Source organism: Hemiscyllium ocellatum, chromosome 28 (genome assembly GCF_020745735.1).
Source record: "Hemiscyllium ocellatum isolate sHemOce1 chromosome 28, sHemOce1.pat.X.cur, whole genome shotgun sequence".
NCBI lineage: Eukaryota > Metazoa > Chordata > Chondrichthyes > Orectolobiformes > Hemiscylliidae > Hemiscyllium > Hemiscyllium ocellatum.
In genome coordinates this window covers 18,859,356-19,116,566 of record NC_083428.1, presented here as the reverse complement: position 1 = coordinate 19,116,566, position 257,211 = coordinate 18,859,356, and the positions used below count along the sequence as shown (strand labels likewise).

The 257,211-nt window shown below is 41.0% G+C and overlaps 4 protein-coding genes across 10 annotated transcripts; 2 read left to right on the top strand and 2 right to left on the bottom strand.

Annotated features, from left to right (window-relative positions):
- The first annotated feature begins 11,217 nt into the window (after window positions 1-11,217).
- cimap1d (CIMAP1 family member D) lies at window positions 11,218-21,263 on the top strand. The gene is made up of 5 exons (XM_060846464.1): window positions 11,218-11,285; window positions 16,184-16,294; window positions 19,044-19,144; window positions 19,782-19,788; window positions 20,785-21,263. The coding sequence occupies exons 1-5, from the start codon at window positions 11,234-11,236 to the stop codon at window positions 21,261-21,263; spliced, it is 750 nt and encodes a 249-aa protein (XP_060702447.1). The 5' UTR covers window positions 11,218-11,233.
- A 9,502-nt stretch (window positions 21,264-30,765) lies between these two features.
- Window positions 30,766-44,184, bottom strand: LOC132829175 (DNA-directed RNA polymerases I, II, and III subunit RPABC1). The gene is made up of 8 exons (XM_060846524.1): window positions 44,067-44,184; window positions 38,420-38,594; window positions 37,410-37,525; window positions 36,385-36,465; window positions 33,998-34,056; window positions 33,197-33,275; window positions 33,018-33,091; window positions 30,766-30,904 (listed from the first exon to the last, which is right to left on the bottom strand). The coding sequence occupies exons 1-7, from the start codon at window positions 44,121-44,123 to the stop codon at window positions 33,026-33,028; spliced, it is 633 nt and encodes a 210-aa protein (XP_060702507.1). The 5' UTR covers window positions 44,124-44,184; the 3' UTR covers window positions 30,766-30,904; window positions 33,018-33,025.
- Window positions 44,185-44,240: 56 nt separating this feature from the next.
- On the top strand, window positions 44,241-82,364 carry LOC132829173 (phospholipid hydroperoxide glutathione peroxidase-like). Of its 5 annotated transcripts, none has more exons than XM_060846519.1 (9): window positions 44,241-44,299; window positions 58,491-58,581; window positions 66,680-66,774; window positions 70,567-70,711; window positions 72,235-72,386; window positions 72,719-72,743; window positions 76,164-76,223; window positions 78,019-78,084; window positions 82,045-82,364. In XM_060846519.1, the coding sequence occupies exons 2-9, from the start codon at window positions 58,495-58,497 to the stop codon at window positions 82,075-82,077; spliced, it is 663 nt and encodes a 220-aa protein (XP_060702502.1). In that variant the 5' UTR covers window positions 44,241-44,299; window positions 58,491-58,494; the 3' UTR covers window positions 82,078-82,364. The 5 variants fall into 5 exon arrangements, with proteins under 5 accessions (XP_060702502.1, XP_060702506.1, XP_060702503.1 ...); XM_060846520.1 differs by having other exon boundaries at window positions 44,244-44,273; XM_060846522.1 differs by having other exon boundaries at window positions 44,245-44,257.
- A 3,966-nt stretch (window positions 82,365-86,330) lies between these two features.
- LOC132828814 (protein strawberry notch homolog 2-like) lies at window positions 86,331-237,720 on the bottom strand. Of its 3 annotated transcripts, none has more exons than XM_060845955.1 (32): window positions 237,591-237,720; window positions 213,859-214,085; window positions 189,039-189,124; window positions 169,826-169,943; window positions 150,385-150,537; window positions 146,315-146,392; window positions 144,787-144,883; window positions 142,546-142,706; window positions 140,807-140,940; window positions 137,882-137,972; window positions 136,490-136,633; window positions 135,664-135,799; window positions 132,204-132,309; window positions 127,388-127,541; window positions 125,386-125,562; window positions 124,191-124,288; window positions 121,671-121,753; window positions 117,573-117,779; window positions 115,322-115,452; window positions 113,499-113,630; window positions 111,465-111,600; window positions 109,970-110,082; window positions 108,752-108,823; window positions 106,699-106,807; window positions 106,371-106,445; window positions 104,854-104,997; window positions 102,249-102,343; window positions 100,159-100,251; window positions 98,364-98,495; window positions 95,231-95,307; window positions 94,029-94,219; window positions 86,331-90,109 (listed from the first exon to the last, which is right to left on the bottom strand). In XM_060845955.1, exons 2-32 carry the CDS (start codon window positions 213,973-213,975, stop codon window positions 89,775-89,777), a joined length of 3,975 nt encoding a protein of 1,324 aa, XP_060701938.1. In that variant the 5' UTR covers window positions 213,976-214,085; window positions 237,591-237,720; the 3' UTR covers window positions 86,331-89,774. The 3 variants fall into 3 exon arrangements, with proteins under 3 accessions (XP_060701938.1, XP_060701941.1, XP_060701940.1); XM_060845958.1 differs by having other exon boundaries at window positions 150,400-150,537; XM_060845957.1 differs by lacking the exon at window positions 237,591-237,720 and adding an exon at window positions 236,884-237,025.
- Between the last annotated feature and the right edge of the window lie 19,491 nt (window positions 237,721-257,211).

Here is a 257,211-nt window from a genome sequence, read left to right as displayed (position 1 = left end):
TTAACTGGCACTGACCGAGTGTTCATCTCTGATGTATACTTTGGACTGACCTGGGCAGAATTCATATAAAACTGGTGTTACAACCTGGATTTTGCTCCTTCCCAGTGTGCTTTGTGTTTTGGGAAGAGTAAACTTGTGTTTGGTTCACTCAGTCTGACAGTTGATACTGTCACTCTCCCACATATGCTTCCACGCTCCACAGGCTTGGGTGCTCTGTGCGCCATTTTTAATTGCAGCCCTCCAAGAGCACACAAGGAAGAAAGAGAGAGAGAGAAAGAGGGAGGTTCATTCACCCTGATCCATTTGCCATTTTGTGGTTCATGAGAGGTATCCAGACCCCCAAACCGGTCCCCATACCCACTCCTTGGGCATTCTGTCTAATGCTGGCCCCTCCCCACACCACCCTCAGCACTCAGGCTGGCTGAAGATAAGGCCTTGCACATGACTTGCTGCTTATCCAATCAGAGACTAGTTTTTTACCTCAATGAGCCAAGCAACAAAATGGGAGAGAAATTATCTCTGATTGGAGGAGCAGCTTCTTGCTGAACCTTGTTGTGGGCCAGATAGGACTCCCCTTGGCAGGCTGCCGTTCAGGTCTGTTTGTCAGGAATGGTGTAGACTAAAGGGAACTACTTAATGCCAAGGACCTGGTGGATGCTGTTCTGGAAGCAGTCCAGGGAAATTGACAAAGCTTTCATTTATATAGCACCTTTTCAAATTGTAGTACATCACAGTGCCCTTAGGAATGCTGGAAAACAAAATTCTGGCATCAAGCCACATATCAGATATTACGACAGCTAGGTACAATTTGAGGAGTATTTTAAAGGACGAGAAAATGGTGGAGAATATTAGAGAATTTCAGAGATTTGGGCCTACTAAGGCAGCAGAAAGCATGATGCTATTGTGGAACAAGTAAAACTGGAGTGTTTCGGAAGCTGGAACTGATGCGACACCTTCCAGAGACAAATAGAATCTAAGATACCATGTTCATTGAAGCACCTCAGTCTGGAATAAGGTGTTGGTCTTGTAAACCAGAAATCATGTGTTCAGGCCCTCTCCATACTTGTAGACTCCTCGTTGGATTTTTTGATGCAGATGAGTTGGAACAAAAGGTTGGTTCCCATGCTGTATAACTCTGTATTGGAGTCTTGTGTCCCAGTTTTCCGATGAAGAATCTTTTCATTCTCCTATTCAGATGCTGACACACCTGTATCGCCAATATCTGTTTGATTTTAATATTTTGAACCTATATTTAGTTAGTTTTTGATAGGGAAGGAAATATTTCTGAATGAGCCTATTTAAAGATAGGGTTAATATATTTCAGATTTCCAGCATTTGTTTAGGTCACCTTATCTCCAACTTACCCGAGCTGTTTGAGGTACACTAGCTTTAATTAATGAAGACTCTGTGGTATCATTATTTAGGGCAACGAGGTGATTGGTTAAAATAATCCTCACTGTCACATGATAACATTTTGGTGTATGATATATGGTGATCCAACATTTAATTTTAATATAGCCTTTTGAGCTTTACTGGCATTATATAATACAGCAGTTGGCCTAGTGTTTTTACATTGGGGTATTGAGTAACTCTTTAGTGTCAGAGCTTTGTGGCAACTTTTTTTTAGTTAATTTGCTTCACATTTCAAATTTGAAGTTTACTGTATGAGCAAATGAGTGTTTTTATACAATGGCCTGTAAGTGTATGTATGTATGCGTGTGTAACCTTACATCAGCATGTCTTGTGTAATATTCAGCAGGATGGGTAAAGTCTTGTTTGAAAGCTGTTTGATTGATTGATAGAACACAGTTTAATTCCCTGATGTACAATGGTCAATGTGTATATACAATGGAGAAGTGGGAATTACTTCTTTGTTCTGCTGGCCTACTACTGTAAAAGCAATTGTTCTGTATAACGGGGTTTGTTTTATACATTTTATTGTGTAAATATGTTTTTTTTTTCTAATACTGTACTTGCATTTATCCAGGGCAGAAATGCTGAAATTGATTTATATTTCTGATATTATATTTCAGTACGATTAATAATGAGTGTGTCCATCATTAATTTATTCTCTGGAGCATTGTTATTGCTGAATATGTAATACTCTTGATCACAAAGCCACATGAGGGTACTGCACACAGCTATTGTCTGAAGCTCATTTGAATGCACCTTTCCAGTTGAGTCCACTAATGTTTATGGAGTCAATTTTCCAGTCTTTGATTCTGACGTCTTGCCAGTGCTCACTTTTTGTCGTTTCACTGTTGTCAGTCTTGATGTCAGCTGCTGAGGCCACAGACCCTGACATCCTTTCCGAACCTTCTTTTTCCTCTGAATGCTGTTTAAAGCCTATTTCAGTGACCAAGCTTTTCATAATCTATCTGATTATGTCCTAATATCCCTATGTTCCTTGGTATCAGCATTGTTTTACAATAGGGTACTTTATAAACGTACAATACTATCAAATATACCATCTTAATATGGTTCCATTATTCACAATTTTCAGACAAACTAACTTTTCTGATTTATAACACAAGCAACTTCCTGCATTAACATCAGAAAGAGCAAATGAAAGAGTGCAATATGTAAATTATTGCCAAATATATATATATGTTATGCATTGCGCCCCACCACTTCCAAATGACAGAAAGCAAGGTCACAACTGTAATAATGGATAATATTGACTTGAGTGGAAATAAATCATCCAACAATGGATCAAGTACCCAGACTGCACTGATGATAACTTCAATAATGGTGAAGTTTATGTTCTGCAAAAGGTTTCTCTTGCTAACCTGCAGACTTCTGGCCTGTCATTTGTAACTGACCATATCTCATATTTATTTATAATATTGCACAAGGTGTGACTGTGCTACAGCAGCATGTGCGTTGAATACTAATCTCAGTTAGTCACAAAAACAAAGTAAGATATTTACAAGGTCATGACATCAGTAATTCTTTAAATTAAGCTGACCCTGGACCCCTGAGCCTTAGAGTCTTGACCAACATATGTCACTAGTTCTTGACTGTGATTTGAGGACCTTTATGTTTAAATGCATTTCACCAAATTTGCAAATTGGGTGGAACTAAAATGTTTGACTAAAGCAAGCCACTTGATTGGATGATGATGATGTAAAATGGGCACAGCCTAAGTTCAGAACTGCACTGATAAGTCACAAAGAGCTAACTGGCTCCTTGCATGCCTCAATTCTAAATGAATTCCTATGTTGCAGCATTCTTGAAACCAGCAGAAACCTCTGTAGCTAAGTGTTGAGAAATGCTGGGAAAAACTGTGCATCTTATATTTTCACCCTTCAGAAATAAACTGGCAGAAACATCATGCCTGAACAAAATAACTCAGATGGAAATGTATCTAACTAGAATTTCAGCTCTGTTTCTGTGGAACTGAGGCCAGTTTGAGTTTCATTAACTTTTATCATTATAATTTATGTCTTTCAAATCTCTACCATCTTCTGGTGTCAGAGCTTCAGATACAACCCTGAACTCAACTGACAATGTATTTGTTTTTTGTTCACATCTCCATCATCTAATTGCATTACACCTTTCTGTTGAACAGAAAATCTCAATGTCCTGTATCCAGTGACATGGCAGATACTGGCCTGTACCAACTTAGATGGCTGAACGTCATATTTTGTCATTGATGCTGGACAATTTCCAAATGCATCAGAGGTACTTTCATCATGTAATTACAGCTACATCATTAGCTTAAGTGAAACATACAGTACTCACTCTTATCCTCTGTTAATAGAAAACTTGATTCCTAACATTCAAGGGAAGCCAGTGTCCTTGACACTGAGAAGCCAGGTCAGGACTTGTTTCATCTTGACTTCTGGAGGCTGAGGGAGAAGATTGCAAAACAGTAATGAACTGTGTTGCTATCTCTGTTCCACAGAGCACTCAATATTGTAAAATAACTCAGCTGATAAGTTACTTTGGTTTGAAGCCCCCCTCCCCCGCCTCCCACTGAAATCAAATTGGCACAAGTATCTTGATAAGGTATTTGTTAGGGTTCAGTAATGCCAAATCATTAATCATGTTCTAGAAAGTGTTTTGCCAGACTCAGTCCTACCCATATAAAGACTAACTCCAGCTTTGGCCTATGTATTGGATGCATACAGGATATCCATACTTAAATGAATTAATTGCTGGACGATAAGGAAAAGCTCCATTTAAAATAACGGCAAGATTCAAAGTTGAAACACTGATTCACAACAAGCTTGTTCAATAATAATGTAGGTTACAGTTTAGCACAAGAAATTATTTGAATAGATTCTTTTATCACCGAAAGTTGCAACACTGCTGCTACTAAATCAGTGTCCTTTTCTGATTCCTGTCCATTTTTCTCCCCTTTTCGTTTGAAGATGTTTCTATACTGGGCAAGAAATTCCACTGGAAACCAGTCACCCTTCCAGTGTCTTGTCCAGGCACCTATTCTTGTTAGAATTCACAGTATGCAATGTTATTTTCTGTTGATCTTCACACATGTACATTCTTGAAACTGTGTGGGAATCTTGAATTATTTCTTTTTCCATTCGATAATTTATGAATACAGAGGCTAATGCAGTTCAGATCATCTCATGCAGCCTGGCAGTCAAACTTTGAAATTTTCTGTAAAGCAGTTTGGATCTCTACCCATCGGAGATTAGAAGATTGAGAGGTGATCTTATTGAAACATAAGATTCTGTGTTGACTTGGTCGAATGGAATATTGAGAGGGTACCTCCCCTTATAAGGGAGCTTGGATCTATGGAACACATTAAAAATTATGGAGTCTCCCATTTAATGCAACCAAATTTTTTTTTCTCTAAGTGGTTAGATTGTGGGAATTGTCTTTCCCAACAAAGACAGAAGAGGAGGCCCGTTCATTGAAAGCGTTGAAGGTTGAGTTCGACAAATTAATGATCAACCTGGGAGTCGAGGGTTATGGGGATGGGAAAGTTGCATTGAAGTCACAATCAGATCCATCATGAATGGAATGGCAGAGCAGACCCAAGAAGCCAAATAGTTGCATTAGCTTAGTCATCAAATGAAAACTTTGCACCGCTACGGGGAACAAATTGTTATTGTGAAACCCAATAGCTTTGGCTTTTCAACCAGTCCCATCTTTTGGATCCTAGGGCTAGTTAATTTTGCAAAATCATAAATACCAGAAGGTTTGGAAAAGTCTGCACCAAAACAAGTTTGATTTTTCTACAATAAACAAGTCTTTTTAAAAAATGGATTCAGTAGAAAAGCATTAGATTAGCATTGTTGTGTTCTGTTTACATTATAGAATCAGAGAATCCCTACAATATGGAAGCAGGCCATTTGGCCCATCAAATCCACTCCCTGAAAAGCATCCCATCCAGACCTCCCCCATCCCACCCACCCCCCCCCCCCCCCCCCCCCATTCCTGTAACTGCATTTCCCATGGCCAATACACAACTTGAACATCTTTGGACAGAGGAGATGGGACTAACCTGGAGCACCCACAGGAAACCCACGCAGACACGGGGAGAATGTGCAAACTCCACACACTTGTTTGAGGCTGGAATCAAATCTGGGTCCCTGGTGCTGTGAGGCAGCAGTGCTAAGCAATGAGCTACCATGTCACCCCACTGACAACTGATATAATAATTAGATTTGATTACCTACAGTGTGGAGACAGGCCCTTCAGCCCAACAATTCTATACCAAGCCTCTGAAGAGTAACCTACCCAGGCCCATTTCCCTCTGTTTGATGCCCCTAACACACTGGGCAACTTAGCATGGCCAATTCACCTGACCTGTACATATTTGGACTATGGGAGGAAACCAGAGCACCCAGAGGAAACCCATGCAGACTTGGAGGAAACCCAGGGAGAATGTACAAATTCCACAAAGACAGTTGCCCAAGACTGGAATCGAATCTGGGACCCTGGTGCTGTGAGGCAGCAATGCTAACCACTGAGCCATCAAGATCGGTGTGAACTTGTTGGGCCGAAGGGCCTGTTTCCACACTGTAGGGAAACTAATCTAATCTAATTATTTTATCAGTTATTGATAAGACCATTATTTATTTAAAAGTGTTTCACTTTTATGCACCATATTTCAATCTATTTCCCAGTTAGCATGAAACTAAGTACCATGCAATCTGGAATTACTCACTTTAAGTAAGAACTATGACCATGATTAAGAAAGATGTGGGTTTACCATTGGCTTATGAGAGTTGAACATTACGATTGCATTCAAAGAAACATCAGAACAGGAGTAGGTAATTAAATCCTTTGAAAGTATTCTGCCCTTCTGTTAGATCCAGACAAGTCTGTATCTTATTTCAATCTACCTGTCTTGATTTATAGGTATTTCCTAAACCTGTTCAGAGATGTTATTACACACCGGTAGAGCAGGTGAGACTTGACCCCAGGCTTCCTGGTCCAGAGGTAGGTACACTACCACCACACCACAAGAATTGTCAATTGTCATATTTGGAACATACGTCACGCTGATAGGTCAGAATGATATATGTAAACCAATGCAAATGGATAACTTGTGGCAAGCAGGAACAAAACCTAATTAAAAATGAGCAAAATAAAGCAGCCAAAACATACAATAAGGGGGGAAATCACGGTTCCAAAAATTTTAAATTTGATCAGCTACTGTTGTTCACTCTCAGAACTCAATTCTATTGACCTTTGAGCGAAAGATTTGAGTTTACTGAGCTTTTTTTCAAAGCTTAAAATGTATCTCAATTCCAACACATCTCATCGGAATGTGGCAACAGTATAATCAAGACACGCAGATTGAATTAAGGTGTATCAATCAGGATCTAATTAAATGGCAGAATTTATTTGAAGGACGGAATGATCTAATTAACCCTGGCCAAAAAGATTTGACTAGATAGTACTGCAGACCCACAAAGGCCAGCATTTCTATGGTTGACAATTTCCAGGGTTGTCTCAATGATTGACTGAGAGATTGTTCACAGCGAAGACAAGGACAGACTCTTAGATCATTCACCTCCTTCCTCTCTCAATCAAATCTTTTGGCAATATAAAGCCTGGAATGTATTATTAGAGGTTTGATTTTTTAAAAAAGTGATAAGGCAGTTTTTTGAGTATAATGTGATATATTGAATAATTTATGAACTTCAATTGAAAGTGGCCATTACAAACCAATCCACAGGCAATCCTGTAGCACTTTCTCCAATCACTTCCTTCACCTCCTTGCAGCATACTATCCTACTTTGCATATTTATGGATAAAAGTTACAGTGTTAGTTTATCCATCCCAGCTCTTGACCTTGGCCGTGCAGTTATGAAATCTGATCAGTATTTGAATGCATTACTTTGCGGTTCTGATCTCTAAATACCTCTGCTGGACGAAATAATGATGCGACCACTCACTCTAGTGAAGGGGTGAGGCAGTGCTATATGTCGGAATGGCTATCTTGGGATATGACCTTAAATGAGCACGCATTCTGTGTGCTCTGGCAAAAGAAGGTAAACAAACCCATAGCAATATTCCAAACAAGAGGAGAGTCCTAGAGAATCAATATCACAAATCTAAATGATCTGCTCATTATCATGTTGCTGGTTACGGGATCTTGCTGTGTGCAAATTGCCTGAGTTTCTGACCTTACAGATGTCACTAGAAGATCGGCTAGCTTAGATGGCTGGTTTGCAGTGCAAAGTGACCGCAATGATATAGATTCGATTCCTGTAATGGCTGAACTTAACATAAAGGGCCACTTCTCAACCTTGCCCCTTGCCCAAGGTATGATGACCCTGAGGTTAAATTGCCGCCAGTTGATTGTCTATAATGAGAAAGCAGTCCTCTGGTCCTCTAGGATTATGGCAACTTTGTCTTTCTTTACACTTCAGAAGTACTTTAAGTGGCTCTGAGGTATTTCAAAATTACCCCTTGTCATGAAAAAGGCCAGAAAATTGATTTATTTTCCCTTTGTAACATGGAGAAGGGAGGTTCACTGGTTTACTTAACTTACTTTGGTGCATTGGTAAAACATTGATACAAACATACATACCCCTTTGGCCCCCAAACCTGCTTTGTCATTTAATAAGTTCATGCTGATCCATTTATATTTAAAATTGCACATTCCCACTTGCCTGATAACTTTTGATTCCCTTCTTTAATATGGATCTATCTACCTCTGCCCTAAAAATGTTTAATGACCCTGTCTCCATCAGCCTCTGAGGCAGAGAGTCTCTCTACCCTCAGAGAGAAAAACAATATTCCTCAACTCTGTTTTGAGTGGGTAACCTCTCCTTCTAAAACCATGCCCCTAATTCTGGACTCACCCATGAGAGGAAATGTCCTTTCCAGATCCATCTTGTTCAGACCCTTGAGGATCTTACACATTTCAATCAAATCACCCCCTCATCTAAACTGCAGGGAAAATAAGTCCAGCTTTTCCAATCTATCCTCATGAGTCAACCCTCTCATTCCACATATTAATCCAGGGAATGTCCTGTGAAAATGCCTCCAATGTATTTTATTCTTCTTTAAATAAGAAGCCAAAAATTGCACATAGAATTTGAGATGTGGTTTCACTAATGCCATGTACAACTGAAGCAGAACATCCTTGCCTCTATCTTCAATTCCTCTCAGAACAAAGCGTAGCATTCTATTCAAAGGCAAGTAAAGGCAAAATACAGTAGATGTGGGAATCTGAAACAAACATAAAAGATGCCCTGCAAATTCAGCCAGTCCGGCAGCCTTTGTGGGGAGAGGAACAGAGCGAATGTGTCAAGTCTATGGTCTTCAGAAGTCAAACTCAGTTCTGAAGAAGTCATACTGGACTCAAAACATTAACTCTATTTCGCTCTCAATGAACACTGCCTGACTTATCGGATTAAAGTTTTCATCTAGTCAGAATTGAAAAATTACACTCAAAATACCTTTGAAATTGTGCTTATGTTACACTTCAGCTTTTTGGTAAAATTCAATTATATAACCTTCTATGATCCAACAAACTATAGAATTCCTTTCTTGAATACATTCTTTGCAATTAAGAGCGGTAAGCTGGAATTTGATTATAGCTGAAAATGGGTTAATCATCAAATGTAAGCAATTTTAATAAGTATCTGCTGCTCAGGGAGGATTCAAAATGGCAGCGATCTAACAGGTCTGCCTTGCTGAGCTCTGCACCATAACTCAGACAAAGTGGTGCTTTTACCCTCCACATTTTATCTATTCTGGGAAAAATTGACAATTTTAAGTGATTTGAACAGAGATCTCTTTAAAGCACTCTTGGATATCAACTTGGGCATAGCCAGCAATCTGTCTGTGCTTTGGAAGACTGCCAAGGCCTACACAAGAGGATAATCATCTCTTCAGCTAGTCGGAAACGACAGAGGGGACAGCAGCAATGTCTGCTCGAGGCCCGGCTGAAGGCAGCTGAGATAGTGTACTTTGATAGGCTATCTGTGTTTATGTTACAGCAAATCACAACTCTCCAGGCTGCTCTGAAATCTGCACTTACTCAAACAGGAAAGAGTGAGATCTCTTTTGCGAAACAAAGGTTGTTTGAGTATGGATATAAGCCAGGTAAATACCTGTCATATTTGGCTAGGAAAAGAGCCCCCCCCCCCACCTCCAATCTATCACATCTATCAGAGAGGGCACTGGAACTCTTACTTGAGACTCCAAAATGATTAATATAAATTTAAGAAAATTTTACTTTGAGCTGTATCGTCAAAAGGCTGTGAGGACAGGTTGGTGAAGATGGAATCCTTCTCCAGGTGTGACTCTGGAGCAGGCGTCCCTTTTGAACGTTCCCTTGACAGTGCAAGAGAAACAAGAAGCAGTAAGACAGTTCCAAAGTGCTAAGGCACCCAGCCCAGATGGCCTTCCAAGTGAGTTTTATCAGGAATTTATGAATACATTGGCCAGGCCAATGTTGGACACCTACAATTATTCATACAGTCAGGACTGCCTCCCGCCCTCTCTGACAGAAGCTAATATTTCTCTCATCCTCAAGATAGGGAAGGCCCGGAGGACTGTGCTTCGTAAAGGCCCATCTCACTGCCAAACTCGGTTTTCAAATTTTATCTAAGACAATCATGTTGAGATTGGAGAAGGTATTACCCTTTGTTGTAAAGGAGGATCAGGCAGGTTTTATTAAGGCCTATAGGCCCTCTGATAATAGGCCCCAGCCTGTTCAGCCTCTCCCTATCGCTCAAATCCTCCACATCCCCTTGTTCTTCCTTACAAGCACCAGAAAACAGAACTTTTCTACAAAACGTGGCAGCCCTTTCTGAACCATCTAGAAGCAGATTTATCGGCGATACTAACTAAGGTTTTTGTTTAGCCTCAAGGCTTGGGTCTGATGGGCCGGGTGCCCTGAGAAGAAGAATCCTGAATAAATAGGGGTATGTTAACTCATGCTCCCGGTGATGGGGAGCTTCGGTGGGGTTGCACTGAGTGTGTTATTTAGTTTAATTTAACTTATGTCCAGTTATTTATTGCATTGTAGTATGAGTAGCTTTTCTTTTTGTTATTATTTGTTTTGTAGTATAGAGTAGAAGTTTATTGTAATTGTTGTTATACTCTCAGGTTGTTATACTTATTGTAATTTTATAATTTTGTAAAGAATAAAAATCCTTTTCAATAAAAAAGAAAAAAAAAGTATCTGTGACTCAAGCTGTGAGTAACCCTGATTTGAAATCACTAAAAATGTATTTTAAACATCAACACAGAATCATTTGTTTAATAGACTCATTGCTGTACATCAGTTAATTTTGTAATAAATCATATAATTCTGATATGACAAAACTTTCAAAATGTACCCCAAGGATCTGTCATTCTAAGAAAGTGAAGGCAGTCTCAAACTAGAGTAATTGGTGATAAAAGTGATGATATCAGTCTTATATTTTCAGGCTGTTAAGACCGGATTCAAATTTGTACACTGCTGTAGTGGGAGATGATCTCATGTTCCCTGGTTAATGAACCAGTAACATAGTCGTGGCGCTGCATTATACATCTGTCAGGTATGCACCCTGCATTCAATAGGACAGAGAGTACAGCCTAGTATAGAAGCGCATGTCCCACTCGAATGCATAAGTAACTGTATGCCTGGATGAGCTAAGTGCAATTGCTTCCATGGAAACTTGGTGGTTGTTAAAAGCAGCAAACATTGTATCATTGCTTCATCAGGGCAGTTGTATTGCAAGGATAACATTTCAGTATCTGTAATCATTTGAACTGCTCAACCCTGCTCAACAGGTTGATATATTCTCAGAAGATGGAGAATAACATGGAGAAAGCATATCCCACCATTGCAGCTCGCGAGAAAGGTAACTTGTTGCTCTAGCATTAATAATTTCCTTATAGTAATTTAAACACTATATAGACAACTTGTCTCAATTCAGTCACAATCTACATAAAGGTGTACTGAATAAGTCCAAAGCTGGTTATTCAAAAGTAATGTTTAAGTTACAGTTACTGCTGTAAAACATACTTGAGTGTTAAAAGTTATAGAATGGAATTAAAGTTTATACTTATTACATGTTTAATTTTGTAAAGCTGTTTTATTCATCTATATGATTTGTTTCCATTAGTAAGAATGTTGATAGCCAGAGGACACATATTTAAGATAAATGATGAAAGAACCAAATGGGAGGTGAAGAGAATTTGTTTATAGTCAGCTGTTATAACCCAGATTTTATGGCATACAAACTTGGTGGATCAACAGGTTCAATAATTTTCAAAAGGGAATTGGATATATACTTGAAGAGGAAAAAAGATGAAGGGCTATGTGCAATTGGACAGATTCACCAACAACCAGCAAAGCCCAAGCTAAAGTATCCTCCGACTGTGTTGTATGAGTCATCCAAAAACTGCAGACAATATTGAAGTAAATATTATTCAGTTCTAAGCTACAATGCAGTCAGTAACTACAGTGCCCGTTCTATCTTGGGCTTTCGCTCTCAAAGCAAAGCTTCATATTCTGTTTTAAGATTGTTACTTCCAATACTGATACAGTTTATGCAGAATAAAATATCAGTACTGCAACAATTTGCAGAGTATATGGCAGGAAGAAACTGAAAGTTGGAGCTCAGGAATGTTCGAACACAGTTTGAATTATAAATCCATTGGATCAATATATTCAATGCTAGATAAGATTATTGAGATAATTACACTTCATTAATTTTGGAACTTTAAACGAAGGCCTTCTTTTCTTTCAGTTATGGTGCCATTGCAATCTGTGTGTAATTATCAATGTATCCTGTTCAACTTGGTAGTAAATTGTGAAAGAACATCTGTTATATGATGTATATACCAAAGCCTCAATTGGGAAGGAAAATTTGAGGGTATCACATCTAGTCAAAGTGTTCTTCCATTTTATATTAAAAAGGGTATAAAACTTTTCATAACAGCAGGTTTCTCTATAGTATAGAAACTCTGAGCCTCTTGACCTCTTCCTTGTAGCTGCAGTGGCAAAGACATGTCGGACACAGCACTCTGGAACTGTTTCATAAACAGAAAAGTATTGGAAAATATATTACTGAGTCAAGCTGTGCCAAATTAGTTTGGAAACATGCAGCTTAGAGTCAGAAGATTGCAACATTAAGATTCCACCCCAGGACTTGAGGACTTTTGAAGGAATGCTGCATTGTTGCAGATGCCTTACAGTGGATTTGACATAAGTCCCTCTGCCTACTCAGGTGGATGTCAAGGAAGCGTAAATGTGTCGGGGTGGCACAGTGGTTAACATTGCTGCCTCACAGTGCCAGGGATACGGGTTCGATCCCAGCTTTGGGCGACTGTCTGTGTGAAATTTGCACATTCTCCCTGTGTTTCCTTCCACAGTCCAAAGATGTGCAGATTAGGTGAATTGGCCATGCTCAATTGCCCATAGTGTTAGATGCATATACGGGGACTGGGTCTGGGTGGGTTACTCTTCAGAGGGTCGGTATGGACTTGTTAGGCCGAAGGCCCTGTTTTCATAGTGTAGGGAATCTAATCAACAAAACAGCTAACCATTAATTTGTTGCTTTTCAGGTCTTGATGAGCACAAATTAGTCTCTCACATAAATAAAAATGATCATCCCTTGGCTATAAAATGCTTGTAGGGACCCTGAGAGATAAGACAATATGCAAATTATTTGTTGGATGCACTGCAAAACCTCATTTCAGAGAAAGATATTACATATATGGGTTAGTTAGCTGAAGACAAAACATAACTCTTGGAAGGTAGTACAATGGAGGGTATGTAGATTAGTCTGATCTTAGAGTAGATGACCAGTGGTGTTCCGCAGGGATCTCTTTTGGGACCTCTGCTGTTTGTGATTTTTATAAATGACTTGGATGAGGACATGAAGAGTGGGTTAATAAGTTTGCTGACAACACCAAGGCTGGTGGAGTTGTGGATAATGCGGAGAGCCATTGTAATTTGCAACGGGACATTGACAGGATGTAGAACTGGGCTGATAACTGGTAGATGGAGTTCAAACTGGAAAAGTGTAAAGTGATTCACTTTGGAAGGTTGAATTTGAATGCAGAATACAGGGTTAAAGGCAGGATTCTTGGCAGTGTGGAGGAACAGAGGGATCTTGAGGTCCATGTCCATAGATCCCTCAAAGTTGCCACCCAAGTTGAGAGGGTTGTCAAGAAGGCATTTGGTGCTTTAGCTTTCATTAGCAGGGAGATTGAGTTTAAGAGCTAAGAGATTATGCTGCAGCTCTATAGAACCCTGGTTAAACCACAGTTAGAATACTGTGTTCATCTCTGGTCGCCTCATTATAGGAAAGATGTGGAAGCTTTAGAGAGGGTGCAGGGCAGATATCAGAGGTAGGTTCTTTACGCAGAGAGTGGTGAGTGCATGGTATGCACTGCCAGCAGTGGTAGTGGAGTCAGATACATTAGGGACATTTAAGCGATTCTTGGATAGGCACATGGAAGATAGTACAATGAAGGGTATGTAGATTAGTCTGATCTTAGAGTAGGATAAAAGGCTGGCACAACATCAAGGGCAATATTGGCTAGGATTTAATTCTTTAAAAAATGATGTGTGCATATTGATTTTATTTTTGTTTACAACAAAACACCAATCAACAGCAATTCTCTAGGATCACACAATATTCTTGTGTTGCACTAACCTCTCGAAAGTACAATAGCAGGAAAGTTGTTCTTGATGGTGGGGGGTTCAGAACTAAGGGTCACTCTCTAAGATACAGGGGAAACCATTTATAACTGTGATGAGTAAAATTTCTTCACCCTTAGAGTGGTAAAGCTGTGGAATTGACTGTCACGGAGAGTAGTTGAGGCAGACTATTGTATGATTTCAAGAAGGAATTGGATGTAGCACTGGGGGCTAAAAGGATCAAAGCAGGAAAAGCAGGAAAACTATTGAGTTGGATGATTAGCCATGATCATAACGAATGACAAAGCAGGCTTGAAACGCTAAATGGCCTACCTCTGCTCCTAATTTCTGAGTTTCAATTTTTACTTCCTGATTCAAAGTTGCATCATGTCCAAAATAATTCGGTAAAACAGGTCAACCTGACTCATTTGTATAAATGTTTTGTTGTGAAATAAAAAAGTAAACTTGGAAACATGTAGCACCCCTTTTGTTCTATCCATTTGAAATAAAATGATGGAAAAAATATTTCTCACAGATTCAGACTGTGACCTTTCTATGTTCACGACTCCATGTCTCTACAGAAGAAAGTGCACTAGGAAAGACCAAAGTTGCAGATCTCAAACACTGTCTTATTTTCCCCACATTAAATTTGACCTGAAATTCATAACAGATTGAAACAGAACTGGTCAGACAAATCTTTGCTTAAATGCTTTCTATCAATTAAATAGTACATGGCAAAGTTTATCACCACATTGTGTATGAGATTTTAAAACAGAATCTCACCTGGAAGCCAGCCTGAATGGCTGAATTTCAGGCAGCCCAGCAATATGTAATTTCAGGCTGATAGATCACAAAGTACTGGCGGGTGCAATATGGCTTGTGGGAACACAAGTGATTGCGGGGCATTGAAATGTGATTGTTGGAGTGACAGTTGGCCACTGTGGGGGTTTTTTCAATCATGGGGGTGTAAGTAGAGGTTGCGGGAGATTTGAAACATTGGCCCTTCTAATTGTGAGAGAAGGGGTAATCACCGTTAGTGGTTCAATTGTGCAAGGGATGTAAGGTAGGTTGAGGAGTCTGGGAGATGCATTCTTGGGTGATTAATGCAACATTCACTGCTAGTGTCTGAAAGGGTGTTCACTTTCTGTAATGAATGACTGTGTCTGCCACACTATTACACTAGGATGAGATATTTGATAAGAGAATGCGATAAGAAATCAGTAGTGATGGAGAAATGTATTAATGCCCAAGAAAACACAGAGCACCATTGCTCCCAAAATTGACAGGAAAATTGATCCAGCAATGAAATATTCCTGTGGGACTGAGACAACGGCACCTCTCTCCAGTGTGTTGCACCCAACTTATGTTTGCCTCAAACATAAATTCATAAATTCAGGACTTTTTAAAGAAAATTTGTGTATAGACTTCATCACATTAAAAACAAGTTTTAAAGTGTTTTAGATTTATGGGAATAATTAACTTGTTGTCAGTTTTCTTGTTTATTTACAATGTTTGGTGCCTTGGAAAAATACTTCTGTCACATTCACGAAGACCTCCTGTAGTGTGTGCAGAATTCAGATTAGTTATGTATTGGGAATGTACTGCATGCAGGCAAATCACAGTTTGGCTCAAAGCCCAGCTTAGGCTTTGAAACCAATCAGGGCTAACAATTAAAGTAACTATGAACATCTAACAAATTATTATTCTGACTTCATACGAATGCTGTCAAACAGTTCATTCTTTGGTTAAAAAATGAACGAGTGGAAAGTGGTCTGACAAACCACAGTCTAAAACTGACAAGCAGGTCAATTGAAAATCCTGACTTTGTGGGAGATCTGAAGCAGTTCAGCAGGCAGATGGGTTTGTAGCAGCTAACTCTTTTTCAGTTGCTGTCAATACTGCTGATAGCAAACTTCCATAAATGTCAAAAATATGCTGAAAGTAATAAAGTACAGCTCTACAGAATCAATTCTTTTGTTCTTAGAGTAGGATGGTTCCACTTTTATGTGAAAGATCGCCATTCATCAAGCACCTTTCACTGGACATCTCAAAGCAATTTCTTGTGACCTTTCATTTTGGAGAAAATTCCCATTTTCTCATTTTATATAGGACCCGGACCAGGAAGATATGGACTACCCCCAGCAATTGGGTTTGTGGGACATGATTATACCAAACACACAAATCCAGCTTACACATTTGGGAAAAAACACAGCAGTGCATGTAAGTAATCAGAATTCAATTAATAAAACAACTGTCTTTTCATTATTGTGTGACAAAGTGACACACTTGAAACATGTTCTGTCAAAAAATGTAGTATTGAGAGAATCTTATAGGTTATTTTGGATGGTCCTATGATGCACTGATAATGGCCCTACCTATGGGCCAGGAACTCTGGGTTCCAGGTCCATGTCTGGGCTTGCTGGCTGTGGAAGGGGCATTCATAACTTTAACAAACAAGTTGACTGTCCATACAAGTGGCAGAGTTTTCTGGTCAGCCAACCTGCAGAAGAAAATGATGAATCATTGCAGTTGTCTATTCATGAGGACCAATCCAATCGAAGTCCATGGCCCAAAACTCGGAAACAAGAATGGAAGAATCGGCAAACATATATAGGTCATTGCTTCAGTAAATTAACTAATATTTCAAATCTACTGCCAATAATCTTTCCAGTAAAAAAAAGTCTTCCTCTTAATTATTGAAATTCTATTGTGTGCCAACTGTCAATAGTAAAAATGGTTCTTATAGAAATACTATTCGCAATTTTTAAGAATGTGAAAAACAGAATCAGGACCATCTTGCTGCTATCAGGGACTGATGTTTTGCCTCATGGACATGGGTGTGAGTCCAAGTATACATCTAAGTCCATTGTCTGGGCAGTATGTGTAATAGTATGAGATAATGATAGGATAACAATTGAGCTGGTCACTCGAACTGACCTAGCTAAGGATATCTAAATAACTACCGAGCCATTGCTTTGAACTATTCAAATGTGAAGTTGAAATATTTTACTTTAGCATTTTAGGAGTATATCACATAAATGTTCTTTTCACAATATATAAATAACAGATTCTGTATTCCATTGAAACTTCCAAATAATTTACTTGTATCACTTTGAAAAACAAACCATTTGTCTCTGCAAGTTATAGTATATAGACTGGCTGCACAATGTATGCCCATAATGACTTTGTCTGTTACTTTAAAGGAGATTTTGGGCACAATAATTAATTATGTGGCTACATTGTGTTATTGTATGTTAATTTTCTACATAATAATTTATAGGCAATATAAAATCTGATTGAAGATTTGTAGCTCGGGTATCCGTTGTTGTGGTTCTGCTCGCCGAGCTGGAAGTTTTTGCTGCAAACGTTTCGTTCCCTGGCTAGGGAACATCATCAGTGCTGTTGGAGCCTCGTGTGAAGCGCTGCTTTGATGTTTCTTCCGATATTTATATTGGTTTGTTCTTGCCGCTTCCGGGTGTCAGTTTCAGCTGCAGTGATTTGTATGTGGGGTCCAGGTCGATGTGTCTGTTGATGGATGTTCTTGCCGTTTCCGGGTGTCAGTTTCAGCTGTAGTGGTTTGTATATGGTGTCCAGGTCAATGTGTCTGTTGATGGAGTTTGGGGATGAATGCCATGCTTCTAGGAATTCTCTGGCTGTTCTCTGTCTGGCTTGTCCTATGATAGTGGTGTTTTCCCAGTCAAATTCATGTTGCTGGTTGTCTGAGTGTATGGCTACTAGAGATAGCTGGTCGTGTCGTTTTGTGGCTAGCTGATGTTCATGGATGCGGATTGTTAGCTGTCTTCCTGTTTGTCCTATATAGTGTTTTGTGCAGTCCTAGCATGGTATTTTGTAAACTACGTTAGTTTGGCTCATGCTGGGTATTGGGTCCTTTGTTCTAGTGAGTTGTTGTCTGAGCGTGGATGTTGGCTTGTGTGCTGTTATGAGTCCTAAGGGTCGCAGTAGTCTGGCTGTCAGTTCTGAGACGCTCCTGACGTATGGTGGAGTGGCTAGTCCTTTTGGTTGTGGCATGTCCTCGTTCCTCGGTCTATCTCTTAGGCATCTGGTGATAAAGTTGTGTGGGTATCCGTTTTTGGCGAATACCTTGTATAGATGTTCCTCTTCCACTTTTCGCAGTTCTGGTGTACTGCAGTGTGTTGTGGCCCTTTTGAATAGTGTCCTGATGCAGCTTCGTTTGTGTGTGTTGGGGTGGTTACTTTCATAGTTTAAGACTTCCTGGACAAACAGGAAGACAGCTAACAATCCGCATCCATGAACATCAGCTAGCCACAAAACGACACGACCAGCTATCTCTAGTAGCCATACACTCAGACAACCAGCAACATGAATTTGACTGGGAAAACACCACTATCATAGGACAAGCCAGACAAAGAACAGCCAGAGAATTCCTTGAAGCATGGCATTCATCCCCAAACTCCATCAACAGACACATTGACCTGGACACCATATACAAACCACTACAGCTGAAACTGACACCCGGAAACGGCAAGAACATCCATCAACAGACACATCGACCTGGACCCCACATACAAATCACTGCAGCTGAAACTGACACCCGGAAGCGGCAAGAACAAACCAATATAAATACCGGAAGAAACATCAAAGCAGCGCTTCACACGAGGCTCCAACAGCACTGATGATGTTCCCTAGCCAGGGAACGAAACGTTTGCAGCAAAAACTTCCAGCTCGGCGAGCAGAACCACAACAATATAGGCAATATTTTTGTGACAAGTAACTGTGCCTGCTACAGTGATTTATAATCCACTTTTGAGCAGATCGTTCCAATATTTCAGTTCTTGATAGCTAAAGCACTGTCATTATCAATATTAGATCAAAACGCAAACATATCCTGCAAGAGATAATAAATGAAGAATATGGAAGTATGATCCAATTCAAAATATTTAAGCAGACACAAAAAAGAAGTTTTAATGTATTTACATTCTCTTGACAGTGTACGAAGTCAACTGCAGTCCAGGACCTCAGTATTACGTTGATCCAAAGATCACACGATTTGGTAGGAATGGAACACCCGCATTCTCCATTTTAGGAAGAGTGAAAACCTCTGGTGAGAAAAAGCTATCAATAAATGCAGTATCAATCCCTTCAGGTTTCTAAAGATTTTACTAACATATTTTTATCATTTGAGGAGCTTTTGTTTTAATACCATGGAACACTGAAGTAAAACAGAAAATTAAATACAAAATGTTAGAAAAAAACTCATTATATGTTTGAGTTCTAAACTTGGATAAAACACACCGCTGAAGCAATATTGCTGATACTTATTAATTGTGAAATTAGTCATGCATTTAAGCCCCACCCAGTAAAAATCACATTAAAGTCTATTTGTGAAAAGCTCTTGACTCTTTCAAGACATTCCTTTCATTGTTAGGCTGCTTAGTGGCAAGGTGGGTGGCCCAGGAACTCTATTCCACTCCGTTAACTCAAAATTGCATGTCACAGGTTCCTGATTTGAATGGATCATGGCACTTCTCTCCATTTTTAATACTGAACCCCTGAACCCCTATCCGATCCCAGACCACCAGCAGCGTGGTGACTATTTGGACAGTGGGAACAGAGTACTGGGAACAGGGTACCTCAATTGTGCTGCCATGTCATTCTCACTCTAAAGGAGGATGAAAATCTGCTTTTTAAAAATGGGTTTTAAATGGGCAAATTATTATGATATAAGCAAAAAAGTCTGAGAAGACCATAGGATCTGATCCCTCATCTGTTCCTGGTCTGTGCTGTAAAGATTTTTTGGCTAATTTCCATGACGGTTCTCCTGATCTTCGGTCTTAACTGTAAGTCATAGAGTCATAGGGATGTACAGCATGGAAAAAGACCCTTCGGTCCAACCTGTCCATGCTGACCAGATATCCCAACCCAATCTAATCCCACCTGCCAGAACCCGGCCAGATATCCCTCCAAACCCTTCCTATTCATATACCCATCCAAATGCCTCTTAAATGTTGCAATTGTACCAGCCTCCACCACTTTCTCTGGCAGCTCATTCCATACATGTACCACCCTCTGTGTGGAAAGGTTGCCCCTTAAGTCTCTTTTATATCTTTCCCCTCTCACTCTAAACTTATGCATTGGAGACTGGCATAAAAAACCATCCACAATGTTGTGTCAGGGGTTCTGCTGACCTGCAGCCGAAGTTACAATGGACAAGCAGGAAACTCCAATGGAAATTTTACTCATATCTCATTCGGACCAGCAATTTGGATGATCAAATGCCCTAAGGGACCCCTTGTCTCAGACAGTAATGCAGTTCAGGTCTTGTACTTGACACTCCAAGGAAGGATTGTGTGAGCTAGAAGGGTGATCAGGTTGTTTTAGCTGTTTGAAAGGCCATAGTGTGAAGCCAGTAACCATGAGGAGAATTTTAGGCTCCAACAAATTATAGATTAGGTACTACCCTCACATCATTCTAGATGACAATTGAGGCTCAGAGCTTCAGCTTCTACGCCCCAGGACTGTCTAGAGTGATGTTCAAACCCCAGTCTACCATCTGCTGTCAAGTTCATATATGCAGAATGGTCATTTGGTCAAGAAGCCACAGTTAGACAATCTGTGGAGCCTTCTCTTAATGTGAGTTAAAGAAGAAAATTTCAGTGTAAAATGTAGTATTTGTTTTGATAGTATTCTGACTTAGTACCTGGTTAACATTAACCTCTTGGCCTATTCAGATGTTTCGCGGAAACTGGGAACACCTGGACCAGGCACTTATAATCCAGAGGCTGCACCCCACCTTAATGAGCACAGATCACCAGCATATTCCATAGGATCCCGAACGGAATATCGCAAATTGGATGTAGTTCCTGCACCGAATCGCTATACTCTTCCCTCTCTATTGGGATCAAAGGTTCCTACCAAGCCTTCCAGTGCTAGTTTCTCGGTCACTGGGAGGACAAAGAGAAATGATCTATCTAAAACCCCAGGGCCTGGCAGGTATAACCGCACTGACCCAAATATTTACAAGCAGAAACTTCCAGCTTACTCGATGCTGGGTCGATATGATTTGCCCACCTATTATACTCAAAAGCCAGGACCTGGAGCACACAGCCCTGAGAAAGTGACCGTAAATAAGCCAAGACCCCCAGCATTCTCTATGGGATTGAGGCATTCAGAGTTTCTCACTCCACTTATTATTGATATTTCAGATTGAAGTTAAACCTGTTACCTAAAATCTAATGCAGATTAAATTAAGATTGAAATTTTGTGAGTCTTAACATAGGCATTCTGTAACCTTCAAAGCCAATATCTAACATATTATTATATATTTTTATTGCTCTGTTTGATGGATTTTGCAGGGATCTTCTCACTTGTATTGGTAAGCTGAAGTATATACATTGACTAGAAAGGCACAGATGGATTAATTAGTACAATGATCAGTACAACATCCGTCTCAACTGTTTGAAAAATTCAACAGACTATACTGTTAGTAAGCATTGGCTGCAAATTTTTCCAATCAGAAAATCAGTTATGTAATGTCAATGATGGTAGTTTTTTTGTATATGTCACAATTGTCAATATTTTTGAAGGTAAAACTGTTTTTCTACCTGGAAATGGATCACCGCTTGAGATTTAAAGAAATACATTGTAAAATCGTAATAAATCACAGCTCTGTCACTTTACACAAAATTGGAGCTGCAGTGGATAGCCAAGCAGGTTATTTTAGATTACAATGGCATTTTGATCAGATGGGCCAATGTGTATCAGAAATTTAGATGAATGTGAGGTGCTGCATTTTGGTAAGGTAAATGTTGCTGCACAAAGAGACCTTGGAGTGCAGGTTCATAGTTCCTTGAAAATTGAGTCATAGGTAGACAGGATAGTGAAGAAGGCTTTTCGTACACTTGCCTTTATTGGATAAAGCATTGAGTATAGGAGTTGGGATGTCATGTTGCCGCTGTATAAGACATTGCTTAGGCCAGTTTTGGAATACTGTTCAATTCTGGTCTCCCAGCTATAAGAAAGATTAGTTTAGATTCCCTACAGTGTGGAAACAAGCACTTCAGCCCAACAAGTCCACATGGACCATCTGAAGCGTAACCCAGCCAGACCCATTTCCCTCTGATTAATACACCTAACACTATGGACAATTTAGCATGGCCAATTCACCTGATCTGTACATCTTTGGACTGTGAGAGGAAACCAGAGTACCCGGAGGAAACCCACACAGACATGGGAAGAATGTGCAAACTCCACACAGGCTGTCACCCAAGGTTGGAATCAAACCCGGGTAAAAACAATGACTGCACATGCTGGAAACCAGATTCTGGATTAGTGGTGCTGGAAGAGCACAGCAGTTCAGGCAGCATCCGAGGAGCAGTAAAATCAACGTTTCAGGCAAAAGCCCTTCATCAGGAATAGAGGCAGGGAGCTACCAGGATGGAGAGGTAAATAGAGGGTGAGGTGTAGGGCTCCTCATCTAAGCAACGTTATTACGCAGCTTAGTGGCAAGGTGGGTGGCCCAGGAACTCTATTCCACTCCGTTAACTCAAAATTGCATGTCACAGGTTCCTGATTTGAATGGATCATGGCACTTCTCTCCATTTTCATCAAACCCGGGTACCTGGCACTGTGAGGCAGCAGTGCTAATCACTGAGCCACCGTGCAACCCTAAAGATGTTGTGAAACTTGAGAGGATGCAGAAATGATTTACAAGGATGTTGCCAGGGTTGGAGGGTTTGACCTATAGGGAGATGCTGAATAGGCTGGGGCTATTTTCCCTGGAGTATTGGAGGCTGAGTGATGGCCTTACAGAGTTTTATAGAATCATGAGGGATATGGATAGAGTGGACAGATAAAGTCTTTTCACAGGGTAGGGGAGTCCAAAACTAGAGGGCATAGATCTAAGGTGAAGGGGGAAAAAATTTTTAAAAACCTAAGGGGCAACATTTTCATGGTGGTGTGTGTATGGAACAGAGGAAGTAGTGGAGTCTGGTAGAATTACAACACTTAAAAGGCATTTGGATGAGTATATGAATAGGAAGGGTTTAGAGGGATATGGACTAAATGCAGGCAAATAGACTAGATTAATTTGGGACACCTGGTTGGCACGGACGAGTTGGACCGAAGGGTCTGTTTGAATGCTGCACGTCTCTGACTCTATGAGTATGAACCCCAAGTCCCAGTGGGTTTCATTTCATGAAGTATACCTCACAGGCAATTGGATTGTCAAATTAAAGATTAGAAATGGGAAGAGTAGGCAGTTGTTTTCTATTTGAGGTTGAAATTGTTTGAACTCAGTAAGACAGGAATTGAAGCATTGACTTCCTCATAGGAATGGATTAGCAAAAGCCTAAAATTGATCATGGAACATTTCTTCAAATCTGAGCTTTCAGCACCATGATATTTACTGCAGTTATTCTTTCAACCATTAGAAAAAATTCTATTAATTTAGCATAAATTCAGAAGATATATATTAAACTCAGCCACCAATTATTTTGGAATACTAGTCTCACATACGGTTGTCAGATTATCATTAATAAATTGTCAATTATTTTTAGACATTAATCTTCCTTTTGCTCTGTAGTTATGTTCCTTCTTGATTCTTCCTGTTCTCATTGGTGCAGATTTCACACTGTTTTGCGACAACATTAAGCTTGTAACATATTATTTGAAATCTCATAATCCATTCTAAATCCCTTTGTTTTAAATAGTACTATTGTCTGGAACAGCCTGTCTCTAAGACCTCGCAGACTCTCAACCAGTGTACAGAATATTAATTTACCCAGGCATCTTAGCATGTATCAGGAAAGGACTATACAGCACGAGTTTGCAGTCAGTGAACCAGGTTGTAACTTTATTTGAAGGCAACAAAGGTTAAGAGTTAAACTTTACATTTTTAACAATTCTATTTCTAACTATCTGATTTTTTAGAAACTTAAAATACTTCCCAGATACTCGTAATTTCTGTCCAAGTGTTCAATTTGTTCCTCTCTTCATGGGTTGATTCTTTCTAGTCGGATGGCAAACTACGCTGGTCACTGCTGTGTCCTGATGTGCCTGTAGGTATGCGGAGGTGTTCCAGCACCCTCCTGGCTAATTTTCCAAGGACTTGACTAATCGAGAGGTATCAAATTAATTGATTTTATCACCTTGAAATGCTGCTAATGGCTCTCAATGACTTGCTTAAGAGCAACCCCTTTGATGTGTCTATTCTTTGGCCTCGGTCAGGCATTCCCAGCATGCTTTGTCTTCTGGGCAATTTTAATATCCTGTTTATTTCGGTTGCTGTGCACGTCTTTCTTTGTTCTTAATGACTTTTAGAGAGTGGTGAGCATCTAGAACGGGCTGCCAGAGGTACTTGTGGAAGTGAGTACAATTTTGTCATTTTAGAGACATTTGGACAGATACGTGGATGGGATTGGTATGGAGGGATCTGGACCAAACATAGGCAAAAGGTTCTAGTTTAATTGTGAAAAATGGGCAGATTGAGCAAGTTGGGCCTGTTTCCATGCTGTAGACTTCATGACTGGTTCACTTCAGCAGTTGCAGACTGCCACCATACATAAACAAATAATGTCCTGTGAAGGACACATCATAGTCAAGATTAGAGTAGTGCTAGAAAAGCACATCAAGTCAGGCAGCATCCGAGGAGCAGAAAAATCAACGTTTCGGGGAAAAGCTATGTGAAAACCATAAATAGGGACACACACACACCTCATTAAATTCCAAATCAGCAATCTTAGTTTATAGTCTATACTCTGGAAATGAATCAAGTCAGTATTACATTAGATAGACGTATACAATCTTGACTATCATTTAAAGTGGGATACGAGTTGCTATCATATTCTTTAGAGTGTAATAGCTGGCAACCTGACAATGATTGTTGTCTAACAATAAATAACTAACTGCTGAAGTTACCCATACAGTGATTCCAATAAGCCTCAAATAACAGGGGCCTTTTTGTGCTTCTATTTCAATGCCACTTATTTGAAGGTAAGTGAAAAACGAGGCTGATTTTTTAAAAACCAGTCATGTTTGAAGAGAACATTTCAAACAGATTGGGAGACTATTTCAGGACTTCCACAATTCTTTCTGAAAATATGAGCACTTCACATAAAAAGAAAATGCACGGTATAATTCTGCTTTCTAGGAGCCGTCAGGAGCAAAGATATTGTCATGGACATCTCGCTTAGGATCCTTCTTGGTCTCCAGATGAAATAGGAAGCAGATATGAGGTCAGGCATCAACACCAGCTGCTTTAAGGCAGGGACAGAGGACAACATAAAATCTAACCCTGTTTGAGTTTCCCATAACATCTGCTTTTTTGTCTTTCGCAGTGGAAAGTGCTGTGAGAGGAGCCTTGACAAGTTACTGCAGTGCATCTTATAGATGGTAAACAGCTACTACAGTATGTTGGGGGGGAGGGAGTGAACGTTGAAGCTACTTTGACCTGGTGATGTCAAGCTTCTTGAGTGTTTTCTCTGTTGCAATCTTCCAGTCTATACAGGATGAGCTGTGGTGAGGACAGTTCTTCACGTTGATGGAGCACACTCTTCTGACATATATCCATGCATTAAGGTTCTCATATGACCACTACTATCTGTTTCTCCACAGCACAAGGGAATGTGATATCTGCTCCTGAAAATTCTCAGTATGGAGTACTTGGGGTGAAAGTCTCCTGGTACTTCTATCAAACAAGTATATATGCAGGCTTCGCTATAGGCAGAATGCCAAGATAATTGCTGTGGAGTGTGGTTCCTAGTTTCACTAATCGTGTCTGAATCTCAACAGTAATAATGTGATTTAAGAGTTAAAGATGAAACTTGCGAGAATAATTGAAACTGGGTAGCGGTGCCTGACAGCATCCTGGGAACATTTACATTCGCTGGCTGTAGAGTTCGAGGAAAGTGTCCAGATTTGAAGATAATAATAAAAAAAAGGTGATTTTGCAAACATTTCTGAAGTTACAAGGAAGTGATAAGAATGGTCAAGGTGGCAGATGGATTTCAATATAAGCAATGACAAGGTTGTATCTGTTAAGATTTAACTGCTTGATACAGATTCACTCGATCAGGTATTATGATGTGGTGATGCTGGTGTTCCCTTTAAGGAGCAGCACCATGAAAGCTTGTGATAAATAAACCTTTGGACTACAAGCTGGTGTTGTGAGACTTTAGGGTTTGATCAGGTACTAGGCAGAGGTAGAGAGATTCTTGATAGGCAGGAAATATGAAATAATCAGATCAGCTATGGTCTTATTGATTGGTGGAGTAGACTCAAGTGGCTAACACCTACTCAATGTGTGTGCTCAGTATTGCCATTGAATAAGGGATTCTTTCTGAGCAGGCAAACACACAGCTGGTCCACTTGATCTGATAGAGACCATTTTTACAGCAGCAAACAAAGTTTAAAAAGTAGTACAAGTAAATCACTGCTAAATTTGAAAGGACAAAATCAAGCAATGTGCTCTATAAATATAAACTGTTCAATCAAATGTTGGGATTTTCTGACTTAAACTGAAAATGTTGAAGTATCTCAGAACTGGCAGCAGCTCTGGAGAAAAAAAAAGTTAATGTCGAGTTTTATGACCCTTTGATGGTGAAACACCTTCCCAACTGCTCTACCTTCTTTTAAGGCACTAAAAACTTCTCATTGATCTATGATGTTATCTTGCCAACACTGTAGCTCCTACTTTGTATTAAAAAAAGTGACAGATCAAAATTATTAATTACTCCCATTCACTTCTTCATTATTGAATTTCAAGTTTAGAGAAAGAAATGAAACCCGATATTGTGTTAACCAGGGGAAAAAAATCTTCCTAAAAAAAAATTGATGTACAACAGGGGCACGACTTATATGATGGAGAACAAAGAGACTTAGGGATTCGCATCACATAGACAGGGTGGTTAAAAAGGCATTTGGCACACTTGCCTTCATTGCTCAGTCCTTTTGAGTACAGGAGTTGGGAAGTCATGTTGAGGTTGTACAGAACATTTAGACCTCTTCTGGAATACTGTGTCCAGATTTGGTTGCCCTGTTATAGGAAGAACATTATAGTCAAGAGGGTTCAGAAGAGATTTACCAGGAGTGTTGCTGGGTATGGAAGGTTTAAGTTAAAACAAGTCTCAGACTTTCTTTATAAGAATTGGAGCCTAGGTAGTCAAGAGGTGACCTTATAATGGTTTATAAAATCATAACGGTAGCTGTCTTTTCCCTAGAATGGGAGACATACTATGGCGAGAGGAGAGAGATTTGAAAAAGACATGAGGGGCATTTGTTTTTTTTTAAAAATACAGTGGGTGGTTCACATGTGAAATGAACTTCCTGAGGAAGTGGTGGATGCAGGCACAATTGCAACATTTAAAAGACACTTAGATAAGTACGAGTAGGGAAGGTCTGGAAGGATATGGGCCAGGAGCAGGCAAAAGGGACTAGTTTAGTTTACGATTATGTTCAACATGGACCGGTGACTCAGACTGTATGACCATGCTTTTAAATATGGCTCTTAGCAGTTTGGGACAGTCCACAAAGCTACTCGAACACACCCCCTAGTGGACTCACCATGTATTAGCATAATAGTGCAAGTGCTACATCCTTGAAGCTTTAAGTACTGTATGATGTTAAAGTAGAGAAATGCTAAATCTACCAATACACGTGCTTTGTATCTCTAAACTTCAAAATTTAGCTTTCTGATGGAATAGTAACTATTTTTCTTCAGTATTTTTTAAAAAACATTTGATATGCAACATTTGTCATGATGTTCGTGCCTTCCTTTATATAAATTAAACATTGTACAGTTAGGCTAAAAACTTTAGAACATTAAATTGAAATGATATACACTTCTAAATGTTTTCATTCATAATTAAATAGTTTTCAAAATAAAGTTTGGAAACAAATTCATAATAAAAGTATGGCTGTGCAATTTTAATATACTGTATTTACAAACTATGAAGTTTTAGTTGACCACACTCCATCTAGTGGCAAAGGCTTGTCAGTGGAGGCAGTGCTCCACCAGATGGGGCAAGGCATAAATGAGGGACTGCAGGCAGGAGCAAGAATAGGAGCAATGTTAAAAGGAAATGGAATGTACAGGAAATCTGAAGTCAACAATTTCATTTTGAAGTTAAAACATTTTCACTTAAACCATGAAAAGTGACAAGATTTAATCAAGTTTAAAATGCAAAATTACTATAGTCCTTCGCATCATACAGGACCCAAATGAGTTATTTTTGGGTTGGCAGTTAAGACCTATCACAAAGCTGTTAATGCCTACACCGACCATTACTGTTAATGCCTACAAAGAGATTGGACAAACTGGGCCTGTATTCTCTAGAGTCTTGAAGAATGGTGACTTGTCAATACCTACAAAATACTTTTTCTAAAACAGGCAGAGACTAGGTAGATACCAGTAAGGTGGCAATATTTCCTCTGGTTGGGAGTCATTAGTGATAGGCACAATTTAAGACAGATACCAAGAGGAGGTTACAGGCTGAATGGCCAATAGTTGGTCCTAACATGGTAACATACAGTCAGAGATGTATAGCATGAAAACAGACCCTTCAGTCCAACTCATCCATAACAACCAGATATTCTAAATTAATCTAATCCCATTTGCCGACACTTGGCCCATATCAGTCTTCCAGACACCTTTTAAGTATTGTAACTGTACCAGCCTTCATTTCCTCTGGTAGCTCATTCCATAAACACACCACCCTTTGCGTGGAAAAGGTTGCCCCTTATATTCCTTTTAAATCTTTTTCCTCTCACCCTAAACCTATGTTCTCTAGCATCCTCATTACTGTTCTATGCAAAGCTCTCACAATCCTAGTTTGTAAATTTTCTACTGCATACCTGTGGATGTGGTGTATATGGACTTCAGCAAGGCATGTGATAAGGTTCCCCCTGGTAGGCTCATTCAGAAGGTCAGGAGGAATGGGATACAGAATTGGCTGGCCAACAGAAGACAGAGAGGTGGTAGTAGAAGTCTGCCTGGAAGTCAGTGGTGAGTGGTGCTCCACAGGGCTCTGTCCTTGGGCCTCTACTGTTTGTAATTTTTATTGATGACTTGGATGAGGGGATTGAAGGATGGGTCAGCAAGTTTGCAGACGATACAAAGGTTGGAGGTGTCGTTGACAGAGTAGAGGGCTGTTGTAGGCTGCAGCGGGACATTGACAGGATGCAGAGATGAGCTGAGAGGTGGCAGATGGAGTTCAACCTGGATAAATGCGAGGTGATGCATTTTGGAAGGTCGAATTTGAAAGATGAGTACAGAATTAAGGATAAGATTCTTGGCAGTGTGGAGGAACAGAGGGATCTTGGTGTGTAGGTACATAGATCCCAATAAAATGGCCACCCAAGTGGACAGGGTTGTTAAGAAAGCATATGGTGTTTTGGCTTTCATTAACAGGGGGATTGAGTTTAAGAGTCATGAGATCTTGTTGCAGCTCTACAAAACTTTGGTTAGACTGCACTTGGAATATTGCATCCAGTTCTGGTCGCCCTATTATAGGAAAGATGTGGATGCTTTGGAGAGGGTTCAGAGGAGTTTACCAGGATGCTGCCTGGATTGGAGGGCTTATCTTATGAAGAGAGGTTGACTGAGCTCAGACCTTTTTCATTGGAGAAAAGGAGGAGGAGAGGGGACCTAATTGAGGTATACAAGATAATGAGAGGCATAGATAGAGTTGATAGCCAGAGACTATTTCCAGGGCAGAAATGGCTAACACGAGGGGTCAAAGTTTTAAGCTAGTTGAAGGAAAGTATGGAGGGGAGTCAGAGGCGGGTTCTTTACACAGAGAGTTGAGAGAGTATGGAATGAGTTGCCAGCAACAGTTGTGGAAGCTAGGTCATTGGAGACATTTAAGAGATTGCTGAATATGCATATGGTCACAGAAATTTGAGGGTGCATACATGAGGATCAATGGTCGGCACAATATCGTGGGCTGAAGGGCCTGTTCTTTGCTGTACTGTTCTATGTTCTATACCCTTTATCCAAGCCAGTCTTGGAGCTGATGGGCAACCAGGGTCCTTCTGAGTGGCCCTGACTCCAGGGTATGTATTCAAGCTGAAAATTTAAATTTGAAAGTTATAGCGAGTTTAACATTCTTGAAGGGATACTGGTTGATACATCCTACACGTCACTGAACTAACATGAAGCTCCGTAGAATTCCTTACATAACGAGGGTGCCTGTGCCAGTTCTTTGACAGCAATCGAAAATTATGCCTATTTGCCCTTGCCCTACATTTTGCAGAAATAAGCTTTTCATTCAAACTCTTCAAACCCCACAATCATTGAAAAAAATTCCAATTTTGGAATTTTATGAACTCTCTAATCTTTACCTATCTTTATCATATGCACCTTCAGTTATCCAAGTCCTAACTTCAGTTTGAGACTGTGCTCCCGAAATTTTGAGTCAGGTTTATGTTAAAAGCAACACACCAAGACTGTTACTTAACTTCCACTTTAAACAGTTGTCTTTGCCTCAATTATTTTCTGCAACAAAAGCATTCAATTCTCCAACATTATGGAAAGAAATCTTGCTTAACTGGTCCATATATTCTGTTAAAGAGCATTTCATATGCTCAGTCAACCCAGTCACTAACTCTCAGTGGACGTCAACTATTCAATTGTTCGCTGTATAAAATTCCATGCAGTAAAATGCTCCTACTTCTCAACAGAATTTAATTGATTTAATATTTAGCACTTAAATATCTTGCTTTTATGAAAATGTTTATTGATAAAAATTAACCATGAACTGAAAGACCATCCATTGATCAAATCAAGAGTCAGTAAAAAGCAGCAACAACTTGAAGTTTTCAATGTTTGCCTTGTGGTTGATGCCAGTTTCATACCTAGAGAGGAGAGAAAAAGATTAGTCTTGCCTTTCCTTTACATGTGACATCTGTTAAATCGGACAAGTTTTAAGTTTGCTGTGTGTCATGAAGTTTAATATATGGATTATGCAGGATCTCACACTTGCCTTCGTTTGAACAAGGATAACAAACAGTTGTTCTACAGAAACTACCCAAGACAAAAAGAAGCCCAAAGAAGAATCCTCTATTTCAAATGGCACCTTGATAGCCTTGACAGTCAGCAAGATTTAAAAATCTTTAGTTAGTATGGATTTCCTCATTTCTGTACCACTGCCAGCTGGCATATTCAAAACCCTAACTGGGAAGAACTAATATTGTAAGTTTGCGTTTGTTTAAAAAAAAAGCAGTATCAATAAAACTTTCACAATGGAACAACTGCATTCCTCTTTCATGTCTTTTCTGACCCCACATCCATCAAGAGCATCACAGTGAAAATAAACAGAACTTCAAGTACTACTGTACCCACTCATGGAAAAAGACAAACTTCAATTTGAGAAAACTCCTCCAGCAGATCAAGTTTGGCTACTACTTCACCAAAATTTCAAAACAAACTTTAAATTTTGCCTTCCTATCACTCGAGCCTGGTCCGTTTGCTTGCACACTAGTGGGTATATTATGCCATGGGATTCAAGGCATTTTAATCTTTTAATTAAGCTGATACTTTTAACCAAGTGAATATATAATAAATACCTTAATTTTTGATCAACTTAAGAGAATTGGTTGGCTTGGCTTCTCATTGCCCTTTACCATGTGTAAAGCTAATTAAAATGAACACTTTTTGAAAATTTGAACTGTCATAGCCAATCTTACGAGTGAAAGATGAATTCATTCAGCACTCTGGACTTGTTCATCACGTACCTAAAACTGCATTCCAAGAGAAGTCAGTTATTCAAGACAGTAGATGAGCTTTTTACCCTACTTCATCAATGATTATGCTGAAAAATTGATGTTCAGGTGAATATAATAGAACGCAGCAAGAAAAACAAATTCTAAAGTTAGGGTCACATACAGTAACTTCCATTTAGCACAGGGACTACTTAGTCTTTGTTCTATGCTAAATGGAAGCTAAATGTACTATAGTTTTCCTGTTACTGTTAAAGATTAAATATTTTGTTATTTAAGATGGAATTGAGATTTCTTCACACACAGGGTATCAAACCTTGGAGCGACACCAGAGAGTTGATAGCCCTCCACCATTAAATAAATTCTAATGAAGTCAGAGATAGAAAGATTTTGACCTCTCAGAATAAAGTCAGGGAAGTATTGCTGAGCTAGAAGAGCATCATTACTCCAGAGACAATATGGTCTTCTCCTGATAAAGGCCTTATGCTTTATATAGTTAGTCTATGAATTATTTTGAAAATAAAATTAAATTCCTGGAACTGGTCACTGGACCCAAAACATTAACTCTGCTTTCCCTCCATAGATGTTGCTTGACATGCTGAGTGTTTCCAGCAATGTCTGAATGAGAGGAAATCTAATTAAAGGTATATTAAAATAGTATTAAAAAGGGGATTGACAAAGTAGGCATAGAATGGCCCCACAAGGGCAATGTCAAATCTAGAAAGAGGGGTCATAGTTTTACAATAACAGGGAAGCAGATTTGAGGATGAGGACTTCTGTAAAGGTTTAAGAATCTGTAGAATTCATCACCCAGAGTACAGGCCACCAAGTAAGTTTAAAGATGATGGATAGATTTTTAATTAATTGGTTGAAGGGTTATGAAACACAGACGGGAAAAAGGGGAGTTGAGGCCAAGATTTTTCAAAATGGCAGATTAAGCTCAAAGGGCCAAACTGCCTCCTTCTCTCCTCATGTTAAGTTTTAAAAAGATGAATGATGGCCAGGAGTGTACTTTAATACGCAAATCTGGAAAGTGATAAAAATATATGAATGTGGGTTTTAATGATTATCTGAGGTAGAAGCAATGTTAAAAGACATGTAGCAGGCAACTTAGGTGATTGAGAGAATACAGTTATGTATTTGGTTTAACTCTGATTTTCCTATGATTATAAATACTGGTTGCAAGTGAGAGACAGGCATGAGAAAGTTGATGGGTATATATTTGTCAAAGGTTTTAAAACATACTTACAGCGTGTTTCACTGCACAAGTCTGTACGTAATGTATCTTCCTGCAGTCTCACTAGGTCTTATAATCTTAACCACCTATAAAAGAAATAGCAAAAAATGTGGAGTGTCACTTGAATGTCTTATACCAGTTGTAATGATGTACTTGTTGATTCAAGATTTGTACAATATACAGCAACAAACCTGCCCTCTTTTCAATCCAAAGTATCGTGCCACTGGATCACCTGCTTGTATTCTTGGCAACTGGCTCTCCTTTAACTTACTGGTAAACATACTTAAAGCAAATAATTGTAACCCAGCAAAATGTAGAGATAGTTCCTTATTTTCTGTTAACTGACCAATGCTCATTATTTACAACTTTTTTCTTGGTCATGTGAAACATACATATCAGTAATGATTACTTCTGGCAGACGGTGTGGAAATCAAGTGAGAAAACATGCTTTTCCTGATGTGGTCATAAAATCTCACTAATGTTTGTGCTCAAGGGTGACATCACTTGATAAGAATAAAGACATTCAGTAAAGGTAGCAGAAAGGAACCCATCAACAAATCTTTTAAGGAGATCTTACATCCACAATGCCAAATTTTTAATTCAGAAGATTGGTGTTTTTCTTCATAGCAAGGTGAAGAAAGGTGAAGTCCTCTCCATGAACAGGAACTTGTACATTCTAAGTTGTGGAAACAGAGCATAGGATAACTGCAGATTTGCAAGAAGAAGAATACAAAACATAAATACTGCAGAGAAGTTGAAAGGGCAGCACAAAGAACAATTCTACACAGTAAAACTTAATGTAAAATTGGGACTTGAAACACACATGAAAAATTCCAAAATTCAGTTAGTGTTTTACTGAAGTGCAAACTCAAAAATTAACTTTAGTCACATTGTCAATGTAATGTTTGGAAAAGTACAACTCCGATGAATCAAAGAGCAGAGTTGCATCATTTGAAATGTTAAATATTTTCAATATAACACACAAAGGATACTATCGTGCCAGTAGCTCTGTAACTTCCTCCTTGGTCATGACTATGTGCTCTGGAACAAGCTAAAGGACATAATTACATTCAACTTGTTGACAGAAAACAGGATCTACTTTAGACAGCCTGACAGTTTCTAGATTCTGATTGTAAAAAAAATTCAAATATTTCCCCAGTGCATACTTTTTTTTCTAAAGATATTTTTATTAGAAATTTAATATTTTGACAGATTTACAAAAATAAACAGAACTTTCAAGCACAAACATTAATATAAAAATAGATCTTAAATATATAATCATCAAAATTCAAAGGAATGATACTAAAGAAGAAAGAAAAACAATGAAACTCAGTTAACTACTAATCTAATCCACAATTATCCAGAGTGTATAGTTGAGTCACTTACATCCTTCAAACAAGAGAAAATGTTCTCTAATACACTCATAACAGTATAATAAAAAGGAAACTATTTCCAAACAATAAGAACAAAAAAAATAAAACATGTTTGAATGGAGATCCTCCCCCTTGTTCTCAGGGGGCCTTACTTCCTTTCTAAAGGTCCACCATATCCTCTCCCAAACAGTGTCCCACCCTTGACCTGGGCGCTCCTTAATAGGATTTAGATATAATACCGAGCTAGAGTTAACAGTGAGCGCCCCACCCCCACCCCTCCCCACCCATACCTGAGTATATCTGATAGCATCAATGCCACGTACAAACACACATTACTATAAAATTACAACTCCAACAAATTACAGTTAAGTATAATAACATAAAATAGCAAGGGAAGACAACCCTGCTCACAGAAGCAAAAGTAAAGTAAAGTATCCACTTCTCCCCACGGAGTGTGGAAGAGGCAAGCCAACATAAATTGTCTCTTACGCTTTATTTAAACGAGTCTAAAAGTTCCTTAGCCTCTTCTGGTGATCTAAAATTATACTCGGATCCTTCGTGGGTAAAGCATAACGTCGCTGGGTAGCGTAAGGTGTATTGAATATTTAAGTTCCTTAGACATTTCTTCACCTCATCAAACGCCTTCCTCCTTCAGGCCAAAGCCGGGGAGAAGTCCTGAAATAACATAATCTTGGATCCTTCATGAATCATAGCTTTAGGATCCTTTCCAAGATTTCTGGAGGCATCCAGGAGTATCTGCCTCTCCCTATAACTCTGCAGCCGGAACAGGACCGGGCGTGGGCGCTGGTTTGGGCCAGATCCGCGTACTGCGACCCGGTAGGCCCACTCCACCCTTACCCGGTCAGTTTCAGCCCCCAGGTTTAAAAGCTGGGGCAACCATCGCTCCAGAAATACTGCTAACTGTCCCTTCTCTTCTTGTTCAGGGAGGCCCAGAAGACGGATATTCTTTCTCCGATTTCTATTATCCAGGTCATCCATGTAGATTTCAAAGGCCCGGACTCTCTGCTCCAGAGCTCGCACCTGTTCTGCAGCTGTTTGTGCTGCAGCCTCGGAGGTCGTGGCCTTTAGCTCCGTCCCCTCCACTCGGCCCTGCAATTCCTCAATAGCCTGGCTGTGCTTTTGTAACTTTTCTTCGAATGCATTCCATCTCTGTCTGGATTCTACAATGAAATTGACGAGTGTCGTTTCCAGCCTGGCAATCATCTCTTCAAGGCCTGTTTTTACATCAGCTGCAGCCGGAGGAGGAGAGGAGGGTGGGGGAGGGGTCTTTGTTTTCTGAGAGCTGCGGGATACCTTTGGTTTACTCATTATCCACTTAATATTAAACTGCTTAAATATAATAGTAAACAGCTAATTAAGGTTAGAAAATTTTTTTGGGTGGTTTGGTAAGTGTGGTGGGGGTGAGTAACTCACTTTACCCAGGTTTTGGGAAGAGCACTGTAAACTCAGACTTGCTGAGTCGCCGCCATCTTGGATATCCCCCAGTGCATACTTAATTATGAGTTACTTCCATCATACTACTATGGGAGAGCACCTGATATTCTTTAAAGAAAAGAAATCAGTGCAGGTAAAAACCTGACCAAGAGAACTATTTTTATGCAAATCATCATTTAAAAATTTACATTAAGGTTTATGCACATGATGTGTATAATACCTATGTAGGATATTAAAACAAAATACAAATCCTGCTGAGTATTTCCAGTTTATTCAAAAATAGAATTCTGCTGGATAACTTTTTTGAAATCCAAAAATATTCCTGATTAAATAACAAAGCCAAGTCAATGACAAAGGTTACACTATGTCCAATCACATTCTTTGTGTAGAAAAGTTTTTAAAAAATGAATTAGAATAGATTTGATTAAATGGTTAAATAAATGTTAGATTAAATACTGAGGATCATTTGTATATTTTGTTGCTTAACACTCCAAATAGTATCTTGATCTTCAAACCGATATATATTTCAAGAAAGTCTTTTAAAAACTCACCTCGTGTTCTGTAATGTTAATTAGAAGTTCCTGTTGAAGGAATTGCTCAAGGATATACTTAGGAGCCATGTCAACAAGAGACTGAACAAAAGAAATGAAATAAAAATAAGTTTAACTGTAAAAGGGATTATGCCCATTTTACTGTCAAAAACATTTATGTTTTCCTCAGTCATGTACCTCATTTCTCTCTTATAGTCACCAGGCTCAGAAGCTGACAGAACACTCCTCCCCTGTGAGCAAACACTTCTCTTGCTTTTTAAATGTTTCCAAAATTTTGCACAATGTAAAGGCATCCAAAACTAATACTGTGCAACAATAAACATAGTAAATTTGAAGATACCAAAGTTTTTCATTTCTCCTTTTCCAGTTTAAGGGAAGGATGGTCTATAAAAATAAGAGTAGGCCATGTAACCACTCAAACATTTTCAGTCATTGCATAACAATAATGCCCCAATCTGTATAATCCCATTTGCCTCACATTTTTTAAAATAAGTCTGTTTATTAAATTCTATCACTCCCAGTTCTAAAATTAACAACTGATCTAGCCTCAAATGCTATTTATGGGAAATGTACAAACGGCTAGCTTTTATATGTGAAAGCATTTTGCAATTTCACTATGAATGTCTAGACCCAAGTTCCCTAGTCCTAGATTCCACAATCAGCAAAAACAGTTTCTCACTAAGTATCATATAGGATGGTACACCTTAATCTAAGTCACATGTTGGTTCACAGCAATCATTAGTATACTCCAAACAACCACAATATTTAGGATATGAATTTCATCTATTACAGTACTGTCTTGAAGGGAAAAGGACAAGGCAGACATGAAATTAACCTGCTTACCTTGTGAGGATCGCTGATACTACCTAACTTCACATTAGGAAGAATTTCTATTTTAATACACTTATTAGTTTATTTTTCCATGATCTTATTTGTTTGTACACTTGATAACTGAAAATTAACAGCAAGCAGAAGAAAAAAATATTTCAGCAAATTTTTGTAATAGTTAAATTTTCACTTTATACCTGCTTTGCTGATGGGGTCATCCCTTGTTGTACCACAATGATGGCTCTGGTAATATTTTCTTCCTGCATGCGTTGACAATACATTTTAATGGTTTTGATCCCAACTTTTGGCTCCTCTAATAAAGGAACATTTTTTGTATATCAGTTTCAAACAAGTCAACATTGTTCACAGGGAAAAATCAGTTGAAAAAAGCAACAATATGCTATTTTCATTGAGTAGACTAATAAATACTACATAGTGAATACAAAACAGAAAATGCTGGAGACCCACTCAGCAGACCTGGCAGCATCTGTGGGCAGAGAAATAGAGTTAACATTTCAAGTCTGATATCACATTCCCATTCATTTTGTAAATGTCACTCATCTCAAGTGGGGTTGGGCCACTTTATCTTTTCAAGACATGTGAGGAATGTTAACAGGAATAGAGTTGTCACTATTGAATATACATTGATTCTTGACTGAATAATTGAAGACACACACTGCCCCGTCAATTAAACAAGTCAATAGGCTTGCTAGTCATGTTTAGTAGTTAATTTAAGGCAGTATATGCAGTGGGATAGGAGTTGGAAGTGTTGCTCATATCAGAACAGATCTCAAACTCCATGTATGTGATTCCAGGAAAATGTGCGGTATTATAGTTCACAATTGCTATGAGAATAATGCAAAAGCACCATACTGCAGACATGCCTTCTCACATTTGGATCCGGTTGCTTAAGACTAGATATCTACATTAACTTGCACACATTTTCTTATCATCTTGTTCACAGGCAGTGTGTCATATTTCTGAGTGGGTGGAACTTGAACCCAAGCCTTTAGGCCCAGAGATAGAAACATTGCCTTTGTGCCACAAGACCTTTATGACCTTACACATCCATGGGGTAATCATATGTTCCTCCTGATTACCAGCTACTGGTAAACATGCTGAGTGGTGATAGAAAGATGGATTACAAGTGATTCAACCCTAAAATGCAGAGGGAAAGGAAAAACAACAAATACTTTAGCTTAAATACCTGGAAAGAAAACGAACATCTGATCAGTGGGATCATCATTATGAGCAACAAGCACAGTAAGGTCTGAACGTCGTGGCCGCCCTTCACTTGGCTTATCTCCAAATTGACCCCTAAATTCTTCCAGTGTCTGATCCAATTCATCTTGTGTCACCAAATATCCACGATCATGGCAAAGCTGTGAATTCCATAGGATAAAAATTCCTTTAAATACTTATCTCCAGTTGTCATTTTTTTAAAAATTGTTCTAATTATTCTAACTATACTGATCAAGGAAAAAACATAAAATATACAGAACATGATTCAAACCCAAAGGGCAAATTCAGAATCCCGTTGCAGCCAAAGGGTGATTTTGCTGATACTAAAATGTAGATTGAAGCAAGGATTGTCAAGATACCGGAATTTGAAAGTTTCTCAAGGTAATAGTTTGCAGCCTATTAGCAGGCAATTTATTCACCTGTTTAACACTAACATTAAACACGCAGCAAGAAAGCACTCAAAAAAAATTGAGATAAGGCTTTTGATTTTGGGCTCAACAAGACATTTTGGATGAAGGTTTGCTCGCTGAGCTAGAAGGTTCATTTCCAGTCGTTTCATCACCCTACTAAGTAACATCTTCAGTGGGCCTCAGGCGAAGCACTGCTGATAATTCCTGCTTTCACGGTGGTTCAGTGTTAGCACTGCTGCCTCACAGCACCTGGGTCCCAGGTTCAAGCCCAGCCTCAGGTGACTTTGTGGAGTTTGCACGTTCTCCCCACATCTGCGTGGATTTCCTCCCATAGTCCAAAGATGTGCAGATCAGGTAAATTGGCCATGCTAAATTGCCCATAGTGTTTGGTGCATTAGTCAGAGGGAAAGGGGTCTGGATAGGCTAGTCTTCGGAGGATCGGTGTGGACTGGTTGGGCCAAAGGGCCTGTTTCCACACTGTAGGGAATCTAATCAAAGTTGAATTAACCATTTTGTAGTGCGGTATGGTAGCACAGTGATGAGCACTGCTGCCTCACAGCACCAGGGACCCAGGTTTGATTCCAGCCTCGGGCAACTGTATAGAGTTTGCACGTTCTCCCTGTGTTTGCGTGAGTTTCCTACGGGTGCTCTGATTTCCTCCTACAATCCAAAGATGTGCAGATCAGGTGAATTGGCCAAGCTAATTTGCCCATAGCGTTAGGTGCATTAGTCAGAGGGAGTGGGTCTGGGTGGGTTACTCTTCGGAGGGTCGGTGTTGACTTGTTGGGCCGAAGGGCCTGTTTCCACATTGTAGGGAATCTAATCACTAAGTGTCAGCCTTGATTTGGGGCAGCACGGTGGCTCAGTAGTTAGCACTGCTGCCTCACATGCCAGAGACCCGGGTTCAATTCCCCCCTTGGGCGACTGTCTGTGTGGAGTTTGCACATTCTCCCCGTGTCTGTGTGGGTTTCCTCTGGGTGCTCTGGTTTCCTCCCACAGTCCAAAGATGTGCAGGTTAGGTGAATTGGCTATGCTAAATTGCCCATAGTGTTAGGTGAAAGGGAAAATGTAGGGGAATGGGTCTGGGTGGGTTGCTCTTCGGAGGGTCGGTGTGGACTTGTTGGGCTGAAGTAATCTATTCTAATGTTTGGATTTCTTTGGGTTGGTGATGTCATCTCCTGTGGTCAAAATGATGTCCTTCCTCATCCAAATCCATACTAGTGAGAGAGGGTCATGTCTTTTTGTGGTTTGTTGGTGTTCATGTATCCTGGTGGTTGGTATTCTGCTTGTTTGTCCAATGTAATGTTTATTACAGTCCTTGCATAATATTTTGTAAATGACATTAGTTTTCTTTGTTGTCTGTAAAGGGTCTTTCAAGTTCATTAGCTGCTGTTTTAGTGTGTTGGTGAGTTTGTGGGCTACCATGATGTCAAGGGATCTGAGTAGTCTGGTAGTCATTTCAGAGATGTCTTTGATGTAGGGGAGAGTGGCTAGGTTTCTGGGAATGTTTCGTCTGCTTGTTTGGGTTTGCTGCTGAGAAAATAAAAAACGGCAGACTGTGTTCATTGGGTACCCATTCTTTTTGGATACACGGTATAGGTGATTTTCCTCTGCTCTGCGTAGTTTCTCTGTGCTGCAGTGTGTTGGCTTGTTGAAATAATGTTCTGATGCAGCTTCATTTGTAGATGTTGGGATGATTGCTTCTGTAGTTCAATATTTGGTCTGTATGTGTTGTTTTCTTGTAGACGCTGGTTTGAAGTTTCCCTTTGGCTGTTTGCTCTACTGTGACATCTAGGAATGGCAGTTTGTTGTTTCCTCCTCTTTAGTGAATTTTACGCCAGTAAGGCATTATTGATGGTCTTGAAGATTTCCTCTAATTTGTTTCGTGTAGTGATGACAAAGGTGTCATCCATGTAGTGGACACAAAGTTTGGGTTAGATGGTTGGCAGAGCTGTTTGTTCAAGTCTCTGCATTACTGCCTCTGCTAAGAACCCTGATATCGGAGTTCCCATGGGTGTTCTGTTGTTTTGTCTGTAGGTTTTGTTGAAGGTGAAGTGTATGCTAAGGCATAGGTCCACTAGCTTGATGATCCTTTCCTTGTTGATGAAGTTAGTAATGTTTGGTGTGTGTGTCTTTGGGTCTTCTAATAGTGTAGTCAGTGTTTCCTTGGCCAGGTTAATGTTGATTGATGTAAACAGGGCTGTTTACAAAAGGTACCCAATGAAGACAGTCGGCCGATTTCTCAGCAACAAACCCAAAACAAGCAGACAAAGCACGTCCAGAAACCGTAGCCACTCTCCCAACAGCAAAGGCATACCGGAAATGACTGCCAGACTACTCAGATCCCTTGGCATCATGGTAGCCCACAAACCCACCAACACACTAAAACAGCAGCCAATGAACTTGAAAGACCCTATACAGGCAACAAGCAAAACTAATGTCATTTACAAAATACCATGCAAGGACTGTAACAAACACTACATTGGACAAGCAAGCCAAACACCAGCCACCAGGATACATGAACACCAGCTAACCACAAAAAGACATGACCCTCTCTCACTAGTGTCCTTACGTATGGATGAGGAAGGACACCACTTCAACTCGAACAACACATCCACCCTTGGACAAGTCAAATAAAGACATGCATGAGAATTCCTAGAAGCATGGCATTCCAATCGGAACTCTATAAACAAACACATCGAGTTAGACCCCATCTACCACCCCTGAGAAAAGGAACTGGAAGTGGCTTCACAGGAAATGACATCACCAACCCAAAGAAACCCAAACATATAAAGCAGGAATTATCAGCAGTGCTTTGCCCGAGGAGATGCTGGAGATCAGAGCTGAAAATGTGTTGCTGGAAAAGCGCAGCAGGTCAGGCAGCATTCAAGGAGCAGGAGAGTCGATGTTTCGAGCATGAGTCCTTCTTCAGGATTCCTGAAGGAGGGCTCATGCCTGAAACGTCGACTCTCCTGCTCCTTGAATGCTGTCTGCCTTGCTTTGCCTGAGGCCCACTGAAGATGTTACCTAGTAGGGTGACGAAATGTCTGGAAATGAACCTTCTAGCTCAGTGAGCAAACCTACATCCAAAACCTCAACCCGAGCTATAAGTCTTCTCAATGTGTATCAGGGCATTTCACAAGCATACAGTTTCAAAGGACAAACTAATATTATGGTGTAAAAGGAAAAGGAATGCCAAACAGTTGGCAAATATTCTGACTGGTAGAGGCACTGCCACATAGTTAATACCAAACTTGACAAATTTTGAAGAAGGCAGTTGACTGATATTGCTGTTACCTAGCCCAATGCTGTAACCCCTATTTTGCTCAATTGAAATAGGAACATTGCATGTACATCTTCTGTCTACAAACAACAGGGCCCTGTGTATTAGTGTAGCTTCCAATATACACCCCAAATAGCATTCCCCCTCAGCTATTTGCAACAAATAAGCTATGACTACCTAAACAGCCCAAGCACGCAAAACTCACAATAATGTCTAATATTTGGCCAAATATGATAAATTTGATGGACAATCCTAAATGAGGGAGCAATTAGACTGGCAATCAATTTAAGATTGTCATTCAGGTTCAGCGTGGCACATCAGCATGTACTGGATAGTGGCACCGGCAAGCTGACATCTGCCGCTGAAGTGGGACTCGTGGCTCGGCAGCTGCATGGCTTGGCCTCAAGGCGAGGACTCTTGGTTGCAGGAAGAGTATGGGTTCAGTGACATTAATGAAATGTGTCTAACGGCGAAGAGATGATGCTTAAAGTTGGGTGAGTCCAACGCAGGCAGCAACAAAGCAACAGAGGTCTCGCTTAAAGCCAGGTGCCGGTACGCATTGGGTCAGAAAGATTAAATAGAAATAAATTTGAAAAATAAAGTTGTAAAAAGTTCACTATGACCTAAAACAGACTATTTATTTCTTTTGTTTTCTAATTTGCTTTTTTGTTTCCTAAGTATTTGAAATTAAGTATTTGTACCTAGGTACCTTTGTATTTAAGATGGTGTTGTAATGCAGCAACTGTAAACTTTTCACTACTCGTTTAAAGTACATGACAATAAGGCCAATTCAATTCAAGCTATATTCAGTATACAGGGCACTGTTCCTTGCAGAAAGAAAGAATATGGACATACCTACTGTTTCAAATTGTAACAGCACTCAGGTTCATTGAGGAATGGAAGCAGAAGATTAGCTGAACGTAGGAAACTCCTTTGATGAAGTACTGGTTCTTCTGGTGCAATGATTGTGTCTCTACTTCTGAGCTAGAAAGCTTCAGTTCAACCAGCTCCAGAGGTGGGTCATAACACAGCCCAACAAGTTAATTAAATATACCTCTCATGATGAACTAACAAGAGGGATCTTGAGGCACAATGGTACTGCCCTCTCCGTCTATGAGCTAAGACAGGCAAGTTCAAATCCCACCTGGTCCAGAGTTGTATAAACTCTCTGTTCAGGTCAATTAGCAAACTAGATTTTATTAGAATCAGGGAGAAAACTTTGGCTGGAATCATGCCTGGCACATACAAAGATGGTCATGATAGTTAGTCGTCAGTCATTGCAGCTTCAGGACATCACCACAGCAGTTCATTAGTGTGCTAATCGAACCGGTTCTGAAAAGTTACACACCTCTAAACCATCTTGAAGATGGTTGAACCACAACCATCTTCCAACGTGCCAAGCATGACTGCAGCCAAAGTTTTCTCCCTAATTCTAAAAAAATTCAATTTTGCAAAGACTTCTTGTTACTGCAGTCTGTCCACACCTATAGGAATAGAGAGAGGCGGAGGGTCAGACACAGAGAGAGGCGCCAAGGGAGGGGGACAGGACGGGATACAGATGGGCCAAGGGGGTGGGGTGAGAAAGTGGCCAAGGGAATGGAGGGGGGTGGGGGAGGCGTGAGACGAGTGTGTGTGTGTGTGTGTGTGTGAAGCCAAGGGGCATTGAGAATGTGGGCGAAAGTGAGGATGCAGATGCTGGAGGTCAGAGTCAAGATTAGAGTGGCGCTGGAAAAGCACAGCAGGTCAGGCAGCGTCTGAGGAGGAGCAGGAAAATAGAGGTTTCGGGCAGGAGCCCTCCATCAGGAATGGTGAGGTGAGAAAGTGGCCAAGGGGGCTGGGGGAGGGGAAGGGTGCGAAGGCCAAGTAGATCCGAAAGGGTAAAAGGGAGCGATTAGATGGTAGATTTGCTGACGGCCCACCTGCATGATGGTTTTGCGGATCTTCCACAAGCGATAAGTCTCCTCTTCATCGTCCATCCCGCTCCCGCTCGAGACACGACTTTACAACGGAAACCCCGAGCGCGCACGTTGGCCGCCTGCGCAGGCGCGGTAGCAACAACGCCGAGCGTGCTGCGTCAATGCGCATGCTCCACAGGAGTCCTTCCGCGGAGGTCAGACTTTTGGCAAGTGAGGAAACCAAACGGTAGAAAACTGTATGTTAGGGCGAATGGATAGACTTCTCTCTGTATAGTTATCTTCTAGTTCCTTATCGTAGTGTGTTTTGCATGACATTTCTCCTTGCTGATGATATTTAGTCTAGTTTTGTTTGAATAGGTAGAACACTCCTAACATTTAAGAATTATTGAGATGTGCACTTAGAATACCAAGGCAACTGGCCAAGTGTTGGAAAAATTGTTTAGAATAGTAAGGTGGTTGTTTTTGACCACTCAATGTGCCAAGGAGTTGTGCTATAGACTTCAAATGACTCGATGATCTAAAGTCCAGTGGCCTCCTGTTTTGTCATCATTAAGATGCACAAGGAAGCCTAAATTCAACAATTGAACTAGCTCCACCAGTCTGTACAATCGTGGAGACCCCAAGCAGCCTCCTCCAGGTTGCTAGTATTATCAATTAATTTATAAAATTGAAAGGAGCTCTTTGGAGTGATGCAGTGTTGAAATACCCTTGCTCTTTCTCCTAAGTGGCTGCTTATCTGAAGCTTTCTGCTGTCTACAGGGGCTCCCATGTGAAGACGTCCTGCCCCAGGTCTTCTGCAAACTCTGGCATGAAGGATCTGGTAATCCTCCATCATGTGGTTTGATTTTCAATCCAATGTGTACACTTTTTTTGATTCATGGCTGTTCACTTAATGATCTTGGACGGTACTTTTTGTTTGCACTTTTTTTACACTATCATATATTTAACTTAAGATATAATTATAATGTAAGAATTATTGGATCTAAATCTTAACATGCAGACTGATGAACTTTCATTCAGTGTCTAGAATGCTAGCAAGTAATAATATTACTAGGCCACATGATGCATAAAATGTTTATATTTTCTTCAGGAGCTCAGAACTGCAGAAAAAACAGTGGGCAGAATTTCTAAGTTGTAACTCACATGGCTTCTAACAAGGGTGACAACATTGTACAGATTTTCTAATTAATGACACACCTCTGAAGCAGGTAGGACTTGAACCCAGGTCTCTTGGAATAGGGGTAGGGAATCTACGATCATGTCACCAGAACCTATTTGACAAAGTTATGTACCAACTTCATTGAATATACATGTCTAGCAATGGTAGCTTGCAATTTCTGCTCTTATACCCAATGTAAAAGTTTGCAGCTACTGGGAATGCACCCTCAATAATGAGCAAATTAAATAAGCACTTATCTGATAAAAATAGCCCAAAATCAGCCAATCCAGTTTTGATTTTGGCAACACATTGTAGGTGCTCGGAGAAAACAGAAAGACAGGTTCACTGAAAGAGCTGTACAAGTGAACATGGATTACATGCCAGGCTGTCCTCTGTGAAACAAAGGAGTAACTTAATCAACAGATCAGAGAAGACTTCGGATATGAGAGGCATTTCTAAATCTGCTAAAAATAAAGCATTTACTGTGACATCTGAACTGAGCTGAAGGTTAAACAGTGGCAAGATGTAAACAGAAAAATGGAGACGGTTATATGTGAAGCTTAGAATACTGTATATTAAGAAGCCTATTTATGACTAGAAAAGTAAAAGCTGCAAACGTTTGCTTAAGTGAATAGTATTTAGCCTAAATTGATAGAATATTTAACATATGAGTGTTGTGACATACACTAATACTGACTTGATAATGGAAAAAAACAAGCAATAGGGAAGAAATACAGCAAGTAGAGATGTGAAAATGCAGTTACTACCATTGTATTTATAGACATGTGACAATTTTAGTGCATTTAATCATCTCTTTGAAATACTGCCATGGAGGCCAAAAAATATACAGATTAGCCACTCATTATCATCCTTCTTGCAAAGAAAGTTTCCAAATATTAGAACACACTGCATCAATCAGTATGATGATGCAGATGTAACTCTTTACTAAATTCATTTAGGATCTTCACAGGATGGAAGAATAAAAGGTGTTGATGATATACATTCTGATATACAAACTGAGACATTCGCATTTCCTGCACCTAAATGTGTAATCACAAAGCTTATCTTAAATTGCTAAAAACTACTCATTTTTCATCAGAAATGTGCTTTGTCCTTGACACCACAACAAGTCTATGAATATACATGTACACACAGTATATGAATTAGGAGCAAAAGCAAGTCTTCTGTACCCACAAGCCAGCTGCCATTTAGTAAGATCAGATCAAATTCCACATTCCCATCTATCATGATAACATTTGATTCCCTTGTTTAACTAGAATCTGGATCTTATCTGCCTTAAAAATATGCAATGATCTGCCTCCACAGCCTCTGAGGCAGAGTTCCAAAGTCACACGTCTCTCAAAGAAAAGAATTTACCTCATCTGTCCTAAAAGGATGATCCCTAATTTCTAACAGTGCCTCCTAGTTCTGGCCTAATTCATAAGACAAAATATCCTTTCTGCGTTCACCTGGTCAGGAATGTTTTGTATATTATACACTTTAATCAAGGCATTCCTTACTGTTTGAAACAAGCCCAGTATGTTCAACCTTTCCACGCAAGATAAGGTATCAAGTCAATAAACCGTCTCTGAATTGCCTCCAACACATTAGCATCTTTTCTTAAATAAGACAACCAAAACTGCACAGTTAGAATAATGATCCTTCAGAGGAGCATGTTTCTCCATACTCTCATCACTGCTGTCATAAACTCAAGCAAACACCAGGTGCACATTGCTGGCAAGAACAACATTTGTCATCCATTCCAAATTACCATTGAACTAAATGGCTTGCCAGATTATTTCAGAAGACAGTCAAAAGCCAGCTACATCATTGTGGATCTGGAGTTGCATTAGGTCAGTGGATTTTCTTCTCTAGTGAAAATTAGTGAACCAGACATGATTTTAGAAAAATAATTTAATGGTTATCATTATTGCAATTAGCTTTCCATTCAAGACTTTATTAATCAAATTTAATTCCATTAGCTGCCATGCTGGGAGTTGAACCCACATCCCTCGAGAATTAATACAGGCTTCTGGATGATTCATCTGGTGACATTACCATTAACATGGGGCCATTCTGTAGATACTTCAGGTTTCCACCTAGCACAGGTACTAGTTCACTTGAATTTGTCTTTGAGTGATTTAAAGTCTATTGGAGGACCACTTTTCAAAAGTGGTACCAATCAGTGTTGAGACATAAGGTTTTTATTAGCATACCCTGTGTCCACTGATAAAAGATGTGTCTCAATGCATTTAATCAAGGTAGAACAAAGGTTATTCAATCTGTACACAGACCAAATATTAAAAGAATTAGGTGCAGTTTCAGGAATAAAAGTTTGAGGCAATAGCACAATAAACTTATGGTATGGTGACCATGCAATATTACTGGCAGAATCAGAAGAGACCCTTACCATGGATTAAGCAAAATCTAGAAGTTTGGAAATATGGATTTGAGTATAAACACCAATAAAACTTAAAACTATAGCAGATAGAAAGATTTTTTAAAAACTAGAGTGAAGATTAAAGTGAATACTGTCACAATAGAACAAGATGATAGGTTTGTCTATTTTAGACAGATAGTAACAGGAGATGCAGAAGTTAGACAAAGGATAGAGATAGAAGTAATTCTGTGAATATGTAGGATGTAACACAAGCTTAACTTTCTTGTTAACAAAGGACAAATCTCATAATGTGGTCCATTCCATTGACTTTCCTGTGTGCCTCAGAAACCTGGACAATAAGAGAAGATCTATGGAATAAATTAGGGGTTTTGAAATTTGGAAGAAACTATAAGAGCAAAGAGGAAAATGATCATTATTTTAGCCACTTGATCACAACTGAAAAGCTGTTCTAGAAAGCAATGTGGAAAGTAGCAAAAGGGGAGTTCCAAATCAGGCAGTTGCATGACAAAAGTCACAGAGTGAGGGCAGACAAGCTATAGTGGAGTGTGAGGATGGTACCAGATAGTCAAGCAGAGCATATAATAAAAGTAGTACGGGCTTTTGTGATGCAATGATGCTGTCCCTACCTCTGAGACAGGAGGCTTATGTTCAATTCCCACCTGCTCTTGAGGTGTGTAATAATATCATATGAATAGTTTGATGAGAACGTATCTAACATGACAATAGATTTGGCAGGAGTAACTACAATAACAGCAGAGTAGTAGTATTCACTGACTCCACAGGCATTGTGGTAGAAACTTGGGTTTTTTTAAATCAAACAATCACCTTTTGACCTATCCATGCTTAACCATCCTCCTCAAATGTGAGTCTGTTCTCTTATTATCAGCTCCGTTTCCACATCTTACAAATTAACACATTACTAAACAGAAGCCTGGACTGAGATGTAAAATTGCATCAACCTCATCTTTTAAAAATAGTTTTCACTATAAAACTATCGTACTTAAACAATACTTGTTTGGTTTTATAGGAAGTTGTCTGTCTTACAGTTTATTGGCATAGTCTTATCTCACATATAACAGTTGTGCCTTAATTTGCATCAAATTGACAGATGAAAATATTTTTTTTCTTCTCTAAGCTACAAATTGGGAAATTATTGGCCAGGTTTTTTTATTTAATGTGCTTATTTCTTAGAATCATACAGTAAAGAGGCCCTTAGCCTATCAAATCTATATCACCAAAGCTACACTAAACCTATAGTGTCTCACTTTCCAGCATTAGGCCCATAGCCTTGAACATTGTGGCATTTCAAATGCTCGTCCAAGTACTTTTTATAGGTTGTAGGATTACCACCTCATCGACCCTCCCTGTTACCCGGAGGATAAAAAACAGTTCCTCATATGCTCTCCAAATTTCTGCCTTTTATCTTCACATGTTTCCCCCTCATTATTAACCCTTCAACTCAGGGGAACAACTGATTTTTGTTCACCTTGTCTGTGCCACTCAGAATCTTGGAAAAATTTAGTAGGTTCCCTCAACCTCGCTACTCCAAACAAAAGAACCCAAGCTTATCCAGCCTCCGTTGATAGCTAAAATGAACTATCCTGGAAAATTTCCTCTGCACCCCATCCTTCCTATGATCAGAATGGCACACAATAAAGTATTGTACAACACAACATAATATCTATGCTCTTACAATCTAAGCCTCAACGATAAAGGCAAGTGTCCTTTATGCTTCCTTAACTGATCTATTAACCTGCCATCTTCAGGGATTTGTTTACATACCAAACACCTTCTTCACTACCTGTGACTCCATTTTCAGGAGCTATGAACCTGCACTCCAGGATCTCTTTGTTCAGCAACACTCCCTAGGACCTTACCATTAAGTGTATAAGATTTGGTTTCCCAAAATGCAGAACCTTACATTTATCTGAATTAAACTCCATCTGCCAATTCTCTGCCCATTGGCCCATCTGGTCAAGATCCTGTTGTAATCTGAGGTAACCTCTTCACTGTCCACTACACCTCCAAACTTGGTGTCACCTGCAAACTTACTAACTGTATCTCCTATGCTCGCATCCAAATCATTTATGTAAATGACAAAAAGTAGAGGACCCAGCACTGATTCTTGTGGCACTCCACTGGTCACAGGTTTCCAGTCTGAAAAACAACCCTCCATCACCACCCTCTGTCTTCCATCTTTGAGCCAGTTCTGTATCCAAATGGCTAATTCTCCCTATATTCCATGAGATCTAACCTTGCTAATCAGTCTCCCATGGACAACCTTGTCGAACACCTTACTGAAGTCCATGTAGATCACATTTACTGCTCTGCCCTCATTAATCCTCTTTGATACTTCTTCAAAAAACTCAATCAAGTTTGTGAGACATGATTTCCCACGCACAAAGCCATGTTGACTATCCCTAATCAGTCCTTGCCTTTCCAAATACATATACATCGTCCCTCAGGATTCCCTCCAACAACAGGAAGCATTGTCTGAGACAATCTGTGGTCAGTTCAAGTAGGAGAAAGTGAGGACTGCAGATGCTGGAGATCAGAGCTGCAAACGTGTTGCGGATATGATATCCTCCACAAATTCACCTGCACCTCCACACACATCATTTACTGCATCCGCTGCACCCGATGTGGCCTCCGCTATATTGGGGAGACAGGCCGCCCACTTGCGAAACCTTTCAGAGGACACTTCTGGGACACCCGCACCAACCAACCCAACCACCCCGTGGCTCAACACTTCAACTCCCCCTTCCACTCCACCAAGGACATGCAGGTCCTTGGACTCCTCCATCGCTAGACCATAGCAACACGACGGCTGGAGGAAGAGCGCCTCATCTTCCGCCTAGCAACCCTCCAACCACAAGGGATGAACTCAGATTTCTCCAGATTCCTCATTTCCCCTCCCTGCACCTTGTCTCAGTCCCAACCCTCGAACTCAGCACCACCTTCCTAACCTGCAATCTTCTTCCTGACCTCTCCGCCCCCACCCCCACTCCGGCCTATCACCCTCACCTTGACCTTCTTCCACCTATCGCATTTCCAACGCCCCTCCCCTAAGTCCCTCCTCCCTACCTTTTATCTTAGCCTGCTGGGCATACTTTCCTCATTCCTGAAGGAGGGCTCATGCCCGAAACGTCGATTCTCCTGCTCCTTGGATGCTGCCTGACCTGCTGCGCTTTTCCAGCAACTCGTTTTCAGGTCAGTTCAAGTATGCAGCTTTTATCACCGTTAAAAGCCATTTTATGCAGCTTTTAAGCAGAATTGTCAATTTGTAGCCTAGAAGCCATTTTACTGTTGCCTATGTTAGTAAGAACGTGTATTAAATGGTTGTTCCTGACAGCAGCCCGTATTCAGATTTCAGATCCTCACATTTGGACCCAATTTGTCAAATTATCCTTTGACCAATATGCTTTTACCTTCTTTATCAGTCTCCCATGTGGGACCTTTTCAAAGACTTTGCTGAAATCCATATGAACTACATCAACTACCCTCATCATCACACTTGGTCACCTCCTTCAACAATTTCACCAGATTTAGATAAATGTGAGGTACTGCATTTTGAAAAAGCAAATCAGAGCAAGCCTTAAGCACTGGTCGTAAGGTCCTGGGAAAGTTGCTGAACAAAGAGACCTTGGAGTGCAGGTTCATAGTTCCTTAAAAATTGAGTTGCAGGTAGATAGGATAGTCAGGACCTGATCAGGTGTACGCTAGAACTCTGTGGGAAGCTAGAGAAGTGATTGATGTGCCTCTTACTGAAATATTTGTATCGTCGATAGTCACAGGTGAGATGTTGGAAGACTGGAGGTTGGCTAACGTGGTGCCATTGTTCAAGAAAGGTGGTAAGAACAAGCCAGGGAACTATAGATCAATGAGCCTGACATCGGTGGTGGGCAAGTTGTTGGAGGGAATCATGAGAGGCAGGATGTACATGTATTTGGAAAGGCAAGGACTGATTAGGGATAGTCAACATGGCCTTATGCGTGGGAAATCATGTCTCACAAACTTGATTGAGTTTTTTGAAGAAGTAACAAAGAGGATTGATGAGGGCAGAGCGGTAGATGTGATCTATATGGACTTCAGTAAGGTGTTCGACAAGGTTCCCCATGGGGGACTGCTTAGTAAGGTTAGATCTCACGGGATACAAGGAGAACTAGCCATTTGGATATAGAACTGTCTCAAAGGTAGAAGACAGAGGGTGGTGGTGGAGGGTTGTTTTTCATACTGGAGGCCTGTAACTAGTGGAGTGCCACAAGTATCAGTGCTGGGTCCACTACTTTTCGTCATTTACATAAATTATTTGGATGTGAGCATAAGAGGTACAGTTAGTGAGTTTGCTGATGACACCAAAAGTGGAGGTGCAGTGGACAGCGAAGAAGGTTACCTCAGATTACAATGGGATCTTGATCAGATGGGCCAATGGGCTATGAAGTGGCAGATAGAGTTTAATTTAGATAAATGTGAGGTGCTGCATTTTGGGAAAGCAAATCTTAGGAGGACTTATGCACTTAACGGTAAGGTCCTAGGCAGTGTTACTGAACAAAGAGACCTTGGAGCGCAGGTTCATAGCTCCTTGAAAGTGGAGCAGCAGGTAGATAGGGTGGTGAAGAAGGCGTTTGGTATTCTTTTCTTTATTGGTCAGAGTATTGAGTACAGGAGTTGGGAAGTCATGTTGTGGATGTACCGGACATCGGTTAGGCCACTGTTGGAATATTGCTTGCAATTCTAGTCCCCTTCCTATCTGACGGAGGTTGTGAAACTTGAAAGGGTTCAGAAAAGATTTTCAAGGATGTTGCCAGTGTTGGAGGATTTGAGCTATAGGGAGAGGTTGAATAGGCTAGGGTTGTTTTCCCTGGAGCGTTGGAGGCTGAGGGGTGACCTTCCAGAGGTTTATAAAATCTTGAGGGACATTGATAGGATAAGTAGACAAGGTCTTTTTCCTGGGGTCGGGGAGTCCATTACTAGAGGGCATAGGTTTAGGGTGAGAGGGGAAAGATATAAAAGAGACCTAAGTGGCAACCTTTTCACTCAGAGGGTAGTACGTGTATCGAATGAGCTGCCAGAGGAAGTGGTGGAGGCTAGTGCAATTGCAAAATTTAAAAGGCATCTGGATGGGTATATGAATAGGAAGGGTTTGGAAAGATATGGGCCAGGTGCTGGAAAATGGGACTAGATTAGGTTAGGATATCTGGTCAACATGGACGAGTTGGACCGAAGGTTTGTTTCTGTGCTGTACATCTCTATGACTTTATTGGTTCGGCAAAGCTATGCTGACTATCCCTGATCAAACTTGCCTCTTTAGATGAAGATTAATTTTCTGCTTCGGAATTTTTCCAATAGCTTCCCTACCGCTGATGTGAGACTCCTAAATCTGTAAATCTCTGGCTCATCTTTACCATCCTTCTTTAAAAGGGGAATCATGTTAACTGCATGATGTACAGCACAGAACCAGACCCTTCGGTCCAACTCGTCCATGTTGACCAAATATCCTAACCCAATCTACTCCCATTTTCCAGCCCTTGGCCTATATTCCTCTAAACCCTTCCTATGCATCTACTGATCCAGATGTCTTTTAAATGTTGTAATTGTACCTGCCTCCAGCCATTCCTCTGGCAGCTTATTCCTTACATGTACCACCCTCTGCATGAAAAAGTTGCTCCTTAGGTCCTTTTTAAATTTTTCCCCTCTCACCCTAAACCTATGCCTCTAGTTCAGGACTCCCCCACTGCAGGGAAAAGACTTTGTCCATTCACCCTATTCATGCCTCCAGTCCTCCAGTCCTCTGGCACCTCCCCTGTGGCTAGAGAAAAATTAAATATTTAGGTTAGGGTGATTCCCTCCTTTAACTCCCACACCAGCTTGGAATACATGTCATCCAGGTTTGGGATTTTTAAACCTGCCAAAACCTTCATTACTTTCTCACTCCTATATCATCTGCTGAAGAACCTCACAACCCACCTTCCCAAATTCTGTATTTGCAGCTTCCTTCTCCCAAGTGAAGATGTGAATTATTTGTGTAACCTTCTACTAGTTCCACATACAGATTTTCTAATGGGCCCTACTCTTTCTTTGATTATCCTCTTCTCCTGATATTTGTAGAATATCATGGGATCCTCCCTAACATTGCCAGTCAGTATTTTTTCTTCCTTCCTATTTGTTCTCCTAATTATTTTCTTAAATTTCCTCTTGGACCTTCTACTCGGGTCTCCACTGATTCTCACCCTTTGTATGTCCTGAGTATTTTTAGATATACAGGGTTCTTTGGTTCTATTGCTCGTACATTTGCATGTCCTTGGGGGAGTAGGAGGGGCAGTTGCTGAGGTTGGCGACAGAGCAGTAGGGTTGTTGTGTGCATGTTCCAGAGATGGTCCTTGAAATGCTCTGTGAATTGACATCCTTTCTCCCTGACGTAGAGAGGACCGCATCAAGAGCAGTGGATGAAGTGGGTGGATGTGCAGGAAAATCTCTGCCAGATGTGAAAAGATCCTTTGGGGTCTTGGAAGGAGTTGAGGGGAAAAGTGTTGGCACAGGTTTTACACCTACGATGGCAAGGGAACATGCAAGTCCTCGGTCTCTTTCACCACCAAATCAAAACCAACCGTCAACTGGATGAAGAACTCCTCATCTGCTCCCTTGGGTCTCTTCAACCACATGGCACCAACATCGAGTTCACTTGTTTCCTAATCTCTCCTCCCCCTACCTCATCCTAGATCCAATCTCCTAACTTGGCACTGTCCTCTTGACTTGCCCTACCTGTCCACCTTCCTTTCCACCTATCCACTCCACCTTCCCCACTGACTTATCACAATTACCCCCTACCAGCATCCACCTATCGCTTTCCCAGCGACCTTGGGCCCATCCCGCATTTATCTCTCAGCCCCTTTCCCCCTCCACATTTCTGGCTTATGCCAGAAACATTGACTCTCCTGATCCTCAGATGCTGCCTGACCTGCTGTGTTCTTCCAGCACCACACTTTTTGACTTTGACTCTCCAGCACCTGCAGTCCTCACTTTCTCCCAATTTACTGCAGTACCAGGCAAGGTTGTTTTCACAAAATGGTATGACTGCCAGTTGGGACCTGTCTGTCATTTAAAGGGTAATATTGCATTGAATGAAATTAGCTGCTGTGGGTTTTTTTAATTTCATTGGACTCCGCAATCAGCATTTTTAACCTTCTACATCTCTGGGCCCTTGTACCATTAAGAATCTGGGCTTTTGTAGCCCATTTCATGCTAGACATCCCATTACAGTCAATGAAGTACATTTGAAATGCAATCAGTGTTATCATTAAGCCATTTTATACACAGCATGATCAACGAATGGTAATATGATAATGACCAGATGATTTGTATTTATGTTGATCAATGAATAAATAATAATTAGAATATGGAATAGACTGCCTGCCCTTCTTCAAAATAGAGTCACAATCTCTTATGTTCACCTGGGAGCAGATTGATTTAATGTAACATCTAAAATTATAGAGGTGCAAACAGACACACTGCCTTGAATTGCACTGTTGTTTCAGCTTAGATTTTTGTGCTCAAAGGATGGTTTTTCAGAATAGGGCTTAAAACCCTCCACCCAGATGAATCCTAGTTCTGACATTGCTCCATGCTTGTGTTGCTCTTGTAACATAATATATAAATGCAAATTGCCCGACCAGAGGACAGTATATCTCCAGAAAGCAGGAACTACCAGCCAGGCACCAATGACGAAGATGGGCAACAGCTATTTTGGATGTTGCTGCTGTCTTGCCAAAGAGAGCAAGTACCTCTTACTCCAGGAAATTCAATGCAGTGGAATGTGGCCATGCATATCAAGGTTAGGACCAGTGACCATAGTACATTTGTGAGCCCAAGATTTGGTATAAAAATAACTGAAGAAATTTGGTTGGACCCCACAGGGAACCCAACATCTGTGCACTAACGTAAAGAAGACTGTTCCAGCTCGCCGGGAAAAAAAGTACCACTGCAGTCCCAACAGACAAACCTCTGAAGAAGCCCCTTAAGAAGCTTAAGGAGGTGTTACGTAGATGTAATTTCCCCCAACCCCCAGGTATCAAACTCACAGCCCTTTGAAAATGTGGCACCAACACTTTGGAGTGGACATCGATAAAATAGCTTCAGGCACAAAGCTAATCTAATAATTTAAATATCAGAAAGGCATGTCAAATTGTATTCATGTTAATTTTCAATATCCTACAATAACTATCCTAATTATTAATTATACAGTTAACCTTTTGATTATTTTGCAATTTGATAGCAACTCTTGAAGAAAAATTTGCTCTGTAATATGCATTGCATCTACAAAGCTTTAGGTTAGACCATCCAAATTACTTTAATGTAATCTTATCATAGTCAGCAGACTAAAGTTTTGTAATTAGCATCTGGCCTGTATTTAACTTCAAGCCACATGAACTGAGCAGATTCAGTGTGCTGGCCTGTCCTTTAGGAAACAAGTACAAAATAAAAGACTGCAGAGCAATATTATAACCCAGATTTAAGTTGGTAAAATTAATTGCTAAATTGCCACTCAATTACAGGCTTGAACATAGCGTCATAAATAACAAAGCTAAATTTTTTTAACCCAGTTTATACATAAGATAAATTTAGCAATGTGATCGACTGAGTATTAATTTTGCTACAAATTATGGGATTTCTGGTGCATTATTTAATGAAAGGCAATTTCTGCAAATACAATCTCTTGTTTTCAGCCTTGGGCCATTATCACCCAAATTTTAACCTAACTTCCTGATGGGATTAGGGTGAGTTTGGAACTGATACCTATTTTACATTCCCAGCTAATTTTAAGCTATGTTAAAGTAATATTAATTAAAGGATCTGTACTGAAGAGTTAATGAAGATTAGGACAAAATCATATGTTGCAGAAGGAGATTTGATAAAGTCAGTCAGATAAAGCTGTCTTGACTGGTAAATGAGTCAAGGTTGGAGCAGCATTAAGATAATCTCGAAAAGGAATAAGAGATGGTAGAATAAAACAGAGAAATTTCTTCACTCAGGTGAATTTCTAGAATTTTGCAGAGGAGTGTGGATGCTTAGTCCTTAAGTGCATTCAAGTTAAGATTGATAGGGAATGATTGGTTCATTTAGTTATCGTGCAGTAGAGAATAATGCCAACAGTGAGTTCAGTCCTTATATTCGTCAAAGTGATCCTTGGGGGTCTGTGTCTGTCTTTTGTCCCATTTAATGATATTATGGTATGAGTTATGACTAGCAGCCCTTTAACAATGTGGACACCAACATAGCTGGCAGGAAGAGCATGCTATTCATAGCTCAGCTTTGATTGGTCGGTCATATTGTTCATATGGAGGAATCCTGTATATAAAACACTGTACTCTATAGTAAGCGGAATTCAAGGATCTTCACCAGAGGGCATCCCAAATTCCAATAAAACCAAGTTCTGAAAGCCAACCACAGAGCTTGCTAGTGGGATCCCAAACATGGACAAAAACAATCTTGAACAGACTCAAATGGAGAAGTCTCTGCCATCAAACTATTTCAACATTTGAGAGGAGTTTTTTCTCCACCGTATGCATGCAGTGATTATGCAAAATGAACTTGCTCTTACATCTCACAAGACAGACACCAACCCAGACTCTAAGCTAGTTTTCTTTTTCTGTTGGTTCATGAAATCTGCTCACCACAACTTTCTCAAGGGCAACTGGGATTAGGTAATTAATCTCGGATCAGCTAGCTATGCTCATGGTACCAAAAGGATTACGGATCACAAGCCCACTCAAGTTGACCTACAATAGATTTCGCCGAGAGACTTCGCTGTTACACCTCTTGCAAACTCCTCAATCATCTCATGCGCCAACTCTACAGCAGGTCCCATAACCTTGAAATCAAGTTAGAATCCACATTCTCAGCTTGCACTCAGGATTCCTGATGAAGGGCTTATGCCCGAAACATCGATTCACCTCTCTTTGGATGCTGCCTGACCAGCTGTGCTTTTCCAGTGCCACACACTTTAACTTTGATCTCCAGCATCTGCGGTGCTCACTTTCACCTCAGGATACAGCAGTCCAGTTATGAGGCACTGCCTAATGGACAAGTTGGCAGAACTATACCATGTGCATGCACAACAAAAACAAGAAACAGGAGAAACTTGGCATCACCACCAGCAGTAGCCAAGCCTCCCTGGCACTACCGTTGAAAACATTATCACCTGGGGGAAATCAATCGTCAATTTATTGGACCACGCCCTTCAACTGGAAGAGACTGAAGTTCTCAGCTGAGGGCTCAACGTGTGCCCCGCCACCAAAATGGACCACTTTGGGTCTTAGGGTAGACACGGAGGACCAGTCCAACACAATCTATGAGTAAATAAAATGAACACTCATCGACCTAAGCAAGGGGGAAAAAAAACATTATAATTGGGATTCTAAAGGAATAAAGTGGTTGGGCAGGAAAATATAGTCGAAGTCGATGTTAAGCCATGACTATCAAATAGTGGAGCAGGTTTGAAGGGCTATCTACCCAAAACACACAGCTCCTGTTTGATATAAAAGTTTCCCTCACAACACCCCAGTCAAAAGGGCAGTGGGTGCAAATTCCTTAAGACGTGATTAAATGCTTGAAGATAAAAGATTGAGACTGGGTTTTGTTTTACCCCTGAAAGTCTGTGCAAACATCAACACCGAATATATGCTTTAATAGAATTTTAAAAAAACATTTGTTTGCTGGTGATTAGGCAGAGAAGGGAAGAGATAGGCTGAATCGTTCATTTGTGTGTGCTATTTTTTTCTAGTCCTGTTCTTGAGAAAGAGCCAGTGGAGGCGAGTTAAAGTGTCTCTGGCCCCTCCCTAACGTGACTCACCATCTCGTGTTGTTACAGGACGATGATCAGTTGTACTCAGCGATTTATAAAGCGAGCGTTTCTGGGGGGTCTAGCAACGTGCAAGGAGAAGGCAAGGACAAGAGCAATGGTGAGTGTTTGGTCTACCGCAAAGAACTGCGGATGCTAGAAATCTGAAACAAAAACAGAAATTGCTGGCGAGACTCAGCAGATCTGGCAGTAGTCTCTTTTTACAGTATTTTGAAAGACCAGCTTGCACAGAGCAGTTCAAACGTCATTAAAACGTGGAGCCTTTTTCACCATGCTCTTTATGCTGGGTCTTTCAGAATCTGTTCATTTTACCCATTTCAAGGCTGTCAAATCCTGGAGCATTGCAAGAGCTGCATTTTTCAACCTTCTCCCCATTTCAGGCCTGCTAATGCTGCCAGCCGCCTCTTAACAACAAAGCACACTAAACCCTCTCCCTGGGCTTTATTCGGCGTTAACCCGAAAGGATTTAGAACTGGAGCATGCGTTAATACGACTAGCTGGGGACATGGATGAAGAGTGTAACAAATTGCGGTTACATTAACGATGCCCCACTGCATCGGGGGCCAACGCACGAATTGTGAAACACAGCGCAGGAACAAAAACAGAAACGGCTTCAAAAGCCCCGGTCTGGCAGCATCTGTGTAGAGAAATCAATTAATGTTTTGGGTCAGGTGACCCATCCTCAGAAAATGCAGAAACTCGCCAGCTCTGGAAGCATCTATTTGCAGCAAATCAGTTTCAAGCCCAATGACGCCTGCGTTTCTCCATTTCTTTCAGGGTTTCAGCATCCGTAGGTCTTTATTATTAGCGGATGAAATGTGGTGTTCCTTCCACAGCATGTAGGACAATCATTGAAGCCGCGTCACTGTTTGTTGTGTCCCCGGGGCACCCGATATCGTGGGAGCGACACTGACAGTATTTTTTTTGTACGTTGCGAGTGGCAATGCTGGAGTTGCACCTCCAAAACAGCTGTTCCTCCAAATAAATAGGTAGTGGTCAGATGTAAGTTGCTGCAATATGCAACCCAGTTGCGCCTACCTCCGGCTGCGTGGCCTCCCTATTTTCCCTGGCTGTGCTTGTGAAAACATTTTACAAAGTGCCTGCAAAATACATTTCAGATTTCAGTATATTTGAAATTAGGTGCAGTGCCATGCTCTTCCAAACTGATTTTCACCAGTTTCCTAATCTTCTCTCTCCCATGTGTCATTCAAGCCACCAACTCCACACCATCCTTTTGAACTGTCCATCTTCTGTCTCACCCGAAGCATTCCACTCTCCCTGCTACCTTCCCCAGCCGCCACCTTTCACCTCCCCCCATTAAATATTGCAACATCCACATGCCTGAACCTATCTCTACCTTGTGTAAACTCAGAATGTTGATTTGCCAATCCTGTCCATCTTTCAGCCAAGTCTCAATTGTATCTGTGATATCAAATGCCCACCTGCTTGCTTGTGTTTTTTGCTCATCTATCTATTTTGTTTTGTTTTCTTCATTGCAGTACAGTTTTCTTTTTCCCACTGCTTCTAAAGTCTGCAAGATTTGCCTGATCCCTTAGTGATCCACAGTAAGCCAACTTATTCTGATGCAATTCATAAACAAGCAAGTTATGATTCCATGTGCTGATAACACCTTTCTTGCACCAACAAGCATTTTGTTCCCAAAGAATCAAATGTGAATTCTGGAAATTAAACAATTTTGAGAAAGAGTCACTGAACCTGGAAGGCTTAATTTTGCTTTTTCTCCAGGTCTTATTGTCAAAGGCACAATGTACATGAAATTGTCAGAATTAAATTCAGTAAAGAATTTTAACAAGTACATTTTTAAAAAATCCACAGCACTTCAGTGTAATAAACAGCACCTTTGTATATGTCAAAACAGCAGCATATCAAGTGAGAACCAAGTAGAAAAAAGAAAATTCAATTTGCTTTTTAAATGCTCCTCTTAGAGACCCATTGAACATCTGCATTTGCTTTAAAATTTACATTACAGGTAGACAGGGTCATTAAAATGTTTAGAATGCTTGCCTTCATCGCTCAAATTTTTATGTAGAAGAGGGATAATGTTGAGATTGTGCAGGATGTAGGTGAGGCCTCTTCTGGAGTATGGTATGCAATTCTGGTTGCCCTGTTATCAGAATGATATTATTCAACTGGAGAGGCTTCAGAAGATTTAGCAGAATGTTGGGAATAGAGGGTTTGAGATATAAAAATAGACTGGAAAGTCTGTCTCCTTTCACTGAAGTCTAGGTGGCTGAGGGGTGGCCTTTATTGAGGCTTATAAAATCATGAGGGACATAGATGAGGTAAATGACCATGGCTTTTTTCCCTCCGATGGAAATGTTCAAAACTAGGGTGCATATTGTTAAGGTCTGAGAAAAGTTTCAAAAGGATATGAGTAACTTTTTTTTTACATAGTGGTTCATGTGTGGAATGACCTGCTAGAGAAAATAACTGCATCTGCATTCAATGTTTAAAAGATATTTGGATAAGGAAAGGATTGGATGGAAATGGACCAACCTTAGGCAGGTGGGACTAGTTTAGGAGCATGGTTGGTGTGGATAGTTTGGACTGAAGGGTCCAATTGCATGCTGTATGACTCTGACTCGAAGTGTTGGTGGAAAGTTTGAGGAAGGGATTTCCAGGACCTCTGGCCAATGTAACTAATGAATGGAGTGATTTTTTTTTTGTTTTGCAAACTGGATGTGAGAGGCTTCGATTACAGGAGCCCAGAGATCTGAAAGACTTGTGGTCTGGCCTTGGTTAGAGATATTGTACTGCCAAGGGTCAATAGCCCAAGATTGAACTGCTGGTATCGTGCTCCATTTCAGAGTGTGAAAATATTAGTGGAAGTGACTTGTTTTTTAATCTTTGCTCACCTAATGTCTTGGGTTCTTGGAATCAAATCAAAATTTTTAAAATTAGTTTGCATATGTATGGCTGTGATATATTTGAACCAAAATAAAAGTATGCTTTTTACAATATACATTAATGATTATAGAAGATGATATTAGGAATAAAATTAGCAAATTTGCTGATGGTACTAAGCTGGGTGGCAGGGTGAAATGTGAGGAGGATGTTAGGAGATTACAGGGTGACCTGGACAGGTTAGGTGAGTGGTCAGCTGCATGGCAGATGCAGTTTAATGTGGATAAATATATGGTTACCCACTTTGGTGGCAAGAACAGGAAGGTAGATTAGGTAAAAGGGCAGTACAAAGAGATCTGGGTGTTCTTGTACACCAGTCAATGAAGGTAAACATGCAGGTACAGCAGGTAGTGAAGAAGGCTAATAGCATGCTGGCCATCATAACAAGAGGGATTGAGTAAAGAAGCAAAGAGGTTCTTCAGGGCCCTGGTGAGACCTCACCTTGAGTACTGTGTGCAGTTCTGGTCTCCAAATTTGAGGAAATACACTCTGGCTATTGAGGGTGTGCAGCGTAGGTTCATGAGGTCAATTCCTGGAATGGAGGGATTACCTTACACTGAAAGACTGAAGCGACTGGGCTTGTATACCCTTGAGTTTAGAAGACTGAGAGGGGATCTGATTTGAGACATAAGATTATTAAAGGATTGGACACTCTGGAGGGAGGAAACATGTTTCCGCTGATAGGTGAGTGCCAAACCAGAGGACACAGCTTAAAAATACGGGGTAGACCATTTAGGACAGAGATGAGGAGAAACCTCTTCACCCAGAGAGTGATGGCTGTGTGGAATGCTTTGCCCCAGAGGGCAGTGGAAGCCCAGTCTTTGGATTCATTTAAGAAAGAGTTGGATCGAGCTCTCTAGGATAGTGGAATCAAGGGTTATGGAGATAAGGCAGGAACAGGATACTGATTAAGGATGATCAGCCATGATCATATTGAATGGTAGGGCAGAATGGCCTACTCCTGCATCTATTGTCTGAGTAAAAAGTGAGGTCTGCAGATGCTGGAGATCAGAGCTGAAAAATGTGTTGCTGGTTAAAGCGCAGCAGGTCAGGCAGCACCCAAGGAACAGGAAATTCGACGTTTCGGCCCGAAACGTCGAATTTCCTGTTCCTTGGATGCTGCCTGACCTGCTGCGCTTTAACCAGCAACACATTTTCAGCTCTATTGTCTATGCTCAAGCATGAATTAAATTTGAAGATTTGATAAAGGTGCACACCTTTAATGCTCTGCCTGACTCTGGTCTGTGAAATTTTGTCCTTGGTGTTTTGCATGCTCTGTACAAAAGCATTCCCCTGCACTGCTTTCTTTTTTAACATTGTTAGTGTTATTCTTCAATGTGCTCATGGATATCTTTCAGCTTGTTTCAATCCAGTCCACAGAATGCCAGATGTTTCCCACAAATAATTAAATCTTTACTATAACAATTAGATTTTTTTTTCTTCTGTCTAAGAAAATAGAGCTAATTAAACCCAATTTGTCTGCTAACTGCTTGAAATTGCTGCAGTAATAAGCTGCTTTTGAGAAAAGTCAATACCTAAATTTTTCGTATCTCCTTCAGAATTGGTCAGTTTGATTTTCTGATGCTTTCTGTTTTCAGCATCAGAGTTGATTGGTTGCAAAGGCACTTAATCCCAAAAACAAAATAGCATGTCAGGTACTAACAGATTTTGCTTGTTTAGACATGTTTCTGATAAAGTTGGGTAAATTTAGTAATTCTCTACTGTTTTTCCACGAGATTTTAAATTAGTTGTCTCTCCAGGCTGTTGGCTACAGATGGTATGGGATTTTGTATACTTATAAATAAAGCAGACTTTTGTATTGTGCATACTCTGTTTTTAGTGAAGTATAGGTGTGATTTTGTTTTGTCAAACACCAGTTTTATCTTGCCATTAGACTACAGAAACATTTACACTTGCCTTCAGTGTTCAATCCCACAAATGTCGACAGCTCTTGGTCTAATCTCCCAGTACATGAGTAAGTTGTACTCTTCTGGAGAAGGACCCCCAACCTTGCTTATTTGTGAGGCTTGCAGCACTTTTATATGTCTCTAAGCCTTGACATGGATCTGCTGTGGTTTGGATTTTGAAATGTCTGTAAATTAATCATTATAGGGTGGCCCAAAACAATGGGATGGACTAACTTAGTTTGTCCAAAAATTAGGACAACTGTCGCATCTTGCTGAAGTGCACTTCTTTTTGCATTTGTGAGCAGTTGTTAACAATGCTGACCCTAACTTTATGTACTTTTTAAAAAAAAATCAGGAACAAGTAATTCAAAATCTGTACAATGGATTTTTAATCCTGAATCAGCTGGAGATGATTTTATTGATTATAGAACAATGTGGCTTACTGTGGAATTTGGCTTAATTCAGACAATTTTTCTATTTCATGTATTTCTCCTTTTGACTCTCCATTCTCATGTGAACCAGAAGCTGAATGGAATGTTGGAGTAGCAGATTTTGACACTAATTTCCAAAGGCCTCACAGATTTTGTGGCATTCTTCTGTGGACAGTGTTCTAGGTATTGAGCTAGTTTTTAAGTGTTTATTTTGCACTGTAACCTAGTTATTGAAATTAGTAGAACCTATCACAGGTGAGGTGCCAGAAGACTGGAGGTTGGTTAATGTGTTGCCACTGTTTAAGAAGGGTGATTAGGACAAGCCAGGGAACTATAGACCAGTGAGTCTGATGTCGGTGGTGGGCAAGTTGTTGGAAGGAATCCTGAGACAGGATCTACATGTATTTGGAAAGGCAAGGACTGATTAGGGATAGTCAACATAGGTTTGTGTGTGGGAAATAATGTCTCACAAACTTGATTGAGTTTTTTGAGGAAGTAACATAGAGGATTGAGGGCAGAGCACTAGATGTGATCTATATGGATTTCAGTAAGGCGTTCAACAAGGTTCCCCATGGGAGATTGATTACCAAGGTTAGATCTGACTGAATACAGGGAGAACTAGCCATTTAGATAAGAACTGGCTCAAAGGTAGAAGACAGAGGGTAAGGTGGACGGTTGTCTTTCAAACTGGAGGACTGTGACCAGTGGAGTGTCACAAGTAATGGTGCTAGGTCCTCTACTTTTTTGTCATTTACATAAATGATTTGGATGTGAGCATAAGAGGTGCAGTAAGTAAGTTTGCAGATGACACCAAAATTGGAGGTGTAGTGGACAGCGAAGAGGGTTACCTCAGATTACAACAGGATCTTGACCAGATGGGCCAATGGGCTGAGAAGTAGCAGATGGAGTTTAATTCAGATAAATGCAAGGTGCTGCATTTTGGGAAAGCAAATTTTAGCAGGACGGATACACTTAATGGTAAGGTCCTAGGCAGTGTTGCTGAACAAAGACTATGGAGTGTAGGTTCATAGCTCCTTGAAAGTGGAGTCACAGGTAGGTAGAATAGTGAAAAAGGCACTTGGTATGCTTTCTTTTATTGGTCAGCGTATTGAGTACAGGAGTTGGAAGGTCATGTTGCGGCTGTACAGGACATTGGTTAGGCCACTATTGGAATATTATGTGCAGTTTTGGTCTCCTTCCTATCGGAAAGATGTTGTGAAACTTGAAAGGGTTCAGAAAAGATTTACAAGGATGTTGCCAGTGTTGGAGGATTTGAGCTATAGGGAGAGGCTGAACAGGCTGGGCTGTTTTCCCTGGAGTGTCAGAGGCTGAGGGGTGACCTTTATAGAAGTTTACAAAATTTAAGAGGGGCATAGATAGGGTAAATAGGCAAAGTCTTTTCTCTGGGGTCGAGGAGTCCAGAACTAGAGGGCATAGGTTTAGGGTGAGGGGGCAAGATATGAGACCTAAGGGGCAACTTTTTCACACACAGGGTGATACGTGTATGGAATGAACTGCCAGAGGATGTGGTGGAGGCTAGTACAATTGCAACATTTTAAGAGGCATTCGGATGGGTATATGAATAGGAAAGGTTTGGAAGGATATGGGCAGGGTGCTGGCAGGTGGGACGGTCCATTGGGTTGGGATGTCTGGTCAGCATGGACGGGTTGGACCGAAGAATCTGTTTCCATGCTGTACATCTCTATGACTTCTATTTTGAGGTGACATTTGGATCGGAATAATGACTTTTATTTCAAACATCTACTAAGCGTTGTCGTTGCCAAACAGGCTGCCATGCTAATAGTGGGTTGTATTTTACATTCAAGTTGTGCATGAAATCTTTTTAAATGGCATTTAACTTGGTTGTCTTAAATATTATAATTACTTTTTCTGAAGTAGCTGAATATCTCTTTAGATAACAGGAAACAGCATTTCTAGAAATGCTTCAAGATGGCAGTAAATTACTTGAATTATTGACCAGCTAGGATTCTTTCCAGGGTGGTTTTCCTCTTTCATCAAGAGAATGTCTGTGGACTGTTTAATCTTGTGGCTTGCCATGTTCTGATGGTGGTGTGGTAACTAACCTTTGCACTACAGAGTATTCCCTTTGACTTCTACCCTGTGATTCACAGGGATCAAAAAAATTGATCTGAGCAGAAACAAAAATTGGGGCAAACTTCAGTCAGACCGCATCTGTGGAGAGAAATCGGAGTTTATGTTTTGAGTTTACTGACCCTTCAGAACAGACCAGGTATTCTGAAGAAGGGTCACTCAGACTTGCTGAGTTTTGCCAGCAACTTGTGTTTTTTTTTGGTTTTGGATTTGCAGCAACTCTTTGGTTTTTCTGATCTGAGCAGCACGCTTGCTGGAAATAAAATTCCAATGTCATAGTGTGACAGGTTTTCACCTGCAGTGGTGGAGGTGAGTTAAGGCTGTTAATTATTGGAGGTGAGCAAATGAAGGCTTTATTCTCCGCCACATTTTATTGACCTTGAGGTGACCGTGCTGCAGTTGTACCATAGTAATGACTGGGCTTGGCATTTTCCACTCATCTGGTAAAATAGTACTTGTCTGCATACTTTTTTACTTTGCAAGTATGTACAGTGTGGGACAGATCTGCCCGTGGAACAATAATCTAGATTGAATGTTTATTTTTATGCATCCTAATTGGGTATCAATTAAAACAACTTTGTTAACTTTAACATTCAGCATGTTCTCACCATCTATCTTTTTAACCATTTTCAGGAGTTATGGACAGAAGGGGTCCAAATGGCTGAAGTATTTGACAATACCTACGGGTTTATGTTGATGTACATTTATTTGTAATCAAAGAAATGCATGTTCCCTCTTTTTAGCTAAATGTAAATTTAGTTTCTAATGAATGGGTTGAATGTATTGGACAGTTTTTTTTTCTTACTCATGAAATTTCTTTCAGAGTGCGCAACCAGAAGACTGGAGTAAGGCCACATCTGTTTATCAGTTTACAATCACGGACATAGATGGCAAAGAGGTGAATCTAGAAGAATACAAGTGAGTGAACGAGCATGTTACTGTCTTGTTCAATTCCATTTACAAAATACTTTAACTGCTTAAAAAGTTTCCAGTGTCTGTCTGAAAGTTATGCTGTGCTCCTTCATTTCTTGAAATACAAGCTGTTTACTGAGCAGCCTGTTCAGAGTTGCTATCTGGAGCAGGAGGGACTTGTACCTGGGCCAGAGATAGGGCCATTATACCACTGCATCATTTCTCTCTTCTGAAATGGTCTTCGAATCGCTGTGTATTTCTGATCAACACAGCATTTATTGTCCACTTAAGGTGGTGGCTTGCTTGAACAACTGCAATCCCCATGTGTAAAGAAGGGGATTCTGGGGTTTGAGCAAATGGAAGTGAAGAGATTGTCATTGTCATTGTTTCAAGTCAGGCTTGGAGACAAATTTGTAGGTGGTGTTATTTTGTATCTATTCACCTTCTCTAGGTGACTGCGGTTGCAAGTTTGGAAGGTGCTGTCAAAGGACCCATGGTGACTGTTATTGATGGAGAAAGTGAATATTGGTGGTTGATGGGATGCCATTCAAATAGGCTGCTTAGCCTGAGTGGTTACCTCGAATGTTGCAGCTGTACTCTTCCAGGCACTTACGGTTTGTGCCTTGTAGATGGTGAATTAGTGTTCCCCCTCTGACTCCCCAAAGTCTGTAATAGCTGTCTGTGCAATCTACGAAGATATACTGTAGAAATGTACAAAGATTTGGAAATAGCACCTTCCAAGCTGTTGACCACCAACATCACAGAAGGACAAGGTAGCAGCTACATTGGAGCCCCACCACCTGCAAGCTTCCCTCCAAGGCACACTTCATCCTGACTTAAAAATATATTGTAATTCCTTCAATGCTGCTGGATCAAAACCCTATTCTCTCCCTGACAGCACTGTATGTCAGATGGACTGCAGTGGGTTGAAGAAGGCATCTCGCTCCCTTCTGGAGGGCAACTAAGAATAGAATCTAAGTGCTCAACATCCACATTCCATGAATGAATAAAACAAATCCACTTTGGCCATTGCTATTGTTTCCTTCTCACTGACGGTTTCCTGTTTGTCAAGTTGATGGTTTTCTGGCATGTATGTCTCTCTGTATTGGATTTCCAAAATAGACCATCTCTACTACCTGTCTTTGCATTTCCCAGGGATTCCCCCACATGGTTTTGATTCAGGCACATAATCCATTCAGCATGCAAGTCTCTTAGAAGCTTTGCACACAAATGCATTAGATATCCAGTTGTATGCGAGGATATTTCAAGTGAAAGGTCAAGCCCCTGCAAATTATGTAGCAGATTTCCAGTCAATTTGACTGATATTTAGAAATATTGCAAATGCAATTAAATGAAGATATGAAGTGACTTAATTTGAGGAAGAGTGGAGCGGAGGGCTGAAGAAGAGTTTATGCCCGAAACGTCGATTCTCCTGCTCCTTGGATGCTGCCTGGCCTGCTGTGTTTTTCCAGCATCCCATTTTTCAGCTCTGGTCTCCAGCATCTGCAGTCCTCACTTTCTCCTAGAACAGTGGAGTGGGACGATGTAAATTAGTAGAGAAGTTGCAAGACCAGGGGCTTGCATATCCCAATCTTTGGCAGGACAGGTTTGCTGATTAACAAACCTACAAGATACTTACATTTTTATACTGTACTTTTAATTATAAATTTTTTTGTCTAAAACTTTAAAGTCACTTTCTTTACTGATTTTTGTTTGCTGTTGACCAGTAGCATTCTTGCTTGAGGGACATCTTGTTTCATTGCTCCTTCTCCATCTCCTTTCCATGGAAAATTGACTTTGTCATTCAATCTACTACCCTATCTCTTGCATATACTTCAGACATTATGCCACTCACTCCTTGCTCTAACCTAGTGTGGTAGAAGGTCACAGGCCTGGAGCATTAACTAACCTTTTTTTCATGCTGTTCAGATCTGATCTGATTATTTTTAGCATTTTTCTCTTATGCAGGAATTAAAATAATTGAAAGAGCTGAAGAATTATTAACCTAACAAGTTATAAACTGGAATGTATAGTGAAAGGATAAGTCTGTAGAAATCCTGTCCGTTTTATTGAAACAAATTGCGTTTCTACTTGAAAGAGAATTTGCAAGAGGCTAGACTAATTTAATTAGCTGGCTTTCAAAAACTAGGCATAGTTGCTCCCATTAAGAAACTGATTGTAACTGGATTATTCGTAGTTGTTATACATTTTCCCTACCCAAACCTGTCATGAATCAACATTTTTAAAATCCAGTTCCACCATTTGTCTTGGCAGGATTCCAATCCAGGTCCTCAGAACATTGCTTGAGTCTTTGGGATTAATAGTCTACTGATAGTAGGGAGGCAATGGCCTAGGCATACTAAAGTACACTAATTCTAATTTCCATTTGATATCACCACTTAATTGTTCAGTGTTTCAAATTTTGTTTTTGTCTTGCAACAAGCCCAGATTTGTGATTTTGTCTGGCTTGAGTAAGAGGGCAGAAACCCAGTTGTGGATTTTCTTTTCTCCTCCAGCATTTACCATTTGAAAAACAAGTTTGACCAGTTTCAAACAAGATGAGCTGCAAGAAATAAGATTCGGAACCAGTTCTTCAATTCAAAACTTTGGCAGGAGTTTGGAATGACCTTGTGGATCTTTGGCATTCCTTTCAATGAATTGTCATTGGGCCCAAAATTGGCTAAAGATGAGTCTGACTCGGGAGGGTTTTAAAAATAAAAAAAGCATTGGCATTAGACTTAAACCCAAGAGACAATAAATTTCAAGGCCACTAACATTATTCTAAAAACTAATGCACCACAACACAAAGGGGTTCTGTGCCAGAAGTCCAACATATACTTGTAACTTGACAGCTGTGTTCTTTTCACTACATCTGACCATTCTAATGAAGTTCACAGAAAATAATCCACACTCTATTCTTTAGTGACTCACTTTCACTTTCTAATTGTTCCCTGTTGCTTGGTAACACTTTGCAATTCAGTGGAAAACAAAATATGAAAGATCTCATTCTGTGCTAGTGTGGATCAATTTGATTCCTAAATTTTGAGCAATCTGAAAATCTTGATATGCTGTATTTCTGGGGTCGAAGGCCTTTTTCTTCACCTCCATTGTTTTGAGTTTCAAATTTTATTTTTGTTCAGAAATAGGATTTTTTTTTTGCTTTGCTGTCTCCAAGGAATTTTATTTTAAACTTGCAGGATGTGTCACAGGCTGGGCCAAGGTTTTTGTTTGTTTGAGAACTGCACTATAAAAGCTTTATACAAAGTTTTTTTTTGTATTTGCCTATGCTAAACAACTACAACTTTTCAGTCTGTGCAGTTCCTAGTACACTGAAAACCTGTTCCACCTTTGATGCTTAACTTGTGCAAGTTCCAGTAGTTAGCCTGAGCAGTGGCTATACTTCCATGCATGCTATTATTCTTGAGGAAGTTTTAATCCAGAAATGCCAAAATAGCTGCCACACAGACAACCACTGACAGCCTGCTGCGACCAGTCACAGGAAATCTTTACATGCATGCTGTTGATATCATGAGGGGCCCTTCAGAATCAGAAATACTTCAGAGCCACGGCTGTGTGCTTGGATTTTCTTTACTGTTCCTCACTGCTTCTGTCAGTGAGTGATCCATCTCCTTGCTCAGATGTCAAAATGGCTGCTAGTGCATGCATTCATTAGGATCCATGACCACTTGACTGTTACACTGTACCCCACCAGTCAACTTGTGGTTAGCATCACTGTCGTTACTTGCTTTGTCTGTACATTGGAAACAAATATGTCACAGTCTTGTTTATTTTTTTTAGGGGACTTGTCTGCATTTTTGTAAATGTGGCCTCCAAATGAGGAAAGACTTCTGTAAACTACACTCAGCTTGTTGAACTGGATAGTAAATATGCTGAGAAAGGTTTACGGATTTTGGCTTTCCCCTGCAATCAGTTTGGTAAGCAGGTAAGCTTTGGAAAACACAATGTTCGCATGCAGATTTTCTCCATGTTTCCAACCTGTTGGTTTTAATAGCATCATATTGCTGTTTCTTCATGTACAGCCCTAAAAGGGTGAATCTTATTAGATTCCTATCCCCTTCTAAACTGTGTAAGCTCAGTGGAAAATTATAGGAACAGGAGTGGGCCATTCAATCCCTTGAGTCTGTTCTGCCATTCAACAAGATTATGGCTCCTCTGTGGCTTAACTCCATATCCTGCCTTTGGCCAGTTCCTTTATATCTTTGCTTGACCAAAATTGATCTAACTTAGATTTTAAAACTAGCAATTGATGCTAGAATCAATTGCTATTTTTTTTCAGGAGAACATTCCAAACCTCTTTGCATGTAGAAGTGCTTCCTAATACCTCTGCTGAATGGTTTGGCCTTATTTTTTTAGACTCTGCTCCCCCTCTTTAGTTCTGGAACTCCAAATAGTGGAAATCTATTATCTTTATCTACTCTGCATTTTCCTGTTGTCCTGAACTTTTGATCAGATCACCCCTCAATCTTCTAATTTCTAGAGAAAACTTGCTTAATTAGTGTAATCTCTCCTCAAAATTCACCCTTGAAATCCAGATATTTATTCTCACAAATGTACTTTGCAGTCTGCTCAAGACCAAAATCCATCCTTGTTGCCCAGATCCATTTGCAGAATTCCAATTGGACTGCAACCAGGGCTATACACAGATGCAGTATAAAGTCTGCATCCTTTTACTCCAGTTTTCTTGATTTTATAAAGGCCAGTATTCCATTTAGATTTCTTGATTTTTTTCTTCTGCAACTCTTCATAACATTTTAAAGATGAGCTCCCCAAATCTGTTTGGGTATCCAAACTTTGTACCATCTAGAGAGTACCCTGCTCTATCCTTTTTTTTTTGGTCCAAAATGGATAACCTTGTATTTTGTTACATTAACATCCAATCTGGCACAACTTTGCCCAATCATTTAGACTGACATTATCCTATTTTGTAATAGAAGTTGGTCACTGCTGTAGATTTGGAACTGAAATGAGGTGTAATCTCTTCAGCCAGAGGGTGGTTAATCTGTGAACTCATTGCTGCAGAGAACTGTGGAGGCCAGTCGTTGAGTGTATTTAAGACTGAGATTGTTGATTGGTGAGGGGATCCAGGGTTACAGGGAGAAGACCGGAGAATGAGAACATATCAGGCAGAGTAGACTCTGGGCTGTCCGGCTTAATTCTGCTGCTTTCTCTTGTGGTCTTATGATTTCTGATTTGAACCTACTTCAAACTGAATGAACTATTTAACAATTCTGACTGCCTTTTTGATTTTAATGATTTATTAATGTTGCAAAATTATCCATCCAGGTACTGGTGCATTATCTACTAAAGTTGCATTCCCAACACTTTCTGGATGGATACCTAAAGCTTTTGATCATTTGGAATTGTAATTAATTGAGTTTTGGACACTAATGAAATCAGAATTTAAAAGTACAGACTAAAATATTTTAATATTGTCATTTGTTTCAGGAACCTGGAGATGAGAAACAAATAAAAGCATTTGCAAATACATACAATGTAAAGTTTGGCATGTCCAACAAAATTGATGTCAATGGGGATAACGCCCACCCTTTGTGGAAATGGATGAAGGAGCAGCCAAAAGGGAAAGGACTCCTTGGAAAGTATGTTTATATCTAATATTTTGCTAAACCAAGAATTCATATTGTTTCTATTAAATAGAATCCTTTCTTTCAGCTGTGTATCAAAGGCATCTCTCAACACTACTTCAGCCCAAAACAGTGATATCTTGCACAATTATAATTAAGAAATCCTTAATTCTAAGTGCTAAGTCTCTCTTTATAGGTGCACATCCAATTCGCTTTTTTTTTAAAAATAAAGCAGCTGAGGTTTGAACAAATTCTCTAAATCTCTTTAATGTGGAGTTAGCACTAATATTAAAATGAGTAAGGGGTCTCTCCCAAAACAATTTAACACTTGCATTTTGTTTTTACAGTGCCATTAAGTGGAACTTCACAAAGGTATGGAAGCTACTTACTCTAGTATTGAGCATGTATATTTTCTATAAAGGGCATGTAATAAAAATCCAGAGTCATCGAGATGTACAGCATGGAAACAGACCTTTTGGTCCAACTCGTCCATGCCGACCAGATATCCTAACCTGATCTAGTCCCATTTGCCAGCACTTGGCGTGTATCTCTCGAAGCCCTTCCTTATCACATATCTATCCAGATGCCTTTTTAAATGTTGTAATTGTACCAGTCTCCACCTCATCCTCTGCTGCTTGATCCATACATACACCATCCTGTGTAGAAAAAGTTGCTACTTAGGTCCCTTTTTTAAAAAAAATTTTGTTTTTTTTTCCCCCTCCCCCTCAACCTGTGCCCTCCTAGGTCCGAATTCCCAAACCCAAGAAAAAAGCAATGTCTATTCACCCTGTCCATGCCTCTCATAATTTCATGAACCTCTATAAGATCACCCATCAGCCTCTGCTCTAGGGGAAACAGCTCCAGCCTTTTTAGCCTCTCCCTATAGCTCCAATCCTCCAACCCTGGCAACATCCTTGCAAATCTTTTCTGAACCCTTTCAAGTTTCACAACATCCTTCTGGTAAGAGGGAGACCACAATTGCATGCAATATTTCAACAGTGGCCTAACCAGTGTTCTGTACAGCTGCACCATGACCTCCCAACTCCTGTACACCATACTCTAACCAATAAAGGAAAGCATACCAAACGCCGCCTTCATTATCCTATCTACCTGCAACTCCACTTTCAAGAACAATGAACCTGCACTCCAAGGTCTTTGTTCAGCAACACTCCCTAGGACCTTACCATTAAGTGTATAAGTCCTGCCCTGATTTGCCTTTCCAAAATGCAGCACCTCACATTTATCTAAACTAATCTGCCACTTCCTGAGCTCTTGTTTTTTCTCTCGCGTTTGAAGCATTTCTAAGTGTTTTTAACATGTCCCTGACGCTTGTTCAGAAAATAAGTATGACCATCACCTCCAGTACAAGAAAAAAAGCAGATGGATTACTGAGGACAGAAAGGGAACTGGCAGGGAACCCTGGTGGCTGGTCCCCTCAAAAACCAATATACGGTTTTGGATACGGTTAGTGGGGAGGGGATGACTTTAATCAGCGGTAAGCCATAGGGTACACATCTCTGGCACAGAGTCTGTCCCTCTTGCTCAGAGGGAAGATGAGCAAATTTAGTTATTGGGGACTCCATAGTTCAGGGGACAGATAGGAGGTTCTGTGGGAACAAGAGAGACTCATGGTTGGTGTGTTGCCTCCCAGGTTCCAGGGTTTGTGATGTCTCTGATTATGTATTTGGGATCTTTGGGGGGGTGGGGAAGCAGCCCCAAGTAATTGTCCACATATCTACTAACGACATACGTAGAAAATGGGATGGGGATTTTAGGCAGAAATTCAGGGAGCTAGGGTGGAAGCTTAGTGCTAGAACAAATAGTTGTTATCTCTGGTTTGTTGCCCATGCCACATGCTAGTGAGGTGAGGAATAGGGAGAGAGAGGAATTGAACACATGGCTACAGGGATGGTGCAGGAGAGAGGGTTTTGGATAATTGGGGCTCTACAAACAGGATGGTCTACACCTGAACCAGAGGGCTACCAATATCCTGGGAGGGTTTAAACCACTTCTGCAGGGGATGGGAACCTAAAATGTAGTTCCAGTGGTGGCAAATGGAGTTAAATGCAGAAAAGTGTGAGGTGATTCATTTTGGAAGGAGCAACAGGAATAGAGTACTGGGCTGATGGGAAGATTCATGGTAGTATAGATGAGCAGAGAGATATGTGTCCATGTACATAGATCTCTGAAAGTTGCTACCCAGGTTGATAGAATTGTTAAGAAGGCATATGGTATGTTAACTCACTCCCTCTACTAATAAAAGTTTTGGAGCTACGAGGTCATGTTGCAGCTGTACAAAACTCTGGTGTGGCTGCACTTGGACTATTGCGTACAGTTCTGGTCACCACATTCGGGAAGGATGTGGAAGTTTTGGAAAGGGTGCAGAGGAGATTTACTAGGATGTTGCCTGATATGGAGAAAAGGCCTTATGAGGAAAGGCTGAGGGATTTGAGGCTGTTTTTGTTAGAAGATTGAGACGTGACTTAATTGAGACATACAAGATGATCAGAGGGCTAGTTAGGGTGGACAGCAAGACCCTTTTTTCCTCTGGTGATGGCCAGCATGAGGGGACATTAGCTTTAAGTTGAGGGGTGACAGATATAGGACAGATGTCAGAGGTAGTTTCTTTACTCAGGAGGGTCGTGGAACGTACTGCCTGCAACATTAGGAGACTTGCCAATTTTACGGGCATTTAAATGGTCATTGGATGAAAATGGAATAGTGTAGGGTAGATGGGCTTCAGATTGGTTCCACAGGTTGGTGCTTTGTGGTCCGGGCCTGTGAGCTGTAATACTTGATGTTCTATCACAATGTGATATTGGGTCAGATGGTGACAACTTTTTGTTTTTTTTTAAAACAAAAAAGTAGGTCTCTTCAGGAACTTGGACTATGGAGTGAAATCACAGCTACCAATGGTGGAACAATCTTAAGACAGGATTAACTGGGTAAAAAATCTCCAAGAGTTGTAAGGGTGGAGGTGATTAAGAGATAGTGACCAGATTATGGAAACAGTTAAAATGTTCATCCTTTTTAAGAAACTTGGGAGTTGACATCAGCCAACAGAGATGATGGAGGAAGTGGAACACAGAAGCAGTTTTTAAAAAAGTGCCTCTACTTTTTAGAGGGTTGAAAGTCTAGGGCGAACGTGAGCATGGAGAAAGAAGTCTGAAGCTGAGACACGTGGAGATCAGTCCTATCAGAAATTGATCACCAAGGCTGGAATAGGCAATGTGTTTGAAAGAGCACTGCCTGTGTCAAGAATGACATGATGCCAAATGTTTGCTTCAACCTCTACCTGGAGAAAGTGAGGACTGTGGATGCTGGAGATCAGAGCTGAAAAATGTGTTGCTGGAAAAGCATAGCAGGTCAGGCAGCATCCAATGAACAGGAGAATCGACGTTTCGGGCATGAGCCCTTCTTCAGGGCTTTATTCCTGATGAAGGGCTCATGCCCGAAACATCGATTCGCCTGCTCCTTGGTTGCTGCCTGACCTGTGCTTTTCCAGCAACACATTTTTTCAGCCCTCAACCTCTACCCACTAGGTTAAGGGAATATGCAGAACTGCAGATAATATCTTCAGCCTTTTCAATAGATAACTGGAGATATAACCTGCTCATGCCAAATGTCTGATCTCTTGGAGGTGGTGGGTTGAGGAGATGTTGCAGTAAGGTAGAATTGAATTTCATGGGTGCATATTGACATGTTTCTGAATGTTGCTGATGAGTGGCTTGTGGGAAGACTTTGGACTCTGCATATGATCCAAGTGGCAACTTTATATTTCATCTCTTCTAGTTTTTGATTGACCGTGAAGGTCAAGTTGTCAAGAGATATTCCCCCATGGATGACCCTGTGGTAAGTTACTTTTTTGTTTTAATTTAAACCAACCTTGTGAACAGTTACCTCCTCAAATTGGAAACAATTAGACCAAATTGGTGCCCAACTGGAACTGAAACAGTAACCAAACCAAATGTGCACAGCATGTGTCCCTCTTGCTTATGCCTGCCTAATTTCTAAAATCATCATTGTGACCATAAGGCAGGAGCAGAATTAGACCATCTAGTCATCGCTGATATAAACACAGTCCCAAACTTGTGTTGCAGCATCCTTTTTTCAGTAACCTTTCTCTTCTCTTCCTCCCATGAGAAATAAAAGTGCACTGGGTTTTGATGCTCATCCACTGTTTTAAACCCACAATATTTCAAATTGTCTCTGAAAAGGTAAATTTTACTCTTGGGTAAAGCAGAGAACATTTTGATAGATTACTGTGAACAATTCAATCCAGTAAGTGAGTTATAGCAGCTAACGTTTCCTTTAACCTGCTGCCATATTGATGGCTACATTTGTTTGGAAGTGAAATATCTCCCCTCATCCTCTTGCTTTGCTCTTGGTTTCTTTTTATTAACATACTTAACTTTAGGCCAGGTTAAATCCAGTGTGCCCAAGCTGACCCCAAATGCTTACCTGGCAGGGCTGGTTGTTGTTGGGTGGTAGGATGCCATTAACAGGTGCCTGGACATATTTGATTTCCCCCACTGGCATCACTATTTCTATCACTAACCACCCAGACTACATTAAGCCCAGAGTGCAGTGCTGGCAGTTCGGAGCTGGATTGTTTACCTGTAAATAGCTGGGGAGACACTATATTCCTAACTAAGGAACCACGGCACCTTATACCGCACATGGTGAGAGTGCAGTGGAGGCATGTTTAATGTCCAAAGTATTGGATTAGGCAGAATGCTATTGAGATTATTTGGGGAGTGAGTGCAGACCAGATTATCTGAATGACTCACTTCTGTATTGTGTGAAATTTGTGCAATTCAACCTATAAGTTGTAATCCAGCTGTTGAGAATGAGCTCTTCCTGTATTTAATGTGCTGCCCATACTTTCTAGAAAACATGTCTCTTAGTTGATCTGGTTTGACACATCTTGGTAATAAATGGTCATCTCTGTAGCAGATTAGTGGACTGATTAGAAGGCTATTTGGCTGAACAACGTAACTGATCCAGCTCCAATCCTTCTGCCACATCCCAGCCGGAAGTGTTTTGAGATCAGTGAAATTCTGTTCTTGCCTGCTAATTGTGGCACCACCTCCTGTCCCCTGAATAGTCAATAGCACATAAAATTTAGACAGGAGTATCTCTCCGTTTATGTGGGTTTGCCACATATTAAATTGCAGACTGAACCATCAAGAGATAATGGATGATAAGTTTCCTTATTTTCATTTTATCTCCTGGCTTTAACCCCATTCAGTACTTTCAAATAACAATCAAAGTATGACATGGTGATATTCAATAGTTTTTGGTGAATTCCTGTGTTTTATACATAACAACAGAAGCAAAGATAATGTGGGATTGAGTTACACCAGAATTATTCAGCAAGTAAACATAGCTGGTGTAAAAATATTTTCTTTATTGCTGGTGCATCATATTTCTTTGCTGTAAAAGATGTTGAGGACATTACTTTGCAGTTGGTTCCTCTGGTTCTTGGTTTAGCAGTAAACTAACTTTTTTTTGTGTGGTGTTTTCTTGTGGAGTAGCTCCTGCGTTTGAAGCTTCACGTCACTTCCCAGAAGAGAGACTTTAGAAGTTGTCATAGTTTTGGCCTTGTATCTTGTAGGAAAGTTCTTTTTTCTTTTTTGAACTTCAGTGCAGTGAGGGTCAAAAGAGACCAGCAGGCCAGGCAACAAGAGCATTGGCAGAGACACAAAACCAAGTAAGTAGAAAGGAGAGGAAAAAAGACCATGAAAATCAGGTAATGGAAAATGGTACTTGGCTTGAAATCTAATGGAATTTTGACGTTCTCACTGTAATAATACTTGCAGCTTGAGTTTGTATCTAGACATTTTGCAGTTGAACCATAGCCACTATTAGAAAATGTATCATTCTAACTTTTTAAAGTTTCACCACTACTTCATTTGATCCTGTACACTAGCTCTAAATATTGCCGTTGCCCCTGGGTTTTGTCTTCCAACATCAAGGATAGGAATGTTTACAGTGGCATATAGTTGCTTCCCTATTCATACAGGGAATATTTACTAATCTCCATATTGATGGATAATATTCTTCAAGTTACCCTTCCTTCATTCTAATTTTTGAGAGGAGCTGAAGTTGATGCAATTCATGCAAGCCCTTTTTGTAGGTTTTTAGCTGAGTCACTTATACAGCATGGAAACAGGCCCTTCAGTCCAACTTGTTCATGCTGAGCAGATATCCTAAACTGATCTAGTTCCATTTGCCATCATTTGTCCTATTTCCTTCTAAACCCTTCCTACTCATGTATCCATCTAGATGCTTCGTAATTGTGCCAACCTTCTCCAACGCCTCTGACAGCTCATTCCATACACTTTCCACCCTGTGTGGAAAAGATTGCCCCTCCAGATCCCTCTAATCTTTCTCCCCCTCTCCTTTTTTAAATTTATGCCCTCTAATTTTGAACCTCCCTACTGTGTGTGTGTGTGAGGAAACTGTGCAGCTGTTTACTCTAATCATGCCCCTTACCCCTGATGACCACTCCCTAGAAAGATGTTCCAATATCCCACCCCTGTGCTTAATTTGTTTTTTTTTTCAAAGCAAAAAATCTGCCACCACAGAATAGAGGTCTCAAAAATGCCCTAGTTAACATTTTCTGCCAAACTGTGTGAAATTGGTTATGTTTGCCTATCAGTGACTGCACTTTATAAGCTTTTAAGTGTAAAGTGCCCTGGGAAAGTAACTACTAGACTGTACATAGAAATCAAGACTTATTTTAAAATCAGAATTAGTTATCCCATTTTACTATTGATCAAAATAACTAGTGACCTGAAACTTGGATGAAAGTGCTATGGATTCTGGAAATGTGCAAAGTAACTTAAATAGGTATGGTTCTTCCTGCAAACTGTCAAAGATATATGAAGGAGTTAGATTACTGATTTATAACTGTTACAATTGTTGCTATTCTTGTGTCCCATAATTAGTTCCTGTTATAAAAATGAAGTTTGCGTTGAGTCAGTTAAACAAATTTTAAAAAACCCTTAATTCCTGTAGTTTCAGGTTAAGAAGACAAGACTTTCATGGTAACCTTAGCTGGTATGGGAAATGAATGTTTTTTTGGTGGCACTCAGCATTGAAAATCAGTCAACAGAGCTACATGATCTCCTCCACTAACTATATGCACCAATAAAGTGAATATTTTATATAGGTGACACACAAGTCACTTGCAAGTAACTAATATACAAACTTATTTTTTTAAAATTCACTTCCCACAAATCCAGAGGGGGTTTTTAAAAAAAAAACGAAGTGTGAGAAACTTTAGTGCTACAGTAACATTCCATCCAATAAATGGTTAGTTATCAACATACTGAGCATACAGGATGCCCATGTAAAGGAAGAATTACCAATTACAGCAAACTTTAACTGGCACCAGTAGGACCAGGAATATACTGGTTGATTTGTCTTAAACACAAAGTAATAGAAACATCGCACAAGATATAAACATCACTTGTACCTTATCTACAGCATAAATCAGTTAGTAATGCACCTTTTTGTCTTACATAAAACTTAACAGCATAGGACCTTCTCTGAAGGCATTTGGCTTTTAATTTAATGCATTCTTAACGCTCCCTTTCGAATTTCTTTTTATTTTCATCCATGTCCTCTCCAGGACATGAGATACAAAGAAAATCTACAGCCCAGGAGCAAGCCCTTCGGCCCTCCAAACCTGAGCAGATCCAGTTTAAACCGGTTGGTCAATTCCTAAGCATTTGTGTCTCTCTGCTCCCCACCTACTCATACATCTGTCCAGACACATCTTAAATGAATGTACTGTGCCTGCCTTTACCACCTCTGCTGGCAATGCGTTCCAAATGTCCACCACCCTCTGTGTGAAGTACTTGCTGCGTGTATCCCCCTTAAACTTTCCAACCCTCACCTTGAAAGCATGACCTCTGGTTATTGAATCCTTCACCCTGGGAAAAAGCTTGTCTCTACCCACCCTGTCTATACCCTTCATGATTTTGTAAACCTCAATCAGGTCTCCCCTTGATCTCCTTTTCTATAATGAAAATAAACCTAACCTACTCAACCTCTCTTCATAGCTAGCACCTTCCGTACCAGGCAACATCCTCGTAAACCTTCTCTGCACCCTCTCCAAAGTGTCCACATCCTTTTGGTAATGTGGCGAGCAGAACTGTACACAGTATCCTAAATGTGGCTGAACCAATGTCTTGTACAATGTTAACATGACTTGCCAGCTCTTATACTCAATACCTTGTCCAATGAAGGCAAGCATACTATATACCTTCTTGACCACTCTATCCACCTGTGCAGCAACTTCAGAGTACAATGCACCTGCACTCTCATCTCTCTACCCATCAACTTTTTCCCCAAGGCTCTTCCATTCATTGTGTAATTTGCTGTATAATTAGACTTGCCTAAATGCATCACCTCATATTTGTCTGGATTGAAAGCCGTCTGCCACTTTTTCCACCCAACTCTCCAGTCTGTCTATATCCTCCTGTAGTCTGACAGTCCCTTATGCTTTGTTACTCCACCAATCTTGTCATCTGCAAACTTGCTGATCATACCAACAGTGCCCTCTTCTAGATCATATGCATATATTCCAAGCAACAGTGGCCCCAATACTGACCCCTGTGGAACACCACTGGTCACCTTTCTCCATTTCGAGAAACTCCTTTCAACTACGACAGGTTGAGCACCAGGAGACAGTCCTTTATCTACCTAGCTAGAACACCCTGCACACCATGCGACTTCACTTTCTCCATTGGTCTACGATGGGGAACCTTCTCAAACACCTTACTAAAGTCCATGTATTGACATCAACAGCCCTTTCTTCATCTAACAACTTGATCTGTTTCTACTTTTTCCATTTTCATTTATTTAGTCTGCCTCCCCTTCTTGCTACCTGACATCCAGGGCTGGCCTCTTGTTCTCTCATTTCCCAACATCCGTGTGAGCCCACTTGCCTGGTCACTTGCTCCCCTAAGGCAGGCAGGTGGCTGAGGAGATTTGGATTTCAGCTCAGTTCAACTCCTAGTTGAGCCCTGTAATCCTCCTTTTCATGAGCATCTACCATACCCACTCTTCCAGTATCTAGTCACCACAGTCCTAACTAATCACAAGGCTGCATTCACATTTTAAGTGATCCATCTGTCCTCTCCCACCTCCAGTAATGGGAGAGGTTGAGGAGGAGTCCTTCACGGTAACTTAAGTCAATGCATGGATTGAATACACTGATGTATCTTTAAAACCAGCCATTCAGCTAACTGACCCCCTCCAGTCTCCACTGTACAGAAGCAGTGAACTATATTGGCAGTACAGTTGATGGGCCAAAAGGCTTTTTTCTGTACTGTATGATTCATATTAACATTGACAGGTGTTTTAAATGCTCTGAAACCTGACCAAATAAGAAATAGCCCTCATTCTTTGGATGTACTTTTTTTTTGTAAATTGACAATCGAATAGTAGTTCAATAAGAGAACCAGTAGTCCTCCAGTCAAAGCAAACAACTGCCATTTGAACAGTTTTTATTACAATAGAGGTCAGTCAAACAAAGCTGGTACACATTATTTTGCAATTGTAAACATGAAGGTTGAATGCATCGGTCAGTCCTGGAACTTAGCAAACATTCATGAGGCCATCCATCTGAAATTTGTTTTATTGTCTTTATTTCAAACAGGTGATTGAAAAGGATCTCCTGAAGTACCTATAATTGACCAATACAAGCAGCTCGTGGAAATGTAACTCAATCTACTGAATTTATATCAGCTTTTCGGTCCAGCTAATGATGGTCTGCTCTTAAACCACCTGATGTGGAAAAGTGGATCTGATAAATGTGACTTGCATACCTGGTGGAAATTCTGATGTATATATCAAAATTGAGTTTCTCGGCAATAATGTGTTTCAATAACTTGTCTGTAATAATTAATACTAAATAGTAACTTTAGACTGTTTTGTTGACTTTCTTGTTTTATGGCAATTAAAAACATTATCACACTAGTTTTGGGTTGAATGCTTAATGATTTGACTATAAAAATGGTACAGGTGAAATGAAGGGCTTTTGCCCGAGACATCAATTTTTCCTGCTCCTCTGATGCTGCCTGATTTGTGCTTTTCCAGCACCACACTATTGACTATTTTAAAAAAAAAAGTGTGTCCTACATCTCCATAACTGAGACCCTGAAATGTGCTTTACTTTTCCTGCAACTGTAAATCTCTCCATTTGTTACTGCAGCACTTGCTAATCAGTCAGATACAAATTTCCTTGTAACCTTGGTGAATTTTGAAGTTACTTTCAACTCAAACCTATTGAGCTTGAGTTGGGGTAGGAGAAGGTGTCAGTCTCTTCTGTGAGGTGACTATGTTTAAAATTGTTTTAGCTTTTATACCCAGGCAGCCAGTTTTGCCAGGTACATGAGCAAAACCAATGTAGTGTACAAAATTCCATGCAAGGACTGCACAAAACACTATATAGGACAAACAGGAAGACAGCCAATGATCCACATCCATGAACACCAACTAGCCACGAAATGACATGACCAGCTATCCTTAGTAGCCACACACTCAGATGTCAAGCAACATGAATTTGACTGGGACAACACTACTATTATAGGACAAGCCAAACAGAGAACAGCCAGGGCATTCCTAGAGGCGTAGCATTCATCCACAGATTCAATTAATATGCACATTGACCTGGACCCAATATACCGGCCATTGCAGCGGACAGCTGGAACTGACAACCAGAAGCGGCAGATATAAATCACTATAAATGCCAGAGGAAACATCACCGAAGCACTTCACAGGAAGCTTCCCAAGCACTGAGGATGTCACCCAGACAGGGGACGAAATGTCTGCAACACAAATTCCCAGCCTGGTGAACAGAACCACAACAATGAGCACCCGAGCTACAAATCTTCTCACAAACTTTGGAAGATGAGGTGTCCAGTGAATCTGCCTTGCTCCATGGTCTCTTGTTGACTGTAGAAATTACAAGATATCACCTAAGTCACATTGATACTTTCTCTCACTTAATACTTAATGAGATTTGTCATAATTTGATTGAGGTACTTAAATCCAATTTTGAAGGCTGAAAGTTCTAATGGCACAACTTTTGTAGAGGTGTGTAATTTAGATCTGAGGTCTGTTAGAAAATGGATATTAAAAAAGACTATGGTAACAGAAAATACTCAAATTGAACTCAACATTTTAAATATCAGGCAGATAACAGGTATCCACTGGTCTCTAGAGACCTCAACTATTCCTTCTGAAGACTGCATGCTCCCTTAAATGGGATGAACTATGGTGACGTGCTGATAAAGTGGGAATTAAAGGCAGCTAAATTCATCACTGCTGATTACTTGAGTAGGGGGCTCTTGTGATGCCAGTTGTAACATCTCAACTTCTGAATGAGGAGAGCTGGGTTTAATTCCCACCTATTGTAAAGGCATGGGATTAATTAGATCTGAACAGGTTGGTTAGAAAATAGGATCACTGGAGTAACTGTATTTTTCAACATTTTTTCAGCCTGCAACTCTGTCCTCTTACAAATAATAAATTCTTACTTCTCCCACTTTCAATCCTGTTTCTTTGATATTGTCAGCTTATTGTATAGTTGGCTTTTATACTAATAGGATGAGCTTTTGAAATAGTTCACTGCTACTTGCAGGTTCCTCCTATGATCCCATGGTATCCTTAACCAGTTTTTCCTCATTGGTCAGTCCTTCTCATTTCAGCTGAGGCCCTTTTTTGTTACAAGTAATGTTTCCCTTTTATCCCTGGAGCTTGATTTATTAAAGTGTCTGTGCCCTTACATGGCCAGGTTCCCTTCCCATATCAAGACCAAACTGACCACGAACTGCCTTGAACCCCAACTTCAAGATGGCTCTAGCAGATCCTACCTGATTATTCAACTTGTGGTCTACTTCATTGATCATTGCCCCTGCTCGTCATGACTGTGCACTTACCAGTTAAATGATGATGATCTAATCTTCCACAGACTATCACAAAAAATAAAATTTCAATTACTGCACTATTTTCCTGGCTGTTACTTTGGGTCAAAATTTACACCAGGTTTCATCAGTAACACAAAACCAGTATCTATTATAACAATTTTAATAAGTGGGTAAACAAAATTTGGAAGATTGAATTTTCTCACTAATTTTTCATTTTGACCATAACATCACACTGATATTTGTAGAATGATGCACAACCATCAAATTAGAAAAACTTTTGTTTGGTCTGTTTTCATAGGGAAATGGATGATCTTTGCAGGCTGTGTGGAGGGTTTCTCCTTTGCTGCACAAATAGTTACAACTTTCGTATTATTCAGCGGCTCCATCAGACCTGTTGTCAGGCAGAATAGTTTTAACTCTAAAGATTCTTTGTTTCTCTTGGTCTCAAATTCTTTCCCCCCTCATTGCTTCACAAAGCAATGTTGTATTATGCCAGCTCAACAATATACATCAGTGGAGAGTTTAAGTTGCAAAACTCATAGCACTTTCATTAAAGCAGTTCAATTTGCATTACAATTTATAAAAAACAAAATTTGTCTCTTGTGTGGTGAATATGAGCCAGCCAATCACTAGACTTGAGCTGCCTCAATGAAACATGGATGGACCCTAAAAAACCCACTAGTTTATGAATGGACTCCCCCCACTAACCATGGCCTATACCCCAGACACATTGTGCAAAATTGCCCTGAATAACCTCAACATACCCTGGAATGAAGTTGCAGGTTTCCCTGCATGACTAACCAAGGCCCAATGAATGCTAGAATGGAACAGATTCCCAGACTTCTAGTAGATGGACTGTGGCCAACTTCCTAGACTAGAAATAGACCAAGACATTGGACTGGCTGATGGAAGTCCACCCTCACTCCACTATACATGCCTCCATTTTCCTTTTGACACATCACAATGCTCTTCAGGCATGTTATTTGCTATGTAAGCTACATGCTTTAGATCAACCTTTATGTTGATACCACACCATGCCATAACAATAATATGTACCCCATCTTTCAGATTGTCTTTTTAAATTTTATAATCACATGATCTTGTTTTGCATTCCATACTGGTGGTGTGTACTGTGATCATCTGCCATAAGCTATTTGCATTCCGTCTGCATAAAAGTAGTGTTCTAATACAAAAGCTAGTGCTGGAGTTGTATGCTAACATCAGCCATGGAGCTGAAGCAGGTTTGTTGTCATTCTCCAGCTCGGTAGAGCAATGGATCAGGGATATTTTGTGCCTTAGTCTCCATGGTCTCTGAAACTGCAGTTGCAGACATTACAGAGAAAGTGATGGCAAGGATCATTAAGAAGGCATTGGCAGAGGTAACCAAAACACTAGGTAGATCTTGGTTTATTGTTGTCAGATTTCTAAAGGGTTGAATAACTCCATAGGCAAAAGTTAAGTGAAAATGGGAAGAGCTCTGATGAAAAGTCATCTAGACTCGAAATAGTAGCTTGCTCTCTCTCTCTATGGATGCTGTCTGACCCACTCTGATCTCCAACATTTATTGTGTTCATTACGCTAGTCATTATTGTTGCTACCTCAGTGGAAAATTAAGTTCCTTTATGGGACTAAGGCTTGAACGAAGGAAAAGACAAAGAACATTTGTACAGGGTAATAAGATACAGGTATAAGAACTGTCGATATGCATCCATTTACTGATGCAACCAAAACTGAAATTATATTTAACTGAGGCAATCAGTGACATAAAATTTCTTTACAGAAACTTTATTATTGTATGCTACAGAATAATACCATAAAACTTTGTAAAATGAGGATGTTTCATTATGCATACATTGACATGTAGTGCAACTGTCTTTTGGGATTTGGCAATTTACCATGAAAGCAAACTGTTCAGTTTAGTATTGGTAGACATTCGCTTACTATATTACAAGAAATTATTGCTGAACAACAAGGACACATTCAGAGACAGTGAACTGCAAGTTGTAAAAAAAGATAATTGCAGGATGTTTTTTATTTATCATAAAAATGAAAGCATGCTACTATTTTCCTCCTCTGAAAGTAGAAAATTAAGAATAATTAGTTTAAGGCACATTTTGATAATTTTTTTTTACATATATACCACTTCATTTCCTACATTTATAAATACAAATAGAAAACAGAGACAACCCAGTAAATTGTAAGTAGGCAAAAGTGCTTGCATTGTTTACAGATACCCACAGCATATACAATAGCTACAATCAATAGAACCTTATCGGTTAACAAAATAATTTATGTAAAAAAGTCAAAATGTACTGTTTAATGAACAAAAGCAACATGAATCATTCAATTCACGTAGACAACCCTGATATAAAAAGTAGAAAAGGGCCATTGGATTGGTTCCTGAGGCAAAGAGATTTCATAAGCAGGCAACTTAAGATGGTGAATACTTTGGTATTTGTGTTCTATCCTTGTTAGAATACTTGGTGAAAATAGTAATGTACGGGCACAGAAGCAAATAATATCTGGTTTCTAATATTACAGTGCATTCAAAATTTTGAATGACAGATTAATACAAGTTTTTAAGTTTTACAGCAGTCCCTGAATTAAATTTGTTTAAACTTACATTAAGCCGATAGAACATTTATAGTTGGGTGCTTTTTATTAGCAAAAATTACATACATCTTCCCTATTTCACCATCTTCTCATTGTTCCCTGTTACTGCACACAACCTATGTTAGTTGTTCCTTTCTGTATATCAAGCAAAAAAAATACAACTGGGCTTGTGATTACGGAGAACAAATAATGCAATGGTTGGAGCAAAGCTTCAAAATGAACAGAAGCAAAAATGATTCTGGCAATGATCTTACAATCCATTACATTCAGGAAGAGGAAGTGATCAAGATATGCTTTCTTTTAATCCATTAAATATCAACTATTATGACATCAGCAATTTTCCATCAATTAAAGGCTGAGTGCGTTTGGTTTGGTTCTTTATTTCTAACCTACCTGTCTAATTCCCAGAACTCACTGCTCCATTCAAAGAGCTTCTCTATCAAGCAACAGCAGCATTAATATGAATACCATAATGTTTGGTTTGAATGTGTTAATCATTTATTCACAATATCAAATAGTGGCTATTACACATTCCTCTCACACTAAATCAAGCTGTCATGTTTGTCAATTCACCTAAACTGGTTGACAGTTAAAGGCCACTATTTTGCTCTTTGTATTGTTCCAAACCATCCTTGGTCCAAAGGTGCGATAGGTCAGTTATAACTGTGAACTATTACTTTTATTTTATTGAGCTTCTATTTGCTTGAATTTATATCCACCAGAACTCTGGAGTCATCAACAGGAATGGATATATCAAACTATGTTTAGGCACTGGATTAGTTATCTTGGGTATTGTAACCCTTACATGCTTAAAAGAAATTAGTGAATCTCACAAAATTCACAAGCTGAGCATCAGCCTTGAATAAAATGATTTATAGAGTACATGCATGTCAGTTTAACTAAAAAATTGTGATGCAGATTTTAGGCAAATCTTATGATAGCAATTATGTCAGATCTTAATTTCAATCTATAAAAAATGACTTCTTAAATATCACCATTCTGATTCTGCCAAGTTTCAGTATGTATACCCACTGGATCGAGATAACTTTCCTGTACCTGAGTTAAGTGATGCAAGTGTGCGTGAAACCAATGCAAGGGTTACTAAAGAACTGAACTGCTTCTTGTCCCCAGTGATTACTCCCAGTTTTGAATGGCAGGACAATGAAAGGAACTTTTTACCTATAAGCAAGGAACCAGGCTTTCATAAAGTAATCTTTAGGTCACTCCAAATGAATCAGTAGGTTTACAGTACCAATACTGACAATATTCTGAGCAACAGATTTCACTTTACAAGAAACCTCCAGCATGGAGTCATTTACTTTAAAAAGTTGCATATTTTTCCAACCAGTGCAGCTCCTTTGCTCTACAATGGTATTGCTAGTGAATTACTGAATGACTGAAGAACAAAGATTTCTACTGCATTTTCCTGAAGGAATAGTGATTAGTAAGAGGAGATTAATGCAGGGTAACCTGCAGGGTAGACATGAATATAGAGGGAAAAAAAGCCATAAAAACAGCATTTAAAAGGATAAAAATAAATAAAATGACAAAATATGACTTTATTTCTTTTTTTTTTTAAAATGAAGTAAAGCAAATTAAGACAGTTTTTCTGCCAGAATTCACATTCTTGTCAAATCAATTATGTTTTGAACACACAACCAAGTTACTCTTCTGTCTCCAACTGACTCTCAAATTTTCCAACATGGTTCCTTACAAGATTCAGACAGAACAATCTGACTTAATTTGCTTTAACTTCAATTATAATCGAGACTGTAAACTTTCTCAATCATCTGGAGTGGCTCTACACAAGAGTGACGTTTCCAGGTTAAAGTAAATATTTCAAGGGGGACATATATAAGCATATAACGATACTTTAACCAGCAATTTCTGTAACTACACTCTTATAAGCTATTGCATAGTTGTTCCAATATAGTTAAAGACATGACTAACATCCTTAAGTCAGAAAGTTTGTAACTCTGTGGATGCATACATCAAGTCTTGCTGCTTTCCACAACATATATTTATACCACATGCTTAAAATATATAATTTAGAAATAAATTTACATCTTTATGATACTACAAGTGTGGCAATAAGAAACATATCACCACAGTTACCAGACCATGTGTGGTATAAAACTGTTACAATCTTTTTAAAAGATGACAGAGTTTATATATTTATATACTTGTACATTACAATGTTGCACTTTGTTAAAGCATATTAATTGTACATGAACAGTTTACTGCACTGTAATCACACTGCTGTTAAGTGCTTATTTAAGCCCCCCAAAAAACGTTTTACATAAAAGAACAGCAGTTGCTCGACAACAGAGAAAATTATACTCTATCTTGGAAGTACAGCTTTTTGAGCAGGTTCCCAAATGAAATGGCAGATGTTGGGATAGCTGGTTTTCTGTTTCATTAGGTTGGGGTGAACTTTATTTTCCAACCATTGAACCTTATTATCTGTTATTTTATACAATTCGCCCTTCTCGTAGGTTTTTGATTGTGCAAATCCAGAGGTCTCATCCAATATCCAGGTGTAAATGAGCAAGTGCTTGATTGATTACAACAGTACCAAAAATACAATATGAGAAGGAAAGAACCATGTCAGCTTCTGATAACGCCATATCAAAGATTCAAAGGTTGAAGAAATTCATCTTCAAAGCCTTCAACCTTCAAGAAAATTGTCAAAAAAAAAGCAGCCTTGTCTCAGTTGGATCTTTAAATGCAGGCAGTGTCACTGAAGGGGTGAATCTATGACTTGTCAATTTTCAGCCTGCATGATGAGAAGGATTTTGACTGGAGTCAGGCACTTTATTAGAGCAGTATTCTAGCCTCCTGCTATTCAGCCAGCTTCCCAGAGGTGCGACGGTTGGCCATACTGAATAACACTTTGCCGATCCTGATTTAGCATTTGCTCCTGCTCTCCGAACGCATCATAGTCAAGTCCTAATAGCTCTTGTAAAACTTGAACAGGGTCAAAAGTATCTGTTAAAATCTGAGTGTTGTTAGTGAATGCTTGTTCTACAGATAAACTACTCTGTGCTTCACTTTGACATATTTGTAGTACTTGGTTTGCCAGCAGCTGCCGACTCTCCTCCTGCTTCTTCTTTACTGCCATGTCCATTTTCTTCAGCTCATTAACAACAGCATAAACACAGGCTTCAGGAATCTTTATACCTGCAGAAAACAGGAGAATGCATGTTTGCTTAGCTTAGTGAACAATTATTGCTGAACTCAACTCTGCCAGAAAATAGTTTTATAATTGATAGCAACTGCCCAATCACAGTAAGCACTGAAGTATATCTTGCATGACTTGATTCAGTTAATTGTATTATATGGCTGCTTGATGACTTAAAGTGTTTAGGTTTGTGGACTAGAAACTATAAACAAGGCTCACTGTGGTCTCCATCATCTGTTTAGAGAGCTTCCCCAAACAATTCTGTGGCTGGATTGAAAGTGAAACTTTGCTACTGGATTGATAGGTGACTGGTAATGGTACTGGAACAATATTCTACCGATCATATGTTTATATCTGGTTATTTAGTGAACTGGTATCAAACAAATGACCACAAAAGCTGCCTCAATATCATTTGGTTCACTGTGATCCTTCAGGGAAAGTAACTGTAGGACAAATGGAAGAAATGGCAGGGTATTTAGAAAAGCATAATGCAATTAAACACAGTTAATATGATTCTGTGAATGAGAATTCACATCTAACCTATTTGCAAACATTTTGAGGATTTCACAAGCAAAGTTTAGAAAAAGGGAACTGGAATTTGTAGCACATTTGAATTTTCAGGAGGCATTCAATAAGATGTCACAGAGAAGGGTTAGTGCACAACGTAGAAACTAATGGCAAGGGGAGAAGCGTCATACTATGAATTGAGAACTGACTAACATATAGAAGACAGCGTCTGGATTAATGAGATCCTTTGGAAAGATGCCACAAGGTTCAGTCCAAGGGCCTCAATTACTGTCGACATTAATGATTTGGAAAGAGAGTGCAGAGTGTAATCTATTCAAATGTGCTGACAATACAAAAATAGATGGGGGGGAGCGCATTTTGCAGTGACAGGATAAAGAATCTGCAAGGCGATTTAAATAGATTGAGAAACTGGACAAAAACCAGGACGATAGAGTGAGAAAGTGAGAAGTCTTGCACTTTCATTGGAAGGATCAAAAGACAGAACATTGTTTGAATGGAGAGATTCTCCAGAAAGGTGCAGCACAAAGGGGTTTGGATGGTTTTCTGTATGCAATGTAAGTAGCATAGAGTGGCAGGGTAGGCTTGATAGGCAAAATGGCTCACTACTACCCGTATTTTTTATATTGTTATAGAAGTAGCTTCAGTCTTGTTCTCAGACCTCAAAAGGGGCCAACCAGATCTTGTCAGGAGAATTATGATTGAGTAATAAATATCACGCACAACCCAAGAACAAAAAAAGTCATGAGCCACTGGGGGTCTGGATCACAAATTAATGAATTTTATGTTCTCACGAATGCTCAGAAAATCCATAATATAGGAATGCAAAACACTGGGATATGTTCAGATATAACACCTGCCTCTGATGCGCTAGACAAGGAGTACCAGTTAAAGTTTACGAGCACGTGGCGGAGTCCTTTGTCCAGAGAGAAACTAACTCTTCTCCGAACATTCCATTCTCAGCATGTACTCGGAAAATAATGCCACGATCTTCAGAGGCTATGCCTCAAACATAGTATTCGCTTACATATATTTCTTCGAAGAAGTGACAAAGTTGATTGATGAGGGCAGGGATATAGATGGCATATATATGGACTTGAGTAAGGCATTTGATAAGGTTCCCCATGGTAGGCTGATGAAGAAGGTGAATTTGCATGAGGTCCAGGGTGTTATAGCTAGATGGACAGAGAACTGGTTGGGCAACAGGAGACAGAGAGTAGTAGTGGAAGGGAGCTTCTCAAAATGGAGACCTGTGACCAGTGGTGTCCCACAGAGATCCATGCTGGGACCACTGTTTGTGATACACATAAATGATTTGGAGGAAGGTGTAGGTTGCCTCATTAGCAAGTTTGGAAATGACACTAAGATTGGTAGAGTTGCAGATAGTGAAGGGGACTGTCAGAGAATACAGCAGAATGTAGATAGATTGGAGAGTTGGGCAGAGAAATGGCAGATGGAGTTCAATCCAGACAAATGCGAGGTGATGCATTTTGCAAGATGTAATTTTGCAAGAACCATATAATAAATGGAAAAGTGCTGGGGAAAATTGATGCACAGAGATATCTGGGTGTTCAGGTCCATCATTTTCTGAAGGTGGCAACGCAGGACAGTAGAGTGTCAAGGCGGCATACGGCATGCCTTCCTTCATTGGACAGGGTAATGAGTACAAGAGTTGGCAGGTCATGTTACAGTTGTATAAGACTTTGGTTTGGCCACATTTGGAATACTGCATACATTTCTGGTCACCACATTACCAAAAGGATATAGATGTTTTGGAGAGGGTGCAGAGGAGGTTCACCAGGATGAAGAGAGGTTGAGTAGATTAAGATTATTTTCAGTGGAAAGGTGGTGATTGAGGGCAGACTTGATTGAGGCCTACAAAATCACGAGGGGTGCAGACAGGGTGAATAGCAAGAAACTTTTCACCCAGAGTGCAGGACTCAATTACTAGGGGTCATGAGTTCAAAGTGAGGGGGGAAAGGTTTAGGGTAGATATCGGTGGAAAGTTCTTTATGCAGAGGATGGTGGTGCCTGGAATGCGATGCCAGCAGAGGTGGTAGGGGTGGGAACAATAGCGTCATTTAAGATGCATCCAGACAGATACATGAATTGGCAGAGAGCAGAGGGATACAGGTCCTTAGAAAATAGACAGCAGATTTAGATAGAGGATCTGGATCAGTGCAGGTTTGGAGGGCCAAAGGGCCTGTTCTTGTGCTGTAATGTTCTTTGTTCTATTTATAGTACAAATATTTGTGAAGGGGTGAATTCAGGAACTACAATGAAATTCTTCTATTAGATTTGTTGATTAATGAATTAGCAAGAGTGTTTGACAGATTATATTTGGAGACTGGTTAGCACTGCTGCCTCACAGCACCAGGGACCCAGATTCAATTCCAGCCTTGGGTGACTGTTCAAACTCCACGCATAGACATTCTCCCCATGTCTGCGTGGGTTTCCTCCGGGTGCTCCGGTTTCCTCTCACAATCGAAAGATGTGCAGGTTAGGTGAATTGACTATGTTAAATTGCCCATAGTGTTCAGGGTTAGGTGCATTAGTCAGGGGTAAATATAGGATAATAGGATAGGGGAATGGGGCTGGGTCGGTTACTCTTCGGAGGTCAGTGTGGACTTGTTGGGTTGAAGAGCCTGTCTCCACAGAGAAGGATTCTATGAATTATATGAAAATACAAGTGAATTTGAACCAAAGTATTCTGCCAGATTTGAGACTCTAGTGCACTCAAAACATGCACAAGTACTGGGAATACTGTTTGCTAGGGGGTGAATCAGTGCAAGTTTGTACAAAAATAAGCGAACATCCCACCAACTACTCCACCAAGGGGCAAGTTGGTATATATACAAATTAGGTTTGCTCGCTGAGCTGGAATGTTTATTTTCAGACGTTTCGTCACCATACTACGTGACATCATCAGTGAGCCTCTGGATGAAACAATGTCGGCATGGCTGCTTTCCATTCGTGTTTAGGTTTCCTTGCATTAGTGATGTAATTTCCTGTGGGGATGTAATTTCCTGTTCCTTTTCTCAGAGGGAGGTAAATGGAATCCAAGTTAATGTATTTGTTGATAGACGTTGATTTGGATCCCATTTACCACCTGCTGAGAAAAAGAACAGGAAATGACGTCAACACAGGAAATAACATCAACCCAAAGAAACTTAAACACAAATAGAAAGTTGGCCATGCCACCAGCGCGTCATCTGGAGGCTCAATGATGTTACTAGTATGGTGATGAAACGTCTGAAAACAAATCTTCCAGCTCAGTGAGCAAACCTACATCCAGCACCTCAACCTAAGCTACAAATCTTCTCAAAACTCGATAATCAAATTTATTTGCAGAATATCTCAAATTCAATCCCTGAAAATTAAACATTTACTTACCAACTTGCTTTCTCTGGTCCTTGGTTTTTAGACGCACAATTTGCAAGTGACTAGAACTTGTAACATCAGACATAATGTTTCCAACTTTGTTCCAAACCCTTAGAAGAGCCCCGCACAACATGTAGTAATGGCGCAACCGCATTCCTTGGACACACTCCTTCCCTTGTTGCACTATTTTACACTTCCCATTCCTGTCAATGACCAAACGTGTTATTTTAGCATGCATAACACTTCCCAAGATCTGTTTTGAATTGGCATACAATAATAATGTCCTATCACGTGTAGTAGGAATGAGGGAGAAGATGATCATAAAGTGCCACAATAATTATATATCAATTGTACCGAGATATAATGACTGACATGATTCAGAAATCATGACATTCCTATGTGCACCAATTTAACAGACAAAATTATTAATAGTTTGGTTAAAAAATAAGGGCAAAGATCAGTTGTACATCAGTTAAGCAAATAGACTCTAATACTGAACATAGTAATGTGTAATCTTTCATGTTTAACCAGATCCATCATGCAGAATGCAATGACATAGGCACCCAGACTATATAACAGAAATTGTGTGAGCGAATCACACCCAGATTAAATATCAGCCAACAGAAAGAAATTGGGATGGGTGGATAAAACAGCACCTGGGATCATCAAAATTGAATTTTTTTTTGATTTGGTTGCTATGCTGATAATTTTGAAATCTGTAAATCCATGACCAAATTTAAAAAAAACTTATACAATGATCAAAAGTACTTTAAGTTTACAAAATGGTAATATGAAAAAACTCTAAGAGAAATGAAAGAGAATATAAAAATAATAAGACTCTTTCCACTTAGTGGTAATTTAATCATAGTTTATGTGCTTTTTGCAAACATGAAAATAGTGCTCACTCAAAATAGATATTCACGACTAGTTTTTATTATTCTTTAAAGCTGAATGTGTACAATAAGTATGCACCTTCAGTATATAGGAAATATCAAATTACATCACACAATACAATTGTGTGTGTTTTGGAAAGCTTTAGTGGTTGTTTGAAACAAACATATGTCAAAGAGTTGCAAAAATATCGGAGAAGCAATAAAAACTGATTTGTCATCTGAACTACGATATTAATTACCTTATTAAAGTAACTTCTCTACACTACATTGACTTTTGAAGGACTAATTATGAACATTTCATTTGAACTAGCAAAGCCTTACCAAGCTGCGTGACTGCATTTTCTGAATGAGAAACTATACAGGTTTTGCCAAATTTCTTTGGCTTCTTCTGGTTCAACCTAAAATACATAAAGAAAATAGGCAATAATAAAGTTCTAAATTAAAATTGCACAACTGCTTAAAATAAAGCTAAAAAAACTATTTTTCTCTTGTCTTTAGTTTGTTTTTGTAGAATTGAAAATGTGTCAATAAGTAATACAAAACAATTACAATTGGAAAGTCAAAAATTCAAATAAATAGTGCTAGTAGAGAAAGTTTAGTTATTTTTTATAATCCACACGAGCGTTAACTACGAGCATTTAATTAAATGTATAAAACTGATTGTTGATTTATTTAAAATATATTTAAAGTACTCTTAGCAAAGATGGTCTTTAACATCCTATGATACCCACTCAAACCTCATGGCATTATATTGCTTCAGAATTAAATCATTTGTGTGAAAAGTAAAATGGTGATTTAAATTTGTGTAGAACATAACTAAGATGTTCAAATATTAACAGTATTAAATAAGATTTTTCAGAACATCAGTACTAATATTTAACAGTGGCTGGAAAGACAAGGTGGCGAGTTATCTTGCTGACGATGAAGCAACCCAAGTGTAAGCCAACAACAAATTTAGTGGTGACAGTCTCAGGGTTACTCTATTCCTCCCTCAAAAACATTTTCCTCATCATTAATTTCGGTTACTGCAAGTTGACAACTGCTTTATTTCTATTGTCAAATGCATTTTATTCTACAATGTTTAGATAGCAGTATTTGCAAATTTAAATTTTCCAAATTTTCTTATGACTTCCTTCTGTTTGCATTCCTTACAGCCACAATGTAACTGCACAATGGGGAGAGTGTCAAAATTGCACTGATCAGAGACTTTAAATTTTACATTTCCCCTGTTCTATAAGGTAATAGTTTTTTGCATTTGTTAAGTACATTTTCCTGATAGTTTAGGTGAGTAAAGATGTGAAGGGAATTTCATCATGGGCAGAAATCAGGGATAAATATTCACAACGTTATTGTTGCAACAGGTATTTGTACAGAACTATTACTTCAAATGGGAGACACATCTGGCGACAAGAGATTATATATTATTTACTAACTCACATTACTTTAGTTATCTTCATAATTTTAATTGTTTTGACAGAATAGCTTGAGTTTTTGCATTTACATTCCAAGAACAAAGATTTGTTGGGGAATTGGTATGAAAAGTTGGCTGCTTTGGTCCAAATATTGCTTAACTGTCTCTCAGAGAATTGTTACATAGCAGAGAAAACAGCCAATCAAATGCCACTTACTTATTTTACCATGATTAAAGATATTGAAATTAGTTTGGTTGTCTATGTTGGTCAAACACTTAGATGCAATGACACAATTTGTATCAAACTACTGCAAAAATATAAACATATCTCTTGTTCTTGATATGTTTGCCTTGAAGACAACTGAAATTTTCTTTTACAAACTTTCATTTAAAAATGTTCTTCCCTGGACATACTGTCTGTACTTAAAATTTTACAGATCTGTAATCCATACAGCTGAATGCTTTTTGAATATTTACTGTATTCATGGTGCTAACTGTGGCTCAGTTAGTAGCATTGCTACCTCTCAGTCACAAGATTCTACATCCAAGTCCCACTTCAGCTGTTGAGTAGAAAGTAAGAACTATATAAGAACTAGGAGCAGGAGTAGGCCACCTGGCCCTTCAAGCCTGCTCCACCATTCAACAACATCATGGCTGATCTTTTCGTGGATTCAGTTCCACTTACTTGTGCTCTTATCATATCCTTCAATTTCTTTATGGTTTTAATAAACCCTATCTTAGTTTTAAAAATGTTTACTGATGTAGTGTCAATTACTTCACTGGGAGGGAATTCAATAAATTCAAAACCCTCTGGGTGAAGAAGTTCCTTCTCAATTCAGTCCTAAATCTGGTCCCTCTAACCTTGAGACTAAGCCATCTTGTCCTAATATCACCTGCCAGTGGAAACATCCTCTCTACTTTATCTTGTCTATTCCTTTCATAATTTTGTTTCTATTTTTCTAAATTCTAATGAATATAATCCCAGACTACTCAGTTTCTCCTCATAAGCCAACCCTCTCAATTCCAGAATCAATTATAACCAACCTCCTCTGCAACCCCTCTAGTGCCAGTACATCATTCTCAAGTAAGGAGACCAAAACTGCATGCAGCACTCCAGGTGTGGCCTCACTAGCACCATGCAAGGCTGCAACATAATCTCTCTGCTTTTAAACTCAATCCCTTTAGCAATAAAGGAGAATCAAAGTTAACACTCAGTGTAAATCTGAGTGAACACTGCATTGTTGGAGGTGCTGTCTTTTGGATAAGACATTAAACCAAGGCCACATCTGTCTGCTTGAATCATTATAAAAGACTTTACAGCACCATTCTGAATAGGAACTGAGGAGTTATCCCTCAATGAACATGACAAAAATAGATTACCTGGTCAGGATCATATTGCTGTTTGAGGGAGTTTGCTGGATGCGTACTGGATACCATCTCAAAAACACCTTTTGGAGTGTAGTTACATTGGCTGTAAGATGCTTTGTGTCATTCAATACACCTGAAGGGCACTGTATAAATACACGTTTCTATCTGGGATAATGGGAGCCATACAGCATGGAAACAGACCTTTTGGTCTAACTTATCCCAATTGCAAACTAAACTCGTCCCAATTGCTTGCGTTTGATCAATAGCCCTGTTTTTTTAAATATTGTGACTGTCCCACTTCCTCTGGCAGTTCACTGCACACATGAATCACCTGCTGTGTGAAAAAGATACTCTTCAGCTCCCTTTTACATCTTTCTCTGCTCACCTTAAACCTATGCTCTCTAGGTTTGAACTTCCCAACTTGAGGGAAAAGACCTTTGCTATTCACCTTATCTATGCCTCTCATGATTTTATAAATCTCTATAAGGTCAGCCTTCAGCTCCCAATGCTCCAGTGAAAAAAACGCATTAGAATAAACAGTATTAAAAAAAACACTTGATATTCACATGTCTGAACTCATGCAATCTAATGGAAGCAACTCAATTTACTAAAGAGTGAGGCAACTTCTCATTGACTGAATTTTGCATATAACTAAAACAAAAGACCAATACTCACTCTTTTGTATTTTTTCCTTAAGTTATCAAAACTTTCTGGTTGTATTTGTTTGCCAATATTTGGTTTATACAACACATAATGCTTCACAGTGATTTGCTCAGCCAAAAGTGCAAAAGGCTCATTTCCTCTAAGCTGTAAGAGAAAAAAATGCATTAGAAATGTCTGAAGATACAAGATATCAGCTTAAGAACCAGTGAAAAACATGTAGGATTGGTGGGCACTTTGTTTGGCATAAAAACACTAAAATCTCATTGTGAAGCAAAGATAACTCTACAATCTTAGTAAAATAATTTGTTTTTCCATACAAATATATAAAACTTCAAATTCTCAGACAAATATTCAAATTTTATGTTATTACTCACTGATGAAGTGAAGTAGCACCACCATCATTTAAAGGTTATTTGTTAATATTATACATTTTTCTCTCATTACACAATAGGCCAATTGGAACTCTGATAAGTTAGTGGCTGTATATTCAGAGTACCGCAGAAGTCCAAACTGGCTTGCTCAGATTCTGCCCAAACTATTTTGTCCAGTGCCTTTACAAAGGTAGGCAGTTACCTCATTAAATTCTACAAATTTAGGTTCCTATGATATAGGAAAGACCCTGGATAATGAAGTATGAATGGGTGAAGTGCATATCGTACATGCTTCATTGCTTCGTGTCAAGCACAGTCTTTAAACAGTTGGAGGCTGCTTGCAAAGTAGCCCAGATGATTTCTTTCAGCGGTGTCTAAGGGAGCTGTACTGACTTTGTGTCCAAAATTAAACATATCCAGGCCACTTCCGACTCAACAAAGGTACCTCGTGCACCTAAGCTCACCCCAACCCATTAAGCATCAAAAGTTGGCTGGACCAGTGTGATAATCTAACAATGTTATGCCCTATCACAATCAAAGACTTGCAGTAAGTTACATGTCTTTTTCCTTGATTATTTTGTGCCATGACAGTCAGGTGCAGGCCTCCAAATGGCTCAGGCCCTTGGCTGTGATTAAATGCGGGAAGTAAGTATGCTCTGAATGCTGCCACACATTCCTTAATAATGAAAATCAGCCATCGTATGGTCAAAGTGAAAACTTTGAAGACTTGCATTTTCTGCCCCTATCGTAGTGTTGTGTGAATTCTAAATATGGTGTTACTTACGACTAATTTTAACTCTTAACTGTTGGAAAAATTTTAAAAGTTTAAAGAAATTATTTGTGCTTCGTTTTTCATAAAAATAACTATTGCTCCCACCAAAACTCTGGAAAGTTCCTTTGAACACGAACAGCTCAGAGGAGGATCTCTCCCTCAGCTAGCCTGCTCTTGTGATATCGATTGTTTCCCAGAATAACTTCATTGCAAACAGTAAAAGGATCTGTCATTAAACCAGCCTGGAAAGCATCTAGCCTCAAGAAAAATCAAGTAAATTGCAATCTTGAAAACCTAAAGAATGGTTCCCTTGGATCAGTTGCATCAGTGTTCATGATGGATGTGAAGTCACCCATCCCCTATTACTGGAGTAATTCTTGCAACTGATGCCACTGATGTGACCTAACAAAGAATAAGTCCAGACTAGAAGTTGTCCATGGTGCAGGCAAATTGAGATTTAAATCATATTTTACTGCAAATGTATTTGTTGAACTGGCAAGTATTCAGAATATAAAGTATTCAGGTTAAACTTTATTTACTGTACTCCATTTACACATTTGCATCACAGAAGAAGCTACAATTCAACTCCAATAATTCATTTCCTAGATTATTCATCACAATTACATCGCAAACAAGTAACAAATAACAAAACATTGATACTAACCCGGTGCGAAAGGTAGAAACCATCATTAGGTCCCGTTAAAGTGAGTGACTTCTGATAAGCCTCTTCCCAGGGCATGCCTCTGTCCACACTTATCTACAGAAGACAAAACAAATTGACAATTAATTACCAATATTTATATTCTTTATTTCCTTTACTACCATCCAACATCACATATCCTATTTCAGTATTTAGTTGCAGACTGCTTTCAAACTAATAGCAGTATGGTCCACAATCAATGCAAGGCAATCTCCTATCAAAATTGATTAGATGGTCTTTCCAGAAACACAATTCTTTGTTCCTATTATGTAGGTTAGCCAGGAACTACGAAAACTTTTGTTATATTAGTTGCTACAAATGTAAAATACCACAGGTGCTGTAAGTCTGAAACTAAAGAAAAAGTTGCTGTAACTAGTCAACAGATTTGTCAATATCTAAAATGAAAGAGACACAATTAAGATTTCACCTTCTTGTCAATTCAAAAAAGTGAAATTTTGAATGAATAGTAACATATGTCCAAGTCAAATTGGTGTATAAATTGAAAGAGAACTTGGAATGGCAAGTCTTCCCTGTAAACCTTCTACATTTATTCTAGCAATGTAGCATCTAATTTTTTTCCTGAGTGTGCAGACAATTTGTTTAAATACCTGCTCCTTTTGTGCATGCATGGTGACTTAAAAAGACGGACTTGGGTTACCAAAAATAGCAAAATATTGTAGAGTTGCTTCCCCCATTGCTTGCGATGTAATTTACTCTTACTCCAACATCCTATTGTTTAGGCTGTAAAACCTACAGCCCATCCAAGGCTCCCCAGCTGATAACTTGAAACAGCATAAAACTTCCCCTCTTCTCTTTTCTGCTCTCACCACACTTCACTCTGACTCCCTCTCTCTTCTCCCTTTCTTGTCACAAAGACCATGTAATTATCAGGAGTTGGACATGGAGGAAGAGAAAGGCATATCAAAGATACAAGACAATAGATTGGTTAATCTAAAGGTTTCTTTAAGGCAAAAAGATAGATCAATAAAATAAAGAAATTTAGAGGAAGAATTGAAGAAATGGGATGAAAAGCCAAAAAAGTTAACTTCTGATGGTAAAGACAGGAAGGATGCTCTCAGTGGCTGGGGAGTTTAGAACAAGGCATCACAGTTTAATGATACAGGTAGGCCATTTAGGATTAAGATGAGGAGAAATTTCTTCACCCACATAGTGTTGAACCTATTAAATTATCTGTCACAGAAAGTAGTTGAGATCAAAATATTGAAGTAAATATGGTTCTGAGGGTTAAAGGGACCAAAAGTTATGGGAAGAAAGCAGGAAAGTTGGATGATCAGCATGACCACACTGAATGGCACAGCAAGCCCAGGAGGTGAAATTTTCAATGTTTCTACAATGCATTGAACAGTAATGTAGAATACTGTTCCTGGTTGGTGGAGATTGCAAATTTAGAAGTAACTGCTCAAGAAGCCGATGCAACGACAGACATGCAGTTACAGCATGTCAATGGTGGAGCAATTAGATGGGTGCCAATCAAGTGAACAGTTTTGACACCCTTGAGTATTGTTGAGTGTTGAGAGCTGCGTCTGTCAACATGAGTAGGGATCTTTCCATCATGCGTCTGACTTGTGCCTTAGGGAAGGCAGAAACACATTTGGGAGTCCAGAAGTGAGCTCAGTGCAATACACTGAGCTTTTCTTGCAATTATGTGGTTGGTCCAGTTCATTTTCTGAGAGATGATCATGTATTGACCACTTGTGTGACGTGAACATCATTTATCAATTCAGGCAGGATATTCTCCAGGTCTTGCTACATGCAAAGGCTTGTTTCCTGATAAACTACAAATACTGAAGGACTGCATCAGCAAACTGCTCCATTTCTAAATTTATAATGAAAGAAAGATCATTGATGAAGCAGTTAAAAATTAACTGGGCCCAAAATGCTGCTCCATACCTAGACATAATCATGACATCTAACTCAAAAGTTAAAGCCTCCAAAGGATGCTTTGTTTCTGCAACTCAGTTGGATGAATTTGGGGGTAGGGTATAGTGTCAGAAATAAAGACAGAGAAAGAGTGCTGCACAACAATAATTTACATTATAAAGAACGACTTGTCCATCCTGTGGATGTCCTGGTGTAAGGAAGATCTGCTGACTTTCCTCGTATATCTCTTCTACTCCTGGAGCTAGATCTGAAGAAACAGAAAAGAAACAATCAATGAAATTAATTGTATTCGATGTACTGTATTAAATAATAATCAACAAAGAGACCTCAAATGCAGGTTAATAGTTCCTTAAAAGGGGAATCCCAGGTAGACAGGATAGTAAAGACGACAGTTGGTATGCTTTCCTTTATGAGTCAGTGCATTGAACATTGGAGTTGGGAGGTCATGTTGGAGTTGTACAGGACAGTGGTTAGGCCACTTTTGGAACACTGTATGCAATTCTGGTCTCCCTGCCACAGGAAGGATATTGTGAAACTTGCAAAGGTTCAGACAAGATTTACAAAGATGTTACCAGAATTGAGTTATAGGGAGAGGTTGAATAGGCTGGGGCTGTTCTCCCTGGAGCGTCAGAGGCTGAGGGGTGACCTTATAGAGGCTTATAAAATCATGAGCAGCATTGATAGGGAAAATAGATATGGTCTTTTCCCTGAGGTGAAGAAGTCCAGAATACAATGGCAGAGGTTTAAGGTGAGAGGGAAAAGATTTAAAAACGAATTAAAGAGCAATGTTTTCACAGAGGTGGTGCGAGTATGGAATGAGCTGCAAGAGGAAGTGGTGAAGGCTGGTACAATTACAACATTTAAAAGGCATCTGGATGTGTATACAGAGAACAGCCAGAGAATTCCTAGAGGCATGGCACTCATCCACAGATTCAATCAATAAGCACCTCGATCTGGACCCAATATAATGACCACTGCAACAGACAGCTGGAACTGACAACCGGAAGCGGCAGATTCAAACCACTACAAATGCCAGAGGAAAGATCACAGAAGCAATCGTATCACTGATTTTATCCACTGAGGATGTCACCTAGACAGGGGACGAAACGTCTGCAACACAAATTCCCAGCTCGGCGAATAGAACCATAACAACGAGCACCCGAGCTACAAATCTTCTCTCAAACTTTGGATGTGTATACGAATAGAAAGGGTTTAGAGGGTTATGGGCCAAATGCTGGCAAGTGGGACTAGATTTATTTAGGGTAACTGGTCCGCATGGATGAGTTGGACCGAAGGGTCAGTTTCCATACAACTCTATAACTAATACTTTAAACTCTAACTTTCCTATGTAAATACTTCAATTCTTCCATGAAGTACAATGGCAAAGATAAGACACAGGTTTAAAGCTTCGAAGTGTGGATAAAATCAGTGATGTGATTGCTTTGTCTGCTGGCCACAACCTGATTTAGATTGACTAAAATTTGGCATAAGAATCCAAATCAATTAAATTGGTGAGCTACAAACGACAATTGCATTATTGCCTAACTTTAGCTGTTGACCTGCAGGCAGACACTTGGCAAGTGAGCAAGAAGAAAGGGATGATTCCAGGCTAACAGCATCAGCCTCTGGCACTTTAGCGGAACATGTCTGCCCAACCTGGTGCTAGAAAAATGGAAGCAAAAATTGCAATTTTTTCAGTGGCCTTCTGACTAGAGTATGTATCACCCAGTACAACTAGACAGAACTCAAGGATAAAATTTGGCCTACTTGTCCAATTTCAATCACCAACATTAGGCTTATTTATTCAACCAAGGCCTCATGCATGCCCTCTGAACACTTAAAATCACTGGATTCCAATTCGGTGGCTGGCCCAGTTCTAGAGAATGTGAGAGGTTGTCATTTGCAATTTGTCTTCCTACCTCATAACTGAATCTTCTTATAACTGAAAACACATGCTAAATACTGCTGAATTGTCTCTTATATAATAGGTTTAGGGATGTCAACCTTCCTTCTCCCACTCCAGGTTAGTACTGTCACCAGCTTAACACCTGTATCACTTTAACGCATGCTTGAAACAAAGGTAAGCTAAAGTCAATCAGTAAACAGGTGAAGATGCAGTACCTGCCAACAAACCCATTCACTAAAACTTCAATTTAAAAGTATGCCTGCTATAGTTGCAGAATAATGTATTACATGTTACATTAGCATAATAATGTATTATTTCCTTTGTCCTGAATAATGGGAAATCCTTCAAATACAAATATTGACAATATACAAGGTGAACTTTGAGATGGAATTATTAATTATCGAAGTTATCTTTTGTTCATTTGCAGTTAATTATTTTCTCTATCCATTTGGCATGTATTGCTTATATTGAGAAGGTTCACTTTCTTGCTTATTTTAAAAAACTCTTAGAAGGTCTGAAACATTTTTGCTTTAGTGGGTTTTAATCATCTATGGCTCACATGCCATCTCCTCCACTGCAGAACTAGAACATAAACTTTCCTGTCTATCTCAAAAACTACCATAAGGCCTGTGAACCATTTTTGATTTAGTGGGTTCTAACCATTTGTGACTCTCATACCATCTCTTTGGCCACTAAATTAAATCAGCAGCAGCAAATTCTGCATGAGCAATATTAATGTGAGAAAAGCATCTACTGCACTTTTTTTTTAAACATGTCAGAGTACTGTAGAGACAAAAGGTATGGGGAAAAAATTGGAGAACCTTGAGTTTTCGCAAACTACTAGACCATACCTAGAATTCCCATGTCATATTTTCCATCTTTTTTGTCCTTCTCAATGAGATAATCAAATGTGTCTGTAAAATACTGAAAAAGTGCATTTTGTTTATGAACCTCGAGTCCAAGAATTCGATTCAGGAACTTTGTGATGCTGCAGTCTGAAACAGGAAAAAGAAAACAAAATTCATATTGAATCACTTCTGTTTTAGCTTTACCTTACTTTTTTTTGACATGCAAACCTCTTTAAATGAAGCAGCCCACATCAGCAATGCCACCTCTGCTGGGTTTCCAGCAGCTTCTCACAACTGAGGTCAGATCTCTGGGATACAGCTGTGAGCAAACTGGGAAAAAAGGCACAACAGTAGAGATGGAATTGTGATGGGAAAACATGGAAATGAATCATCAGAAATTTAACAAAAGTTAAAACTTAATGTAACCAAAAGACTGCAGTAGAATGTCATCTGGTGATGGAAAAGTGGAGACATACTGACTGTGAAAGTTGCTGATGGTATCAACAATTTGTGATAGATTAAAAACTCCAGCATAGTTAGTAAACACAGGAAACATGCCATTCTTCAATTTAGTGTATAATTTGAGTATATGATAAACATCATTGCCTCCACGTATGGTCAAATTCCCAACTCTAGATTACAGTTGCTGCCTGACAAGCTGATTGCTCCTAGAATGGACCATGTTTGCATTCTTGGATGTTACAGAGTCAGAGAATACAGTGGACCATTTATGAGTGCATTCAAAATTTCCTAATACCAAGTTTACTCTTGTAACTCAAAATGCTCTGATAGGTTTACAGCAAGTCAAAGGACTCAGCCACAATAAAATAAAAGTAATAACAGTTGTCAACACTGATTGAATGGCACGTGGTTAAATGTCCAAGAACACATCCAAAGTGAAAAAATGAATTGCTAACTTATTCAAGGAATACAGAAATTGCTGGCTGGACCAGCAGGTTGTTTTGATATGGATGATTTCAAGCCTCCCAAGTGTCACTGGAACTGCAGTCATCCAGGCAAGGGGCCTTATTTCATCACATTCCTGATTTGTACTTTGCAGGTGGTCGACAGGTTCTGAGGAGATAGGAGGAGAGTTACTTTTATAGGATTCCTAGCCTTTGACCTGTTCTTGTAGCCACTGTAGTTATATGGTTGGTCCAGTTCAGTTTTTGGGGTCATTGGTAATCCTCACAATGTTAATAATGGGGTATTCAATGATGGTAATGTCATTGAATGTCATGGGATGATGGGTCAGTTCTCTTTTGTTAGAGATTGCCATTTTCTCTGGTGTGAATGCTATATACCACTTTTCAGCCCAAATCTGGATATTATCATGTATTTAAACATGGCTGCTTCAGTTTCTGAGGCATACTGAATGATGCTGAGCATTATGTTATATTCATCTCATTTGTTCAGTGCAGCCATTGTCTGTTATAGGGAATTGACTGTCAAAAGAATTTTTGATTCCAAATCCTTCATTCAAATTGATAATTTGGTTTAAACAAATAATAAATTCTCACCTTTTTCCACATTGATAGATCCATAACGATTTTCTTTGCAAAATATCCCAACAGCCATCAGTCCCTGTCTCATGTCTACAATACAGATGTTTCTTGTTAGATTTTCCGACTGGTCATTACATTCTACACAACACAGCTGCTATAGCCACGTAAAGATAATCTCTCTCCACTTTTATGTGTAGAAATTATTCCAGATATTCAGTTAACTTAAATTATCAAAATACTAATAGGAATGTTTCAAAATAATGCAATTAAGAGCAAAAAAAATTAGTACTAACTTTAAACACGTTATTAGACATAAGACATTTTCTATTACCTAAATACTTACCTTCTATAAAACAACTGGAACCTCCAATGTAATCTTTTGGTGGTTGTACTTTGTTTTCAATTTGACCCAAGATGGTTTTAATTATCTTATCCAGTGCTTTAGTTCCATACTGTGAGAAAGGAAGAATTAAAAAAAAAATTCAAGTATCAACTGATCTCAAATACTAATTAAGCATTTTAATTAAAATTGCAAATCATACAACAAATTGCTAACTACCTTTGGCATTTGAATAATATAAGCTAAAGCGAAATTGCTACTTCATTCTGTACATTGTTAAAATTTCTTTAAACGCTTCCTTCATATCCTCCAGTTTTAAACCATGATGATCAGTTAAAAATAAGAACTTGTTTTAAAAAACGCAGTTTCCAATCTAAACACTAGAAGGTGCATGAGAGCACTACATGAAGCCTATTTCTGGTCTTCCCTACAGTGCAAAAAATGTTCTCTCAAGCTTTGGTAAATATATCCCCTAATAGTCTAAAAATAAAAATGGAGATTACTGCTGTGAACAGACCATTTACAGACTTATATTTTATAGCTCTGTGATACACAGTCCTATCAATTTTACATGAATATTTCAGGATTTAAAAGTTTATTTTTGACATTTGAGTCTCCTTTATATCCTCAGATATCTTACGTCACAATCTACTCACCTCAGTCCTTTGCCAAAATAGTTACCAGCTACTTTCACAGATGAAAACAAGGAAGCTATGCTTAAGCTTACAATCAACAGGTTGAGATGATGGTTATTCTGATTCCGTACCTGCTGGTGCTGTCCAACAGCAAGCTCACCAGTATGCGAAGTCAGTAATGAACAACCTTATTTGTATGGAGTACTGTGTAAAGGGCACTTCTGACTCTATTACTACTAATTATAACAGCTAGGAATTCTGACCACTGTCCACCCTGAGGATGGAAGGCATAAAAGTGCAAAGGAAAATTTGCTAGGGAATCTTAAACACAGCTGCACTTTTCATAATGAAATATGATTACATTCTTTTAAAAAGAATTAAAATAAAAAAAACTCCTTTTTGTCAGCGCACAAACCAATGTTTGGATATAGAATCAGAGTCATTCAGCATATCAAGATGGGTTCCAACTGAGCCAACAGAACAACACCTCCTGGCAGAAGCAATCTCCTACATTGGCTGTCAGTTGCCTTATAAGAGGTGGATGTGTGTTATGCCCCTTCAATGAAAATGGAAAACCCCTTAGTTTACCATGTTCTACAGTTAGGGAGAGAGGCTTGAGAAATTCTTTCAGGATTAAGCATCTCAAAATATGTATCTGAAAGAAAATATAGCTAGTTACTGACATACCTAAATTTTGTTCTTGATTTTTAATGTAATAGACATACCGAAAGTGGCACTTTATGGACACAAGAAAAATAATTGCTACTACTACCTTCCTGACAGCATTGTGGGTGTACCTATACAAGACAGATGGCAGCAATTAAGAAGGTGGCTCACCACCACAAACGCTGCCCTTTCCAGCAAGGCTTACATAGTCGTAAAGATGTATAGCACAGAAACAGACCCTTCGGCCCAACTCGTCCATGCTGACCAGATATCCTAAACTAACCTGCTTCTATTCTCCAGCATTTGGCCCATATCCCTCTAAACCCTTCCTATTCATGTACAGATGGCTTTTAAATGTAATAATTGTACCAGCCTCCACTACTTCTGGCAGCTCATTCCATACATGCAGCATCCTCCTTTTAAATCTTTCCACTCTCACCCTAAACCTATACTCTCTCGTTCTGGATTCCCCCACCCCAGGGAAAAGATCTCATCTATTTACCCTATCCATGCCCATCATGACTTTATACACCTGTATAAGGTCACCCCTCAGCCTCCAACATTCCGGGGAAAACAGCCCTAGCCCATTCAGGCTCTCTCCATAGCTCTAACACTCCACTTACAACTCAGAAAATAATTTTTTAAAATGTTGCTCTGAACCATTTTCACAGTGCGCGATATATGTACTTTCATTTTTGATTGCTCATTATTTGAGGCCTTGGTTAAGGAAGTAAATTGTAACAGAGAAATGTTACCTTGTTATCAAAATTGTACTTGCTGAGGTCTCTGGATTCTGTTGCTCTTCGGTCACCATGAGTCAAAGCACCCTATGACAAAAATACAAATCCAATTTTAAAACAGCACCTAGAAAGCTTTAACACAAATTTTCATGTTACACTATTTATTAAAAATGATTTGGAGGAGCCAGTGCTGTACTGGCATGTACAAAGTTAAAAATCACAACATCAGGTTATAGTCTAACAGATTCAGTCGGAAGCACTAGCCTTTGAAGCACCGGTGAAGGAGCAGTGCTCCAAAAGCTCGTGCTTCCAAATAAATTATTAAAAATGAAACTCCTTCAATGTCTGTTTGACCAAATTTGTAGGAATTTCACATTTCTGCTTTGGTAATTCTACAATTTGACAGAAGAGTACAAATGTAGGATGGAAAACAGCTTTTGAATTTTGTGACCACAACTAGGACTATCTTGAGGTGAGTGGTTGCATGATTTCATGGTGTGGTACTGAAATATTTACATGAAAGGAGAGCCCAAGACTGATGACTGGTCTGCAATGAGTTAGTAGTTCTCAGCCATTCCACTACAATTAGTCAAAAGTCCCCAGATTGGGAATAATCAAGAAATAAAATCAGTAAGCATTCTACACGAACTCTTCTGGAAAGCAAATTTGTATTGAAATTTTTGGTCATTTGCAGAGGCAAGAACTATATCTAGCAAGAACACCAATGGCAGGAAAAAAATACTTGGGTTCAGGGAGAAGAAAAAGAATGTGCCACTTAAAAAGTCTCAAGTAATACATGGGCATCTTACATTTACAATGGAATACATCCAGATTTCAAAAGTTATATACTAATGTTAATATAATGCAGTGTTAATTAACAAAAGGGGACATGAATGTCAAACATAGCCAATATGAATTACTAATACTGTGAGCTGAAAATTGTAGGATATTACAATAAAAAGGATTATGGAGGAACCAATCACCACAACTGATGAGTTACTTTTATTAAACCATCCAAACTCTGCAGATAACATCAGTGGCTCTGTTTTTATTTCTGGTTGGAGTATCAAATAATCACTTGTAGACTATTACTGAATATTTCTTTTATCTACAGTGTGTAAATAAGGTGGTAATACAGATTCTTGACAGCTTGTCTAACATGATGCATGAATTATCTGTATAAATAAAATGAAAACTTTTACATGCTGCATTTAGTAAGATGAATGAAATTACCAGACTTTCCAGACGCTTAGCAACAATGGAGGCAAAACGTCTTTCGCCTGCAAGTTCAGAAATGAGGAATATATATTCTGGAGCTGACACTTGGTTTGATCTATGAGTACGACCTGAAAGAGAACAAAATACACCGAATAAATGCAAGGCAAATGAAATTTTAACAATGGGCTAAATTACTCGACACAAAACCAAAACTGCATACAAGGACATCGTACTGTGATAAATAACTTTGTTTTATTGACTGATGCCAATAAGTTAGTTTTTTGCAAGCAAGATTTACAAGGATGTTGCCAAGGTTGGAGGGTTTGAGCTATAGGGAGCAGCTGAAGAGGTGGGGCTGTTCTCCCTGGAACACTGTAGGCTGAGAGGGTGACCTTATGGAGGTTTATAAAATCATGAGGGGCATGGATAGGATAAATAGAAAAGGTCTTTTCCCTAGGGTGGGGAAGTCCAGAACTAGAGGGCATATGTTTAGGGTTAGAGGGGAAAAATTTAAAAGGGACCTAAGGGGCAACATTTTCACACAGAGGGTGAGCTGCCAGAGGAAGTGGAAGAGGCTGGTACAAATACAGGTGCACAATCCTTTTTCTGAAATGCTTGGGATCAGCTGGTTTTAGGAATTCAGAATTTTTGAATAAGTGACAGTTTGATGGTGAAATTTTTAAAAAGTTTACCAGAGGAGCACACTCACTGAATAAAACGTGGCTGTTAAACAGAGCTGAGGCCTGCCAGTGTTGGGCCATGCCCACCCCACATCATATCTGAGTGACATTCATCGAGTGGGCGTGGAGTTCGGTCAACTGTTTGTGCATCAAACAATCTTGTTAATGAGAAAAAAACTTTACAAAAAAACCTTCGGACTTTGGAGCTTTTTGGCTTTTGGGATTTCGGATAAAGGGTTGTCTACCTGTACAACATTTAAAAGGCATCTGGATGGGCATATGATTAGGAAGGGTTTAGAGGGATATGGGCCAAGTGCTGGCAAATAGGACTAGATTAATTTAGGGTATCTGGTTGGCATGGACAAGTCAGACCGAATGGTCTGTTTCCATGCTGTACATCTCTTTGACTCAATGTCAGCAGTCAACAGAACAGAGATTTGAAAAATTGTGCTGAGATTAAAAAAAGTAGAAGCTGTTTATTGTTTGACATCAGAAAGTAAGAACAAATATTATCTCTGATCTACCAAAGTGGATTAAAACTTTCCTGTGTTCAATTAAGTAGTAAAAATTAAATAAACACTGATTACAATATTACAACTATAATTGGTAAACAGTAGCCCTTCAACAGAAGGTAACCATGATTGCACAACAGATCTTTTCACCTCAGATATTCTATAGAAGTAAGTTCTATAACTGTTACAGGCATTCGATGTCTAGATTATGATCTTTTGTTCAGCTATAAAATTACACTGGTATTATGCATACAAACAACTTTCAAGTACTCTGTACTTACTCTTGCTATTAATCATCAAATACTATCTGACACTTACCAAATTGTTGAACTGCACGATCTGCACTCCAAGGCAATTCTAGGGTCATGTGCACTCTTCTTCGTTGGTTTTTTATTCTTTTATCAGCCTGCAGTGAAATTCCCGAACTGGCTGCTTCAGAGATAATAGCTACAAACTTGACAAATCAGAGTGTTCATTTTAATTTTAGAAGATGCATCATCTATTAAAAATGCTTATTTTTGTGAATCAGGTATAACATATATATTACAAGAACTTAATTTTTAAACCTTAGCACAATGTATTAGTGGGAGGCAGGACATGGGTTCATTCTCATGGCCCAGTAAATGACAAGTTGGCAATACAAAGTCCAAAGTAGAGGTGTTTCCCTGCAGAGAGGTGGGATAATAGTAGGGTGAGGTACATTGACTTATTTTAGATATCTCAGAGGCCTGCCTCCTAAGTCACAGGACAGTCCAAAGTCAGAGGCTGTGGGAGGTTGGGGAATGAAACTCAGGTCTTCAACCTCTCGATGTAAAGGCAGCAGCCGGTAGCAGGCTATGAGGAAGCCTGCATTGCAGAGCAAGCTAAATTTGCCCATAGTAGGACTTCTACCATTCTGCAAGAAGTCCTATCATCTTTTGGAGTTAAGGTTGACTGGCAGCCTTGGCAGACCAAATAGTGCTAAAGCCCAGTGGTGGACGCTGCCAGGACTGCAGACATGACTAAGACAGCAGCCCAAAGGAATCATGGACGCAGATAAGTAAGGTGCACTAGATGGGGTGGATTTAAGAACTATAGAAAACAAAACAAGAATGCAACAAAAACTAGAAACAGGATAAGTAATAATGGTAAAAAGTCAACACTTAACAATTCATTTAACTGCATACAGCACCTGTAATAAGATAGATGAGTTGATGGTAAGAATACAAAATGACTGGATAGCTATTATGGATACATGGTCGCAGTGTGGCCAGGATGGGGATCACAACACTGAAGGGAATTCGATGATATGGAATAATAGGTGAAAAGGTAGGAGGTAGCATTCTTTACATAGGATGGCAGGAGTGTGATAGTGAATACTGATGAAGTGAATTAGATTGCCATACGAAATCAGTCTGGGGAGAAATATAGAACAGCAAGGGAAAAGAGGGAAACGTGATAGTTGTTTGTAAGCCTTTGAGGAGTTGCTTCACAATAGGATAACTTATAAATCAGGAAATAGTGAAAAAGGGCATTACACTTACCACGGGTGATTTTAATCTGCATGTTGACTGGACAAATTAGGGGACAAGTGTAATATGGAAGACAATTTCGAGATTGCATCAGGGATCATTTCTTAGAGCAACACATTGCACAACCTACCCAGGAACAGGTTATTTTAGGTCTAGTAATATGTAATGAGGTAGGGTTAATAAGAGATTTAGGCTCTATTAACAGGTAGCGATCACAACATGGTGGAATTTTAAATTTAGTTTAAGGGAGAGCAACTCGGATATTCATTCATTCATGGACATCAATTAAATAAGGGCAATTACAGAGGTATGAAGAGAGAGTTGCTACAAGTTAGCAGAATGATACGGTTGAATGGGGTGCAGGCTCAAGAGGCCTCCTGCTCCTAAGTTATGAGAGAATGGGATAAAGGGAGGGGAATGGGGTTTAAAATTCGAGCTGAAAGGGAGAAGGTATACAATCTTCTGGGGGTGATGCCCCAATATGCAATTCACACCCTTCGAAAATAGAACCCCATGACTTCCTGTCACACCCAGCATTTCACGCCCACTGAAAACAATGCAATGAAGAAGCTCTTGAGAAAGTCAAAAAATATCCTCTACATAATGTGTGTCAAAGGTTCTTACATTTTGTCTCCACCCTTCACATATCTGTGTGGCCTAATGGAATGGCACAGCTTTTTACTGAAGTTGCAAAAATCTATTCTCACTAAAATTAGTGGAGGAAAATATGGTATTCCTGAATTATCAAGGTTGGGAGATGAATACTTCAGCGTGTTGCCCTATTTCAAAAACAAATTAATGCCTACCATATGTGATCATACATAATGAGAAAGATATTTACCTTATCCCCATTCATGAACCGCTCCTTTTCCTTTAAATTCACATGGTCGATGGACAAATTTTGTTCTGCTCTTGACTCATAACAAACTGAGCCATCTGGTTTGCGAACAACACGTCCCTTTCTTCCAGTCATCTATTAAAAATCAATAAATACAGAAATCAACGTTCATTATGACATTACAAAGACCAACAAGTTTAAAAATAAATTGTGCTCGGGAGGATGAAGAAAATCTATTACAACCAGAAAGTTTTTTCCAAACTTTACACCTAATATCAGCACTGAGGTTTCATCTTTTCTACACCAACAATGTGGTTAACCCTTAATTATGCACAGAATTCCCTGCCACAATTATGACATATTTAAATTTTGGATTTCAATCATTCTTAATGTTTCCCAAAGTGAGACTGGTCTGAACTTGGTCTGAATTATAGAAATTTTGATTGTGCACTCACTCTGCCTCAGAACTGGGTTGACACCAACAATAACCATGAGTTTCCTTAACAGCAACAAATAATTATTTATCCCATCTGTAGAAGATGGACTAAAATCAAAGTCCTAGTAATAAACGTTCACTGCACAAATTCCCTACAACATAAATGAGTAAGCATCAATAGATCTCTTAAGAATTTAAATTCTGCTATTACATATTTGTGATGCTATGATTATCTTCGGCTGTTCACATACTTATCTTCAAAATAAACAATGAAATACTACATTTGTAGTACTTTTTAGGAGTACACAGTTGAGTAACATCCCAAGTTCCTGCTTACCATGTAACATTAGCTGTCAAGCAACTAGTAGGCTGATCAGATCTTAGAATACAACCTCAACTTACAAGGAAATCCCAAAATTTTAACTACTGAGGTCATCAATTAGAACATATTTCAAATTGTTTGTGTATTTGCGAACCACATGAATAAAATTACAACTTTCAAATTCACTAATGTTCTTACAATCAATTCTTGGACCTTTTAAAGGTGTAGCAGGTTATTTCATGACTTTGATGTTCGCTCAAGAATTTTCAAAAAAGTCAAATTTGCTTTGATGACAAGCCCCCAGGCAGGAAATCCTTAGCATGCCAGAATTTCAAAAGGAACCCCAAGTATGATCAGAAGTTATGACACATTTTATCATTGCATTCAACTACTAAGTTAATTTTATGGGTGCTTACAAAGACATTTGCATGTATATCATTTTCAACATGTCCACTATATTAAACCCTTCACTGACTTCAGCCAAACGTTAAGTGTCTCAGCCGATTAAGGCAATGGGTAGCAGTGTCACACAGTTGGGGCAGTCAGTCTTGATACTCGTGGGTTATGAAAATCAAAATCATTCAAGGTTCCCATGCCTAATTGTTGGCTAATGAAGTCTGTTGCTTATGCATCAATGATGAGTACTGGATTAGTGATCAAATAGGTCATACTCTAATTTTAATCAAGAAACAGAAAACTACTGCTAAAAAGGCATGAAAATAAAACTGCAGTTAAATCTCCCATTTTTTCTTGCCTCTCCTGGAAACATTGTAAGTATCAGTATCCATTTTATGAGCAGTAAAGCTAAATAGCAAACAATGACAAGCTATTTTGCCAGGAACAACAACAAAGCCTACATGCACGCACATTTTAATAGGAGTTACTGGTCAGCAGTCAGGAGGGGAATCTTAAAATAATCTCTCTCTCTAACTCAGGAGGGGAACCTTAAAATAATCTCTCTCTCTAGCCCAAAGTCAACTAGAGTGCTCTACAATATTCCAATTGGTAACTTATGCCAGTGACCATTTGCTCATAAGAAAAGCAGTTTGCAAATTCTTGGAAAATTACCTCAGCGACTTGCTCAGGACCACCGAACAAGTCAATCAGTTCATCCAGTGTATTCAGAGGTAGTTCTTTTCCTAGTAGTTCAACCTTTGCTAACAGATCCCATTTCATTTTCTCTACATAATCTAGTGTTGCTGCAAGCATAAAATAATTTAAGTTAATCAAAACGTTGAAGGTCACGAACGGTTTTTGTTCATCAACATCTATAGGATATCAATGTGTATACAACCAATTTGCATTATTCAGTTCAAAAGGGAACATTCAGAATACTGTCTTATATTTAAATAGGCAAAAGACTAAAGAAACATTTGGAAAAATAACCAGGCCACCCTTTGCACTGAACAGAAATATTCATGCAAATGGGGAGAAAATTGAATAGTAGCTGAAAACAGGAAAAGTACAAATTTTTCAGGGCTGTATCGAGGACCAGTGTTTGAAATTTGTGTCTCACTGGAGTAACACTAGGTCTACTTCTTTTAGGATTACTCCGTTTACATGCATCCTTAAAGAGAATGCCAGTTACATTTTTGTTCAGATTTACCTTAGTGTGGAGCTAGAAGTGTATTCCTCTTTTCCCTTTAGCAGTATGGTGGGTCGCTGCTGGCTGCACCTTTCCCATAAACTGTCTAGGTGCTACTGCCAGCCTGGAAAGGGCTGAAATTGCAAGGTTTCAAAAGGCAAGCTGCCTCCAGAATAGCAACATGCTCGCTTCAATTATTAACATGCACCCTAGGAACAAATTAAGGGTGATCTTTGGGCCAGTCTCATTTTCAGCAAAAATGAGACTACAAATTAGTCGAGCCAGGGAACAAAATACATCACATTGGTACATAATGTAAAATAACCTGATCTGTATTATAAATGGATAGCAATCAAATTCCATAGGAGTCTTCCCACTGAAAATTCCATCAGCATGAATTACAAATTCAACAATCTGTTACCCGAGCCAAGTAGCATTGCTTGTGACCAACTAATGCAGCGTAATGTTAGAAACATTAATATGGAAGTAACAAAAGATATACATTTTAACAATTAATGATGATTGCTGTAAAATGCTTTTATCTTCTTTTCACACAGTTATATCTTGAATTTTACCTTTTCCAATTATGTGAGGAACAGTAAAAGTCCAGACTGTCCAGTGTACATCTGTGATACAACCAGTCACAGTTGGTCACATAGACTGAAAGCAGTTTTCACAACAGACACATGCAGTGCATAGCAGGAAGTGTAACTAGTGTCAGCAATGTCACCTGCTTAATGAAACACAAATGGCTCAATATGGCAAGCAAGACCTTGGATACTAATCCACAGAACAGCAGAAACGTGGCCCAACAATGCTCTTGGATTGATTTGTGGCTTTGTACTTAAATATGGCGTGTAATTTATCTTTTAACAAATGTAAATCTTTCAGAAGAGAACTTTTCTAGCAGATTCCTGCAGCTGGTGATCCTGCCATTAAATTCTGGACTCTGGAAAGTAAATAGTGCTCAAAATATGCCCTAGAATGTTTGAATTGGGTAACCACCCCCCATGACTAGGTTCATTAATTAGATCTAAGGCTCAATTACATAATTTAATTGACAAAGAAGTTAAAGCTTATACTGTTTGGACAGAAGATTAGAGTTAAGAATAAAATCACATCAGCTATGATCTCATCGAATGGCAGAGCATGGCTGAAGGGCTGACTGGCCTACTTCTGTGACTAATTGATACACTCATTGCACTCTGCAAACTTTGGTGAGACTCAGGACTGGAAATGATGGTTGGGTACATTCCATATTTCTGGTACTGTAGCTCTTTGGTACAAAACATTTCCTGTTTCCTTCAATCCTCCTTGACCTCACTAATCATTCTTGAAGTGGGATCATTTTATTAGAAAGAGGATTTGTGTTCCAATAAAGATTCTGCCAATTAATTTGCCTGTGAATGTGTGGTTAGATCACAGTGTTTAATGTTATTACTTCTCTAAAGCCATTGAATTCAGAATGCCCTAAATTATTTTTAAGGTTTGTTCTCATTCAGGTCCTGGGGATTATATCTCATTCATGAATTTAGAATGATGTACTTGCAGCGCTGATCAATTACAATGAAATGTTCAAACTACAAGTAATGGCCAGGCGTGACTCTCCCCTCCTTCGTCCAGTGAGAGCATCACCCTTGAACGTTTGATTTTATTGGCACAAGCAAAACAAAATCATAAATCAATGGTGCATTAATGAGCTCCAACAACTTGTGCCAATATATTAACTGATACCTTTCTCTGTAGATCGAAAATCATTTGGAGTATCCAAAGCAATGAGATCATTCTCTTCAGATATCTCCATGGCAGATGAAGGTGACGAGTTCGGGTCACTGTCAGTATCAACGTCCGAATCACAGCTGCTGTCATCACTGCTTTTCAACAAACATACATATTCTGACACAGTTTTCAAGTGTTTTACGTTGCGAACGTGTGATTTTCCTGCAGTAGAGGAAATAATAATGGCATAAAGTTACTTTAAACAATACAATACCACCTAAAAAGAGCAAGATGAATCTATCACACTGAAAGTAACCTCTTTCAAACTTTCATTGACCAAGTTTCCTTCACATGTATACAATCTTTTCTACTCTGAAAAGAACTTGAAGCATGATACATTTATAACATTTTAACGAAAGAAATTCTACTTTCACCATTATAGCTTAAAGTAGGAATCTGAGAAAGCCGATAGTAATGTGCAAAAATAGTAGTGAACAATGAACAAAATAAGCTGTCCTCTGTAGAAAATAGGGTTTTATTTCACATCTGAACTGAAAATGTGTTGCTGGAAAAGCGCGGCAGGTCAGGCAGCATCCAAGGAGCAGGAGATTCGACGTTTCGGGCGACTGACTGTGTGGAGTTTGCACGTTCTCCCCGTGTCTGCGTGGGTTTCCTCCAGGTGCTCCGGTTTCCTCCCACAGTCACAAAGATGTGCGGGTCAGCTGAATTGGCCACGCTAAATTGCCCGTAGTGTTAGGTAAGGGGTAAAAGTAGGGATATGGGTGGGTTGCGCTTCAGCGGGTCGGTGTGGACTTGTAGGGCTGAAGGGCCTGTTTCCACACTGTAGGTAATCTAGCCCTTGCCTGAAACGTCAAATCTCCTGCTCCTTGGATGCTGCCTGACCTGCTGCGCTTTTCCAGCAACACATTTTCAGCTCTGATCTCCAGCATCTGCAGTTCTCACTTTCTCCTAGAAGATTTTATTTCACATCCTCCTTTTCTAGCTATGACCTAATGAAAACTGTACAGTTTTGCAGCTACCTGAATGCAAATAGCTTTTGTGCTCGACTTACAGAACTGAAAAATGATGTCTTGGTTGAATTGCCCATTTCTATTTGGCAAACAGCTACTCAACTACAGCAGGTGTTCAAAGGATTATTAATACAGCAAACATGAAAATACTTGCTGTAGCTTCATTAGATACACATTTTGCAGTGTTGAATTTCCAGAATGAAAATAATGGTGTCATCTGTGTGCTGTGAACATAATATTCAGACTTCTATTAAATATCTTTCAGCTGAGCACTTTGTATTACTTCAGTGGGTGAGCTACGCATAAAGACACAAACAGAAATTCTGGAGAAACTCAGCAGGTCTGACTGCATCTGTGGAGCAAGCAGAGTTAATGTTGAATCCAGTGAACATTCTGCAAAATCTTTTTTGTAATGTCTATTATTGCTACAACAGATCACCACTATTTTATACAGCTGCAAGATCAACAAAGCAGCTTTTCTGTCTGCAGCAACACCCACATCCCAACACAGAAATATGAATGACAAAGTACACATCAGTACATTTTTGAAACTTCAAAAGAAAAAATTAGTAAGAGGAGTCATTTCATATATACATACTTAGATCCCATTGGTTTTTAACAAATTGAAATGAGCTTTTTTAAGTCTATTAATTAATGTTCCTGTACATTGATGTCCATTAATGTTGTGTACTGGCTTGATCACAGTATGTAGATACTTGTGTTCACATTTCTAAAACTGCTGGCAAGATCGAACAGAATATTGATTGTGTGTGTGTGTGAATACTTTCTCTTTCAAATGTTAAATGCCAATTTCTTATTTTACAAACTTAGGTGTACATTTTGTTAGTGTACCCTCAAGTCTCTAAGATCGTAGATAACGCAAAGAGCAAAGTTAATCAAGGTTTGTAGCTCAGGTTCAGGTTTAGGTAGTAGGTTTGTTCGCTGAGCTGTAGGTTTGATATCCAGACGTTTCATTACCTGGTTAGGTAACATCATCAGTGGCGACCTCCAAGTGAAGCGAAGATGTTGTCTTCTGCTTTCTATTTATATGTTTGTCCTGGATGGGGTTCCTGGGGTTTGTGGTGATGTCATTTCCTGTTCGTTTTCTGAGGGGTTGATAGATGGCATCTAGATTCATGTGCTTGTTTATGGCGTTGTGGTTGGAGTGCCAAGCCTCTAGGAATTCTCTGGCATGTCTTTGCTTAGCCTGTCCCTGGATAGATGTGTTGTCCCAGTCTAAATGGTGTGTTTTTTTCATCCGTGTGTGGGGCTATGAGGGAGAGGGGGTCGTGTCACAAAAAGACCCCCTCTCCCTCATAGCCCTACACACGGATGAAAAAAAAACACGATTTCGACTGGGACAACACATCTATCCTGGGACAGGCTAAGCAAAGACATGCCAGAGAATTCCTAGAGGCCTGGCACTCCAACCACAATGCCATAAACAAGCACATGAATCTAGATGCCATCTGTCAACCCCTCAGAAAACGAACGGGAAATGACATCACCACAAACTGCAGGAACCCCATCCAGGAGAAAGATATAAATAGAAAGCAGGAGACAACAGCTTCTCTTCACTTGGAGGTCGCCACTGATGATGTTACCTAGCCACGTAATGAAATGTCTGGATATCAAACCTACAGCTCAGCGAGCAAACCTACACCCTAAAGTTAATCAACTTGCACATCAGCCTTTCATACTGCTTAAATGGCAAGAGTAATTTAATCTCCAGTCAGGCCTGCCCATTTCATGTCTAACAATTACATAGCTACTGTCACCCTGTGGTTTCTTACTTTCACTATCCTGCTCTTTACTCATAACATTGTAATTATTTTTCTGTTATGTATTTATCCAATTCCTTTTTGAAAGTTACTACTGAACTTGTTGCTGCCAGTTTTTTCTGAACACAATGCTATTCCAGAATTCCTGAAAATTCCTTCCTTACATCATCAAAATCATTTGAGTTTTGAAACATCTCTATTAAACAATGTCCTAAGATGACCTAATTTTTTTTTATCCTAACCATTTAAAATTGTGATGTTGCTACATAGTGTTACCACTTTAGCAATGAAAACCCTAAAATTCTTTGGGCAACTTTTCTGCCAATGTAAATGAGGCAGTGGAATCTCTGGTCCCCCTATCTCCAGCTGACTAGCCTTTCTCCCAAACCTTAGAGACCGTGTTTATTTGGCATTATCTAGGTATTTTAGCTGTGCCTATCTCAGCTTGATCCTCCCTGCAAGGCAGAGCCATTCACAATCACTTAGTGCTCAACAAAGCAAAGAATACCTCTTCACCATTCTTCATTCAAAGTAACTGTTTACCTTGTTCTAATAAATATTTTGGGCTTCAGAAGACTCTTTCTATTAGCAAAAATACTGCTGAAATCTTTCGAAGTAGCAAAGTAGTAGAAGGATAAGAGTTCCAATAATAGGCCTCCTTGACTTAGGAAGTGGAAGATTTGGCCATTTTATTTTAGATTAGATTAGACTTAGTGTGGAAACAGGCCCTTCGGCCCAACAAGTCCACACCGACCCGCCGAAGCGCAACCCACCCATACCCCTACATTTACCCCTTACCTAACACTATGGGCAATTTAGCTTGGCCAATTCACCTGACCCGAACATCTTTGTGACTGTGGGAGGAAACCGGAGCACCCGGAGGAAACCCACGCAGACACGGGGAGAACGTGCAAACTCCACACAGTCAGTCGCCTGAGTCGGGAATTGAACCCGGGTCTACAGGCGCTGTGAGGCAGCAGTGCTAACCACTGTGCCACCGTGCCGCCCACAAAGTGCCACCGTGCCGCCCACGGCATTTCTCTACTGGAGTATAGGAAAAGGTCATAGAAAACCCAGTGGAATCCTGAGAAAGATTTGGTTCCATCTAAATTCACCCAAGCAACTCTCCAAATCAAATATTTTGCCACCTTTAGCCTGAATAACTAAGGTGCCAAATTTTCTGTCCAAGTTTCATGGAATCGAAAGTTGTCCTTGAACAGATAACAAGAAAGAACCAAAGCAACATCACAAGATTGCTTAACCATGGGTTAAAAAAACCTTGAATTGTCATATTCTCTTACGTTTTCTTTTCATCCCTGTTCCTTTTTCTTTCTTTCTCTTTATTGAAGGAAAGTGCTTCTGAATGAGTGACTTAAAGACACCTCTGTAAAGTTAAAGACAAAATTTAATTTAGCAACAAGACTTTTAAACATTTGAAATGCGTGTGCCCTTTAAAGCTGATTTGTTAAATTTTACTACAGAAGCATGTACGATGACATGTTTATCCAATACAGAAAAAAAAATTTGAAAAGTGTAAACCCATCAGCCATGGTAAAATCTAAATATTTCCTCTTTCATTCATTGTAAGTTCCTGAGTGAAGCAGGTACAAGTTACGCAATGTCCTGGTACTTATTCTGTCAAAAGAAAGAATGTTAATGCTGGAGTTGTGTAGTCATCAATCTAGCCAACACAACATGCTGAAATTAATTTGAGAGGAATCAAGTACCAATTATCCATGTGACCCGAAATGGTAAATGGGTCAGAGTTGGTTCAAAAGCTCAATATCTAGCATGCTTCCTTCAATGTAAAGCATTAATTCTTGGGAGTTATACAATAATATACTTACCTGCAGCTGAAAACCATATTGGCTAGGCAGCCAACATTCTGCAACTTCCTCTCAAACTTGAGTATCTCAAGTTCAAATGCAAATACACCCACTTACTGTACAATATGCTATTTATACAGGGCCCATGAAGAAAGGAATGTCAAGAGATGTCAATGTATCAATGTATGCTGCAAGCATAATTTGCAACATGTATTTTATACTTACATACTTACAGATTCTTTGTTAATACAAATGCAAGGGTAGGTTAAATATAAACATCAGCTATCACATTGCTACTACGACAAGAAGTATTTTTCTCTGCTGTACTTTTGGCTTTATAACTGTCATGACAGTTACCCAGGTGATAGCAGAAAAACAGGTTTGGAACATTTATGGGGAATCTTCAATCCTGCAATACCTTTCTGGTTTCTGTAATTTTCCACCAGAGTAAAGATGTGTACAGCACCACACTGGAACTTTAGTCAATGTTATCTTTGAGCAGGGGGAAATCAACTCGCAAGACTTTAAACAATATTGCTTCCAATTTGTTTTGCTATTTTGAAATGATTTGATTCATGATTTGTTACAGTTCTTTGGGCACCAACAGATACTCAGCTATGTGGTAATTTCTTGAGTGAGAGCCTGGAAAGTGAAAACGCAAGGCTATCTGACTCTGGTGGACATCAATGTTAATGCTGATGCTGCTGTTACCTCACATCATTGAAGGTAAGGAATCATTGACTTGAGGTTAAAGCTACAAATCCAGGCTAAATTTTTATTTCTCCAGTTCAGTCCTTTGAAATCAATTTATAGGAACTCATTGCTGAAGACCATATTATCAGCCAGTTCAATATAGACTAGTTTCAAATCTAGACCCTCCCAGTCTGTCAGGTTTAGAATCCTATCCAACAATGATTTCAGGATAATCCAACTAAAGTATGAGTATATAACCTTATATTTTTGTAATTAACTGCAACATTAAATTCTCAGTGCCCCAATTATGAAGTATTAGCAGAGGTCATATCTATTTATATTCATACAAAATTTAAAAGTGCACAGTGATGTAAATAATAGTGGAAATATCAGGAGAATTTAAATGTCAACGTGCATAACTAATGCTACACAGGAGACTCATCTTGGCTACGTTTAGTTTTATCATTTTACAGATTTTACAAACGAAAGAACATATCAGAAAAAGACTGGCCACTTGTCCAAATTTTCTACAAAGATATCAACATGAAACAACACGCTAAAAGATGTTGTTCCTGGGAAAAAAAATGGAGTTGACAAACTCCTTTCTGCATATTTTTAATGAAAAAAATTACAATACATAAATCACATTCTGAGGTATCAGTACTCATTAAAGTGAAATAAAAATGGCACTTACTTTTGATTAGCAAAAAAATGCCGAATAATTTTGAAGAACAGTAGACATGCAGTCAATTCTAATTAAAAGCTTGTTATGAATTCAGGGGATAACTGGAACATCCAAATACTATTCAAGAAGTGACTTGCACTACACGATAGCTTTGTGTTCAAAGTTTTCTTAATGGTCTAGTGGGCCTCAAAGGTTCCACCCACCTCTTAAAAGCAAACAATGCTTTGAGCTGGGGAGGGGCAACAATTCCAAATAGTCCAGTGCCTGCTCTGTGGTTGTAATTAGAACCTAAAGTAAAGTATAGTTGTTCTGGTATGCCTGAAGTACAATGGCAATGGACTCCATCATGGGGTTCTGGCCAGGACTGCTGGTCAGATGCCTGACAAAAAGAACTTTCTGCCAGCTTCTTTTTAGGTGGACCAATCCTTTAATAAGCAGGTACAGATACATTTACATATAATGATTTTGAAGGAAAATGTGTTTTAAATAAAAGCTTAATAATCTTTTACAGTTTTAACTTCTAGAAACTGCAAATAAAACTGCAACAATTATATAAACCTGAGCAATTTTATTTAACTTTCCAACAGTCACTGAAATGACATGACATTTTTACTTACTCTGCAGCAGATACAAATTGGTTAAGGCGGCCATCATTCTCATCAAGTACTTCTCGTGTCCGAGCCTCACCTGTGGATTGCAGTCCAATAACAATGCACTGGAATGAACAAATGGTGAAGCTCCATTACATAAATGTGAAGTTGGTCCATCTTTACTTTTAATGTCACTTCTCAAAACTTGTTAATGTCACTTCTTTCTGTTCCACATTTCTATAGGCTGTACTTGAGGTAACTGGACTGAATACTGCAACTTCATACATTTGTTAGTATTTATTATTCTTTAAGCACCTAATTACAATGATTTTGGAAGTTGCGGGAAGTCAAAGACTAAATGAAGGGAGAATAATGAAAAGCGTTGTAGAATTCCAGAGTTCAATTGCTGAAGAAATGAGTGCTGGTTCAGTGAATGCTCATGATTGAGAATTTAAAAAAAAATAAAAATGAGACTAGAAATATGGATTAAAGGCAAGTAAAATGAACTGAGACAAAGACATCATCTAATTAAAGGGAAGTCCAGGCATGAGGGACTGAGCAACGTACTCATGTTCTCATCTCTCTCTCATAAAAAGACAAGTAGTATCAATATCGTTTTGTGATATAACCAGAAGTCATGCTTTATATCCTTTCAGTATTATGTTTCCAATGAATCACTAATAACATTCAATACAATTAAGATTTTGGAAAAGTTGTGGGTAAAAAAGAAGAAATTTATAAAATACATCTATTGAAAGTGACATGGGCCTCATACCTACTTACATTCTTTTAACATTGCACTATTACAATGCCATAAACCTACTGTTATCAGTGAGATTTTATGTATATATAGCATGCATTTATGTGCCAATGGTTATTTTACAAATGTTGACTTGATTTGAACAGAATTGACTTAATGATATTAAATGCATGTTTATAAACGTTAACTATTTTATACCTATCCAAAGCTGGTACTTTGCGAAACAAAAAACTGCAGAATGGAAAACAAGTTTATGGAAATCAATGTTAGTCACCAAGATAGAACTAATAGTTAATTTAAATAGATTCCATTTGGGGACCAAAAATGTCAAATACTTTCAAAATATCTGAAGCCCTATATCAGGTCCTGTGACCTATATTACCTGGTGATATAGTTATATACCAGAAATCTTTTTAAAAAGCTGTCTTCTATACAGTTTGTAAATGGAAAGTGGCTCCTTACCTTGCCCTTCTGTAATTCTTGCTTGCCTATTTCTACTAAACGCTTGACTTTGGCAGCAATACACAGATACTTGAAGAAGCGTTGATGTGCTGACCAAAACTGCCCCCAAAGAGATTTTCTGGATTCCAAACCAATTAGGTCTGCTGATTGTTGGAAAACATTCATTGCTTCAGCCCACTGAAAATGAAACACGTTTTCAGGCATATCAAAGTAAACTAAACAAAAACAATTGCAAAAGTTTCAAAAGAAATTAACAGTTCAGAAACATTGTAAAACAGAAACAGTTTTTTTTTGCATCACATTTAACAAATAAATTGAACACTTGCTCTTTATGTCAAAAATGATTTCTGTTTGATCATAAGAACAGTGAACTTGAGAAAGATTTTAATTAATCTAACTATTACTAACAAATTTAAATCTTGCATTGTTTTCAATGTAATCTGAAGGAGTTGTAAACTGTCTCATAGCCCTAAATATTTCTTCATTTGCTTCAAAGTTAACTTTAGCTTCAGTCTGCTCTAAGGATGATCATGATGAGATAAACCTGTCGTAATTAGAATGTTTTGCACAGCCACAAAAGAAAAGATCTATTTACTATTTCCCCTTTTTAGGTTAAAATTATACACATCTTTACTGCTCTTTTATAACTTATTTCATGTGAGCATGACAATCAGAACACTGGACCATGTTTTGACTTGGATTAGACTTGTGAAATTCAGGATTTAAAATTTAAAGAAATTGAATTAATTTAGGCAATATAGAATACAAGGCTTGAGTTTTATCACTATAAATATTCAAAAGCAGCTGTAACCTGGACACATAGTTGAGGCAAATTGGTTGTGACTTTTCAGTAAAAGTGAAATTGAATGTATAATAACCCCGTCCTAAGACCCCAGGTGTATGGAGATATCAAATTACAAATTTCTGCCATTTGTGCTCTGGCTAGATTGAATGTGTGGGACATTTGTCTACTTCTGGCATTTGGTGTTGCTGCATGCCAGATGGGTACAGGGTGTTAACTTTACCTTATCAGCTTACTTTGTGCCATCAATCACAATATGCAAATTTCAAAACGTAAAAATGCTGTTTTAGATCTTTTGTCAATAACACATACCAACCTACATCACAAAAAAAAGCTGCGGTAATTGGGCACTCATTTAGACATGCACCCAAAAGCTGTAAATGATTAGCACAACGACTCCTAAGTCATCAGGGAACTTGAGCCCATACACAGAACAGGGTTAGAAGTGGATGGAAGGACAACTAAAATTTCTCTTTGTGGTAAATCTGGATCATTATGAATAAGAAACAAGCTCCTTTTCGTTGTGGACCACCTATTATCTGCTGCTTTCAACTTTACCTTAATTTTGAGGAGAAAGAGAAGCAATAGTGAGCATAAAGGTTGAATTTAAACAATGAACTGAATGCAGCAATAATCAATCATTAACTGCAATAGCTTCAGTGCCAAACCATCCCGATCTTTTAAAAAAAATCAAAACCCTATCTGAAGTGAGCACTGAAATATCAACTAAATCAGTTTAGAACCAATGTGTTGGGCTTCAATTGTAGTTTTAATTAGCAAATACAGCTACAGCAGCTGAATGTGTTGATCTACCCAAAAATGGAGAAAGAGAAAACTGAATAAAAAAGACGACACAATGGCCAAGTTTGGAAAATCTAACTATTGTCATATGTTCTTGTCACATCACCATAATGATAACTTGCACCTTCACTACTTGGGCAGTAAAACCTCATGAAATGGATTACTCGTTATAGAACTCAATTCACTTCAAATTATGTTCCTGCAAGTTCTGTTCCAGTAGTTTTTTGCTCATCCAGGTGAAAATTAACCTGATAATTGCTCAATAATTGGTAAGCATAGTATTTCAGAAAAGTATTATGGCATACTTTACGTTCACAGCTGACATAACATGTTTTCCAAGGTGTTTAACTTGTACCAGCCAAAACAGCGAAATATTGGTGAAATAAGTGGTACTCTTACCAGTACAGCTGCTTTGTTATATACAAGTTGGAAACTTTGATCCAGAGGTATTTCTTCTATTCTGAATGTCACTCCAGCAAAGCTCAGTTGCCGTGCAATATACATGCCACTAACTTTCATATCCATGGCAACGATTTCCATAGCACCCACACCGCTAAACGAAAAACAAATTGCAATGTGCTGATTCAAATTTGTCATTTTGTATTGAAGATCAAATTATTTTACCTTGTACCCACATTACAAGATTAACTACATATCAACAAGTACTTCACTGGATGGAAAGTACTTCTAAGACATCCGGTAGTCAAGAAAAGCACTGGAAAATGCTTTTTTTTTCCCCTTATTGCAATTCCGTGGAATTGTAAACAATATTGATGATGTGAAACATTGGCAATTGCAGTAAAATACCACATAGAATTTATCAGGATCACGTACAGAACTGTTCTTGTTCTACCTCTTTTTAAAAAAAAGGAATTGACTACTACTGGAAAGATATTAAGATTGTCGGCAATATTAAAAATGTTTCTAAATTGTTTGCTCTCCAATTGGGCATTTTATAGTAGTTCTTTTTGAGCTGCAACATGCCATTCTAATATCTTTGCACTGCTACGGACACCTCCATTTGAAAATTGCAGGTTACGGAATGGAAAATACCAGAAAATGGCAGGAAGAATTCCTGACCAACACACTTCTTTCCTTGCAAGGTTTATGTTAACTGGCAATAACCTGGTCTAATTCAATTCTGTAAGATTATATTAATCATTAATTGACATAACACAGTAATTATGTCTCCAAAGTTGAAAAATGTTGTCTTTTTTCTCCCATACATTGTTAAAGTATATTAAAAATTATAAAATGATGTAACTTGTTGATTAAGTCCACTTATCAAAATGATCTGAGATCAGCAAAATCAAATTGACTCTACTACAAAGAATTCTCTGCTACTTAGAATAATATATGGACAAATTAGTTTTGTATTTTGTACTGCTCTGTAACAAGTGCCACATAAGTATATAAGTTAACTCACTGAGCTGGAAGGTTTGTTTTCAGATGTTTTGTCACCATGACTGGATAACACCATCAGTGAGGGTCTCCAGTGAAGCGCTGGTGGTATGTCTCGCCTCTCTATTTATAGGTCTTGGTTTCTTAAGGAGGGTGATGTCATTTCAGTTTTTTTCAAGGAAAGGTAGATGGGATCTAAATCGATGTGTTTATTGACGGAGTTCAGGTTAGAATGTCATGCCTCTAAGAATTCTCGTGCGTGTCTTTGTTTCACCTGTTCTAGGATGTATTTGTTGTCTCAGTCAAAGTGGTGTCCTTCTTTGGCTGTATGTATGGAAACTAGTGAAAGTGGGTCATGTCTTTTGGTAGCTAGTTGGTGTTCACGTATCCTGGTAGCAAGTTTCCGGATTGTTTGTCCAATGCAAGAACTGTAAAAAAACACTGCATTGAATCTTGTAAATAACATTTGTTTTGCTGGTAGTATCTAATGGATAATTTAGATTCATTAGTCACTGTTTAAGTGCGTTGGTAGGTTTGTGGGCTACCATGATGCCAAGGGGTCTGAGTAGTCTGGAAGTCATCTCTGATATGCCTTTGATATAAGATAACGCGATTATAGTTTTTGGTTGCATTGTGTCTGCTTGTTTGGGATTGTTTCTGAGGAATCGATGGATTGCGTTTATTGGATACCCATTTTTCTTGAAAATGTTGTATAGATATTTTTATTCTGCTGTTTCTAGTTTTTGGGTGCTGTAGCGTGATGTAGCTCATTGAAATTATTTATCACATCTATTGTAACTACAACGCAATTCCTGGTCAGGTCTTGCACACTGAACTATTCCTGGCACTTTTATATTCTGCCTATAATGGGATGTCTCCCTCACTGTACAGTATTTACCATGGACACTCTACCTCCCTTCTCCATTCAAAAGCTAACAATTTAACAATTAATTCCTTTTCCAACTTGCAATATGGATATTCTTCAACAACTTGCAGTCAGCAATCCTAATGATCTTTGCATCAGCCTGTAGCCTTTATTAATACAGGGTGTACAGCATATGCTACAATTTGCAATGTTGTCATTTGATGGCTGTTCTCAATCCATAAATCCAGATTATTTATCTACAGTATTTAGAAACTAAGTCTAAAGCAAGTGCCTCTTGTAGAACATTAATTATCACTCACATTTTGAAAAGAAAATTCTTTGCTTTTTGCCATCTGATCATCACGATTAATACGATTAAGTCATTATTTTCAATATTTTCTTTCATTAATCTCTGATCTGGTCCCTTATGTACTTTTCGTACACACAAGCTTCTGTTGCTTTGTCAGCAGCCCAAACAATGTTCACAAAGAGAAAGCACACCAGCAATGACCTCTCACAAAACAGGTGAGGACAACTATCACAACAAACAGGACCAGATAATATAACCATAATTCCTTACAGAATGAACTGCCTCAAGTCCTCAACAATGGGAGAATCTGTACACACTACACATTCAAGTAGCTTGCAATCAAATGTGCAATGATTTCATCAAGCATGAACAGTACTCACAGTTAAATAGCTGAAAATTCAAATTAAAAACAATTCATGGAATTGACTACAGATTGCTTGAACAAAGATTTCAATTTCAGTTGATCACTTCTAATGGAAATTGTTTATTTTTGCATGATTCACAGTATACGATAATGTACCATATGATGTACTTCATTACACAATTAAATCTGTTAATACCAATGTATTAATAAACAAACACGGTATACATGCAACATCTTCGCAATCAGTTTTTATTTTTAGGAAACACTTTCCTTTTGACTCCCCAATAACAGGAACCAGAACACCCAAAAGATCAGTGGTGGACTCTCCCCAGTGAATGTCACGGCTAAATGTGTAATACAACGTGCACCATGTAGGATGTCAATCTGCATCTTATCAGCCTGTGCAGTGCATTGAACATTACTCCTACAGCAATCAGCATGTTGTCTCCCACATCAAACAGAACTTCGATTCAGAGAAAAAAAACATTTTCACTGACATGCTGTTCTGATGAAAGGTCATCATACAGAAATACAACATCAGTTACCAATGCACTCTAACACACTTAGCATTTTCCAGGACTTTATTTCAGTTTACATACAATGTACAAGAAACAGGCTCTTCAGCCTAACTAATCCATATACATGATACTTCACCATATTTCATCAATTTATTTTTCAAATTCTCAACTTCATTCAACCATGAAATCTGGAATAAATGACGCTGAATGGTGAGGAACTTTGCCTTAGAAGGACAATCCTTGATTTCAGATCAGGATGTACAGATGGAGTCTTAAAAATTCTAAATGCTAAAATACACATTAAGTCACCACAGTCCCAAAGGACTATAGGCTGTTTTTTTTATTGAAAGATGACTGGTGGTGGTTTAACCTGGGGGCCAACATGCCTTAGGCAAAAGGTGAGGTTGAGAAGGTAAGACTTCATGATAATCTCAGCCAGTACAGACATTGAACCTGCACTGTTGGTTTCGCTTTGCATTGCAAACCATGCCATTAACTGAGCTAAAAATGTGTTGCTGGAAAAGCGCAGAAGGTCAGGCAGCATCCAAAGAGCAAGAAATTTGGCGTTTCGGGCATGAGTCCTTCTTCAGGAAAGGGCTTCTTTCTTCTTCTTTCCTGAAGAAGGGCTCATGCCCGAAACGTCGATTCTCCTGTTCTTTGGATGCTGCCTGACCTGCTGCGCTTTTCCAGCAACACATTTTCAGCTCTGATCTCCACCATCTGCAGTCCTCACTTTCTCCTCCATTAACTGAGCTAACCAATGCCAAATGGCAATACTATGTATCAAGTAGCATGGCCAAAACACAATGTAAAATCACAAAAGGTAAGTCTATTTGGGTTGTGCTCAGTACATAGGTGATATTCAAACCTTCTGCCTTCTTTTTGATGCTCCTTAAGACTAAACTTGTTGGCCAATCTTTTGGGCATTTAATCCTAATATATCCTCATGTGTCTTGCAGTCAAATTTTGTTTGGTAACAATGCTGCAAAGTGCCCTGGGACTGTTCATTACTTTTAAAGTGCTTTTTTAAAATGTCTGTTGTTATGTAATTCTTGTTACTAGGATTATAAGCAGGGAATTCCTGGATGTTGACACAATGATGATGATGAAATTGCAATATATGTCTATATTTTGATAGTGTGTGAATTGGAGCTCATGGTGCTCCCACAACATCATCTCTCTTGTTCTTCATGGTAGCCCTTTCTTTCCCAAAAATGAAATAAGATGAATATTAAATAGGTTGCTGATGGTCTATCTTAAGTTTTCACTGTCACCAGAAGTGATCTTTTTAGCCAACAGTATTCTAATTTTATACTCCTTTTTGTTCAAAGATTGCTGAATGAAATGCCATGTAAAATTTATCTTTTACATAAGTGGCTGGCATACAGTGAGAAAATCAACCCTTAAAGGGAAAATACTTAATCTCATCCATAACAATCAACTAAACCAGTGAACTAGTACAGCACAGAAGATCATTCAGCCCACTGCATTGTGACAGCTCCTTCAAAGGCAATCCAATTTGTCTTATTTCCCCTCTCTTCCCCATATTCCTGCACTTTTTCTTCCTTCAAGCATTTATTGAATTTGAAAGTTAATGTTGAAATTGTATTGACCATTTTGTCATGCACTGCATTCTAAATTTCAACCATGGAGTTGCTTAAAATGAACCAGCTGCTCATGTAGAAGATGAAGCAATCATTACCAAAAGTACTTTCCAAACATTGGTACTTTTCTTTAACGTTTAAATCTAAACTCACCGTTTCTCAATAGCATGAAGAAAATCCTCAAACTGGCGGAAGGGCGTGCCCTCTCCCCAAATACCCAAGCGGCACATGTAAGCCATGTTTTTTGGTTCCGAGGCACCTTTATAGAATTAAAACGTAAAAATATTTTAAGGGATAGAAAGTAGAAACATTTTACAAGTGGTAGTAAACATTCCAGACACGTTAAGTGAAATGCTGCCATTTTTCTCTATGATAATTCAGCAACAGCAAAACACCACAGATTCTGGAAATCTGAAATAAAAACAGAAGCTGCTGAAGAAACTCGAAGTCTGGCAGCATCTATGGGGGGAAACAGAGTTTCAAGTCTAGTATGACTGTACTTCAGAACTGGTGAGAGAAACCGAGTGCGTACATGCAGCTGTACATGGTACTGAAGGTGGATCTCAGCTTCTGACAGTAGCAGCTGTCTGCAGGGTGTTGATACCTCGGAGGTATCTGTAATCTACCTTGGATTTGAAACATGGCAGATAGAATTCAGTCGGAATTTGTGTGAAGTAAGGAGCAGCCAAAGACAGAGGAATGAAAGATAGCTGTGCAAGTGTGTTTTGACAAACACTATCAAACATCATGTCAGAAACAGAAAACAAGGAAGGTGAACAGTATGACTTTTCTTTGGACTGGACTCAAAATGTTAACTCTGTTTCTCTCTCTACAAATGCTGGGTTCCTTCAGTACTTTTTTTAAAAACGTGAGCCCAATAACCAATGTTTCAAGACATAGACTTAAAAAGTGGCGGACAATTAACATTTTCAGAAAGTTAAATTCTGATAATGGTGTATGAAATACTACAAATGAACAAGAGGGTGATTATCTATGGAACCCATTGCCAGAGGTCTGTAGACGCCAAGTCAAGGATAGGTATGTTCTTGATCAGTTACGCAATGATTACGGAGAGAAGGCAGGAGAATGGGGTCGAGAAACATATCAGCCAGGATCGAACAGCAGACTCAATGACCTAATTGTGCTCCTATATCTTATAGAGTCATAGAGATGTACAGCACGGAAACAGACCCTTTGGTCCAACTCGTCCATGCCGACTCAATCTAGTCCCATCTGCCAGCACCTGGCCCATATCCCTCCAAACCCTTCCTGTTCATTTACCATCCAGATGCCTTTAAATGTTGCAATTGTACTAGTTTCCACCACTTCCTCTGGCAGTTCATTTCATACACATACCATCCTCTGTGTGAAACAGTTGCACCTTAGTTCTCTTTTATATATTTCCCTCGCACCCTAAATCTGTGCCCTCTAGTTCTGGACTCCCCCACCCCAGGGAAAACACCTTGTCTATTTATCCTATCCATGCCCCTCAAATGTGTAAACGTCTATAAGGTCATCCCTCAGCCTCCAACGCTCCAGGGAGAACAGGGTGGGGCTGTATAAATATAGCTCAAATCCTCCAACCCTGGCAACATCCTTGTAAATCTTTTCTGAACCCTTTCAAGCTTCACAACCTCTTTCCAATAGGAGACCAGAATTGCATGCAATATTCCAACAGTGGCCTAACCAATGTCCTGTACAGCCGCAACATGACCTCCCAACTCCTGTACTCAGTACTCTAACCGATAGAGGAAAACATACCAAATTCTCGGAGGTATGTTATGCTGTAATTTTGTGCAAAAGTTAATGCAATTTTATCATGAGGTAATATGATAAGCTGAAGTAGGAAAATATTCATAAATATGTTAACATATTAACTACAAAATCACATGGACAATTGCCCACTGGCTTCAATTTTGCTGAGACTACTTGGATGTCCCACTCAATCAAATGCTGCACTGATGTCAAGGGTAAGCACTCTCACGTTGTCTCTGCAACCTACCTCTTTTGCCTAAACACGTTTTGTAATGAAGTTGAGAGCCCAGTGACTCTGACAAAATCCAAACTGAGCATTACTGAGCAGGTTATTACTCATTAGGTGCTGCCTGATAGTACTTTTTGCGGCAGCTAATTAATGACAGTGGGCCAAAGAGGTAGTAATTAGCTAGATTGAATTTGTCTGGCCTTTTATGGACAAGATATCTCTCTGCAATTTTCCAAAATGCTGGATAGATGCTAGCTTGTGCTGTAGTGGAAAAGCTGGTTCTACAGCTGCTCTGAGTTCTGAGGAACGGTCACTGAACCTGAAACAATAAGTTCAATTTCTCTCCACAGATGCTGCCAGCCCTGTTGAGCCTTTACAGCATTTTCTGTTCTTGTTTCTCCAGCTGTTCAGTTGGTTGGACGGCTGATGCCAACAGTGTGGATTCAATTCCTATACTGCTTGAGGTCAACACGAAGGTCCTATCTGCTCAAAATTGCCCTTTGAGGTACCATGACTGTCAGGTTAAACTCATCACCAGTTAGCTCTCTAATGAGAGCAGGCCAATGGTTCTCGGAGACTTCAGAGTATTTACCATTTACAATGTGGTGCCTTGATAAGTGAATTAGCCTATAGCATGCTAAAAACAGATGCCATATTTTTATCTAGCCAAAACCAAAGTTTTTTTTGTTGTTCTCTTGGTTAGGACAATTCTCTTTATTTTACTTGACTGGGGAGAAATGTGTTTAAAGCACTCCTATGAAAAGGATTTCATTAACACTTTGCATGAAGTAAAATCACAAGTCTTAGCAATTCTGTTGTCAATTTCTGCAAAAAAAATCTGCCAATTTAATTATTATGGATAGTAACAAAAAAAACAAAATAACCTAGGCAATGGGACAGGCAAGCCTGGGTGTATCTGTACCCAGTCTTCAGCTTGGATAAATGGTGTGGGGGTTAGTGGCAGGAAGGAAGCCTGGCTGCAAAATTATCTACCAAACCCAACAACAATGGTTGATTTAAAGGTCGCTGGCCAGCCTTGTAGTGACCACATATTACAGGAAGCAAGTAGCAAAAACAAGTTCATGGATAATGGAAATGTCATAATTTTCTTGGATAAATTAGCTTAACAACGTTCCATTTTTCATTTATCTTGGGTATGAATTAACATTCAAAAAGTTAACATTCCTCCTGGGAGAAATGCATCACTGTAGCAATCTTACACGACATTAACTCCCTAAAAGCAGGCATCGAGGATTCTCAACATTAATGAAGAAAGCTGCACTAGTCGCGGCCTGTGGTTCAACAAGAACATATAACTGGTGTTACGCAAACAAATTACTCTCTCCTCCGCTTCCAATATATTATAAAGTTTTGTTGCTTTAATATGCTGTATGATGCTAATATATTATTAGTACCCAAACAATTGTAAGCATGGGATTATTGTTAGATCTTTCTAAAACTGAGAAAATGCCATTGCACAGATAACTATTTAAGAATGAAACAGTATTGTCTTGTTGAAGATAATACTGAAGATTCTTGATATACTCATGCAATACACTCATACTAATACAATTCTATCAGTGCCGAGAATACACAAAATTAAGGTTTAAAATTAAAATTAGATCATACCTGTGGCACTTGCATAAACAACTCGTGCAAATGGCAATCTGTTTTGCAGCTCTAAGACAGCCAGGCCTGTTTTGGTGGATTTGGTACTGCCATTCACACAGACATTTTTTGCTTTGTGACATTCATCAAATACAATCTACGGAGCAAAAACAGTCAAGGAAAATCCAAACGATGTGAAAATTTTATTTTGCAGTCAGAAAATATAAGGAAAAGAGGATTTGCATTCTTGTAGCAACTTTTCATATATCTTAGAAAAGCTTCAAAACACTATCAGTGAAACAATCTGAAGTGTTGTGATTAATGTTACATAGGTCCGAAGACAATGATATGAATGACCTTTTTTTTGAACATTACAAGCCTATGCATCGATGGAATTATAGCTGATGAAACTATGAGTTTACACCCTTTCATCTAAAAGTTTCTCCAAGAAACAATCTCGCAACAATGTAGTAAATAATCAGAATTAATCAGATTTGTCTCCAGTCACCTGATTCGCCTCGCTTGAATCTATCATATATCAGAGCACAAATTAACCATTGTAACATGTCTATCTTAATGTTCACGCATCTTTGAAACATGAAAGGACTGTTGATGTTACATGATCTAATATTCTTGAATTATACACAAGCTGTAGCATTCCAGAAGACAACTAATTGCAACACTTATTAATGGTGCATGCAACTTATTGCAATTTGTCATCATTTTTGAAAGTTTAAAACAGTGAACTTTATTAATATTTCGCAAGTCATTGAAAAAAATTAAAATATCAATAGAGTGTTTCTTTAATGAAACTTAATCATTTATAAGTCTGATAATTAAAGGATACAACGCCATCAAAGTGCTCCCCACACCAATCCAGAATCTGTTTTAGCCTCGTTCTGTGTTGACCACCAGCCTGACTTTCACCAATCAATGCAGAGTACGTTGCAAACAATACACCTTCAGAAGTAGCTGTATCACCATACTTTATCTGCAAAAAATTGATAAAATTACATAACAAAAAATAAAAAAATATTTGCAACTTACATAGTTCCTTCCACATCTTCAGAATGCTCTAAAGGGGCTTTACTGTAAATTAAATATTTTGAAGTCTGTTGTTGTAATGCCAGAAATGAGGCAACCAATTTTTATGCAGTGGATTTCCATAAAGAGCAACATTATGAAAGTCAGATAATTTATTTTTAGTAATTGCGATCAAGGATTAAATATAGGACAGGACAATACAAATATCATTTCCCGTTTTTTTGCAAAACAGGGATGTGGGATCTTTTATATGCATCTAACAGCAAGCAGACAGTGCCTCAGCGTAGTAGCTTTCCAAAAGATAACATCACCACTAGTACAGCATTGTGAGTACTATATATCTCTGCTAAATCTGAGAGATGGGATTTGAACCTGGGACCTTCTGATATAGAAGCATCAAAGCTTCAAAACCATCATAGCTGACAATCTTGTCACCAATTTAAAATCACACTTATGAACATAGATGTCACAATATAACACATTATACAATATTGAGTACCTTCAGCTTAAATAAGTGCAAAGGGAGAGAGAAAGTAAATTAGAAACCCAGTCATGCTCGCTGATCTTTAATACCAGTTGTTGAACTGGTCAAGCGTTGCAAGGCATTTTTCTGTCCCTTAGGCCAGCATGAGATTAGATTAGATTCCCTTCAGCCCAACAAGCCCACACTGACCCTCTTTCGACTGTGGGAGGAAACCGGAGCACCCGGAGGAAACTCACAGACACGGAGAGAATGTGCAAACTCCACACAGACAGTCGCCCAAAGCTGAAGTTGAACCTGGGACCCTGGCGCTGTGAGGCAGCAGTGCTGACCACTGAGCCATCCATATAAAGAGGGAAATTTTAATCTAACTCTCCTAATGGAAAATTGGCCGGATTGATTCAGGTTGCCTTTTATTCTCCACCTTATTTTACTTCTTGTTGATGTCAAAGGAGATTGAAATCAGACAGTGTATAAAGAGGGGAACAGGTGGGTTCAATTAAAATTAGGCAGATTGCGTGTTTCATAGATGAACTAAGGGCAGAACAACAAATTTAAAAAGCTACTTTGTAGTCAAAATAAAAAGACATATTTCTAATGTTCCATAACTTATTTAATATCAAGCGCTTTTAATTCAAAGCAGACTTGGGGCTATGATTTGATATATTATACTGATCATAGATAAATAACCTTATGCTAGGTCGCTCTTCATACCTTGTTGAGAGCATGCACTGGAATATTTGAAGCATCAATGTCTCTAAGATCCCGTTCAGCATCATATTTCAGGTCATTGGAGACACTAAACCTATAATATGATAATATTGAATCCAATTAACGTAATTTGGATTAACAAGTACATTTCAACAGTACTTTTTAATTATTCAACACTTTTCTTAAAGCTCCATTGGTTATCCAGCATTTTATTATTTACTTCCTATGCATCAATAGGTGTTGGAAGCACAGGAACAAGAGAATGTAGTCTATCAAAGTTTGATTTCAAAACATATTGTGTCACTAGCTACAAGTTATAACATACCTCTGCGATTAGAGTATTCCCTCAGTGGAATTATAAAAGGATGGGGTATTCAATGAATTACATGCCTTTAAAGAAATTACTGCAATTCTTTCCATTGCAAACACTTTTCCGAGTGATCTTGTATCACATCAATGTCTTAAATGAGGGGAGTAAAAGCATGGTAAATAAATTTGCAGATGACACCAAGATAGGTAATAAACCATGTTGTGAAAATGACAAGGAGATTGCAGAGAGATATGGATAGATTTAGTGAGTGAGCAATATCTGGGAGATGGTATGTAATGTGAGAAAATGTAAAATGGTTCACTTTGGCAGGTAGAATAAAAATATCACTGCAGAATTCCAAAGTAGAGGGAAACTCTCTGTGGTAGTGCATGAGACACAAAATGTTAGCATGCATAATACAGCATGTAATCAAGGCAGCTAATGGGATGCTATTCCTTTATTGAATGCTAAAGGGAAGATGCTATGTTTCAGTTGTACAACGCATTAGTGAGACCACATCTTGAATACGGTGTGATTTTTTTTGGTCTCCTTATTTAAGAATGAATAAATGCATTTGAGGTAGTTCAGAGAAGGATAATTTGGGTGATAGGAGAATGAGTGGGTTGTGTAACAAGATAGATTGGACAGGCTGGCTAAGTTGCAATTGGAGTCAAAGTGTAGTGCTGGAAAAGCACAGCTGGTCAGGCAGCATCCAAGGTGCAGGAGAGTTGATGTTTCGAGCATAAGCACTTCCGTCGATGTTTCAAACTGTGGAAAAGGGAAGGTGACTTGATTAAAGTGCACAGGATCCTAAGTGGTCTTGTCAAGGTGGATATGGAAAAGATGTTTCCTCATGGATTAAATCAGAACTAGTGGACACTATTTAAAATTAGGATCTCTCTTACAGAACAGAGACAAGGAGAATTTTTTTCCTCTGAGAAGGTTGAGACACTTTGGAACTCTGCCCTAGAATGTATTAGAGGTGGGTCATTAAATATTTTTAGGACATAGGTAGATAGATTCTTGTTATGCAGGGATATTAAGGGTTCTCAGAACTAGATTGGAATTTGGAACTCAAAACACGAATAGATAAGCCAGATCAGATCTTAATGACTGGTAGAAAAGGATCAAAGGTTTGTTGTGGTTCTGCTCGCCGAGCTGGAAGTTTTTGCTGCAAACGTTTCGTTCCCTCGCTAGGGAACATCATCAGTGCTGTTGGAGCCTCGTGTGAAGCGCTGCTTTGATGTTTCTTCCGGTATTTATATTGGTTTGTTCTTGCCGCTTCCGGGTGTCAGTTTCAGCTGCAGTGATTTGTATGTGGGGTCCAGGTCGATGTGTCTGTTGATGGATGTTCTTGCCGTTTCCGGGTGTCAGTTTCAGCTGTAGTGGTTTGTATATGGTGTCCAGGTCAATGTGTCTGTTAATGGAGTTTGTGGATGAATGCCATGCTTCTAGGAATTCTCTGGCTGTTCTCTGTCTGGCTTGTCCTATGATAGTGGTGTTTTCCCAGTCAAATTCATGTTGCTGGTTGTCTGAGTGTATGGCTACTAGAGATAGCTGGTCGTGTCGTTTTGTGGCTAGCTGATGTTCATGGATGCGGATTGTTAGCTGTCTTCCTGTTTGTCCTATATAGTGTTTTGTGCAGTCCTTGCATGGTACTTTGTAAACTACGTTAGTTTGGCTCATGCTGGGTATTGGGTCCTTTGTTCTAGTGAGTTGTTGTCTGAGCGTGGATGTTGGCTTGTGTGCTGTTATGAGTCCTAAGGGTCGCAGTAGTCTGGCTGTCAGTTCTGAGACGCTCCTGACGTATGGTAGAGTGGCTAGTCCTTTTGGTAGTGGCATGTCCTCGTTCCTCGGTCTATCTCTTAGGCATCTGGTGATAAAGTTGCGTGGGTATCCGTTTTTGGCGAATACCTTGTATAGATGTATACATGAATTTGACTGGGAAAACACCACTATCATAGGACAAGCCAGACAGAGAACAGCCAGAGAATTCCTAGAAGCATGGCATTCATCCACAAACTCCATTAACAGACACATTGACCTGGACACCATATACAAACCACTACAGCTGAAACTGACACCCGGAAACGACAAGAACATCCATCAACAGACACATCGACCTGGACCCCACGTACAAATCACTGCAGCTGAAACTGACACCCGGAAGCGGCAAGAACAAACCAATATAAATACCGGAAGAAACATCAAAGCAGCGCTTCACACGAGGCTCCAACAGCACTGATGATGTTCCCTAGCCAGGGAACGAAACGTTTGCAGCAAAAACTTCCAGCTCGGCGAGCAGAACCACAACAACGGATACCCAAGCTACAAATCTTCAATCAGATTTTAAGGATCAAAGGGCTAAGTGGCCTACTTAAGCTCCTATTTCATAGGAGTTCTGGTAATGCACACAGTGTTTAAACCACCCTCCAGTTCATATTGAGGTATTGTAAACACAGGAAATGATTGACGCATTGGTTTAACTTGTACAGCTAAGCCAAAATAAATTTATAGGAGTCTGTTTAGGTAAAGGTAAAAGAATTCAAACCATTTTTATTTTCCAGAAAGAAAGAAAGGTCTACTTTGCATACTTATTACAATTACATTATACTTACCACAATGACTTTTTCCTGCCCTTTATATAATTTTCATAAATAATACCAGCCACAGTTCTTCCCTTTCCAACACCAGCTCCATCACCAATGAGGAACCCTGCACGATGGTTATTTTCCAACAAGATTTCGTGTTGCTAAACAGACAAAGAGAATACTAGATTTTTCCATTGCACAGTAACAACTTAAATGGTAGATACATGAGCATTTAAATACACCCTCCCAATGGCACAATGAATAAATGTACTACTAAATGTGATAGTGTTACACAGATGACTAGGTCCTAAGTTTCCTTCCTAGTGTAAATGAATTAACGGGTCTTGGTCAGGATAGCAATTAGGATATTGCAATCTGGAGGAAAATAAGACAGTATTTTCACCCCATTGCTATCCAGTGACTTTAGAAATCATGCATGAGTGGAGGTTGAGTGTGACAGGATCAAGTTTGGCTATGATATTGCTGTGGTTGAATTGCCAGGCAAAACTCACAGTCACGGTGCACAAATGAGGATTGCCTACTTGGTCCAGGTACCAATGGGATGCGGGATCCCATATTAGTGCCTTCAGAGAAAGATGAGAAAAAGAGAGTAACTCTTCACAGAAAATACTTCATAATCATTGCATTTTAATAAGCTTAATTTTAGAAATGATCATGAACTTCAATACAGTACTCCAGAATTTTTTTTTTATTGATTAAGTGAAAGCTAATGGCACCAGCAGGGCTACTGGCTTGCTTGATGCATCGTTAGAAGAAGGGTGCGTAAGTCATGTTAACAAAGCTGTACCCATAAAGTATCAGTGATTGAGTTTATTGAAGTCAAACTATCTCTTACTGTAATTAATTTTTGCACTCATATTAGTTCCAATTGCAGTTTTAAAAAAAACAGATGAAAAAGCACAGAGGTTCAGAGTGGTAGGGAATTGATCTTGCTGCCCATATATCAAATTATTGTTGTGGATCACCACTTCTTCAGAAGCGATCCAATTTTAATTTTCATTGAATCCAAGGTGCACAACAGTTTTATTAATGAGTAGTATGCTTAAACATTTGCCACTATAAGTCTTTTCAGCTGTGTTATCTTTAAATTGAGGTCCTGTAGCAAAGCAATTTTCTAAAATGTGAACAAAGACATTTGATAGTTATAATGAATTTCTTTTTTCCTATAGTTGGAAGTACCAATTCATTCTTTAACAACATGCTTTCATAGCAATTTTAATAATCTTTCTCAAAGCAAACATCGAGAATATTCTGTTCAAAAGTCTGGAGTTGTGTAACAAAAATACTTTTATTGTTTTTGTTGACTGATTTAAGTCTTTTACATGAAGCATCATTAGTAACCTCTCATTGACAAGTTGTAAAATAGAATTAAAGTAGTTAATATGGGACCTGGCAGCAGAAATAAGATGCTAGATTATTGGAAAAAACCTAACTCACTCATTCATGCTCTTCAGGGAAAATAACTAATTAATCCTACATATGACTTTACTGGAACAATGCTTGACTCATAATTTAGTAGTTGCAAAAATATAGTAGCAACAAAGCAAAGAGAAGGGCCAGCACCTTCTTGGGACAACTTTGGGTTGGTATAGATGTAGTCTCATCAGGATCATCTACATACGGAGAACAATTACATAAATAATTGTGTTTGAATTATATTTTGAGAACTTAACAATTCATTGTCAATATAAAACCACAGCACTCCCTTCCAGATAGGCCAAAGAAATGCACTAAATTAAACATACCTGACATGCATATATGATTGCTTCTAGTTGTAGTGCAGACAAAGAGCCATTTGAAATTGTAGCTTCAGGAAGGCAGAGTGTGTATCTGATATTCGGAGGAGGCACACTTGATAAAGTACTTGTTTCAACTACTTTGTCTGGATGACTATTTCCAATTTTAGCTGCATATGAAAATATAGTTATTTCTATCTTCTATATAAACAGCCCTTCTAAAGCAAAAAGCATTCAAATTCAAAAATATGCCAATTGAATAACAGGATTATTAAATATAAGCATCTGAGTTTATCTGATAACTAATTTACTTCTGCACATTGAGTAAGTTCCTGCAAGTAGAAAAAGTGCCAATTAAGCACAAATGTTGAGAGGATTCCAGAGAACAGGAAAATAATTGTTAAAGGTGTAATCACTAATGACAGTGTAAAGACACAGTGCTGGAACACTAAGGCCAGCCTTTCAGACAGCTAACCTCCATACCTAGCAGATTTTCAGTTCTGGCAGACCCAACTCCTATTAACATTCATGTCCTTCAAATTAAATCCCTCAAATCAAAATTAGACTATGCCAGGTCAGAGATATACAGCACAGAAACAGTCCCTTCAGTCCAACTCGTCCCTGCCAATCAGGTACCCTAAATAAATCTAGTCCCATTTGGCGCATCTCCCTCTAAACCCTTCCTATTCATATACCCATCTAGATGTCTTTTAAATGTCGTAATTGCACCAGCCTCCATCATTTCATCTGGCAGCTCATTCCAAATACACACCACTCTTGGTGTGAAAGAGTTGTAAATGGCATCAAAGTCCAGATTGCACCCTGGGCATTTTCCTGATTCTATACAGGAGCAAACATCAGGCCAGGGAATTAACCTATCATTCATAGAGATCACAGAATTCCTGAAGTGTAGAAGCAGGTCATTCAGCCCACTGAGTCCACACTGACCCCCTCTGAACAGCATTCCATTCAAACCCCACCCTCTACCCCTGTAATCCTGCATTAGCCATGGCTAATCCACCTAGCCTGCATATCCCTGGACACCATGAACAATTTAGCATGGCCGATCCACCTAACCTGAACATCTTTAGACTGTGGGAGGAAACTAGAACATCCTGAGGAAACCCACGCAGGCACGGGGAGAATGTGCAAAATCCACACAGCCACCAGAGGCTGGAATTGAACCCAAGTCCTTGGTGCTGTAATGCACACTGAGTAACCATGCTGCCCTAGTTGAAGAGGATATTTAATGGAAAGCATAGGTGGATGTTATATCTTATGTAGAAAAGAGCAAAACTGTGTAAAGGTTTTAAGGTAAATGAACCAAGGACAATAAAGATATCTGGAATGCCAACATGCCTCAAGGAGAGGAAAGTTATGCCAGATTCCAAATATCTTCTAGTTTATGAGAGGTGTGAGGAAGGAAGCTGTTGGAGAAAGCAAATAATGAGAAAATCAGGACAATAATTAGGTCTGGTCACAGAAGGCAAGAGGCAGAGTGAAAACCAGTGATGTAACAGAAGACAACAGTACGTGACAGAAATTTGGACATGGGGTAGGAAGTTAAGCATAGAGCTGAACAACATATGAGATGCACACTTTTGGGTATTATTTTTAACTTGGGGCAGAACATTTGGTGAAGTACCTAAACTTTTATGGAAGTCAAAATAAAAACATTCGATATCATCAATATTAATTTGGGGATTTAATACTTCAACAGGTTTTAATAGCAAGTAAAGTAATTATACCAAGTGACAATAGCCTTGACAGCAATAAGAAGTGGAATAAAGATAAATACTATCCACGTAGAAGTGGAAAAGGCTAACAATGTTTCTGGTGGATATTGCCTCAGGAAATCAAGAATAAGAGAAGAGGAAACAGGCCATTAGTTACTACAAGGGCTATGGGGATAAGGCAGGATACTGATTGTGGATGATCAGCCATGGTGGTGGTAGCTCGGAGGGCTGAATGCCTACTCATGCACCTATTGTCTATTGTCCCTACTTCTGAATCAGAAGATCTGAGTTCAAGTCCATGTAAATGTGTCAAAATGTCTTTACAGATTGACTCAAAAACTTTAGTGATAGTTTTGTACAGAAATTACATTTCTGAACAGTTTAACTTCCTTACAAAATAAATTCCATGACTTTTTAAATATAGAATAGAGAGTTGGTGACCAAATATTATAAGTACAAGTGCTTCACAAATCTATTATGAAAAATTTTCAAACAGAAATTTTTCATTACATACATTTGGAAGGTACATATTCTGCATATGTTTCTGCGTGGCCCAATTCTTCTGTCTCCTCATCGTCAGCATCTTCTTCCTCTTCTGGTTGGGGTGGAGTCTGTTACAGCAACAGAAGTGTTAGAGCCATTCAGATATGGAGAATCTACTGAGAAATGCACATTTTTTTTCAATATAGGTCATGCTTTCAATCATTAGTTCAATGCCAGCTTTAACACATGAGGATCTTGTCAAACATTTCTATCATTCCAACTGTAACACTGACAATATGGCATTTTAAATTACAAAAAAAAAATCTCCAGGACAGGCAGGTAATAACATCCAAACATCAATCATCAAAAAACTGATGTGACTTTCTATTTTCAAACAACAAAATCCAAATTGGTAAGCACCTTTGAACATGGATGAGTTTATGTTTAAGAAACTCCCAGGTGACAGTCTACATCATTTATAATATAAATGTCTGCTATCACATTGTTCTTCCAAAAGGTGTAAAAATGTCCCTTCCTGTCTTCCAATGTTCTGAAAAAAATTTGATACAGTACACATTCCTTCCAAATTTGCTTGAAACATTGTAGAATAGGATCACTATTTTTATAAAGTGCTTCAGTTATATGAATTAAGTTACATAACAAATGTCATCAAATAAGACTAATGGACACCAAATTGTCAATAATATGACACAAAAAGTAACAAAATTATTTAAAGATTCCTCATTTGGATAACCTTGAACTAGGTCTAGGTATGCGTCAGGATTTGTGTAAAAAGTTGGTTATGTACATCTTAAGCCATGTATAAACTTTCATACATTTTTCATATTTATTCTCAACTTTTCAACAAGAAAAAATGCAGTGTTGGGTGGTAATAATCAAGTTCTAGGCATGAATTCTCCACGTGTCACGAAAGGCATTGAACTTAAAACATTCGAAAGAGATTTATTGAACTGTAACTGCTTCTTTAAATTGCTATATTTTCATACCTCATTTTTTGAGATCCAAATTGCAGTTTAGTTCAATATATAATTTAGTATTTCTCTACTTTTGCTTTAAATGGGTCTTTTACTTATTTTCTAAACTTTTGTTTGATTCTGGTTTCTAATCTTCTTTTTGCTTTAAGTATTAACACTTGAAAGCCTACTTAGATCTGCTCTACATTTCTCAAGACTGTCGAAAATTCCAAAGGTATATCTGTACTAAGGTGGGGTCAAACTAATTTTGCTTTATTGCATTTAGAAGGATAAAGTGCGATGCTCTACTCAGACTCAAACAAAAATGAAAGCTTAGCAAGGCCCTTGCATCTCATTTATAACAGTATAATAGGCACACTCATGTCAGTAATCTGGCCAATTCTATGAAAAATTGATCACCAAGCAAAATCTAATCCAATCTTTATTAACAATTGCCTTCTATTATATTTTTAGAAACTGTGGCTGAATTTTTTTTTAGCAAACTCAACCATTTCAAAGATTAACAAGAATTACATGTCATATTTCTGGAATGTGAATACTAACTACCGAGAGTAAAAGAAATACCTGAAAGGAGTGTGTCGGCCCATTACTGATTTGTAGATGATTTGAAAATGGCAGATTTAGTGGAAATGGATGTGCAAGCTGTAAAACAAACAGACAGGAATGAGTTTTGAAATGGTACATCAAAACAATAACTCTCATACCCAAAATCATTTCATCTTTGAATTCCTTCCAAAAAAAAAAGGGTAAGCAAGATCTCCAGATACTTACGAGGAAAGAAGGATTATATGACTATCAGTTTAAAACTGGGTTGGTCTCTGCTCAGATATTCTTCTTGAATTTGTATTTTATCAAAACATTTTGCTCAAACTCTCAGAATGGCCTTGGATGGAGCAAGGATGAGAACGGATGCTAACACTTATAACCATTTTTCAGTAAAAGTGGTGCACTTATAAGAGGATATCAATAATTCTATGTCCTATAATTGACACTTAACATATATAAAGCAACAAAATTATATTGTTTCTTTTGCACCCACCATATATCAAAGCAGGAACGTCCCCAACTTTCACTAGTGACAATAACAATGTGCAAATATCAGAAAGAAACACAGACAGTAGGTCATCTGCTCAACGAGCCTACACTACCATTTCATTATATCGTGAATGATGTGTATCATACTGCCACCGACATATCTCAGTTCCAAGACCTTTAATTTCGTGTCCAACAAAACCCTAGCAGTTTCATTTTTGAGATGTTTACAATGAGAGAAATTTTCCACAAATTTTTGACAGAGTTCTGGATTTTCCCTACCGTGGTGTAAATAAAGTGCTTTCTGATATTATCCAAGAACAGCCCAGAAGGTCTGAGTTAAAGCCCAACTTGTTCAAGAGGCTAGTCACAACATCTCGAGATGGTTGATTAAAAATATTTATTTCCCTGGAAATCAAAACTTTTTGTAATAACCTTGGTGTGATCTCACCAATGCTCTGTGGGGTTGCAGCAAAAATTTTAATTCACCATTCTCCTGGCAATAAAGATGAACATTCCTTCCTATTTATATAGCATATTAACCTTAAGTGAGCACCCAAATCCTTCTATCTCAGCAGTCACTTCTTTTAAACTCCAGAATACATTTAATCAGGTACAGGCGCGCCATTTAACCTTTAATACAGTTAGCCTCATACTTTTGAAAGATAATGGTTTTTAAAAAATTCTTCTCTCGAGGTTGCATCCAAATTTTCTACTGTTATTGGGATTTAGTGCGTTTAAACAAACATTTTGTATTTCTTTCACAGCTGAAGTCTCTGCCATACCCTTGTTTCCCATTATTACTTCCTCAGTCTCATCAGCTAAGAGACAAACGTTTATTTTCTTTTTTCCATTTTGTATGTTACTAGAAGCTCTTAATCTGTTTTTACATTTACTTCGAATTTGCTCTGACAATCTATTTTTACATGAATTATTCTTGGCCGGTTTCTAAACATATTTCCCAATATCAATTTTCATTGTAGCACTTTATGCCTTTTCTTTCAATTTTAAACCCTCGTGAACTACAGGTGATTCAGAGTCTTTCTTCCTCAAAGGAATACTTAATATTGAGAATCTGGAAATATTTCCTTAAAAGTGATCCATGATTATTGCAGCACTTTTCTTACCAACACCCTTATTACTTCATTTCTGTCTCAAAGGACTATGGCACTGGAGAGGTGGGGGAGAAGAAGTCGCGGAGAGATTTATAAACAAAGCTTAAAAACAGGATGTTACATGATCTGTAGCCAATGTAGGTCAGCAAGTACAAATGTGACAGATGAACATTACCTACCAGTCAAAATATAGAGGGCAGAGTTCTGGGTGTATTTAAATAAGGCAAGATGTGGGAGATCATGCAGAAATTTGGAGGGTTGACTTAAAACAGAAATGCAACCTTTACCCCTAAAATGAGTAAAGCTTGCAGAGGATCCTGAGTGGCAGCCAAAATATCCAGACAATGCCAAGCTGCTAAAAACACATGGATTAAGCATCACACATCATTTTGGACTTGAACATCCTCGCCAATGGTCAGCTTACAATGTTGAGGTGACAACATTGCACCACAATTCTTGAAATACCTTTGCCCCTGTGCTCCCACCTCTTTGAGCCAGTTCTACACAAAAATCAGCTCATATACACTCTTGTAGATGTAGTATATGGTAAAAATCATTACTATTCCAAACTTTCAGAAAAGATTTCCCATGGGCAATCAACTACTGACTGATTTCAATAGTTTGTGTACTTTAAAAACTTTGAGTGCATTACCTTGCAATGCATATCTTTGGAAGTAAAGACCACCTTTAAGGCTGGCCATGGTAGTTTCCCATAAGATTAGATTAGATTACTTACAGTGTGGAAACAGGCCCTTCGGCCCAACAAGTCCACACCGACCCGCCGAAGCGCAACCCACCCATACCCCTACATTTACCCCTTACCTAACACTACGGGCAATTTAGCATGGCCAATTCACCTGACCCGCACATCTTTGGACTGTGGGAGGAAACCGGAGCACCCGGAGGAAACCCACGCAGACACGGGGAGAACGTGCAAACTCCACACAGTCAGTCGCCTGAGTCGGGAATTGAACCCGGGTCTCAGGCGCTGTGAGGCAGCAGTGCTAACCACTGTGCCACCGTGCCGCCCACATAAGGGGCGCAGCACATGCATTCAAATTATGGTGCTTACCGCCTACATCAAAAATGTCTCCAAAAAAAATTTAGACAGACACGGAGCTACTGGCTATCACAGCTACCCATGACACTGATGGATTGGCTTGGTCCTAAAGTTGCTCAGGGTGCTTCCAACATGACCGGGACAGTTGCTGAAGCACCCATTCACAACAGTCAATTTACAGTCAACCTCAAAGAAGGCATAAGTGTATAGAGAAGACTTGACAATAGACTACCACAGAAACTATCCCTCTGCTCTCTAAAGTACCTACTTAATCAAAATGGCACAAAGTTACAAAGGACTATTGCAGCAAATGTCGTCTCACATTGAATCCCTCTAAAATCATATCCAGCACATTAGACCTCCACAATGCCAGTAGCAAAAAAAAACTGTACATCTAAAATGATTGTTTGCGTTTAAAATATGATCCCAACCCAAAAAAGGTGGGAATGACACTCGCTAGGTCTTCATCTTCTGGGAACATCTGGGAAAAAAAACAAAGTCAAAAACAGAAATAACTTATTCACCGAATTTGCTAGATCCACATGGGTTGCTACTTCCACAATATTCTGAACGTCAGCATGTACCCCCATCACACTCTGCACCAGAGATCTGTGTATCTTTCTGGCATAAGTTACCACATACACATTTTGTTGATACTTGACTGAATGCAACAACAAGCAGCATTATAACTGGAACCCTCAAACCAACACCACCACTCTCCCTGGCTTCCTGTCCTCACAAGCAGTGTTCCTCCACACATCCGCCAATTGATGAAAACCCACAAGTTGGGTGAAACAATTGTGCTACACCTTACTGACACACTCCATTGTGACATGTTTGATCAACTTTCGGCCCACCTTCCATTCCAACGCTCCACACTGAACAACCTTCTTGAGCAAAAATTTCTCATGAACATTTGCTGCAAAATGTCTGATGGGGTCAACTCATTATCTTTTGAGTCCACTAAAGGGCTATTACGACTGATCCTAAAGTTGACTTAAATTAGAGTTAGAAGTGACTGGGTAAGGATTTCTTCTCTACATTATGTGTAATAAAATACTAACTATATGTTTTATGAAGAGCATTCTAAATTTACTCCATGTGGATACTATCTGAGAACGGGTCTGGATGGGTGACATATCAAACTTGCCCTCTTCTGCCAGTTATGCCATCAAGTGTCTATTTTTAATACAGGGTCAGACATAGACTTCTCAATGAGGTTGCTTAAGGACGTGAGTCTGTTCTTTGATAGAGATCTTTTTGCTGGTGTATTCCAGTGAATACCATTACACCACTGTAACCATGAACTATTTGACACTTATTTGTGCAGTGCTTTAAAATGACCAAAAGTTTAATCTGTTTTGAATTTTCAATGTTAGTAGTATTATCACTGCTAACAACAATCTGTGAAATATATCCAGACATACCCTTTCAATACAGACCTCTAAACTGGAATCTAGTCTTGAATCCCAAATACTTGGATTAAGAACATCCAGATTAAAATCCTCAGTATCAGCAATATCAGATAGTGATGGATCAGGTGATGAGAAAAGGGAATTATCATCCATACAATTGAAATCCTGCAAAACAGAGATGAAGAATCAATAAAAGAAACAAATAAATATTGGAACACTTCTTGTTGAATGCTCAAACAAAACTTTTTAAAAGGCTTTTGATGCTACAACTTTATATGGTAACACTATGAAACTTAAAAAGGTTATCTATAAATTACTACCATTAGTCAAGATTGCTGTCAAAAAATGTTTTAAGTCATACATTTTACTTTTAACACAATGTTTTCTCCGCAGGTTTAGAAATGTAATATATTTTCTCATGGAATAACGAACTTACAACATCCATGAAACTAATGTCCGAGTTCCAGAGAAGGAAGGGGTTTGACTCAACCATGTGAATATTGTTAATCACATGTAGACTTGAAGCAATTAACAGATTGATTATTCAAAGTTGTTAACGTCAAAGGTCTAAACAATTATACTTCAGAGAATATATCCAATTTAGAAACTTAGACCTTGACATTGCTGGACATTTTCTAACCAATCAATCTTATCAGAAATGTCAGTCCACACCTCAGGAGCAGGTGGGGCTTGGACCCGAGCCGCCTGGCTCAGCAGTAGTAATTCTCCCACAGGACCATAAGAGTACCTTCGATTTCCATTGATGATTTGCTACTCAACAATAAGTATACATGTCTAGTAAGCATTCAGGTATCAAAACTCTATTGGCTGCAATGTGCCTTGAATAAACAATTGCCCGTAGTATTAGGCGCATTTGTCAGAGGGAAATGGGACTGGGCGGGTTACTCTTCGGAGGATTGGTGTGGACTTCTTGGGCCGAAAGGCGTGTTTCCACACTGTAGGGAATCTAATCTAATAAGTAGTTCATGACCAATGATTACTAACTGTTCCTGAAAATTTGGCATGAGCTAATTCACAGTCAACAGATTTACTGTAACTAAATTAATTTTAATCTAGATACAAATGTGGTTGGGTTAGGCATGGCTAACCTCTACAATAGCTTTGCACTAAAAATCACAGAAAATTCTTTAGTAAGGAAGTAAGGAGGGAACTAGGAATTCCTTGGCATGTTAATGTCAGACAGGAGAAAACCAGAACAGTCCTGGCAAATAGAACACAGCAAGACAAGGTGTTGTGGACTGGGAACACAACCACCAAGGGTGAGCTGATCACTGCAAGAGGTGTTGCAAATGGGGTTGGAGGAGTGTATTGTCTTGCTGAAATCCCACTACTGCGTTAGTCACAGCATATATTAAAATAAAAGCTCGACACAGCAATTGGCACATCTGATTATAGATGCTATTCTCTCCATTTAATAATAGAAATCTGCCAACCAGGTTGCTTTAATAAACAAAGCTGATTTATAGAATTCAGAGAATCCTACAGTGTGGAAACAGGCCCTTTTGACCACATCAACCCACCCAGACCCATCTCCCGTACCCTATATTTACTCCTGACTAACGCACCTGACCTACTCAACAGCAGCAACAACCAACGGGAGGCCTGAGCATGGAGCTGGCAAAAGGTTGGAGGGGGAGAGGCCTGGGGCTGAGAGGTGACCTTATGAGGGGTGACCTTATGAGGGGCATGGATAGGAAAAATAGACAAAGTCTTTTCCCTGAGGTGGGGGAGTCCAGAACTACAGGGCATATGTTTAAGGTGAGAAGGGAAAAATACAAAACAGACCAAGTGGCAGCTTTTTCATGCAAAGGGTGGTGCATATATGGAATGAGCTGCCAGAAGTAGTGGTGGAGGCTAGTACAATTATAGCATTTAAAAGGCATTTGGATGTGTAGATGAATAGGAAGGGTGTGGGAGGATAAAGGCTGGCAGGTGGGACTAGATTGGGTTGGGATATCTGGTTGGCATGGATGAGTTGGACCGAAGGGGTCTACTTCCGTGCTGTACATCTCTATGACTCTATGACAATTCTGTACTTATCATTCGTCACAATGCTTTACCAAACTGAGAAATTTGCAAAAGCAAGCATTGACAACGTTCCTGGAATTGGGTTCAGAAGAGATTTACCAGGATCTATAGCCCTTATAAATTTACGAACTTCTATCTGGTCACCTCAACCTCCTATGCTCCAGTGAAAAACAGTGCCAGCAATGGAAAGTACGGAAGGTTTGAGTTATAAATAGGCTGAGACTGTTTTCACTGGAGCATAGGCGGTTGCGGTGATCTGATAGAAGTTTGTAAAATTATAAGGGGATAGATTTAACGGTTGTGGTCTTTTCCCTAGGATGAGGGATTTCAAAACTTGGGGACACATTTTTAAGGTGAGGGGAAAGAGATTTAAAAAAAGACATGAGGCACAGTTTTTTTTAAAAAACACAAGAGGATGGTTCACACATGGAATGAACTTCCTGAGGAAGTGGTGGATACGGGTACAATTGCAGTGTTTAAAAGACATTTAGATAGATACATGAATAGGAAAGGTTTAATGATATGAAACAGGAGGAGACGGGTGGGACTAGTTTAGTTTGGGACAATGTTCACCATGGACTGGTTGGACTGAAAGGTTTCTCTCTGTGCTGGAGGAAGAATCTCTTTCCTCAGAGGTGGAGTGTCTTTGGAACTCCTTGCCACATGGAGCTGTAGAGACACAGTCCTTATGTACATTAACGATGAGGTAGATTCTTGATCAGTTGGGAACTCAAGGGTTACAGGAAAAAAGGCTAGAAAGAGCACATTAGGAATACTGGATCAGCCACGATCCCATTAAATGGAGGTGCAGGTTAAAGGGGGCTACTCCTGCTCCTATTTCTTATAGTCTTGTGATGAAACTCTCCAAATGAGAAACACTGTTTTTATTGCCAAGTGTTCAGTTAATTCCATAAAGCTCAGAATAAAAATGTATTTTTAAAATCAAACAATACATCCAATGAGAAAAAAGGCAGCTCATTAATCCACATTCTAATCCACCTTGCTCATTACTCAATAACAGTAATTTCATGTATTCCTGAATTTGTCTCCATGAAATCACAGGTTCAAACATAGTTAATAAACTTGAGCCATGTACATTACTTTAGAAATCTCATATCCATTCCAATAAAATAATGGAACAGCAGAGTAAAAAGCCTGAAAGCAGAAGAATAAATGGTGAAAGAGAGAAATAGCATTGCAAAAACATCACAGGCTCTGTTACACCTGAGTGAGCTTGAGCTGTAAAATAGTGTACGGTTACTTACTGTAAAACATTCAACTGGCAGGGAATATTATACACTATGTTAAAACTGGTCTCAAATCCTATATTTGCCAAATTTAGCTTCCTGCTGCCCCTCAAAGTATAAGTCATACTTATCATAAGAAATATCACAAGCAAATTGATGTATTTTTGCAATGATCTACTTGAATGATAAATGGGTACAACACTTGCTATTCATGTAGAATAAACCCCTCCATAATTCTGGAAAAAAATTCAAATTACCTGCATTATTGCATTTTAACTGGTTAACTACATTATGTTTGCCTGGCATGTCAATGTTATAATTGCAAATAACATATTTGTGCAGTTTAAAATAATCCAATGGCTCAGATCAAGAGTAGTATACAATATTTGTGCCTGAATATGTGGTTTCCATACTGTCTGCTGCATACCCCTGTGCTTAGCAAGCTGTAAATTTTATTTCCTGGTTATCTAAGAAAATCTATTTCCTTACTGTAAATAGATCATGTCCAGTAACCTATAAATTCTTTCAAAATAATGGGTGTATTCAAATGCACCGAGCTCCCAAACATTTACTGTGCAGCAAGCTCAGTATGTGTTTCTGGCTGCTGCGATCTTTATTTTACATCACAATCACATGATTGGATAAGAAATACACAATAGAATAGAAGTGAATTTTGTGCAAACATCAGCCAAGTTTAACAGATATGAAACCAGTGGGCTCACAACAGTAAGACAGATCCTAAAAGAAGTTTAAATTATATTGGAGTAAGAGAAATGCTGCACTTTTTCAAGCTTTAAATGGTTCAAAGGACCTTTTATAATATTTTTCATTGCTTACACCCTGCCCTACCACGATGGGGGTAATTTCTCTTTTGCTGCATTTTGCTTTCTCTATTGTTCACCACTTTCTCAACAGGTCTTTCCACACACACTTTTCTATTTCCTATAATCTTTGATTTTATCCTTTCTTTCACTTCTATTTCATTTGCTACTCTTTGACTGTTATTCATGCTGTTCTGATATCTGTTTCTCACATTAACTAGGTTTCAACCACCCTCTCAATTGAACATAAAAAGTCCCTCGGCACAACTTGAAGGAGAGGGCATCATCTCATATCCTGACTAACAGTTACTAACCATCAACTTTTAATAAACAAAACAATGCATTTGATTCTCATTTAAGTTATTGCTGTCTCTGGGACCTTGGAATGTTCAAATTCATTGTTGCAATACCTGACAATACAAAACTGGCTATATTTCAAAGGTACATAATCTGCTCGCTTTCTTGCCATCATACTTCTATGCCATTCACATCTAATTTTGCTCAACTCTTTTTTTTTCTTACTTTTCAACTTCACTGTTTGCTAACTCTGTTGCATTGATTATAGATTTACTTCCCCTCCACTTCTAAAAGCATCAGGGTTTCCACATAATGGGAACAAGGAAATATTGGAAGGAGGAGAATGTGGTCAAGTCCTCAGTGACACAAACTCCCGGGGGGAGGGGGGGGGGGGGCATTAAAAACATTAAAAGGAACTGGAGAGAATCACTTTGAAAGGAGCCAAGAGAATTGCTTAAATAAAAAAGTAATAAAGTCAGTTAGATGTCAGACAGGATTTTGCTGATCATTGACGAATTGGTTGTATCAGTGATTCCAGTACATCATCTTGAATGCGTTGTGCTTTCAGCATTTTCTGGCACCTCACTGGAGATGTTCTTTTGGACTCCAAAGTTGGAGCTAAGAGCAGCACACAGCACATACTTGCAGCCAATGCTTATATCTTCAGATCACTAGATTAATTGTTACTTGACACGGTGAGATTAATCAATCAACTTGAACTGGTCAGAAATACAGTACATGTCCTCACGTTGAAAAAAAGCTCTCGGAGATCACAATAAATTTGTTACTGCAATGTGACCTATGAGTGAATATTTCCCTTTGCAGCCAAGGAGAAGTGCACCCTGCTGGTGAGAGGGGGTGATTCAACAGAACCAGGAGAACAAAAGCTTACAAATTGTGCAAAGTTACTACTCCCATAAGTTCGCTATGTTTCAAATGATCATCCTTCTCTATTCATTAGAAAGACCATTCTGAACTTGGACTATTTTTCATCAGTCACATTTAAAACAGAATAAATGATTAAAAAGCTGAAAAAGAGCTAATGTCACTTTAAAGGCACAGAAAAGTTAACTGATTCGTCCTGGAGTATATATGTGTAAAAATGAAACTAACAAATTTGAACTCTTATCTTGCAAACACGTGAATGCATATGATTGCCAGTAAATATTTCTCAATATATGGGCAGGGCAACTATATTGCGCAACACTTGTGCAGTGTGCCTGTACCGTAATTCTAGAAATATAAGATCCACTTGAAGTTAAAAGCACACATTCTGCTAATGTATGAAAACCAATAAGACATATTAGAAAAACTGGGCATTACTTATTCCACTTTCACTGTGATTAACACTGTTGCCTTAGAGTGCCAGGAACCAAGGTTTAATTTCAACCTTGGGTGACTGTGTGGAATTTGCACGTCCTTTCATGTCTGTGCAGGTTTCCTCCGGGTGCTCCAGTTTTCTCCCATTGTCCAAACATGTACAGATTATGTGAATTGGCTATGTTAGTTGCTCTGTAATGTCCAGGGTTGTGCAGGCTAGATGGATTAGCCTTGGTAAAATGTGGGGTTATGAGGATAGGGTGGGGAGTGGGTCTGGGTAGAAAGCTCTTTAGAGGGTTGGTGAAGATACAATGGGCTGAATGGTCTCTATCTACATTTTAGGGATTCTATGATTCACTATTTGCCAATTTACGGTTATAGAACATGTACTGAATATGAAAAAATCTTTCTGTACAGAAGAACTTCATTTTTAAAAAAATTCCCATTTAAAACTCAGGGCAATTATAAAACCAGGTAAGAAAAAGAAACATAAAAATCACAGCTAGTACACTGGTAACAACTCGCTATGACAGTCTTTTGCAATTGCTGAAGGTGTTAGAACACAATACAACTATTATTTGACACAGCACAACCAACTGCTTTTGAACAGCTTTTGCCATCAGCATGACCCTTAGCAGGCAACTGGTGCTGAACTGCTCTTCTCACTCGTACCACTGCTAGTTTTACATTCAATGGTACTTATGATAACTCACAGAAAGCCACAGGACTCTAGCATAATTCTGTAACTTCAAAGTTGAAGGCAACAACATAAAACAATGTTAAGTAAAATGCCATTTGACTCATCGTTTTGTGTTTTAAAATTCACTCATGGGATGTGGGCAACACTGACTGAGTGCACATTTATTGCCTGTCCCTTGTTGCCCTTGACATGGTAGTGTTAAGTTGCGTATATGCCGCAGTCCTTTGACAAAGCAATGTAAAACTAATTCTACTGTTACATCTCTACAGTCTGTATTTTTCTTTGCTTTAAATTGCAGCAACAAACTTCTTGCATAAATAATTCCTCTTGTCTCATAAGTGGCTTATTACAACTGCTGTCCAAAACAAAGGGAACAATCTTCCTCTACTTACACTGGCAAAAATTCTTCAGCATTTTAAAAACCGTGAATAAATTTAATCTTAGAACTCTGCTCCAATGGGAAAAAAAAAGTTTCCCCTATTTTTTCTTAGTATCATTCTGGTGAATCTATGGTTGGTCCTGGTGGCTTTAAGGTCCTGGTAGAAGGCTGGTATTGCAAGTGTGTTAACCAGAGTAACCGATACACACAAAACACAATTATCACCATTTAACTATAGCCAAGATGTGTGTGAGAAGAAGCCCTGCAAATTAAAAACAAAGAATCCAAAACTTATTTGAAGTTTAAAGTGCAAAAACATTTGTATGTGCTGACATCAATTGTCTACAGCAATAGTGAAGCCCTTGCATAAGTATTATGTTTATTACGAATGTAGTGAATACTGAAGAAACTTGCAGATCTGGCAGCATCTGCGCAAAGAGAAATAGTTAATATTTCGAGTTTGGTGGGAGACCAGGTCTAGTGAGGAGTGGAGCGAGACTTGAGGTGGAAGTTTGCTGGAGCACATCCCTGAGAGTTGTTGAAATTAATTTTGGAAGCAGTTCTTGAGGCCTGTCCTCTGCATCACTTTACACTCCAAAGACCTTAGAACACCAAACATAAGAGTTTAACTGACAGTTCCTGTAGCAAATTAAGTAATTCGCACAAAATACAACAGTGGCTGTATTTCCCTCGCAAAAACTTTATTTGCTTTCATCTTTGCACGTGTACTTGAATGCTATATAGATTGCCCGATTCTTTCACCAAGATTAGGGGGTGCTGAAAGAGTGAGGGATTAACAATCCATTAGAATGTGCTTTCATGTAACATTTTATTGGTGCTGACCTAAAAATGCTATTAAAAATCCAATAGAAGCACAGACAACAGTAGAATCAGTCAATGTAATCTTAGGCACCACAGGTAAATGATTAAATGTTTTAGTTCTGTTCATGAAGCACTGTAGCAACAACACAAACGGCACAAATTCCTTATTGTACTTGTCTTAGCAGAAACAAAAATTTACACTTCACCTTCCTGAATTGTACAAATAGAGTTCTGTAAACCGTTCTGCTTTTAACCTGGTTAGATATGCAACTTGTGTCATATTGAGAATTTCTAAGTGCCCTCCTCCTCGTTATATCACCAACACTAGGACAAAATTGCTTCATAACTGGCTACAAACAAGTGCATAAGAGTTGGGCAAATGGGAAGGCAGTTTTCACTTCTTACTGCCCCTAAAGCACACTTGCCCGCAAGCACCCGAGCATAACTAGTAATAGATTGGAGCACACAGATAAGTAAATATATTAGGAGATTTAAGTTGAAAATGCTATTAATAATCCAATTTTGTTTGAGACCATTAACAAAGAGTAATTAGGTTATCAAATTCAGCCACACCAATCTTTCCAGAGTGTAACAGTTAAAAACTCATTTAAACCAGTGTTTATCTAAGATCACCAGTATATCACCAGTTTTCTGTATATACCAAGGTTATTTCAAGGTGATAATTTCTCAAACCAGTATCAAAATTTTAAGAATTTATTAACATAAAACATCATAATTCTATGTCAAGTAGACTTCAAAATTAATTGCTGTTGAAATGTAATTTTAGGAGCACTTGTTACAGCATGCAAAGTTATGATTTTATTTTTAACAGGAGTTTCAAATAAATAACGTTTCAAAATGCATGAAGAAACAGGAACCTAGAATTCACTTTATAACCACTTTTAATAACACAGGCTTGGTTTTCAAATAAAACAAAATGCTTCATTTACTGACACTTGAGCTGAAAAATCAGTATAAACAGCACCACACAGACAGTGTTTCAATGAAATAAAACTCAAATCAATATCTCATAAATATTGTACATAAAAGTGTGAATGTTACCTTATTGAAAAGCCTCCAAGCAGATTCTATTTTATTATACAAATGCATTTTAGGTGTGAGGTCCATTCCAAGCAGTGCTAAGAAATATTTAGCCACACAACAGTACTAAAAAGGTACTACCTGTGAAAAGAAACTTCTTCATCTATAAAAAAAAAGAGGAGAAAGGATAAGCATGCCATGAGACTCCTCCTTCCTTTTACTGTCACCTTAATTTGCATATCTGCCTGAAGGTTAGTCATCAGTCTGGCTTAAAACTTCCTTTTAGGAAGAGAGTATTTACAGGAAATGATGCTCATTTGGTAAGCTAAATTACCGTCAGTCATCTGCAAGTTACTGTAAACTGCCAAGTTTAACCACCACAACACTGTAAACAAATTGGACAGGCAACTACAAGTGCTAAGATCTCTAAAATGTTATTAAAGATGTGTTTGCATATATATTTAAAAGCACACTGTTTTCCCTTGCTATTTTAAATAACTGAAAAACTGTTCTTTATCATTTTGCCAATACTTAACATTAACTAATCTGGCGACAGTATTCTGTTGTCCATTCAAAGAATGCTTTGCTTAAAAATGTAAAAATATTCCAGAACTCGAAAACAGCATAAACAATGGAATACTTGCATTTACATTGCACTTTTCATGTCCAGCAGATGTCTCTAAGCATTATATCACCAAGAATTACCAGCTACTGCTTTATTGCAGAAATAAAGTAGCATAGGAAGCTTTTTTTTCCGTAACGTCAAATCAACAGCTATAGAGTCAGACAGCATGGAAACAGTGCCTTCAGTCCAATCAGTCCATGCTGACCGTAATCTCAAACTAAACTAATCCCACCTCTCTTGTCTTTGATCCATATCCCTCCGAACCTCTCTTATTTGTGTACTTATCCAGGTGTCTTTTAAACATGGTTATTGTACCCACATCCATCACTTCATCTGGTAGTTCATTCCACACACAAACCATGCTGTATAAAAAAAAGTTGCACCTCATGTCCTTTGTAAATTTTCCTCTGCTCACTTTAAAAATATGCACCCTAGTCTTGAAATCCCCCTCCTACACCTTATTTATACCCATGACTTTAAAAACCTCTACAAAAGTCAGCCCCCAACTTATGCTCCAGTGGAGAAAATTCCCAGCCTATTCAGCGTCTCCCTATAACTCCAACCTTCCATTCCTGACAACATCCTGGTACATCTTTTCTGAACCCTCTCCACCTTGATCCTATCCTTCTTATAACAGGGCAATCAGAACTGGACACAGTACTTCACAAAAGGTCTCACCAACGTCCTATACAACCTCAACATGACTTCCCAACTCCTATACTCAATTAATTTAAATAATTTCAAGTTAGAAGTAGACTGTAACTATCAAAACTGACCTGAATAAATACATTGTGGAAAGCAATAATTCAAATATACTTGCGTGATACTTACTGCAATGTAAAATATTGAAGATACCATGGCATTGGCTTTGTTGCTTTTGGTTCAGTGTGCATCAATTGCCCACAGTACAGGAAATGATACTTTAGGTTGAATTTAAACTTTAGAAAATTACAAAAAGGGTATATCAAATCAACAGCTGGGTATACACCCTTCGGTAATTAATTTAATTGATTTCAATGAACGTAACACTTATGGATGGTTACGTTAGGGTGAAAAATGCCATGCTCAATATTGAAATATGAGAAAGGTTTTGCCTGGTGAATGGTCTAGGTCACTGCATTAGTTACATTGGGAGTCCATTCACTACTTCAAGACTGAATGCACCTCTTAAAAAATTGATTGCTTTCACTGAATCTAAATACCACAGAAGTCTCTAAATGGAAGCTGTTAAAGTTTGAGAATGACTGGCAAGGTAAGGTGATCCTCAGTTTGCCAATAAATCCCTAAAGCAGCTGGTGCCAACAATTAGAACCAGGACAGATGCCCTGTTTTGCAGTACAAAGAAGCAGCGCATCATACTTACCAAGAAAATATAGCTGTTGGAAGCTGTGGCCAGCAGAAGAATCATTCAGAGAATGTTGACCCAGTGCCAGAATTGATTCAAGGGTTTCAGACAAATTCAGTTCTTCCATTCCTATCCTTTTACATTGCATCAGCTCTGAGTTCTTTTTCACTCTTCACCATTTGCACGAAACCCCAGCCCTGCATCACTTCCCTCAAAGCATACTATAGATATTTTAGATCTATCTTCATTATAAGTTTACTATCACATGACAGCAGGTTATAATCCAACAGGTTTATTTGAAAGTACGAAGCTTGTACTTCCAAATAAACCTCGGACTATAACCTGGTGTCGTGTGATTTTTAACTTTGTACACCCCAGTCCAACACCGGCACCTCCATTTCATTTTAAATACTTCCCAGAAATAGCCATAAATCAAAAAATAGGAAGAAAGAAGAAATTGACTTGGATTTGTCTATTAGAGTTTAGGAGATCAAGTGGTCTTGATGTGGTACATATTACAAAGATGTTTATTCTTGTGGGAGAATCTAAAACTAGAGATCACAGTTTTAAAATAAGTGGTCATCCATTTAGGATAGGGCTTTTTTTCTTCTCTCTGAAGTCAGAGTCTTTGGAATGATCATCCAGAAAAGGTGGTAGAATCAGAGTCCTTGAATGCTTTTATGCAGGGATGAACAGATTCACATTAAGCAAGAGGTAAATGGTTATCTCAGATGGGTGAAAATGTGGAGTAATCAAATCAGCCAAGTGTTTATTGAAAAGCAGGGCAGGCCTGAGGCCAAGTGGTCGACTGCTGCTCCTAATTCCTGGAATTATATTCATCAACATTATTATTAATACAGTCATCTCTTTGCCATCATCTTCTAATTATAATTATTTAATCTGAACATCCTCTCACCCTCCCTGCTCATTTCACACATGAGCATGTTACTTTGTTACTTTTACTACTTAATTTTCCACACTCATGTCATGTTCCTACTATTCCCTCTCAACTTATGTACTACATCTAAAGGCATCAGAGACTAGCCTCTCTCTTTTGCAGAAGACTGTGCACAATAATAGGAACAGAAACATACTGAGGAATCACAGCACCTCATGATCCTTATCCAAGCTGAACCCAAGTCAATGGAGATTAGTGCCAGCATTTCAGATAGTGGTCAGTGACTTCCCTGAGCAAGGTGCCTCTTTTATACAAGTACCCCTTCTGAAAATGTGTTGCTGGAAAAGCGCAGCAGGTCAGGCAGCATCCAAGGAGCAGGCGAATCGACGTTTCGGGCATGAGCCCTTCTTCAGGAATGAAGATTCCTAAAGAAGGGCTCACGCCCGAAAAGCTGATTCTCCTGCTCCTTGGATGCTGCCTGACCTGCTGCGCTTTTCCAGCAACACATTTTCAGCTCTGATCTCCTGCATCTGCAGTCGTCACTTTCTCCTCGAAGTACCCCTTCCTCTACCATATGCAATTAAGCCTTTAAATGAGATGTTTTATTACCTTCCCATAAAGTTTACTTTTGTGCACATATTAAAACTTTTTTGACTTTTGATATTTTTATTTACACTGCATTTGCAGTGTAATTAAGCCTGCATTGTAAAGATGTTCTTGGATATAAACATTTGCTGACTGATCTTAAGAGCTGCTAAATTTGGGATTAACGAATTAATAAAGGTGGCTGTTCTTCATGCCTTTCAGAGTGATCTTTTACATCAGATTAGGACTGTTCCTGCAACTCCTTGTTTAAAAACCATAGCAAACCATGATGATTCACTACATTCTAGCTGGAGAGCATTGAAGAGACCTGTTAGAACATCTAACAATGTGTACAGGAACAATGGGTACACGATAAGCACAATCTGCCAATTCCTACACAACAGATCTAACAAGAAGACACAACATGCCCAGAGACTCTAGCCACCCTGCTGTACATTAAAGACATCTCGGAGATGACGACCAGACTACTCTAGGCCTTCGGCATCATGGTGGCCTACAAACCTACCACCACATTGAAATAGCTTCTAATGAATTTAAAAGGACCTCATATCAATAACCAGCAGTATGAACGTCATATACAAAATAAGGACAGATGTAAGGACTGCAACAAACACTACATTGGGCAGATGGGCAGTAAACTAGCCACCAAAAGACATGACCAACTATCACTAGTATTCATACACACATATGAAGAGGGACACCAGTTCAACTGGGACAATACATCCATCCTGGGACAGGCTAAACAAAAGACAGGCATTGGAATTCCTAGAGGCCTGGCATTCAGACCAGAACTCTATTAACAAACATATCGACTTGGACCCCATTTAGCAACCCCTCAGAAAAAGAATCAGAAGTGATATCACCTGCCACAACAGACCAAGACACACAAATAGCAGAACACCAGTGCTTCATCAGAGGCTCACTGATGTTACCTGACATGGTGACAAAACATCAGAGAACAAATCTACCAGCTCAGCAAGCAAACTTACAACCTGATCCATTACCTGAGCTACAAATCTTCTCCAAAATAGAAAACATTTAAATCTTAGCTTGAGGAACAAAATGCTCTACTCGATGTACATTGCAAATATTTCAGATTGATTATGTTTCAATGTTTCTCTCCTGCTGCATTTGTGCAGTGTTTTCTCCTTTTATTTCTTGCACCTGTAGTTGAAACCATTCTGCTAACAAGTGATGGGGTTTCAAAGGGGTGTTTTTAGCCATAGTAGAAATGGTGACCTTTGTTGCCAAGAAATGATTCACTAAGACTGGAAGAGTGCAGAGGTATTGGAATGTTTAAAAGCAATTTGACAATTTGCTGTATAGCAGACAGAAATGTTCACCAAATCATTCCTGTGATCTTATCAAGACAAGCTGCTCACTTATTAATTAAAACTCTCCATTTACTAAAACTCCTGGCTCATCTCAAGTCTTCTGAATGTCTTTAAAAGCAAGGATCTTTCATTCTGACTATTTTGCTATCTCAACTATTCCAATGATTTGGGAGTGCCAGTATTGGATTGGGGTGTACAAGGTTAAAAATCACATAACACGGAGTGGGAGGGAGAGCTTAAGTGTTCGACCACGTTACAGTGGGGTTGGTTGGTGCAGGAGTCCTGGAGATGTTCTCTGGAGTGCTCTGCAAGTAGGCGTCCTGTCTCTCCAATGTAGAGGAGATCACATCGGGAGCAACGGATACAGTAAATAACGTGGAGAAGTGCAGATAAAACTCTGAAGAAGATGGAAGGCTCCCCTGGGGCCTTGGACGGAGGTGAGGGGGGTGATGTGGGCACAGATTTTGGAACTCCTGTGGTGGCAGGGGAGGGTGGATTGATTGGGGGGGGGAACCTGACAAGAGAGACGTGGAGGGAATGGTCTTTACGGAAAGTGGATAGAGGTGGGGAGGGAAACATATCTCTGGTGCTGGGGTCCGTTTGTGGGTGGCGGAAATGGCAGAGGATGATGTGGTGTATCCAGAAGTTGGTGGAGTGGACTGGGGGGGGGGGGTGGAGTTGTGTGTGGTTCTGCAAGTGCAAATTCAACCCACAAATGTGTATGTGTGTGCGTGTGTATGTGGGGGTATGAGTGTCTGTGAGAGTGTGAGTCAGAGAGTAAAGGGGTATAAGTCTGTAAGAGAGTGCATGCATAAGTGCATGGGTGTGTATGTGTGAGCCTCTGCAAGTGTGCAGGTGTGTGCGCACACGTGCATGCAAGACAGAGCATAGTGCAGCAGGGTCACCTGTATTGACATGAACCCAAGGTCCTGGTTGAGGCCATCCCCATGGGTACAAAATAGTTTGGTATCCATGTGGATGGCCTCAACCAGGACCTTGGGTTCATTTCAAACTACTGGTGACCCACTACACACCCACACACACAGATACATGCTTGCGCTCATGTACACTCACTTACAGACTCATACACTCACACAGACCCACTCTCACACACACCCTTACACTTACACATGCACCCTCTCGCAGATGTATACCCCTTTACAGTCACACACACCTACCCTCCAGCCACACACACACCCACAATTGCACATGCACACACGTGTTTGTGGGGTGAATTTGTACTTGCAGAATTACATTTTACTTTGGTCAAAACTGCATGAATCCAAGAAAGATTCTGTAAATCCCTTTTTTTAAAGAATAGAGTCAGTTTGAACATTGAGGCACAGACAGCCTCACACAGGGCACCTCACACCTTCAATGCATTAATCTGGTCTGGCATGACACCTATTGTTAAAGTTCACTTGAGAATGTAACTTTTAAAAAAAGGTTCTGGGAATCACATATGAAAGAACTGAAACCAATGTGGTCATTCGAAAAGATGGGAGACTTAACAATCCAGGTCTTCTTCAATATATAATTTCAATTGCATCACACTGTAAACTTTTGCTATAAATTCTGTGTCTTAACGATCTTATATTCCACAACCACCTGATGAAGGAGCAGTGCTCTGAAAACTAATGCTTCCAATTAAATCTGTTAGACTATAAGTTGGTGTTGTGTGATGTTTAACTTTGTAAAACTATTCCAAAGCCCTCTTGACTGGCCTCCCATTTTCTAATGCTTCGAAGTTGAGTCATTTAATATTCTGCTGCTCTTATCCTAACCCACATCAAGTTTTTCACACTGAACACACCAGATGGCCTCCTTCTTTAAAGAATGCAATTTCCCCTCCCACATGGTCGATGATGTCCTTCAGCACATTTCACCCACTTACACCATTGCCCCCCCCCCCCAAACCCCACCCCTCCAACTGCAACAAGGACAGACTCCTGAGGTCCTCACCTTCCACCCCACCAACCTGTGTACATCACATCATCCTCCACCATTTCCGCCATCTACAAACGGACCCTAGCACCAGATACATATTTCCCTCTGAACCTCTATCCTCTTTCCGTAAAGACTACTCCCTCTGCAACTGCCTTGTTAGGTCCCCGTCTCCCCACCAACCCATCCTCCCACCCGGCACCTTCCCCTGCTATCGCAGGAATTGCAAAACCTGCGTCCACACCTTCCCCTCACCTCCATCCACGGCCCCTAAGGAACTTTCAACATCTATCAGAGTTTTACTTGCACTTCCACACGTCATTTACTATATCCGTTGCTCCCGATGTGGTCTCCTCTACGTTGGGGAGACAGGATGACTACTCGGAGAGCATTTCAGAGAACATCTCCAGGACATCTGCACCAAACAACCCCAAAACTCCGTGGCCAAACACTTCTACTCCCCCCTCCCATTCCGCCAAGGATACTAAGGTCTTGGGCTTCTTCCATCGCCACTCCCTAACTACCCGCATTCTGGAGGAAGAACGCCTCATTTTCCGCCTTGGAGCTTTCAAACACGGGGCATCAAATTGGACTTCACTAGTTTCCTCATTCCCCTCCCCCCACCTTATCCCAGTTCCAACCTTCCAACTTAGCACCACCCTCATGACCTGTCCTACCTGTCCATCTCCCTTCCCACCTATCCGCTCCATCTTCCTCTCTGACCTATCACCATTACCCCCCCCATCTACCTATCACACTCTCAGCTCCCTTCCTCCCAGCCCCACCCCCTCCCATTATCTCTCAGCATTCCCCCCACCCCAGTTCACATGCTTCATTCCTTATGAAGGGCTCTTGCCCGAAATGTCAATTCTCCTCCTCCTCAGATGCTGCCTGACCTGCTGTGCTTTTCCAGCACCACACTCAGCTCTGATCTCCAGCATCTACAGTCCTCACTTTCTCCGACAAAGTTCAGTTCATCCATCAACACTTACTTCTACGATCTACCAATGAAATTTTGATTGTAAAATTCTCAATTTGATTAAAAACGATTTTAACCTTGCCCTTCCATCTCTGTAACCTCTGTCAGACCTCAGAGACATCTTGATTCCTCCAATTCTCATCACTTTGTCATTTCCAATTTTAATCATTCCATACTTGGAATACAATTTTTCATTCATTAAGGTCCTAAGCTCTGAAATTCCATCTCACAATCTATGTCACGCTTTTCCTCCTTCGTTGTACTCCTCAAAATCTATTACTGCCTAAACCTCTAGGTACTTTCCCAATATCTTTATATGCATCTCAGTATCATGCTTCGTTTGGTAATGATCTTTTGGAGTTTACAGACAATATGCTAAATTAAAGACTCTTTACAACTCTAAATGGTTCTCGTTGTTCACATCTGTCATAAGCATCATCAGTTAATCTGGGAAAATAGTGCACTTTCTCCACTCTGAACTGCTCAACCTACTCTTTAGTGTCTAAATGGGGTATCCAGGACGTCCTCTGCATCAGCCTAGAAAGATCTCAAAATATTAAAGTTGAAGATTTATTCTATTACCCGTGGCATGACACAGCACTCCAGCATAGCAAGCAAACGTACTTTATTACAAGATTGTTGAGTTCAGAGACACTCCTGAAGAGCGAGAGCTTGCTCAGACATATTGGTCCAGAAATAGGACTCTTCTGTGAGGTGGATATGGTCATATGCATGCATGCCCGCCTTTTTACTTGCTCATTAGGTGATCAGTATGGAGATTGAAGATATATGTTTACTGTATAACACTCTTCAGGACACTAAAATATGCAAGTTATTGGTTAGCTCTGTACTTCTGATACATTCTATTTTAAAAATGTCTTTAACTTGGTAACCTGTGATGCTCACTTGTGCAATGAAATTGTGTCCTAGACTTATGCAGAGCTATGAAGTAGCAAGAACCAAGAATAGTTACTATAAATGCAATACATTAAAACAAATCAGTGAAGACCAACTGCAAAAATGAAACAACTGCTTGAAAAGTAACAATAGCACTGAAATTATGGAAAAAACATTGTCATGTAGCAAGACCTTTTCCCCTGCACTTCTTGTTTAAACTTATTGTAAAACAATTTTTGTACTAATATTCAGAAGGACATGAACGTACCAAATTTAGTGCAGATAGATTCAACTGAACAATGAGAAAATAAATGATAACAAATCATCGCTATAAAAGACAACTTGAGAATGGCTAACTTACATACTTGTTAAACCACTACGAGGTTCAGCCAACTATTAGTAGATAACCAGAGTACATTCTGTGCTCTTGTTTCCTTCAGAAGTTGACAAAACTAATGAGGAATATTAACGCATCAGCTTGTTATAGTCCAGAAAGCCAGCTGGTGAAGGATAGAACTGGATCCAGTCTTTACATACTTTTATATATTTTTGTTTTCAGAATTATACATTAAAAAATATACACTACAGAAACAAAGAACCACAACTTAATTGTGCGTTGATTTGTACGGACTCAAATGCAACCCTAGTTGAAGCCCATCACTTGCATACAATTAAACACAATTAACAAATTTAACAACGTGAGGAGGGTAGCAGTTGGAAGGTAATTTCATGTTGTTTAGTTTTCCTTGAAAACTTTTATGGGTTTCAAAGGTAATATTAATATCCTCACCTAGTATACATCACCTATGTCCATATGAACATATTAAATAGGAAAAGTAGACCATTTGGCCACTCAAGCATGATCTGTCTTCAATAACATCATGGCTGATCTAATGGTAATCAGAATTCCATATTCCCATCTATATCTGATAAGCTTAGGCTGCCTCTACCTTTATCTATATTTACCTTAAAAATATTCAATGATCCTGTCTCCATTACCTTCTGGAGTCCGAATTCTAATGTCTCTCAACCCTCAAAACAAATTTCCTCATCTCCATTATAAAAAGGGGCAACCGTTAATTTTAAATTCCCCCCCCCCGCTTAGACTAACTCAAAAGGACGCTTTCCACATCTATCTTGTCAAGAACATTCAGGATCTTATACACATTAATCAAGTCAACTCACACTCTTCTGAACTCCAATGGAAAAAAAGTCCAATTTATCCTGACAAGACAACTCACTCATTCCAGGTATCAATTTAGTTAACCTTCTCTGAACCACCTCCAATGTATTTACATCCTTAAATAAGGAGACTAAAAATGCAAAGTATTTGAGATGTGGTACCACAATGTCTTGCATAACTGGACTATAACATCCTTACTTCTATGTTCAATTCAATTCATAATAAAGACTACCATCCCATTGGCCTTCTTGATTATGTGCTGCGCCTGTGTACCAAATGTTTGTTCCTTATCCACTAGAATGCACAAGTACCTCCGCACATCCAAATTCTACAGTCATCACCATTTATGTCAACTCTACTTTTTCATGCTTTTTACCAAAATGAGTAACTTCATATTTTTCCACGTTATACTTCATCTGTCAGATTTTTGGCCACTCAACCTGTCTGAATTAATCTGCAATTGCATTATATCATGTGGAACTGGTAACAAGCATCAGTGTCAGCAGATACGTTTTTTTCAATGACCTTGGTTAAATGGTTAGGTCTTTGTAACAAATCAAAAGCTTTCAAGGTTATTTTCCTGGTCCACCCAACAAATGCAAATTCAGTTTCACAACTTCTCACGGTAAGACTTAAATGCATGATATTCAAGTTTCTTGTCCACTAGCATAACTGCTATACCACCATATGGAACATTTCCGATTTGAAAGTAGCAACAAACCTAACATAGGGTAAATCTATTGTGCGACTACAATATTTTCCAGTTTGGTAGCATACCTGAAAATAAATCTTGTAAACATCCAAATTATAACTCAATCTTTTTAAACAATATACAAGAATTTAAATACAACAGCAAACTATTGTGGCATACTTGAATAATTCAATATTAAACTGCAACGATTGGCAAGTGACTGCCATTGTACGTTTCTTTGAGAAAATATAATATATTTGGAAAGGATTACAGACCTGTATATGTTCTCCATTTCTAAGTTGGAATATTGATTCCAAGCTTGACTCTTCATAGTTTTGACCATTGATGGGTAAACTATCTGAAAATGGTTGATTTGGTGTACGAAAAATCTGCCTGCAAAGATAGAAAAAAAGACTCTTTTGAAGAAAAAGCAAGAAATAGACTAACCTGTAGCATTTATTTTAGACTGAAAATAACTATTGTATATTACCATAAATGAACTTTGCATCACGACATATGAAACTATGGCAAGACAGATATTTCTATGATCTGTTTAGTGACATGAAGTTTGAGATTTTGACAAACATTGAAAAATAGGGTATTGTGTTTCAACTGAGACCAGCTGCAGTTTTTTAAACTATTTCCTAAGAACAATCATTTTGTTTTAACAAATAATGGCAATCTCATTGTCATTTGGACAAAGACACTAATAAATGCAGCGAGGCACAGGGCATCACTAGAATACTTAATAAGTTCTTTGTATCGGTGTTTACTCAGGAAGAGAAGTCTGACAAAATATTGGCTGAAGCAGAAACAGCAATGGATTGTTTGAAAACTGAAAAGGTGGAGTTATTGTCAAGACTGATTATGTTTGGGAATAGATAAATCACAGGGTCCAGAGAGCTTACATCCCAGACTGATAAAGGAATCTGGGTGGAGTTACTGGGAGAGCTTGCCTCAAATCCTTCAATCTTCGCTAGTTATGGTTAGCATGGATGAGTTTGACCGAAGGGTCTGTTTCTGTGCTGTACAACTCAAAGACTCTGAGGGAAGTGCTAGGGAACTGAAGAATGTCAGATGTGACATCATTAATCAAGGAAAAGTTATAACAACTACAAACTGATTAGTTTGACATCAGTGATAGATAATGTTTTGTGATCTACAATCAACAAAAAGAATATCAATAGGCATTTGGAGACTTCGGAGATCAATTTTTACAAGCAACTTGCTGTCCATGAGGGCATTAGAAGAGGGAAAAAGAAATTAATGGTTTGAAAATGAAGTTGGATGGGCACTTGACAGAAATAAACTTGCAAAACGATATGGATCTGTCAAGGAAGTGAAACCGATTGGAAGGTTTTGCAAGTAATTAATACGAGCTTACTAGTCGTTTTCTGTGCCTTAAAGGACTTTATGACTCTAGTCCTGTTTGACTAAAGGTAAAAATAGGAGTTTCAAATTCATAATACTGGTTCTAAAATAGCAACCTAGCTTTAAGATGGCAGCCTTACTGTGAAAGGTCACAAACTTTAGCATCATTTATGGAAATGCCGGGTTAGTAGAGAATGTGGTATGTTTGAATCTATGAAGCATGTATTAGCTTTGTCCTTACATCATGAATGGCTATCTATGAATGATACAGTTTAACAAAGGCTTCTCTCACCACACTTCAGAGATTCAATATCCATGGCATTTGAAGTTTTTCTCACAAGTTTAGGCTTGCTTCTAAAGAAAGAGGTATAACAACAGCACCAGCAACTTCCAGTTCTTTTATGCATTTCATGCAAAAAGGGCATTACATGAATTTGGGTAAACAAAATGCCAAGCAAAAGGCAAAATGATTAAAAGGGGTGACAAAAAGCTTGGTTAAAACATTTAAGGACAGTCTTAAAGAAAGAAAGAAGAAAAAGAATTGCTTTTACTCAGCACCTTTCACAAGCAATGGACGTCTTAGCCAACCCAGTTTTTATTTTTAAGTGCAGACATTTATTATCTAGGAAATAAGGCAGACAACAATTGCATAGCTAGATGCCACAGACAATAAGATTAAGTGGCATTATGGAGGAAATTCTGGAGAAGTGAATGCATAGCTATCAACAGTACACCAAATGAAGCAAGGAAGAAATAAGGACTGCATAGAAAATTTGATGGCAGGCACATTGGAGGGTTGCAAGGTGTTAAATGCGGGATGGGGTAGATCCACATTAGAACTAAACACCAGAATGAAAGTTTTTAACTTAAGCTCAAGAAACCAAGAGCCAATTTCAAATCAGGGAGGATGGGTATTACAGCATTGTAAAGTCCGGGTTGCCCTCTCATTAGACAGACACAATGGGCAGAACAATGGGTTCAGTGGCTAGAACAGCTGCTTCACAGGACGAGGGATCCAGTTTCGACTCCTGACTTGAGTGACTGTCTCTTTCTCTATGTCTGCATAGCTTTCCTCCTGGTGCTCTGGTTTCCTCCCATAGTCCAAAGATGTGCAGGTGGGATGGATTGGCTGAGCTAAATTGCCCATAGTGTCTAGGGGTGTGTAGGTTAGGTGGATTAGCCATGGGAAATGCAGGGTTACAGGGATAAGATAGGAAGGAGGGTCTGGGTGAGATGCTCTTTGGAGAGTTGGTGTGGACTTGATGCACCGACTGGTTTGCTTTCACACATCAGAAACTCTATGACTGGTGATGGTTTAACCTAAGGGTCATCATGCCTTAGGAGAGGCGACAGGTTGAAAACGAACTACTTGAGCTAAATGACCCTTAGCAGGAGCTGGACAGCCAGCTTCTGATGCAGAGTGATACCAACAGCATGGATTCAATACCATACCAGATGAGATTATCATAAAGAACTCTTCTTTTCAATTGCTCCCCTCAGCTGGTCACCCATGGGTTAAACTATCACTATTCATCTCTCTCTAATAAGAGACCTGCCTGTGGTCTGGTAAGGCTATGCAGCGTTAATAGGCACACAGACATAGAACATAGAACATTACAGCGCAGAACAGGTCCTTCGGCCCTTTGATGTTGCGCCGACATGTGAACTATTCTCAGCTCATCCCCCTACACTATCCCATCATCATCTATGTGCTTACCTAAGGATTGTTTAAATCTCCCTAATGTGGCTGAGTTGACTACATTAGCAGGCATTCTACGCCCTTACCACACTCTGCGTGAAGAACCTGCCTCTGATGTCTGTCTTAAATCTATCACCTCTCAATTTATAGTTACGCCCCCTCGTACAAGCTGACATCATCATCCTGGGAAAAAGTCTTTCTCTGTCTACCCTATCTAATCCTTTCATCATCTTGTATGTCTCCATCAAATCCCCTCTTAGCCTTCTTCTTTCCAATGAGAACAGACCAAAGTCTCTCAGCCTTTCCTCATAAGACCTTCCTTCCAGACCAGAAAACATCCTGGTAAATCTCCTCTGCATCTTTTCCAATGCTTCCACATCCTTCCCGAAATATGGTGCCAAGAGCTGTACACAATATTCCAAGTGTGGCTTTACTAGCGTTTTGTATAGAAGCAGCATGATATTGCAGCTCCGGAACTCAATCCTTCTACGAATGAAACCTAACACACTGTATGCCTTCTTAACAGCACTATCAACCTGGCTGGCAACTTTCAGGGATTTATGTACATGGACTCCAAGATCCCTCTGCACATCCACGCTACCAAGAATCTGTCCATTGACCCAGTACTCTGCCTTCCAATTATTCTTCCCAAAGTGCATCACCTCACACTTAGCTGCATTGAACTCCATTTGCCACCTCAGCCCAATTCTGTAGTTTATCTAAATTCCCCTGCAACCTGAAACATTCTTCCAAACTGTCCACTACTCCACTGACTTTAGTGTCGTCTGCAAATTTATTAATCTATCCACCTATGCCTGCGCCTAAGTCATTTATAAAAATGACAAACAGCAGTGGTCCCAAAACAGATCCTTGTGGCACACCACTTGCTGCCTTCTTTCAGAAAGCCACTTTCTAATCCAAACTGCTAAATTACCCTCGATTCCATGCCTCTGCAATTTCCTCACCAGCCTACCAAATGGAGTCTTATCAAAGGCTTTTCTGAAGTCCATGTATACCACATCAACTGCCCTACCCTCATCTACATGCTTGGTCACCTTCCCAAAAAATTCAATGAGGTTGGTGAGACACGACCTGCCCTTGAGGAAACCATGTTGACTTTCTGAAATCAAATTGTTGCTTGCTAGATGATTATAAATCTTATCTCTTATAATCCTTTCCAAAACCTTTCCTATAACAGAAGTAAGGCTCATTGGTCTATAATTACCTGGGTCATCTCTACTGCCCTTCTTGAACAAGGGCACATTTGCAACCCGCCAGTCCTCTGGTACTAAACCTGCCGACAATGACGACTCAAATATCAAAGCCAACTCAAATATCAAAGCCAAAAGCTCTGCTATCTCCACCCTAGCTTCCAGAGAAAACTCGAATAAATTCCATCCAGTCCAGGGGACTTGTCTACTTTCACTCCTTCTAGAATTGATAACACCGGTTTGTAACTAACCTCGATCCTTTCTGGTCTAATATCTCGTACCTCATTCTTCTCCTCTACAATATTCTCCTTTTTCGGAGTTGCAATTGAAGAGAAATGTTCGTTTAGCAGCTCTCCGATCTCCAGAGTCCACACTCAACTTCCTACTTCTGTCTTTGACTGGCTCTATTCCTACCCTAGTCATCCTTTTATTCTTCACATACCTGTAGAAAGCTTTAGGCTTTTCCTTTATTCTATTTACTAAAGACTGCTCGTGTACTCTCTTTGCTCTTCTTACCTGTCTCTTTAAATCCTTCCTAGCTGATCTGTAACTCTCCAATGCCTCATCTGAACCATCTTGTTTCATCAACACATAAGCCTCCCTCTTCTGCTTAATAAGAGATGCAATTTCTGCAGTAAACCACAGTTCCCTTACCTTATCACTTCCTCCCTGCCTGACAAGGACATACCATATCTGTTCCTTAAACCAGCTCCACATTTCCATTGTCTGCATCTCCTGCATTTTGCTACCCCATTCTTGTCTAATCACATTGTAATTGCCCTTGCCCCATCAACAACTCTTGACCTGTGGCATGTATCTGAATTATGGTCACTCTATCCAAAGTGCTCACCTACAACTAAATCAAATTAAATCAAACAACTGGTCTGGTTCATTACCAAGCATCAGATCCAGTGTGGCCTCTCCTCTTGCTGGCCTTTGACATACTGTGTCAGGAAACCCGCCTGCACACATTGGACAAAAACTGATCCATCTGACGTACTAGATGCATAGCATTTCCAGTCAATCTTGGGGAAGTTAAAGTCCCCCATAATGACCACCCTGTTCGTTTCACTCCTACCCAGAATAATTTTTCCAATCCTCTCTTCCATCTCCCTGGAACTCTGAGGAGGCCTTTAAAAAAAATCCAAGCAGTGTGACCTTTCCTCTCCTGTTTCTAACCTCAGTCCACACTACCTCAGTAGACAAGTCCTTGTCAAAAGTTCTCTCAGCCACCATTATACTATCCTTGACTAACGGGCCACAACTCCACTCCCCCCCCACTTACTTGTTTTTAATTAAAGATCTAAACCCAGGAACCTGCAACATCCATTCCTCACCCTGCTCTGTCCATGTCTCTGAAATGGCCACAGCATCGATGTCCCAGGTACCCATCCATGCTGCAAGCTCACCTACCTTATTTCAGATACTTCTGTCGTTGAAGTAGACACACTTCAAACCAGTTTGCTGTTTGCCAGCACATTCCTGTGACCTTGAAAATCTGTCCTTGTCCTCCCTACTCTCATCCTCCTGTGCACTGCAACTACACCTCAGGTTCCCATCCTCCTGCTGAGCTAGTTTAAAGCCACCCGAATAGCACCAGCAAATTTCCCACCCAGGATATTAGTACCTTTCTGGTTCCCACCTTCCCCAGAATGAGCCCCAATTATCAAAATACCAGAAACCCTCCCTCCTGCACCATCCTTGCAGCCACTTGTTCAGCTGATATCTCTCTCTATTCCTTGCCTCGCTATCCCATGGCACAGGTAACAAACCAGAGATAACAACAGTTTGTTCTAGCACTCCGCTTCCACCTTAGCTCCCTGAAATCCCGCCTTACATCCCTATCCCTCTTTCTACCTATGTCATTGGTACCTACATGGACCACGACTTGAGGCTGGTCACCCTCTCCCCTCAGGACTGCAAAAATACGAACCGAGACATCACGGACCCTGGCACCTGGGAGGCAACACACCAACCGTGAGTCTCATTATTGCATCAACAACATTTTAGATGAACTAGAATTTGTGTGTCATGGAAAACCATTAAACCTGACATTGAAGGCATGTATAGGTTTGCAACAATGGATAAAGGGAGGAAGGTTTGGGGGTGGGCAGTCCAGCGGACATTGAGGTAGACAGCCTGAAATGAAGGACAAAGCTTTGGAAACTTGTGTGTGGACTGACCAGGACACTGACAATACGATTGCCCAGTTCAACTTCAGATAGTGACCTAGAAGGAGGCAGAGGAAGTGGAAAAGAAGTGGTGAATGTTGTGATGATCAAAAATAATATTCTTAACTTACAGTCATAGAGATATACTGCATGGAAACAGATCCTTCAGTCCAACCCGTCCATGCCGACCAGATATCCCAATCCAATCTAGTCCCACCTGCCAGCACTCAGCCCATATCCCTCCAAACCCTTTCTATTCATTTACCCATTCAAATGCCTTTTAAATGTTGCAATGGTACTAGCCTCCACCACTTCCTCTCACAGCTCATTCCATACACGCACCACCCTCTGCGTGAAAAGGTTGCCCTTTAGGTCTCTTTTATATCTTTCCCCACTCACACTAAACCTATGAGCTCCCTTACTCCAGGGAAAAGACTTTGTCTATTTATCCTACCCATGCCCCTCATGATTTTATAAACCTTTATAAGGTCACCCCTCAGCCTGAGATGCTTCAGGGAAAACAGCCCCAGCCTGTTCAGCCTCTCCCTGTAGCTCAAATCGTCCAAACCTGGCAACATCCTTGTAAGTCTTTTCTGAACCCTTTGAAGTTTCACAACATCTTTCCGATAGGAAGGAGACCAGAATTGCACGCAATATTCCAACAGTAGCCCAACCAATGTCCTGTACAGCCGTAACATGACCTCCCAGCTCCTGTACTCAATATTCTAACCAATAAAGGAAAGCATAACAAATGCCTTCTTCACTATCCTTTCTACCTGTAACGCCACTTTCAAGAAGCTATGAACCTGCTCTCTATTTGTTCAGCAACACTCACTGGGACCTTAAGTGTATAAGTCCTACTAAAATTTGCTTTCCCAAAATGCAGCACCTCGCAGTTATCTAAATTAAACTCCATCTGCCACTTCTTATCCCATTGGCCCATCTGATAAAGACTCCGTTGTAACCCGAGGTAACCGTCTTCGCTGTCCACTACACCTCCAATTTTGGTGTCATCTGCAAACTTACTAACTATACCTCTTACGCTCACATTCATATCATTCATATAAAATGAAAAGTAGTGGTCCCAGCATTGATCCTTGTGGCACTCCACGGGTCACAGGCCTCCAGTCTGAAAAACAACCCTCCAGTTCTCTATCCAATGGCTAGTTCTCCCTGTATTCCATGGGATCTAACCTTGCTAAGCAATCTGCTATTGGGAACCTTGTCAAACAACATACTGAAATCCATATAGATCACATCTACCGCTCTGCCCTCATCAATCCTCGGTTACTTCTTCAAAAAACTCAATCAGGTTTGAGACATAATTTCCCACGCACAAAGCCATGTTGACTATCTCTAATCAGTCCTTGCCTTTCTAAATACATGTACATTCTGTCCCTCAGGATTCCTTCCAAGAACTTGCCCACCACCGACGTCAGGCTCACTGGTCTATAGTTCCCTGGCTTGTCCTTACCACCTTTCTTAAACAGTGGCACCACGTTAGGCAACCTCCAGTTTTCCGGCACCTCACCTGTGACTATCGATGATACAAATATCTCAGCAAGGGACCCAGCAATCAGTCCCCTGGCTTTGCACAGTGTTCTAGGGTATACCTGATCAGGTCCTGGGGATTTATCCACTTTTATGCATTTCAAGACATTCGGACTCTTCTATAATATGAACATTTTTCAAGATGTCAAGATATTTCCCTACATTCTATATCTTCCATGTCCTTTTCCACAGTAAATACTGACATAAAACCCTCGTTTAGTATTTCCCCCATCTCCTGCGGCTCGACACAAAGGCCACCTTGCTGATCTCTGAGGGGTCCTTTTCTCTGGGCAAAAGTAAGGACTGCAGATAGTGGAGACTGGAGTCAAGATTACAGTAATGCTGGAAAAGCACAGCATGGTCAGACAGCATCTGAGGAGCAGGAAAATCAACATTTTGGGCAGGAGTCCTTCATCAGGAATCTGGGCCCTATTCTCTCCCTAGTTACACTTTTGTCCTTAACATATTTGTAAAATTTGGATTTTCCTTAACTCTATTTGCCAAAAGCTATCTCATGTCCCCTTTTTGCCCTGATTTCTCTCTTAAGTATACTCCTACTGCTTTTGTACTCATCTAAGGATTTACTCGTTTCTGGATCAGTGGTGCTCGAAGAGCACAGCAGTTCAGGCAGCATCCAAAGTGCAGCGAAATCAACGTTTCGGGCAAAAGCCCTTCATCAGGAATCTATCCGGTCTATACCTGACATATGCTTCCTTCTTTTTCTTAACCAAACCCACAATTTATTTAGTCATCCAGCAGTCCCTATACCTACCAGCCTTTCCTTTCACCCTGACAGGAATATATTGTCTCTGGACTTTTGTTATCTCATTTCTGAAGGCTTCCCATTTTACAGCCATCCCTTTACCTGTGAACATCTGCCTCCAATCAACTTTTGAAAGTTCTTGCCTAATACTGTCAAAATTGGCCTTTCTCAATTTAGAACTTCAGCTTTTAGATCTGGTCTATGCTTTTTCATCACTATTTTAAAACTAATAGAATTATGGTCACTGGACCCAATGTGCTCCCCCACTGACACCTCAGTCACCTGCCCTGCCTTATTTCCCAAGAGTAGGTCAGGTTTTGCACCTTCTCTGGTAGGGATATCCACATACTGAATCAGAAAATGTTCTTGTACACACTCAACAAATTCCTGTCCATCTGAACCCTTAACACTATGGCAGTCCCAGTCTAAGTTAAAATCCCCTACCATAACCACCCTAATATTCTTACAGATAACTGAGATCTCCTTACAAATTTATTTCTCAATTTCCCTCTGACTATCAGAGGGTCTATAATACAATCCCAAGAAGGTGATCATCCCTTTCTTATTTCTCAGTTCCACCCAAATAACTTCCCTGGATGTATCCCCAGAAATAGTCTCCCTCAATACAGCAGTAACATTCTCCCTTATCAAAAATGCCACTCCCCTTCCTCTCTTGCCTCCTTTTCTGTCCTTCCTGTAGTATTTGTATCCTGGAACATTAAGCTGCCAGTCTGTCCATCCTTGAGCTTTGTTTCTATAATTGCCATGATATCCCAGTCCCATGTTCCTAACCATGCCCTGAATTAACCTACCTTCCCTGTTAGGCCCCTTGCATTGAAATAAACGCAGTTTAATTTATCAATCTTATGTTGTTCTCTGCTTTGTCCCTGCGGGCCATCCTTGTCTGGTCTACATGTGACTCCAGGCCCACAGCAGACTGCAATCTAGCAGTCATCCAGAAATGCAGCCTTAAAAATAAGGGACATCCCATTTACAGTGTAGGTGAGAACTTTGTTCTCCCTTAAATGGCCATTAGTTTATGGAAGTTGAAAATGTGTTGCTGGTTAAAGCACAGCAGGTCAGGCAGCATCCAAGGAATAGGAAATTCGACGTTTCAGGCATAAGCCTTATGGAATTCCACTTCCCAGAGAAGAGTGGAGGAAAGATCTTTGAATATTTTTAAGGCTGAGCTGCTTAAGAATTTTGACTGACAAGGAAGTCAACATAGATTTAGGGGTAGACATCAAAGTAGAGACCACAATCAGATTAGCCATGATCTAATCAAAGCATATTACACTCAACAGGCCAAACAGATGACTCCTGCTCTCAATATATATGCTTGTATAGACCACTGCTGAGTGCTACCAGTAGTTATAAAATTACAACTGCAAACTGCTTATTCACACAGCATAAGCTATTACACCGATACCAACAAGGTACAATGACAAAGCTTCTGTTGTTTTGATCAGCCTATTTAAGTTGAAATTATATTTAACATTTAAATGAAGAACATGCTTCAAGTGACAAAAGACCATTTCAGTAATAATATATCAACATTATTTTAAGTATAGCAAATACAATCAATAAGTGGTATTCAAAGTAGGTAAATCACTATCATAGCCGTTTCTGCTGTCTCACTTACACAAGATGTCAGTACTTCATTTTTATTTCCCTACCGGAAAAATCACTTGAAAATGCCATAAGTCTGGTCACTTGGTTTTGTTAAAGAATATCATGACAGTGCAAAAAAAAAATCAATCATGGCTAAGTATGCTTCTCAGAAATGGATGCGTAATTACTGTATTCGTATTTCTCTATGAAATTACTAAGCTTTAAGGGAAGAGAAAAAAAGAATCCAACCAAAATGACAGCTGCTGGGAATACAACTGACATTCATCTCCCCTCCAACAGCAAAATAAAATTCTAGAAATGTACTGCAAAAATTGGAAGTGAATACAGCTTTAATTTTATCTGCGTAGCAATACCAAGTCAAAACAAAAGGACCAAGTCAAGGCATTATTCCATGAAAAATGAAAAGAGGACTGTCCTTGAAAAGAGGACTGACCTTACACTCAAATGAGAAATGGGGGCAATAGACATCAACTTTGCTTCAGTCATTTCCTACATTCCACCCCCAACAGACCACCACTCACCATTAGTAGAAAGTACAACTGAAATGAGAATGCAAAGTGATGGGCTGCATACTTTCACTCCCTCTTTCAACTGCAGTTGTGCAAATCAGATAAAGTGCCAGATAGAAACGATGTGAACCAACAAAATCACAGAGCTGCATGTATCCATGAATACTCACCTTAAGTCATCATGGTTAGAAGTCAACTTTATCATTGAAATAGATGGGCAATCGATCAGCAAATTAACCCCTTGTCGTAACCTGTACATAAACTCACAAATAACCTCAGAACTCCTTCTACTCTGATAGTATTACTCTGCCAGTGCAGTGGGAGTATCTGAGGAATTTCCTAGTCTTTCGGACTGGAAACAAACTACCTACTCTCTTCTTAGTCCAGAAAGATTGAAGTTCACAGGAAACTGAGTGCAGTAACTAAAAAGGGGAGGAAAAAACTTGAAATAAAAGAACCAACATAATCACATTCAGTGAGTTGTTTCGCATTCAGCTTGGGAATTTACCATTTACCAAATTATTGCTCAGTCAGAACTATAACTGACTGACTGCATGAACTTGCATTTACCGTGTCCAAACAGAAATATAATCAAGGCATAATAAATGGGACAAATAAATACTACTGGTATTGCAAATATGTAGTTTGGGTTCTGGAGCATCTGATGGTCTCTAATCTATAGATGAGGGATTCTCTATGGATATAGAGTCTTAGACAGGTGCAAGAGTTAAATTAACAGATAATTGTTATTTTTAGTCTTTCCCTCCCTCCCTTTTGGATGCAACTATTTGGTCCTTTCCTTCTAAACAGACCCTATTTTATAACGATCATGAAAAATTGCAAATAATGAGTGGCTTTCTTTCTCATTCTGACATATATCATAAAAATGTTCAACTTTGAATCAACTTTTTTTAATGTGTGACAAATGTGTCTTGAAACATACATAAATTCTTGAACTTGCACGGTTCAATTTACTTACGTATTTAGCATCTACTCTACACAAAATATTAAAGCACTAAAAGGACAGCTGAATGCAATGACTATAAAAAAAAGACTAACTGGTGCAAGATATAGGAAAGGATCATTAAGCAAATATCAGAATCATTAAAAAGATTACATCACAAGAAACAAACATTTGGTTCATCATACCAGTGCTAGCTTTCTATTTTGTTCCAATTCCTTGCCTTCTTAAAAAGGTTATTTAATACCTTCAAAGCTATTATGGTTTTTGCTGTCTGTTGCTAGCACAGTTTCTGATAAGGCATTCCAATTCCAAATCAAAGTCACATACATTTCTTCTAACTACTCATGTCAAGGCAACACCAATGGATTTTTAAAGAATGACTCTAAAGCAACTTTTGCACATCAGTAATTTTGTTTTCCATATATCATTCTCGGTGGGAACAAATCAAGACATTTCCTAATGAAGCTGTCAGATTACTCCAACAGGTCAAACACCAGCCCATCTTCATGGCTCTGAAGTGATTAAAACTACTAGTAGTTCTCTTGTAAAACACTAATGTTAGGATATACAGGATTCGGTCTCTGGTTTCAAATTGGAGGTTATTAGCATAACCATTTTGCTTCTTTAAAATTGCATTGAATTTTAAGCCATTTAGAAATCCTGAGCATTTTAAAAATACAATATAAATATAAGCCTTTCTTTAGTCACAGCCTATGTCAGAGAGCTAACAGATAAACTAAAATGACAAAAGATCCATACTCATATGTCGTTGTGCTTTTCTTGAAGGATAAAGAACTTCAGAAAACTCTAAGCTACAGTAGAAGCTTTCTAAGTTCCCATGTAGCTGGTTTGATTGACCTAATTGCCCTATCCCACCAATTTAAAAAATCTGTTACTACCACCAGTGGAGATAGCAACTGCATTATGTATAACTGTATGTATGATAAACCACTTGGTGTGAAGCAATGTTTGGAAGAATAAAATTTCATTCTTGTACTACACCCAGATTCCAGGAAATCACTATCACAGTCTTGCAGTCAACTTGCAAGCTGTAGCATGCGATGTTGACAAAGGCTATTTTTCAAAAAGGAATTTAAAAGCATTTTAAAAGCAACACAAAATTGATTTTACAGATCATACTACTTAACATTCTAACTTAAAATGCTTCTTCTTCATAGAATCCCTTCAATTTTAGCAGGTTTGATATTTTGTGAACAATTCTGCCACAATACACTGACTTCCTGCACATACCCCAAACCCTGTTCGAAGTAGACAAGCACAAAATCAGATTCTGATCAACAAACAAGTCTTGGCAATCCTTAGAAGGCTCACAGGTAGAGAATTTCATGTTTCCATGACAGTTCAGCATATAACCTTTAAAAATATATCAGTATTTATATAGCACTATATCATATTCTCAGGATGGCCAAATCATTTCCCATTCATGCAATGTTTTGGACATATAGTCACTGTTACTGTGTGGACCAGTCTGACAGCCACAAACAACAGATTAGATCATTCAACAATTATTATGAGATGCGGGTGTGGGGGTGGTTTATCTATTTTTCTCAGTGGAAGCAGCATAATCAAAATAAATTATCTACTATTAGTTGATACACAGGCAACAAGCAAAACTGTAAGATAATCACCGAAGTTGAAAGGTACTCAAAAAAAAGACCCCCACCAGTTGCGTACCTGTTAGTAACTGGCAGGGATGTAAATCAATATTTTAACAGAGATGGGGAATAAAATTTGTGGAAATAATTTAAATATCCAAGGTTAGCTCTTTCATAGAGTCATAGTGTCACAGAAACAGACCCTTCGGTTTAACTCATCCATGCTCACCAGACATCTAAATCTGACCTAGTCCCATTTGTCAGCATTTTAACCTAAATTCCTCTAAACCTTCCTATTAATATGCCCTGATGTGTTTAAATGTTCTATTGTACCCGTCTCCACTATGTCCATTGGTAACTCGTTCCAAACACACACCATCCTGTGTGTGAAAAAGTTACCCGTCAGGTCCTTTATAAATCTTTCCTTCTCAACTTAAATCTATGTCCTCTGGTTTTGGACTCCCCCACAGTAGGAAAGGGACCTTGGCTATTCACCCTATCCATTCTCCTCATGACTTTATAAATCTCTAAGGTCACTTCTCAGCCTCCAATGCTCTAGGAAAAAAAGCCCCAGCCTATTCAGCCTTTCCCCATAAATCAAACCCTCCAGTCCCATCCCCGTAAATCCTTTCTGCACCAGGACAAAAGACCCTATACCCATCATTTGCAAGACAAACATAATTTACAAGATTCCATTGAAAGGCTACATGCAACACTATATAGGACAAGCAGGAAAACAACTAACAGGTTACACCTACGAACACCAAATAGCCACTAAACGCCTTCCTCATGAACGGCCTTTGCCCGAAAAGTTGATTTTCCTGTTTCTCGGATGCTGCCTGACCTGCTATGCTTTTCCAGCACCACACTCTCGATTCTAACCTCCAGCATCTGCAGTCCTCACTTTCACTATGCTGTCCCTAGTAGCCACACACACACACAGATGACGAGGACCACAAATTGGAACAACACAACGATCATAGGACAAGCCAAACAGAGGACAGCCAGAGAATTTCTAGAAGCATGGCACTCATCCACGGACTCCATCAACAGTCACATAGACCTAGACCCAATATACCAGCCATGACAATGAACAACCAGAACTGGCCATTGTAAGCAGCAGGCATGGAACAAATTCCAGAAGACATAGGATAGCAGCGCTTCACTGGAGGCTCCAAAGCACTGAAGATGTCACATGGACAAGGGACAAAATATCTGCAAATCAGCTTCTCAGCTCGACAAACATTCTGAAAGTGGCCTCACCAATGTCCTGTACAGTCACATGACATCCGAACTACTCTGCTCAAATGTTCTGACTCCATTTTCAAGGAACTACACACCGGCACCTTAGACCTCTTTGTTTAGCAACACTCCCAGAGCCAGACTATTAACTGCATAAATCTTGCCCTAGTTTGTCGCTCATTTATCTACATCAAACTCCATCTGCCTCCTTGGTCCACTGGACTATCTGATCAAGATCCCATTGTGTTCCGAGTTATTCCTCTTCACTGTCCACTACACTACCGACCATAGACTCTCCTGTTAATCGGATGTTGCCTGACCTGCTGTGTTTTTCTAGCCCCACACTTCAACTCACCAAGTTTGCTGTTGGGTGACTGCATATTGTGGCTTTTGTGCATTTTTTCCCCCACTGAAAGATTTGACACAGATATCAAAAGAAGGAATAGGCTGTACCAAAGATGAACAAGAAAACATGGGAACTCTCCTGAGATTGTGCGAAGGAGAGATAAAGTTGTTGTGGTTCTGTTCGCCGAGCTGGGTATTTGTGTTGCAGATGCTTCGTCCCACGTCTAGGTGACATCCTCAGTGCTTGGGAGCCTCCTGTGAAGCGCTTCTGCAGCGGACAGCTGGAACTGACAAACGGAAGCGGCAAGACAAACCACTATAAATGCCGGAGGAAACAACACAGAAGCGCTTCACAGGAGGCTCCCAAGCACTGAGGATGTCACCTAGACAGGGGACGAAACACCTGCAACACAAATTCCCAGCTTGGCAAACAGAACCACAACAACAAGCATCCGAGCTACAAATCCTCTCACAAACTTTGAAGAGATAAAGTACCATCTTCAGTGGGCAACACTACATTAAAGAAATCTGTTCTTCCATAAGGAGAGAGGGGATACAAATAATGGTCTCAAATTCTCTCACACAAGAAATACATACTAGTGCCACAAGGAGATCAATGGCCTGACTGACATAAGGGAACTAATACAGCAAATTTGCATGGTGCAACATTATTAACACACCCTCCCAAAATCAGGAGCTGTGCCACCAAATTTCTTGAAACAAATGCTGCTCAAGTCAGAGGTATTCGGAAACATGAACAGGATCTCACAGTACGTGTTGAAATCTCCTCCAACAAGTGGTGAAACACAAGACCTAATGTCTCCTTCCCTGATTAGGTTAGATTCTCTACAGTGTGGAAACAGGCCCATCGGCCCAACCAGTCCATACCAACCCTCCAAAGAGTAACCTAGCCAGACCCATTTCCCTCTGACTAATGCACCTAACACAATGGACAATTTAGCATGGCCAATTCACCTGACCCACACATCTTTGGACTGTGGGAGGAAACTGGAGTACCCAGACGAAACCCACGCAGACACGGGGAGAATGTGCAAATTCCATAAAGACAGTCAGCTGAGGCTGGAATCAAACCTGGGACCCTGGTGCTGAGAGGCAGCAGTGCTAACCATTGAGCCACCGTGCCGCCCCTTAAAACTGGCAATATTAGCTTGGATGCATCGTTCTAATACTAGTCATAACTTAATTCACAATCTTTAATGAAGGATGCTAGCAGAGTAGGAAATACTGTGCATAAGGACCTTCACAATCGATTTGACAAAGTACCACACAATAGGCCAAAGGTAACCTTGGTGTGTACTCCACCTTAACATGCAAATCTAACCACATATCAATTGTATTATTTCAAAACATGCTATACAAATATAAATTGTTAGAGCAAATCCCAAAGGATTGAAACAGGAAGTACATAGTTGTAATTATTAAGAGTCTACATTAGAAAAATATATTTAAAACAAAATATAGTGAACAATGAGAAGGATTAGCAAGAAATTTCTGAAAGACAGACAAGTCTGCGAAATGGGAACACATATGGCAGGCACAATGTAAATCAAACAAGCATGAAACTATATATTTTATTCACACAAACAAGAGGCAATATATAGTGAATAGTACAATTTTAAAGGGGGTATAGGAACAAGGGGACCTGGGGCATTGGGACATAAATCTTTGAAGGTGGCAAAACAAGGGGAGGAGGTTATTTTAAAGAAACAACATATGGAATTCTTAGTTTTTTTTAAGAGGGTTACAGCATAAAAATAATGAATCAATATTAATCTTGATTAAAATGCTGATAAGGTCTTAATTGGAGTAGTGTGTTTAACTGGGGATCTAAGTTTTAGATAGGAAGTCAAAGTATTTGTGAAATTGCAGAAGAAACTTAATAGAATAGGACTAGGCTTGAGGGACTTCAGTTATATGGAAAGACTGAATCAGCTAGGAGCTGTACTTCAACAGGATGATTAAAAGTAAACATGCACAGGCATTCAAAATTATTCAAAACAGAGAAACTGTTCCCAAGGGCAAATGCTATCTTAATCTTATGCCAGTTGGTGAAATACTGATACTTTTCCTCACAATAGATTTGCTGACGAAACAGAGTATTACATTTGCCTGTATCATATTCAGTGTCCCAGTTACATCATCTCTCTTTACACTATTTTAAATATTATTTAAACCATCTAAAACCAAAATAAAATGTGACAGCACCATAAAATGGGTATTATTACAAAGGTTAAATCATAAAAGCTTACAAAATTTAAATTTGTTCTTGGGGAATAGTTATGAACTCTAGACTAAACAAGTATGCAGTGATATCAAATAGTCACAGAGGGGCTGAAGTGTACCAATGGACATGCATGCTCATACGTGCTCCTAGATATTTTCTAATCAACCTATTTAGAGCTGATATGACACATCTCTGGAGAAAATGGGAAGTGAACCTGGGCCACCTAATTCAGTGATAGGGAAAGTACCACTGCACCACAACAACACCACCACCACCACCCACCACCAACAACCATGCACCCAACCCCGCCCCCACCCACATGCTTTAAGATATTTTCCAAATCAACCTGTTCAGAAATGTTATTACTCACTTCTGGAACAGATAAGACTTGAACCAGAGTCTCCTGGTTGAGAGGTAGGAACACCACCAGTGTGCCACAACAGCCCCTACATGTCCTAAAAGATTTTTTTAACCAACCTGTTCAGACATGCTGTCATACACATCTCTGGAGCAGGTGGGACTTGAACTCAGGCCTCTTTTTTTCAGAAATAGGGACACTACCACTGTGCCACAACAGACCCTCCTACATGTTTTAGAGGTATTTTCTAATTAACCTGTTCAGAGATGTTATTACACATATCTGGAACAGATGGGATTTGAATTCAGGCCTCCCAATCTTGGGGTAGAAACGCTAACTTAATATAATTAACAGGAGAAGACAGATTTCAGGTGACTGACAAAGGAATCAGAGGAAAAACGTGTTTTGTACAGAGAAAATGTGATGAGCAATTTATTACCGATGGAAGAATATGTAACGGTGAAATTCGAAAGGAAACTGCATAAATGCATGAAGGTAAATAATGTTCAGGATTATGGTGAAAGACTTGGGGAGAGAGACAAACTGCATTCAGGCTGTCCTGATATAACATGATAGTTCTGTTCTCGGAAATCACATAATCGCTGCACCATATAAACCAATGGGATCGGAATTGTGTAGTAGCCAATATACATAAGGAAAGCTTGCATTCTACAAATAATAGTCCAAGTTTTTCAATCGCATTATAGCCAATTTGCATTGAGAAACACATGTTATAACAGAACTGACTTTAGTTCTTTCAAAAATATGTGCAGGTAAAATGGGCTGATTAACTAAACTCTATGCTGTATTGATCTATAACCTTGAGGGAATTATACATATGAAATCTGAGAGGGGCAGTAAATTGGAGCTGAGGTTTATTTCTGTTAAAGAGCAAGCCACAGAATTGTTGGAGGGGCAATCTACTCTTGTCTAGGAAGTAGCATAATGCCACTGCTAGCTTTGTGACTAACATATTCACTGAAACAGCTCTACAGATCAGCATTTAAGCTTAAACATTATCATCTGTTTTGATAATCCCTACAAGAGTTATACTAATTCTTTTCTTGAATCTTAAAGGCGCAAGGAATAAAACATTCAAATTTGGAGGCCTTTGTAGCAAAACTAAAAGCAAGCTAAGAAACAAAATGCAAAGGGAATGTGAAAGCCTAAAATATTTGATATCAAATTAAACTTAGCTTGAGAGACTTGCTTCAGCTAGTGAACTTGCTGATAAAAGAAAAGGTCTTGGTCTTGTCTTATAAGGCTAGTTAACATTGCATGAAAGCTACCTTAAAACAGATAATTTACTATCACACAATATAACATTCTACTGAATTATTTTAATAAATCTAACCATAATTACACCACTCTTTTGGCTCTCATCACCAGTCTGAAAACTGGGTTCTCCATACCTGGGCATACAATTTCATGTGTACGATTTATTGCACTGGTGGAGCTTCATAAGCAATCTTGCACAATGTGCGCAAACTATGGCAAACATGTAAAACCGTAATTTTTATAAAAACATTCATAAAATAATTTGACAAAAATTACAATATCAAATTTTATGAAGCCTTTTTAAACATCACAAATTCCTTTAAAAATCCAACTTCGAGAATGGGTTTGATTTTAACATTTCATGGACAATCTCCCAAAACAGTGCAGCAATATTAATTCATCTTAATAGAAAATATACTTCATGCACATATAATTCGCTAGCAACTTTGCACATTCCTTTACAAGATTAAAAATAATTCAAGTGTACAAATAATCGCAACACTTTACTGATGAACATATCATTGAATAATTACCGGTGATCATTTAGAGGAACTGTGGCAGGATATGTTGGATACGAGTATGGAATATGGTTCCATAAATTGGGATTCAGCATCTGATTCTGAAAGAAAAACACAGAACGAAAACAATTACCTCAAAAGCATTTGTGATCTGTCACACCAAAGTCAAGACAGGTGATCCCAAATATTCTGCTTTTCTGTTTTAACAAGTGAATAACTTTACAAAGTGAATAATCTTCTACTTCCTTACAGCATATTCCGTTTACCCACCTTGCTGCCCACATTCTTGTCTCGATCTGTCTGTGTTACAGTTTACACTGAGAGGTTATGCACTGTGGTAGGAAGAATGGAGGCGTAGACTATTTTTTAATGGGAGAACGTCTTCCAAAATCTATAAAGGGACTTGGGAGTCCTAGTTCAGGATTTTCTTGAGGTTAACATGCAGGTGCAGTTGCCAGTTAGAAAGGCAAATGCAAGGTAAGCATTCATTTCAGGAGATCGAGAATACAAGAGCAGAGATGTACTACAGAGGTAGTATAAGACTCTGGTCAGACCGCATTTGAAATATTGAGAGCAGTTTTTGGCCCTATATTTTTAGGAAAGATGCGCTGGCATTGGAATGGATTTAGAAGTGGTTGACAAGAACGATGCCAGGGATAAAGGGCTTATCATATGAGGAACAGTTGAGGACCTGGAGGTCAGTATTCAATCAAGTTTAGAAGGATGAGGGTGATCTGATTGAAACTTGATTTGACATCCTAAAACAAATGAATACTTATATTGATTCTAGTGTCATTTCTAACAAGGCATACATTTCAAATTATGGTCTTTCGTTTGGCTTTAGTCATACATCATCAAATTCTTGCATTGCAATACTATCCACTAAATTGAAGAAAGAAAATTCACCAAAAACATTTTAATCAAAGAGGCAGTCTTAGGCTGTTAGCTCATTTGCAATGGCTCCCTTTTTCAAATCTGTGCCAAAATTCATTTATTAACCCAAACTTTCTAAATTAAATTTAATTTTATTCCACAATATTGGGCTGCCATTCAATTCTGTGCAACCTGGGTTCTTCCTACAAGTTCCTCCATTATTAGCACGCAAGGCTCACTGGTCTTCTGTCGTTGGGTTCATCCCTCTTCCTTTTTTTGAGCAGGCGTTTAAAGTTTGCAATCCTCTAGCATTAGGTAAGAAATAGAACAGAAAAGTTGTGGCCCGAACCTCTGCAGTTTCCAGTCTTTAATTCCCTTGATAACTCAAGTGGCATCTGGAATTGGTGACTAGTTTTAAGGATGCTGATCTTTTAATTATCTTTGCTTTATCTCATTTTAATCATACCCAATATTGTTATTAACTCTTTCTTTAACTTTGGCATTGACAGCATCAACTTTTCCTGTGGAAACAGATGCTAAGTGCTCCTTTCACACTTCAGTTCTAACTTCAGCAGCCACAAGAATTATCTCCTTTTTGTCTTTAAATTGGCCCCATCTTTCCTTTGATGATCAATTATTTTGTGATTCCTTTTATGCAAGCCACTATCTATTTTTGTGCTCTTTGTGTATCCCTATTGTGATCTTTATTTGATCTCCTTTCTGCATTCAGATTGGTTTTCTACAGTACTTTGTGCCTTAAATTTGTCATGAGTGTTCATTTTCCATCTTATTTCAAACTCAACATCACCAGTCATTCAGAAAATTCTACACTGGATGACTTTAAGTTCTCGTGAATGTGAATCTATTGATGACATATTTATGGAATAACTGCTTGGTCAACAGGAAACCATTCACTGCTGACGGAGGTTCCAATGAGGTCAAAGATTAATTTCAAATATGTCATAAATCAGCACCAAGAATCACAAGGTTACACATTAACTGTTTCTATGGTATTGCATGTTCTGTTCGCCGAGCTGGGAGTTTTTGTTGCAAACGTTTCGTCCCCTTTCTAGGTGACATCTTCAGTGCTTGGGAGCCTCCTGTGAAGCGCTTCTGTGCTGATTCCTCCGGCATTTATACTGATTTGAATCTGCCGCTTCCGGTTGTCAGTTGCTGTCCGCTGCAGTGGCCGGTATATAGGGTCTAGGTCGATGTGTCTGTTGATAGACCTAGACTCTATATACCGGCCACTGCAGCGGACAACTGGAAGCGGCAGATTCAAACCAGTATAAATGCCGGAGGAATCAGCACAGAAGCGCTTCACAGGAGGCTCCCAAGCACTGAAGATGTCACCTAGAAAGGGGACGAAACGTTTGCAACAAAAACTCCCAGCTCAGCGAACAGAACCACAACAACGAGCACCCGAGCTACAAATCTTCTCACAAACTTTGTATTGCATGTTCATTTGGGAGAAAGTGAGGGCTGCAGATGCTGGAGATTGAGTGGTGCTGGAAAAGCACAGCTGGTCAGGCAGCATCTGATCAGCAGGAGAGTCTATGTTTTGAGCATAAACTCTTCATCAGGAATGAAGAGCTTATGGTTGAAACATCAACTCTCCTGCTCCTCAGATGCTGCCTGACCAGCTGTGCTTTTCCAGCACCCCACTCTTTTTGACTTGCATGTCCATTTGTTGATTTATTCCACAGAAATGGTGAAGACCTACATCGTTGTTTCATTACAAATTGTATCTTTTGATTGGCAGCAATTTCTTTTACTTTCATTGCACAAAAGGTAGAATTTACGCAAAAACGACCAGCTACACTAAACCTACTACAGAAAAATCTGTATTTAAAGAATGTCAGTAAAGTAGTATTTTTGGCAGGCATTCTGAACTGGCAGATGCACCTCATAGCAGCCAAATCATCTATTTATAATATTAAGTGATTGACAATGTGTGAAAAAACAGATCTAAATTCTTCCAAGTCCATTTATTGCTCTATTGTATAGTTTTCAGTTTATCAACAGTTTGAAGGTTCAATTGAAAACTATATTTGATGCACAAAAATACATTTAGTAATCAGAAAATATATTGCAGCACTGTTGAACAGATTTACTGTGATAGTTATGATTACAAAATACAACAGACTGCAATATCAGAGAGAGCAAGCTTGTCCAATACAGCATTTTCACACCCTCAGGACATCTCAAAATATTTAACAGTCAATTATGCATTTTTGAAGTTGAGTCACTTGTAACATAAAGAGAACGTCAAGACAACATATGAACAGATAAGTCGGGTTTACTTTGATGATGCTGCCTTAGGGACGAAAGTTAATCAAGAGAACTGCAACCTTGTACTGCGGGCCATTTTGTGTTCTCCAAAGCATGAAGACAAGGAATCAGTTTGGGTCTCATTTTAAAAGTTCACACTAATGATACCACAGCAATATTAACTGCCTAGCTGTTTACTCAGTGTCCTAAGTCAGTTCAAACTGACAGTCTTAAGCCACGTGCTATTCCTGAATCAAGGTTATATTAACTATCTTGGACTGACAACAAACCTTCCTGACACACCGAGCAACATTTTCTACATGGAAAATTCCATGTAAACGCAAACCATTATTTTGCATGCATGTGGAAAGAATGGTGGTCAGTAACTGGCAGCAAGAAATTCTAAAACAAGAGGTTAATTCACACTGTCTAATATCATGCAAAGATACAAAATGTCAATTCATGGTTTGCACAAATGCAATCGAAACAGAAGAACAGATCAGACCATTCAACACAGAGCCTACCATCATTCGAGATCATGATCAATCATCCCCTCAATGCCATTTTCCTGCACTCCATTAATGTCAATTGCCAGAAACCTACCGACTTCTGTCTTAAACATGCCCAATGATGGAGCTTCTAAATATTCTCAGGTAGAGGATTTCAAAGAATTACCACACCCTAAGTGATAAAATTCCACAGAATCCCAACATTGTGGAAACAGGTCATTCAGCCTAATGGGTCCACACTGACCCTTTAAAGAGCACTCCACACAGACCCATCTTGCCACCCTATCCCTGTAGACCTGCATTTCTCACTGCTAACCCATCTACACCCCTGAACATTATGGGCAACTTAGCATGGCCAATCCACCTAACTTGCAAGTCTTTGGACAGTGGGAGGAAACTGGAATACAGGCCCTGTTTCCATAACTTCATCTCATAAAGCAATTCTGCTATCCTTGTGAGTTGTTAGATTCCCTTCTTGAGATTCTTGAATGCTTGATGCAACTGCAATATGCCAACCTCTGTGAACAGCCACAATTTATTTGAGCAAGTACCAGCTTTTGGAGGATCACTTAACATTCTTTGTGGTGCTTGCAAAGCATGTTAAGCAAGGCTATCTGAACAAGGGAGCTGTCCTCTCTTTATACAGGGTTTTACATCACAGTCAGTCATGCTCGCAAGACAACCCCCTGGCACTCCCCATAGTCACATGCCACCCAAAAACAATGTGATTAGATTATCCCTTAAACTGCAGCATTTACAGAATATGATTAGATTGTCACATCCTGCCTGCAAAACAGAAAAACATCCCTCTCCATATGGGTGGCATATGACTATGGATTAGTGACAGGGTTTTTTTTAAGATTAGATTCCCTACAGTATGGAAACAGGCCCTTCGGTAAGTTTTCAGGTTTCTCTTTTTTTCTCCCTCTCTTCATTTGTTTAGTTCTGTAAGGGCTTTCAAAGCAGTGGGATATGGATATTAGGGCAGTTGCATGTTCCTCCTGCAGAATGTGGCAAGTGAGAAAAACGTCACATGTCTCTGTCAACTAGCTCTGCGGGAAGTGCACCCAATTCCAGCTCCAGCTCCTCGAAAACAGAGTTAGGAAACTGGAGCTGGACGAACTACGGATCATCCTGGAGGTTGAGGGGGAAATTGAGAGGATGTACAGGGAAGTGGTCACTCCACAGACACAAGATAAGGACAGCTGGGTTACTGTCACGGGAAAAAAGGAAACTGACAGTCAGAGCAGGGATCCCCTGTGGCCGCTCCCCTCAGCAAAAAGTATACTGTTTTGGATAGTGCTGGTGGGGACAGCCTACCAGGGGAAAGCTATAGTTGTCAGGTCTCTGGCACTGAGCCTGGCACTGTGGCTCAGAAGGGAACGCCGAGGGGGGGGTAGCTAGGAAAGGGACTGAGGATCTGAAAAGTGACTACAGAGAGTTAGGTTGGAAGCTGAAGAGCAGGACGAGTAGAGTAGTGATCTCAGGTTTGCTACCGATGCCACGAGATAGTGAGACGAAGAACAGTCAGCGAATGCAACTTAACACGTGGCTGCGAGGCTGGTGCAGGAGGGAGGGCTTCAGATACTTAGACCATTGGAACACCTTCTGGGGAAGGTGGGACCTGTACATGAAGGATGGGTCGCACTTGAACTAGAGGGGTACAAATGTCCTGGGTGGGAGATTTGCTCATGCGATTCGGGAGGGTTTAAACTAGTTTGGCAGGGGGGTGGGAATCAGAGCCACATGTCTCAGACGGGGTCAGTTGCAGACAGGACAGTGACAGGATATATTGAATCTATCAGGAAGGTTTCTCACACGATGAAACAAAGGGATCGGTTAAAGTGTGTCTGCTTTAATGCAAGGAGCGTCCAGAATAAAAGTGACGAAGTTAGAGCATGGATCAGTACTTGGGGCTATGATGTTGTGGTATTAACAGAAACTTGGGGTTCACAGGGGCAGGGATGGTTGCTTGATGTTCCAGGGTTTAGAATGTTTAAAAAGAACAGAGAGGGTGGAAAAGAGGGGATGGAGCATTGCTAATCAGAGGGTGCATCACAGCTACAGAAACGAAGGTTGTTGATGAAGGTTTGTCTACTGAGTCAGTGTAGGTAGAAGTTAGGAACAACTAGGGAACAGCCACCTCATTGGGGATTTTCTACAGACCACCTAATAGTAGTAGAGAGATTGAAGATCTCAGGCAGGCAGATTCTGGAAAAATGCAAAAGTAGCAGGGTTGTTGTTATGGGTGATTTCAACTTTCCCAATATCGACTGGAACCTCCTAAGTGCAGATGGTTTTGATGGAGCCACTTTCGTCAGGTGTGTTCAGGAGGATTTCCGTACTCAGTATGTAGACAGACCGATGAGGGGAGGGGCCATTTTGGATTTGGTGCTCGGCAACGAGCCAGGACAGGTGTCAGATCTCACGGTGGGAAAGAACTTTGGTGACAGTGATCACAACTGCCTCATATTTAGCATAGCCTTGGAGAGTGAAAGGTGCAGTTACCGAGGGAAGATATTTAATTGGGGAGAAGGAAATTATGATACTATCAGACAGGAGTTGGGAAGTACAGACTGGGAGCAATTGTTCCACAGAAAGGGCACTGCAGACATGTGGAGACTATTTAAGGAGCAGTTGTTGCGAGTGATGCACAAATTTGTTCCTTTGAGACAGGTAAGAAGGGGTAAGATGAAGGAACCTTGGATAACGAGAACAGAGGAGCTTCTTGTCAAAAGGAAGAAGGCAGCTTATGTAAGGTGGAGGTAGCAAGGATCTGGCACAGTTTTAGAGGATTACACGCTTGCTAGTAAGGAGCTCAGCAATGGACTCAGGAGAGCCAGGAGAGGGCACGAAAAAGGCTTGGCAAGAAGAATTAGGGAGAACCCAAAGGCATTTTACTCAGATGTGAGGAATAACAGAATGATCAGGGAGAAGGTAGGGCTGATCAGGGATAGCGAAGGGAACTTGTGCGTGGAGTCTGAGCTGATAGAGGAAGCCCTAAATGAGTTTTTTGTTTTGGTTTTTACCGAGGAAAGGAAACTTGTTGTAAATGAAAACTTAGAGGAGCTGGGAAACAGTCTTGACCAGATCAAAATTGATGAAGACGATGTGCTAGAAATTTTGGAAAACATTAAGATTTACAAGTCCCCAGGGCCAGACCAGATTTATCCTCGGCTGCTCCAGGAAGCGAGAAAGGAGGTTGCTAAGCCACTGGCGAGGATCTTTGCCTCCTCACTATCCACGGCAGTTGTACCAGAGGATTGGAAGGAGGTGAATGTCGTTCCACTTTTCAAGGGTAATAGGGAAATCCCTGGCAATTACAGACCAGTCAGTCTCACGTTTATGGTCAGCAAAGTTGTGGAAAGAATTCTGAGGGATAGGATTTATAACTATTTGGCAAAGCATAGTGTGATTAAAGGCAGTCAGCATGGCTTTGTGAGGGGCAGGTCATGCCTCACGAATCATATTGAGTTCTTTGAGGTACTGTCAAGACAGGTCGACAATGGTCAAGCAGTGGATGTGGTGTATATTGATTTCAGCAAGGCATTTGATAAGGTTCCCCATGGTAAGCTCATCCATAAAGTCAGGAAGTATGGGATATAGGGAGATTTGGCTATCTGGATTCAGAATTGGCTGGCTGACAGAAGGCAGAAAATGGTTGTAGATGGAAAGTATTCTGCCTGGAAGACAGTGTTGAGTAGGGTCCCACAGGGCTCTGTTCTTGGGCCTCTGCTCTTTGTAATTTTTAAAAATGACTTGGATGAGGAGGTTGAGGGGTGGGTTAGTAAATTTGCAGATGACACAAAGGTTGGAGGTGTCGTCGGTAGTATAGAGGGCTACTGCAGGCTGCAACGCGATATAGACAGGATGCAGAGCTGGGCTGAGAAATGGCAGATGGAGTTCAACTTGGATAAATGCGAAGTGATGCATTTTGGAAGGTCGAACTCAAATGCTGAATAAAGGATTAAAGACAGGATTCTTTGCAGTGTGGAGGAACAGAGGGATCTGGGTGTGTAAGTACATAGATCCCTCAAAGGTGCCACCCAAGTGGATAGGGTTGTTAAGAAAGCATATGGTGTTTTGGACTTCATTAACAGGGGTATTGGGTTTAAGAGCCGCGAGGTTTTGCTGCAACTCCACAAGTCCCTGGTGAGACCACACTTGGAATATTGTGTCCAGTTCTGGTCACCCTACTATAGGAAAGATACGGACGCTTTGGAGAGGGTGCAAAGAAGGTTTACCAGGATGCTGCCTGGACTGGAGGGCTTGCCTTATGAAAAAAGGTTGAATAAGCTCAGACTTTTCTCTCTGGAGAGAAGGAGGAAGACAGGAGATCTGATCGAGGTGTACAAAATAATAAGAGGAATATAGTCAATAGCCAGAGATTTTTCCTGAGGGCAGGAGTGACTGGTATGAGAAGTCATAGTTTGAAGATATTAGGAGAATGGGGTTGACAAATATTTCAGCCATGTTTAACAGCAGAGCAGAATCGATGGGCTGAATGGTCTAATTATGCTCCTATATTTTGTGGTAGTATGACAGTAAACTAAAATATTAAAATAAGTATCACTATCTAAATAGCCCAAATTAAAACGAAGAGGGAATTCAATGAGAAACAATGCTTTCAGTACTAGGAAATACTCGACATGTCATATCATTTGATGAAAAGCTTAAGATGATAGGTGGATACAAGAAAAAATGGGGGACAGCAACATCTTCACAATGCTGTTACAAAATCTGAAAGCAGGGTGGTTAAACAGACTTTAGTAAACGGTATACTCTGGCAATCTTTGACTTCTATTTCATACAGATGGTTTAGATGGCAAGTTTGTGTGGATCTAAATAACATTGGGAGCAATTTTAATTTAATGTAAAATGACAGGATGTGAATGCTAAACACAACTGGAAATTTAAATAAAATACAAGCTAGCAAATATCAGTCTCAATTATGTCCATAGAAATAGGAACAGGAATAGGCCATTCAGCCAAATGAGCCTGCCCTGCTATTCAACAGGATCTTGACTAATCTAATGGCAGTTTCTATGTCTGTCTACTTTATTTGCAATCTATGAAGTTTTCCCAATATTGATGAATTTGCTGCAAAATACCCTTTTGCTGTTTCTCTCAAATTCCATTGCACGAAGGTACTGTATTTTTAAATAACTTCCAATGTCATGAAAATGACCTAAAGAACTACTGAATGAGACCCACAGACAATGATAATAAGGAAGCAATTTAGAACCTTTGCAACGAATATGAAAACAACGCGTTTCACATTAATACTTGACTTTGTTACAAATGCCACTGAACAAGTCCCCACGGGTTGAAACAAATTTGTGAAACTTCCATGCACAAATTACAAAAGATGTTAAAAGCTTATGGTACTTTTAAATAGCTCTTAAGACTTTCCTGGCCACCAAAAGTTGGTTGCTAAACCAGTTAAACTAAAACTGCACTACAGAGAAAGATCAATTCCTGACTTTACCTAGATAATTCATCAACAAACTGACTACATGTAAGTTATGACGACTAGTCCAAGCTGCTGCAACAGCATCTTCCAAATGCACAAACCCTACCACTAGAAGGACAGGGCAGCAGACACATGGGGGGACATGAGCATTCTCAGGTTCCCCATGAAGCCGTGGTTCATCTTGACTTGGAACAGTATTGTTATTCCTTTCCTGTTGCAGTTGTTACCTACCGAACAGAGGTTACTCAACATGGGGTGGTTAAAGGTGGCAGCTCACCACCACTTTCCCAATGGCAAAGTGGGATGGGCAACAAATGTTGGAAAATCTAAGGACCCACACATTGCATGAAATAATGAAATCCAGGCAAATCAATTGCAAATAAACTTTCATGTCACCTGGCTTGGATTGATGCATCTTTAATACAAGTATATTGAGGTTGCGCACATACTGAATTTATTTTAATAGATATGGTCCTTACAAATGCAGTTCATCTTGCTTTCTTACTGATTGATGCACCATGTATGAATTTCAAGTTCAATTTCAATTTTAAATTTGTTGCTCGCCAAATCAACCTCTTTTTTTCCTTTTAACTAGATGTAACAGCCTGCCTTATTGCATATCACTGAAGAATCAACCATACAGATTCTGTTTCGTCTAACCCAGTTATGAACACACAGATCTACAAGATTCTACTCTCATACTGCAGATTGTTTATCAGGATTTTTTGTTTACATTCCATCCATTTTTATTATGGGTGTCTTTACATTTTTTTTGTCTCAAGCTAATGAAAGTACCTCTACTCTCAATAAAGGAGAAAGAGCAACAGAATAGGATTATTTAATATACTCTTGGAAAAAGCTTGTATAGACTTGGACCTTCTTTGCTGTACCCTATCGCTTCTTGCGGGCATAAAGAAGAAAATAAGGAAAACTGAGTCAAATTGCTGGCACAGATTTGCTGCCCTATTTACTTACATTACTGGTGAATTGCATATGAAATTATTTGTTTCTAGTGAATCAGAGAAACCCTACAGTGTGGAAGCAGGTCTTTTGGCCCAATGAGTCCATGCTGACCCTCCGAACAGCATCCCATCCAGGCCCACCCCCCAACTCTATCTTTCTAACCTTGCATTTTCCGTAGCTGATCCACCTCACCTACACATCCCTAGACACTAGTGCAATTTAGCATGGTCAATCCAGCTAAACTGGACTGTGGGATGAAACCAGAGCACCTGGAAGACAGACACACAGATACAGCGAGAAAGTGCAAACTCCACAGAGAGAGTCACCAAGGCTGGAAAACAGCCTGGCCCTTGGCGCTGTGAGGCAGCAGTGCTAAACAGCGAGCCATTGTACCACTAGTGCATTTTCACAAATTATGACAAATTTATTTTGCAAATCAGAAACATTATTCCACTTTTAAAAAGAAAACAAAATTGTTTGATTCAGTGAAAACATAAGACAGCATTTTAATTTCTGACAGGTTTAAAAAATAAAAGGTTAAACTACGCGCACAAATTTTACAGTCCTTATGTACAACGATGAAAAATGGACACTCACCAATACCGTCAACCACCTGTAGGTCAGATTAGCAAAAATCAGATGAACAGCAAAGTTCCTTCTACCCTCCTCCCATCTGTATATCTTAATCTCAATTGGAATAGACTATAAATGCAGTGTTACTAGCATCTCCCACATCTAGGGAAAAGGAAGCCAAGAAAACACAAAGACATGAAGTTTGGCGAGGATGGTGTGATACAAGTGCAGATCAGAACAAGTTAACATTGGATCACGCAGTAAAGGAAACAAGTGGCACACACTGTTTTCTAAGCAAACCATGTGTGATGATGCTGTCATTTTAGCAAGGTTATTTATCCTTGGGTTTTTTTTAAAAAAAGGGCCATAAAAGCAGAGGTGCCATGGGGTTTAGAAGGAGCCTAGTTTAACAATGCAGGGGAGTGGCCAGTTCTCCTAGTACAGGATTCTATTTTAGTTTGGTTTAGCTGTAGCAGGCACAAGATGCTGCAGTCCAGAAAGGTTCCAGGCTTCAACAGATGATTACTGACTGACTTTTTCTCTCAAATCTCTCGATGTTGTTCCCTCCTGTCTGTAAGAATCGGTGTTTTAATTTACCTTCTTGTCGTGGGGTATATTTATGGGACATTACTGGATTGGAACAGTTTTTTAGTTACGTTGCTGTATCGGGTCGGTTAAGTTTAAGTTATTCCAAATTCTGTTTTCTTTTGTTCGTGTTTCAACTGTAGTGTTTAAATAAATTCTGTTTTGCCTAAAGCTAAGTGGGTTGACCAGCTGCAGTACACCTGGAATATCCACTTCACATATGCTATTAAAATAAGAAAAAGTTAAAATCTTAAAATATTGAGGGGTCTGGCCTAGTCCACAACATGAAACGCAAGCTCAAATTATGCCAAACCATAAGATTTAGATGGAAAAGATGGTTATTCAGTCCATCAAGTCTGCTCTGCCATTTGATCACAGCATGGTTAATCTGATAATCCTCAACTCTACTTTTTGCCTTTTCCCATAATCCTCATTTTCCTGAATAATTGAAAGTCTGTCTATCTCAGTTTTTAATGTAATTAATGACTCAGCCTTTACAGGTCTCGGTAGAAAATAACACCACAGATTCATTGCCTACAGAAGAAAATTCTCATCTCCATCTTAAATGGATGACTCCAAGACAATGCCTTCTGGTCCTAAACTCTCGCACAACAGGAAACAACTTTACAATGTCAAATCCCCAAAGAACTTTGTGCACTTCAATAAAGCTGTGTCTCATTCATCTGTGCTCCAATGTACACGTTCTACCTTCGTATCTTCCCTCAGTTCCTCCATCTCCAGGATCAGCCAAACTAACCTTCTCTGGACTGCCTTCAACATCAGTACACCTTTCTTTAAATAAGGGGCCCAAAAGTATTCACGTACTCCAGCTCTAGAATGGATACTTAATTTCAAATATGTGAAATTAACTTAATCTACTTGGGTGGAAATGAATGTGATCATGTCGACAGCCATTCTACACACCACCCAAAGTAACGCAACAGATATAAAATCAGGCAGATCTGATAATCTTAGTTTTTCACCAGCAAGTTAGGTTAAAATTATTCCAATATGAGACTATAATGAAAAGTAAAATTTAGGACTGCTAATAGATTACTGGAGTCCAGTTGTCTCTGACAAAAGAAACACTTCTTAGAAGATCGAAGCATTAGATTTTCATTTTTAGATAATGAACAGGGGCTATCAGAGTGCAGCCTATTTCTGACTATTACCATCAGTAAAAGCAAGCTAAATAGACTTAAACCTTAATTTATGATCATTATATCAGGCAGATGCCAGAGTTTTGGTTCTATTTGAGTCAATGGAGTCTAAAATTGGGTAGGATGTAGAAAAAGTATCTGACCAAATTCAGACAGTTTAAGATAAAATCAGTGGTACTGCAATGACCATAGTGAAAGTAAATGGAACGTAGTGAATTGCTTCAATATGTACATTTGACAGGGCAAAGCATTTTGCAGGTTACAATTTTCACTTCTCCTGAATCAACTTTACAACACAAGTAAAGCACTATGGGAATCAGCTTTCATAACCAGAAACTTTTACGTTGTTGAAATTTATCTTAGTAGCTCAGCTAGCTGAGGGCATATGAAAAATAATGCACTTTTCTGGAAGCACCTACAATAACTTGGTTTAATTACCTAGAGCCAAATAACTGGCAAAAATTGTGCATTGTGGATCAATGTGACTGAGTTCAGATCATTGACATCAGAAATCTATACTTACCAGCACAGATCTGCAAATATAGCAGATAGAGTAACAAAGTAGCACAGCACAGAAAGAGACCCTTTGGTCTAACCCATCCATGCCGATGAGGTATCCCAAACTTAAATGGTCCCATTTGCTTGCATTTGGTCCATATCCCTCTAAACCTTTCCTATTAATATACCGTTTCAAATGTCTTTTAAATGTGGTAATTGTACTTGCTTCCACCACTTCTTACAGTTGATACAAAAATTCAGTGGACTATACCATATGGCTCATGATGCGTTAAATCATTGTCAGACGTTTGTAAAGCAACAGCTAAATGTTGCTGTAAATGCAGAGTCAGATAAGTGGAGAAGCTGAAGAAATATCTGCAAAGCATCTTATTTGAAAACAAATGCCATAATGATGATTGAACATAATCATACATATGCATGTAGAGGTCAGAGACGCCAAAAAAGTTATACATGTCAGGGTGGATAGCTTAATATATCCAACACAAACTAATGCAGTTGCAATGTAAATGTAGAAGCACGGATTGAGAATTTGAATTTTTTTTAGATGACCCTCTTTAATTGCCTGAGAGAAAAAAAATCAGCAAATAAAAATTAAGCAAGGTGCTTCTGAAAGTCAGAGAATTACTCTGTTATATAATGACATTAGCTTACGATCTACTTTGAGCCACTTTGAAACAATATTACATAACAGCATCGGTTGTTTCTTGAAGAATAGTACACAAACTGCCAAATGCTAATTCTTGAAAATGTTGGTGATGTGACAACTGTATTACAATGTGGCAGAATAATGTTCATCAATAGCAATTCCAATTTTCACTGAACCAAACTAGATTAAGTTTTCTTTTTAAAACTGTTAGGCATAATTGATCTTGTTTCGTCCACTGAAATAATAACATACAGATATCAAGCTTATTATTTTGGTTAAAATGGATTTCTCTTTTGCAATAGTTCTCTCAGGATTGTTGAAAGAACAATTTATTGAAGTTAAAAAGTTATAGTCCAACAGATTTAATTGGAAGCACACTAGCTTTCATCAGGAGATAGTGGATCTTCAATTTATTGAAGGTTTTTTTGCACTCATCAGGGCAATTCTCAAGAATGTCAATTCAAGGAGAAAACCAATATTTATACTGTATGAAAGAAGCATGCCAACTAGCTGGCAAGTGGACTGATTGGTGTGGGCTGCCAGGGATTATGCAACAATTAATGTGACTGATAATTAGCTGCATTATTGTGCTTAAATTTTAATCCAGGCAGACTGGCTGATTTCTTAGAACAATATCCTGCCCATTGAATTAGCAGATGCATGTCAAACAGGTCCATGTTGAGTCAAACAGGTCCATGTTCTTTGTGTTTGCAAAGAATAGGGCTCTGTGTATTAATTGATATAGCTTCCAGTGTGGCACACTGCAAACCCAAATGACAATCCTAATTTGGCCATAGGTGCAATTCTTTGTACATACTGGATTATCTAGCAAAGGTTTTTAAATTAAAGAATTATATTTAGATTAGATTAGATTACTTACAGTGTGGAAACAGGCCCTTCAGCCCAACAAGTCCACACCCACCCGCCGAAGTGCAACCCACCCAGACCCATTCCCCTACATTTAACCCTTCACCTAACACTACGGGCAATTTAGCATGGCCAATTCACCTAACCTACACATTTTTGGATTGTGGGAGGAAACCGGAGTACCCGGAGGAAACCCACACAGACACGGGGAGAATGTGCAAACTCCGCACAGAGTCGCCTGAGATCTAATGCAGGATACTGTGTTGCAGGTTATGCAAGTGGTTGTGTATGGTTAGTACCTTGCTTGATGTGAACAACGGAAGGGATATGCTGTTTGATATGATTAGCCAGTCTTAGAAGCATGGCTTACATAACTGGCATCACGCAGGCATGATACTCGTACTTCATAATTTAAATACAACTGGATGCATCACAAAGACTGGCTTATCATATTAAATAGCATATCCCTCCAGCTGCTCACATCAAGCCAGATACTGACCGTACCCAAACCAAACCTCATGTGGCTTAAATATTAGTTTTCCCCTTGGAGTGTAAATTGTCCTGAGGAGTGCAGAATGAAAAGTTTCAAAATGTACTTTTTTTCAGCAATACTGGATTTTTAACAAGCTATCAAATGACTAAAAGTTAGCTTAGTAAAGAATGCAATAATGAGGTTGGGTATGGCAGTTGAGGGTGGAAAAGAGGCAGTTACTTTGTTTTCCGATGGTAGTACACCACCTCCAAGGTGCTCAGGTGCAGTGCATGAAACTAGATGACCATTCACAACCACAACGCAGCAAATTATTAAAAATATTGTTTTTACATTTCCAAATATTTAACAAAAGTTCTTTCCTTAATTTTACCTTGTCATCCTTTCTGCTGGAATATGTGCAGGTGTTATACTCTGGATATGTGCATGCCCTGAATGCAAGAAATATTTCAATAAAAATATCTCAAGCATTTCAATTTATTCCAACATTATCCATTCAACAAACCAGACTTACTCAGGATGTACAATGCAAAATAAGCACTGGTTGGTTTCGGAGGGTAACATAAAGCTTCACACTTCCTCAAACATTATTCCATTGTGTAGCACTTCATTGTTTACTGCAAGTTCTTGTCTGGTTAAAGTCATGCTAGTTGAGCTTTTGCCAAGCAACCCTAGACTTACCTCTTTCCCTACCGGCTCATATCTTGCACACTTTCTCACAGGGACAAGATGTTAACTGCTATCACCAGTAGAAATGTATTCTCCTTGGTCCAACACAAAACATAATGCATCTTATTTGACAGCATTTAGTGTTATTTGTTTATGGGATAGATCGTAAGGTGACATCCTTGCATGTGTACATAAACATTGTGGGTAAAGGGAATTGTGCAAATAATATTTGCACAATGGAATAATGTTAGAGGAAGTGTGAAGCTTTATATTGCCCTCCGAAACCAACCAGCACTTACTTAGCATTGTACTGTCAGAGTAAAACTGGTTTGTTGAGTGGATAATGTTGGAATAAATTGAAATGCTAGAGATAGTTTTATTGAAGTATTTCTTGCATTCAGGGCATGCACATATCCATAGCATAACACCTGCACATATTCCAGCAGAAAGGATGACATGCTAAAATTAAGAAAAGAACTTTTGTTAAATATTTGGAAATGTAAAAACAATATTTTTAATAACTTGCTTCATTGTGGTTGTGAATGATCATCTAGTTTCTTGCATTGCACCGGAGCCTTACTTGGATGCTGTCCCCTTTAAGTGACTACATAATTCCTTAAGAATCTGCTGTTCAAGAGAAGACCGAGAACTCAAGTGTTTGCTTCGACTGATATGGAAATAGGATGACAACATTGATGAACCAGCCAGGAGTCCAAATTAATAGTTATGATCAGACTGTGTCAGCGATCGCCCAGAACATCAATATCTCTAGACGGACAGCCCCACAAAGTAAAATTTTAAACCTTGGTCCCTCTCAATATTCCTGTGTTGGAAACAATCCCCTTGTACAATTGCTTTCTATTCCATGGATTCCTCGAACAGTAATTTTTTCAGTTGAGAGACAGCTTGCTTGTCATCTGCGTGTGTGGCTACTAAGGATAGCTGGTTGTGTCATTTCGTGGCTAGTCAACTAGCCACGAAACGACATGACCAGCTATCCTTAGTAGCCACACACGCAGATGACAAGCAACATGAATTCGACTGGGCCAACACTACTATCATAGGACAAGCCAAACAGAGAACAGCCAGAGAATTCCTAGAGGCATGGCACCCATCCACAGATTCAATCAATAAGCACATCGACCTGGACCCAATATACCGGCCACTGCAACGGACAACTGGAACTGACAACCGGAAGCGGCAGACTCAAACCACTACAAATGCCGGAGGAAAGATCACAGAAGCGCTTCACAGGAGGCTCCCAAGTACTGAGGATGTCACCTAGACACGGGACGAAATGTCTGCAACACAAATTCCCAGCTCAGCGAACAGAAGCACAACATTATCTTTTTAAAAATGATCAAACTTGTAACCTTAAAACAAATTGATGAGTGCCTTGAGCCCCTGATTTGTTTGAAATTCTACAATGCCTGTTAAAAACAATTGTGCCAGTGGTCATGCTTTAGCTAGATGAGAGCATTGCATCAAAATTTTTGTTTAATGCAGAATGTTCACAAAAAGAAGAGTGCATTTTAATTTTGATGTTAAGATTTTATCGAATATTAGAACTTAAGGCTAAGCTGTTTCTGTTCTGTCAATTATTGTTAAGACGTCATTGGCCCCCTTCATATTGCAAATTCAAAGAATGTTGATCTCTATCAAAGTTGTCACTGTAATTTTATTTGGGAAGTTTCAGTTGGAGAACATATTTTTAAATATTCAGCATTTGTTTCACTTGAATATTTGAGATTTAAATCTGAACTGAAACTGCCTCTTCAATGGTTAAAGCACAGGAAATTTTTTTTGTGGTTTTCTTACTGTTCCAGATTTTTGAAATACTTTTCCTGACAGCTTTCACATTAGCCAAGTACTAATTTTCAAAGGAAAATAATTTTTGAATAACCTGAATGGGATTCCCAGAGCATTTGATTTTTAGGACCACTGATTGTTGTTCATAATGACTGAATTGTTTAGGCAGTACAAGTTAAAAGTTTATGGCTTGTATTAAACTTGCTAATGTCATAAATAGTGAACAGAGTAACAGACTTCAAGACAAATAAGAATGTTGAAATAGGCAGACATGATCTAGTGTAGTTAAATGCGTGACTGTCTTCATACTGATACCTGATTTGGCAAGGAAGGAATGAAAGAGGAAATGCAAAGATACTTTCAGCAACTAACATTGTCTCTAGAGCTTCTCCATTCACAGGTAAAGGACACCTTGGGACCACCGCCTGCCCTTCCACAACCGGATTCAAAGGATTCAATCAGCTCCCCAGTCATGAGCATGAAAAGTGAAGCAGCTAACAACAGTGAAGAGGAGGTCCATACGCATTTTGTCAGAGGCCTTTCTGTGGACATTAAACCATGTGAGCTTTACCTTCTCTTCCAATCATTTAACGGATATGATGGTTCACTAATCAAGCTAACACATCAACACAGCCATTTGGCTTTGTTACACTTGACAGCAGAGCGGGAGCAGAAGCAGAAAAGAACGCTGCGTTCACCTAGCCTGCTGCCGTATTTGCCACTACCACGCAAGGGGATGGAAGTCTCGTCAGTTTTGTTAAGTATTTAACTGCCTTTCAGATTTCTCCATGGAGTGATCCAGAAGAACAGACTGGATTTTGTTTTCAGGTTGGACTTCACTGATGGAGATTTTGGATAACTAGCTTATTTTCACTCAACTTGGAGGGGGTGGAGTGGTAACTAAGGACTGTGGATTTAAGAACTTTACTGGTAAATTTTTCTTTCCGCATGGGAGGTTTCTGCAGATTCCATCTACTGCGTGGACTAATAATTTTTATTGTTATAATCACTATGTTGTGTCAATAACTTGCTTAAATACAGGCAGTAAGATTCTTATGAATAAGATGGTAATGTCATTTAGGTAATTATTATGAAATGATAAAAGGTAGGAATGAGAAATTGTATAAGGTATGAGGAGGTAGGGAAAGAGTTAAATTTAGGATAGCTTGACATAAGCTCAGCTAGCATGACTTTGACCTGATAAGAACTTGCAGTAAACAATGAGGTGCTGGAGAAAAGAGAAGTGCTTTAATGAGGTGAAGAACATCTATTGTGTAATGCCAGATGGCTTAATCTTTACTGTTGATGCTTGCTGATTGTAACAGTCACCCAATCAATTTAGATGTTGCCCTATTTAGATACTGCTCCTTGTAAGTGACTATTTAATTCCTTAAGAACGTGCTATTCGAGAGAAGACCAACAACTCGCGTCCTTGTGCACAGGTGGTCGCTCTCTCTCTCTCCAGGGCTCGGAATAAATTAGAAGGTAGAGCCGTGCTGTGTCTTTGAGTGCTTGCTTCAACTGATACAGAAATCGCACGATACATGCCAAATATTTTAAATTGCCTTAACCCTAACATTAACTGTTCATCCAAGTTTGATGCAGGTACTCAAGACTTAAATGTGAAAAATGTTTAACTAATTATGAGAAGATTTGATTATAGTTCTATTCCACTCTCAGCAGAGCTCTAGGTTTCTGCACAGAGATGTTCAAAAATGAAACAGAGTGTATAACGAGAGGAATGCATAACCAGGGTGCCGATTCAGTCTTGCAGCAAAGATCGAGGCAACTTTATGTAAGGAAACAATAATTACACAGCATTTTCCAAGGTTTGGAAATTGCCTTCTAATAATGGTGCTCATGGCAGATAAGGTAAATTTGTTTCATATTTGTTTCATAATTTACCCTATTACATTTCAAGAAGCAACTTCTGTTCCAGCTGCCTTCTACATTGAAGTCTATGTCAATGTTTTTCTAGCACTGGACAATCTCAGATCATGAGATCACACCTTAGGGGATCAATTTTAACCGTTCAAACTTAACTAGGCAGGTAAGAAGGATAACACCAGGAATTTAGTGAGACAACCTTTGCCATATCCAATCTCAATAACAAGGCAGGCAAAAGATAGAAGGAAAATTGTTACTTTTTTGCAAATCAGAATCTTACTTTGTCAATAGTAACATAATACAGTAGTTACCAAAATCTGAAGGAGGAAATTGGGGAAATGCTTCAAAGAAGTTTCTACAAGGCAGATGTAGATCTCCAGAGTGCTGTATGTAAATCAAATCTAAAACTTCCCTGAGGCTAGGAGGTGCACTCCTAACCGACCAAGGAATTAATGAGGAAGAGGGGCTTATGCAAATGGCAGTAATCTTGAAATCAATGATGCATCTCTACAAAAAAAGTTTCTGAATATTGAAAACTTTCACACCACTATAATCCTTATAAAACTTCTTTCAGAAATCTAAAGTAGAAATTCAAATATTAAATCATCTCTAAGTATTGAAAGAACAAGGTGCCAATTGTTTGTGTGTGTGCACTGTTGCTAATTGTTTAGATTAATCACATTAAGTTTAAAGCAAATGGAATGTTAAGATCTCGACACAATGTAAAAGACAATGCCACCACAGAAGTTGACATGCAAAATAATCCGAACATTGTTAAATTTGCATTAATAATCAAACTAATTCTGTTCTCTCTTACAAAGGATCAGTCATGATTGCTTCTTCATGTTAGGTACAGAAAGATCAAAACATGGAGACAACACAAATTATTTCAGTTTCAGGAATCTGCATAACCAAGATCCATTATGCAATTCGCAAAAGAGAAATACATAAGCTAAAAGGTTATTTTAATAGCTGCAAGTTAGAAATTTGAGCTTCAAATTAAACGTAACAGAATGTTTGGGGATTTATTTGTGAAAATAACCAAACATTACATTGTAGTGTTAGAAATGCCCTACATGGATATTTTGAATATTGATCCATTATATGAGCTATAATAAGCATTTAAAATAAGCACATGTATTTCTCCTTTTCAATACGAAGACTAAAATGCCAGATTCATAAGCCAAAGGCTGACATCCACAATTTCCTTTAATAACCAGCCTTCAAATTGTGGAAAGGTGCATGGGTCAAAAACAAAATACGTGCATGTAGATTTTGTTATTAATCATATTTGGGGTATGGATATCACAGGTAAAGCCTCATTTGTTGCCCATCCCAACTGCCCTTCAACTGAATGGCTTGCTTAACCAAAGGCAGTTAGAGCCAACCATGTTGCTAAAGGCCTAGAGTCACAAGCAGGCCAGGCTGAAGGGCAGAGTCGAAGAGTGTGGTACTGGAAAAGCACAGCCAGTCACACAATATCCAAGGAGCAATGGCTAATCCAGCTGAACTCATCAAGTTTCAGAATTTAAACTACTGTCTGAGCCATTTCAGACATTTGGAAAAATTTGGAATGAGCAATGACATTGTAGAATTCTAGGACAAGGAAAGAAGTTCTCCATAACTATAACATTATCTTGAAGGATATGAATCAGATATTAAATTTGTAAGTGATGGTTCAGATGGGTCAGACATCATTGGCATATATTTAGCTGAATGGTGGCTTCTTTTTGAGATTCCATACAAGTCTGAACTTGATTAATTTTCATTAATAGTTGCAATATATCCTCTGAAAAGCTATGCTCAGACCAAAAAATCCCACTGCTGTCTTCAAATAGCATTTGAATTTAAAGGTGTAAAAGGAGTTGAGGAATTCACAATGTTTTAAAGTAAGCAAACAGCTTTAAAACATCACATGCATTTTAAAACTCAAACAGTTATGAATTTTCATAGCATAATTCCTGTCTTGTTTTGAGAATCAGGCCAAGTTGAAACAAAGCTCATTATTGGAGAAGAGGTGGAAATTTAGTGGCTATAGGAAATCATCATGGAGCACTGCATTTTGGAAAGAAGAGAAGGAATATTAAGGGAAAATTTGAAAATGGTTACAGGATCAGAGGTCTGGTTTTTCACACATTGTTGACTGAAAGGCTGGTTTAAAAAAACCCTGCAAGATCCTTGGCATTTAAACAGAAGCATGGACCACAGAAGCAAAGAAGGCATGGTAAATTTTTATAAATCACTGACTTTGCCTCACTGTTTCAAATTTTAGACACTACATTCTCGGGTGGATATACAAGCTTTGACGAAGTTGCTAAAGAGGATTACTGGAATGGTACCAAGGACAAAAAACTTCAGTTATGTGAAGGGACCAAGGAAGCTGGCATTATTTTCTGAGAAGTCCTCTGAGCCTAATGGCTATCATTCTAGCAACTTCAAAGAAAGGCTGCTGACATTGTAGATACAAAGTTCCCTGTATTCTGCAAAAGTCGCAACAGATTGGAAAACAGCTAACTTAATGCCTCTACTCAAAGAAAAAGACAGACAAAACCCAGAAAATTATAGGTCACTTAACCCAATATCTGCCTTGGGAAAAATACAAAAATTCATTATCCATATCCAACATGATCTTTTAGACAATAGGTGCAGGAGTAGGCCATTCAGCCCTTCGAAAGGGAAATCATAATGGACAAAATTTTATTAACTTGACAAAGTATTAAGCAAGGTAGATAAAGGGAAACTGAAAGAAATTTGATAACGTGCAACGCTAATAGCTCCTATATTAAAAAAAACCTCATGTTTTTGGGGCAACATATGAATTAGCATGAATGAAGGATTGTTTAACAAACAGGAAAAAGAGTGGGGATAAATCACTTACTTTTGGTTAGACAAACGGTCACTAGTAGAGTGCCATGAAGCTCAGTGCTGGGGCCTGAACTACAGTCTATATTCATAACTTGGATAGAAGGGCCAATGCGTAGTAGGTAAATTTCCGAATGACAAAAAAAGGTTGTAAAAGTAAATTGTTAGAGGGGGACGGTGTATAGAAGGATTTAAAGAGGTTAAGTGAGTGGACAAAATATTGGCAAATGGAATACAATTTGTAAACTTGGACAGGCGCAAAAGAAAGAGCAGGGAAAGGCATTATTTGAATGGCGACTGCAGAACTCAATAGGATGTCCTGCTACATGAATCACTAGATTGGTATGCAGGTACACCAAGTGATTCGAAAGGCAAACAGAATGTTCTGGTTTTTAATTAAATGAGGAATCGAGTTAACAAAAAGGGAAATATTGCTGCAGTTGTCCAGCACCTTAATTAGATTGCATCTGACGTACCAGGTTTGATTTTGGTTTCCTTACAATAAATCCATTAGAAACAGTTCACAGACAGATTCCTGCAATGAAAGGATTATTTTATGGAGAAAAATTGAGCAGGGCACCCAAGAGAATGGAGGGTGTGCAACTGACTATTCAAAACCAAATTCGATAGATTTCTATTCTATTTTTGGGGGGGGGGGGGGGGGATTGGTTAGCAAAGTCAAGTTGTGTCCACAATAAGGTTAACTACTAAATGGCAGAGAAGATGTGAGATGGTGAATGATTTACTCCTCTTGAGGGCTCTTAATTTAATTGTTGTGTACCTTGATGTCACATTCGCTCAAATGTTACCTTGATATCAAGGGCAGCCACTCATCTCTCTCATCTTCTAAGTCCAGTTGTTTTGTTCTTTTTGATTGGACCAAGGCTCTAAAATAAAGGCTCTACCTGGGGCTTTGGTAGAACTCAAACTGTGCATCAGTGCCCAAATTACTGCTCTGGAAGAGACACCCAACAGCACTATCAATGATATCGTCTAGCATTTTGCTGATGAGATAGTATTTTCAGGTGGACTTGTCCTAATTTTCGTGGACAGGATATAGCTGGGAAATTTTCAACATTGCTGAAAAGGTGCCAGTGTTACCTCTCATACTCAACAGTTCTGAAACACAAGTCATCAGTAACATTGCTGCAATATTGTCAAAGACTTCATTCATATCCAGTAACTTCAATCATTTTTAATACCACATGGAACAAACACATCGACTGTAAACTGATATCATTTAAACAATATTTTACAGCAAAGAACTCAGGCAATTCTAAAGCTGGTAAATCAGTAGAAAATTCCAATCTCAACTATTACATGTTATTTTGCATCCTTTGAAACAATGAGATTTCCAAGGAATTTAAAAGCAGTTACAAGCTTGGAAATTAAATTGTTCGTACAATTCCATTAAGCTCATTCCTGCATTCATATTCAAAGTTTGCTTCAATTTCCTTCTTATGCACTAGTGCGCAGCACAATACTGGCCACACACAGCTCATTTTACATGACAGTGTGTTATCAGATAGTGTAGTCATAGGTGCATAATGATTATGCTACCCATCTAATAACCAGATTCCAGGACTATAAACCAACACTGGGTGTTCCAATCCCATCTCAGCCTGTCCACAGGAATTAAGCACACTTTACGTCCTTGATTAAGATGGCTTAGCTTCTAGGTTGTTGTTAATACGTACCCAGTCGACTCACATTAGGGAAGTAAACCTACTGTCCACACCCAACCTGACCTAAGAATGTGCCTTCAGGCCAAGTGATGCAGTTGACAGCTCTCTGGAATTTCCAAACAAGGAATTTAGCTACACCAAATCTCAAAAGAACTACAATCCATACAGAGTGCAACACTTCAAAAAGGTAGCTCACCACCAGTACCTCAAGAATAATTAGGATGAGCAACATAGTAGCACCCAAATCACATGAATGAATACAAGATAAAGGAACCTACCAATAGTGAAGGATGGCAATGATAAGAACCAATCTTTTCTGTTATGCTGTCACTTCTGTACACCCAGCAGCAATGCAGAACACTCCATATGTTTCATTCCACCTACCCTAATAAAGTGCTTTATCTTAAACTTCTGAAACATTTCTTCCAGAATAAATGGCAGCATGATAATTAGGGTTCCTTTATTTACCATTCTAATATTTGAAATTGCAAAAGAATAGAGAGAGTTTGCATGTTGACTGGGAAGATGGTGTCTTAGTCGTAATGTCATTGGACTAGTAATTCAGAGATCATGCTAAGGCTGTGATGGCAATGGGATCAAATTCCACTATGTCAGCAAATGGAATTCAAATGCAATATAAAAGTATCCCAGTAATGGTGACCATGAGAACAGTCATTGCTTATTGTGAAAAAAAATCCGTCTAGTTTACTTCAGTCTTTCGTGGGAGGTATTCTTACCTGGAGTGGCGTAACATGACTCCAGACTCTCACCAACGTGACTAATACTTAAGCATCCTCTGAAATTGTTCAGCAAGTCACTCAGTTAAGTGCAACTCAATGGTCAACAAACACTACTCTCATCACTGACAATCAAATCCTATTAAAGAATGCAGAAAAACCTGCACTAACTGGAAATGAGATTGAGAGAGTCTGCCCAATCTTTAGCCATATCCACGTCTGCCACCCCTGCTATACCTACCCCCAACGACACTTACCTCCGTTGCTGGAGAGCAGAATGTGGTTTGGATATTTGGCAGAGCATACATTGCAGTATCAGTTTGATGGATGTGCTGGTAATTCTGTCCGTCCATGACACAATGTACTTTAAACATTAGGCACTGTCCAGCTGCATTCTGCACAAGATCAAAGTGTGCATAGTACCAAAGGCAAAGACTAAAGGGTACAATCGATCTTATCTGCCAGAGTCTTGGCACACCATGACCTAAAAGAGAGGGAGACATAAGGAATGACAATGACTGGAATTAAAACTTGAGAAGATCAATATTGTTAACATAATTTAACTTATGCTTGCAAAGGACGTTCTTATTTCACAATTGAATTTGCAATTGCTTTGAAATACTTTGTCATCACTACACATTAAAAAAAAACTGACTGTTATTCCTGTAACTTTGCACTTGTATTAATGAAGCTTTTCTATTACTTCTGCAAATCCAATTCATTGACAGAATTAGTTTAGAAAATAATGCTAATGCTGAAAAAAATAATAAGCCTATTCATTATCTTAAATGCTTATTAAAGAAAAATTTCTACAAATAATGCCAAGTTACAATTTGTCACAAATCAATTTAATTTTCATTCCTCTTGAAAACACTTTCTTTTTTACACAATTATTAAAATCTAGCATTTCAAAAATTATCAACCGGATATGATTTTCTTCATTTTGCAATCACCATAATAGTTCTTACAATGAAGACAGGAGAATTCTTTTTGTGCCTCAACTTCAATACTTTTTTTAAAAAAATCATAACTTTTTCTTCTTAGTTTTGTAATAATGGTTTCTTATTTAGATTTTCCTTGTCGATTGCGTTAGGTCAGTGACCTGGTGGATAAAGAGGTGTGATAATTAGTCAAAACAAATTTGCTCTTTTCTTATAGCAACTGAAATGCACAATTTACAAATGAAGATTCAGGGACTTGGTAAGATGGCGGTGATTCTGTAGAACTGCTGTAGACAGCTCTGCCTAACAGTCAAGGCATACTGGTGTTTTTTTTGCCATCCCTGGCCAACAAATGAAAATCCAAACAATAAAAATGAAATATTTCACAATCGTACAATTATCCACTGAATTTGTCCCATGTTATACACATTATAGTCTACGCCTAAAGGCCTCAGCCACTTCAAAAAACAGAAATTTCAGCAGGTATTGGACTGAAACTGGAAGAGAAAATCAACATGGTTGAGGAAAGAATTAAATTCAAACTGAAGCCATGATCCCAATTGACATCAAAACTGAATAATTCAGATTCCAGAGTGAAACTTGACTTGATAGATCATAAATTTTATTTTTGAAGTTTGGTTACTGTGGTCAGCCATTGAACATCTTCACACAAGGTGACCCATGTACTTTTAATAAAGATCACATATTTGTTACACAGAAGAGAAACACAGCTATACAAGGCAATTCTTCATATTTTAAACAATAAAAACAAGAGTTCAAACCTTTTCTTCTCAGTATTACACTTATTTTAGCTCTTTAATTTCTTAGGATGAGCTTGCAACCATCTCTTTTGGCTACTTTCTATATATAGAGAGCATTCATTCCATTTCTCCAGAGACACAAAAATCAGACTAGGTCCCCAATTCTCTCCAGCTCTTTCCATTCTGACAGCCTGAAAACTTATTCAAAACATAAACTCTTCTTGTGTTACTATGATCTTTTCTTTTTAATTATTTTCATTGCCCATGATATTTCTGTGCAGATCACAAAACTCAACTTGGTTTTAACTATTAACTACCTCGGCAGTTCATCTAGTCATTTAGCTTATCACATGCTTTCTTAGAAAAGTTGCCTCGACCTCTGTTCAAAATAGCTTTCTGAACTATTTCTTCTTAAATTAAAAAAAACAAAACCATCTACTTTAGAATCCAAATTCCCAAACAACAATAATATATTATAGACTGTTGTCACATGAATCATACAGTTATTTCGAAACAGCTAGCGCAGAAACAATAGGTGTAGTCACTTCTTTCTCCAATGTCTTGTAATAATTGAAACTTTTCAAGCAGGTGCTGTTTTTGAGCAAGGAGTCTCAATTTCCCAGTGTGCAATTTATGAAACAGGTAACTAAAGAAACAGAAGGATATGACTGTTCATTCTGTTAGGGATTTCAAACAAATTGGGAGTTGAAATCTTAAAAATTTTATTTCAAACAAGTGACTTATTTAAATGTACAACATCAATTATTGTGCATAGCTTATTACTAAAAAGCATAAATAGCATAGTGAGCAGCAATAGAGTGAAGGGTCAGAGCTATGATTTAAGTTCCTTTATGGATGATAAAGACAATGTTTTTAAAATCACTTCAACTAAAATATCACTTTTGAATCACTTTTGAGGCTTAATTCATTAACTTGGCAATGTTTAAAGTTCATTGTTGAATAAAATGCAACAACTAATTAAAAATACATAAGTTGTCCAATGAAAAGAGCAGAGAAATTTCCAACAGTGGCACACATCAGAAAGCTACCAATTTTATATTTATTCATGACAAGCAAAAAAAAATGAATCAAAGCTTACGTGCATTGGAATGTAAGGAACTAACTAATAATGCAAGGGCACTAAAGAGGCAGAGAAATCTGTGCCAATGTAAGGTGAATGTGCAGGGCTTTTGCGTAAAAACACTTCAATGATTTGGGTTATATTCTTCCCCAAGACTGTTTTGCCTATTTCGTTAATATTTCCAGATTTTGGCAATCACAATGGTGCTAGATTTGGGTCTTTTCAGCATTCTAAAATCTTATAATGCCCTCGCAAAAAAGAAAAATCACACTTTCATCCCAGATTCTTTCAGTCTAACAATTCACAAACCTCTAGACTGCATTCATTCACTCTAAGTTCAGAACAACTTCACACTCTTGATAGATTAGATTTTTAGATTACTTAGTGTGGAAACAGGCCCTTCGGCTCAACAAGTCCACACCGACCCGCCGAAGCGCAACCCACCCATACCCCTACATTTACCCCTTACCTAACACTACAGGCAATTTAGCATGGCCAATTCACCTGACCCGCACATCTTTGGACTGTGGGAGGAAACCCATGCAGACACGGGGAGAACGTGCAAACTCCACACAATCAGTCGCCTGAGTCGGGAATTGAACCCGGGTCTCAGGCACTATGAGACAGCAGTGCTAAACTCCTTCCCAATGCCCATGCAAACCACAGAACCCTGCCTTACCTAAAGAAGGACGCACTCCTTAAAATCATGTTTTTTTTGACACCACAGGACCAATTTCACAGAATCAATTTCACAGAACATAGTTTTGCTCTACTTTTGAGAATCCATTTCAGTGCTTTCAGATCTTGAGTTTCCTCTCCAGAGCTGCAACAATACTGGTAAGTCTGGCAAGACCGTTTGACAAACTTAAAACTTAAAGTGGTGTGACGTCTGAAATAATTTGAAAATTAACAGACAGTTCTATGTAGAGTTTAGGAGAGAAAAACAGGTGGAAACCAATATTACTGCAAAGTTCGATTTCTTTTTAACTGAATTTAAAAATGAAATAAAAACATGATGATCCATTTTCCCCCAAATATACAATATCAGAAATAAAATATACTGACTAAGTAGCAGAGGGAGAGCATGCTATTTTAAGAAATTTAAGCATCTGCCCATCTTTGTGTGCTTATTTAATCCTCAAGATCTAGCCAAAGATACTTTACTTTAAGGATATTGTTAAGACATAAGGAAGAAAAAGGAGGCATATTAAGGACAAAGGGTAATAAGGGAGAGAATAGAGCCCCTTTAAAGATCAGCAAGACTGCCTGTGTGTGGAACCACAGGAGATGGGGGGAGATAGGAAATAAGTATTTTGCATCAATGTTTACTGTGGAGAACGATATGGAAGATAGAGAATGTGGAAAATAAATAGCAACATCTTGAGAAATGTTCACATACAAACAGGGAGTGTTGGAAGTCTTAAAAAGCATAAAGGTGGATAAGCCCCTGGAACTTGATCAACTGTACCCTAGAACTCTTGCATGAATCCAGGGAAGTGATTGCTCAGCCCCTTGCTATTTGTATCATTGATAGCCACAAGTGTGGTGCCAGAAGACTGGAGGTTGGCTAATGTTGTGCCACCATTTAAAAAAGGTGGTAAGGAAAAGCCAGAGAACTATAGATCGGTGAGCCTGAAATCAGTGGTGGGCAAGTTGTTGGAGGGACTGTTGAGGAACAGGATTTACATGTATTTGGAAAGGCAAGGACTAATCAAGGATAATCAACATGGCTTTGTGTGAGGGAAATACTGCCTCACTAACTTGATTTTTAGTTTTAAAAAAAGAGGATTGATGAGGGCAGAGCAGTGAATATGATCTATATGGACTTCACGAAAGTGTTTGACAAGGTTCCTCATGATAGAATGGTTAGTAAGGTTAGGTCACATGGAATACAGGGATGTTAAAACCCTGGAGAAAGTGCAAAGGAGATTTATTAGAATGATACCAAGAATGAGGGATTTTAGATAGTAGAAAAGATTATAGAAATTGGACTTATTCTCTTTGAAGCAGAAAAGATTCAGAGGCGACCTCACTGAGCTGTTTAAAATTATGAACAATTTTGAATGAGTAAAGGATATTCTGTTTCCTTCAGCTCACATTTCAGAAACTATGAATTACAATTTCAAGAATGTCAGCCAGACAGCTAGGATCACGACGAGGCAAAACTGTTTTTACTCAGTCGTCAGGATTTGGAATGCGCTACTTCAGAGAGTGGTGGAGGTAGATTCCATACGAGGTTTCAAAAGGGAGATGAATATTTATTTGAAAGTGATGAATTTAAGGGCTACAGAGATAGGACTGGAGAATGGGACTAGTAGTGTAGATCTTTTGGGAGCCAGTAGACACAATTTGTCAAATGGCCTCCTCCTGTACTGTAAAATACAATGATTCCTCGTTCTGAAGAAGTGCTCAGCTACCCCAACATTTTATGTTTGAGAAGAATTGGTTCTGCATTCTCCTCGCTTTGTCATTCAACTTAGAAAACCATTCATTCATGTTCACTAGGTTGTAGTATCCTCAAACTCTACAAGCCCATAATTTATTTGCTAAATTCATCAAACATTAGAAAGAAATTAACTAAAATATTCCAAACAATTGTCAAAGAGAATTTTACGATTACTTTCATCGGTAATTATTTTTCTCCACATTAAAATTCAGCTAATGTTGACCTTTTCATTGCTTATAGGTAAAACTGAGTGTGAGTTATCCACATAAGGTCTTTAAAATGAAGCTAGAGTTTAATCCATATACATCCATAGCTTGCATTTACATTACAATCTATAATGTTGCTGAAACATCCAAGTTCTTACACAATCAAATCCTTTACTGGTTTGAAAGATTTCAGACAAATGACATTTTAGTTATACATATTTTGAGGTTCCCACAATGATAAGAGCGCTGTAATGCATTAACGAACCAGGTCTCTCATAACCATCCCAAATTGCATCTTTGGAATAACAGACAATCTCAGCTAGATAGGCAGGAATGGTACTACAACATCATGTGCTGGAAGCTGTAAAAAAGAAAATCCAGCTAGGATTCCCAACATCCATGTCACTACTCAGCTCTGAGATAGTATGAAAGTACTGCTGTTGGGAGAGGACACAAGGTTTTGATAAAAATATGCAAGACCCTGGTCAAAGCACAGCAAAATGCTCTGAAAGAGTTCTGCTATCCTTATCTAAGGGTAGAAATACTGCCATATGCAGGCAGGCAGAGGTGTTTTTTTGCTCTTCCCTCACAGTAGTGATCTGCGCAACTCTGTACAATTAAGGGCTGCAAGGCTGGGTCAATAACTATATTAAAGGCTGAGGTAGACAGATTTCTAATCAATAAGAGAATCAAGAATCACGGAGGTAAGTATAGGAAAGCTTTCCAGCAACACATTTTCAGCTCTGATCTCCAGCATCTGCAGTCCTCACTTTCTCCTTGAGGATTATCAGATCAGCCACAATCTCACTGAACAGCAGAGTGGATTTAACAGCCAAGTAGCCAACTTCTGTTCCACATCTTATAGTCTAATGGAGACTACCATTATACCTGGAAACCATACTTTAGGCTTCTAAACAGGAAAACAGAGGAAAAAAAAGTCAATTTGAACTCACTTCAAGAAATTTTCTATTTTCTCCATTTGGTGAATTTTCAGAACTTTTGGATGAGAATTTAGGAAGCATCATTAGTAAGGTTGAAAATGACATCAAGATTGGTATAGTGGATAGATGAAGAAGGTTACCTAAGAATATAATGGGATCTTGATCTATCAGAAATAGAATGCAGAGAGTCTGTCAGGAAGGATACACGATTGATAGGGCAAAGGGATGGGTTAAAGTGTGTCTGTTTCAATGCAAGGAGTGTCAGGAATAAGAGTGATGAACTTAGAGCATGGATCAGCATTTGGAACTACGATGTTGTGGCCATAATGAAGACATGGATTTCACGAAGGCAGGAATGGCTGCTAGATGTTCCAGGGTTTGATTTTTAAAAACAACAGGGGTGGGGGGAGTAGGGAGAGTGCATCACAGCTGCAGAAAAGGAGGTTGTTGAGGAGGCTTTGTCTACTGAGTCAGTATGGGTGGAAGTCAATAAGTCACTTTGTTGGGTGTTTTCTATAGACCCCCCAATAGCAGTGGAGAGATGGAAGAACAAATGGACAGATCTTGGAAATGTGCAGGTGTAACAGAGTTGTTGTTATGAGTGACTTCAACTTCCCCAATATGGATTGGAGCATCCTCAGTTCAGATCGTCTGAATGGAGCCAATTTTGTCAGGTGTGTCTAGGAAGGATTCCTGACTCAATATGTTGATAGGCCGACTTAGGAGGTGGTCATATTGGTTTTGGTGCTAGGCAACAAGCCAGGCCAGGTGCCAGATCTCTCAGTGGGACAGCATTTCAGAGACAGTGACTACAACTGCCTCACCTTTCCCAGTCATTGAGATGGATAGGAACAGATAGTATGGGAAGGTATTCAATTGGGATGGGGAAATTATGCTGCTCTTAAACAGGAGCTGTGGAGTATAAATTGGAACAATTGTTCTACTGGAAATGCACAACACAAATGCGGAGATTGTTTAAGGAGCACTTGTTGCAAGTGTTGGATAACTTTGTCCCATGGAGACAAGCAAGGAATGGTAAGGTGAAGAAGCCTTGGATGACAAGAGAAAAGGAGCTTCTCGTCAAGAGGAAGACTGAAGTTTACTGAAGGTTGAGGAAGCAAGGTTCTGGCGCAGATTTAGAGGATTACAGAGTAGCTAGGAAAGAACTCAAAAATGGACTGAGGAACTCGGAGGGGGCAGGAAGAAGCCTTGGCAGGAAGAATTTGGGAAAACCTAAAGGCGTTCTACATTTTCATGAGGAATAAGAGAATGATCAGAGAGAGGGTAGGGCCCATTAGGGATAATAGAGGGAATTTGTGTCTGGAGTCTGAGAGGTAAGGGAGGCCCTACATTCATTTTTTGCTTAAGTATTCACTACAGAGACCTTGTTGATCCTGAGAACACCGTGGACCGGGTTAATAGGCTTGGACAGATTGGTGTTAAGAAAATGGAATTGCTGGAAATTCTGGAAAGCACCAAGATAGATAAGTGTCCAGGCTGGACTATGGGAAGTGAGGAGCGAGATTGCTGTGCCTCTGGAGATGAATGTTACATCCTCACGCTCCATGGGAGCAGTACCATCTGATTGGAGGGAGGCGAATGTTGTTCCTCTGTTCAAGAAGTGGAAATCCCTGGGAATTACAGACCAGTCAGTCTTGCATCTGTGGTAAGCAAGGTACTGGAAAGGATTCCGAGAGATAAGATTTACGACTATTTGAAAAAACAGCCTGATTAAAGATAGAGAGCCTGGCTTTGTGCCGGGCAGGTCTTAGCTCAGAAGGCTTATTGAGTTCTTTGAGGACATGACGAGACAAATACAAAAGTCGAGCAGTGGATGTGATTGTGTATGGATTTCAGTAAGGTATTTGATAAGGTTCCCCACAGTAGGCTCATTCAGAAAGTTAGGAGGTATGGGATAAAGGGAAATTTGGCTGTCTGGACACAGAATTGGCTGGCCGAAAGAAGACAGTGAGTGGTAGCAGATAGAAAGTATTCTGCTTGGAGGTCGGTGACCAGTAGTGCTCTATGTTATAAATAGACTAGTGGGCTGAAAAATGGCAGATGGAGTTTTAATGAGAGACATACAAGATATTGCATTTTGGTAAACCAAACAAGGGCAAGACTTAATGGGATGGCCCTGGTTAGTGGTGTCAAACAGACACACACAGGCTATACAATTCTTTGAAATTTGTATCACAGGTAGACAAGATAGGTAAAAAGGCATTTGGCATACTTGCCTTCATTTCTCTAACTGAATAAAAGGAGCTGGGATTTTATGTTCAGGTTGTACAAGATGTTGGTGAGGCCATTTTTGAAGTATTGTGTACAGTTCTGGTCACCCTGCCATAGGAAAGATATTGTTAAATCGGAATGGGAGCAGAAAGGAATTGCCAAGATGTTGCCAGAAATGGAGAGTTTGAGCTATAAGGAGAAACTGGATAGGTGGGATTTTTTCACTGAAGCCTAGGAGATTGAGGGATGATGTTATAGAGGTTTAATGAGGGCCAGTGACAGGTGAATAGCAAAGGTCTTTTCCCCAGGGTGGGGGAGGTTAAAACTTGGAGGCATATTTTTAAGGTGAGAGGAGAAAGATTCAGAAATGGACCTGAGGGGCAGCTTCTTCCACAGAGTGGTTCGTATGTGAAATGAACTACCAGAGGAAGTGATAGATGCAGGTATAGTTATACCATTTAAGAGACATTTGGATAGGTACATGAATAAGAAAGGTTTAGATGGATATGGACCAAATGCAGGCAAGTGGGACTAGTTTATTTTGGGAAACTTGTTTGGCACAGATTAGTTGGACTGAAGGGTCTGTTTCCGTGCTGTACGAATATATAACTGAGAAGTTATACTTAAATCGATCACTGAAAAGGCCTTGAACTTTTCTCTAGAAATACAGAACTGAAGTGGGTGTTTAAGATTTTGAGAGGGTAAGCAAAGTTAGGCTTAGAGAAAATGCATTCATTTGTCAGAGGTAAGGTGAGATCAAATCTGGGGGCCATAAATAAATATTCAACAGTTCAGTAACAAATTTGGGAGAAACTGCTATACCAAGAGACTTGTTAACGAGTACAGAACTCTCAATTACATGCAGCAGTTAAGGCAATTCACACAGGATGTAGTTAAGGGAAGCTAGACAAATACATGGGGGATGAAAGGAATAAAAAGATTTTGCTTATATAGTTCACCGAAGCAGGGTGAGAGATGCCTATATGAGGCATAAATAGAAAGCAAAATCTGAATTACCCATTTCTCTGTAGTACAATCTATGCAACAGGATGTGATGTTCAGAATTCTCAAAACATTGCTCATGGAGAGAGTTACATAGGAGTCTCAAGCAGGCAGACATTTTATGGCCTCGTAGACTTCCTCAGGGTTCCAAGCTGGCTCTTTCAGTTTGCATGACATTTCTAACTTGAGAAATAAACACCAGCAAAAAGAAATAAGTTTGTAACCCAGTACTTGCAGAAATGAGAATACTCAGAAGTGTACTGACTCTAAAGTTTAGGTACCAGAACTACCAGACAGTATATAAAAAGCCCCTTAAAATTTAATGCAAGCATAACAAACAGAAAACTATTTCAAGAACTCACACACAAATATTTGTTAAATGTCATTCATAAAGCTTCCTGCATTTGGAAACACTATTATAATCATTTTCTGGCTTCAATTTATTTAAACCAGAGGCTGATCTTGCTGGGAAGAAAGTTACATGAGGCTTGTACAGTTCAGTGTTATTTATGTTCAAACCCAACAGCAACTTGCAGTGAATGCATACATGCAGTTAAACACGAATCCAGAAATTCTTGTTCAAGGTGCACTGTCCCTCCATAAGCTGCATGTAATGGCATCCTGCTATCTTGTTCACTATTTCCAAGTAATAAAAGACATGAAGCTTGTGCATCACAAACTCATCACAAAAGCTTAGCACTTGGCAATCCCAGTTTAGATGTTCTTTTATTGTGTGGTAATTCCCAAGTTAGTGATCAGCAATTACTGTATTAAGAATGTGGGACGCATGTGGCAGAATTCATCACCATTATTCTTTAGTGCTTACACTTAATCATGAAATTTAATGTAGGATCAATACTTTTAAATTTCGAAAACCAGTCATACAAACACTGGTGCTAAAGAGCACGTCAGTGGCTCAGAATCCTGCAGTGAGCAATTCACCTCCTGACCACCGTGTCCACCGTGGAACATTCTCCACTTGCCTTGATAAATGTAACTCCAATAATACTCAAAAAGTTTGACATCATCCAGGATAAAACAGCCAGCTCAACTTGTATCACATCCGCAACATTCACTGCCTCCAACATCAATGTTCAATAACAGAATTACCATCTACAAAATGCACTGCAGAAATTCAACAAAGCTCCTTAAACAATATCTTCTGTATCCATGACCACTACCATTGAGGACAGCAGATACATGAGGAACACGAGAATCTGTAAGCACTCCTCCATGCCACAAACCATCTTGATTTGGAGATACAGTATATTGCTTTTGCTTCAGTATTGCTTGGTCTAAAACTTGGCACACTCTCCTTATCAGCACTGTGGGTCTACTGACACCAAATGGACTGTAATGGTTCAAGCTCACCACCACCTACTTATGAGCAACAAGGGATGAGCTGTAGATGCTGGCCCAGTCAGTGACAGTTATATCTCATTAGTGAATGAAAGAAAGTTAAAATATGCCCAGGTTTTCAGGGCCTCTTGTGGCACAATGGTAGTATCTCCTCCTCTGAGCCAAGAGACCCAGGTTCAAATCCCACCTGTTCCAGAGATACATGATAACATCTCTATATAAGGTGATTAAGGAGCATCTAAGCACAAGTTTAAAGAGATGCGGATTTTTTTTTAAAAACCGCAAAATGGTATATTAAGCAATAATTGTTAGCACAGGACATAGAGTTTGCTACATCTGATATTTAAAACACCCAAGGTAAAGTCAGTTAAATGACATTTTAAGAGAAGATTCTAAGGATTTTGTTTCTTAAACACAGGTACATCAGAAAAAGCACTACACACGTATAAGAAACAATATCCTAGTAAAGTGACCATGTCACTCTACCAGTCCTATCAACAAGGTCATAATATCACCAACTGAGCATAAGCCATTGAGAAAACATTAGACATGTCCAATAAAAATGACGCCAAGTAGATCACATTACATCAGATATTGCAATGCCTGCTATACAGATCAACCAATGTTAGTGAAGTTCACATCAAGTGAAAACTGCCTGCATATGAACTTTTTAAAAAATTTTCCACAAGGTGAAAAGCAAAGGTTTGCAGTTCAAAGGCCAATATGATTGAAGAAGAATGAGAGGAGCAACAATAAACAAGTGATTAGGTAATATTAGGCTTAAGGTTAAATTTCGTAAAGATTATAGGGGACTGGAAAGACTAAAAAGGCAAAAACTGTCCGTGTACTGAGACAAAATAAATTAAAAGGAAAAAAATTACTGTAGCAAATTTTAATTACCAATTCTTTATTTCTCAGTTGAAAAACTAGAGGCAAGCAGTTAAACTTTTGTCATCAGGAGGAGGAAATCAATGTCCTAAACTTCCCTAACATAATTTTTATACAAACAATCTATATACTTGCCCACTTCTACCATGGGGCTACTTAGATATGCAAGTACTGTAAAGATATGAGGCCAGTGATATGCAATGGTCAGGTATAAATGGGCAGTCACAGACTGGCACTCTGAGTTAAGCAGGGATTCTTAGAGATCACTGACAGCTGCTCAGAAGAAATGGTCAAAACATTTATTGCTTCATGTCCTAAACAAACACTGCAGATCATACTCAACACTTAGTACAAATTGCATGAAATTTGCAGCTTTTCAGATGTGGGTTTAAGTGTGTTGTATCCTATATGACTAAGTTTAAATGACATAGATAGCCATTTCATATACTCCACAAACCTATGCTACCTGGACTTCACACAAGCATATTTCAGAACCAATGATGTGAATTCAACTAATTCATGCTTTCTCTCTTTCAGCAATCCAAGTATAACAGATATTAGTTCTATACTTGTGCTGCTTCTCCACTACTTGGAGTCAACATGAAGTTATTCATCCATTTAATTATAATGGTTTAAATTATGGCATCTTTTTGGGACAGCGACACTGCTCAAAGACTGCTTAGGCTATCATGCATCCATACTAAATCCTGTCCATCATTTACAAGGCACAAGTCAGAAGTGTGATGAAACACTCTCCACTTGCCTGGATGGGCGCAGCTCCAACAATATTCAAGGAGCTTGACACCATCTAAAAGGAGGTAGCCTCCTTGACTGGCACTATATTCACAAATATCCACTCTTGCCACCACCGAAGCTCAACAGCAGCAGCAGCAGCGTGTACTAGTTACAAGATGCGCGACAAAAATTCACTGAAGATCCTTGACAGCAACTTCCAAACCCATGACAACATCTACCTAGAAGGAGACAAGGGGAGCAATTACATAGGAACACCATCATCAACACCTGCATGTTCCCTTCCAAGCCACTCATTATCCTGCCTTGGAAATATATCAATGTTCCATCATTGTCACTGGGTCAAAATCCCAGAGTTCCCTCCCTAATGGCATTGTGGGTCAAACTACAGCACATGGACTGAAGCAATTCAAGGAAGCTCACCATTACCTTCTCATAGCAACTTGGGATGGGCAATCAATGCTGGCCGGCCAACGATATCAGTGTCCCACGAAAGAATAACAAAATCCACAAAAATGCGGTTGTCACAATTTCACTTGTAGAAAGGAAAGCCAGGCACCAGTTTTAGTATACTGGGTTGATTTGAGCTTTAAGAAGTACTGTTGATTAAGTGGTTAAAAAGTGAAAATGCTGAAATATAGATCAATAGATTTATGTTGGGAATGTGTACCAAGAAACATTAAGATGCTGGATTAGAGCAGAAAATAATGCAGTCAGAAAATATAATTGATGGAAAATGTAATAATTAAGGTGCGACTTTCAAAAATTCAAACAGAGTTCGACACAAGTGTTCATCCATCTTTTTTCTCATGGATGCCACCTGTTATATTTTCAGCAATTTCACTTTTTAACCTGAACATGAATCGTGCAATCCTCGTCACTTATTCTGCCAAAGACCAGTTCGCTAGTTTTGCCTGAACTTCAGGATAACCACTTAATCAACAGTACCTTTTAATGAGATAAAACGTTTTCATGGAACAATTTTGTTTTCATTTAAATTGCCAAACACAATTTTAATTTTTTCAAACATATTTAAAGAGAGAAAAATATGCAGAAGCAGGCAATCTATACACCAGATCCTATGACATATTCCAAAATTCTATGGTGTCAGCCACAATGCCATGTAATCTCTCTTTGTGTTGATGACTTCGAGTGTCCTATTTCAAAAGGAAGACTGAAAGTTGAGCTTCTACTAGGTACTATAGATGGGCCTAAGCCTATGAACCATAAAAATAATTTTGGTGCATTACTTAGACAATTTTCAGTGATCAATTTCTCTACAGTTTTTCATTCAGATTTAAAAATTTTAATTAATTTTAAAATTAGAGACAAAAATAAAAATGAACCACATCAAGCAGTGCTAAAAATTATATGATCCTTCAGTAATGTGAAACCACCAAGATATGATAATTGATTGCAGAGACAATATTACATCACTTTTAAACTGAGTCAACAGGAAAGTTATTGGGACCAGACATTCCACATCCGTTTCTCCAGTGGTTATAATAGGTACAAAGGGACAGGAGGAGCTCATTTAGCCCGTCAGGCATTCTGCCATTCAATCTGATTCCAGATCTGTACGGTACCTCAACTCCATTCCGCGGCATCTGCTCCATATTTCTTGGTACCCACACCCAACACAAATCAATTGATTTTAGTCTTTAAAGCTTGAATCAACCCAATATACACAGACTTTTGGGGATAGCAAGCTCCAGATTTCAATTATCCACAGTGCTTCCTGATTTAATTATAGATGACCAACTTGATTTTTTTACTTGTTATGTAGTTTCCTGCAGGAACTAAGTATTTCTCTCTAAGTACACTATAAAATCCCGTATTTTCAATACTTCAAGTAGATTATGATGTGGAGATGCCGGCGTTGTGCTGGGCTGGACAAAGTCAGAAGTCACACAACACCAGGTTATAGTCCAACAGGTATATTTGAAATCACAAGCTTTCAGAGCACTGTTCCTTCTTCAGGTGAAGTGGAGAGACGTGTCAAAGGAGCATGCTCTGGATGCTTGTGATTTCAAATCAACCTGTTGGACCATAACCTGGTGTCGTGTGACCTCTGACTCAAGTAAATTAAACCTCAATCTTCTAAATTTATGGGAATATAGACCACATTTGTGTGACCAGTTGCCACATCTAGCTTTAAACCCTCAAGTCAAACTGTACTATACCCCTAAAATCAATATATATTTCCTCAAGATTTTGTGCTCTAAATGAAATATGGTACTCTAAAAAGAAACAAATCCCGAGAGCAGGCCTAAGTGAAGCTTGGTTTGATGGACCATAATTTTTATTTTTACATGGAGAAAGTGAGAACTGCAGATGCTGGAGATCACTCAAGTCAAACTGTACTATACACCTAAGATCAATCCGCTGCACCCGATGTGGCCTCCTCTACATTGGGGAGAGAGGCCGCCTACTTGCAGAACATTTCAGAGAAAACCCGCACCAACCAACCCAACCGCCCCGTAGCTGAACACTTTAACTCCCCCTCTCACTCCGCCAAGGACATGCAGGTCCTTGGCCTCCTCCATCGCCAGATCATGGCAACACGACGCCTGGAGAAACAGTGCCTCATCTTTCACCTAGGAACCCTCCAACCACACGGGATGAATGCATGATTTCTCCAGCTTCCTCATTTCCCCTCCCCCCACCTTTTCTCAGTCCTAACCCTTGGACTCAGCACCGCCTTCTTGACCTGCAATCTTCTTCCCGACCTCTCCGCACCCCCCCCCCAACCCTCACCTTAACCTTCTTCCACCTATCGCATTCTCAACGCCCCTCCCCCAAGTCCCTCCTCCCTACCTTTTATCTTAGCCTGCTTGGCACACCGTCCTCATTCCTGAAGAAGGGCTTATGCCTGAAACGTCGATTCTCCTGCTCCTTTGATGCTGCCTGACCTGCTGCGCTTTCCCAGCAACACATTTTTCAGTTTTTATTTTTACACCTCAGTTACTGTGCTGCTTCATCACTGAAGGCTAATGTTCTTTTAACAAAATAACAACGTTATTTTATAAAAGACAATTTGGAAATACTTAATGAACATCAAAAAGAAACATGCAACACTTTTCTCCCCAGCAGTAGGCTTCATAGACACTCAACCCCAGTGATGCAAAGCTCCTTTCTTAACTTTAAAATTTCTCACTCAACTAAACATCACAGACATTTCACTTAAGCACATGCCTGCACATAATTTTTCTCATTGAACTAAACAGGGGTTGACACAACATAGGACTTTTTTTCCTAGTCATAGAGATGTACAGCACGGAAACAGACGCTTCGGTCCAATTCGTCCATGTCGACCTGATATCCCAACCTAATCTAGTCCCACCTGCCAGCACCTAGCCCATATCCCTCCAAACCCTTCTTGTTCATATACTCATCCAGATGCCTCTTAAATGTTGCAGTTGTACTAGCCTCCACCACTTCATCTGGCAGCTCATTCCATACACGTACCACCCTCTGTGTGAAAACATTTCCCCTTAGGTCTCTTTTATATCTTTTCTCTCTCTCCCTAAACCTTTGCCCTCTAGTTCTGGACTCCCCCATTCCAGGGAAAAGACTTAGTCTATTTATCCTATCCATGCCCCACATAATTTTGTAAACCTCTCTAAGGTCACCCCTCAGCCTCCGACGCTCCAGGGAAAACAGCCCCAGCCTATTCAGCCTCTCCCTATAGCTCAAATCCTCCAACCCTGGCAACATCCTTGCAAATCTTTTCTGAAACCTTTCAGGTTTCACAACATCTTTCCAATAGGAAGGAGACCCAAACTGCATGCAATATTCCAATAGTGGCCTAACCAACGTCCTCTACAGCCACAACATGACCTCCCATTGCCTGTACTCAATACTCTGACCAATAAAGGAAAGCATACCAAATGCCTTCTTCACTATCCTATCAATCTGCAACTCACTTTCAAGGAGCTATGGAACCTGCACTCCAAGGTCTCTTTGTTCAGCAACACTCCCTAGGACCTTACCATTAAGTGTATAAGTCCTGCTAAGATTTGCTTTCCCAAAATGCAGCACCTCACATTTATCTGAATTAAACTCCATCTGCCACTTCTCAGCCCACTGGCCCATTTGATCAAGATCCTGTTGCAATCTGAGGTAACCTTCTTCGCTGTCCACTCTCTCTCCAATTTTGGTGTCATCTGCAAACTTACTAACTGTACATCTTATGCTCACATCCAAACCATTTATAAAAAAATGACAAAAAGTAGTGGACCCAGCACCGATTCTTGTGGCACTCCACTGGTCACAGACCTCCAGTCTGAAAAAACCCTCCACCACCACCACCCTCTGTCTTCTACCTTTGAGCCAGTTCTGCATCCAAATGGCTAGTTTTCCCTGTATTCTGTGAGATCTAACCTTGCTAACCAGTCTCCCATGGGGAACCTTGTCGAACGCCTTACTGAAGTCCATATAGATCACATTTACCGCCCTGCCCTCATCAATCCTCTTTGTTCCTGCTTCAAAAAACCAAGTTACTTTGGCTATTTTGAGACTGGTAGACAATGCATCTGCTTTTCTTCTGAACTGAACCTGATTCTAAACTCTGGCCTCTCTAAAAGCTTAGCGTAATAGATACTTCAGCAATTATCTCACCAGGTAGTTGGTCATCGGTTTCTTGGAATTAACGTATCGACCCACTGCATTTAAAAAAAGTCAATTTCTGACTCTATTGAAAAACTACTTTCACAGAACTTTATAAATCTGTTTTACCTTTTCCTTCGAATCCAAGTTCCCAACTAACATATTATAAACCTTCATCATACAAATGACACTTCAGTGACGTTTCTTTTCTACTTTTAATCTTGCCAGTCTAGCTCAATTGTTTTCTCTCTTGCCCCATAGACACTGGCTCACAATGCTGCACCATTGCAAATTTACCAGCAAATATGCAATAATTTACCTGAATAATACTAAAGCTGAACTGTGTATGTGGAAACAGGTTATAAGAGAACTTAAAGTCAGAGTCATACAGCATACAGTGAGCACCCAAATCTTCATGGACAGTAGCACAGAAAGCAATTTCAGCATGCCACTTGCTACTCCAAGTAAGTGCATACTTTAAAAAAGCAACTGAAACTGAAGATCTGTTTAACTAAATGCTACATCAGGCAATACCTCTACAATCGAGGAAGTGACACCCTCCATTTCTTTAGGTGAAAATATTAAATTATGCCAATAAAATGGCATCTTAATGGTATTCATTTAATACAAGAGGTGTAAATCATACAGTTGACAAACTATGTTTATATTCCTCTTGCTGGTATTGAAATTCCAGTGCTTTTTTTGGGGGGGTGGGGGGGGGGGGTGGGTGGGCACGGAGTACAGGAAGAGGAAAAAAGAAAAAATTAAACTTGCAAAATTTAAAACATTATTTTCAAGGCAGCCAAACAGTTAATATTCTTCGTTGGGATATGCTGTCCAAGACATAAATACATCAATCTGATTGCATAAGTTATTTTATTTCTGCTGGAAATAAAATGAAGGGAATAAAAATCACAATGCCCCACCTTTCACATCACTAATTAAAAATTAGTTAACTCATCTAGATCTCACCAGATAATGCACTGGATAAAAGTACTGCATCAATTCAAAAGGTGGTTCCAAGTTGGGTCACTGTTGCTTTTAGTTTGTCAAACAAATCTGGGTGGGAACTAATTTTACCAACTGATCTCCATGCTCTAGTGTTGAACAAGAAAGCCATAGTTCCTTATTCTGACAACCATCTGGTGACATGTGTGTGTGGTTGCCTAATAAGGACATGATTAAAACTAAAATGCTTCCCATGGTCGAGTGACCGACTAACATGGATAAATAACAGCCAATTGAACCTGGTACTAGAAGACAGCAACCACCAGCAGACCATTGGCAAACATACTTGTCACTTACTTAAGAAAGAACACATTGCTTAAAAAACAGGATGAAATATACTTTTTTACTGAAAAAAAAGAAACATTCTAAAACGCACGAAAACCGTTCTATCTGCAAATATTGTACCACTGAGGAAAACCAACATCAAGAAATTATTAAGAAGGATCTGATACAATGTGGTATAATGTATCATACATATGCTAAAAATATAATGTATTTTGGTTACAAATGTAAATATTAATACAGCTCTCATTATTTTCAAAGATAGTTTATCTAAAAGTGTTACACCCTAATTTACAACATAAATTCAAAGAAAAAAACATGAATATATAAATTAACTGCGGAATGCTCAGTTTGATTCCAGTCTTTGCTCATTTCTTTAAAAACATTGATAATAGATTCAAGACATTATTTGCTTTCAGATCTAAATGGATCTAGGGTTAGCAAAAACGAGCAATGTTTAGACACTATGATTGCATCTAGATAATGTGGAAAAGTTAAAAATGACAAAAACTAACAACAGGTTGCTGTTGTGGTATCACATTAAAACAGCTAAATCACTAAAGATTACAATCACATTGCTGATATTAATCTCAATTTCAGTCCATTGCAAGTCTCCCATTATCTCTCAAAACAATCAGTTCTCATCAGTAAAATATTAGTTATGTTAGGAGATTTTCTGCTTTCCAAACTGATTTCTTTTATTAAGCAAACATTTAATTACGTCATTGTCGACCCAAATTGCATCATGATTGTTAAGTTCATAAACTTCTGGTTTACTTAACTTCAATTAGGAGGGTTTAAAAAGTACAAAAAATAATATTCTCAGGAGTGCTTCTCTTCACCTTTGGGGCTTGGATTTAAATTTAATGAAAAAGAGACTAACTGAAAGACTTATTGCTTGTGTGGCTGCTCGAGATAACGTAAAAAGAAATGATCAGCCATGATCCAATTGCCAGGAGGCATGTTAGTCATACAAAAATGCAGTTGACACTTTGACCTCAGCAGGACATTGATGGATGTAACGTTGTTTCTGTAGCAGACAGTTTTCTAAGATTTTTGTGTTATATTCAGAAAGCAAAGATAACTGTACTTCTGCTCTAATTTATTACCAAGTCCACCAAGAATGACGCAGACCTAAGCAAGAATTTCTGAACACAATAGGTATATGATTTCAAGCATAAGTGTACTGCAACCAGATGCAGAGTAAAGCTTCCTCTACTCTGCACTAATAATGAAGATATCTCAAGCAAAACCTCAGAAGGTTACTCTTTTTTGCACCAATTTGACCCCTTTACGACTTCACGTATCAAGTAAGTTCAGCAGTAGAACTTGCATCAAAGAAAGAAGCCTGAACGAGGCTTTGAAGCAAAAAAGGATCTACTACTGAGCAATAATTGAGTGCTCCATTATTAGAAATTTCAACTGAAAGTTGACACAAAGTATAATCCTGTTTCACAGCTTAGGTGAACACAAACAAATGAGAGGAGTAAGGAGACGTTTAAAACAATCTTCTCAAGAAACATTTCTCCATTTCAACCACTGGCTAATTCAGCCACTGCTGAAACCTTCATCTACACCTATAACACCTTCAGAATTGTCTATTCATATGCATTGCTTGGTTGTCATTTCCATTCTACTCTCTGTAAACTTGAAGTCTTCCAAATCTCTGCAGTCGATGTCATAACTCATACCACTCCTGTGCTGACTGACACTGGCTCCTTGTCTGGCAATGCTTTGACTTTAAAAATTCTCAATCTGGTTTTCAAAAGCCTATGTGGCCTTGTTACTCTTCATTTCTTTAATCTCCTCCAGTCTTGCCACAGTCTGAGATATCTGCACTCATTTCATTCCAGATCTTAGCCATTTTCAATTTTAATCCCTCCAACATTGACTGCGTTTTCTGTCCCTAAGCCCTGGAATTCTCCTGTACAGCAACCTGCTTCTTTTTTCTAAAAGGAAACAAAACCTTTTCGACCTACCTCTTTGAGCAAGCTTTTGGTAACCTGCCCTATGCGACTCAATGCCATATTTTGTTTTATAATAATGCTTTTGAATGTTTTATGTTAAAGGCAGCAAGTTAATAGCTATTGTCACTGTGTTTGATTTATAATATTCTAAAATATTCCAAAAAAAAACTAAGAATTGAACTGATGTCAAACAAATCATTTAAAAGTAGAAACTTTATTTGGCTATTTCAATTTCACCAATATGATAGTTATACTTTTGTACAAATGCTTAATACACCTATTGCAAACGTGTATGTACATATGTTTCCATGTGCAACTCACTGCAGCTTGCAACAAAAGTAGGGGAATATGCTAAGATGAGGCATCTTTAACATATTTTCCACTTTTGTGTTATTTGGAAGGCTCTGTTCACAATTTAGGAGTTTTATTTAAACTCTGATCTTTCCTGGTTCACAATAAGAAAACAACACCAATCTAAAATAGCTATTTGTAGCAGCAGAATGGATGTAGGATTTTTCTTAGCATGTCTTAAATGTTCTACAGGGTATTTAGATGTCAGTGATCATGTAAACAGTAAGAAATTTAAAGCCCAGATAAACATATCATCTGTGAGAAAAGGCAACAAGGCAAAAGACAGACATATGCAGAATTACGAAACTAAAAGTGGCTTTGAAGAGGAAGGGTGGGAATGACTCTACAGAGCCTTTAAGCCACACATTATTTACAATAAACACATTAAATGGTCTGTTTGGAGCAGCCAACGGTCAGGAATTCCTAGCTAGAATTTAATTTTGAATTGAAAACATTGCAGATAAAGAGAGACAGAAAACGCAAATTTTGTTAACAAAGTAGTTTGTTGACTCTTTTAAATAAGAATAAAAAAGACAGTTTAAATCAAGATGAAGAACACAAAAATTGAGACTGTAAGTAAGGCAATACTAAAATAGCCTAAGACTATATTCTCCATTTGTTCTATATTATTAAATCAGGTTCACTAACATTTTCATTCAATAACAAAGAGATGCTCATAGACTCATACATAGACAAGGCCATTCTGCCCTTCATGTCTCTACCAATTATCTGAAATGGCTATTCAATTAGTCCCACTGCTTGCTGCTTGCCCATAGTCCTGTAAACATTGGTATATGAAATACTAGGCTGTACAGTAAACTTAATTTTAAAATCAGGTCAACAAGTGCTAATTTGTAATTTTGCAGAGGAAGTCACATATGAAAAGAAGTAAATTTACCTGAAGAAGTGCTTCAAGCAACACTAAAAAAATCAGCCTGGACTTAAAAAAACAACAGCTGCAAATATGCACTGCAAAAGTGATCATTTCTTTTCTGAATACATGTTGATCAGCACATATAAAGAGTTATAAACGTATAAAAATATTTAAACATTAGAAACAGTCTGATGTAGGACATTTAGTGAGTTCACATTCTGCCTTAAGAAGATCCAAGAAAAGACAATGGGATTTCACAAAATTCAGCTTGTTCCTTCTGCCCAGAGAACACGCTGGCAATGATACTATGACAGAAGAGGCAACTTGGCCCATCATGTCTGCACTGTCTCTTCAAATGAGCATTATATTGTACCAAATTGAGTGTGTTTTGTTATTTTCAAATATCAACCTGAAACTATTTCAAACAACCAAAATCGAATGCAGCAGTAAAAGTATACCATATGAGAAGCTGCTGTAGTTTACATATCCAGATTCAATTTTTTAAACAAATCGTATTAGGATTGAACTGCATTAAATTATTCAACGCTGCCATGGGAATATATTACTGCTGCGCGCTTTGGAGTACTTCAACACAGACAAAGAAAGTCAGAATTCTCCCTGGGGAAAACAGGTCAACATAAGGTGAGAGCAACCGCTGTTTTCGAGTTTTACACTAACTCAATCCTAGCTTGTACTCGTGCAACGGGAAAGCGCACAAATTGTGTGAAACTAAGAGACTTCGCAAGATTTCCCAGCTTCGCAAGACCCGAGAGTCTACTTTTCGGTGGTGGTGCCTGAAGAGATCATGTGGTGTTTCAAAAGGTCAGCTGGCACACGGAACCAGCTTCACTCAAGAACGTCGCACGGCCAATACATACAAGGGCTTGCGCCCGAAACGTCGATTTCGCTGCTTCTTGGATGTTGCCTGAACTGCTGTGCTCTTCCAGCACCACTAATCCAGAATCTGGTTTCCAGCATCTGCAGTCATTGTTTTTACCCCAATGCAAACAAGACACTGGCGTGCCAAATTTGTCCTTGTCGGAAGAAGCTTATCAAAATTATCCGGTCACTTTTCATCAAATAGCCCAGATGATCTTTCACAGACCAAAAAAAACACTAAGTGACTCAAATTTACCGTTTATACGTATGACCCATCAGAATTGGTCCCCGATGCATAATATAACTAACAAAAACATCCCAAATTAAACAATACTACTGAAACGATCTCATCTCGTCAAACATATGTCGATTGATTTTTTCATAGGACTACTTTTTCGTGGAAAATTAAATTGGTTTAGGGAAGCAAATGACAGTTTGACAAACAACCCACATATTTCAAATCAGTTCCTAAAAACATAATCCAACGCTTCGTTTCAACTTGGAATCAAGACGCCAAACGCATTTTTTTTCCCCTATTCACTCAGAATCCATCCCACCCAACATGATGCAGTGCCGAAAAGCGGAAATAAAAGTTACAAAAAGATTAAAGAACAATCTAAAGCTAACAAGGAGGGAGTGCCCATTAAAGCTTTTTAGCGTTATCACACAATTATCCTCTAATTTCGCGACGTTTGACGCTTACCAGGCGTTTTCTGATAAATAAATGATTGAGAAAGGACCAGGTAAACTAGGGTTGTTTCTGTGGAACAGCATCCAGGTACAATTAGATTTTTAAAAGAAGAAAAAAAGCAGAAAACGGCAAAAAAAAAGCTTGAGACTATTTCCTAGCGTTGGACGCCAGAGCTCGTCTTCTCAGACTGTTTGTACCAATAAAATCCTTAATGTTTGCACAATAGAATCCTTGTCAGATCATCTCGATGAGATCACTTCCCTGTCTATCAACAAATTGTTTCAACTTAAATTACGAGTTGACTTAAATTCGATACTTTCAGGACCACATTCCCTGGGAAGGGCCGACTGAAGAAACTTTAAAAGAGACAAAACAAAGTGAACTTTTTTCTCGGCTAGACTGGGTCAAACTTTAACAAAAGGAACGTCAACACGTCTCGGACGTAGTTTCAAAAGTCACCACAACAACACGAACATATTCAAGTGCGATCGAACATATTTAACTTCACAAGCCTTTAGATTTTTTTTAAAAAAGTTGTTGTTTGAAGACTGTGAACAGTTGTAGCTGGAGCTCCTGAGAGACAGGCGAGGTTAGCGAGAGGCCTACACAGCCTGCCGCTAGATTTACACCCGATGTCCGGCGGACACTCCGCCGCCCGCCCCCATCCCCCATCTACCTCCCTCCGCTCGGCGGAAATACAAAAGGCGCCAGGCACCAACCTGTGCGACAAGGAGGGTGTGTGATGCCGCGGGCTCGGCCGTTTCAATCCATGAGGTGCGTGTGTGTCCCGGCGGCTGTCGCTGTCAGCCTCGAGCTTCCTGCTGGAGCGCCATTACTCCCCGAGAGACTGCTTCCTGCCGGTGACGTCAGGCTCGGCGGCGGGGGGAGAAGACAGTGGGAAGATGGGGGAAGACAGTGGGTGGGGAGAGATGGAGGAAGACAGTGGGGGGGGGGGGGAGAGATGGGGAAGACAGTGCGGGGGAAGAGATGGGGAAGACAGTGGGTGGGGAGATGGGGGAAGACAGTGGGGGGGGAGATGGAGGAAGACAGTGGGGGGGGAGATGGAGGAAGACAGTGGGGGGAGAGATGGGGAAGACAGTGGGGGGGGAGATGGAGGAAGACAGTGGGGGAGAGATGGGGAAGACAGTGGGGGGGAGATGGGGAAGACAGTGGGGGGGGAGAGATGGGGAAGACAGTGGGGGGGGGAGAGATGGGGAAGACAGTGGGGGGGGAGAGATGGGGAAGACAGTGGGTGGGGAGATGGGGGAAGACAGTGGGGGGGGAGATGGAGGAAGACAGTGGGGGGGGAGATGGAGGAAGACAGTGGGGGGGGGAGATGGAGGAAGACAGTGGGGGGGGGAGATGGGGAAGACAGTGGGGGGGGAGATGGGGGAAGACAGTGGGGGGGGAGATGGAGGAAGACAGTGGGGGGGGAGATGGAGGAAGACAGTGGGGGGGGGAGATGGGGAAGACAGTGGGGGGGGAGATGGGGAAGACAGTGGGGGGGGAGAGATGGGGAAGACAGTGGGGGGGGAGAGATGGGGAAGACAGTGGGGGGGGAGAGATGGGGAAGACAGTGGGGGGGGAGAGATGGGGAAGACAGTGGGGGGGGAGATGGAGGAAGACAGTGGGGGGGAGAGATGAGGAAGACAGTGGGGGGGGGAGATGGGGGAAGACAGTGGGGGGGGAGATGGGGGAAGACAGTGGGGGGGGAGATGGGGGAAGACAGTGGGGGGGGAGAGATGGGGAAGACAGTGGGGGGGGAGAGATGGGGAAGACAGTGGGGGGGGAGAGATGGGGAAGACAGTGGGGGGGAGAGATGGGGAAGACAGTGGGGGGGGAGAGATGGGGAAGACAGTGGGGGGGGAGAGATGGGGAAGACAGTGGGGGGGGAGAGATGGGGAAGACAGTGGGGGGGGAGAGATGGGGAAGACAGTGGGGGGGAGAGATGGGGAAGACAGTGGGGGGGGAGAGATGGGGAAGACAGTGGGGGGGGAGAGATGGGGAAGACAGTGGGGGGGAGAGATGGGGGAAGACAGTGGGGGGGAGAGATGGGGGAAGACAGTGGGGGGGAGAGATGGGGAAGACAGTGGGGGGGTAGACAGTGGGGGGGGAAGACTGGGGGGGACAATGGGGGGGAAGACACTGGGGGGGCGAAGACAGGGGAACACAGTGGGGGGGGTGCAGACACTTTGGAGGGAAGACAGTGGGGGGGGAAGACTGGAGGGGTACGAAGGGGGTAGACAGTGGGAAGGGGACGGTGGGGGGAAGACTGGGGTGGAAGACAGTGGAGGGGGAAAGTCAGTGGGGTGGAAGACAATGGGGGGGAAGACAGTGGAGGGGGGAAGACAGACAGTAGGGGGAAGACAGTGGGGGTGAATGACAGGGGGAAGACCATGGAGGGGAAGATGTTGGGGGGAAGATGGTGGGGGGGAAGATAGTGGGGGCAGGCGACAGGGGAGTGATGGGGGAAGACAGTGGGGGGGGAGAGATGGGGGAAGACAGTGGGGGGGGAGAGATGGGGGAAGACAGTGGGGGGGGGAGATGGGGGAAGACAGTGGGGGGGGAGAGATGGGGAAGACAGTGGGGGGGATGACGGGGGGCAAGACAGTGGGGGGGTAGACTGGGGGGGCGAAGACAGGGGAACACAGTGGGGGGGGTGCAGACACTTTGGAGGGAAGACAGTGGGGGGGGAAGACTGGAGGGGTACGAAGGGGGTAGACAGTGGGAAGGGGACGGTGGGGGGAAGACAGTGGAGGGGGAAAGTCAGTGGGGGGGAAGACAGTGGGGTGGAAGACAATGTGGGGGAAGACAGTGGAGGGGGGAAGACAGACAGTAGGGGGAAGACAGTGGGGGTGAATGACAGGGGGAAGACCATGGAGGGGAAGATGTTGGGGGGAAGATGGTGGGGGGGAAGATAGTGGGGGCAGGCGACAGGGGAGTGATGGGGGAAGACAGTGGGGGGGGGAGATGGGGGAAGACAGTGGGGGGGGGAGATGGGGGAAGACAGTGGGGGGGAGTGATGGGGGAAGACAGTGGGTGGGGGAGAGATGGGGGAAGACAGTGGGTGGGGGAGAGATGGGGGAAGACAGTGGGTGGGGGAGAGATGGGGGAAGACAGTGGGTGGGGGAGAGATGGGGGAAGACAGTGGGGGGGAAGACTGGGGGGGACAATGGGGGGAAGACACTGGGGGGGCGAAGACAGGGGAACACAGTGGGGGGGTGCAGACACTTTGGAGGGAAGACTGGGGGGGGGGAAGACTGGAGGGGTACGAAGGGGGTAGACAGTGGGAAGGGGACGGTGGGGGGAAGACTGGGGTGGAAGACAGTGGAGGGGGAAAGTCAGTGGGGGGGGAAGACAGTGGGGTGGAAGACAATGGGGGGGGAAGACAGTGGAGGGGGGAAGACAGACAGTGGGGGTGAACGACAGGGGGAAGACCATGGAGGGGAAGACGTGGGGGGGAAGATAGTGGGGGCGGGCGACAGGGAAAAGATGTGAGGAAGACAGTGGGGGGGATGACGGGGTGGAAGACAGTGGGGGGGGGGAAGACAGACAGTAGGGGCAAGACAGTGGGGGTGAACGACGGGGGATGACTGTGGTGGGGGGGGAGAGACAGTGGGGGGGGGAATACAGTGTTGGGGGGGATCACGGCAGTGGGGAGGAAGACGATGGGGGGAAGACAGTGGGGGTGACGACAGGGGGGAAGACAGTGGAGGGGGGACATCGGGGAGGAAGACAGTGGGGGGGACGATGGGTGGGAAGACAGTGGGGGGGACAACAGGGTGGAAGACAGTGGGGGGGAAGATGGGGGAAGACAGTGGTAGGGAAGACGGTAGTGGGGGGAAGATGCTGGTGGGGAAGACGGTGTTGGGGGATGATGGTGGGGTGGAAGACAGTGGGGGGGAAAGACAATGGGAGGGATGACGGGGGTGCAGACAGTGGGGGCAAAGATGGGGGAAGACGGTGGGGAGGGTGCAGACACTTCGGAGGGAAGACAGTGGCGGGGGAAAGACAGTAGGTGGGGGAAGACAGTGGGGGGGAAGACAGTGGGGGGGAAGACAGTAGGTGGGGAAGACTGGAGGGGTACAACAGGGGAAGACAGTGGGAAGGGGACGACGGGGGGGAAGACTGGGGTGGAAGACAGTGGAGGGGGAAAGACAGTGGGGGGGATGATGGGAGGAAGACAGTGGAGGGGGGAAGACAGTGGAGGGGGGAAGACAGACAGTAGGGGGAAGACAGTGGGGGTGAACGACGGGGGGACGACAGTGGGAGGGGGACGACGGGGGAAAGACAGTGGGAGGGGGACGATGGGGCAAAGACTGGGGGTGAGACGATGGGGGACGACAGTGGGAGGGGGACGACGGGGGGAAGACAGTGGGAGGGGGACGATGCGGCAAAGACTGGGGGTGAGACGATGGGGGAAGACAGTGGGGGGGACAATGGGGGGAAGAAAGTGGGGGGGACAATGGGGGAAGTAGTGGGGGGAAAGACTGGGGGCAGATGACGGGGGCAAGATGATGGAGGGGGAACGACGGGGGAAGACAGTGGGGGTAAGACAGTGGAGGGGGTAAGACAGAGGGGCGGGAGACAGAGGGGAAGACAGTGGGGGGGACCGGTGGGGGGGGAAGACGATGGGGGGAAGACAGTGGGGGCAACGAAGGGGGGAAGAGAGTGGAGGGGGGAAGACAGTGGGGGGGGACTGGAGGGGGGAAGACAGTGGGGGGGACGATAGGGGAGAAGACAGTGGAGGGGGGGACGACGACGGGGAGGAAGACAGTCGGGGGGAAGACAGTGGGGGAGAAGATGGAGGAAGACAGTGGTGGGGAAGACGGTAGTGGGGGGAAGATGCTGGTGGGGCAGACGGTGTTGGGGGGGGAAGATGGTGCGGGGGAAGACAGTGGGGGGGAAGACAATGGGGGGGATGACAGGGGGTGCAGATGAGGGGGATGACGGGGGGTTCAGACAGTGGGGGCGAAGATGGGGGAAGACGGTGGGGAGGGTGCAGACAGTTTGGAGGAAAGACAGTGGGGGGGAAGACGGGGGGAAAGACAATGGGGGGAACACAGGGGAAAGACAGTGGGGGGGACAACGGGGGCGAAGACGGTGGGAGGGGGACGATGGGGGAAGACAGTGGGGGGGACGATGGGAGGAAGACAGTGGGAGGGAAGACAGTGAGTGGGGGAAGACAGTGGTGGGGGGACTGGGGGGTGGAAGTCAGTGAAGGGGGGATGACTTGAGGGGAAGACAGTGGGAGTGGGGAGGAAGACAGTGGGAGTGGGGGGGAAGAGTGTGGGGGGGAAAGCGGGGAAGAGATTGTGGGGGGGAGACACTGTGGGGGTAAGACAATGGGAGTGTGGGGGGGAAGACAGTGGGGGGAAGACAGTGGGAGTGGGAGGGAAGATAGTGCGGGTGGAAGACAATGGGGGGAAGACGGGGAAGACAGTGGTGGGGGGAAAGACAGTGGGGGGAAGTCGGGGAAGACAGTGGGGGGGGAAGACGTGGAGGGGAAGACAATGGGGGGAAGATAGGGGAATGATAGTGGGGGGGAGACGGGGGAAGAGAGTGGGAGTGGTGGGGGGAACACAGTGGTGGGGGAAACACAGTGGGATTGGGGGGGAAGACAGTGGGAGTGGTGGGGGGGAAGACAGTGGGGGGAAGGTGGCGGGAAAACAATGGGGAGGACAACGGGAGTGGAAGACAGTGGGGGGAAGATGGGGGAAAGACAGTGGGGGGATGATGGGGTAAGACAGTGGGGGGGAAGACAGTTGGGGGGATGATGGTGGGAAACAGTGGGGGCGAAAGGCAGTGGGGGGGAACGACGGGGCAGGGACGATGGGAAGACGGTGGGGGGGAGGACATTGGGGGGAAAGACAGTGGGGGGAAAGACAGTGGGGGGATGATGGTGGGAAAGACAGTGGGGGCGGAAGGCAGTGGGGGGGGGACGGGGCAGGGACGATGGGAAGACGGTGGGGGGGGAAGTCAGTGGGGTGTGATGGGGGAAAGACAGTGGGGGGAAAGACAGTGGGGATGGAAGGCGGGGGGAGGACGACGGGGCAGGGACGATGGGGGAAGACTGTGGAGGGGGGACGATGGGGCAGGAAGACAGTGGGGGGGGACGATGGGGGGAAAGACAGTGGGGGGGGAAGACAGGGGAAAGACGGTGGGTGGGGGAAGGCAGTGTGGGGAAGTCAATGGGTGGTGAAGACGGGGGGAAAAGACAGTGGAGGGGGAAGAGGGGGGAAAGACAGTGGGGCGGGTAGACAGTGGGGGGGACGATGGGGGGGAGACTGTGGGGGGGGGAAGACAGTTGGGGTGATGGTGGAAGATAGTGGGGGGGATGATGAGGGGTGAAGACAGTGGGGGTAGCGACGGGGGTGAAGACAGTGGGGGGGAAGACAGTGGATGGGGCGAAGATGGTGGGGGAGAAGATGATGGGGGGAAGATGGTGGATGGGACAACGGGGGGGGGGAAGACAGTAGAGGGGGGGAGATAGGGGGAAGACAGCGGGGGAGAAGAATAGGGGGGAAGACGGGGGAAAGACAGTGGGTGGGAAGACAGGGGAGAAAGGCAGTGGGGGGGATGACGGGGGAAGACAGTTTGTGCGAAGACAGTGGGGGGAAAGGGGGGAAGACAGTGAGGCAGGAAGACATTGGGGGGGGGATTGATGGAGGGAAGACTGGTGGTGGCGACGGGGGTGAAGACAGTGGGAGAGTGGACAGTGAGGGGGGAAGACGGGGGAAAGACAGTGGAGGGGGAAGACGGGGGAAAGACAGTGGAGGGGGAAGACGGGGGAAAGACAGTGGAGGGGGAAGACGGGGGAAAGACAGTGGAGGGGGAAGACGGGGGAAAGACAGTGGGGGAAGACGGGTGAAGAGGGGGGGGGAAGACCGTGGGGGGGGGGGGGGGGAAGATGGGTGGGAGACTGTGGGAGGGAAAGACTGGGGGGGGGCGATGGGGAGGAAGACAGTAGTGGGGGGACGATGGGGTGGGACAACGGGTGTGGAAGACAGTGGGGGGGGGATGATGGGGCGAGACAATGGGGGTGGAAGACAGTGGTGAGGGTGAAGACAGTGGGGGGGGTGAAGACAGTGGGGGAGGAGACAGAGAGTAGTGGGGGACACAGTGGTGGGGAGTGAAGACAGTGGGGGGTGGAGACAGTGGCGGGGGGTGAAGACAGGGGGGAAGACAGTGGGGGGACGATGGGGTGGGACAACAGGTGTGGAAGACAGTGGGGGGGACGATGGGGTGGGGCAACGGGGTGGAAGACAGTGGGGGGGGAGATGGTGGGGGAAGACGGGGTGGCGGGCAGTGTGGGGGTAGGTAGGGGGCAGTGTGAGGGTGGGTAGGTGCGGGGGGGGATGGGTGGCTGTGTGGGGAGCAGTGGGGGTGGGTGTGTGGGGAGGGTGGATGTGGGGGCAGTAGGGGGGGTGGATATGGGGGCAGTGGGGGTGGGTGTGTGTGGGGGGCAGTGTGGGTGTGTGGGGCTGTGGGGGGATTGGTGGGTGGGTGTGGGGGGCAGTGGGGGGTGGGTAGGTGTGGGGGACAGTGGGGGGTGGGTAGGTGTGGGGGACAGTGGGGGTGGGTGGCTGTGGGGGCCCATGGAGGGGTGGGTGTGGGGAGCAGTGGGGTGGGTTGGTGTGTGGGGCAGTGTGGGGGGGTAGGTGTGGGGGGCAGGGGGGGGTGTGGGGGGCAGTGGGATGGATGGGTGTGGGGACTGGGGGGGTTGTTAGGTGGGGGTGGCAGTGTGAGGGTGGGTAGGTGTGGGGGGTGGAGGGCGGTGGGTGGGTGTGGGGAGCTGTAGGGGGGTGAGTGTGTTGGGCAGTGGGGGGTGGGTGTGGGGAGTGGGGGGCAGTGTGAGGGTGCGTAGGTGTGGAGGGCGGTGGGTGCGTGAGGGGGTTGGGGGTGGGTGAAGGGGCTGAGGGTGGGTGTGAGGCATTGGGGGGTGGGCGGGGCAATGGGAGTGGGTGGGGGTTGACTGTGGGGGTGTGCGTGGGAGGGGAACAGTGGGGGGTGTGGGTAGGGGGGGTCAGTGGGGTGTGTGGGTGGGGGTGACAGTGGTGTGGGTAGGGGGACAGTGGAGGGTGTGTGGGGGAGTTGTGTATGGGGGCGACAGTGTGTGTGTGTGTGGGTGGGGGGGGGGCGACAGTGGGTGTATGTGTGGGTGTGTGTGTGTTGGGGGCGACAGTGGGTGTGTGTGTGTGGGGGTGACAGTGGGTGGGTGTGTGTGTGTGGGGGGGGGCGACAGTGGGTGTGTGTGTGTGTGGGGGGGCGACAGTGGGTGTGTGTGTGTGTGTGGGGGGGCGACAGTGGGTGGGTGTGTGTGTGTGGGGGGGGCGACAGTGGGTGTGTGTGGGGGGGCGACAGTGGGTGTGTGTGTGTGTGTGGGGGGGGCGACGGTGTGTGTGGGGGGGCGACAGTGGGTGGGTGTGTGTGTGTGGGGGGGGCGACAGTGGGTGTGTGTGGGGGGGCGACAGTGGGTGTGTGTGTGTGTGGGGGGGGCGACGGTGTGTGTGGGGGGGCGACAGTGGGTGTGTGGGTGTGTGTGGGGGGGCGACAGTGGGTGTGTGTGTGTGTGTGTGGGGGGGCGACAGTGGGTGGGTGTGTGTGTGTGGGGGGGGCGACAGTGGGTGGGTGTGTGTGTGGGGGGGGCGACAGTGGGTGGGTGTGTGTGTGTGGGGGGGGCGACAGTGGGTGGGTGTGTGTGTGTGGGGGGGGCGACAGTGGGTGGGTGTGTGTGTGTGGGGGGCGACAGTGGGTGGGTGTGTGTGTGTGGGGGGGGCGACAGTGGGTGGGTGTGTGTGGGGGGGGGGGCGACAGTGGGTGTGTGTGTGTGTGTGGGGGGCGACAGTGGGTGGGTGGGTGTGTGTGGGGGTGGCGACAGTGGGTGTGTGTGGGGGGGCGACAGTGGGTGGGTGTGTGTGTGTGGGGGGGGCGACAGTGGGTGTGTGTGGGGGGGGCGACAGTGGGTGTGTGTGGGGGGGGCGACAGTGGGTGTGTGTGGGGGGGCGACAGTGGGTGTGTGTGTGTGTGTGGGGGGGCGACAGTGGGTGGGTGTGTGTGTGTGGGGGGGGGCGACAGTGGGTGTGTGGGGGGGGCGACAGTGGGTGTGTGTGTGTGGGGGGGGCGACAGTGGTTGTGTGGGGGGGGCGACAGTGTGTGTGTGTGGGGGGGGGCGACAGTGGGTGGGTGTGTGTGTGTGGGGGGGGCGACAGTGGGTGTGTGGGGGGGGCGACAGTGGGTGTGTGTGGGGGGGGGCGACAGTGGGTGTGTGTGGGGGGGCGACAGTGGGTGTGTGTGTGTGTGTGGGGGGGCGACAGTGGGTGGGTGTGTGTGTGTGGGGGGGGCGACAGTGGGTGTGTGGGGGGGGCGACAGTGGGTGTGTGTGTGTGGGGGGGGCGACAGTGGTTGTGTGGGGGGGGCGACAGTGTGTGTGTGTGTGGGGGGGGCGACAGTGGGTGGGTGTGTGTGTGTGGGGGGGGCGACAGTGGGTGTGTGGGGGGGGCGACAGTGTGTGTGTGTGTGGGGGGGGCGACAGTGGGTGTGTGTGTGTGTGGGGGGGGCGACAGTGGGTGTGTGGGGGGGGCGACAGTGTGTGTGTGTGGGGGGGCGACAGTGGGTGGGTGTGTGTGTGTGGGGGGGGCGACAGTGGGTGTGTGGGGGGGGCGACAGTGTGTGTGTGTGTGGGGGGGGCGACAGTGGGTGTGTGTGTGTGTGGGGGGGGGCGACAGTGGGTGGGTGTGTGTGGGGGGTGACAGTGGGTGTGTGTGTGGGGGGGGCGACTGTGTGTGTGGGGGGGGCGACAGTGTGTGTGTGTGTGTGTGGGGGGCGACAGTGTGTGTGTGTGTGGGGGGGGTGACAGTGGGTGTGTGTGTGGGGGGGGGTGACAGTGGGTGTGTGTGTGGGGGGGGTGACAGTGGGTGGGTGTGTGTGTGGGGGGGCGACAGTGGGTGTGTGTGTGGGGGGGGGGGCGACAGTGGGTGGGTGTGTGTGTGTGGGGGGGGCGACAGTGGGTGTGTGTGTGTGGGGGGGGCGACAGTGGGTGTGTGTGTGTGAGGGGGGCGACAGTGGGTGTGTGTGTGTGTGTGAGGGGGGCGACAGTGGGTGTGTGTGTGTGTGTGGGGGGGGCGACAGTGGGTGTGTGTGTGGGGGGGACAGTGTGTGTGTCTGTGGGGCGACAGTGGTGTGTGTGTGTGTGTGTGTGGCGACAGTGGGGTGTGTGTGTGGGGGGGGCGAGACAGTGGGGTGTGTGTGGGGGGGGGCGAGACAGTGGGGTGGGTGTGTGGGAGGGAGGGACAGTGGGGTGGGTGTGTGGGAGGGAGGGACAGTGGGGTGGGTGTGTGGGAGGGAGGGACAGTGGGGTGGGTGTGTGGGAGGGAGGGACAGTGGGTGGGTGTGTGGGAGGGAGGGACAGTGTGTGTGTGGGGGGGGCACAGTGTGTGTGTGTGGGGGGGGCGACAGTGGGTGTGTGTGTGTGAGGGGGGCGACAGTGGGTGTGTGTGTGTGTGTGAGGGGGGCGACAGTGGGTGTGTGTGTGTGTGTGGGGGGGGCGACAGTGGGTGTGTGTGTGGGGGGGACAGTGTGTGTGTCTGTGGGGCGACAGTGGTGTGTGTGTGTGTGTGTGTGGCGACAGTGGGGTGTGTGTGTGGGGGGGGCGAGACAGTGGGGTGTGTGTGGGGGGGGGCGAGACAGTGGGGTGGGTGTGTGGGAGGGAGGGACAGTGGGGTGGGTGTGTGGGAGGGAGGGACAGTGGGGTGGGTGTGTGGGAGGGAGGGACAGTGGGTGGGTGTGTGGGAGGGAGGGACAGTGTGTGTGTGGGGGGGGCACAGTGTGTGTGTGTGGGGGGGGCGACAGTGGGTGTGTGTGTGGGGGGGGCGACAGTGGGTGTGTGTGTGGGGGGGGGCGACAGTGGGTGTGTGTGTGGGGGGGGCGACAGTGGGTGTGTGTGTGGGGGGGGTGACAGTGGGTGTGTGTGTGTGTGGGGGGCACAGTGGGTGTGTGTGTGGGGGGCACAGTGGGTGTGTGTGTGGGGGGGGCACAGTGGGTGTGTGGGGGGGGGCGACAGTGGGGTGTGTGTGTGGGGGGGGGCGACAGTGGGGTGTGTGTGTGGGGGGGGGCGAGACAGTGGGGTGGGTGTGTGGGAGGGAGGGACAATGGGTGTGTGGGGGGGGCGACAGTGGGGTGTGTGTGTGTGTGGGGGGGCGACAGTGGGTGTGTGTGTGTGTGTGTGTGTGGGGGGGCGACAGTGGGTGTGTGTGTGGGGGGGCGACAGTGGGTGTGTGTGTGTGGGGGGGCGACAGTGGGTGTGTGTGTGTGTGGGGGGGGCGACAGTGGGGTGTGTGTGTGTGGGGGGCGACAGTGGGGGGTGTGTGTGTGTGTGGGGGCGACAGTGGGGGGTGTGTGTGTGTGGGGGCGACAGTGGGGGGTGTGTGTGTGGGGGGGGCGACAGTGGGGGGTGTGTGTGTGTGTGGGGGCGACAGTGGGGGGTGTGTGTGTGTGGGGGCGACAGTGGGGGGTGTGTGTGTGGGGGGGGCGACAGTGGGGTGGGTGTGTGGGAGGGAGGAACAGTGGGTGTGTGGGAGGGACAGTGGGTGTGTGTGTGGGGGGGGCACAGTGTGTGTGTGTGTGGGGGGGCGACAGTGGGTGTGTGTGTGTGTGGGGGGCGACAGTGGGTGTGTGTGGGGGGCGACAGTGGGTGTGTGTGGGGGGGCGACAGTGGGTGTGTGTGTGTGTGGGGGGGGGGCGACAGTGGGTGTGTGTGTGTGTGTGTGTGGGGGGGCGACAGTGGGTGTGTGTGTGGGGGGGCGACAGTGGGTGTGTGTGTGTGTGTGGGGGGGGCGACAGTGGGTGTGTGTGTGTGGGGGGGGGCGACAGGGGGTGTGTGTGTGGGGGGACGACAGTGGGTGTGTGAGTGTGGGGGGGGCGACAGTGGTGTGTGTGTGTGTGGGGGGGGGCGACAGTGGGGGGTGTGTGTGTGTGGGGGCGACAGTGGGGGTGTGTGTGTGTGTGTGGGGGCGACAGTGGGGGGGGGTGTGTGTGGGGGGGGCGAGACAGTGGGTGCGTGTGTAGGGAGGGACAGTGGGTGCGTGTGTAGGGAGGGACAGTGGGTGTGTGTGTGGGGGGGGCGACAGTGGGTGTGTGTGTGTTGGGGGGGCGACAGTGGGTGTGTGTGTGTTGGGGGGGCAACAGTGGGTGTGTGTGTGTGGGGGGGGTGACAGTGGGTGGGTGTGTGTGTGGGGGGGCGACAGTGGGTGTGGGTGTGTGTGTGTGGGGGCGACAGTGGGGGGTGTGTGTGTGTGGGGGGGGCGAGACAGTGGGGTGTGTGTAGGGAGGGACAGTGGGTGCGTGTGTAGGGAGGGACAGTGGGTGCGTGTGTGGGGGGGGCGACAGTGGGTGTGTGTGTGTTGGGGGGGGCGACAGTGGGTGTGTGTGTGTTGGGGGGGCAACAGTGGGTGAGTGTGTGTGGGGGGGGTGACAGTGGGTGGGTGTGTGTGTGGGGGGGCGACAGTGGGTGTGGGTGTGTGTGTGGGGGGGCGACAGTGGGTGTGGGTGTGTGTGTGGGGGGGCGACAGTGGGGGGTGTGTGTGTGTGTGTGGGCGACAGTGGGGGGTGTGTGTGTGTGGGGGGGGCGAGACAGTGGGGTGTGTGTAGGGAGGGACAGTGGGTGCGTGTGTAGGGAGGGACAGTGGGTGTGTGTGTGGGGGGGGCGACAGTGGGTGTGTGTGTGTTGGGGGGGGCGACAGTGGGTGTGTGTGTGTTGGGGGGGCGACAGTGGGTGTGTGTGTGTGGGGGGGGTGACAGTGGGTGGGTGTGTGTGTGGGGGGGCGACAGTGGGTGTGGGTGTGTGTGTGGGGGGGGGCGACAGTGGGGTGTGTGTGTGTGTGTGGGGGCGACAGTGGGGGGTGTGTGTGTGTGGGGGGGGGCGAGACAGTGGGGTGTGTGTAGGGAGGGACAGTGGGTGCGTGTGTAGGGAGGGACAGTGGGTGCGTGTGTGGGGGGGGCAACAGTGGGTGTGTGTGTGTTGGGGGGGGCAACAGTGGGTGTGTGTGTGTTGGGGGGGCTGACAGTGGGTGTGTGTGTGTGGGGGGGGTGACAGTGGGTGGGTGTGTGTGTGGGGGGGCGACAGTGGGTGGGTGTGTGTGTGGGGGGGTGACAGTGGGTGTGGGTGTGTGTGTGGGGGGGGCGACAGTGGGTGTGTGTGTGTGTGGGGGGGGTGACAGTGGGTGTGTGTGTGGGAGGGAGGGACAGTGGGGTGTGTGTGTGGGGGGATGACAGTGGGGTGTGTGTGTGGGGGGGCGACAGTGGGGTGTGTGTGTGGGGGGGCGACAGTGGGGTGTGTGTGTGGGGGGGCGACAGTGGGGTGTGTGTGGGGGGGGGCGACAGTGGGGTGTGTGTGTGGGGGGGGCGACAGTGGGGTGTGTGTGGGGGGGGTGCGAGACAGTGGGGTGGGTGTGTGGGAGGGAGGGACAGTGGGTGTGTGTGTGGGGGGGGCACAGTGTGTGTGTGTGGGGGGGGCACAGTGTGTGTGTGTGTGGGGGGGGCACAGTGTGTGTGTGTGTGGGGGGGCGACAGTGTGTGTGTGGGGGGGGCGACAGTGGGTGTGTGTGTGGGGGGGGGGGGGGGACAGTGGGTGTGTGTGTGGGGGGGGCGACAGTGGGGGGGGGCGACAGTGGGGTGTGTGTGTGTGGGAGGGAGGGACAGTGGGTGTGTGTGGGGGGGACAGTGGGGGGGGACTGTGGGTGTGTGTGGTGGGGGGACAGTGGGGTGTGTGTGGGGGGGGGGGCGACAGTGGGGTGTGTGTGTGGGGGGGGCGACAGTGGGGTGTGTGTGTGTGGGAGGGAGGGACAGTGTGTGTGTGGGGGGGGGGGGAACAGTGTGTGTGGGGGGGGGAACAGTGTGTGTGTGTGGGGGGGAACAGTGTGTGTGTGTGGGGGGGGAACAGTGTGTGGGGGGGCGACTGTGTGTGTGTGTGTGTGTGTGTGGCGACAGTGGGTGTGTGTGTGTGTGTGTGGGGGGGGGCGACTGTGTGTGTGTGTGTGTGTGTGTGGCGACAGTGGGTGTGTGTGTGTGTGTGTCGACAGTGGGTGTGTGTGCGTGTGTGGCGACAGTGGGTGTGTGTGTGTGTGGGGGTGGCGACAGTGGGTGTGTGTGTGTGTGGGGGTGGCGACAGTGGGTGTGTGTGTGTGTGGGGGGGGCGACAGTGGGTGTGTGTGTGTGGGGGGGGCGACAGTGGGTGTGTGTGTGTGGGGGGGCGACAGTGGGTGTGTGTGTGGGGGGGGGCGACAGTGGGTGTGTGTGTGGGGGGGGGCGACAGTGGGTGTGTGTGTGGGGGGGGGCGACAGTGGGGTGTGTGGGGGGGGGGCGACAGTGGGTGTGTGTGTGGGAGGGAGGGACAGTCGGTGTGTGTGGGGGGGACAGTGTGTGTGTGTGTGGCGACAGTGGGGTGTGTGTGTGGGAGGGAGGGACAGTGTGTGTGTGTGTGTGTGTGTGGGGGGGGAACAGTGTGTGTGTGGGGGGGGAACAGTGTGTGTGTGTGGGGGGGGGAACAGTGTGTGTGTGTGTGTGTGGGGGGGGGGAACAGTGTGTGTGTGTGTGTGTGGGGGGGAACAGTGTGTGTGTGGGGGGGGGAACAGTGTGTGTGTGTGTGGGGGGGGAAACAGTGTGTGTGTGTGTGTGTGTGTGTGGGGGGGAACAGTGTGTGTGTGTGTGGGCGGGGAACAGTGTGTGTGTGTGGGGGGGGGGGAAACAGTGTGTGTGTGTGTGTGTGTGTGGGGGGGGGAACAGTGTGTGTGTGTGGGGGGGGAAACAGTGTGTGTGTGTGTGTGTGTGGGCGGGGAACAGTGTGTGTGTGGGGGGGGAACAGTGTGTGTGTGTGGGGGGGGGAACAGTGTGTGTGTGTGTGTGGGGGGGACTTTGTGTGTGTGTGTGTGTGGGGGGGGACAGTGTGTGTGTGTCTGTGTGTGGGGGGGGAACTGTGTGTGTGTGTGTGGGGGGGAACTGTGTGTGTGTGTGTGGGGGGGAACAGTGTGTGTGTGGGGGGGGAACAGTGTGTGTGTGTGTGGGGGGGACTTTGTGTGTGTGTGTGTGGGGGGGGACAGTGTGTGTGTGTCTGTGTGTGGGGGGGGACAGTGTGTGTGTGTGGGGGGGGACAGTGTGTGTGTGTGGGGGGGGACAGTGTGTGTGTGTGGGGGGGGACAGTGTGTGTGTGTGGGGGGGAACTGTGTGTGTGTGGGGGGGAACTGTGTGTGTGTGTGGGGGGGAACAGTGTGTGTGTGGGGGGGGAACAGTGTGTGTGTGTGTGTGGGGGGGGGGAGAACAGTGTGTGTGTGTGGGGGGGGGCGACAGTGGGGTGTGTGTGTGGGGGGGCAACAGTGGGGTGTGTGTGTGGGGGGGGCGACAGTGTGTGTGTGTGTGGGAGGGAGGGACAGTGGGTGTGTGTGTGGGAGGGAGGGACAGTGGGTGTGTGGGTGGCGACAGTGGGGTGTGTGTGTGGGAGGGAGGGACAGTGGGTGTGTGTGTGGGGGGGTGACAGTGGGTGTGTGTGTGTGGGAGGGAGGGACAGTGGGTGTGTGTGGGGGGCGACAGTGGGGTATGTGTGTGTGTGGGGGGCGACAGTGGGGTATGTGTGTGTGGGGGGGGCGACAGTGGGGTGTGTGTGTGTGGGAGGGAGGGACAGTGTGTGTGTGGGAGGGGGGAACAGTGTGTGGGGGGGGCGACTGTGTGTGTGTGTGGCGACAGTGGGTGTCTCTGTGTGTGGGCGGGGCGACAGTGGGTGTGTGTGTGGGGGGGGCGACAGTGGGTGTGTGTGTGTGGGAGGGAGGGACAGTCGGTGTGTGTGCGGGGGGACAGTGCGTGTGTGTGTGTGTGTGTGGCGACAGTGGGGTGTGTGTGTGGGAGGGAGGGACAGTGTGTGTGTGTGTGTGGGGGGGAACAGTGTGTGTGTGTGGGGGGGAACAGTGTGTGTGTGTGTGGGGGGGGGAACAGTGTGTGTGTGTGTGTGTGTGGGGGGGAACAGTGTGTGTGGGGGGAACAGTGTGTGTGGGGGGGGCGACAGTGGGGTGTGTGTGTGGGGGGGGGCGACAGTGGGGTGTGTGTGGGGGGGGCGACAGTGGGGTGGGTGTGTGTGTGGGGGGGGCGACAGTGGGTGTGTGTGTGGGAGGGAGGGACAGTGGGTGTGTGTGGGGGGGGACTGTGTGTGTGTGTGTGTGGCGACAGTGGGGTGTGTGTGTGGGAGGGAGGGACAGTGGGTGTGTGTGTGGGGGTGACAGTGGGTGTGTGTGTGGGGGGGACTGTGTGTGTGTGGGGGGGGACAGTGGGGTGTGTGTGTGTGGGGGGGGACAGTGGGGTGTGTGTGTGTGGGGGGGGACAGTGGGGTATGTGTGTGTGTGGGGGGGGACAGTGGGGTATGTGTGTGTGTGGGGGGGAAAGTGGGGTATGTGTGTGTGTGGGGGGGGACAGTGGGGTATGTGTGTGTGTGGGGGGGGACAGTGGGGTATGTGTGTGTGGGGGGGCGACAGTGGGGTGTGTGTGTGTGGGAGGGAGGGACAGTGGGTGTGGGTGTGTGTGTGTGGGGGGGAACAGTGTGTGGGGGGGGCGACAGTGGGGTGTGTGTGTGTGGGGGGGGCGACAGTGGGGTGTGTGTGTGTGGGGGGGGCGACTGGGGGTGTGTGTGTGGGGGGGGCGACAGTGGGGGTGAGTGTGTGGGGGGGGTGACAGTGGGGGGGTGTGTGGGTGGGTGGGAGGGAGGGACAGTGGGTGTGTGTGTGGGGGGGGGACTTGGGTGTGTGTGGGGGGGGGACAGTGGGGTGTGTGTGGTGGGGGGACAGTGGGGTGTGTGTGTGTGGGGGGGCGACAGTGGGGTGTGTGTGTGTGGGGGGGGCGACAGTGGGGTGTGTGTGTGGGGGGGGGCGACAGTGGGGTGTGTGTGGGGGAGGGAGGGACAGTGAGTGTGTGTGTGTGTGTGTGTGGGGGGGAGACAGTGGGTGTGTGTGTGGGGTGGGTGTGGGTGGGGGGGGATTGTGGGGGGTTGTGTGGGTGGGTGGGGACTGTGAGGGGTGTGTGAGTGGGGAGGGACAGTGGATGGGGGTGTTGGTGGTGGGAAGAGTGGGTGGGAGTGTGTGTAGGTGGGGGGACAGTGGTGGTTGTGTGGGTGGGGGGGAACGTGGGGGTGTATGGGTGGGGGTGGACAGTGGGGGGTTGTTTGTGGGTGAGGGGGACAGTGGGGGGATGTTTGTGGGTGGGGGGTACAGTGGGGGCGTGTGTGTGTGTAGTAGGGGTGTGTTTGGGTGTGGGAGGGTCAGTGGGGGTGTGTGTGGGTGGGAGGGGACTGTGGGGAAGGGGTGTGTCTGGGGGTGGGGACAGTGGGGAAGGGGTGTGTGTTGGGGGGATAGTGGGGAAGGGGTGTGGGTGTGGGGGATTGTGGATGGAGGGTGTGGGGACAGTGGTGGGGGTGTGTAGGTGGGCGGGGACAGTGGGTGTGTGTGAGTGGGGGCGACAGTGGGGACAGACAGTGGGAGAGTCTGGGGGTGTGAACACGGGGTGGACACTGCGTGGTGTGGGTGGGGGGAACAGTGGGGGGTGGTGTGGGTTTGGGGAGACAGTGGGGAGTGTGTGGGTGGGTCAGGACAGTGGAGTGGTGTGGGTGGAGGGTGTTTGTGGGTGGGGGGACAGTGGGAAGGTGTTTGTGGGTGAGGGGGACGGTGGGGGTTATGGGTGGGGGCACAGTGGGGAAGGGATGTGGGTGGGGGGACAATGACGGGTGTGGGTGGGGGGACAGTGGGTGGGGGTTATGGGTGGGGGGACAGTGGTGGGGCGTGGGTGGGGGGTACAGTGGGGGTGTGTGTGGGGGACAGTGGCGGTCTGTTTGAGTGGGTGGGGGGGTCAGTGGATGTGTGTGTGGGTGGGAGGGGACAGTGGGCAAGGGGTGTGTCTGGGGGTGGGGACAGTGGGGAACAGGTTTGGGTGGGGGAGATAGTGGGGAAGGGGTGTGGGTGGGGGAATAGTGGGTGGAGGGTGTGTGTGTGGGGGACAGTGGGTGGGGTGTGGGTAGGCGGGGACAGTGGGAAGGTGGGTTGGGGCGGCAGTGGGGTGGGTGTGGATGGGGGCGACAGTGGGGACGGACAGTGGGGGGTGTGGGTGTGTGGACAGTTGGGGGGGGACAGTGGAGGGTGTGGGTGGAGGGGAACAGTGGGGGGTGGTGTGGGTTTGGGGGGGACAGTGGGGGGTGTGGGTGGGGGCTGTGTGGGTCGGGGGGACAGAGGGGGGGACAGTGTGGTGGTGTGGGTAGGTGGGGACTGTGGAGGTGTGTAGGTGGGGGGGACAGTGAGGGGGAGACGGTGGGGGGTCAGTGGGGGGGAGCAGTGAATGTGAGGGTACAGGGAACGTGGGGGGTGTAAGGAGGATGGGGGCATGAGAGAATAGTGGGGTGGGATGTATGGGAAGTGGGTGACAATAGGATTGTGAGACAGGGCAGTGGGGGAAATAATGGGGTTGAGTGGAAAGGGGGACCAGTGGAAGGGGGGGCAGCGGGATTGGGTTTGGAGGAACAATGGGTTGGGGGCAGCAGTGGGATGAGGTGACATGGGATTGGGACAGTGGGATTGTGGATGGATGGGGGAGTGGGTGTGACGGTGGAAATGGTGAAACAGAGGGATGAAGAAGGGGGAAGACAAATTGGGATTGAGGAGGATGTATGGACTGGGATTGGGGAGCAGGAAGCTCACTGGAATGGGGTGGGGGATACAGACTGGGATTGAGGAGGGAAGCAGACTTGGATTGGGGAGCGGGTAGCAAACTGGAATTGAGGAGAGGATACAGACTGGGATTGGAGAGGTTGGAACAGACTGGGATTGCAGAGCAGGGTACAGGCAGGGATTGTTGAGGGTTGGGCGGTGGGGGTGGGGTAGACACAATGCAGACCCAGACTTGGCAGTGGGAAATTAGATGATATAATGCCAGCTGGGGGAGAGGGATGATAAAGGCCAAACACAGAATCTACTTGGAGGATAGAGACAGACGGACTCAGGCTTGTGGGAGAGATAGACAGACCCAGGGTGAGTCTAGGGGTGATGGATCTCATCTGGGTCTGGGGGTGAGGTGAGCAAATATAAAATAGTAAAATATTGTAAAATGAGTTATTTTCCTCGTGGCTTAAAATAAACATGACCAATACATCATTTAAACTCTGCCAAAGCAAAACTTTTTAAATTATATTGAAATTAAAGTCACTTGTCATTGAATAATTGTTTGGAACAGCTGGGCAAAACATTGAATCTATTCTGGTTTTACACTATGTTTAAGTAGTTGTGCATTTCTTCCACAAAGGCAGCACACAATATTTGCAGAGTTTGCAACTTAATTGACTTTTGTGCATTATAGTTAGTCATGATTTCTTTAAATTGCAGAAATGTCTCATAAATCTATATTACGATAAAACAAATCTTCATTGACAAGAATCTTAAATACGTAAAAAGAAAAGGTAAAGGGAGAAAATTAGAAAAGTTTTTAGTTTACTTCCATTGGTAATATATTCAAAAGAATGTTATGCTTCAATTCTGCCATTTCTCCTCTCAGTCACTTCACCCAAAAGATATGCAATTCAACTAGCTTTCACGATCAATGGAAGAATGAAAGATTTTTTGCAAATGAGGAAATCAATCATAATTTGTTTATAAGTAAAGCCAAATTACATTAACAGCACTGTCATGAACTAAACTTGCACCAAGCTGGATGTGCTGTTACCCTGTAAACAAGGTAAGTTAGTTTATTGAACAGTGTGCAAACATGTAACATCCCGTGCTTTCAGTGCAGCAGATATAATGACAGTATAGAAAGCACCACGATGTCAGATTTTCTTATTGCTTGGAAGAGATAACTGCAGATGCTGAAGATCTGAAACAAAAACAGAAATTGTTAGAGAAACTCATCAGGTCTGGCAGCATCTGTGGAGAGAAAGCGCAGTTAATATTTTGAGTCCAGTGATCCTTCAGGGCAACTGAACTTGAAATGTTAATTCTGCTTTCTTTCCACTGTCAAAATTACTGAGTTTCTCCAGCAATTTTTTTATTGCATTGTTTGGTATGCATATTCGTAAATTTGTATACTTGAGGAATACCTTCTTCTCACTGTTGATCCTTTCCTTTATTTCATCCTTTAGAAAACATTTATTTATGGCCATTGCTTTGATCATCCTTCTGCCTGTCCTGAAATTTTTATTTATTTCTTAAGATAGTCTTTTGTCTGGGGTTAATTATTCTAATAATAGTAAGTGATATTTGGTCTGGCACATGAAATAACCTTTCAGGAGTTGACATCAAAGATCATCCATGTATATGACAATTTATA

Excerpts from the sequence above, each read along its gene's own strand:
- cimap1d (XM_060846464.1), top strand. The coding sequence starts at position 11,234 with ATGGAGAATAACATGGAGAAAGCATATCCCACCATTGCAGCTCGCGAG. Across the intron at positions 11,286-16,183 it reads CATTGCAGCTCGCGAGAAAG|GACCCGGACCAGGAAGATAT; the intron begins GTAACTTGTTGC and ends CATTTTATATAG. Across the intron at positions 16,295-19,043 it reads GAAAAAACACAGCAGTGCAT|TGTACGAAGTCAACTGCAGT; the intron begins GTAAGTAATCAG and ends TTCTCTTGACAG.
- LOC132829175 (XM_060846524.1), bottom strand. The coding sequence starts at position 44,123 with ATGGACGATGAAGAGGAGACTTATCGCTTGTGGAAGATCCGCAAAACC. Across the intron at positions 36,466-37,409 it reads TGACCCCATCAGCAAAGCAG|TCTCTTGTTGACATGGCTCC; the intron begins GTATAAAGTGAA and ends TCTTTTGTTCAG. Across the intron at positions 33,092-33,196 it reads TTGGATTGAAAAGAGGGCAG|GTGGTTAAGATTATAAGACC; the intron begins GTTTGTTGCTGT and ends TTTCTTTTATAG.
- LOC132828814 (XM_060845955.1), bottom strand. The coding sequence starts at position 213,975 with ATGTTTAAAGTACATTGTGTCATGGACGGACAGAATTACCAGCACATC. Across the intron at positions 142,707-144,786 it reads AGAATATGTACCTTCCAAAT|CTAAAATTGGAAATAGTCAT; the intron begins GTATGTAATGAA and ends TTTCATATGCAG. Across the intron at positions 135,800-136,489 it reads GGGAGCACTTTGATGGCGTT|ATTGTATTTGATGAATGTCA; the intron begins GTATCCTTTAAT and ends TTTGCTCCGTAG.